The 263,027-nt window shown below is 39.6% G+C and overlaps 3 protein-coding genes and 1 pseudogene across 5 annotated transcripts; all 4 read right to left on the reverse strand.

The window, feature by feature from the left end:
* Nucleotides 1-36,185: 36,185 nt before the first annotated feature.
* LHX3 (LIM homeobox 3) lies at nucleotides 36,186-50,846 on the reverse strand. 2 transcript variants are annotated; one of them, XM_020981381.1, is made up of 6 exons: nucleotides 50,759-50,846; nucleotides 42,240-42,411; nucleotides 41,059-41,261; nucleotides 40,097-40,248; nucleotides 39,251-39,422; nucleotides 36,186-37,285 (listed from the first exon to the last, which is right to left on the reverse strand). In XM_020981381.1, exons 1-6 carry the CDS (start codon nucleotides 50,844-50,846, stop codon nucleotides 36,867-36,869), a joined length of 1,206 nt encoding a protein of 401 aa, XP_020837040.1. In that variant the 3' UTR covers nucleotides 36,186-36,866. The 2 variants fall into 2 exon arrangements, with proteins under 2 accessions (XP_020837040.1, XP_020837039.1); XM_020981380.1 differs by lacking the exon at nucleotides 50,759-50,846 and adding an exon at nucleotides 47,054-47,147.
* Nucleotides 50,847-57,924: 7,078 nt separating this feature from the next.
* On the reverse strand, nucleotides 57,925-125,317 carry QSOX2 (quiescin sulfhydryl oxidase 2). Of its 2 annotated transcripts, none has more exons than XM_020981880.2 (12): nucleotides 124,729-125,317; nucleotides 88,419-88,519; nucleotides 86,689-86,737; nucleotides 86,116-86,221; nucleotides 85,733-85,823; nucleotides 81,598-81,743; nucleotides 78,843-78,986; nucleotides 78,450-78,579; nucleotides 74,124-74,246; nucleotides 72,123-72,273; nucleotides 66,071-66,259; nucleotides 57,925-62,472 (listed from the first exon to the last, which is right to left on the reverse strand). In XM_020981880.2, exons 1-12 carry the CDS (start codon nucleotides 125,021-125,023, stop codon nucleotides 61,931-61,933), a joined length of 2,067 nt encoding a protein of 688 aa, XP_020837539.1. In that variant the 5' UTR covers nucleotides 125,024-125,317; the 3' UTR covers nucleotides 57,925-61,930. The 2 variants fall into 2 exon arrangements, with proteins under 2 accessions (XP_020837539.1, XP_020837538.1); XM_020981879.2 differs by having other exon boundaries at nucleotides 86,116-86,224.
* Nucleotides 125,318-128,021: 2,704 nt separating this feature from the next.
* On the reverse strand, nucleotides 128,022-232,814 carry CCDC187 (coiled-coil domain containing 187). The gene is given in 28 exon segments (XM_020981877.2): nucleotides 128,022-131,893; nucleotides 131,896-134,016; nucleotides 135,049-135,116; nucleotides 136,182-136,282; nucleotides 136,594-136,721; nucleotides 136,845-136,920; nucleotides 137,217-137,296; nucleotides 140,428-140,591; nucleotides 145,043-145,221; nucleotides 157,480-157,558; nucleotides 163,817-163,992; nucleotides 164,535-164,662; nucleotides 165,556-165,635; nucleotides 165,982-166,109; nucleotides 178,490-178,603; nucleotides 179,930-180,027; nucleotides 188,972-189,144; nucleotides 201,900-201,987; nucleotides 203,405-204,090; nucleotides 207,257-207,351; nucleotides 209,303-209,973; nucleotides 210,914-211,048; nucleotides 215,253-215,336; nucleotides 220,852-221,576; nucleotides 228,941-228,989; nucleotides 228,992-229,040; nucleotides 229,612-229,655; nucleotides 232,689-232,814. Coding segments are annotated over 28 exon segments (7,149 nt in total). The 5' UTR covers nucleotides 232,732-232,814; the 3' UTR covers nucleotides 128,022-131,306.
* On the reverse strand, nucleotides 171,730-172,178 carry LOC110205335 (small ribosomal subunit protein uS8 pseudogene; annotated as a pseudogene).
* Nucleotides 232,815-263,027: the final 30,213 nt, after the last annotated feature.

The following is a 263,027-nucleotide window of genomic DNA, read 5'->3' on the forward strand; positions in this document are numbered from 1 at the left end:
GCACTCTGACCTTTTACCTTTTCCCCTGGTAGGTGGGACCTTCCTCCCCCCATGCCCCAGACCCCCATCCCCCAAACTAATCTTGCCCCATCTTGAATAGTAATTCCATCAGGGGCATGGACTACAGCTGTACCAATGCAGGAACCTCAAACATAATTTCTGTATGGAGACGGGCAAAGGGAATATGAAAATTTAAGCCAAAGCGGATGTAATTTAACTCTGCATCATTTATTATGGACACAAATCCTTTCTAATATTGGGGGATAAGGAATGGACAAAAGCAACATCACATAAACAATCCGTAAAATCCAAACGTAGTTCTCCGTCTAATGCAATTGCTTTTTTACCTTCCCCAGCTTATAAAAATGTTTAGTTTAAATGGTTAGTATGCAGGTCTGTGAGCTTCTGTTTGGAGGTTCCCAACTGCCTGTTCATGGGAAATGAAGATAAAAAAAGGGAATAGGGAAAAATTCAGAAGTTACCAGGTTTCATCCCTGGAAAACTCAGCCCAGTGAAATTGCAGAATAATTCTCCCTCTCCCCCTCCCCTACCTCCAGTGGTGATTCAGAAGTTGTTGGATGGCAGGCTCACGGACTAGGGGACAAAACACTGGACTTAGAGTCAGAATGACCTGGGTCCAAATCCTTCTTCGGGCTTTTACTAGCTGTGTGACCTTGGACAAATTACTTAAACTCTCCGAGGCCAAATTTTTTCATCTGTAAGATAGAAGTCAATGGTTTGTTTCCAACCTGAAGGAAGTGGATGTCTTTAGGGAGTGGGTATGGCATGGTGGAAAGAGCACTGACCTTGGAGATAGAGGACTAAAGGCTCAATTCCCACCTCAGTCACTTATAGCCTGAGTAACCTGGGGCAAGTTACTTAACCTCAAATAAAAGTACTTAATTTCTATAAAATGAGAGGGTTGGACCAAATGACCTCAGAGGTCCATTCTAAAGCTAGAGCTATGATCCAACCTCTCCTGGTTGTTGTTAGGGTCAAACTAAATAATTTACATGAATTGCTTTGCAAACCTTAAAATGCTGTATAAATGTGAGATGTCATTATTAGCCTTTTATTCCCAGTAAGGCAGCTATACAAAGCCAGGGAGAGAATATTTTAGTAAACAGCTGGATTGTGTGAGCAAGCGGAAGAAAGGAAGTATTTATATAGCACCTACTATGGACCAGGCACTATGCTATGTGCTTTTTACAAACATTACCTCATTTGATGGGGAAAAGAGATGGCAAGGCCTGCAAAGCTTGAGAATCCATGGAAATTATGATCTTTGTGGGCTGATCTTTGCAAGAGCCCACAGTGAAAGCCAGATCCAACTATTTCAGAGAAAAATTGAGCTGGTTGCAGGGAAATGATGGTCATGATGATAATGATGCTAGTGTCATTTAAGGACTTTGAGGCATGCAAAGTGCTTTATATATGTTATCTCATTTGCTCAGTAGATGTAGAATTTAGTGCTAATAAAAATATTCAAAGACTGATAATGGAATAGCAAAGTATGGTAAACTCTGTTATTAGAGTCTCCTTTTCCTTTGATCTTCCTGACTGTTTCCGGGATCATTTCCTGCCAGTCCACCTGCTTGCATTTCCTTTCCCTGGGATACCCAGGGATAACCTGCTGCTTTCACATTGTTGGTTTTCACTGGGAGCCTTTTCTTTTCTTGGATAATACTCACTAGACCCACAACCTCTGGTTTCTGGGTATCTTGGTGAGCTGAACAAAAGGGAGGAAAAAAAGCTCCAATTATTTTCAGAAATCCTTGAAGGCATCCTGGAGACTCTGGAGGAATAGTTCTTGAGCATTTCCTATGAGCCTGGGGAAGGAAGGACATTAGGGCTTTCATAAGAAGCTGCTATGGGTCAGGGATCAGAGCAGCCCAGTGTTTTAAAGAAGGATGGGGTAGGGGGGAGGGGTTTGACAAATAGCACACTAATGGCAACAGGAGGCCATTCCAGGAAAGCAAAGCAGGAGGCTGACCTGACTTGGACCCCACGGGAACCTCCCCAAGCACTGCCAGGGTGGTGAGCCACAGCCCAGACAAAGGGCCAGATGGGAAGACAGACCCATGGCCAGATGCCCCCCTCTGAGGAGGGGAAAAAGACAGAGCCCTGGCTTTGGCACCCATACCCAGATTGTGGGACAAGTTGTTGCATCTGGCCCTTGCAATGGGGACTAGATATGGTGGCTGGATGAGGAAATCATGCCACATATACACAGTTGGGAAGAATAGAATTTTTCTGTATTCTGGAGCTCAATTAAAAAGATCACCACTCCAGGATCAGATTTTTGACAGAGGAAGACACAGGAAAAGCCCTGTGATCTGGCAGCCCATATGTGGTCCTAGCTCTAGCTCATGCTTCAGGTTTATCTAATTAAAGAAGTGGAAATTAGAAGTTTCATAGAGTATCAAAGAACCCCTTCATTTTGCAAATGAGTAAATTGAAGCTTTTAGAGGGGAAAGGCCTTGCCCAAGATTACATCCATAGTAGCAGAGATATCCAAAGTGTCCAAACCCAGATCCCCTGATTTCAGATCCTTCAAGGTCTCTTCATATTACACCACACTGCCTTTTTTGGTCCCACCTTTTGATTCTATTCCCCTCCTTCCCTTTTCCTCCCTCCAAATTGAGAAGAGAGAGTCACTGCATTATTTATAAGGAGAAATAGTTATAGCAGGGAAATAAGTAAAATCATTGAATCTCACAACTGGAAGTGACTCCAAGAAACCATCTTGTGCAACCTCTTCATTTTACAGATGAGGAAACTGAGGCTTAGGGAAAGGAAATGACTTGCTCATTATCCAACTGTTCATGGCAAAGCCCAGACTACAGTGGGAGTCTCCTTGCGAGTGATGGGTGGAGGACAGTCTGGCAGGGAGGTATCCTGGGAAGCCCAGTCAGAGTTATGAGGGCCTGGGGGGTAAAAATCAAGTCATTACTTTGATTCCCACCTGCTCCCTGAAGCCAGTTCCAGAATGGCAAAATTAAGCACCCTTAGCTTCTATTCATCTCTGATTACAGAAGTAGAGTTGTGAATGTATTTTTTTCTTAAAGTGGGACAAAAATAGTTTGGTGGGAACAGGAAGCACAGAGGAGAACAGTCACATCTGATGAGGAGAACAGTCACATCAGGAGAGGAGAAGGTCCAGCCCTCATGCCCGTGGAGGGTGTAGTTAAAGGTGGGCCAGGGAGGAGCTCCATAGCAATGGGCATCTAGTCATGGCAGTTATGCAGAAAACCAAATGGGGCAATGATCACTTTAGAGAGGATATAAGCTTTCCTGGGAAGGAAGTACACCCACTAGAGGAAAAAAAAAATTCCCACTTTCTTACCCTTCTACCTACCTTCCTCTCTGCATCACAACCTTCCCACCTCCCCCCGCCCCCAACAACAGGTATCGGTGTCCTGAGTCAAAGTCTCCTTCTCCCTGGGCGACTTATAGCTCTGGCCATCCATTCTAAGCACTCAGAACAAAAGAGCCATATGCTCATTTTTGTACGGTGAACTTATAGGTCTCTTTTCCGAGGGGTGATGAGATACTGTACCGTGGTCCTCAAATCTGGAATATTAAGCATGCCAAGTATTAATCATATAGTTCATGATTTTGGTCACAAAGATTGTTTAACCTGCTGCTGATGACAACTTCCCATAAGATTTCTACCTCTGACATCTGATGTCAGATGGATGATTTGGGGGAGGCTCATGTGAAGGAGGCTTGAGGAATTAGCCAACTTTAGAACAAGAGGTTTCTAAGGGGAGGTTCCCAGTAAAGAGATGTGCCATAAAACTTCCTTCTAGGGTTATTAATTTCCTTATTGCAAATAGCCATATATTCAAATACACCCCACCCCACCCCCTGCCTTATTTTAGCTAATAGGATACTCAATTTAATAAGCAGAGTTTGCATAAGAGAAGGCTGCTAATTAAATTTTAAGCCCTGTCACTTTAAGGATTTGTTCCCGGTGGGGTGGGTCACTCTGAATCCCGGCATCTGTCAGAGAATAATGGCAGAGCCTTATAGATGCACCTATCTGCCTAGCCTCAAATGTCTCCTCTACCTGGCTTTCATGACCTTCTGTAATCTAGCTCCTCTACTCATTCTGCCTCCCTTTCTGTCCTGGTCCTAGGATTGCTCTCCAACCTCAAATATCCTTTTGTCTTCATTTTTTCCTCTGCATCATTGCTCACTCTCTTCTTTCCAACCTAGAATGTCCTTCCCACTTATCTTCCTACCTGGATTTTGCCCATCCCTCAAAGCCCAGCTCACATTTCACCTCTCAGGTGATGTCTTTCCTGATGACTCTGGTCAGTGCTATCATTTCCTTCCACTCACTTGACTTACCCTTACCGTCTGTGGCACGTGGCTTAGCACTAGATGTGCCCAGTTTTAGGTGTCCTGACCTCATCTTGCCAATTAGACCATCTTTGGAGTTCCTTTTGAACCACTGAAAATGTTACGGAGAAAGAGAGAGAAGGAAGGCAGAGCAACAGGAGAATTTGTTCCATCCCTCAAAGGGGTAGCCAGTGGAGGTATTTCTTTCCTTAGATAAAGCATTATTAATCACTTACTATGTGCCAGGCAGTGTGCTAAATTCTGAGAATACACATAAAAGCAAAAAGAAAGTTGCTGCCTTCAAGGAATTTACATTTTTCTGGGAACTTTGTTGTTATTGTTCTGGTTTAGTCATTTCAGTCATATCCAACTCTTTGTGACCCCATTTGGGGTTTTCCTGGCAAAGATACTGGAGTAGTTTGCCACTTCCTTCTCCAGCTCATTTTAAAGGTAAGGAAACTGAGGCAAACAGAGGTAAGTGACTTGCCTGGGGTCATACAGCTAGTAAGTGTGTGAGGCCAGGTTTGAACTCAGGTCTTTCTCACTCCAGGCCTGGCACTCTATCCACTGTACCACTTAATTACTGTTCTGGGGACTAGGCAATACATAAAAGGGAACTGAAATGGAGATGGGGTGGGGTGAAGGGTGGGGGAAGGGGTGAGGGCAACGTGAAGTCCTGAGAGTCAAGAACAGCTTAAAGAGGAGTGAAGAAGTAAGCATGGCTGACTTAGGTATTTTCTCAAAGGGAGATTCCAAAGAGGAGCTCACCAAAAGGAAGAGAGACCCACAGGGGTGGAGGAGTCTTCCAGAGTAAGAAGTTTGCTGGGGTGGTGAAGTCCAGAGATTAAGGGTTGGAAGTTGGAGAAGGTGAGTTGAACTAGAAGCCAGAGATTCAGGCTTAATAGTTCAAATAAAATAACAAATCCGCATTGTAAAACTCAAACTCAGTAGAAGCCAAGAAGCTATCCCATTTCTCCATCATTTGTCCCTGACTGCCCACTTTTCTCCCTGCTTTTGACTCATGCTGGAAATCAAGAGCATCGCCTCTCAGACTGATGTACCAATATCTCCAGCAATGGAGATGGGTTGCACTGAGCCATCCACACTCCCTAAGCAGGATAAACAGAACCCTCCACCTTTCTTCTGAGCTTGCCGTGTTTCTGCTACTCCCAGGAAGGTAATTAGGTTATAGGCATTATTTAAACAGAGGGGAAGGATACAGTCTTAGTAGTGTTTGTAAAGGAGACTTATGGAATGTGTTAGGTTAGATTAGATGATTCTATGTTCCCTTTCACCTCCAAAGTCTGTCATTCTAAGTGTTTTGGCTCAAAAGCCTGCCTTTCCATCTCTTGCTCCTAGTCATCTGAATATTAGAATAAGAATAAATGCCAAAGGAAAACACCAAAAGACGTTAAAATCAAGATTTTCCAGGGATCACACTCACTACGGATGGTCACAATCTGACCTGTAATAATATATCTGCTAACACTCCTATTTCTTGTATCTAAATTTTGTAACTGATTATCTTAAGGAAGAGCCATAACAATCGTAGTGAATGATATGTTTGTGCTTTGAAGATGCTACTGTTACTGAGCCCCTGGGCCATCTGCTCAGACCAATATCTTCAGCAATGGAGATGGGTCACACTGAACCATCCACACTCCCTAATTAGGTCTAATTATTTTGGAGAGCATGCCTTGGCTGTGAGGCCGAAGTTATGAGTTCCACCTGTGTGATGATCAGTTCCCTCTGAAGAGAGAAAAATGGCTTTTTTCTCCAACTATGGTCCCAAGCTGATAACTCATTAACACAAGCCGTCAACTCACAAAGTAGATCAAATAAGAGTGTGGACGGCTGTGTCACACTTCCCCACTACTGGAGACATCAGTCTGAGCAGATGGCCCAGGGGGTCAGTGTCAATGATGTCTTCAAAACATGAATATCTCACTTGCTGTGGCCTCTACCATCCTCCCTCCCTAATTCTTCTTTGTCATTCCTTCCTCTGTCTCCAGCTCAACATCAGAAGACGATGGAGGGGAAAAAAGGGGACACATGAGGGCACTTGTGAACATGACAAGCATCTCTTAGAGTCACAAATAAAACATCCCAGGCCTCGACCCCTTGACCTTTCTGAAACCAGAACAAGGCAGGTGGTCTGGGAGGGGCGGAAGACTTTGTCACTTTACAATGGCTGAGTAGCAGATTATGTGGGAACCTCTCAATGAGGGACAGGATGGAGAGTTCCTTTATAAATGGACTGGGGGACAATCAGTCATTTGGGCCAAAATCAGAGTTTTTCTAACACTGCAGGGTATCTCTTCATGCCGTGATTCAATTTCATGCCAGCCCCGTGCTCCAATTCCACCAAATTAACTCAGAATTACATTTGCCCCTTTGATTCTAAGCACCTGGCATAATTACTGCCCTGATCCAGGGAGATGTGTTTGGGGAACACGAAAATTGTCAATATGCATTTTTAGTCATTAACATGCAGATGAATTTCACCATAACAAGTTGTAATCAGATGGTGTGCCTCCAGCTGGGATATTTAAGAGAAGTGAAATATATCCTCTTTCACAAATGGATTCTTCCCTTTAGCTTCTCATAACCCAGCAGAAATACAGCACCAGGACTTTCCCCACTAGGGCCATCTCATCCCTGGGAGAGAAGTCAGATTTGTTATTGTGGGACTGCTGCTCAGAAACAGCAATAACAATGTATTTCAGGAAAGAATTTGGGGGTTTGAGCTGAGAGCTGATAAGTGAATTATGAAACAACTGCATGTGGGGTGGGGAGAAGGGTTCATTTTGACAGGAAAAGAAGTTTTGACAGGGGAACAGGGGAGAAACTTCCTCCTCTTCTCATGTAACCCCCATTTCCTAAACTTCAGATTTTCTATTTCTAAAAGGATGGGGGCTGGCTCATACAATAAGAAGGCACCGTGGTACAGTGGAAAGAGCACAAACTCTAAGGTCAAAGGACCTATGATCAAATCCTGCCTGATGTATATCATCCTATCCTCCTTAGGCTCCAGTTTCCTAATATGTAAAAGGAGGGGATTGGACTAGATGGTCTGTGACTTTCCTTCCAACTCGAGATTTATGATCATTAAGGTCTCTTCCAACTCTGACCTTCTATGAATATTCCATGTTCCAGGAGGGATTTTTTTTTTTGGTTAGGCAATGGGGTTAAGTGACTTGCCCAGGGTCACACAGCTTCTGAATCCAGGGCCAGTGCTCTATCCACTGCACCACCTAGCTGCCCCTCCAGGAGGGATTTTCAAAAAGATTACAGTCCAGTGTATGACTATACAAAAATTCAATGTCATGAGATGTACATATATACATAGAAATACATACATACATATATATACACACTTGAATTCCTAAGGACTTTAAATGCTTCTTTGGCAATCTAGTGTTTCACAGATCTTGCACTTAGAAAGTCCTTCTGGCTGTCTTATCAAAGCATTTTACTTATTAGTGAAAACACGCCCCCTGTTCCACCACCATCTCCCTGCTCTAGGCTCGTGACTCCCTTCATGTTCAGGAAGACCTGCAGTATGCGTCACACATGGAATTTGCATGCCTTCTCACGGAGCAGAAAATACTAACATCACCCTTCCTCCCCAGGTCCCTCAATGCGAACTCCACAAAAGCTCTCGCAGACATCACGATCTCTCCTGTATTCTTACTACTGTCACTGTGGCATCGCTCCTCATTATCAGTTGCCTTAACAATTGCAATAGCTTTCTTACAGAGAAGACCAGGTCTTCTCACTTCTCCATGTCCACTCCAAATCAACCTGCATGCAACTACCAGATAATCTTCCTTCTGCATAGAATACTCTCTTCTGCTGAAAAAGCTTCAATGGTTCTCTATTACTCTCCAGTAAAGTTCAGATGTTTTCTAAAGCCTGCCATGTAAGACTCTCCACAATCTGGCACCCCTCTGCCTTTCCAGCTTTACTTTATATTATTGCTTTATATTTTTATGCTTTATATTATTACTTCATTCTATATCTCAGCTAAAAGAGACTTCTTTTCTCCGTCCTCTGAACACATCATGGGCTTTTCCACCCCCATACCTATGTTTGTGATGTTCTCTCTGCTCAGAATATCCAACCTCCTGCTCTTTGCCTGAAGAATTCTTCCTCTTAATGCTCAACTCAGACATCACTTCTCTTGGAAAGCTTTCCTTCATGGTCTAGGCAGTGACAATTTTCCCCTGGGGCCTCTCATTAAGAGGTACAAAACACAGTGCTAAATGAATTTATGATGTAAAAATTGTGTATGTTTTGCTGTTCTGTGTTTGTGTCTCATCCTCTTCCTAGACTGTGAGCTCCATGAGGGCAGAGACTAGGTTGTATGGCAATTTTGCATCTTTCGCATGTTTTGTTCAGTGCTCTGCATGTGGTATTATGGCCACATGATTAATGTTTGGTGAATCCATAAATTATTATTAATAATATTAATGGTCTGCAGACTGTTGCAACATTGATTTGTTCCTTTAGATATCACCTTCCCCCAATATGTTGAAGTTGAGATTCCATTTAAAGACATGGGATTTATATGACAACTTTCTAGAATGCAGCTATGATATCAGGTGAGGTTCACATGAGTTGGCAAGACCCTACTTGGACCCCATTTCCTGAGGCAGATAGAACTAGGCATTTATTTGTCCAGTGAGGGGAGGCAGTTAAGTGGCACAGTGGATAGAGACCCGAGACTGGAGTCAGAAAGACCTGAGTTCAAATCCAGACTCAGACACTTACTAGTTGTATATGACCCTGGGCAAGTCACTTAACCTCTGTCTGACTCAGTTTCCTCAACTGTAAAATGGGGATCATAATAGCACCAACTTCACAGGGTTGTTGTGAGGATCCCATGAGATAATATTTGTAAAGTGCTTAGCACAGTGCCTAGAACATAGTAGGTGCTTAATAAATACTTTTTCTCTTCCTGTTCCTTTTCCCCTTATCTCTTTCCCTTTCCTTCTCTCCAAGTACTTTCCCAATTTCCAGTGGCCTGTGGTGTGACCTGGAGCCAATGTGGAGAGACAGCATGATTCAATGGAATGTCTAAGAATCCTGGAGTCAGAGGACCTGGGTTTAAATACTAGTTTTGCTAGCTACTTCCCTCCTATGTTACCTTGAACAACTCACAAACCTACCTGTGCATGCAAAATGAGGGGCTGGGTGTTCTGAGGTCCCTTGCAGTTCCTAACCTATGATTTCATGGTATCCTGGAAAATGAGGAGACCACGACTCTGTTCTCAACTTTGTCACTGACCCACCTTGTAAGCTTGGGGAAATCATTTCTTTTCTGGGCCTTGGTTTCCCCTCTTGTAAATGGGGATAATATTTCCTGCTGCAGGTGCCTCACAGAAAGGTAGTGAGACTCAAGGTTGGCCCTCACAATAGCCCTTGTAAACGTGAGGAGTTCCTTTCCCAGGAGCTAGCTGAGGCCTGAGGCAAAAAAGATGCTGCAGCCTCGTGGCCTGTAAAACAGCCGCATCTCCTCCTCTTTTCAGTGTTACCTAAGGGTCCTGTTATCATCATTATGATAGTAATGATGATCTTCAAGTACTCCCCACCTGCCTGCTAAGAGAGGCCCCTCCCTGGGCCCAGTGCTTGCTACACTCCTGCCTTAAATCATCCCACCAGCCACTGCCCTCGAGACTCTGACAGGCCAGAATTGACGACATCCTGGACGCCCTGCAGTAAGACACCCCCGCCCCCACCCCCAAGAGGCCAAAACATCCATCCTGCCCTCCCCTCCCACCAGCTGCCAGCAGAAGGAGCTTCCTGGCATATGGAGGGGGCCACCCTAATCCCTGCAAGGTCATTAACAGGCATGAGAGGTGGACGGAAAAACACTGCACATGCTACCAGCTGGGATATCCTGCCTCCCTCTCACCAGCCACAGAGACGACCCTGTTCCGAAGGAAAGCTTTAAGGAAGAAGAGGTTATGTGTTGTGTTGAGACCTTAGACCCTTGGAAAATTTTGAATATAAAGGATTCAGGGACACATGGGAAGATTTGTATGAACTGATACAAGTAAAATTTGAAGAATCAAAATAACATGTACAACAATTGTTGTTCAGTCATTTTTCAGTCATGTCAGACTTTTTGTGACCCCATTTGGGGTTTTCTTGGCAAGGACAGTGAAGTGGTTTGCCATTTCCTTCTTCAGCTCATTTTATAAATGAGGAAACTGAGGTAAACAGGGTTAAATGACTTGCCCAGGGTCACACAGCTTGTAAGTGTCTGAGGCCGGGTTTGAACTCAGGTCTTCCTGACTCAGAGCCTGGCACTCTAGCTGCTGTGTCACACAAAAATTACATCAATGTAAATCAAAAGATTTATGAAGATCCTGAGCTATGAGTAACTGAAAAATCAATAATGCTCTTGGACAACATATAATGAAACATTTTCCTTATTATAGCAAAGAGGTGGGGAACTACCAGGTCAGAATGGTATATGCACTATTGAATTGTTTTGCTTAATTGCTTTTCTTTGTCAATCTGGAAGGGGTTGGATAGGGAGGATAATTACAGCAATGACTACCAAGCAAACTAAGGGCTTCTACTTTAAAAAGAACAAGTCTAAGATGTGCTATGGAGTCTAGTTTTTGCATTGGCCTAATTTTCATTTCATCGCTGTACTCAGACAAGAGATGGAATGACCACTTATCAAGGATGCTGTTGAGAGGATTCTTGTTCAAGTATGATGAGGAGGATCAGGTAAACTAAGTTTATAGGATCATGGATCCAGATGTGGGGCTGGAGAGGTGCACAGCAGAGGAGGATGGGAGCCCAGATGCAGAGCTGGAAGGGACCTTGGAAACTATGCAGTCCAACCCCATTGTTTTACAAATGAGGAAACTGAAGCTCCATGAGATGACGGGCCCAGGGTCACCCAACTAGTAAGTATCTGAAGTGGGATTGAAATCTAGGTTTTCCTGACTCCAAGTCCAGTTTTCTAGTCACTGCTCCATCTGAGTTCTTCCAATCAGGGGTTCTGTGACTGATTGTGTGATCTGTGGCGAGATCCTAGAACATTAGAACTGAAAGGAACCTTAGAGACCATCTAGTCCATCCCTATCATTTTATAGATGAGGACAGTGAAGCCCAGAGTCCACGGTGACATGGGTACTAGCAGAGTTGTAGCAGAAGCAGAGGCTCCCAACTCCCCAGTCCAATGAGTGTAAGCCTCTGTACCACACTTCTGCAACCCTGCATTGGGCTGGGAATCTGGAGGATCTGAGTTTCAGCCCCAATTCCATGGCCATCTGTGTAACTTCCAGCAAGTGACCTGACCTCTCAGGGTCTCAGTTTCCTGATCTGCAAATGAACATAATAATGCATGCCTTGCTTCCTGCCCAAGCGTTTTGTGGGGACCAAACGAGAAGATCTATGTGAAGGTACTTTGGAAAGGGAGATGGTTTATATAAATGTGAAGCATCATGACATGTACGTATGCACATTTATGTGTGTGTAGGGGGGCATGTGTATACACACACATATTTTTTACCTGCACCCACACACACGCTAAGAAGATGTTTATGTGACATATACAAACACACAGAAGGCCATGCAGTCTGACATTTTCATAGCCCATATTTTTCTCTCACCTTGTGATTTTTTCTCTCTGGCTTTGCCCTTGGCTAACACATGGAAAGAACCAAATGTGACAGCCTGCCCCTACATCCCCACCTGCTTTAAAATGCAAAGTGGGAGACTCAGATGGTCAGGATAGAATATTTTTATGATAAAAAATAACCCTACATTACATTAGCCCCTGGGAGTGGGGGTGTGAGGGGGAGATGGTGTCACCCCGCAGATTACGGAGGCAAACTGATGAAAATTCCGTTTATGAAGTCGCTGCTCTATCATTAATTAGAGACCCCTCTGGTATGGGGAGGGAGGAGGGGGGAGGAAAGAGGGATTGGAAAAGTGCTGCATTTCCTATCTCCTCTGCCACACCGTGAAAGCCTTGTCAACATTTTTCCACGGAAGAATGAAAATGTAAATAACTTTCAGATTCTTCAACGTCACTGCAGTATGGAAAAAGGTCATATTGCTGGAGACCATTTATCTCGTTGCAGATTTAAAGAGCTTTTTTCTATTAAATTTTTCCAAATTAATGTTTTATGTTGCCCAGAGTAATTTGAACAATTATGGGTTTAAAGGATTGATCATTACATCTGCTGGGATTTAGATAGCCAGACTGATTTCTTTGAAAACCCCTTGATTTATGGGTATTCTACTGAGGTAAATGGTTTAAATGTCTGATCTGGAAGACCAGCCAGCCTCAGAGCTGAGTGGGTACCATTACAGCCCCTAACGCCATGGTCAAAGAGCACCATGTGCAGGCCTACATACTGGCTGGAGGACATGCCTTACGAACCTGGTACAGACTCAAAACAGAGCCACACAAATGACTTGGGGGGATGGAGAGACATGATGGGGAGATTGGCCATAAGAAGATAGGAGAGTGAGATGGCTTCAGTCTGGAGACATTCAGACTGGGAAAGTATGTGGTTACAAATCTATACATTCAGGTAGGGGATGGAAGGGTGGTGGAGGTGGGGAGCTGGACAGACAGGAGGTGTTTCCCAAAACAGATACTGGAAACAAGGAAGCCCCATGGAGTTTGAAAGAGGCAAATTAGGATCAATCATAGGCTATACTGCTTGGCACAGTTGAAAGTGGATTTGTAGGTAGAGAACCTGAGTTCAGATTCCATTTTTGCCACATGCAGACTGTGTGGCATTAGACAAGTCATTTCTTTCTTGAGTCTCAGTTTCCTCATCTGTAAAATGAAGAAGTTAGACTAGATAACTTCTACCATCCTTTCCAGTTTTAAGCCCTATGATGTTAAGATTCCTGACCTTTAGGAGCTTGTAGTTTACTATTTTATACATATATAGTGCTTGAAGTGAGAAAGACCTGGGTTCAAATCCCACCTCTGAAGCTAACTGTGATGATGGGTAAGTCACTTAATTTTTTTTTTTGAGGAGGCAATTGGAGTTAAGTGACTCGCCCAGGGTCACATAGCTGGTAAGTGTCTGAGGTTGGATTTGAACTCAGGTCCTCCTAACTTCAGGGCCCATGCTTTATCCACTGTGCCACCTAGCTGCCCCAACTCATTTAATTCTAAGCGTCAATTCCTCATCTGTAAAATAGAGATTATAATACCTGTATTACCTACTTGACAGAGTTATTTTGAAATAACAAATGAAGTACTTTACAAACTTTAAAGCATTGCATAAATTTCAGTTGCTATGAATTCACTTGATTTAGTGGGGATTAACTATATAGAGCTCACTCCCCACAAAGGCACAGGCTAGATAAAAATGGACTTTGGAAGGGTTTTGATAAAGTAGTAATCATGGGAAAAGTCACAACTTTTCTGAGTTTCAGTTTCCTCATCTGAAAATGGGGATTTTTAATAATTATCTTACCTTACAAAGCTATTAAAAGGAATAAAAGATAATCAAGGTGAAGTCTTTTTCAAACCTTGAAGCCCTACATAAATATTGGTGATTATTATTAGTGATAAATGTTATGTGTTATTAAGAAAAGCTAAGGGGTATTTAGAGTTGGATAGAGCACCAGGCCTAGAATCAGCTAGACTGGAGTTCAAATGCAGCCCCAGACACTTTCTGGCTGTGTGACCCTGGGCAAGTCACTTCCCTTCTACTTGCCTAATAAAATGGGTCCATTGGTGAAGGAATGGCAAATCACTCCAGTATTTTTGCCAAGAAAATCTCAAATGGAGAGAAGAAGAGTAAGACAAGACTGAAACAACTAAACAAAAAGAGGTGTGTTTAGGGACATTCCTGACCTTTAAGATTATATCAAGGGGGATACTTACTTATTCTCCCAAGTCACCTTTTGGTGTACTCATCAGAGATAGGCTGCTGGGCCAGAGGTACTGACCATGCTACTGCTACCAAATATCCTTTCTTATCCCAGGGTTAATCAGTTTGAGTGGGCTCTCTTCTGGGGGAGCAGTTTCACCTATAATCACTTAGCCCAGTATCAGGCTGGTCAACAGAGGGGATGGAGCCACCTGGCAGTTTCCAGGGACCCCATCCCCATGAAAAGAATTGACCGTTGGCTCAGGAATGGCAGGCATTGAATCCTTGGACCGTGATCAACAACCTGCCTCTTCATCCAAGGCCAGATCAATTGGCCTGTGGTTCTGTTCCAGAAAAATACCTGGGGGACTAATTTGGAATTTCCAAACATGCCAGCAGAATGATAAGATTAGCACAAATTAAAACCATGGGTCCAAAAGGCCTTTTGTGGTCTGTTCCCAGGCAGACTCAAGCCTGGATATTCTGGGGGAATGAGTTAAGAAGAGAGAGAGGCTGATCACAAGAGTCCTTGCCATCCCTCTTCAAAAAAGAAGGCTGTAATTTGGTTACTTTACCCAACAATAAATCTATATTTTGAAGTGACTTTAAAACTCAATGATCATTGAGCAAAGTAGAATTGAAAACTAGCATTATTTTTATAGTACTTTTTTTCTAATACAAATATTAGAAGGAAAGCAGTATAAGCAATATTTTCCTCATTTCATAGGTAAGGAAATTAAGCTTCATAAAGGTTAGATGACTTAACTGGGCATAGGACAAAGCAGTCCCCACAAAATTACTACTAACCCACCTACTAGGGTCCTATGATCTCTGACAAAGGAATATCCCAGAGAATAAGGAAGAATTCAGACAGTAAAGACTCAAGAACACGGTTAACCTCATGATACTGATCAATTCATTACAGCAAACATTAAGTGCCTACTGCAGGCAAGAGACTGTATGCTAAGGAAACAATCCCTGTCCTCAAAGAATTTACATTCTGGGAAGAAAGAAGGAGAGAGGAAGGGAGGGAGGAAGGAAGGAAACATTTATTAAATTCTTCTATGTACTGGGCACTGTGATAAGTACTTTACAAGTACTATGTCAATTTATACTTACAACAACCTGGGAGGTAGATACTATTATTATCACCCCCATTTTACAGATGAGAAAAGTGAAGCAGAGGTTAAGTTACTTGTCCAGGTCACACACATCTTATGAAGTGTCTGAGGCCAGATTTGACTCAGGACTTCCTGACTTCAGGCCCACCCCTCTGTCAACTGCACCACCCAGCTGCCTCTGTAGGAAGAGAGTCTTAGAATGTTCTTACCAATAAGCATAGTACAAAGAAAACTGATTAGGGAGGGAGAAAAGACTAAGAATTGGAGGATAAAGAAAGACTGAATGGAGAAGGTGGCACCTGAGTGTTAAGGATAGAAGTGCTTAAATCTCTCCCATAAAAACCCCCAAACTTTCCTTAGACCCTGCAATTCCTGTAAGCTCTTTTCCCGGACCTCTCCTCCTTTTTTCAAACTCCTTAGGAAAAAAAAAAACATCTTCACTCATATCCTTCATTTCCTCAGTTTTCATTGTCTTCTAAATTTCTCTAGTTTAACTTCGAGGTTATACAGTAGACAGAATGCTAAATCTGGAGTTAGGAAGACCTGAGTTCAAATTTTGCATCCTACACTTACTAGCTGTGTGATCCTGGGCTAGTCACTTAACTTCTGTTTGCTTCAGTTTCCTCATCTGTAAGATGAGGATAACGATGGCACCTACCTCCCGTGGTTGTTGCGGGGATAAAATGAGATGATATTTGTAAAGTTCTTTCCAAACCTTGAAGTGCTATGTAAATACTAACTATAATTATTATTCTGATCTCATCACTGAATCAAATCTGCTTTTTCCAGAGATCATTCTAAGGCCTTTTCTCATTTCTCATCTTTTTGATCTCCCTACAACCTTTGACTGCACCTAGGTGGCACAGTGGATAGAGTGTCAGGCCTGGAGTCAAGAAGACTCACCTTCTTGAGTTCAAATCTGGCCTCATATACTTATTAGCTGTGTGGGCAAGCCACTTAACCCAGTTTGCCTTAGTTTCCCCATCTGTAAAATGAGCTGGAGAAGGAAACGGCAAACTACTCCAGTATCTTTTGCCAAGAAAACCCCTAATGAGGTCACAGAAAGTCAGACATGACTGAAAAATGACTGAACAACAGCCTTTAACACTACTGACCATCCTCTCTTTCTGTATTCCATCTTTTCTCTGGGTTTTATAACACTTCTCTTGTTTCTCTCCTTTTTAGTCTTTTTACTGGTTCATTATCCATAATCTTTTGCCTAATTTTAGATGTTTCCCAAGGCTTGGCCTTGGGCTTTCTCTTCTCTCTACATTCTTGGTGACCTCATCAACTCCCATGGGATCAACCATTATCTCTATACTAATGACTCCCAGCTCTACATTTCCAGCTTACTTTCTCTGCTGAGCTGTATAGTCTGACATCACTCCAGGCACAGTAGACATTCCTAATGGGCCTTTCCATAGAAATCTCAAACCCAGCACACCCAAATTGGAATTTATTATCTTTCCTCCAAAATCTAACCCTCTTCTGAACTTCCATATTTCTTCTGAAGGCACTAATATCCTTCCAGTCACCCAAGTTTGTAACCTCATTGTGATTCATCGCTTTCTTAGTTCTCTTCCTTTCTCTCTGACCATCCCTTCTCATTCTTCTCGTTCTTCATCCACAGCTTGGCCACTAACTGTGAGTGTCCCCCAAGGCTCTGTCTTGGGCCCCATTTTCCTTTAGCTTTACTCTATTTCACTTAGTGAAATAGTGATCTCATCAGCACTCGTGTGTTCATTTACCATCTCAAACAGATTATTCCCAGTTCTATACATCCATCCCTGGTCTCTCTCCTGAGTTATGGCCACACATCACCAAAGGCCTCTTGGATACCTTAAACTGGCTGTTGCACAGGCATCTCAAGCTCAATGTGCTCAAAACAGAACTTGTTCTCTTTTTCCCCAAAACCCTCCTCTCTTCCAAATTTTCCTATTACTATCAAGTGTACCATCATCTTCCCAGTAACCCAAGAATGAAACCTTAGTGTCACCACATTCTCATTCATCTCATGTACCTAACCCATTGCTAACTCTTGTTTCTCCACTGTCAAAGCATCTCTTGTGTATATCCCCTGTTATCCACTCACAGCCACCACTTGTTCAGGCCCTCATTGCTTCTCCCCTGGATGACTGAAAGAGTCTTCTAAGTGGTCTCCCTGACTCAGGTTTGTCCAGACTTAAGTCTAGCCTCTCTTTGCTTCCAACCTGATTTTTAGAAAACATGTATCTAACCGTGTCATACACTTCCCCCGCTCAGCCCCACTTAATAAGCCCTAGTGATTTCCTATTAGCTCCAAGATCAAATATAAACTCTTCATTTGCCATTTGAACACAACCTGGCTTCTTACTTTTCCAGTCGTCTTATACTCTTTTCCTCTCCATACCCTCTACAATCCAGTTACACAGCCTACTGACTGTTGCTCCCGTGTGACATTCACTCCATCTCCCACCTCAGTGACTTTGCATGGGCTGTCCTCCATGCCTGCAATGCTTGGCCCCTTTACCTCAGAGGAATCTCAGTTTCCCTGACTCCCATTAAGATTCTGCTCAAATTCTGTCTTCTGCAGTAGGCTTTTCCCAGTCCTCCTTCCCAGATACAGATACTATGCCTTCCCCTCTGAGATTACCTTTCATCTATTCTTTATCTTGTAGGTGCCTAATTAGTTACGTGTGGTCTCCCTCATTAGAATGTGAACTCCTGGAGAGGTAGTTTGTTTGTTTTGCCTTTCTTTTTATCTCCAGTGCTTAGCAAGGTGCCTGACACACAGTAGGCATTTGATAAATAAATGCTTGTTGGCAGATCAACCAACTCATCCCTTACTATCACTCAACCCATATACCCAGTTAATTACCAAATCTTGTCATTTCTTCCTTCATGACATCTTTTATATCCATGCCTGAATCTTCATTCACACATACAGCCTAACTCAAGCCCTCCTCTCCTCTAACCTGGAGTATTTTAATAGCATCCTCTCTAATATAGCCTTCATGCAGTTGCCAACTGATTTTCCTAAAGGACAAATCTGACCACGTCATTCCCTATTCAGTAAATGCTGATGGTTCCCTGTTATTGGTAATATCAAGTATATAAACTCCTCTGATTGGTGTTTAAATTCTTCACAACCTGGCTTTAACCTACTTCGTCCAGTCTTATTACATATTATTCCCCTCCATACACAGTCAGATAATCTGGGCTTTTTGCTTTCCTGATGCATGGTGTTCCATTTCCCACTGCTAAACTTTTCCACAGGCTATCCTCTATTCCTGACGTGCCCTCTCTTTTGAGCTCCATCTTGCAGAATCCCTTGCTTCCTTCAAGACTCAGTTTCAAGCACCAAATTCCCTATGATCCCCTTATCATGCAAATCACCCAGGTCACCTTGTATCTAATGCTCATATCCCTATCTCACTAAGGGATACCCATTGCTTCATGTCTTGTTGTTACTAGCAATCTCTGAAGTGTCCCCTTTCTGCATCAATGTAAACCTATCACCTAGGCCACCTCTCAATCTAGTTGGAAAGCAGCCCTTTGCTGGGCCCTCACTGGAAAAATTCAGTAAGAATAGTGCAGCAAGGGCTCTGTCTTGTTCTCTGGGTCCTCCCACCCCTCCAGTATTCTCCACTTTCTTCAAGGTCAAAGCCACAATTCTCTAGGGATACAAATCTGCATTCAGACTACATCAATTCTTTTCCTGGATGTGGAGAGCATTTTCTATCACAAGTCCTTTGGAATTGTCTTGGATCATTATATTGCTGAGGATAGCTAAGTATTTCATTGCACGGCGTTGCTCTTACTACGTACTATGTATGATGTTGTCCTGGTTCTGCTCTCTTCACTTTGGATCAATTCATGTGAGTCGTTCCAGGTTTTCTGAAATCCACCTGCTCATCATTTTTTATAGCACAATAGTATTCCATTCACTTAATAACTTTTTCCCTCAGTTACCTTGTCTGTAAAATGAGGGTGTTAGACTAGATAGTCTTTGAGGACCTTTCTAGATTTAGATCCATGATCCTAAGTATTCTAATTGGGCTGGAACAAGGAGCTTGCAGAAAGGAGTAGGATAAAATAAGGGGGGAAGGTATATGGGAGCCAAATTGTGGAGGGCTTTAAATGCCGAATGATTTTATCCGGTACACAATGGGGAAGCACTGAAGGTTTATGGGCAAGAGAGCGCCATGGTTAGAGCTGCACCTGAGGAAGATTATTTTGCCCAGTTGTGCAGAGAAAGCATTAGAGAGGAAATACATCAGGATTACAGAGACAAATTGGAAAGATCTTTATAGTGGTCCAAAGCAGGGATAATGAAGGTCTGAACTAGAGTGATGGTGATATAAGGGAGAGAAGGGAGTGAAGGCAAGAGATCTTGTGAAGGCAGAATCAACAAGACCTGGCAAGTAGTTGTATGTGAAAGTGAGGTAGACAGAAGACTTGAGGGTGACTCTGAGGTTATGAATTTAGGTAACTTATGAGGATGATGGCACCTTCATCAGAAATAGGGAAGTCTGAGGGCAGAGCCAAGATGGCAGAGGGAAAGCAGTGACTTGCTTGAGCTCTCCTCCAAACCCCTCCAAATACTCACAAAAAATGACTCTAAACAAATTGTGAAGCAGCAGAACCCACAAAAAGAGTGAAACAAATTTCCAGCCCAAGACAACCTAGATGATTGATCAGAAAGGTGTATCGCCCCAGGCTGGGAGTGCAGTGCAGTGCAGCGCGCGGCCACAGCAAAGCTGGAGCAGGCCTCAGAGGACTGAATCGTGGGCAGCTGTGGAGGTTTCCAGACTCCTCAATCCACCAATGCCAAAGACAACTTAGAAGGTCAGTAGGAAAAGTCTGTTTCTGTCGGTGCTGAGAAAGGAAGGTGGGGTCTCAGCTCCATTCCCCAAGAGCCTGGTCGTGGGGGGGGGGGGCAGCTGCTTCCCGAGCTTCTGGCCCACAGACTGAGGGGGAATCCAGTGGCTGATCAGAGAGGGATTGCAGGGATCTCTTTGCCAATGCTGAGGCAGGAATCTCTTGCTTTGCCCCTCTTTGGATCTGGGTGACAGTTCTGGGCAGCAGTGCTGGGGTGAGGAGGAGGGCTAGATTGGTGGAGCTTGTAGTAGCTATGGAGAGGAACCCCTCCTCACAGTTACAGGACAGAAAGGAATACTTGTGGTCACAGGCCAGGAAAGGAGTAAACACCTCGCCCCTTATCATGCCACCTTGGAAGAACCGAAAATTTACAGGTCCCTACAAGTATCTCTGAAAACAGCTACACAAACCCCTGAAGTTTGGGACAGTACACTCTCCACATTGGAAGCAGACTCTTACCTTAACAAAGAGTTTAAAACTCAAGTAATTGGCTGGGATCATGAGCAAGCAGTGCAAAAAGAGTCAGACTATATTATCTTACTTTGCTGAGAAAGAAAATCAAAATATACAACCAGAAGAAGACAACAAAATCAAAGCTCCTACATCCAAAAGCCTCCAAGAAAAATATGAATCAGTCCCAGGCCTTGGAAGAGCTCAGAAGGGATCTATGAGATATTCAAGAAATAACAGTCAGACAACTGATGGTGTGTGATTGAAGCTTAAGAGAGAGATCAGGGCTGTACATATAGGCTTGGGAATCATCTACATAGGGGTACTTGAACTCATGACATCTCCAAGAAAGAATATGTAGAGGGAGAAAAAGACTTGAGACAAAGTCTATGCTAACAGGGTAAGATATGGATGGTGATCCACCAAAGGACATGGAGAAAAATTATTCAGACAGGTAGGAAGAAAACCAGGAAAGAGAAGTCTTATTGAAGCCAAGGAAGGAGAGAGGATCCATGGAGAGAAAGTAGGTAAGTCTCAAAAGCTTCCTTGGGGTCAAGGTAAATAAGGACTGAGAAAAGGTCATTGGACTTAAAAGAATTAAAAGACCATTAGTAACGTCCTTGGAAAGAGCAATTTCAGTTGAATAGTGGGGCTGGAAGTCAGACTGAAAGGGATGGAAAAATGAGAGGCTAGCGAGGTGGTGAGAGTAGCTTGTGTGTATGATCCTTTTTGTGTAATTGTCAGTGAAAAGGAGGAATGGCATGGAATGAGAGCTGGAGGGTGTGGCCTTCTCAAGTGATTTTAAGAAAAGGATATAGAACTAATCATGTTTGTAGGCAGCAGGAAAAGATCCAGTAGAGAAGCAAAGACTAAAGATGATAATATTTAATAATAACTAACATTTCTATTGTATGTTAAAATTTCAAAGTGATTTGTATTTGTTAAATCTTTTGATCCTCAAGACAATCCTGTGACATAGGTGTTATTATTATATCATATTATTATTATTATTATTATTATTATTATTATTATTATATAGAAAGAAATGGAGACAAAGAATATGACTGATGGGACTCATTAAAGGGTTAGTCTTGGCAAAGAATAATGACACTTCCTCAGAGTCAGGAGTAAAGGAAGAGAGAGTGGATGAAGATGTAGAGGGCTTGAAAATGTGGAAAAGAAGAAACTCTATTTCATCAGTAAAACAAGAAGTATAGACATTTGTGTAGAGTGGGGTGGAGGAGGCACTAAAGGTTTGAGGAGAGAAGAAAATACTTGGAACAGCCTTTTAGAGGACCAGGATGGAGGAAAAGTACAGGTTTTGCCATGCAGAAATTAGGACGCAGTTGAGATAACATGACTTTGCAGTGGACTCAGCACAGATGTGGGACTTCTTCTAACAGCCTTCATTGGTTCTGAAGGAGAAGTGGGGAAAGTAGATGGTAAAGGCAGTCCAAGATGGAGGATTGGCCAACTGTAAATGGAGATCAGAAAAATCTGGAGCAAAGGAGTCATGGTGCAGGGTGGTGGAAGGTTGATCTGTTTACCTACAGAGTGTAGGCTTTGCAGAGATGAAGGTGTGGCCAGATCGAGGAAGAAGACTGAGAACAGTGGTAATTAAAAAGTTGTGATGAGTTCAAAGAATAGCTTTAGGACAACCAAGGGACAGCTGGGAAAGCAGAAGAATAGGATCAGAGAGGACTTTGTGAGTTCAAAATGAAGAAGGTAGTACAGTTATGAGTGGCAGTGAGACCTAGGGTATAGCCATCCCTTTGGGTAGCTAGAGAAGAGTAAAGCTCTTGGGACTTCACCCCCATGACCCTTCACTTAAGAGTGGAGTCATGGGAGTTGGGAAAGTGTTGATCATGCAATGTATACTGCACACTATGTACATATATAATGCATTTTTGTGCATATATATAATGTATGACAAGCCTTTTTTTTAGTGGATGTAGACACACATGGGCACCTTTAACATGGGATAGCTTTTCTGGGGGCCCTAAAAGCGAGAGGAAGGTGCCCAGATGCTACAGTTCTTTAAACTATCACGTATTCCTCTGTAACTTCTATTAGTTTCTCTAAGTTCTGCCCACTGGGGCCACCCAGAATGTCTAATTCCTCTTGCACGTGTTAGCACCATCATATTCAAACTCATCAGTCTTCTCCAGGTTAAATTATCCCAGTCTCTTTAATAAATCTTCCTTGGCATGAATTTCAGTCCCTTTCTCATCTTGGTCACCCTCCCCTGAACACACTCCAGCTTTTCAATGTGCAAGCATTTATGAAGTGCCTACTGTGTGTCAGGCATTGTGCTAAGTGCTTTATACATATTATCTCATTTGATCCTTCCAATAATACTGCAAGGAATTCTCCCTATTATCCCTATGATATCATTATCCCTATTTTATAGTTGAGGAAACGGAGGGAGACAGAGGTTAAGCGACTTGCTCAAGCTCACACAGCCAGTAAGTGTCAGAGAGCAGATCTGAACTTAGGTCTTGGTACCACATCCATCACTCCACTCAGAACTGAATGTAGTCTTCCACATGTGGTCTGATCAGGGCTGACTATTAACTTTGGTTCACCCTGATTTCTTTCTCTCCTCTGAACTTTCATAGTTCTTATCTTTGCTTTTTTGGGCACAGATCAAATGCCTCCTTTCTGAAATTCTGTGATTTCAGGAACTGTTTTAGCAACTCTTCTCCCTGCCTTGACCACGAGCTCCAAGAGGGAAGTAACTACATCTTTAATTCTCTCTCTCTCCTCCCCCAGTGACTAGTGCAGGTTTGGGTACACAGAAGGCATCAGCACGCAGTAGTTGAATCAAATTTCCCTTGAAGCTCAGTTAAGCCTGGCAGGATTCTGGGTGGCCCCACAGAGGGGTACATTCCTGAGTTGATTTGATCATGATGGGATTGGCTGTCTCCAGGTGCCCCTCATTTACCTGCCAGACTTCCGGAAGGGAGAAGAGGTGAATCCACTTCAGGAGAGAATTAAACTATGCAACACTCATGAATTAGTCTGTAGTGATGGGGAGGAGGAGTGCAGAATAGGGGGCCTCCGCTGCCTGGGAAACTTAATTAGATTGAAAATCACCCTGTCTATAGCTGCACACATGTTCTTAGCAAAGACTTGGCTCTGTCAGGAGAAAAGTAATCGCTGAAACCTTTGCATTTCTGAGTCATCAACTGCAACATGATGGCCTTGATATTGTGAGCTGAATTCAAACCCCCCAAAATAAATTGTTTAATTTTCCTAAATAAATCCTCTTTATTCTCTCTCATGCAGAAAACTGAGAGATGATGGCTTTGCCCTGCTGTGAGGTGCTGGCTCAGCATTACTAGAACACTGCAGAAATGAAGGGCCCACCCTGCGTTGGGGGGTGGGGGGTGGAGGAAGATTTTCCCCAAGAATTCTCAATTCATTGTTCTGGTTCAGATCCTACAGTTCTCAGAGAAAACTAGATGGTCTCCATGGATCTAGTCTGGTCTGCATGCCACTACCGCTTAGATCTTCCCCCAATGATGGTCCCCTGCTCAGAATATGGCCCCCACAGCCCAACAGGTCAAGCCCAGAATTCATTCAAGATCCCTTCCTACTCTGCATGAACTGTATCATAACCAGACTGGTCTCATCATCATCCTGCTCATGTCTACACTTCCTTCCCCCTCCACCCCCAACTCCCACCCCCAGCTCTGCTTCTGCAACACTCTCAGCCTGGAACACCCCCTCCCCAATCACCTTTATTTCTCCATCCTATTTATACTTCAGATCAAGTTTCCATATACTAAGAAACATTCCTTGACTAACCCCAACCTACGGTGATCTCTTCTTTGCTTTCCATTCCCCTAGCACTGAGGTGTACAGTTTTCATTGTATCACCCTGTCCTTTTCATAGGTTCTTGTGTAACAAGATGCTTCTAATAATTTTGATGCTGACAATTTAATAAGTCCACATTTCTGTAGAGCTTTTCAGTTTACAAAGCACTTCTCTCATAATGACCATTACTAGCATCCCTCCCAATGAACATTATTAACATCTCCATTTTACAGATGAAGAAACTGAAACTCATACAGGTGAAGTGATTTGCCCGAAGTAGCATAGCTAGGAAGTAAAATGTCCAGGATTTTAAACCTGGTCTCTTGATTCCTAAGTCCAGGATTCTTTTCACTATACCATGTTCCCTTTTCCACTTTCCTTGCCTCTCACCTAGACCACAAATTCCTCTCATATAGATCTTGTCCTCAATAAATACCTGCTGAGCATCCCTTCAGTTCAAGCACCTCCTTCTGCTGGAGGCCTTTCCTGATCTCCCTTCTTCCCAGTTGCCGGTGCTTTCTCCTCTATCTTCAACATACTTTGTATATATCTTGTCAACATCTATACGTCTCCATATTGTGTCCTCTCTAATTGTTCCACTTTTGTTTTTGTATTCCCAGCATCTTGCACCTAGTAGGAGCTTGATTAACATATGCTTACTGAATGACAGCTGAAAGGATGCTCACTTCCTAGACAAAGAACCATAGGGAGGAGGGAGTGACCTCCTGTTAAGTAGATAACATGGGAATTTGAAACTCTGTCCAGCACAAACCCTCAGAATCACAGAATCCCTGAGTGAAAAGGTAGCCCAGGGGCCAATAGTCATCATCATTAGTATTTACATAGTGCTTTAAGGTTTGCAAAGTGCTCACAAAGATTGTATCATTTTATCCTCACAACAACCACCTTGGGAGATGGGTGCTACTATTGTCACCCACATTTTACAGATGAGAAAACTGAGGCAGCAGTTAAGTGACTTGCTCAAGATCACAAGCTAGTAAATATGAGACTGGATTTGAACTCAGGTCTTCCTGACTCCAGGTCCAGTGCTCTATCCATCACACCACCCAGCTGCCTCACTCCAGACATCATTTCAACAAGAATGCCCTCTGTGACACACCCAACAAATGGTCAAACTGTCTTTACTCAAAAACCTCGAGAGAGGAGGAAGCCATTACTTCCAAATGTAGCCCAAACTCCTTATGCAAAGCTCTCATTATTAGAGAGTTTTTCTTTATATCAAGTTGAAATCTGCCTCTTTGCAACTCCTACCCACCACTCTGCCCACTGGGTTGAAGCAAAACAAATTCAATCACTCTTTCGTTTGACATCCTTTCAAATACTTGAAAGAATTTTTAATGTCCCTCTTAAATCTCCTTTTCTCCAAGCTAAACACAAATCAATCAAAAAACACTTATTAAGCACTTATTATGTTCCAGGCACTGTGTTAAACATCCCCAAGGTTCCTTGAACTAATCCCAGTTCTTCATTGTTCTGTTGCCTTCCTCGGTATGCTCTCCAGTTTATCAAGGTCTTTTCCAGCTCTAAATCTATGGTCTTTCTTAAAACATAATTCTCAAAACTTCTTATAAGATTTGAGGTGTGGTCTAGCCAGAGCAACTTCCAGAAGAATAGTGCAGAATTGGAAAGGCGATCCCCTAAGGTCTTGCATTTAGCTCTCTCTACCACTATAGGACTTTGAGGAAATGACAGCCTTTCTGTGCCTCACTATTCCTAGCTATAAAGTGAGTCTGTGATTATTTAAGTCTTTGTATATACCTCCATAGCTGTTCAGTGTATCCCACCTGCTGATCCAGCTAGGCTTTCTCTGCTTTTTTTTCATTCTAATGATACACACAAGAATATTCCCATAAACGCACACTGCACAGAGTTTCTGCTACTTCTGTCACTTAGATCCCTGTAGTGAAAGGGGAATGATGATGGGGCCTGCTTTCTTACTAGTTGGACTCCCAGAGGCGGGAAAACAGAGCACCAACCCTGCATCCAGGACAAAACAAAACAAAATAGTGATTGTTGCCACACTAGGTACTAAAAAGGGCACCAGAGTCAGAAGAACTGGGTTCCAATTCTAACTCTGCCATTTACTTACTGTGCAACTTTGGACAAACCAATGCCCTTCTCTGGGCCTAAATTTCATTTTTGCAATGAATAGAGACTAGATGGCTTCTAAGGGCTCTTTTAGCTGTAAATAGTTGATTCTACGATCTTTTTTACCCTTGTGAAACTTGTGAACATAGATTGTATGTCAAGTCAGACTTCCTCAGAGGTAGAATGGGTGGTTCCTAACTCCCCTAATCCCTGAAATTCTACCTTTACAAAGCTATTCCACTGGATTCTTATGGCTTCCAGAGTCCTCTGGGATGATATAACACTTAAGCCATTATTTTCTGATCCCTAAATGGAGATGGGGGCAGCTAGGTGGTACAGTCAGTGGATAGAGCATCAGACTTGGAGTCAGAAATACCTGAGTTCAAATATGGCCTCAGACACTTACTAGCTGTGTGACTCTGGGCAAGTCACTTAACCCTGTTTGCCTCAGTTTCCTTATCTGTAAAATGAGCTAGAGAAGGAAGTAGCAAATTACTTTAGTATCTTTGCCAAGAAAACCCCAAATGGGGTCATGAAGAGTCGGACATGACTGAATAACAGCAACAAATGGAGATGAGTTGAAAGTCAATTAGGAGTGAGGAGGCAGGAATTCAATCCAGGGAAGATGCCTGAAGCAATAGCTCCCATTTATATACCACTCTATATATGATATGCAAACACCTTTCTTCATAACAACCCTGGCAGGTAGCATTGCAAGTATTATTTTCATCTTACAGAGGAAGAAACTAAGAGGAGAGGAAATTATTAGATCAAGGTCACAGAGTTAGTAACCAGCAGATCTGGGATTTGAACCCAGACCTCCTGGGTGTTTAATGTTCTTTCCACTATGGAAAGTTGAATATATCTCTCCCAGGAAAAGGAAGACAGATGCCAAATGGGGCCATAATTTTTCTGGGGATCAAAATGCATAGGATGGTGTCACTTCCAAATGGCCATGGGGTGATCCACTCTAAGATGGTTTCAGGAGCTGAAGCCATTATTTCTACCCAGAGTTGGGCTTCCCTCTATGGTGGCCCAATCTATTGTCTCAAATCCCCAGTCTCTGTGTTGGGGAAAGGGGGAGGGGAAACTGGAGGGAGCTGTTGAGGGACAGAGCTACAGAAGCAGCTCCTGAATTAATTTAGATTTCTGCTGCCAGCTGGAGAGGGCAAGCTTGATGTTATCTGTAAACAGTCTGAGGGTCCCACTGGGACCGTTAGCACTTTATAAACCTGTCCTGCCTTAAAGGGCCAGAACTGGTGGCTAAGCAGGGGAAATCCTCTGGGATAGGTTACCCGGTTCATTGGCCTAGAGAGGAAGAAGGCCCTGCCTGAGCCACAGGATGCTACAATTTTGTTTGAGAGTCTGTGGGTGGAAAGGAAAAAACAGCCACACAATTTATTCATAAGCATTTGAGCTGCCCCAGGCTGAGTGCTTTGCTAACAGATGGGGACACCCAGAAAGCAGAGGGCTCAGAAGGCTTGTCTCTAATGCACCAGCCCAGTGTATTCCGCCTGTGGGCAAAGCCCGGTTTCATCCTAGCCACCTTGCCCAGTTCAGCTCTTGGTAGGCTCTCTAAGGAACCACTTCCAAACAGTGTAGATGGAACCTATTCTTCTACAAGTTTGGGTCTTCACATTAATTCTCACAACTAAATAAAGTAGTAATTATTGCACCTATTTCACAGATAAGGACACTGAGCTTCAGAGAGCCGACATGAAGTAAGTCACCCAAGGTCATTCAGGGAGCTGGTATCAGAGTCAGAATTCAAACTCGTGTCTTCAGACTCTTCTACTACACCACAGGGTTGATGTCCATAGGCCAGATGAAAAATCAGGCTTATTCTTTTATAATTCCCCAAGATTCAACGAAATGAATACTTGAGGCATTATTAGAGGGCTCTGAGGACATGATGGAATGAATGATTGAATACATAAGCACTGATTAAGTTCTTTGTATGGGCCAAGCCCAGTGCTAAGTACTGGAGACACAAATAAGAAACAATACCTGCTCTCAGGGGACTGTCACTCGAACTGGGGGACATAACATATATGGGGGGGGTAGCTGCAGGGCAGATGGAAAGGTCCAGAAGTCCTGAGGTCAGCAGTAGGTCAGATGGATGTGCCCAGAGGTCTGGATATCATAGGATCAGGACAGATGGTGAGGTCTGGTATCTTTCATTTTGCCCAAAGGATTGTAGTTGGTGACTTCCTGTACATCAAAGTTGTGTGAGCAATGATATCTGCTCCCCAAGGCTGGGGGGATGGCAGGGAACCACCCCTGACCCACTGGGAAAGAGGAAATGGAACTGAGGATACAAGTGGAGTAAAGATTCTGGATTCCTATCAGGTGGAGGACAGGGATATCAGTGTCCATCCAAAGGTGAGGGAAGGTTTGGAAGGGATGGGCAGGGCAGTTGGAGGAGAATAGAACATCTTGATAGTTCCTGGATGGGTTTCTGGTGGCCTAAAATGGGAAAAGATGGGAAGACAGGGCTTCTGGATAGGTCCCAGGTACCAAATAGGTTGAGGAAGCACTGAGCTTGGAATTATAAAAACTTGGGTTCAGGTCTTGAGACTGATACTAGCTGTGTGACCATGGACAAGTCACTTAACATCTCAGCGCCTCAGAATACTCTATAAATCAATAAGTTACACTTGAATTGCTGATCTGCATTTCTAGAAGGAATTTCCATCTATGTAATATCGCAGGTCTGAACCAAAATACTGGAATTCATATTCATAATCCCAGTCCAACCTATCTCATATGTTATTATGAGGAAAGTATTTTGTAACCTAAAAGCACTGTATACATTTGAAGCATTATTATTAATTTGACCATTTATTCTCAGTGGTCTTATTCTGGTATAGAGATGAATCTGAATTCTTTTATGCCAGTGGGGTACAAACTAGGGGAGAAGCTATCATGCTGGAAAGATTTTGAGTCTGATAAACTGTGGGTATTTGTTGTCTGAGTACAGACAGCCTCAGCACCATAGAGTTGATCAACAATTGATGAATTTTTTTCAGTCACTACAATTCATAAAGGCTGTCAAAGCATGAAGGTTTTGCATTCTCTGCCAATACAGGGAGTGCCCACACTCACCACATCATGGATATTAGAAATATTGATGTAAGTATTCCCAAGGCTAAAGGGGTGTAGCCGAAGGACTCCCAAAGAGGACAAGGGGTCAGAGATACGGACAGACTAGCATTTTATTCTTTGCACACAATTGATCATAGAATTCACCTGGATGAGAATCCATGTTTCTTTTTCCTGTTTCCAACAAGTCACTCTGTTCCTGGGCTCCTGATTCCCTTCCTTGAGGTCCTCCCTGGGGATTGGCAGGGCCCAGCCAGCCAAGTCAAGCCTGCCATGCAGCCTGTTCATTAGAAGCTAAATTGTTACATGAATTCTAACTGCTATGTGGCACTGAAGCTGTCAGCTGTGATTAACTCCTCTCAGGCTGACTGCAGACTTGTACACGCTCCCCACACAAGAGCCAGGCCAAAGGGAGGAAAGGGATAATGGGGAGGAGAGACACAGCACTCCCATCAGCCCATGAGGAGACCTGGGACAAGAAGAGGCACTCCTGGGAGATGACTGTACCCCCAATTACCCCGAGAAAAGTGGCTTATAGAATGGAGGTTGGTGCTAAGGGGCACTTCCCAGGGTCACAACTGGAGACTGCTTGATGTAAGGGATACTATTAGTAATAGTTAGGGCTCATGTGTTAGTATAAAATGTATTTATAGCTTCAATAATAGAGTGTTTGGAGTAAAAGCCTGGTGTTTTCACCTGTTCCTTGTCAGATCCCCTGTTGGGATCCAACTAGCTAACCAGTCCACTCCAACACCATTATTGTCCCCCTTGACAATGCAATCTATTACCACCCTCCCATAGATCTTTTTGTCTTTTCTCTCCTCTTCCTCCTTCCTCCTCTGCTCCTGCCTTTCTTTTCCTTTACTTACCCACTTTTTTTCTTCTGTCACTTTCTCCCTACCTAACTCTTCAGATGGCAAAGAACTATTTAACACTTCCTCTGTGTCCAACCAGTGGGTAAAAATCAACCAAGTTTTTTTTAAAGCACCTATTGTATACCTGGACCTGGGTCCTCTTCTGTGTAGAATCCCAGAGTTGGAAGAAATTTTAGGGATCATCCAACTTTCCGCTCCAAGCAGGAATCTCTCCTTTATTATCATTCATCATCCTGATTCTGTTTAGACACCCCTCCCCCAGTGATAGCAAGCTCAATACCTCATGAGGCAGCCCATTCCTTTGCTGGAACTTTGAGAGAGGCCAAGACCTGAGTCAACACTACTGTCTCTTCCTTCTTAACTGATCCTGGACCAAGGATGCCGGAACGATCCTCACCCTCTGTGTGCCAACTCTGACTGCATTAAACAGAACTCATTCCCAGGGATGAGGTGATAGGAGCCCTCCTGTCCCTGTCCCTCATATTCTATAATGTTTACAACATTTTATTTCCCAATTTCAAACACAGTATGAGACAAATAGCATTTCAAAACCCAAATATTAGTATTCAAGCCTCGGCTCAGCTCATTGGCACAGTGGATAGAGCACTGGAATCAAGAATCAGGAACTCATCTTCATGAATTCAAATCTGGCCTCAGACACTTACTAGCTGTTTGAATTTGGGCAAATCACTTAACCCTACTTGCCTCAGTTTTCTCATCTGTAAAATGAGCTGGAAAAGGAAATGTCAAACCACTGTAATATCTTTGCCAAGAAAAATCCAAATGGAGTCACTGGTAGTTAGACACAACTAAAAACGACTGAACAAAGAAAAATCAATTCATGTACTAATCATAACCTCAGAGGGGTCACTTAATCTCCCTGGGCCTCAGCTCCCTGGTTCATAGAATAGAGATAACTATGGAATCACATAGTTGGAAGGAACTTCAGAAGACATATTATCTAACTCTTACCTAATCACAACATCTCTTCTACAACATAACCATATGGTCATCCAGTCCTCCTCCTCCTCTTTCTGGGCAGTTGTGAAAATCAAATGAGATGGTGGGAGTGAAAGCGCTTTGTAAACTCTGAAGCACCTTATGGGTAAGATGAGATTATTAACATTCATCAATAAATAGCTCTTGCGCCCTGAATTCTTCACCAAGCTAACCACAGAGACCACCAGTCCACTTGCCTGGGCATACTCATTTAGAATTGACATGTATTAAATACTGACTACTTCCATCCCACTTTGTTGAAGTTTTCATAGGCTCTATGCATCTTGTGAATACAGTCACAGTAAAGATGCTTCTGCCCCCAGTATCTAGCAGGTATTTTCTACCTGGAAAGCTTATACTGATGTGGGTGGTTCTGGGAGACAGTTTAGTCTATTAAAACTACCCCTGAATACACTTTACAAGTCCACCGGCCCTTTAAGTGGGATTGCCTGGGCTTTGTCCTGCCCAAAAGACTCAATCTCTTACCTGACTGAAGTATCAGTTTGTAATATCAACAAATCCAGCGCAGCATTTCTACAATTTTCCACTTGGGCAATGACTTTCTTGGACCAGAAAAAGACTCAGAGTAAAGTTTTTCTGTATGTTTAAATAAGATCACTCCCTTGACCTCGACAGAACTGAACAGCCAGAATCTTGAGCAGGAGCAGGTCACTGTGCAGACACCATACAAAATAATGTACAAACTGAGCACATAAGACCTGAGGGCACATGGCTGAGGAGGGATTAGACAGGGTCAACCAGGAAAGACTGCTTAGAAGCAGGAGAGGAAGGTCACAGATAAATGGAGAGGGGAGTCAACAGCAGGTAATTGACCTTTCTTTCTTTAGAGAGCTGATTGACATTGGCTTGAATAACTAAGAGCCTGGTTCTGTATTGTCCTCCACCTCCCTGGCCTCCCTACACTGTCTCCATTCCTTCTGCCTTTAGCTTTCTAGATCTGGAGATAGCAGCCAAGCAGCTCCAAATGAGGAAACATAAAATGTTGGATCGGGACAAGTTCTTATAGGCCCCCTGGTTGTACCACTTCATCTTTCACAGCGGGAAGTTGGGTCTCTAAGAAGTGAAGTGATTTACAACTTATCAGGATATGTCACACAGAAGCTTGTGGTAAAGCCAGGACTAAAATCCAGATCTCTTGACTTGCTCCATCTCCACCCTGCCTAAAAGCTCTTACCAATCTGTGCCTCAAGGAAAAATCATGGGGAACTTTGTCTTTTGTCTCTACTCCCCACAGTCTTCCCCAAAGCATCTAGTTTCCTTCACATGATTTGTTCCCCACCTCCAACCTCATGTTACTGTATCCAAGCAACATCCCAGGATTTTATCTGAAAGCAAAGATGATAATCCTTCACAAGGCTATCGTGAGGAATGAGTCTTGTCAACTTCAAATAGCACTAAGAGACATCATGGCATGACAGATAGAGGGTTGGCCTTGGGAAGGCCTTGGTCTTGGATCCCAGGTTTCCCTGGGTTCAAGTCTTCCTTCTGACATGTACTAGTGGTGTCTTCTTGGGCAAGTGACTTTTTCTCTCAGTGCCCTAGGCAATTCTATAAATTACAGGTTTAGTCTTAAAAATCACAGACATAATCAAAGATTCCAGTTACAGACAGGTTCCAGGACTATGAATTTCAGAGTGATGACTTGCTGGTCTGCATTGGTAGAGAAGGGGTTTCCACACCAAGAAGTTCCATACATGAAATTACAGGCCCAGGTCTCCAACAAATGTTCTGTATAAATGAGAGTTCATACTACTACCCATGCTAAAATACCCTTTATTATGTTAAATACATATAATAAAACCTTATCCATGCTAAAATAAAAATGTAAAAAGCATTGTAACAAGCCCCATTTCTGCAACTAACTTGGATAAGTCACTTTTTTTAAACCTGAACTTCTTTATTTATACAATGAAGTGGTTGGCCAACATGATCATGAAGATCCCTCCAAGCAAAAAGACTGTAGGATCCTGTGACTCTTGAAAACATTGTGGTAGAGCAGTCATCCATAGGAATAAATTATTTTATAGACCCACAAGGTTTTCAGCTAAGAATAACCACTGTCATTTCTTGAAATTCAATCATGATAATGAAAAGAAATCAAAGAAACCCCTGAAGCATTGTATTTAAGCCAACTCCATGTAGGTCCAGTAAGTCTCCCTGGGTGACCATCATTGATTAGGGCTCTAAGACTGGACAAGACAGCCCACTTCAGTCAAAGCCAGTGTCTCATTGCATGAAGCTCTAATCATATGTCCCCAGATAACTTCCCAAATGGGCTTCCCACCTGGCCTTGCTGTTATTCACTGTCAGGCTCCATGGAGTTTATGCGCAGGCCTCCCTCTGAAACCACCCCTTCCCTGTTCCAGCCTCTCCCTCCCATAGGAAGAGATATCAGAAGCATCCTCTGGCTTCAACCAGGGAAATGCCCCACAAGTACCTCAAGCCAAATTCCAACAGTGCATGGAACATCCCAAAACTACCTTTGCCATTGGTAGTTTTAGACCTGGAATGTACCTTCAAGGTCATCCAGTCCAACCTCCTAAACTTATGAATGAATTGAGACTCTAAAAGATAAAATTATTTTAGTCAAAGTCACAAAGGTAGCCAATAGTGGAAGCAGGATTTGCACCCATGTCCTTTTACACTAAATTATTTACACATAATAAGTCTTAATAAATATGCATTCATTCAAATTCAGCACTCATTACACTGCTCTTTAAATCTTCTTAGAGTTGCACGCAATCTTTAAACAACCCAGACATTCAGAACTCTACCATAAATTCTCAGACATAGCTGAACACTCATACCCAAGCACATTGTTCATAATTAAAATGCTTGTAGTTGTTTATTTTAAATGACCTACATGCTGTTCCTTACACATACTCCATCTCTCATCTCCATGTCTTTGCACTGGCTGTCCCTGATGCCTGGATTGCAATCTTTCCTCAGTTCCACTTCTTAGAATCCCTACCTTTGTTTAAAGCTAAGTTCAAAGACCTCCTCCAACACAAAGCCTTTCTTGATCACTACCTAACTTCTAGGGCCTCCCCAACTCCCAAATTACCTGGTATTTACTTTGTATGCATTTTGCACGTAATTATATCCATATTCATGCGCTATTTCCCAGATAGAAATGTAAGCTTCTCGAGGGCAGAGATTTTTTTCAGCTTTGTTCTTGTACCCCCAGAGAGCTCAACCATGCCTGGAACAGAATAGGTGCTTAATAAATACTTATTGATGAATTGACTAAACTCCTAATGCACAGGGGAAAGTACAGACCACTTTGCCTTCTCTATCTATGCTTAACCTAAGACCCAGAATAAATTATTTGATTTCAAATTCTCTTTCCCATGGCACTGAATACATGCAAATTAATTGTGCATATGAACGCACACATGTACACACACACAATTTTTTAGAGCTGAAGAGACTTCAGAAGACAGTTAGTTCAACCTATACCTGAACAAAAATCCCTACACTTTTTCAGCATAGCTCTGCTTATATTCCAAATCCTCAGAAACATGGCCAAATGGGAACTAATATTCAAACAAAATGCAAATGCTCCCATGCTGCTTATTTCTTCTGTGCCATGATGAATGTGTAGTTCTTTAAACAAAATGTTTCATTATTTTCAAGAAGGGGCTTTGGCTGCCCAGACTGAGCATCCTTTATACAAAGCTAGTAAAAGAATTTGAAAATAAATGGACTTTAACTGACAAATTTATTGAAGTCTTGAAATATTTGATCATTAGAGAATAAATAAAAGACACTGGACGCTCACATAATCTACAGTTAGTTCAATATTCAGCTTTACAGGTAACAACATACATGTGATTTTGTTTTTTTGTTCTCATTTTTCATAATCAGCTCTCCCTGGGCCTGGAGAGACTTTCTGAAATACAGATGCCTCCTATGGTGACCAGTGGCCAATGGCAGACAAAATAGAGTCATTGTGGGACAGACCCCTGTCCAAGGGAAAGCTGTACCAAAGCCAGGATCCAAATCCAACATAGGGACAAAAACAAGGGGTGTTGGCAACAGACATTAACTGCAGCTCAAACCATTTTGGGTTTTCCCTGTCTTAGAAGAAACTAGCAAAAGGGGAACCCCATGTGTTTACAAACTTAAACCAATCTTGGCAAGGAAAACAGTCTGTTGGGAAGGATATGCTCAAACAGAAAAGGAGCAGCTGTCTGTCATATTCCGCCAGACAGTTTGATGTGGATGGAAGTAAGCAAATAAGCAGAGGCAGCCCAATCATTAGAGGTCTTACTTCCCCAAGAGGCCAGAGCTGGGGGTAGTGGTGTGGGAGGGATGTCAATGAGTAAGTGGTGATCTAGGATGATCTCACTCATTCAAGATAAACAGGGATAGGAATATGTATGGAGTGGGGTAGGAGTGGTGGTTGGAGCAGAGAGGCTGCCTGAATTAGCAAAAGACACACAATGCAAAGGGTTTTACACATTGTCGTTATAAAGAAAAATACTAAAGGACTCTGGTAAATGAAATCATGTTAGCCAGTGAAACACTGCACCAGATGTCCAACCAGCCAGTGTTCTGGAAGGGTGTGTCAGTAACACTGAAGATTCAGGTCCTGACACTGTACTTGCTAAGCTGTTGACTCAGTGAGAGTCAGGAATGCCATGTGGAAAGTAAAACAAATTATGAATTCATGGGGCTCCAAATAAAGAGAATTTTTTTTTACTAAAGTCACTGACATTCGATGTGTAAACAGTAAATGCAAATAAAAATAACTAATAATAATAAGAATCCCAAAATGTCAGCTGTTTTGGACCAAGATAGGGAGGCACAGCCAGAGAAGAATGATTAGAAAAGGGATTGGCTGTAAATGAAGCAACATTTCTCCTCTAGCATTATAGACATGTTCTGTCAAGGGATGAAATAGAAGACTATTTAAAAAAATAAAAGCAAATGCCAGCCTTTTTAAGCTGGAGACCGCTAATGAGGCCCAGTCCATGCTCATGTACAAGAATGAGCTGAGTCAGAAAGAAAAAGAGGAGAGTTCTTCAAACCTGAAAAATCTCCATCTGGGGATTCAGTCTTGTCCTGAAAGAACCTGAGGGGTCCCCTGATATTCTTTCCCTGCATCCAAAGTCTTCAAGGTGGCCCATGACCTGGTTGGATGTTCAGCACATGAAGAGGGAGGGAGGGCAGGGGCCCATCCTTCTGTCCCTTTACCCCCCCTCCTTCCCATAGATGTAGCCTGGAGTCCTGCTGTTCTCAAATACCCAGCCTGTGCTTTCAGGCTCCATTGGGGCTGGGAATGCATCCTGTATCAAAACTGAGCATGGTCAACCTCGTCCAACCAGGAGGCAGGGCTTGCTGGGAAGTCAGGGTAGCCCCCACTGCTCCCTGTTGACAGGTCAGAGCTGGGTCCATTTCCCCCCATCACCCGCATGGGCTGGGGCACACCAGGTCCACCTGGAGCCACAATGCCTAGGCTGGGGTCAGGGTAAACCAAGGTGGAGATTAATGGCTGGTGACCAGGCAGGGTCTGCAGGGAGGCTGGAGACTGGGGGATGCCATAGGGGCTACTAGATCGAAGGTCATGATACTGGTCCTGAGCAGGAAGGCCACTGTGCTCCATTGGGAAGCTACCATTGGTGCCCACTGGCCTTCCCATCGCTGGTGAAGCCTCATTCAAATTGCTGTAAATCCCATTGGAGTGACTCATCTCTGACATGGATGGCTCATCTAGAATAGAAACAGAGAAACAGTTCTATGAAAACCACTGGATGAAGTGAATTTGTTTGGGCCAATCCACTCATGGGGTTAAAAACCAGAACAGCTGGGTAGCTCATTTGAAGAAATATATCCCAAGGCCACAGACTGAGCCATAACCACAGACACAAACTGAACACTAATTTAGATCAAAGATTGAGCCACCTGAGATGGACTCCTGATCCAGTTCTAACCCCAGTTAGACCAATACCTATAACCTTGCTCATAGGTTGAGTCCTAACCCTAGCCACAGACAACATTAGCCCTGTTCAGCCATCTCACAAATATGAATTAGTAGATATGGAACAAAGTATAAAAAATTCAGAATGAATCTCCTAGGAAAAATAACTCAGAGAATATTCATTCCTGGTGGTCAGCAGGTACATCACTTACACAGAAGGATACTGGGAAGGGCAGGTATTCTTGTAGATGTAAAACTGAGGTTGATGGAGAGATCTTTAAGACCTTAGTTTTGAGATTTCCCTTCTCCCATCTCTCTCACAACTGCTTACTGGTGGTCTTCCCATTAAAATCTGAGATCTGGTTTTCTTTTGATTCTGCCTAATCCAGGAGAAGGCAAGGTGGAGGGGAAAGGAAGGGAAAAGCATTTATTAAATGCCTAATATGTGCCAGGCACTGTTGCTAAGCGCTTTAGGAATATTATCTCATTTGATTCTCACAACAACCTCGGGTAGGGTGTTATGATTTCCATTTTACTGTTGAAGAAACTGAGGCAGACAGAGACTAAGTGATTTGCCTGGGGTCACACAGTGAGTAAATATCTGAGGCTGGATTTTAATTCAGGTCTTCCTGACTCCCGGCCAAGTGCTCTATCCAATGTGCGCCCTAGGTGTCTCTAGCAAGACAAAAGGTGATTGCTTCTAACAAAAGATTTGTCTGATTTACTAAACCAAACTTCAAATGATGGGCAAAAAATGGAGAGGACTCTGCCCATACTTATTCATCTCCTCTTGCTTTGGTTCATACAGGAGGGTATGAGAAGGCAAGGTTTATAGTTGTGTTCTGCCCACCATGTACACCCATAAGAAACTGACAGATAATGAAGACTAATCATAATAATCACCCAAGTGTCTGGGGTGACACCTTTCCCAGACACTTTTGTGGAACTTAAAACTCTACAAAATGCACTCCCCAGCACTATGGGGAGGTTAACTGGAGATGTTATTGCCATCCCATTTTACAGATTAGGAAACTGAGGCCCAGAGTTGTCCAGTGACTTGTCAAAGTATTCATAGCTAATTAGAGGCAGACCAAAGATCAGAGCCCAACTCTGAATTAAGGTTCTTTTCATCCACTGTCAGAGAGAGGCCTTTTGTAATATAAACAACACCTAGATTATATATGGAGAGACATACTCTCCATAACTTCTGAATTAGTTAGGATTGTTAGTCACTCCTAACTCTGTCTGGATTTTTTTTAACCATTGATTAAAAATTTTGAAATAAATCCTGTTATAAACCCCTGCAAGAATAGTAAAGTAGTAGAGTCCAGATTCTAATTTAAAGGTTGGTCAACAGAGGGAAATATGGTCAGACAATTATCCAGTTCAGTTGATTAGTGTAGATAACCAATCCATATAATCTAGCCATCAAGGTGGATTTTTGAAAAATCATCTGTCCACCTTCACTGTCTAAATTAACCAACAATTGCTGATTAGAGGTGGAGAGAAGGGTACAATAGCAAAAGCTGGAGACAAGGAGGGAAGCTGCTTATAACTGCAAAGTCTCTTTTGCTGTCATCCAGGAATAAAAGAAATCTTCCTGCTCTCCCCAGGCGCCCAGTGATATTCTTTCCTTCTCCCTAAGCCAAAGAGGGCACAGTTTCCCTGGAGAGTACCAGTCTGCAAGTCTGGATCAGGGACTGGAGCAATGACTGGGCTGGGGAGGAGAGGCGTCGTCTCTCTTTACACCTGCTCACCTGTGAAGGAGACCTCAGCATCGCTGTCCGGCCCCTCCTCCTGGATGCTGTCCTTGTCGGATTTGGAGTTGCCTCGGGAGCGTTTCATGTTGCGGAAGTACTGACCCCAGCGCTGCCTGCCAGCATCCTTCTTTAGTCGCTTCTCCTTCGCTCGTCGATTCTGGAACCAGACCTGTTGGGGGCAACGAAGGACGGGAGGAGGGGAAGGGAAGAAAGGAGAGGAAGACATTGCCAGGTGAACTGAAAAGGTCAAGCCTTGACTCCAGCTTTCGGTCGATTGAGGGCTTGGAGATCGGTTTTTACTCGCGTTTGTCTTTCTCTAACCAGGGAAAAAGAGTGCGGTAGAGTAAGAGTAAGTGACCTCGGACAGCACGAAAGCTGAACTTTGCCTGCCTTCAGTTAAGTGCTTAGAGGTAGATTTTTTTTTTCTTTGCATTTATCTAGGGCAGGGATTCTTACTACGGGCCCATTAACTTTTTAAAAATATATTTTATAATGTCATTTCAATATAATTGGTTTCCTCTGAAATCTTCTGTCTTTTATTTTATGCATTAAAAGTTTCAGAGAAAAGGTCCCTCGAATTCCCCAGACTGCCCAAAGGATTTATGACGCACAAAAAGATTATGAGCCCCTGGATTAGGTTGTGACTGGGAAGAGGAAGGGAGAATGCAAAATGATTCAGGTAAACCATGGGTCCCCACTCCGCACTCTCTATTGACACAGGATCCAGCCCAGCAGGGTTGACCTCGGCGGGTTTGAGTCTGCAGACAGGACACCGGGCTCGGGGCCCGGGTCATTGAGGTTCTCCCAGGTGGGGCGGGGCAAGGGGCTGCTGCAGTCCCTGACCTGAACCACCCGCATGTCGAGGCCAGTCTCGGAAGAAAGCTGTTCCCGGACGTGGCGCGCAGGCTTGGGCGAGTTGTTGTAGGCGTTTTTCAGCGTCTCCAACTGCTTCGCCGTGATAGTGGTTCGAGGCCGCTTCGCGGTAGATTCGGCCTCTGCAACGAGACGAGCGCTCCGCTGACACCTTTCCGCAGGGACACCCTTCCCTGGTCCCTGAAGCTCTCGAAACTCAGAAGAGCTAGGAACCATAACATGAGGGGAAGGCTGGAGGGCCAGGCAATTTCGAAGATCCCTTCCAGCTCTGGTATTCTATGTTCTCCGGACCTTTCCGGCTTTAAAGGTTCCATTGTTTTTATTATTCTGATTCTGTGGAAGGTTCTCTGATTCTATGGTTCTAAGATTATAAGAGTCTATGAGATCTTCTTAGTGAAAAGGCAGGCCCTTCTCTCACAGAGGAGAGGATGATATAAATTGTAATATCTATTATGTTATTTAATAAGAATAATAAGAAAATATTATTCTTGGATTCATACATACATACATACATATATATGTATATATATGTATATATATATATACATAGTTTGTGATCATTTTCAAATTCTACTCCCTCCCATCCCCTTTCCTTTTAAATTAGCAGAGCCTCCTTTCTTCACCTCATTCCCTGTTGTTGGCTTAGCTCACCGCCAGAATTGAAGAATTTATTCGGAAAATTAAGTCCACCCTTCACATATGGCTGAATTATTCAGATAGTTTTTTCCTCTTAGCTAACGAAAAGCAACCAGGGAAATCTAACTTCCTTTTCCAGGGAGAATATGAGTTAATTTGATTGTTTCTCTCTTTTTTAAGTGGGGTGTGCCTCGGGAGAATTACAGGATTTCCCAACGAGAAGACAGGAGACCACTGAATATAAATTGCCCCTATTCCCCCCAATTCCCTCTCCATCCAGCGCTGCAGGGTCTTACCCCGCTGCTTGGCAGTCTCGTAGTCGGCTTTGCAGACCAGCCGGCTGTCCTCCATGAGATAGAACTCGTCGCCTGTAGCTAGCTGCCGCTTGCAAACCACACAGGAGAAACAGTGTAGGTGGTAGACGAAGTCTTGAGCCCTCCGAACCACCTGCGTAGGCGGGATGCCCTGTTGGCACGCTGCGCATTTGGTCCCGAACCTCCTGCAAGACCAAGGCCAAAGACTCAGGACTTGGGGAGCGGTAGGGAACAGAACAAGGCAGTAGAGGGTACACCTGCCGCAGAAAGAGCCATGGTCTTGGAGTCAATCAACACACTTGGGTTCTGGTCCAAGCTCTGCTACTTTTTAGCTGTGTGATCCTAAATAATTACATCACCTTCCGAGGCTCTCAGTTTCCTTATCTGTGAAATGGCTATAATAATCCTGGCTCTGTCTGTCTCATGGGATTATTGTGAGAATCGAATGAGATCATAGATGGGTAAGAGATTTGGCTATACAAATATGACTATAATACCACCTAATCTTTATGTGTAATATCCAGTTAATTATAATAAATTCCTAGCCCATGTACTTTAACTTTTCCAACAAACAATTCTTTGTAGAGTTCTATTCCGAGAGGTTGAGAGGGGAAATAACCTGAAGCCTGAGGCCGTCCTCATGGAAACCAGTCATAGAAACTCGGTTGTTCCCCCTGCATGATAAGATTATCCGGAAGGGCTCAGCCAAAGCCATGGACAGAGAGCTGCAACACAGGGGGCTACCCCACCAACGGGCTTCCCTCTCTCCCAGAGGGAAGGAGGTTGTCCTGGCCAGATTTCGTTAGGTGTGGCTTCTGTCTACACTCCAGATCGAAGGGAAGTTGACCCCAGCTCACCGTGACTCTCATTCGATTAGAAAATAAACACTGATTACCAACTAGTGCTTCTTAAGAATAGTAGGGGCTCCCACAGAGGGATTTCCTGGGGAGTTTTGCTTTGTAATAAAAAGAAGATGCCACCTTTCTCAGCCACCTTCACCCCACTCCAAAACCTTGCACTCCAGTTTGTCTGGTCTCAGCTGGCTGCCCTTTAACTCCAGAGTGGGAAGAGTTAACAGTGCCTGCAGGTCTGACCTTACAGGGGGACTAAACTGAAGCCTTTAGCCCCGCTTCGGATGGCCGCTGTCCCCCCTCCCCACTCACTTGAAGAAATCCTCCTTGCAATAGACGCCGTCCCCACGGCTGAAGCACTTCTCGGCCAACGGTGTCTGACAGTCGCTGCACTTGAGACACTTACTGTGCCAGTGCCGGTCCAGGACCTTGAGGATGAACCTGTCCACGATATGCTGGTTGCAGCCCGCGCACAAGGGGATCTCTGTGTGGAAGGGGAAAAGGGGGAAGAGAGGCTCACTTGGACGGAGAGCTCAGCTCATGCACTCCTTTCCTGGAGCCCGGCTCCGGGTATCTCAGCCAGAAGGAAGAAGAATCTCTTCCTCCAATTCTCTGCCCTAACGTTTGGTTACAGAGCTAGAAGGACTCCTGTTGCCTATCCTGATTTCCCACTCCCGCCCTAGGGATTCCATATTCCCTGAGATTGACACAGAAATTATCTGCATCACTTCGGTGTATATATAGGTACACACATAGTCCTTGTGTGCCTATAATATGCAATATGGATAGGTGAGTGTGGAGGGTCATTTCTTATAAAGAAACTCAGGTTTTGTGAGCCATCTACATATTTGTACGAGTATGTGATGAAAACGGGAAAATATTTGGGCAGGCGTTGCACAGTAGCAAACACATAGACCTCCCGTTAGATCTGTTGCATACAGATTGTCCCAGAAGCAACTGCTTATCCGGATATATTATATAGCATTTGTTGGAATTTTTATAGTTGGAGTTGGATCTGGTAACACAAAATACTGAATTGTTAGTTCACAAACACTTGATGCAGGTTTAGAGAGAAATATACTACTAGTTGAGTACACTGTGTATATGCTTATCGGATACACTGAGGATGTGTTCATTAGTATGCAACATTTGTGACTGCTTTCGAATTTACGTTCCCCCCATACACACGCTCACACATATTTGGATGCACTCAGCGTCTATGAGGGCTGTTTGTCTGCATACACACACGTGGACACTCACCCTCTCCTTCCAAGTTTGGTCGCTGCGTCCGTTTGCCCTTCCCCTATTTCTCATCACACCAGTGCAACTGATCCCAAGACCATTTCCCCTCTGTTCACCCAATTTAGCAAGAGCTGGAGAACAAGTCCACTCAGGCTGCAGCCGGTGGCAGAACCTAAACTGAACTCTCGGAAGCTTGGACTTGGATAACAGATTGTGCAACTACTATTTCACTGTAATGGAGGATAAGGGGTGAGGGTTTCCTGGAATGAGAGGGTCTCCTTTTATTCCCTAAGGCACATGTGAAGTAAAGGATTACTCCCACTTCCTCCCACCCCCCAAAAAAGTACGCAAAAGATAAAATGATACCTATGTAGAAACACGACCAGTGGTAGTCATGCATATCCTAGACCTAGCTCTTTCATGAGGAATGGGGTGGGGGGCGGTGTTTCTAGGGAGGTAAGAACGCGGTCCATCCTGTGTCTTTTCCCTGAACCCCTCACTACTCAGCAGAATTCAGAGCCACTGAAACAGAGCAAGGAGGAAAAAGGGAAATGATTTCTGTAGTCTTCAAACTTACTGGGCTTCCTACACTCGGGACCTAGACTACACACAACATGGATTTTACCCTAAAATGTTACCTAGTTCCAGGTTTGGGAGAAAGTATTCTGAGCAGTAGTTGAAGTCCAATCCTACCCATTCCGGTTCCGAGAAACTCACAATCCAGAGAGATAGGCTTCTGCTGATCTGAGTCCACGGAGGTACAGCAGAGATGGAGTCCCTGAGTTAACATTTAACTACACTTTCCCCAACCCAGACAACAAAACAGTGATCACGCCCACACACACCTCCCCTATACCCTGCAGACGACTAGCTAGGTCCCCGAAAAGGAATGGAGGACAGGGTGACAATAGTCCACGAAAGTTGAGTGGACAAAACAAGCGACGCGGAAGCCTAGACTCTTTAGTGAAGATTCGCTCAGATTTTCAGCACCCCAAACCCGGACAGTTCTTCAAAGTGGCGCAGAAGGCGGCCGCTGAAGATTTCAGAAGCTAGAGCCAATGCTCACCTCTGCTGTTCAACGCCCGGCAAAATTCTGCTCAGAGTACTACTGTTGACAGCTGATCCTCTTCCCAAATACCCTTCCCTCCATTTCCTAACCCGCTCCCGAAAAACACCTCCTAACCTCCTCTTCCATTCCCATTCCTAACTTCCTCAAGTGTATTTCTTACGTTGCATCGTGGCTTCAGACAGGTTGCGCTCTGCTAGATAATGTTCTCGACGTTTCCCCTTCTGCTTACTCTCTAACTCCCTCTCTTCAGGAGCAGGTCTTGCTGGACGATCTCGCTTCCTTTCTTCCCACCCCACCCCACCCCCTTCCCCTCAGTTCCTTAGGCCAACCCCTTCCCTGGAATCTCCGTTAAATATAAATAAGTAAAAGCAGGTTGAATCAAAACCCGAACCCTAGATCTGACCCTTCTCTCCTTCCCCACCCCCAGGATTACTCCCTCTTTCTCACCTATGGGAGTCACTGCAGCTCAGTTTCTCTGGGCTCGGAATCAGGATACCTAAGTTCCAGTCTTGGATCAGACACTGTGATGATGAACAAACTATTTAACCTCAAACCTCAGTTTCCTCATCTGCAAAATGGGGCTAATAATATGAGTATTAGCTTGAGTATAACACACTTGAACTTGTATAAGAAAAATGATCTGCAAATCTTAGAGTAATATGCATATATACACACAATGATATATATTTACGTATGTGATTTATAGTATATGTGTGTGAGCCGTTATTACTTCGGGACCCAAGAGGATTGAGGGTTGTGTGGGGATTAATTGGGAGGTAGTGTCCCATCAAAGCTTTCAAGATGTATCTTCACCTGTTCACACAGCTGGGGTGGCGGATAGGGGAGCAGACCAGATAAGGAGTTTCCTGATCCATAAGTCAGGGCATTTTGTCAGTACAGAACTTCCCTGAATGGAATGTCAATTTTCCCACCAGTCAAAGTTAGGAGTTAGCTCCAAGTTTAAAAGGTGCTGAGGCCTAAGGAGGCTCAGAGGGAGGGAAAACCCAGGGCCTGTGTCTTTAGCACTGTTCAGAGCCTCTGGCCTTGGGGGAAAATCTATGTAGGGTTCTGTGATCCACCAGGAAAGTGCTTTAAAGTTTGGCACCAAGAAGTCCTGACCAGCAAGCAGGCTCTCATCTGAGGAAACTATAAGGTGAGTGTTTGGGGACAGGTCAGATCTGTGCCTTTGGATTTGGGTTCTGGACTGTGGGCCTAAAATTCCTCTGAGCTCAGATGTCACAGAGGTAGAGGGGTTTTGAGAGAAAGGAGAGTGAGGGCCTGCTCTGAGTAGGCAATAAAGAGGGTGTGTCTAGGAGCAATAGGATCAGAGAATCCCAGAAAGTGAATCTCACAGAGGCTTCTGAGAATGGGACCATTATTTCTAGGAAGAATTTCTCTTGCCTGGAAGACTGGAAGCCCACAGAGGAGGCCTCTTTACTCAGTCCTACACTGTCTTTCTGCTTTGAACTTTGCCCTTTTCTTACTCCCCCACTCTGGCCTCTGCACCCATAGCAGAATTAAAGGAAAACTCTGGCCTGGACTAGGCTCCCTCTTGTTTCCTCTTCTTTTGAGATGACTCCATCAGTGGAGAGCTCATCCCCAGGACACAGAGCTCTTTCCCACACAGAAGGCCTGAGACTTAGAGCCTGAGTCCCAGGAAGTCATACTTTAGGATGAAAGCTGAACACCCATATTAACCCAATAGATCCCAGAACAAACCTATAGAATATACATTAACTCAACAGAACAGAACATATTTAAACAGCACTGGGCAGAGAATACCAACAAAACATCTTAACCCAATCCAACACACACTAAACTAACATCATAGACTATGTATACTCAGACATCATAGAGATACACCCCTAGAGAGAGATACAGGGCATATGCATAAACAACACACATGACACAATTGCACAAATACACACTCCCAGGTAAACAACACAAATTTAACACAATACAAACATTTTAAAAACAGACACACAAACACAACCAATATTCAATTGCAAGGGAAAGAACTAGTTTCCCTAAAACACAAATTTACAGGCATACCCACAAACCCCAGACATTTAAAATGAAATGTACACACATATTCAAACTCTATGAAAATAGGAAAGGAAGCTTTCCACACAGAGACAGCACCAACAAACACACACCTCTACAGCAATTTATACACGCTAAACGCCGGATTTTCAAAATGTGGACAAAGCCTGCCCAGGGACCCTGGCTCCTGTGGTCTGACCGCCTTTGGTGATGACACTGGGGATTCTCCATTTCCTTAAACAAGATAGGAACCGATGGGCCTTCACTCAACCAGTTCTCCAGGAAGGGAACCCGGGAAGTCAGAGTAGTCAGGTTTGTCCCCTGCTCTGAGATAGGAAAGGCTAGGAGACGGAGGCCAGAGCCCATGGAGAAGTTGCCCTAGGCAAAGAGAGCGCTCAGCTCCCTCTGGTCTGGGAGGCAGTGGAATAGCCCGGAGATAGGGGCACGATCCTCCTGTGGTGGTGGGGCGGCAGTTGGTCCGCCTTCCCTGCGGCCTCCGAAAACAAGCCATCTCCTAGTACCTATTTTCTCTTCACTCTAGCACTGGCCTCTCGCCGCAAGTTCTGGGGATCCTCCCCAAGCGGGCTTTGGCGCCTAAGCTTTGCTCTTTGGGTCCGGGGGTTGACCCTGAACTCGGGGCAGCAGAGACGACATGGCCTAGAAATCCCTACTCAAAGAATCTTTACGGAATGTTGACAACCTTAAGGTTTCCCTCCCTTCTCTGGGCCTCGCGGGGCATGAGGGATCCCGGCTCAGGCCTTTGTACCCCTACCTTTGCGCAGGTCCTCGTTCTGTGCTAGCAGCGCGAGCAGCATGTCTGTCCCCGCGGAGTCTTTCCCCGACCCCAGTTCTTTAAGGGCGTCCATCTTGCATTGCCCGCCGCTTACTCCCCTGGCTTCTGGAGCTGGGGGACTCCCCGGCGGACTCCTCAGGACATAAACTTTAGGACTATCGAAAACGCAGGGCCAGACCCAGGCCAGACAGCCCTCTATCGTCTTCCACAATCGCTGGATTCGCGCTCGGGACCAGGTTTGGATACTGAACCTCCCTTCCTTCCTCTTCTCCCCACGCCCCCTCTCGCTCCCACCTTCTGTGCCCCCGCCCCCCTTCGGGAGTGTTCGGTGAGCTCCTGGCGTCTACAGCGGAGCTCAGAGGCCGCCTGCACTGACAGAGCAGGGGACTTTGGGGTGGGGGAGCTGCAGCCTGGCAGACGCGCTGGAGCGCACGGGGGCGAAGAGTGACTGGTTCCTGCTGTACCCTGAGACAAGACTAATTAACAGCCACAGCACCCAGAGGCACGGGGCTCTGCTAGCCTCTCGGGGCATCGGAGAGGCGGGGCAGTTGGAGAGTGAGATGTCGTGTTTATGGGTGGGGGATGGGGGGAGGACGTAGGGAACCGCTTTGGCTTGACCGCCACCGGCAGCGTGCTCTAAATTCCCGCAACGTTTTTGCCCCCATCCAGAGCAATGGGTCTCAAGGGAACACTACAGAGATAAGAAGGTGTTCAGACCAGTTTGCGTAATTCACGTGCGATAGTTTGAATCTGGGGAAGATTCACTAGAAGCTCAAGCCCAGGCTCCCGAGAAACAGTCCCTCATCTCCCCTCTCTCTCACCCTCGGGGGGAAAACAACCAGCCACAAAACTCAGCATCTAGGGGTAGTTTTCGGGAGAAACCCCACTTTATCTCGGCTTCAAACTACTCTGACCGCTGGAAATCCCAGTCCCGGGAGTAAGAGTAGATGACTCCAGAGGTCCTGCTGGTGGAGCACTTACACTGAATGCTGTCCCCTTCCTTCTAGGCTTGCCTCTGGCTAACGAGCGAAGGGTCACAGGTGTCCGGAGGTGCCTTCTCCTCCTCTCTCCCATTCCCAAGCTGAGACGGGGCTCAGGCTAACTGTTAGCAGGCGTTCAGGAGGCTCCAGTAACTGTGATGAAATGGATTCCTTTTTGGCAAAGGGATGGTATGGAAACTAAATTCTTCCAATCTTGGAGCCCATATGACAACTGGCCCCAGATCATCCTCTTCGATTTTTGGGTAGTCAGACCTGTGCTGAGCCGCTTGAATGCCCACCCTCCAGGCCCCAGTTCTAAGCGTCCCAGGGCTGAGGAGATCGAGTAAGGCCGGTAATTGTTCAGTGACTGGGATCCAGGCGATGGCAGTTTCTTGTTAGGACCCCTCATTGTGTGTGGGATCCTTCAGTCCTGCTCTCTCGCACATTTCAGCCCTTGAGAAAGGAATTATCTTTCTGCAGCGCCTAGGGAAATCAGTCGGAGTGCTGTTTACTGGGTTGATCCTTAACCGAAATAAACTACAGCTTTTTCTTCCAGCACCCAAAGCCAACTAGAGACGAAAGGTAGGGGGCCATGCTGCCTTAGAGAAGACTTGGAGTGGGGGACGTTTTAAAAGTTATTTAACAATCCTGGAAGCCGAACCCAAGGCCGGAGAACTTTAATTTGGTGAATTCCCCTCCTCTTTCCCAAAGATTTAGGGTAGAATAGGGTTTGAGGGGCATGAGAGAACCAGCGCGGGGCTGAAGCGGTAATTGCTTCGGATTCCCCCCTCCCCAAGAGATTTCCTGGGCCCTTGAGAGCTTCCTTTTCCTTTCTTAATCTCTCTGTTCTTTCCCTGTTCCCCACAAGATTTCCCCTTGGGTTCAGCCCCTCTGCATTGCCACTCGTTTTTGCACTCCCCACCCTTCTGACCTGGGCAGGCGATAGCTTAAAATTCACTGGAGCTTTTTTTTTTCTCCATAAGCTAAACTGGCCTCTTCCAAACACCTGTTCCCTAAAAACCTGCCTACAGGGAACATGGACTGTTCTTCTCCCCTCCCCCATCTCAGGAATCCTAGGGAATGATCTCTAGGATCTGGGTCGGAGGGAACAGGGAGAAAGTGGAAGGAAGGCAAAGCTCCAGTGACACACATACACACTCACACACACACACACACACACACACACACACACACACACTTTCCTTCAGTATGCAAGGTTTAATAATCTGGGAGATTCTGTTCCTAGTTCGCCCTTCAATTCCTGGGCTCAGGGTAGGCAAAGGAAGATATACTTGAATCATCCACATCTCCAGCACAGAGAATGAGACATTGGGTAACAGAATCTCGAAGTCCTTCACCTATCCCCACCCTCAAGGCAGGAAAGTAAACTAAGTAATTAGATTCGAGGGGGTTGAGTAGAGATAGATTCTACTACTTTTCACTAATGTTGGGGAAGCATGGAGCTCAGATCAATGAGAGTAGGAGCCACTCTGACAGAAACAAAACTACCGATACGCTAATGACAGGGACATACAGCCTGGTGGGGAAATGAGGGGAATACAGGACAACAGGGAAAGGGAAGAGAGTTTAGAGAAGCAGAACTAGGGTTATCCTGGGAGGGGAGTCACTTGTTTAGGATCCAGCAACCTCCCCCCACCTCCCCACTGTTGTTCTATATCTCGTTTTAATTTTGTCACTGTTTCGGTCTTTCTATGGGATCTAGGAATGGAGAGAGAGAGAGAGAGAGAGAGAGAGAGAGAGAGAGAGAGAGAGAGAGAGAGAGAGAGAGAGAGAGAGAGAGAGAGAGAGAGAGAGAGAGAGAGAATTATAAAGGCAAACGAGAACAGTTCACTTTCTTCCAGGATTTTTCTGATTTTCCTAGCTTTTCACTTCCCAAATATACATGCTGTGGTCAGGTTGGACCGGAGAGAATATAGAAGGGAACACAGTCTGTCCCTAAGTATCGCAGTGTGTGACGCTTCGTCCCATCCTAGGCAGTGCTGGAGGAGAGGGGGCGAACCGGCCTGTCCAGCTGAGTGATGAGTTGGAGGCGGGTCCCCCACGCGCTCGGCATCTGGCCAGGGTGGTACCAACAATCGCCCTCATTATTCAGCCAACGACCTGGAGAACTAACGAGGAGGTGGGGGACAGTGAAAAGTCTTGTAGGAAAAGCACTGTAGGCCTAGAGACCCTCCTATTCCCTTCCTAGATGCATGGAAAGGTCATAGGAGTTATAGGTGTGTGTTGGGGGGGGGGTCTTCTATAAAGAGCTAAGGTAAAAGTCTCCTTCTGAGGAATGCCCCTAGACAGCCCCACACATCCGATGGCTGGGGACGGCTTCTCGGGATGCTGAGGGCCCAGGATTGAGGCATCATATTATCACATAGACAGAATCACACCTTTAAGGATAACAGGCACAGAGTAAACAGCAAGGACTAACTTGCACACTGTACTACCCTCATTCACTTAGACTCCCACCTTTATTACCCTCATTCACTTAGACCTCCACACTTTACTACCCTCAATCACTAACACTCCCACATTTACTACCTTCACTTACGCTTTCACTTTATTACTCTCAAATGCACCAGTACTAGCAGTTTGTCTGATTCTCATACACACGTTTACACACTTATACACAGCATATCCCGGGACTTACGGAAGTAAATTAACTCGGGCCTTGTAGCCGACTCAGAGCTTTTACCTTGGGTCTCGCCGAAGGCACAGACCGCCGCGGCTGCAGGAACTCCGGGCCTCTCCCTGTCCCGCTCGGGGTCCGGCTCGAGCAGCATCTCTGATACCCTACTGCGGCCCGGGCTCTGGTTTCCGGAGACTGACTTGGAAGGATAGAGGAAACGTCTTACCCAGCCCGTTCTGCGACGACCTAGAGGCTCAGTGTGCGCTAGACCGGGGCTAGGGGCTAAGCTGGGAGGGCGGGTAGTGGGACCCGGGCCAGTGCGCGGGGGTGAGTTGGGAGGGAGTAAGGGCAAACGTCGGAGACGCCCCTCACCCTCCCCAGGGGCCAACACTGTTGATGCAGTCAGCTTAACAAAACAGCGGGCCCTAAGGCTCTGGGAGGGGAGCTGTCCAGCGTGCTAGAGGGAGTCACCCACGCGGCCTTGCTCTCCGCCCCTAGCTCTGTCCCCTCCCAATGCTCCGCCCTGGTTCTGGCTCCCGGGGTGCCGAAGTACTGCCCGCCCCCCCCCCAGCCCTCTTTTTAAGACTCAGTCTAGGCATACAAAGCCTCCCACAGAGACCCGGCAATTGCGGAGCGCCAGGTTTCTGACTTCATTCGAGCCTGGAACCTTGTGTGAATGGTCCCAGATACCATGCAATCTTCGCCGTATGTGGATTCCCAACCTGTAGGACTGGGCCCAACTGCGCTTTGGGCCAGTCCCCAGCTCGGCTCCCGCATCCTCCAACTCTTTTTACTCTGGGGCACAAACTTCCTCCTGAGTGACACTAATAAGCAGGTAGTCTTTTGGGGCATGGAGGGATTAGCAAAGGAGGTGCGGCGTTTCCAGTTACGGCGTAACCTCCTTTTATTTCGCCTCAGATGCTTATTAGCTGTGTGAGCCCGGGCAAGTTATTTAACCTCTTTCAATCTTAGTTTCCTCATCTGCAAAATGGCCAAGATCTCAAAGAGTATAATAGCATCTATAATAATAAAACATACCTTGCAGGATTGTTGTGAAGAGTAAATGAGGTAATATGTGCAAAGCATTTTACAAACCTTTAAGCGCTGCATAAATGCTAGTTATCCTGTTGCCTTACCCTTTTATTTTAGATAGTGTGCTTCCCGCTTACACTGAGCTCGGGCCCCCACTGCGGTGGAAGAAGAAATCACCCCCAAGCAGTTTATGAAATTTCACCAATAAAGAAAGAGACTGCAAACTACATTCCGAACTGGCTCAGGGCGAGGTAGAGAATCTCCTAGCCCACTTCCCCGACCAGGAGTTGAGCTCTAGGATCCCAAGCGTGGTCATTTTGTGCTTAGGTTCAGTCTTCTTGATCAGTCGAAAAAGGGAACATCTCTGTCTCTTTTTCACTTCTGGACCTCGCACCCTCCCGCAGAACCTCACTGCAACCTCTCTTCCTTTGTCAGCCTAGCCTTCCAGTGGCTTAAAGAGCCGCCACTGCTATACTGAGAAATACACTCCTAACCTCACTCCCTGACTAACGAGACGGAGACCTTCCCTGACTTGAGGATCCCAAGCGTTAACAAAGCTCTCCACTACTTTCCACGGGTTCGGCAAGGAACTCCAGTGGGACAGGAAGAAGCCACCACCCCTCTCCAAGGCAAGTCAGGCGCCCAAACTGGTTCATTATGCTGAGTCCGGTCTTACAAAGTATAAAGGTTAAGGAGGTCGTGACTGCTCCATCACTTTGTTGCTTTCCCCTCTCCTTCGAGGAGAGCTAATGAAAGTGCCTGGAGCCATGGAGTGACCCACATATAATGTTGTTTAGGAGGGCCTTGAGAGAGATTAAAGCTAGACTGCGGATAGGCTTAGACTGGGCTTAATAGTGCCTTATTCAGAAAATTCTTCCTCCTCCCCCCTCCTTTTTCTTCTTTTTCCTCTCCCCCTCCTTTCTCTTTCTCCCCTCTCCCCATTTTCTTTCCTTCTCCATTCTTACCCTTTTAAAACCTGCAGGGACTGTGCAACCTAATGGAATTTTATATGACGATTAAGTGATAGTTAAGCCCTGCGCTCAAGGACCAAAGTCTGGAAGGATAGGGTGGGAAGGAGTAAAACAGCAACTCACACAACGATAAAATAAAGTGAAAGCAAACAACACTAGTGAGCAGATGTACATTTGCTGAATCATTTGCACAAAGGACCCTACAAGGTATTGTGCACCTTTCTGAAATCCTTCCCTTCCCACTGGGGGCTTCACTGTAATACATACAACTTTACACTCACAAGATAAATGCCTTGTTATTCAGTCAATTCAGTAGTGCTGGACTCTTCGTAACCCTATTTGGGGTTTTCTTGGCAAAGATACTGGAGTGGTTTGCCATTTCCTTCTCCAGCTCATTTTACACATGGAGAAACTGAGGCAAACGGGTTTAAGTGACTTGCCCAGGATCACACAGCGGTGTCTGAGGTCAGATTTGAACTCAAGAAGATGATGAGTCTTCCTGACTCCAGGTCCTGAACTCTCTTCACCTTGCCATCTATCTGCCTTGATAAACACCTAAGGGACAAAAATAGTGGAATTTTCCAGCATAAAAACATGTATTAAAACAAAAAAAGTAAAGTTTAAAATGTCCCTAGAAGGCAGCATTTCTTGCTTAATAGCTTATACTCACATAAATTTAAAGCATTTTCCTCCCAACTCTATGAAGAAGGTAATACAGATATCACCATCCCTATTATATTATACTATCATACCCATAGGTAATAAAATTACAGCACAGAAAGGTCATAGATCACAGATATAGAGCTGGAAGTGACCTAAGAGGCATCTTGTTTAACAACCTTATTTTGTAGATAAGGAAACTTAACTGCCATGTAAAGTAACTTGCCCAGGGTCTCACAGCTAGCACATTTGAGGAAGAATGTGAACCCAGATCTTTCTAACCATGACCTATCCACTATGCCACGCTGCCTCCTGCAAGTTATTTGCCCATGACTGCAGAGCTACTTTAGTGTCACAGGCAGAATTTGAGCCCAGGATTCTCAACTCATATCTAACTCCCACTTTTCTCTAAACCACACTTGGTCACCTACACCTAGTTGCAGTCCTTCCTGTAAGAAATCATAGGATCATAAATTCAGAGCTAGAAGGGATCTTTGAAGTAGTTGAATCCAAATATCTCTTTTTACAGTTAAGGGAACTGAGGCCCAAAGCAGTTAAATGACTTGTCTAGGGTCATAGAGATAGCAATTGCCAGAAGCAAGATTCAAATCCAGGTCTTCCTAACTCCAAGTCCAGTGCTCAATCCAAAGCAAAAGCAAAAACACACCTAATTAAAAAGAGGTAATCAAGTGAAACTACATTTTGCTAAAAGGTACCATAGACAATGAAGTAAAAAAAATTTACATCAAGTTTCTCAGACAAAGACCTCATTTTTCATATATATAGGGAACTGAGCCAAATTTATAAAAATAAGAGCCATTCCCCAATTGATAAATGGACACAGGATGTGAAGTTTTCAGAAGTAATCAAAGCTATCTATAGTCATATAAAAAATTCTCTAAATCACTATTGATTAGAGAAATACACATTAAAACTACTCTTAGGTACCACCTCACACCTATCAGATTTGGCTAATATGACAGAAAAGGAAAATGACAAATGCTGGAGGGGATGTGGAAAAATAGGTACACTACTACACTGCTAGTGGAGTTGTGAACTGGTCTGATCATTCTGGAGAACAATTTGGAATCATGACCAAAGGGCTATAAAACTACGTATACCCTTTGACCCAGCAATATCACTACTAGGTCTATTCCTCAAAGAGATCAAAGAAAAAGGAAAAGCATCTACATGTACAAAAATTTTCATAGCAGCTCTTTTTATGATGACAAAGAATTGGAAATTAAGGGGATGTTCATCATTTGCGGAATAGTTGAACAAGTTATGGTATATGATTGTGATAGAATAAACTAACAAGCAGGATGGTTTCAGAAGAAAAAAAACCCAGGAAGATCTATATAAACTGATGAAGAGTGAAGTGAGCAGAACCAGGAGATCATTGTGCACAATAACAGCAATGTTGTAATGATGATCAACTGTGAAAGACTTAGTTACTTTGACCAATAAAATGTTCCAAGACAATTCTACAGGACTCATGGCTAAAAAAAAATGCTAACCATTTCTAAAGAGATGATGAACTCCGAGTGCAAATTGAACCATATATATGTGTATATGTATACTTTACCTTTTTTTCCCCAAACATGGTTAATATGGAAATGTTTTGCAAGACTTCACATGTACAATAAATATCAAATTGCTTGGCTTCTCAACGGGCAGGGGTGAGACTGGAGGGAGGGAGACAATTTAGAACTAAAATTAAAGAGGGTTGTCAAACAAGGCTATCTCATTATATATTTCAGAGTCCTAGATGGTTTTGATATATGCACAGGAATTACCTAGTTGGAAAAGGACTGTTTTGCTCTAATCATTATTTTTTAAAAAATTATTAACAAACAAAAAGGTTTCAGGTAGGATTTATATAAATCTCATATCAGGTTACTATAGAAGCTGGGGAGATAGAGAATTCCTCTAACCTGTGAGAGGAACCATAACTATCTCAAATAATCTCTCCCTTCTCTCCAAAGGCAAGATTCTGGAAAAGTATGGCACTGAGAATTATTCATATGTAGTATTTATAGCATAATACTTGCTAGATTTCCCCTCCCTCAAACACATACCTCTGCCATTCTTTAACCTTAGGGGTTAACAAAACACTTAACAGTGCATTAACTCATCTGACCAGAACAAGTCCTGTGAAGTAGATACAAGCATTATTACTCCAATTTTGTTATTGTTCAGTCATGTCCCAACTCTTCGTGACCCCATTTGGGGTTTTCTTGGCAAAGATACTGGAGTAGCTTGCCATTTCCTTCTCCAGTTCATTTTACAGATGAGGAAACTGAAGCAAACAGGGCTAAATGACCTGCCCAGGGTCACGTGTCTGAGGCCAGATTTGAACTCAAAAACACGAGTCTTCCTGACTCTAGACCTAGCACTCTACCCACTGTGCCGCCTAACTGCCTCTATTCCAATTTTACCAGTGAGGAAACAGGTTGAGAGGTAATGCTCAAGATCAGACATCAAATAAATGTTGGAGGTGGAACTTGAACCCAGGCCTCTTCTATGTCAATAGCTTTTTCCACTTACCACCCACAAATGTTGCCTCTTAGCTAACAAATTCACACATTATCCTCCCACACCAAGTCTTATCCAGGAAGAAAAGGTCTGGTGGAATATTCATCCCTGGATTCCTTCCCCCCATTTTAATAAGTCCCTTAGGTTCCAAAGACCAAAGGCTCTTTGCTTCTTTCTTCCAGGGAACTAAGTTTCCTCAGCTGAGGAAGGGAAATAAGTCAAAGGAAACTGGAGGATAAGGACCCCAAACAGAAAGTCTGCAAAGTCTAGCAGAAAGAAAACTGGGCTGGTAACAAGATTTGAGTGTTAGTCTCAAACCCACCACTTATTGAAAGAATTTCCTTGGACAAGTCACTGCCTCTCTCTAGGTCTTATTTTTCACATTTGTAAAATGAGGTGATTGGACTGGATGATTTCTATTCAGCTGTAACTGTGAAATTATTTTAGCAAAGGGACTGCTGGACATAATATTTCTCCTGTGGAAAGAAAGCTTTCAGTTATCTTTGCAAGAGTCCTGTGCTGCTCAGGGCTCAGACTCCATGATCATTTTTTAGTTCAGAACTGTAATTTTCTGTTAGTACAGAGAGGCAGCATGGATGGAATAGTGGATGACCTTGGTTCAAGTCTCACTCCAAATACTGTGCGACTCTGGGCAAGTCAAAACCCCTCAGTGACCCAGGAAGCTGTAAATTGCAGAGAAGGAGCAAATCTACACTGGTAGAGGAAGTTCTTCACCATATCCTGCACTATTATAGGTCCAGTCTCTATCACGTTGGTACTCCCTGATAGATGCCAATCTCATAATTTTATTTGAGGAAACTTCCCTGCTCATCTTCACTCTCCCTCACTTTTACTCTCATCTTCCTTTGCCCCTTTAAATCTAGAATTGGAAAGGATTTTGGACATAGCTCGGTCTATGGCTATTAAGTGATTTGCTCAAGCTGAGGATCTGTAGATCCTGTAAAAGTCAGGATCTGCACCCTGGTCATTTGACTGTAGAGCCAGTGCTTTTTCCACTACACCATTATGCCTTTATTAGTCAGGTTATAATTATCTAAAAATAGTTCATTAATGAAAAATGTTTACTCCCTTCTAAGATCATCCCTCTTTCAGTCTGTTTTGCCACTACTAGTCCACAGAGGGCAAATGCATTTTTATATTAGCTTCTTTAAACATAAGACAAAAAGCAACTCCACAGTAAAAAGTGATAGAATAAATTCCAAAACTAAAACCAAATTATTTTTTGATTATCCATCCCTACATTAGCAAGAAGTTCAACTGCATGTGCAATTTACAGAATACTGAAAGATTAAATTCAAACATTAATCAATATGTAAGGCACTATACAAAGTGCTGTGGGTATGAAGAATTTCCCCCCCCAAAAAATGACAGGGCCTGCCCTCAAGGAGCTTACATTCTGTTACGCTATATCTAACAGTCAGAAGAGAAAATCTTTCTCTCTGGTACATGCTTTGGACTTTACCCAAAATTTGTTGAATGGAAATGGATCCACTTGATCATTAATGTATTGGGGTGGGGAAATCTAGGACTAGTCTTAAATACAAGGTGTGGCTTACTTTAGGGAAATTCAATATTTAAAAAAATTCAGAACTATTAATTTTTGTGAGGGGTGAACGCAAATTTGTCACATTAAGAGGATTGACTATAGGTTTCCTTTTAAATAGCAAGTCCCTAGTGCACTTAAAATATGATTCAATTTAAAATAAACTTCTAAGAAAATAAATATTATATAAAATGAGGTATAGCTACATTGTATTGTAACTCTCTTACAAGAGTTCAGTCCCGAGCAAATGAAATCCAGTTTTAATCTGATAACCCAAAGAGTCTTCAAAAGAAGGTAGATCTTCAAGACATATTTTAAGGTACATTCATGATGAAGGAGAATGAATTTCAGAATTTAGGATGGCTGCTGGCCCAAAAGGGTGTTTGGAAGAGAGGTTTGAAACAAGAATAAAAATTGTGTACTCATTATTGAAGCTGATTTCACTTTTTAAAATAGCAATAACAACTCTCTAAAATGTCAGATTTCTTTATTTCAAAAATGTATACAGTAGAGCCAGCCAATTCAATACAAAATGGGCCTTTTCTGTGTTGAGAGAAATAACATCAATACTTTATCCATTGGCTTTTCATCAAAATCCTTCCATTAAAAAATAAATAATCATTTAAATTAATGAAACATATTTATTAGCTTTCAACAACTTTTTATGCTATCTCTAGACTTAGAAAATACACCTTAGCAATTTAAAAAAATACAAATATCAATTTCAAACATGAGCATCATCTGTAGCATACCATTTGTAGTTTAAAATGAATTGAGAAAATATTTTTGGTTCTCTTGGCACAGTAACTCCTCCCATCACAGACACTGGAGAAAAGAAATAATTTGGCTCCCTGGTCCCCTCCCTAAATGTGAATTTCACATTTATTGGTCTGTGGTGAAACTTTTTTGTCATCACCTCTCAAAAGGACACAAAACTATCCCACAAACCGCTGTAACTTTACAATATGATGCTATGAAATTTAAATGCTCACTTCGAATTCTAAGGGCTTTTAGCAAAGTAACTTTTAAAAAGCCCTATTATTGGGTGGCAATAATAATTAAGATCATTTAAAAGGAAGCTACTTTAAGGAAAGGGAATTTAAAGCATGAACCAGAAAACAATTTTTGGACTAAGAATATTTGACTTTGTACATTTTATATTTACCCATTTCTTCCCTCTCCAAACTTAATACTTGACCCTTACATACTCCAACAATTTGGAACCTCCCATTATGGAACCGAGAAACATAAAGCTTGGAAGACCCAATCTGATAAGCAATAGAAATAAATCAAGATCACTCAAAGCCTGTCCTCCAATGACAGAGGAATGGATGAAATTCATATTATACCCTCTAATAAGAGAACTGGAGTTCTTTAGCTTCTTGCTTTCTTTTTCAAACAAATCTTTATAATCTAGTAATAAACAAAACCATAAAGCAAAAGTTGGTAATATTTGTGCAAAGAAATGTCTTGTTGAAGTTTTTCTTTTTTACTAAAACTGTCCACTGCCCTGAAGTTTTAACAATGAAATCAACATAAAAATGGTCTTGTAAACACCAAAAGGCTGTCCTTTGGCCAGTTATCTTATAAAAAAAAAATAACAAAAGCAGAAGAAAAAAGCACTGCCTTCCAAAAGCACTCAAAAAAATCCATACAAACATGTCTCCAGATAAAGCTTTTGTGACAAATCAAAAGATACAAAGGTCTTCTAAACCACTCCAGAAATTTTCCTTTGGGTATCCGTTCCACACTTCACAGAAAACATTAGTTTTCCCCAAGAATGCCACTCTGCCTTCAAAATCCTAATGCTATATTCCTGTTAAAAATAAAATACCAAAAACAGGCAGAATTTTGGCAAAGGTGGAGATGGGGATATCATGAAATCAGATATTAAAGTGTAGTTTAATTTGTGATATAGTTTGATTTCAAAAGGGATAAAAAACTTAAAACTTTTAAATACACAAGGATTTGAATAACTACTATATTTATGCAACCTCAGAACTGAAAGGGACCTTATAGATCTTGTAGTCCATCTTCTTTCCCCATTATTTTTCAACACCCTATATATAACTTCTGAAAGTATTATTCTTTTGAAATTATTTTCCTCTGACTCAACATTAGAAAAGGATAGGTGCTGACAGAAAAAATCCCTGTGAGGCTAGGGAATCACTAGTTTTTAATTTCATAATCCCAAAGTCTCTGCCTCAATGGTTTTCTTCCTTTTTTCTCTCTTCCACTATCACCAGTCCAATCCTAAACTTTAAGAAATCCCTACTGGTCTAACTGACCCTCCTTTGCTACTAGCAAGCTTTCCTTCCCTTAATCCAAGTGAGAAAAAGGTGGTTAGGAATAATTATTATCAAATTAAGAGAAAAAGGTAACGCTTAAAAGTGATACAAGACAACGCAGTCATGTTTCTAGTGACTTAGAGATGGTCTTCCAGTTTTACATCTAGACTCTAATTTCTATTCCTTATCCATCTCTGTTGGAGGTCACCAGCCTAGTATACTCCCTAAACATATACAAGGCTGCTTCTCTCCTTTGAGGTGAAATTCAGTCCATTTACTATGATCACCTCAGCCTAACATAGGCCCTAACATAGTCCACAGGCTCTAAATGGCTACACCAGTTAAGAATCTTGGAATCCAGTCCTTAGTACAGTTTTATCTTTAGCGTTCAGAACAGACTGGCTGTCTTTTTGAGCCACAGAACTGGGTTTCCTCTTGAATGCCCTTCAAGTTTCAGTAGTAGAGGGTGTCCTGTAAGAATGATCTGCTCTCTCCTGGTCTATTTAAAGGGCAGCAAAGATTGGCAGCCAATAAGATCCAATGAACATATCTCACCTTTCCAAACCTAACTACTAGCTCCACTTTCACTATGTTCTCAAAGTAACGAATAATATTAAAATGATTGCTTCTTGGCCTTTTGGCCAAGATCGATAATATTCAAATGAGTTCCCACTCTTTCCCACTACAGGAGTAGTCCTTTTCTAGAAGTCCATATATTGTGCTGCAATATTCCAGCACTTTACATACACAATGATAAATCAGGAAATTTCCACCCAAAATAAGAGAAAGGTCATTTCATCACAGTGCTTAAAAAGATGTTAGAGAATAAGAGCAACATCTAATAAAAGCTAATTTAATAATTTAATGCTGGCATAAACTTAAGTAGATTTTTTATTTAATTATTAAAAGATGGATATGGCAACTTGCCTGGTTTCCATCTCCTTGGCAAAGATCTGGTCTTCTAACTTCTATTTTAAAGCACACTTCTGTCAAGTCTCCTGGCTCTACCCTGACTCTGTAACAGAAACACCGCAATGGTCCAAATCACAGTGACACTGTAATAATAACTCTTTATTCCATTAACATTATTACTGAACATGAGCAGAATCCAGGCAAGACTCGAATCCACTCACACAAAGAGGACAATCACAGGATGGAGAGACCTTAAAAGCATTCACTTGCTCACATATTTCTTATGAACAGGTTGGGAAAAAAAAACCCACTCAGAGTCATGTCTTTAAAGATCTATTTCTCCTGACCCAAATAATTTAACCTCAAAGAATGAAGAAATAGTTTTGTTTTTTCACCAAACTAATTTGTTAGGTGTGTATTTACTTGAAATTCATTAAATGAAAAAATCACCACCAACTCAGATAACTTACAGACAGAACTGCTATCAGCAACCTTCAAAGCATAGAAATAACTGAGAGCTTTTCTTCTGCTTCCCCAAGAATCACTGGCTCTGAGGAAACACCGATATAAACATGATCTTGTTTGTTTTTCAGGTTTTCTGCTCTATCTCTAGTGACAGTTCCCTCTAGTTCATGTGGGAACAGCCCAGGGGGCAAAAACCACAAAGTATAATCAGATTACCCAAAACTTCGAGGAAATGTCATCTTAGAAGGTGATTTTCAGCATCCAGAAAGATGAACATCTACCCTGAAAGCCTTCTCCTTCCAAGATGCAGCCTGTACCATAAAATGGACCAAAAATGCTTGACTGTTACCACTGAAAATATCAATATGTGCTTCTCCAAATATAAAAACAGTTTTGGCAAATGAGCAACAAAGAGACATACTGTTTAGAAAATTTAGGATGTAAAACCTTAATGGGAAATATTTTTAATATATGGGATAGCATTAATTTTTTTTCTTTTTAAAATGTGGAAGAGTGAATAAAGAAGAATAGTTCTTTATGCTATAGATCCATAAAAGATGCAAATATTCAATGCTATGAAATATACAAGTAATGCCATGGAAAGGCCCAATACTTTTTCTTTGCATGACAGGACATTCATATAATGGGTGATTGAATACAGAACGAGGAAAATGTAGTTTGAAACCCAATTCTACTATGGCATAAAATCCCTGATCATAAATATTAAAGCTGCATCTGGTGCTGACAATTTGCCATTTACAAAGAAACTTTGTCTCTGATTTATCAACAATAATAATTTTTAAAAAATGTTTTATACTGGTGAGCGATAATACTTTACTTTCCACCATTTGGACCTCATTCGGGAGAAAAAATACATTATCATTAAAAAGACGGATGATGCAACATATAGTAGAACACACAGGCTCATGTCAATGTTGGAAAAGCCAGTCCCTAAGAAAGACCCAGACTGTTTGGCCTCTATATGAATCTTAGATTCATATGGATGTTCAATTTTATCTCTGTCAGGTCTATTATTTAATTTATCTAAAATATGAGATTCGGGGTCCAAAACATTTGGCAGATCCAGGTTCAGCTCTTGTTTTCCATTTGGATTCTTCAGGATAACATTTACTTTTGACTCCTGTTTGGTCTCTAATATGATTTCATTAGGCTCATCCTGGTCTTCAGCATACTTATTTAAGATATTTTTGGTGCCATAATGATGCTTTAAGAATGTTAGAACTTGTACTTCATTCCAGCTGTCCAGGCCCTTAATTTCCTCATGGCAGCCTGGGCAGAGTTCTGGTGTTGGCCACTGAACCTTTGGAAATTTGGGATCTTCACTTGGCTGGCCTACAGGAAGAGAAAAAGGAACAAAAAATGTACAGAAATCATCAAATCAAGTCTATCTTTTTTTTTTAACCAGGAGTAAATCAAGTAGCATTTTAAAAACAAGTGCTAGATACAAGCCTGTACGATGTGTCACACATAAAAGGTGCTCAATAAAAAATTATTAAAACGCTGATTATTTGCAGCTAAATTACAAAGTATGTTTTCATTAGATATTTTTATTAGTTCAGTGATTCTCTGCCCCTTTCTTTGCAATTTATTGCTGCTTCTTTAATCTCATGGACATTCTGACACATTTCATCACAATGCTGATGGACAGAGATTTATTTTTTAGAAAGTAAGTTACAGTTATTTTTTCCCTGAGAACTTTTCAGTACTCTTTGAAATCAGTGAAGACAATCCCCAAGTATTGAAAAAACATTCAGGAATAATTGTTAGAGTCATAGGGACAGCTTCTTTAAACTGCTGCTGACAGTGAACAAAACAGTATTACATATGTAAATTGTAACTAATGCTACATATCCTGATCCAGGTATTAAGTGCAAACAGAAACCAATTTTCTTTAGTGCTTTACTTATGTTTTTTGTAATACAATGGATTAAATAAAAGCCAGTATTTTAGTGTTGTTTTCCATCCATCTTCTATGAAGATTTATTTGCCAGTGGAATTATTTTAAGCCTAATTTTAATCACATATTGATTTAGAAGTAGTTTAAATGTTAACTTCAAGAATATGCATCCTGTTTGTTCAATTAGTAATACTTTCTGAATACCACTGCTTTAATGGGCTCTATGTATGAAAGAAAACTTTAATATGATCTTTGAAAATTATTCATGTTAAATCAGCTTCATATTTGCTCAGAGATATACTTGGCTACTGGAAAAGACATCTATCTACCAGGGGACCTACATTCTTACTTAGTTTTGGACAAGGTTAGTGATGCATCTCTGATGAATATACTCCAAAGTTGCTTCTGCCTAAAGTTAGCACTGCTGCTGTTGTCTGGGGGCAATTCAGACATGGTACCAAGCAGAGAACCAAGCTTACATTTCTAAGAACAATACTTGGTTTGGCCAGAAATGGAAAACCTCTCTTCTAGAAGCTTACACTAAAGATGTCTTATTCCATATCTTAGTATGAATAAAGTTTGCCTTATTGTGCTATCCCTTCTACATGAGGAGGGATACCAGAACCCCATTGTCAGCAGAATGTAAATTTTAACCCAGATTCCTATTAGTGGGGATGAACTACCTTGGCTTAACAATACTCTCCCACATGGTCTCCTTTTGTGACCAAGGACTTGTATTTAGGAGAAGGCTTGATGGGATTAAAAGTGGTACCCTAGGGTTTCAGAATAGAAACTTTCCTGCCAGGGAGCCAAGTGGCCATATGGGATCTAAAATTGCAAACCTAGTTTCATTAGATTCGTATCAAATGATCCTACGATTTCTAACTTTTTCACTAAATGACAAGACTGAAGGGCTCTCAGTCTAATAAAATTCATTTAAAATAATTCTTCTCTGGATACATTCAACTTGTGCATATTTAAAGGATCATACAATTTCAGAGTTGGAATAGACCTTAGAGATTATCTAGAATTTAATCTCTCATTTGGCAGATGAAGAAAGGAATGCCCAAAGAGAAGTGACTTACCCAAGTTCCCATACTCAATTAGTGGTGCAGCCAGGACAAAAACCCAGCTCTCCTGACTCCCAGTATAGGCCATTTTTATCTGCCCCAAAACAATTGGTCTGAGAAGCTTAAGTCATCCTATTTTTTATGCTTCTCAGTTTGTTGATGCAAATTTATTCCCTGGAGGCTCTACCAGTAAAATAATGTGGGATTGGGAGCCAAGATGGCAGAATAGCAGAGGAGGCTGTGAATCATGGCAAGAAAGGGTCCGGCAACCTCAGACTCATACCAGGGTCCCATGAGACAACAAAACAGAAGAAAATATAATGTATCTCATAACAAAAACAACTAGAAAACTGATCAGGGAGAAAAAATTTAAGGATTATGGGACTACTCAATATGGGTATATTGGATATTGGATATACCCAATAATACTGGATACACCCAATATAACTGAACTCAAAGTTCAATATAATATTGGATACACCCAATATCGTGACCAAAACCTAGCCATTTTATCTCAAGAAATATTAAAAGGAAGCATCCAGATCTCTTACAGAAGTGGAGAATCTACAGTCTCGAGGCCACAGGTTCCCTACCCATTAGAGAAGGAATCTATCAGAATCTATCTCCTGAAACTCCAAAATGAAAAATCTCAGGAACATAATAGCCAGAATCCAGAGCTTCCAGGTAAAAAGAAAAAATTCTACTAACAGAAAGAATTCAAATATTGGGTAGTCACATTCAGGATCACACATGATTTAGCAGTCACCACTATAAAGGAGAGTGGGCACAGGTTCCCTCATTAGTCTGCCCTGGATCCACCCCCCAGCAGTCATAGGCCCTACATGGTGTGAGGAAAGAGGAACAAGTTCAGAAGGAAACAACAGCAGTGTGGCTCAGACCCCAGGAACAAAGCAGGAGTATCAGTTCCAGATTTGGCCCCCATCTGAAGTCTGCAGAAAAATAACCAGGACAAGAATCCCTAACCAAAGAGAAGCCTAAAAGTTCTGTCACTCTGAATCAGCAGAGCTTCCCTGCTTCCTGGATGACAGATGCTAAGTCCACCTGCAGTCCACTGTTGCTCAGACTGAAACCCAGGTCAGGAGCTTGCAGAGGTCAGACTAGAGGGAGCAGCAATCAGATTCTGCCCTGGATTAGCCCACTAAGGATATACAGAAATATTTATAGTTCTTTTTGAGGTGGCAAAGTATGGGAATCTGAGGGGGGTGCCAATAAACTGGGGAATGGCTGAACAAATTATGATATGTAAATGTGACGGAATACTATTGTGTTGTAAGAAATGGTGAAGGGGATGGGTTCAGAGAAACCTGGGAAGACTTATATGAACTGATAGAGATTAAAGTGAACAGAAATAGGAGAACAATTTATACAAAGATATCCCTCTGGTGATATCTTTGAACACAATTTTGAAAGAATCATGAATCCATTTCAGAGGACTAATAACAAAATATGCTATCACCTCCAGTGAGAGAGGTGAAAGACTCAGACTGCAGAATGAGACATATATTTTTTGGACATGGCCAATGTAGAAATTTGTTTTGCTTGACAATATATGTTCATAACAAAAATTTTGTTTTTCCTTTCATGACAATGGTGGAAGGGGGGAGCTGGGTTAGAAGGGGAGAGAGCAAAGGTGCATATTTGCTAATTGAAGACCATGTGTCCTTTAGTATTGGGTACTGTGGAGCATGCTGACAGGAAGCTCTTTTGTATGTGACAACTGTGGTACTAGACCACAGACCAAAGACAATCAAAATTCCATCTAGTCAACAAGTGATTTACAAAGTTGGCTACTACAGGGTTAGTGAAAGACACTCTTTTTCAACTTCTCACCTCGAAAGTGATTCCCTCTTGGCCACACTAGGTGGGTAGGCCTAGTTAACTAGTCATTGCCCTAGTCTATAAAGGGTCAGAAGGTTTTCACTAAAAGTTGTTTTTGTCATACCTGCCAGCATGTTATTCACTATGTTGTGTGTCTTCCATAACCAGAGAACTGCTTCATCCAGAGTTTTCACTGAGTCCATGGATTCTTTAGCCATTTCTTCAAAATGCTGAGCACATTCTCTACATCCAAAAAATGTCTCAAGGTACCGTCTCATAATCTGCAAAACCACTTGGGGATTATCTTCAAAACCTGCAAGCACAACAATGGCTTGACTACCTGCAGTATATATATGGCATCCTAGATAAATACTTGTTGGCTGGCTCATCCAAAAGGGCTAGTCATGTAGAAAAAGACAAACATTTTCAGTAAAACCAATACACTTTGCATAGCATGTCAAAGCCAAACACCCATTTTATTTTGTAGTATATATGTGATATGTGACTGATAAAACCTGTATATCAGTAAATAAACATGTGCTTTTAAAATCTACTACACATTTTTATAGAAATGTGAAAATAGATTTTTCTGAGAGTCTAATGCCCTCTGGAAGGCCCCTTCACGCTTTTAGATACTAGAATACTATTCAGTGTACTGCACACAAAGGGGTAACTAGGGAGAAGTACCCCAGGATTTAAATATCATTGTTTGGCTTGGTCATTTTAAATTATACTTATTCATTTTAAAATTAGAATTATGGTTTCATTTGTTCATAATGCCCATGTTTTAGTACTACATCAGTTACACTGTTCATCAAATATTCAACTTGGTATATGCATGTCATTCACCTCATAGCTTATAAGGTTTCTCTGGAGAAATCTTAACTAAACATGAATGACTGTTAGGTCTTCCTGATTCATGGTTTTCCCTTTAAAATTATTTTAAAATATAACATGAATGGGTTTAGAATAGCACACAAAGTCTTCAAAAACTATTTTAGTTTTATGGTCACTCTTCTTTTGATTGTTATTTATTATATGAGTGATAAAAAAAGACTTGATTTAAGTTTCTTTAGCTACCCACATATCTTCTTGGGGGAGAACACTTTTGTGCTATTGATTTTCAAGCCAGTAAAAGGCCTGAAACTATTATACATCTTTGAATCAGAAAAAATTCCAACAACTTCAAATCATAAAAACAAAAAGTATTCTGCCAAAGGCTATATAAAAAAACAAAAACAAAAAACCAAGGGTATGCACTGATAGGTGACTTTTTGCATAATTAAGCACAAAACCAGGCCTCCATATCATTTTTTGGGTACTACTAACTTCAGTTGTAGTTCCCCTTTATACATTGTCTTCCTCTAATTAAAATCTAAGCTCTTTGAGGGCAAGAACTGTCTTGTTTGCTTGTATTTATATTCCCAGTACTTAGCACAATGCTAGGCATATAAGAAGTACTTAATAAATGTCCTCTCCATCTTTTTCTCCCTCTCTCTAATGTAACAACCAAAAAGAAATGGAGTCAAGTTCTAAAGAAGAAACTCCAGAGCAAAAGGAAGTAATTAACATTATACTGGAGACAAAAACATATAAAAAACAAAAGAGAATCAATACTATACTATACTGAACACAGAAATCTCCATTCAAACATCCAATATCAGAGATAGAACAAAAACACACAAAGAAAGGACCCATGAGACTAAAGCAGATTAAGTGTCATTATTAAAAGAAATACTACACAACAATTTCAAAATAATTTTCTTAATCCAAGTCATGAATTTGAAGCCAAATGCACTACACTAGTAAGAAACATTTTTAAGGGTTATGTATATATGATGTTTATTTGGGGAGGGTAGAGAAGAATTCTTAAAGTTTACAAATAATTTTACTACTTCTAGAATGATGATAGTTAACCTAACAGAGAGTAAGGCTCCTGGTTTAAAGATGCTTGTTACTAATGTTCATAATTCTTACCTTATTTAATTTAAAATGTGCTGGAGGGGATGAGGAGAGAGAAATAAAGAGAATGTGATAGACTTTGAGAAGTTCTTTTAAATTTAATGATTGAAATGATAACATTAAGTCACAAAATTTTTCACTTTTGTATATATTCTATATATTATATTTTGACTTTTGTATATATATATATACACATTTAATAGTATTTTATTTTTTTAATTACATGCAAAGACAATTTTTGACTTTTATTTTAAAAAAATTTCAAGTTCTAAATTATTTCTCTTCTTCCCTCACCACCCCCTTCCTAAAATGATTAGCAATTTGAAACAGGTTATATGTTTGCAATCATGTGAAACAGACTTCCGTATCAGTCATGTTCACACACATATTTTAAAAGGTATTACAGGAAGAAAATTTTAAAAGCATTCAATCACAAGTTTCCATTTTAATATGAAACTGCTCCAACCAAGAAAAATATTCTTGGTGTGTGTTTTTTTTTCTTCTATAAACATAAAATGGCTCATTTTTTTTTTCTTTTTCAGGCTGAGAGCTGGATCTTCTACTAACATCTGCCATGTATCACTGTGTAATCTCTCTTTTCTCTTTCCCACAAACTAGTGCAAATTTAGGGTAACTCTAATCTTTAAAATGGACAAGAACCATAAAACCCTACCTGTGGTGGAGAGGATTAGAGAATGAATGCATCATGCTTTTTAGCAGATAGGATTTAAACATGCAATAAGGAGAGGAAAAACCTTCCAAGACATAATCCGGCTGTCTCAGACTGACCCAATTCTTTAGGTATAAGATACACTCATCACATATCTGCTCTAATTTTTTACTAAATTAACGTATACCAAGGATCCTTTACTTCAAAATTTTCTCCTTCTTCAATTCTAGAGGACTTGAGCAATTTTTGTAGTGATACAACATCAAATGAAAATAAGACACCAAATGGTTTTAGTTTATAAATTTTTTTTAATGGCCTAAGGAAGGAAATAAGCCTGAATTAAGTGCATACTATGTGCCTGGTACTGTGCTAAGTGATTTATAAACATTATTTCATTTGATCTTTAAAACAACCCTGGAAGGTCAGTGCTTTTAGTACCCTCACTTTTACAGATGAAGAAAACTGAGGCAGACAGAAGTTAAGTGACTTGCCCAGATCACACAGCTATAAGTGTCTGAGGCCAGATTTAAATTCAGGTCTTCCTGCCTTCAGGTCCAGTGCTCTTTCCACTATGGTTAAAAGGCTAATTAAAAAAAAAAAGGTGGCTTATACTGTCAGTGTAGTATCTTTCCATTTGACTCATGCTACCATAAACATCTAAACTGTCCTCCAGCCCCTGTTCTCGGTTCTCTTATCTCATACTACTTATTCTCTCTCTCTCACTCACTCACTCACTCTCTCTCTCTCTCTCTCTCTCTCTCTCTCTCTCTCTCCACACACACACACACACACACACACACACACACACACACACACACCCTCCTCTACAAAACCTCTGGTGCCTACTCAGTTGAAAGTTATTTTTCACTGGTAATTTTCTTTTCTGTTTCTGCATGAGAAATTTGTTTTACTAGCTGAATTTCTTTTATGATTAGGCATATTTTTAACCAGGACAGCATAAACGCATATGCTTTGTAGGAACTTTAGATCCAAAGTGTTGACATGGAAATGGCCTTTTCATGGAGAGAACTTATTGTAAAACAAGCATGTGGCTTTGACTGAAACTGAACTCCACTGCGGTTCTAGGAATACTCAGAGGTCCCTTGCTAGCTTAAACTTTTTGTGGCATTTTGACTCTTCTTTGCACATATCACATTCATGCCTGTATCTGAGTGATTTGTATACATTTTCCCAACAACGATGCAATCAAAGCACCACAGCTAAAGACAGTCAAGTCCAATCTCCTTATTTAAAAAATGAAAAAACAGAGGGACACCTAGGGGAGGGAAATGATAACTCAAGTTCACTCTGGTAAGTATTTCTAAGTGTATAACTTTGAGCCATTCTTCTGCTATTCCCCTTCTGCTATAATTGCTTCATGTCTAAATAATTTATTTTTTTCATATGAAAGATTTCCTTAACTTAAAAATTAGATTTCTGCAGTTTAGCTTCATGTTCCAGAATAAGACTTGGTCTGACTTTCTTAAATTGAGACTTGTGATCTCTTGAATTTCTAGTCCCACACACCCAGACTTACTTTGAATAAGATTTGTATTTAATTATCTGTGCACATGCTGCTTCACCCCAACAGAATGTTAAGCTCCTTGAGGAAAGGGACTTTTATTTTGTCTTTATATTCTCAGTATCTAGCTCTGACATTCAATAAAAATTTCTTAATTGCCTACTCTGTGCCAGGCACCATGCTAAGCTAAGCACTGGGAATAGGAAGAAAGGTGAGAGACAGTCCTTATTTTCTTTTTCTTTTTTTTTTAATTTGGCTTTTTGGTGAGGTGATCAGGGTTAAGTGACTTGCCTAAGGTCACACAGCTAGTGAATGTTATGTGTCGGGGCTGGATTTGAACTCAGGTCCTCCTGACTCCAAGGCCAGAGCTCTATTCACTGCGCCACCTAGCTGCCCCCTGACAGTCCTTATTTTCAAACAGCTCACAATCTAATGGGGGAGACAACATGTAAACAATTATGTACAAACTGTTGTATTCAGGATAAATTGAAATTAATCAATAGAGGGAAGGATCAGGAAAGGCTTCCTGTAAAAGGGGTGATTTTCGTTGGGATTTAAGTAAGGAGATGGAGAGGCCTATGCAAGGAATATCAATATGTTGAATGAATGATACTTTCAGTTTCTGTTTGGGAGGAGGTATGAACTTCACCTGGAAGACTCAACTCTTTCTTCTGCACAGTTCTTGAATCAAGTCTTAGCAAAACCTCTGCTGCTATGTGAGGCAGAATGTTAAGATCAATGGCCCTGGTCCTAGAGAGCTATGTCCAGGAAAGGAACTGTTCCTTTAGTCTGTCAGGAATGACTATAAACTGAGAAGCTGACAAAAATCTCAAATCCATGAAATCCAGAACTTTCTTCAATGAATTGCTCAACACAAAATGAATCTGCAGCAATTTGTTAGTCATTTATTATTTGCCAGGCATCATGCTAGAAACTGGGGATGAAAGACAAAAGTAAAATTATATGCCCTCGAGGAGCTTATGTTCTATTGGGGAAGGCAATTACAAGGTGACAGGAGGATGGAGGCACCAGCAGCTAACAGGATCAAGAAAGACTTCTTGTGGAAGGTAATGCTTGAACTGAGTCTTGAAAGACATTAGGAATTAAAGGGGTAGAGATGAGGAGGGAATACATTCCAGGTATTTAGGACAGTCAGTGCAAAAGCATGTGGATGGGAAAAGGAGTGCTGTGTCTAAGGAACAGTAAGCCAGCTACTTTGACTGGAATGTAGACTAGATGAAGGGGAGTGATATGCAGTAAGGCTAGAAAATCAACTTTAAAAGAGGTTTTAAATGCATGTTTACACTTCATCCTAGATTTCAGTGGAACTACTAGTGTATTGAGTAGGGTAGTATCATGGCCAGACTTGAACTTTTGGAAAATCATTTTGGCAGCTGTGTGGAGGATGGACTAGACCAAGACTTGAGGGAGACCAATCAGGAGATATGAAACAGTGTAAGTTACTTTCCTTCCCTGGGCCTCAGTTTCCTCAGCTATAAAATGGGAATAATAATGCCTCTACTGCTTATCTCATAAAGTTACTTAAAGTTCAACTGAAATAATGCACATGAAGTGCTTTGCAAACTATATAGGGCCACAAAAATGCCAGCTGTTACTGTTACGTAAGCTGGCTCTTTCCTAAAAATATCATTGTTCAAACTGGCTTTGCAACTTTGTATTCTTCTTAGTTTTAGTGACCCTTCAGAATACAATGTCACTCAAAAAGAGGCACAGACAAGCTGTGCCAAGTCTGTCAATCTTTGTAACTTCCTTCTCCCAGGCCTGTCAAGTTCATGCTGGCACTGGATGGAAGCAGAAATTTAATTTGTTCCAGAACTCCTAAGTCCTGAATTTTAATTTTGCCAGAAGAAGTTACAAATTACTATTATCCACCCAAGTTAAGCTGGGAACAAAAGAATTGTGCCTAATTTTCTGATGCCCTGATAGTCAAATGAATACAGGTCCATGTTCCCTAAGTTATGGTTATAGTCAACAATCATTTAATTTGTAAATGTCACATACCTGTGTTGGCCAGAGCTCTTGGACGAACTACAGCCTGGACAGTTAAAGTGTGGAAAAGTTTCCAAAGAGAACAAGTGTAACCCCTTAACTCTGGTCTGCTTCCTTGGCATCCAACCCACTTAACATGATTAGGTAGAAATATTCCAGAAATCTGAAAGAGAATTTATAATGTTTGTTTTGTTTTTAAATCAAACTGAAACTAATCTGAATTTAGTCACATCACTGATGGTCTCCAAAATACACAGAAATGATTTGCTCTCTATCAATAGGCCTTAAGATGTGTTACATATACCCATGTTATCTCACTAAAGTAGCAAAGTTATTTCTGAAAGATATTACTACTGCTTCAATAGATTATAATTATTCTTAGATTTCATGTAACATAGAGGAAAAATAAAAATACAAAGCATAGCCATAATAAAACCTTCAGACAGAGGTACTAAATTATGTCAAACTTTTTAAAAAGCAGGCTGATGAGTAAACATTATAACAGCCCAATAATAAAATTATAATAATTGAGAAGCCATGGCTATGAAAAGAGAATTGTTAAATGTCCTTTCCTTCTATTAAGAATATTAACTACTGCTGATATATGATTTCAAGGGAAGTTTGACTATTTCATCAATTAAAGTTTGGTCTAATTATTTCACTATCATTCATTTCCTACTTTTATATATGTTTTATTAAATGGTACGTATATTTATATATATATAAAACCTCATAATATACTGCATTATAGTTCTGTTGAACATTTCAAATTAGTATAATGGCAAACACTGCTCAGAACTTAAACCTATAAGATACTTTGCAGGCACATTAAGGCAGAAAATAGATTTTCATTTTTAATTCTAAACACTGATTAATGAAACAGACAAAATTTACTGGGTAAAATAACTGGGCAAAGCACCTTATTAATAAGAGCTACTGGAAGAAAATGCTAATTGAGGAAACTGATACACACTATGTGGACATTTTGGCAAATATAGTATTTGTTTAATTCAAGTTATTAAAATATTTGGTTGTCAATAAAAAAATCATTTATCTAGAAGAGTAAGAATAAATGATGAAAAATTCTACATGAATACCAACTAAATAAGGAAACTCTTAAGCCTCAATGAATATTCAATTCTAAATGCAATGTTCTGGTTCCTCTGAAACTATACTAGCTACTTAAATTATATCCTGCACTAGTGGGGAGGTTTTAAGTAACTTTGTTGTTATTGCTTTTAAATGGACTTAGCATTGTGGTCAAATACAGATTTTTAAATTTACTTATTTATTAAATGAAATTAATTTTCCACTTATATTAAGACATGAAATTGAGATATATCTACTGAAAAGATATTTGCTGGTTTTCAGAAGACCTGAGTTTTAATCCCCACTCTGTGTACTCTCTATCTGTGTGATTTTGGACAAATCATTTTCTTTCTTAAGCCTGCATTTCCTTATCTATAAAATAAGGAGGCTGGCCTACATGGCCTCTCAGGTCCCTTAAACTCATTGAATCCTATGACCCAAAGGGTTCTATTACCTTTGTTTTTAATGAACTGTCCTGATGTTGATAATGATGTTAAGATACTGACAATATCAAACCAGCTAGTTGGGGGAAAAGATACAAAATCATCCTGGGAATATGAACAACAAACTATGGGCCTTATCCCCCAAGGACAAAGAAATAAATGGTTCATCTGGCCAGGGCAGGCGGGTGGAGGGGAAGGAGGAGAAAAGGAATATGCAATTAAACCTGTTACCATCAGTATATTTGGGACACTGAAATAGTGACTTTATTGATCTTCCATTAAGGCCAAAGCTTAGTATATTCAAAACATTTTTCTTCTTCTTGTAGAATTTAAGCCAGGTTTTAATGAATTCTAACCAGACCCCTGAGTTGTGCTACAGATGCCAGACCTGAAGTAAGGTTCAAAGCCATAAGGGCAATGCTCTTATGTCCCTGACTATAATGCATCTCCTTTTAGTTTAGAATATGAAGTTACAAGTTACCCGCATTTTGTTATTGACCAGGTCCAGGATTGCATTGTAAGGGATTTTGTCCAGAGGAAGGCTGACCAACCATTCCTGTAAAGTTTCCAACAACTTCACCACAGGTTGGCGGCCAGGAAATAGCTGAAAAAGATGAATGCCCGTAACCACACCATTAACTCAGAAAAAAACTCCAGTGTCACACTCATGCAAAGGGAAGTTTTGATCAGTATTTTTCAATTGATTCTAATTGTTTGGGTTTCTGAACTCTAGGTCTGTGAACAAATGAAAGGAAGTATAAGCCTTGCTAAGCAAGGGAATAGCTTTAGGTCATTCTTACATGATGGTCTCTTCAAGTCAACAGTTTTATCGACAGAGAGGGAAAGGGAAATCTGAGCTATGATGGCATGGACCTGTCTATCTAGAACCTTTTCCCAGATTAAATTCACTGAGAAGTTATAGGGCACACCAATTTCCTTCCAGTTTCCAGTGGATACAAGATCACCCTTTCTTTTATATTTTAAACAGCTACCCAGCTCCGTTAAAATGGCTGTCTCATTTTCACTCTGGGATAGCTACTTTACAATGACAGATGAAATGATCCTTGAATATGGTTTATTTATCAAGTTGTCAAGTGCTTTGCAGGCCTATCTGAAATAACAGCCCACTTATTTATGTGATGTTCTTTGTGACAAAACAGCTGCTAATTCCTCCTCTTCTACTCAGGGACTCTAGGTGCTTTTTTGCTCTCGGCTCCTTTGCTATCACTATTTAAATTGTTGAGCAGCAGGTATGGATGGTATATCTGTGTTCCTCTATTTAGTTTCTTTTTCATGCTGTTCTGAGTGTTGGTCACCTAAATATCAAAGTAGCATTTTTATTCAAAAAAACTATTATGTCCCCCTAATAAGGATACTGTATGCCCCCTACTTAGGGATCTTTATCACATGACAGTCTTAGTACAAATGTAAAATAAAGGTGTCTGCAAGGACTATTAAAACTAACCTTATAATACTATATCAATAGTAATTGTGAAACAACAACAACAAAAAAACAGATCATCAACTTCTTATTTAATAACACTGGGGATTTTTAAAAATCAGGGTATGGAAATGTGTGTAAGCACTAATATCTATTTACTAGCAATTTTAAAAGTATCTACATTCTTGTAAGAAATTTTCCAAGTTAAACTACAATTTTCATTGTGAACTAAAGAGCCATCCAGACCACATATGTGAGACCAGCAAAACACATGTTTTAAAATTAAAGGGAAAAAGCAAGAATAATAGTGAGAGAAAAAAAGCACATTCAATGAGACAAGAACAGCCATGTTTTGCTAATAGCTATGCAACAAAATTGAATCATCTGGCCAGGATCCATCAGAAAGGACAAAGGCTATTTGGAGGATAATATGATGAACAGATTAGTGCTACACTTTCTTAAAGGAAATGAGGGCAGCTAGAGATTTTTTTTTTTTACTGAGTGGCACTATGAGGAAAAACCCTATTATGACTGATTTTCACATACTAGATATTTGAAATATATTGCATAAAGCTCATTATTGTTTGAAACATAATCCATTTGTTTTGTTTTTTTAAATTTATAACATAAAAATGAATTCTGATTTCTCAAAATGCCTTAATAAGGTAATGAAGAGTCTACTAGGCATATTATTTTTTTCCTGGCATCTATGTGGTTAAAAACACTCAGAGAATCACAACATTAAAAGAGATTTCAGATATCATCTAGTCCAATCTCCAACACCATGCAGGAATCCCCTTTATAACATCTCTGACAATGACAGGAAACAACTATCTCGCAAGACAACCCAGTCCATTTTTGGAGAGTTCTATAAACCGTTACAAAGTTAAAGAACAGTTAAAAACCATCTCTGTGTAACTTTTACCCAATTGGTCCTAGTTATGCCCTCTGGAGTTACAATGAGTAAATTTAATGCTTGGATGATGGCTGAACTAGAGGACTGAATCGTTTCTTTCAACTCTGGCATCCTATAGTTATAACACCTCTCAGATGGTAGCCCTTCAAATATCAGAAGACAACTATCATCTCCTGTCATTTCTAACTTCTTCAATATTTCCTCATGTGACATGATCTATATACCCTTTATTCTCCTAGTCACTCATCTCCTGATATGCTCCATCTTATCAATGGAATTCAGATGTGGCACCCAAAACTAAATAAAGTACTTCAGCTGTTTTCTGAATAATGCAGAAAACAGCGGAACTATTCTCTTACCTAAATCTCTTTGACAGGAATGGCTGTTGTCACATCTTCTTAACCTCCATTTCTTTATTGATTTTCTGAACTTAAATGAAAGACTTCACACTTATTTTGTTAATTTTCATCTCCTTAGTTTGACCCAACCTTCAGGATAGTCAAGATCTTTTTGCATCTCAGTGCTGTCATCACTTAAAGTATAAACTATGCCTCTTATGTAGTGTGCTGCTGTTTTTGCCTAGATAAACTTCCTTCAAATTATATTTTTATTAACCTTTCAGACAATAAATAAATGTCTAATGAATTTAGAACAAAGAATTGTTTTAGAAGTATCTCATTACTGATTAAAGGGAGGAAAAAGAAGGTATATGGGTTTGTAGTTTTAAAATGGAGGTAAAACAGAATGGGAGATGCACAGCAGCATGGGTTTATTAAAAAGTTAACATGAAGGGAATGTTAAAAATCTCTTTTTGAGTCACATTGTATTCTAAAGAGACACTACTACTAAATCTAATAAAAAGTCTCAAAGTTAACAATTCTATTATTATCAGGAAACAATCTTCCTTAAAGGGGATTCAGAAATCATCTATCACTCGTGTTTTATATACTGAAGATCAAGGTCTTAAAAGATAGCTCAGAGTTTTTATTGATTTGGGATGTCTTCTTCCCAATTTATAGTAATCCATCATAGCCAAAAAATAATTCCTTACTTGGGAACTGAGTTTCTAGAATCCAAATTCATGAATCTTAACACAGCTTACCTCTTATAGTGGTACCCCCACCCCTCTTTCCCGCCTTAGGGGATGAAATTCTTTATAAGACTTGCTTTAAGGATTATGCAGAAAAACCTCATAAGGTCTTTTAGGTAGGACTGTAGGGCTCTACTAAACAATTCGAAATTGTCATATTGGTAACTTTCGGTGACTCAAGATCACCAAGGAATGAATTCTTATCTATTGTGAGGGGGGAAAAAAAGGAAAGCAAAGTTTATATAAAATATCAAATTGTAGGATATCAATTGCTGGACTAGCTCCTATACATTTTATGCCAGGTACCCTAATAGAGGCTTTAAGGAAAGGATTTTTTTTTAAATTAGTTAATTCAGCAACTGGATAATTAGGTTTTATAAACAAGAAGCAGAAAGTTGCTAATAGTAACGGGGGAGCGGGGGAACCAAACTTCTCAGCTTGGCCCAGAAGCAGCAGCTTCCCACTTCTAGCTTAGCCCTTTATCTATGAACTGTCCAAAGTCGAGAAAGTCATAGTAGAGTGGAAACAACAAGGGGTTTGGTGGTAAGAAGAGGTGGGTTGGAAGCAGCTGGTGGTGTGACCTTGGACAAGTTATTTGACTTATGTGACTTTCAGTTTTCTCATTTGTAAAAATGCAAATAATACCTGCAATACCCACTTCTCTGGACTGTTATGAGGAAAACAGTTTCCAAATCTTAAAGCACTACATAATGTGAATTATTCTATTATGATTACACATTCAGTTAGTTTTCTTCCTTACTGACTCTAAGAATAGCTGAAAAACAGCTCTTGAAGCATTAAAATCAGCAATAAGTTTACCCTATGAAGAAAGTGCTAAGTAATTTTATTCTCTTTCCACTGAGGCCTTATTTAGGAAATGAAAAGAATGACATAGCAGGCAAAAACAAGAATAGGAGCTATACATTGTAATGCTGTTCTGTACAGACTCAAATTATTTACAGCCCCAACTGTAAACATTACAGTTCATAATAAGTAATGTCTTGTGAGTATCTGTGATACCCAATAGAAACACCTCTCCAAGCTACCTGTGCCTCAAGACTTCTTTAGAGAAACAGAGTCTCGAAATGCTTGGGTTTTAAATCTGAAATGATCACCTGAAATCTAATCCAATACATGCAGGCTTGTTGGCTTGTTAACACACAAAACATATACACACACACCTTTCCAGATAAAAATTATTTTCAAAAGAAAATGCAGGTTTGGACAGTTAAGAGAAGCACAAGTAAATCATTCAAGGTTCTTACGAAATATTCTCATCATCGAATATGCCAACATTTAATTCAACACAGATTAAATTCCCCATAAAAATGTAATCAAAGACTACACATGTATACGATACCTTTGCAATGACTGTAATAAAATTCCTGAAGGTCTTCAGCTCAGCTCCCTCCAGGGTCTTATGAGCAGCAAGCTCCACTCGAAGGAGATAATGCAACCCTGACTCAAGATCAGCCATATAAAGTTTTGACCTAAGATACACATCATAAACTCTGTTTAAAAAACTACATCGTCTTCAGGATGAATTTCTGCCCTCCCTCCTCCCAGTAGAGATATGGATGACCAAACTACTTTTGAAGAGAGTGTGTGTTGTGCGTGGTTCAGAGGTTTAACTACCAAACAAAATCTTTCCCAAAACATTATCAGCTTATGGTGTCCTTCCTATTAAAGTTCTTATCAAATTTAACTACCTAAATGGCCAACCATTCTACTAAGGGCCGAAATAAATACTTACTTATCAAATTCTCTCCAGACTATGACCTCTGAATTGTCATCTTTGTTTGGTTTCACTGTAAATGGAAACTGTGAGACCATTTTTTTCCTCACACCAGGTAATGACTTTAAATAGGAAGAGAAGAAAGAACGGAGGGGCTTCAAACTGCAAGAAAGTAGAGATCACAGGTGAGAACTCACAGGTATATGACTTGATGGAAATCAGGTATCTATGAACTTCAGAATGATATTTCTTACAACCACGACAAGTTAATTTATATTAAAATCCTGGCTAAGAAACCCTTTTCATTTAATTTAGGAATTTGTCTCTTAGATACCCTAGAGGAGCAGCCTAATGCAGTGGACTGAGTCCTAGACTAGGGACCTATGTTTAATCCCCAAGTTCAGATACTTACTAGCTACATAAGCATAAGCAAGTCATTGAACCACTCAAAAGCCTCAGTCTTCTCATCTGGAAAATGAAGATAATAATACCTGTAGTATTTATCTCACAGAGTTGTCATAAGGACAATTAAGATAATGTATAGAAAGCAATTTGAAAACTTCAAAGGTCTATATGAATGTCAGGTACTGTAAATCAACATAATCTGGTGTGTAAATTGGACAAGAAACCGAGTAATAGCTAAAGAAAACACTTAGCAAATCAGACTTTTAGCTAACAACTTTATTTAAGATACATCATAAGATAGTATTTTAATATGACAACTTCCCATCTTAAGATATCATATTCTAGTTAAAAAGGGCTATGGACTGGCAGTCTGAAGATGGTGGGGAGTCAGACACTGCCTGTGAACAAGGCCTCTAAACTTTCTGGCTTTCAATTTCCTTATCTCTAAGGGGCTAGATTTCCTAGGAGTGTTGCTCAGTGTTCTGAGTTCTTCTTAAGATTTCACAGAAATAAATGACCTTAAGTTACCAATAAAAACGGTCTATGCCTTCCTTCATCTCCAAGGAGAAAACAAAGCAATGTGAAGGAAAAAAATAATTAAAATATTAATATTATAATTAGGGATAAAGCTGCATAATGGTGTTGTTATTACTGGCCACTAAGAATTTGCTTACAAAGTAAACCTGTATTCTATTGGGTCTAGTCAGTTACCTTAGGCCTGAAAGTTGATCACTTCTTTTTCAGAGTCTGGTTATCCATTTCTGCTAGTTCAACATCTCATTCTAAGTTCTAACATCTTTGGTCAGGTTCTGGAAGCTCAGAATATACCAACCAAAATCACTGGAGATTTGGTTTATAAATCTGAATTCCAATTCATGTAACATATTTTCAGATAATCACCACTAGAGAGTTGGCTACTAGATGATATAATTTTTGGCCAAAGCAGCTCACTTAACTATCTGCTAAGACCAGAGAAAGGGAGGAGAAGTTATCTGCAGAGAAGAAAGAAGTGCCCACATGTACTGAAGGACTGAATGAGAGCAGGGAAGAGAGGAGTGGATCTGTGATTTCAATATGGAGGGAGCTCCAGGTGAGGTACTTTCTCTACCAATGTAGGTTAGTATTTTCTTAGAGAGTGACCTAGGGTACTCAAAAGTTAGGTGACTTGCTCAAGGTCACTCAGTGTATGTCAGAGGCAGGCCTAGGTCTTCCTCGTCCCAATGCCAGTTCTCTATCAACTACATCATAACAGGACAACAAATCTGGTTAGGAAATTGGTGTATATACTCCATAAAAGGCATAGTTCCTTTCTAGGAGGTGAATCTACCAAGGAACCAAATCAATTTATAGAAGGTTTCTTGGGAAAACAAGAACCTAAGGATATGCTATCAGATGACTGCAAAGGACTTGACTTCATCCAGTCTGGACTGAATCTGTTGACTTCTCCTTTAAACAAGAGCTAATGCCTCCACTGTTCTATTATTCACTATGTTTGTTCATCCAATTTCTTTCAACTTCGACTTACATGATTTGTATTCTAAATGACCTTATCTTGGGTATATCTGTGTATACAAATTATTTACAGATTCAAATTGGTTTCTATTAAGTTTGGCCAAAGAAGGTATCTCCTTTTGGATTTTTGTCTATTTGCCTCTCTCTTTCCTTTAGGACCAAATAGAAGCTCCATTTAATTTTTAAAGTCCTTCACAATCTGATCCCTTCCCAACCTTTTGATACAATGCATTATTCTCCTTCCCACACTCTATGGTCCAGCTAAATTGTCTTCTTGCTGTCTTCACATGTAACATGCCATCTCTGTATACCTCTTCATTAAATGAAATATACTCTCACCTCACTTCCACCTGGGAGGATCTCATTTCTTTTCTTTTTTCTTTTCAGGCAATTGGGGTTAAGTGACTTGCCCAGGGTCACACAGCTAGTAAGTGTCAAGTGTTTGGTCTGAGGCCAGATTCGAACTCAGGTCCTCCTGACTTGAGGGCTAGTGCTCTATCCCCTGCACCACCTAGCTGCCCCTCTCATTTCTTTCAAAACTCTGCTCAAGCTATACTTTCTACATGAAGCACTTCCTGGTCTTTCCAGTTACTAGTACTCTCTCCTTCAAAAAATTACCTTGTATTTATATTCTATGTGATTATTTATTTACCTGATGTTTTTTCCAATAGAATATAGGGCAAGGAGTGTGTCATTTTTGTCTCTGAATTTCCAGTGCTTAGGACAAAATAGACGTCTGATAAATGCTCAGTGAATAACTTGATTTCTACAGTTTCTAATATCCCCATGTATTTATTAAAGTCTCCAAGATAGAGTATTGGAACCTCAACCAAATCTTGTATATACTATTACTCACATGCTAATTAATCCATGAGACCCATTTGGATAAATCAGGTAACATGAAGGGACTGAAGTAATACCAAGCTTCTTGAGAAATGCCTTATCAGAATTCAGCGTTCTTTTTACCACAATGTTTTTGTACTGAATCAAGTCTAATATCACCTAGATGAAGAGAAAATAGAATGTGAAGGGCACTGCCCATGGCAAAGTTTTTCTCAGGGGAAAAAATAGCAAGGTAAAACAAATTTAGAATCAATATAATAACTATAATTTTGTAATAGTTAAGTCACATATATTTAGATATCAATTTATGGTAAAAAAACAGTTGTCATGAATTAATCTCTAGAACATATAAAATAATGTTTAGTGAAATTAAAATAACTCATGATTTGCTGCATTTACCACTTCTACAACTTAGTTCAAGATTTTTAACCTTTGTTTTCATGTAACTTAAGACACCGTGAACAAGAAATCTACTTACATGCAAAAAACGCAATATATCATTTATTAGACTTATAGACAAAAGGACAAAGTTTAGTAGCTGAAGATTTTTATTAGTTTGTTTTTAAAACCAGTCTACCCTCCAAAAAACATAGTTCATCCTAAAAAATACTCCAACCAGTGAAAGGTAGTTTTCTATCCTGGTTAACCATTAGCTAGTCACATAGGTAATCTCATTGTGCTTTATAAAAGCCTGAGATTTTCTTCTAAACACAGATGCTATTTGTGTCCTTATCCATTTAATGGATTACAATCTGTATCAATGGAGGAAATGCCACACCAATTAAATCATGGATCCACAAAAGCAACATCTACTAGAAAATAATGTGACTTGTGAAAAACTTCAAAACCACCTATTCCTCTCCTACAATATCAAGTGTTTTTGGCTACATATTCAGTCTTCTTTAGCCTAGCACCCAGTGACCACAGATCAAAGTTGGCAGGCATCTTACTTCAGGTGTGTCATTGAGAACATTCATAAGCAAAACAGAATAATGCCAAAATGGCAGGCCAATATATGTTTCCGCCATAATAATGATGTTATTTGTTTTCTTAATTCAGCTTAGAACTATGCAAACTTTTTAAAAAGCACAAAAAACTAGTAGTTTCCTTAGCTTGAGACAACTGCTTTTTAACTTTTTAATTGTAACATAAGACACCAAAATGAAAAGGAGCTATATTATCGGATTAAGCTAACTGAAGTTGGTCAAATATTTATTCAACAATTGATGATGAATATACTATTTAGAATACAAGATAAATACTACTAACAAATCCTTTGAGCTCCTATCACACACCTTCAAACAACATTGCTTCTCCTCTGCAGGCAGAATGAGGGCCAAATACTTTTAGATGTAAACACCGTAAGACTGTAAGGCAACAGTGGAAAGATATGCCTAGAAAACAACTTTTAAAGACTACAGAATTCTAATTAAAGCAATGACCAACTGTGATTTCAGAAGACAGATGATGAAATGTGCCACTCACCTCTGAACAGAGAGGTGATAGGCTAGAAGTAAGAACGAGATAAAGATTTTGAGATATAGTCAGTGTATTGATATTTGTTCTAACTATACTTTTTTTTTTAAACAAAGGATAGTTTCTGTTGGTGGGAGGGATGTGAATTAATGGATAGTAGTTGAGATGCAAAAAAAGAAAGAACACAATAAAACATTTAAAAATAGAAGAAAGCAAAAAAAGTTCAGAAGGAGACACAAATAAACAGCAAAGTGACATTACTATCATATTAAATGCACTATTCACTTAAAAAACAAACTGTACATAATACAGAGATGGGAGGAGTTAGTTATAAGATGCCTACAGACAAGTAGGGAGAATCCCCAACCTTTTTATAAGAAGCACCTTGGACCACCAGGAAGGATAACAGCAAAATCCTTGTGGGGAACAGGTTAGGGGACTGTCTCTGCAGACTGAACTCTCTTCTCCACTGGGAATACCAGCACACCTCACAGCAAGGTATAGTAGTGGTGGTAGCCAGTTTACAGGCAGCCAGGCAACACTTGGAGATCTATTTGTAGATCTTAATTGATCTATTCAGCACATCTAATGTAAAGTGTGTAGAAACATGGTCTGAATTATCTATAGATACAGAAGAAAGGTTTGGCATGACTATCTAAAATTCAAAGATAACGGAAATATGTTTAGCCCAAGTATAGAATTCTTTTCTACTATAGTTCACAAATACAACTGATACCTTATTTCACTTCATAATAAATTTTCAAGTGAAGAAATGATTTTTTAAAAGATGCCAATAAATTTCTTCTATAGAATATATAATACTTTAGTCAGAACAGCAAGACTCATTTTTACAAAATTCAGCCATTCAATAATTCTCCCTCCTAAGAGAGAAAAAATAAAATTTTCCTGTATTAACCTTTTAAACAAAATTTTAAAAAAAGTAGGGAAGGGCGATCAATTCCAGATAAAGGTCTATCTTAAGAGCTAAGCAACAACATGCTACCTCTTACACTATGTTAAAAGGTCTATTATAATTCTGCTCTAACTACAAAAGAAATCAAGAATGACTTTAGTAAAGATTTTAGCTACCAATTATATAATTCATACAGAGTATAATTTCTACCTTCTGTGAGAACAGAGCAGATCACAAGCTTGAAAACTACCCATTATCGTATGTGTAGCTCTTCACATAGAATCAAGACAGGAATTTCCCCCAACATACCAACATCAAAGAGATCACAAATCCACTGGAGCACAGGAACGAGGTATAGTAAGAGCCTGGATAAATGAAGTCCAGGAATAGATAAAATAACATTTTAAAATGAATAGTTTTAGTCCTTCCCCAACCAAGCCTCTTTTCAAAGAGCTGAGGAGTTAAGCTGATTTGCCAAAATCTTAAGCACTTCTCCCTCTCTTCCTCTGACCATCATGTGAGCAGTTGGGTGGCTCAGTGGATAAAGCACCAGGCCTGGAGTAAAGAAGACTTGAATTCAAATCTGGCTTCAGACACATCCTAGCTGTGTGACCCTGGGTAGGTCACTTAACCCTGTTTGCTTCTGTTTCCTCATCTGTAAAATGAGCTGGAGAAAATGGCAAACCACGCCAGTATCTTTGCCAAGAAAACCGCAAGTGGGGTCACAGAGAGACAGACATGACTAAACAACAACAATGACAATCATGTAGAAGAAAAACAAAGGAGCAGGACAATCCACAAACTGCAACATCTGCCCCTACAAAGTTTTTCTTGTCTTTGCTAAGAAGAAGATTCTCAGAAAACATTAGTCACTCATTCTTTCAACTGTGTTAAAAGTTTAATTTGGACTATGACAAAATAGTAAATTTCCACAGCCTCAAAAGTATAGCAGGACACCACAAAAATATCTCATTTTTTATAAAGAAAGTGGTTAAAAGTGCTTGAATATAAATAAGCTTTCTGAAATAGCCTTAATGACAATGAACCTAAAACAAGGAAAGACATCTCAGAAAGAATTCAAATGGTCAGAAAAGTCCTAAATTACCTTTGAACTTTAAACATGAAGTCCCTGGTCTTACATTAAAAACCTTTCTGGCTGGTTAAGCCTCAATTCAATTCAATTTAACAAAGACTAAATGCCTACTAACAGAAAGCTACTACGCTGAGAGATGGAGATACTGAGACTTAATGAAGACAAGGATTCTGAAGAGGAGGAAGAAGAAAGAATGTATTCAAGCCAGGGGAACCTCAGAGGTCACCATTATATGTTGATGTATACCACCTCCAAACTACCCTGTACTTATGCTTACATATACATGTATATATACATATATACATATGGTGTCTCTCCTTATCAGACATAAGCTCCTTAAGGGCAAGAACTATTTCATTTTTGTCTTTGTACCCCCAAAACTTAGCACAGTGACTAGCAAATAGTAGGCACTTAATAAATGCTTACTGATGCATTGATTAAGATAGAAGATGAAAAGTCAAGTTTGGAAAATAGCTAGTAATACAATTTAGCTAGAATGCAGGATATGAAGTAAAATAGGAACTAAGACTGAAAAGATACCAAAACTAATTATGAAACAGCCAACTACTTCTGCACATGATATGAATTCTGACTGAACACAATGGAAACCAAACTACATGGTTTGATTTTTTAAAAGGAGATGAAATGAAACAATTATACAAGTACCTCTCGTCCAACATATGAGTTATTGCTTTCAAACAAAATAGCAATGTAACGACCATCATTGTTTTCCAAGAGAGGAGAAATGTCACTGGACCTTTCAGGAAGAAAAATAAAATAATTTAATTTACAAAGGAGCTTAGCCACCTCACCACCATCTTCAAGTAGCCTCAAAGAATCTTTGAGTTAAAATGGAACTTAGCAGTCCTTTAATATAACCCCTAGTAGCCAAACCAACCCAATTTAAGTTGAAATAGAAGCCCGAAAGCTGGGTTTAGCAAACAAATCAAAATCTGAACAGAACAAACTTGAGTTTTAAACATGGATTTCTTATACCTTTTTTTCCCCCTGGAGACAAAAATGTCACTTTTCACAACCAATATGCTTACGTAACAGGGTCTAAAGATGGACAAGCAGGAGGTCTGTTTCCTTGGGTATGATTCTGGAGGAAATCAATCATCGTTTGCCTTACTGTCTGAGGCTCTCTATCAATTCCTGCTGAAAAAAATAAAAAAAAATTAAACCACTACTACTTTTCTAAATGGCAAACACCAAACACAAATGAAAAATACAAATCTTTATAAAATTCCTAACTCGTTCTCTAAAATAAACAATAAACAGTTCACAGTATTGACATATGCAAATCTACCTACAGGGGTTATATAATCTGAGTGCTCTAGCCCAGTGATGTTAAACAGGTGGCCTGCAACATTCCTGAGTAGGACCAGACCTAGATTAAAATGTAATTGGGAAATATAATAAATAAAAATAGAACACAGATGTTAACATGTGATTTTCTAAGTTGATATGTATGGTTGTATGTATGGTTTACAGCCCCTATCCTTACCCTTCCCCTTCTCTGTTTGAATTTAATATCACTGTTCTAGCCTAAGGACCATTTAAATATCAAAAGATTACAAGATAACACTAGTCTATTTCAAATATAATGATCATATTCATACCTTTGTAATTTTCTCCAGTTGTGAACTCCTTTGTAAATGCTTTAAAATACTGAGGAAAAAATATAACAAATAAGAAAAATTATATCATACATGTAATATATACAACCCCAAATGTGTACACCTTTACAACTACATCTCTTTGAACAATTTTCTCCAAAAATGGCTCCGTGAATTTCAGAATTTTTCCATTGGCATTACTGCATTCAAAATTATAGCATATGCCTTAAACTATAACATGGTTTAAAATGATATTCCTGTTCACATAAGCAACCAGATTTCTTAACTACCAAATGTTCAAAAATGTTCAGTCCAGTGAGAAATAAGCCTATGTAACATAATAGTTTAAAATATAAAAGTCAAAGTGGTTAAGAATAACTCACATTTATGTAATACTTTAAGGTTTAACAAAGTACTCTCCCCACAACAATCTTCTCAGGTGGGAAGCAGAAGTATCTTTACCCCTATTTGCAGATGAATAAACTAAGGCTCAATAAGGTTAAATGAATTACAAATTTTGTACCCTTAGTTATCCAAAATGGGACTTAATGCCAGACCTTCTGACCAAGTCTGGTTCCAACAATCTTTCCACTGTAGTATGATGCCTGTACATCCAGACAGATAAATGTTTTAAAGCCTATTTGGCTGCAACAATATCTTCATATTGTTGCCAGGTCTAGGGAGTCTCTAATTCCAGTTGTGCTAGAACCCATGGTGTGTTAGAGCTGCAAGAGGCCTAAGAGATAATTTAGTCTAATCTCCCTCAAAGAGGCTGTGACTTGTTAAGATATTATAGAAAGATAATGGATTTATTTTAGAGTTGAAAAAGTCCTTTTAATCAATGATTTTTGTCATAAAATCTGTTAAAAGCATTTTACATTTTGGAATATCTATGCACGTGGGTGTAGGTATAAAACTGACTCACCAAATAGAGATTTCTAACTTCAAAACAAAACAAAACAAAACCGGACTGCTGGTTGATTCTGTTCCTTTTGCTCAGGCTGAAATTGCCAGGGAGTCATAAAGCTGGAAATTTAAGCTGTGCCCTCTAGTGGGAGGAAAAAGCACAACTTCATCTTAACGTATCAAGAGATCAGCCACTGCAGTGTTAACTGTAGATTAGCCTCCTCTATATCCTTAGCAGAATTAGCTGGTATTCATAGGGCCATAATATGGTTTTTTGCCTCTGTTCTTTTTAAAATTATTTATTTATTTTTAGTTTTCGACATTCACTTCCACAGGATTGAGTTCCAAATTTTCTCCCCTTCTCTCCCCTCCCCCACCCCACAACAGGGTGCATTCTGATTACCCCTTCCCCCAATCTGCCCTCCCTTCTATTTTACCTAATTTTTAAAAAAAGCATTAAAAACAAACACCTTTCTTTGTACAGTCACCTACTATATATTCTACTAACATTTATTTCTGTATTCCAGACTGCCTTTCTTAAAAGTTTTAAAAATAAGGAAATAATCCAGCAAAAACATAGTACATTCTGGTGGGAGCTTAGGGTGGGGTGAAGCATTTGCAAAACATACATAAAGCCTTCTGACAAGTTCAAGAACTTGGCCAAAATGGTAAGAATAAACCGTGGGAATATAAATGTAATGAACTGCAACTTGGATGAAATTCCTTACAAAAAATGTTCTGATAGACAGCGAAATAGGAGAAATTACATGGAAAGATATATTAGTTCAAGCATAAAATACAAATAATAGGGTAGATAAGCAACTCACCCTAAAAGTTGGGTAAAAATGAATACCATAGTCCCTACAGGTGTCATAGTTTTCTTCTGCAGCACAATCCAAGACAGCGACTCTAATGGCAGAAGCCCAGTCTGAAAAAGGAGAGTGGGAATTATAAGGAAGCTCAAAGACAGCCTGAGTCTGAGGAAGAGCTCCTAACTGTGGCTGTCATGCAGAACTCTGTCCTGGGCTACCTTCTCTCTATATTCTCTTTCTTAGTGATCTCATTGGTTCAATGATCATCTCTACACAGATTACACCTATATTTCTATGAGATCCCTCATCTCTCTTGAGCTCCTGATCTCCATTCAGTCTTAAGTGCCTTCTGGACAGCTCAATCTAGGTGTCCCATAGGCATTTCAAAATCAGCACTCCAAAAGAACTCATTAGCTTTCCCCCAATCTACCCCTCTTTGGAACTACCCTATTTCCGATCAGGACACCATTATCCTTCCCGTGACCCAGGTTCTCAATCTTAGAGTTATCCTCCACTTTTTACTCTTTCCCTTCTACCCAACTCCAATGACTTTTAGAATCTTGATCTTTCCACCTCTACATCTTTCTCTTTCAACTCCCACAGCCACTGCCTTCCTTCAGGCCCCATCATCTCTCTCCTAGACTATTACAATAGCTTTCTAAGTGGTCTCCTTGCCTCTAGCATCTCTCCTCTCCAATGTATCCTCCACACAGTGGCCAAAGTGATACTCTTGAAGCACATGTCTGACATGTCTTTTACCCACGAAATTGCAGTGGCTCCCTATCACTTCATCACATAGAAAACAAACCCTGGTCTGTCATTTGAAGACCTTTACAATCTGGCTCCAAATTGTCTTCCAAAAATACTGTGCCCCCCAATACATCTTACATTCCTGATCCACCCAGCTGCTAGCACATCTCCCAAAATTACTTTGTATTTCCCTATTATATATTTTATTCACTTATATATGCACATGTTTAACCCCATGAAACGTTAGCTCCTTGAGAGCAGGCACTCTCTCATTTTTTTGTTTTGTATCTTCATTGTCTAGCATAGCACCTTGGAGATAACAGGTACTTAAATGCCTATTGATTGATCAAATGATTTTACTTGAAAGATGATGAGCAAAAAGGGCTGAAAAAGAGTTGGCTTCTTTGATACTCATCTTGGTCATTAGATTTCTATTTTGAGGAAACAAACACTGCTGCTTTTTGGTTCATCAGTTAAATACATTAATATAATTTTCTGTCAAATGAATAAGACGTATAAAAACCCCTAACAGAATAGATGCGTCTTCTATCATAGATGGTAATAAGCAAACTGAAATTTGCTGAATTTCCAGATCACTCAGCAGCTCACAATACTGCACAGTCTCCTAATTAAACTCACAAAGCCAATGATTTGATTGATGAAAAGTCTGTTAACAGAAACTGCTGTCAAAGACCATGTCTGATACAGCTAGAGATATACTAAACAAGTGTTTACAGATTGAGGGTCATGGTTTAGAAAGCCGGTCTTTTAAGAATGACTGCAAAATTCTCATTCAAATAAGTAAATACAAAACTTGGCAAATCAAGTAACAACTGGGCTATCAAATCAAATATATTTCTCGCATGTAACATTTTTCTCAGAATCTCCTTACTCTGATACTTAGGAAGAAAACATAAAAAGGACTGCTTTCCCTTTCTCTTTTTTAAGTAGACAGATTTTTTTCCCCCTTTAACTAGGAAACTAAAATTATGTGGTAATAGTCATCCATAGACTTTAACTGTGCTATTGGTTGAGTTTTCTTTGATGATCTCTAGATTCTTAAGCAAAATTACCTCTTTAGTTTGACTTTAAAGTACATGTCATTAAGGTCTTGATGGGAAGCTTTAGGTCTTTAAAACACGGAATAAAATTTAAGACCTGGTTTTGAATTTCAGGCTCAACTTAGAACTTTGTGGAAATGGACAAGTAACATCACTTCACTGTGCCCTAATTTTCTCACTTGTAAAATGGGGATAATGATACACTACTTACTTCATAGGATTGTTTTGAGAAAAGCACATCATAAACTTTAAGGCGCTCTAATAACAATTATAAACATCATCGTGATCACCATTATCATCATCATTATCTCACATGGCCAATTTTCTTCGAGCATTTTTGTGATATGTTCTCTAGTCCTGTTGCCTCAAACTACAGAAAGAAGCATGAAAATATGAGATGAAAAGCAAGAACGTGTTGAATTTAAAACAAATCACTAAAATTGTACACACTTGAAGGATCATGTATATCCAGCATTCAATGATATTTCCCACTTAATTCACCAACTTTGTTAAAATATGAATAGTTATTTTTGCTCATAAACATTAGATGAGTTAAGTACATATGCATAAAATTCAATGGAATAAAATGAAGGCATTATGTCTATGATCAATAAGTAAATACTGTACATACCAGATGTTAGTTGAACAAGGTAAGCTAATTCATTAAATCTGGCTTAAATGTTAAATGGATCAGAGGAGAAAAGAATATAACAATAACTACCCTGGATCACAGGTTACATCTTTCTGTATTCTCAAATTGCATAGAACTACAGAACAGCTAATACTCTCATCCAATTAATATAACAGATGGCAATAGAATGTTGAAAAAAAATTATTTTTAAGTAACCCCCTGCCAAGACTCTTTCAGACTACACTGTTTATGTGTAATAAGCACCAATTTATGTATAATGCTTTTTAGAATACTTTCTCATCTGTCATCTTAACTCTCTTTCCCCACTAAGCTCAGCCTACTCATCTTCATCCTATTGCAATGTCACTTCTTCTACAAAGTCTTCCTTTACTAACAAGAAGAAAGGTGTCCCATTATGCCTTAACATAGATCTCCCATGGCACTTTCTTCATTTACCACCCAAGAAACCATAGAATAATACAATATCAGAGAGGGAAGAACTTCCTTAATCATTTTCCAGTTTAAAGCCTCTCATTTTACAAACAGAGAAAGTGAGACCCTGTGTCTTGTGCTAGGTTCCAAGGACAGTGGCAAAGTCCTTTTCCTTTGCAATTATACAATTGTTTACATATGTAATGTTCAAGCCTGGTTCAGCTGATTGTTCATCCTTGTCTTATGTGTCCTCTACTAAATTTCTACTCCGATGTCTCATTATGGCAAGGAGGTTATCCAGGATTCTTTTTGTTTGTTTGTTTTTGTTTTTCTTGTTCTGTTTTGTTTTTTGGCTAGGCAATGGGGTTAAGTGACTTGCCCAGGGTCACACAGCTAGTATTATGTTGTCACAGGCCAGATTTGAACTCAGGTCCTCCTGACTCCAGGGCCAGTGCTCTATCCACTGCACCATCTAGCTGCCCCTTTACCTAGGATTCTTAAAGGATATGCCAGACAAAGTCAAGTTCAGCAGGTCCTATCAATTTAATTTAATTCAATGAATATTTGTGAAATTCCTGCCTAGAGCCAGGTACTATGCTAGGAACTGGGGGAAACAAAGACAAAAAAAAAAGAAAGAAAAAAGAAATTTTCTTGCCATGAAGAAACTTATATTCTACTATGAATAAACAAAATATGCATAGGTAGGTAAATAGGAAATAATACAAAAGACATTAAAAGTAATTTTGAGGAAAAATCAAAATAATCTGGGGGGCTTTGTAACAACGAAAAGAATGAAGAGTGGCCTCATATAGGAGGTGGCATTTCAAGTGAGCCCAGAAAGGAAACATTTTAGGAAATCCAGAAGGTTGTTGCAAGAACTGACACCATTCCAGACAAGGGGGCCAGACAATGCAAAGGTACAAAAGTGAGATGGATTGTCATGTACAGGAATTGGCAAATATGTCAGCAGTTTGGCTGGAAAGACAGGGTGAAGGAGGAGAAGTTATGTGACTCCATTCTGGAAAGAGAGGTTGAAGCCAAATTGTGAATGGATTTAAACTCCAGACAGAAGAGTCTGTATTTTACCCTTGAGGCAACTGGGAACCACTAAGCTTCTTGTGCAGGGAAGAGAAAGAGTTAAGACCTGTGATTTAGGAATGTCACTTGGGCAGCTGTGTGGAAGATAGATTAGAGAGGAGAGGCTAGAGGTAGAGAGACCAATTTGGAGACTACTATCAGTTCAAGAGAGAGGTAATAAAGTTCTGAACTATCATGGTAACCACGTAAATGGAAAGAAAGGGACACATGTATTTCAATGGAGATGAGTGGAAGAGTTGAGGATGACTCCAAGGTTGAAAAATCGGGTCCCCGGAAGAATGGTAGTACCCTTCATAGAAACAGGAATTTAAGAGAAGTAGATTTGGGAGGAAATAAATGAATCTTCTTATGGATACACCAAGTTTGAGATACATATGGGACATCTAAGTGGAGATGTGCAGTAGGCAGTCCTGGAACTCAGGAGAGATGAGGACTAGCTATACAGATCTGGAAGATGTCTAGACAGAGATGGGACTCATGAGAGTTGACGAAAGGAGAGACAGAGACAGATAGAAACGGATAGGAGGGGCTGGTCACTGTCAAAGGCTCTAAAGGTCAAGAAGGATGAAGACTGAGAACAGGTCACTGATTTTTAGCAATTATGATACAGTTGATGACTTTGGAGAGCAGTTTTAGTGTACTGGTGAGGTCAGAAGTCAGAATGTAAGGGGTTAAAAAGTGAATAGGAAGTAAGGATGTGGAGACAGCAAATACAGATAGCCTTTTCTAGGAGATTGGCTGCAAATAGGAGAAGATATATAGAATATCAGCTTGAACAGAAGTCAAGAGAGAAGGGGGGTTTATGTTAAAGAGACAAAAGATATAAAAATGAGCATACAATAGCTGAGATTAAGGTGGATGCAATTTTTTTCAGTATGAGGCTAAGTCCTCTGCTGAGAAGTAGAGACCAGTGCAGAGAGATTGAGAGATAAGAAAGTCTGAAAAAAACACTGTGGGAAGCACAACAGAAAGTCAACTAGGGAAGAGTAAAAAGACTGGCATGCAGCAGTGGGGATCTAATTAAGATAGCATAGCATAAATTTGCAGTGGACTCAGAAGCATAAAAGTTTGAGTTACATATGGGAAGAAGTTTGACCGCTTCTTCCATCAGTGTTTAGCCACACAAGAGAAGAGGAAAAGGTAAATGAAGCAAGCAAACCAGAGTTAGGGTTTGGAAAGGGATGAGAATGGGGTAGAAGAAGGAGAAAGGAATTCAACAGTTAAGGAACAACAAAAAGTATCAGTTAATTATAAGGTTGACATTTTGAAGGAAGAAAAGAAAGAGCAAAAGTGCTTGCCTGGGAATTCAAAGGGGTGGAGTGATCTGATCCTTGTAGACCTTGTAGACCTGCAGTGTTGAACACTGTGGATCACTTTCTCCTGGACACTCTCTCCTTTCTTAGTTTTTACAAAACTACTCTCGCCTGATTCTTCTTGTTTCTGTCTGACCACTCTTTCACAGGCTCCTTTGCTAGTTCTTCATCTATATGTTGCCTACTAACCATGAGTGTTATCTTTTCAACCTATTTGCACTTGGTTATCTCATTAGCTCTTCAAGATTCAATGATTAAATTTATGCCTATGATTCTTCCATGTATATATCCAACCCTAGTCACTCTGCTCTGCTGAAGCCACAAATCTACAACTGCCTCTTGGACATCTTGAATAACATGTCCCATGGGCATCTCAAAACCAACATGTTTAAAACAGAACTCATTATCTTTCTCCCCAAACCTTTCCTTTTTTTTGAACCACCACCTTCCCAGTCACCGAAGCTTACAACCTCAGCATTATTCTGAACTCCTCACTCTCACTCACAACACAAATCTAATCCATTGCCAAATCTTGTCATTTCTACCTTCACAACATCTCTCATACCTGTCCCTTCTCTCCACTCACACAGCCAACACTTTGATTCAGATCCTCATCACCTCTCACCTAGACTATCGCAAAAGCTTTTTAACTGGTCTCCTTGCCTCAAATCTCTCCCAACTCCAATCCATCCTCCAATCAGCTGTAAAAGCAATTTTTTAAAAACATAGGTCTGACTATATCATATACATACACACACACATACACATCCTGCTCAATAAGATCCAGATGACTATTACCTCCAGGAGAAGAAGAGGGAGAAGGAGAGGGAGACAGAACACTCCTCTGTTCGGCATTTAAAGCTCTTCATAATTTGGTCTCCAGTCTTCTTGTAAAAGGTCTAGCCAATATTCTCAGCAATACAAGGACCCAAAACAACTCTGAAAAACTTATGATGAAAAATGCTATCCATCTCCAGATAAAGAACTGATGGTGTCTGAATACAGAATGAAGCATTTTTTTAAACTTTAATTTTCTTGAGATTTTTTTTGTCTATGTTTTCTTTTACAATATGACTCTCATGGATGTTTTGCATGACTACACATGTATAACCTATACCAAACTGCTTTTCTTCTCAACGAGAGGTGAGGTGTGGAGAGGGAGGAATGGAGAGAATTTGGAACTCAAAGTTTTAAAAATGAATGTTAAAAGTTGTTTTTATATGTAACTGGGGAAATTAAAAAAAAAATAAAAGAATTTAAAAAATATAAAAAAGGTCTAGCTAAACTGGCTACAGATATAGATAAAGAACTATTTTTTTTATTACAATGACATTTCAGTGTATGGAAACTTGCATCTAGACTGACATGAAATTATTTAAAACCATAACTGACGACCTGATGACTTCGGTTGTTTACCTAAATTGTCTGCCAGCTGCACTTGATCTTAGTAATTTCTCTGATGCAGTATTGGACTGCAGTAGGCTTCATAAAATATAAAGTTGTTACCACCTTTGGCATTAGTTCAGGCCTTGTGTGTTTCTCACTTCTGCAAAATCCAATTGTTACCTAAACACACCCGGTACTTCCCCTTTCCACTTCACTAATCTAGAATGTCCTCACATCCAACCTACCACCTTTAATCCAAATTTGATCCCTTCTCTCCAAAGCAGCTCATATCCCACATTTTCTATCAAGTTTTCCTTGACCACACTTGACCACTTTCTGAACTATGGCAATTACTGTCTATAACTCATCTGGCAATTAATCACATATAGGCTTGTGATAACTTCTGTTGTTGTCTTCAACTGTCATTTAAAGGTCTCATTTGATATTTTACTTTTCAGATCTTTATGACTTCTCTTCCTAACTATACTATAAGCTTCTTGAGGGCAGGGACCCTGAAAACTTCTTTTAACTTCTACTACAACAGTGCCTCTCATTTACAAGATCCTTGATTTTAAAAAAATGTGGATTCAAAAATTGTATTTTTCCCTTTATATACAACTACATATATATATATATATATATATATATATATACAACTACATATATATATATATACACACACACACACACACATATATATACATATATATGAATATATGTGTGTATTTATACATAATTTGGTATTTACATAGCACTTGAAGATTGGTGGTACAAAATGTTTTAAGTATTTAAATTCTTAGAACAGTATAGCTTAGGAAGCCTCTGCATGAGCTGCCAGATTAACCATTTTAAATGAATTTCTACCAGTAAATCTGATTAAACAACTACAATTCTGTTCTACTTAATTATTTCACTCAATTTACCAGGTGTTTGACTGAATAGAGGGGAACAAATGGTTATTTCACAGGCAAAGTGGAATAATACAAAGAACCCTGTCCTTGGAACTTGCTGCCCGGTATGCAAGCCCCAGTTATGCCACTTACTTAGCAATATGACCTTAGTCCAGAGGGGCTCTTAACCTTTTTTTGGTGCCTATGGACCCCTTCTCAAAAAGTGATGTAATTGAAATGATACATGGTGAATCATATATATGCAAATTGATTCAAATGGTTCTACTTGCAGATAATATTGTGAGGAGAACTGCCCATATGTCTAAGGATAGATGGAAGGAAGTAAACAAGCATTTATTAAGTACTTAACTGTGTGCCAGGCACTGTGCTAAGCACTTTACAAATATTATTTCATTTGATCATCACAACAATCTTCGGAGGTAGGTGCTATTATTATCCCCATTTTACAGCTGGAGAAACTGAGGCAGATAAAGGTTAAATGATTTACCCAGGATCACACAACTAATAAGTATTTGAGGCCAGATTTTAAATCAGGTCTTCTTGATTCCAGGTCCAGCACTCTACTGTGCCACCTACATGCCAGGAATTTTAACAATCAATTAATTGAGAAACTAAAATCTTCCTATTTTGTATTACCAAAAGGCAATGCAATAGATGTAAAGATGCTCACTTGATTATATACGTACGATGCTGAAACTGATGTTATAAAAGACTTGCTACTTTACAAATCTATTGATGGCAATACCACATCAAGAGAAATTTTCAATATAACTGACAAAGTTTTAATGAAAATGATATATTCTGGAAGAAATTAAACCAATTTAGCTCAACCAATATGTCAAAACACAGATTTTTAGAAGCACAGCTTTATTTTTTAAAATAAATTTTATTTTAAAAATACAACATCTATTTAGAACTCCTTTCCCTTTAAACCTTAAAATATAGAACAATCTTTTCAATCTCATCTTTTTTCCCCACTTAATAGTATTTTGATATTTTAGTTTTTCCAATGAAATGTAAAGACAGTTTTCAACATTCACTTTTATAAGATTTTGAGTTCCAAATTTTTCTTCTTTGTCTCCACTCCTCCCGCCCCAAGATGGCAAGCAATCTAATATAGGTTATACATGTACAATCAGATTAAATATATTTCCACATTAGTCATGTTGTAAAAGAAGAATCAGAACGAAAAGGAAAAATCATGAGAAAGATGGAAACACAACTTTAAAATGAGACCCCCTGTGCAATCTGGATGTGATGCATGTTTCATAATCATTTGAATTGAGAAATAGCAGAAAGGACTTATACACAGTTTTTCAAATCATGACAAGAGCAATAAACTATGAAAATCAGTACATCATAGGGAACGTTCTTTGCAAAATTATGTGATGACAATGAGCATAGCACAGGGCACTTCTATATTATTGCTAAACACACTAGTTTTCGCATGCCAAAGCACTTCAAAGAGTGTTGGAGTTTAAAAAATAGAAAGAACAAAATCATATTTTTCTTAGTGATAATATTAAATGAGGGAAATTCATTTTATGACAAAAATTTCCTCCTGAGACTTGAATATTTAGTGGATATTTCTGAAAAGCTGAGAATTCCAAATAAATCAATGCAAAACCTTCAACTACATATCTTGATTAAAAAAAAAAAAGATAAAATGCCTACATTGATTTTACTGTTACTTTTATGAAAGCGTTCAAAACGTTTTTACATTTCCCAATTTTAAAAATGTCTACTTTGTACATGAAATAGAAGAAAGTTAAGAGCTAATTATATCATTGGACAGGTGTACAGAAAGCAATTATCATTAAATTATAAAGACATAAATATTTCTAAACACAAATAAAGAATCCATCTGCAAATGACAAATATGATACTGTTGATCTTACTGCATTTGAACAAACAGTCAATAGACTTGCCTTGTGATAGTATACTAAAATAATTGTTTGAGCCAGAAAATCTCATGTTTTAGTTATGACTAAATAATGAGTTTTGTCTTATCAAACAGAGGCACATGGTACGCATTTTGTTACTGTTCACTTCTTATTTGTGTGATATGGGGTTTTCTGCTACAGCAAAAAAAAAAAAAAGACTAGATGTCAATGCTTATCAATGGGAATAGTACCAGGTTTTGAGGAACTGTACCAAAAAAAGTCTACTTATATTAATAATGATGCCATTGTGATTATTATTTTATAAATAATGAATATTAAACTGGTAAATACATTTATAATAAATATATGCATATTACATTATTTTATTGTTTGATATTTGTTACAAAATTATAATAAATTTTAAATTTCATTTTAATAATCTATGAGCTGGTAATTATTTTCATAGATGGTTTTATGAAAAGTCTGGGTGGAATGACTTTTTTGTTAAAAAAAAAAAAGCAAGGAGCTTCATTACATAGAGTTGAGATACCATTTCCTTAAAGTTCTATATAAATGTGAGATCATTATTATCATAAGGCTTTAGTACAATCTTTGGATTCTAATAATACAAGCATGTGGATAACAGTACTGAAGGTTATTGTTAGGACCATATAAAACAACGAATGTGGAAGCAGTTTATATCCACAAAGCACTAAGTAAATATAAACTCATTATTACTAATGCCAAAAAAGACAATGACATGGTTTTACGCTTTTCCATGGACACCCATATATTACTAAAGAACATTGGAAAGGGGGATATGTTTCTTCAAAATTACTTTCCAGTATCATCAATTTATATATTAAAATCATAATTTGCAAGCTGAACATAATCTAGCTTTCCACATTGAGTTTGGATAAAGAAAACCCAAGTGTGTACAAAATGTTTCCCTTTTGTTTCTTTAGATTCTAGCAGGGTACCTGGTACACAGCACCCTTTTAAAAATGCTTGCTGATTCAGTCACCACTGACATATATTCCATCCTATCAGCTACAAAACAAAAGAACTAAGCTCTTCTTACACTGAGAAAAAGAGCCCTATAGGTGGAGAAACAGGAAATGGGGTCAAGGGAAGAAGAGAACAAGCATTTATTAAGCACCCACTATGTGCCAGTCACTGTGCTAAGTGCTTCACAAATATTATCTCATCTGATGCTCACAACAACTCTGTGAGGCAGGTCCTATTATTTTCCCCATTTTACAGATGAGAAAACTGAAGTTAAGTGACTTGCCTAGGGGTCACACAGCTAATAAGTATCTGAGACTGAATTTGAATTCAGGTCTTCCTAATTCTAGTGATTCTATTTACTGAGCCACCTGGCTGTCCTTAATAGTATCTATATCAGACTCTAGGTAGAACATATTCACAGCTAGGGAAAGGAGAAAGTGGACAACAACACTTAACAGCTCACAAGAATAATAAAGAATTGGCTCTAACACTGCCAGGGCAGTCAATTGTCTATGGAAAGCGTTCTTAAATTGGGGTCCATGGCCTCCCAGTAGGTCCCTGCATAGATTTTAGGACATCAATGAACTTGGATGAGAAAAAAACCCTGAAATTTAGTATTTCCTTCAATTATTTAAAAATATTCTGAGAAGAGGTCCACAGGCTTCATTAAACTGCCAATGGGATCCATCACACAAAAAAATTAAGAATCTCTGATATATAACTGAACCCCATCGCCGCTGGCCCCTCCAAATGCCTATTTCGTGGCCCCCTTGAGGAAAGCATAAAAAATGAGCCCTCACTATAATTAAACATTGTCTAGGTGGATATAGCACTCAGTTTGACATCTGTGCTATGTAAACACTATCTCATTATAACTAATAGTCAGTTATGTATTTAATGCTTTAAAGTTTGCAAAGCATTTTACATGTTACCTAATCTGATCCTTACAACAGCACTGTGAGGTAGGTGTTACTATTATCTCCATTTTACAGATGAAGAAACTAAGGATAACAGAAGGTAAGTGACTTATCCGGAATGACAAAGCTAATATGTGAGACAGGATTCAAACTTGGGTCCAGCTGACCTGACTCCAAGTCCAGCACTCTATTCACTGTATCACCTAGACGCCTAAACTAACCACTTTTAGGACCCCACATTCCAGAATGCATATTTGGTTGGCTAATAAAAGGCAGTACTATCAATCATGTTTTGGACATAAACATAATTACTTACTTCAATACTTCCAGGATCTGTGATCTCATCAATGAGGGTGCTCCCACTCCTAACTCAAATCACTGTCCCTCATTATTTTAGTAGATCAGATTGTCTTTGGGGGTACCGGGGCTGAAAAATTCATTGCTCTTGGGTCACCCTGTTGATGAGCCTCTCTAAACTTAGCTCAATTGGTCTCTGGGATATAAATATACAGTGCTCCAACAGCTCAAACTTGAAGTGTTTTCAACTTGGTACAATCTAACTGAGTTTGTGTCCTATAAGCTTAGCTTTCCAGAACCCAGGCTCACTGCCATGCCATCATGAGGCACAGAAATAAGATTTTAAAGGAAATCAATCATGCCACTGAAAATAAATGGTTTGGTCCATCATATAGAACCAGACCTCTTTGCTATCTTACCACATACAATAAACTATTTTTATTAGTTAATTTTTGCCTGAATACAAAGACTTATTTATGCTTACACTTTCAAAAAATTGCCCTCATCTTCAAATTTTTAAGAATTTAGTTAAAGAGGTGCAGGGAAATGTAGGCAATTTAAAGCAAAAAAGTCAATAAAAATCTATTAAACTTTTAAAAATTTTAAAGTTATTCTTTACCTGGGCTCACTAGGGAAATCCTACCTTAAGCTTAAAAATCAGCTTTAGTACACATGAGCTGAAACAGAATTAAGAACATTACTGCTTAGAAGCAGAATAGCCAACACACTTTAATTTCTTATCTGCTATAAAATAGGAAGAGGAAAATCAAACTGCTCAGCACATCAATGCATGTGGCGTGAGGCTGATGTCTTACATTTTTATAAAGATTCCTGTAAATGAACTAGTGTATTTCAGAAGCTTTTCAAAGACAAAACACTTGCTAAAACTGCCTCTCCATTAGGGGCCATGAACATTTCAAGTTCAAACCCTGACAGTCAGTTATTCCAAGGAAGCTGCTGAAATTTATTTGGGTCTTTGCTGTTGTTGTTATTGTTGTTGATGTTGTTGTAGTAATGAAATTCTGCATACTTAAATGAAAAAGGATGAAGCAGCTGATGAAGAATTTCAGTTACACTGGCCATATCAACAGCTGAACAAGCTCCAGCAGTAACTGCAAGCATCCCACAGCAGATGGAAGGGTATTCACAGAGACACAAAAGATACAACAGTCTATTTTATCAAATAAAATGAAAAAAAAAAGTTTGGCTTCAGGGTATCTGTCTCATTCAACTTACACCACTCCCCCTCCTCCTGCCTTTTCCACCTGTCCAGATCCTGACCTACAATGAATTGAGAAACACTATAAAACTAAATGCAAATAGGCTACTTTTATAACAATACAAACCCATCCCCAGCATAACACTTAGGTTAAAGAGTACCAGCTGGGATGCGATTATAGTGCAGTTTCCTCACCAACGCCTTTGGTTCCATAGCTTTTAATGAGAGCTGGAAACCGTGTTTTTAACTTCTGCACAGTAAAACTTATTTGTACCAGATTTTTTATTTTTTGATATTAAATAACTTTAAAATAATCAACCAAATAGGCTTCCATACAGATGTAAGATAAATTACTTTCAACCAAATCTGATTTTTAAAAAGATGGGTACAGAAGATGGAAGTGATGGCAGGTAATGGAAGATTAATATCAGAGCTTAGTAGGATCCTGTGATTTTTATTTGCTCATTTACAGGAAAGTCATAGTCAGAAATGCTAAAGTTTAGAATGAGTAGAGGTAGGCTAAGGTGTTTTTTTTTAAACTTGTTGCAGAAAAGAGAAATACCAAACAAACAATAATAACAGAAGACAGACATAAGGCTTAACTCTCGTTTTGCCATTGTTTTCTCAGCCGAGAAAAGTTATCTTTGAACCGGAAAGACCAGAACAAAAGTTGCTATTAAATTGAAGCCCTCATTAAGTAGAGAGAGTACCTTGAGTCCTTGATAAGTTCAATTCACAAAATGAAAAACTAAAGCTGATGATCCTGAAAGAACTGGAAAATATAATTACTGAATCAATGATATTTAAAAGATCATGAAGAACAAAGGTAGGTGTTGCAAAACTGGATAAGGGCATTTTTAAAAAAAATTTTAAAGAAGAGATTAACTCTTCAAATTCTATCCCAGTAAGCTTAATGTCATTCCTGGCAAAATTCTAGAACACATTATTAAAGGGATGGTTAATTAACATCTAACAAAGGGAATAAGTAATCACAAAGAGCCAGCATGGCTTCATCAACTCTCTGTGCCATTCTAACCTGATTTTCTTTTTTGATAGGATTATTAGACTGGTAGATCAAAGAAATACTACAAATATAGTGGAAGAAAGATTTTAGGAGGTTAGGCTTCTACAGCAGGATAAGAAATTCCAAGATCTTGTGGATAGTGGATAGTCCCTCAACCAATCAGAAAGTGCTCCAAACTTTCTGTAAACAACTAGTTCCTTAAGAAAGAGCCCTGGAGGCTAAACCTGTCTGGTTCAAGGATGGGGCCTCAACAGGACAAAGGCTTTTCTCCACTGTACTCCCTTAATAAGCTTATTAAATATTAACTGACACACCCCAAAGGCAGAGACAGCTGCCATTTTTGATCATGGGACCCATGAAGTGGGCGGAGTTGACAGAACATGGAAGAACATGTGATGGGCTGTCCAGGAAGAAAGTAACTCATATGAACTAGACCAATCGCAGCCCTGGTGGGTGCAGTATGGATCTTACTGTTTAAATATTGATTGAACCACAGAACCAGCACCCACGTCCTTCTAGAATGCGTTGTGCCTGCTTCTCTAGGAAGAAGTATAATAAAGGCTTTCCTTCACTCACTCAAGTAGATTTTTGTTTCAGATTTTTCTAACATAGTTTACCAAAATTTTAGCTAAGTATTTGAAACCAGCTTCCATGCTATCATTATGAAGAATAGTAATAATAGCTAACGTTTATATAATGCTTTAAGGATTAAAATGCTTTATATAAATTATTTCCTTATATTTCATGTTTATTTGATTATAAGAACAACCCTATAAGGCAAATACTATTATTATTCTCATTTTACAGATGAGGAAATTAAGGCTCAGAGTGGGCAAATGATTTACTCAGGGTCATACTCCTGGTAAAATGATGGAGATATGCAGGCTTAAGGGCAGATAATAACAATGTTATTAATGCTAATAATAATAACTAGCATCTCTATAACTCCTTAAAGTTTACAAAAAGCTTTAAAAATATTATCTCATTTTATCCTCACAGCAACCCTGGGACATAGGTGCTATTATTATCCCCATTTTAGGACAAGAAAATGAGGCATGCACAGGTTAAAGTGACTTTTACAGTGTTATACAGATAGTAAATGTCTGAGGCCAGATTTGAACCCAAGTTTTCATGACTTCAAGTTCAGTGCTCTGTCCACTACAGCCAGGGCTTCTTAAACTTTTTCCACTAGCAAAATGCAACTCCTTTTTGCATTCTGGCAGCGTGGCCTGAGGGCACGTGTAGTGCAAAGTGTATATTCTTTGTGTTCAGAACCAAGGCTGCAGTGAAGTTGCTGTGATACAACACAGGCAAGTGCTGCCAGAAACACCTAGGATTCATTATGCATTTGATTTTTAATTTATTTTTGGTTGTTGACCATTCAGAAACCTTTTACTGTTGCCAAATTTTTCGAGACCCACAGTTTAAGAAGCACTGCACTATGCCACTTAGCTGTCTAGTTTCAGAAGTAGCTGAATGATGGGACCCAAAGAATTATAGACATTAATGATTCTATGTCAATTGTGAAGGAGGGCTCTGATAAGGATGCCCCAGGACTTCTATGATTGACCCTGTACTATAGAGTGTTTTTTGGGGGGAGGAGGGAGACAAGCAGGGAGATAGGAAGACAGGAGGAAGGGTAATTTATTTTTAAAAGACATTTTAGTGACAGCTTTTGTCCTTATATTGCAGTTTTTTTCAAACCCACCCCTAAAAGAGAATCTTTGCAGCAAAGTTAAAAAAAAAAAGGAACTGGCTCTGTAGTATTTAACTTTTTTTTTAACCAGTGACTTAAAGATATGCTTATAAAAAGTGCAGATGACACAAAGTTAGGCAAGATAGATATAGCTAACAGTAGACAATAAAAACAGGGCTCAAAAAAAATCTTCACAGCTTAGTACTTCATATGACGTAACCACATTAAAAGGTTTTTAATACGAAGAAATTTTTTAAAAATCACCTTTACAAGCATAAGATGGGAGTAGCACAACAAAACAGAAGTTTGTTTGAAAAATATCCTTGAGTATTTTAATGGATTGTAAGAGCAATGATTAAAATGTTATATGGAAGCTAAAAAAGCTAACTTGATAAGAAATAACAAAAGAACGAATTTAGAGAAACCTGGAAAGACTTGTATGAATTGATACAGAGTGAAGTGACTAGAACTGGAGAATAATTTATACAATAATTACAATAATGTAAATGAAAAGAACTCTGAGAGACTAAACAAATTAAGAGTGATAAATGCAATTATCAATCATGACTCCAGAAAACTAATGATGAAACATGTGCTTCTTTCCTCAGGGCAGAAAGACAGACTAACTAGAGGTACAAAATGAGACATATACTTTCAGACATGGTCAAGGTACAAATTTGTCTCAGTTGACTCTATTCTTAAGGTGAATATTTATTGAAGGACGAGGTGGAGAGTCGTGGGGAGAATAAGTATTTGCGAAAGTGATGCAAAAAGAAAAAAGCACAAATGAAACATTAAAAAAATACACAGAAGAGAACTGAAGGGGGACAAAAGCAAGAGCAGAGTAGCTACCAACATAGTAATTTTAATCTACACTTTGATAAATAAGTTGTACGTATTAGATTCATGGTATACACTATCCTCTTTTTCTATGAAAATCGATGTTTAAGTTCAGAATAAAGAAAGAAAATATATTATCTTCTTAAAGCTAAATAAATCTTAGGTTACCTCAAGAAAGACACAATGACTAGGACTAGGAAAGGGATAATCTGCTTTACTCTAGTCTAGTCAGATCACCTAGAGATAGCTAGGTGGTGCAGTAGATAGAGTGCCAGGGCTGAAATCAGGAAGACTCATTTTTCTGAGTTCAAATTCGGCCTCAGACACTTATTAGCTGTGTGTCTCTGGACAAGTTACTTAACCCTATTTGACTTAGTTCCTCACCTATAAAATGAGCTGTAGAAGGAAATGCAAACCAGTGTCTTTGCCAAGAAAACCCCAAATGGGGTCACAAAGAGTCACACAGGGCTGAAACGACTGAACAAGTCAGATCATATCTAGATTACTGTGTTCAAATGATCATTATACCACAGATTTGGAGCTGAAAGAGACCTCAGAGACTATCTAGTCCAAACAAGCCCCTTATTTTATATACGAGGAAGACATTAGGTAACTTGCTCAAGGTCACACAAGTAGTAAGTGGCAGAGCTGATGATTCAAACCAGGGCCTCTGACTCAAAAGCCAATGCTCTTTCATGTTTTAAGATGCCATGCTTTAGGAATAACCCTGATAAACTGGGAGAAATTAATAACCTTTATAAACTAACTGGGGGGTAAAGTGGACCTGGAGTAAGGAAAACTTGATTTCAAATCCAGCCTCAGACACTTACTGGCTGTCTGATCTTGGGCAAATCATTTAACCTGTTTGTCTCAGTTTCCTCATCTGTAAAATGAGGAACAAAATGGATACCACTTCCCACAGTTGTTGTGAAGATCAAATGAAATCATATTTACAAATTGTTTAGTAATGTACCTGGCACACAGCAAGCTAGTAGTAGAAGCAGTAGGAGCAGTAGGAGTAGCAGCAGCAGTAGATTCCCCTTCACTAGAAAGGATGGATGAACCACTTTGGGGGTAGATTTTACTACAGATTATTGTTCATAGGAGAGTTGGAGTAGATGGGCTCTGAAATTCCCTCCAACTCTAAGCTTCTATGAGTAATAGTTAGGCATGAACAGTGATTAGTTAAATTCCCTGTTAGTAGTATCTCACACATATATGGCTTTTGTCAAAGTATCTGTCTCATACCTTGTGAGGCAGGTAGCATAAATTTTATTATGTCTATTTTAAAGATAAAGAAATTGAGGTTCAGTGAAGTTTAATGAAGAGGTTTAGTGAAGCCTAAAGGTTCATAAAGGTAGGATTAGAACCCAGGTTAAATCTCCTGATTTTAAGCTCTCTCCAAAAAGCTATGTGCCTCTCTTTAATCTTTAAATCAAAAACACTCACAGATGCATAACAAGGCAAAAGGTTACAGTAAAATTTTCTCACTCGGCATATCATAGAGCAACATTCTGGACTTCTAATCCTCTTCTCTAATCACCAGAAAACACTCTCTACTTAATGTAGGATTATTTCATGCTTACCACAGGTCTTTACTTTTAGAAGTAGAAACCACAAATGCTGGATTTATAAGTCTGGGTGGTGAGATTATTGAGCTTAATAGCAATTTTATCTGCAAGTTATTAATAGTATTAGTAGGTTATAGTAAAGAAAAGAGAGCTGTGAAAAGCTGATTAGTGGAACAGATTAGGTATACAAGACTCAGAAGAAATCAAACATAAGAGCATAGGGTTTGATAAACTCAAGGATTCTAAATATTGGGTTGAGGATTCACTCTTCAACTAAAACTGCTGGGAAAACCGGAAAGAAGTCCAGCAGAAATTAAGTTTAAGACCAGTATCTCCCACAATACAATAAGCTCTGAATAGTTACGTGACTTAAACATAAAAGGTTATGTCACAAGCCAATTAAAGGGGCAGGGAAGGAGATACTTGTCACAACTATTGATAAGGGAAGATTTTTTTTTGCTAGTCTTTCTAGTGCTCTTCCCCCCCCCCCACTTAATACCATTTTATTTTTCCACTTATATGTAAAGATAGTTTTCATCATTCACTTTTATAAGATTCTGAGTTCCAAATTTTTTTCTCCCTCCTTCCCTCCCCTCCTCAAGACAGCAAGCACTGTGATATAAGCTATACATGTAGAATCATACTAATATTTCCAAATTAGTTATGTTGTAAAAGAAGAATCAGGACAAAGGGGAAAAACCAGGACAAAGGGAAAAAAAAGATAAATGGACAATTTAAATTACATAACTTTTTTCTGCATACACAATAACTTTATTGTAACTTTATTGTGCTGAAACGCAAAAATTTTTTCAGCAACAAGATACAAAAAGTATCTGAACATTAATATCAACTGATTAAAAAAAGAGGCTGGCTGGTTTGATGCAAGTGTTTATACATGTATTATGAATTTTTTAAATTATACCCACCCTAATACTGGTCTTTAAATTATTATAACAATGTTTATTTCCAAAACAGGACTCATTTAAATTAAGCCTTCATTCTAAATACCAAATACAGAATTAAATGGACTGCCATACATGATGATAAAGTCAAACATCTGAAGAATTCCCACAAATTCCCTTTCAAATATAAAGTCCATTTACTGCAAACAGAAAATAAGCTGTGAGTCCAATTCAGCAAACATTTATTAAGTATTTAGTATGTGCAGAGCACTGGTTAAAGTTTAACCTTGACAGTTTATAGGAAGCTCTGTATATGTGTATCTGTGTGTGTGGGTATGTAAATTACATAAAATTTAAAAGCTTTACATAATCAATGAAATTAGAATTGGAAGAAAAACAATCAACTGGGAAAAACTTTTCAGCAAATGTACTTGATAAAATCTGATATTCAAAACATATAGTGAATTGATAAAAAGATATAAGAACAAACATTCTCCCAATAGACAAATGGTCGGAGAATACAAATGGGCTATTCTCAAAAAAAGGGGTGAAGGGTAAACTATCAACAATCATATGAAAAAAAATCTTCAAATCATTAATAATGAGAAATGCAACCCTTTGATCCAGCAATTAGGTTTGTATCTCAAAGATTTTTTTTTAAAGGAAATGGATTTATTTGTACAAAAATATTTATAGTAGCTCTTTTTATGGTGGCTAAGAACTGGAAATTGAGGGGATGCCCACTGATTGGGGAATGGTTGAATAAGTTGTGGTATTTGATTGTGATGGAATATTATTGTGTTATAAGAAATACTGAGCTAGATGATATCAGAAAAACATAGAAAGTCTTACAATGAACTGATGCAGAATGAAGTAAGCAGAACCAGAACACACTGTACACAGTACAACAATTTCACACAGTAACAGCAATACTGTATAATGACTAACTGTGAATGACTTAGCTATTCTCAGCAACACAATGATTTAAGAAAATCCCAAAGGACTCATGATGAAAAATGCCATCTGCCTCCAGAAAAAGAACTGATGGGCATCTGAATACAGACCTAAGCATACCATTTTTCTCTTTCTTTTGTTCCTTCATTCCTTCCTTTCTTTCCTTCTTTCTTTTTCTTTTTTGTTCAAGTTTTCTTCCACAAAATTACTAATATGGAAATGTTTTACATGATTGTACACACATAATCTATATCAGATTGCTTACTGTCTCAGGGAGAGTTAGGGGAGGGGAGAGAGAAATAGAATTTGGAACTCAAAACTTTAAAAAAAGAATGTTAAAAGTTGTTTTTACATGTAATTGGGGGGAAAATAAAATATTATTTAAAATAATGAGAAATGCATATTAAAATAACTCTAAGGTTCTACCTCTACTCTTTAGACTGGCAATATGACAGAAAATAATAGTGACAATTGTTGGAGGGGTTGTAGGGTGACAGCAATATAATGCCTTGTTGGTGAAGCTCTGAAGTGATCAATCATTCTAGAAAGCAATTTGGTACTATACCCCACAAGTTATGAAACTCTGCATACTCTTTGACTCAGTGACCTCACTATTAAGCATGTAACACAATGAGATCAAAGAAAGAGGGAAAGACTCATATGTACAAAATATTTAGAGCAGCACTTTTTATTGTGTCAAAAAACTCAAAACAAAGTGGGTACTCATCAACTGGGGAATAACTGAACAAATTATGGTATGTGAATGTATTGAAATATTATTGTACCATGATGAACAATAAAAGGGATAGATCTGGAGGAACCTGGGAGAACTTGTATGAAATAACGCAGAATGAAGCAAGCAGAATCAGACGAATAACTTCTACAATGACTACAACACTGTAGAGGAAGGGAACTTTGAAGGGCTTAATGAATGAATGAAAAAGCATTTACTAAGTACATATTATGTACAAAGTACTATTATGCTAAGCACTAGGGATACAAATAAAAAAGTACTTCTTATCGACTCACATTCTAATAGGAGAGATAACACATAAAAAGTTCCAGCTGAAAGTCATTTGAAAAAGTCCCATGGTCCTTAGGGTTCAACAGCAAAAGTAGCTGGTAATTCATCTCACTTAATGTCATTTCCACTGACATAGTCACATTTATTTCTGATGTTGAACCATTTGACAGTTACAAGGCCTTTAAGAATCAAGAACTTTCTTTTTTCTGAGTCATCAGTAGCAGTGGTTGTACAAGACACAGGAACTCCAGTAATTCCCAGAAGGAGTTGGCAGGCCATATTTCCACAAAGGATAACAGCTTCCCATTACAACGGCTGCAGGGGCTAGGCTGGAAGCAGGACCAGTTTTGGGGATGTGCCACTCCAGGGACTCTCGGGCTTACCTACTTATAAGTTGTAGTTGGTCAGTGATTAGTGTTTGTGGTATTAAGGAAGGTGAGCCCCTTCTCCAGTGACTGCTCCTTTCCATAGCCAGTATTTGGGGTGGGGAGGGAGTGGAGACTGCTATTCCCAATTCTCTTAAGGTTCAGGGTCTTAGGCTATCTCAACAGGAGAATCTGAGGGAAAAGGGTGGTTAAGCTGGTAGCAGAAACTTGATTCACCTGGCACATGCTGGTTCTTGTTTCTCACTCAGGGTGCCTTGCTGCTTCAACCAGATTGTCTGACCTGTAGGTGGTAGTTGGCAGCTGGTGGGGATAGCTAGTCCCTTCTCCACAAGAGTTACTTTCCCTGGATGATGGATGAAGAGATTGCACCAGAAGCAGGGCCAGAGGTCTGGGGCACACTGCTGTTCTGGGGAACTCTTGGGCCTATCTGCTCATTGGTGGCAAGCTGATTGGCAGTTAGTTTTACCTTAAATATTTTACAACCAATCACTGCCTCTCTTAAGGGAACTCTGATCATTTCAATGACCAACCATGGCTCCAGAAAAATGGTGATGAATCTTGCTTCCTACTTCTTGGCAGAAAGATTATGGATTAGAGGTGGAGAAAGACATACAATTTTGGACTTGACCAACAATATGTATTGCTTTGCTTCATTACACTTATTTATATAGGGAGAAATTTTTATTTGGGGGGGGAGCAAAGAGTTATGGGAATAAGGAGATAAGAGGGAATAAGTGATGCCAAATACAAAAAAGAAGAGTGTCAATAAAATCTTATTTAAAATAAAAGAGCAGAAGAAAGTTACAAAGGGACATAATCAGGGCAGTGTTGGAACTACAAAGTTATCTTTAATATGTACTTAAAAAAAATAAGATGTAATAAAGATTCACAGTGTCATATACAATCATCTTTTTCTGCTGTTCTTTGTATAAGGAAATGTTCATATTTGTTGATGCTTATCAAGTTCATAATAACAAAAAATATTTTGAGTAAAGAAAGTAGTTCAGCACTCTAAGTAGAAGTGAATTAATTATCAAACTATTGATAAGATGGATATTCCAGGCAAAAAAATTCCAAGCACCTGTTAAATTACTAAGCATGTATACAATGGAAATTACTGATGACTTTTCAGCAATTTCCAAAATGGATTTATGAAAACTAGAAGAACAAACAAATATCAAAAGGATATAGATAACTACTAAGATAAAGATTAACCACTAAGTAGCTTTCAAAGGAAATTACTTTCAAGCTCTGGGCTATTTCTTTCAATGCCAGTTGTTCTCAATACCACTATAGACTCAAAGCACCTTTTTTTCTTCTTTGCTTATCAAAGGGATAAAGGAGTTTCAAATGTGAAATACTAAGATACTAGATACTTGATAGATAGAAAGGTCAGTAAGAGAAGGTATAGATCAGTGATAGGGGAGAGGCCCCACTATGGGGCAGTGTCCTCTTTGATACCTTCAAAAATTGGCACTGTACCGTGATTGAGGCATAACAGAAAAGGGTAAGCCCTAAAAGGCAGGGACAGAAAGTGCCCAGAAGGGATAGCCTATAATGGATTTCTTGAAAGCTTTGACTGCATGAAGGATACAGAGAAAAGAAAAAGATCAGATGATTATAGAAGTCATGAATCGGAGAATGAGGATCTAGAGTAAACAGAAAGTGAAAACCGATAAGGAAGAGAGTAAGATAATCCCTTTTGGAAAGACGCAAAAAACTTAAAGTTTAAAAAAACTAATAAATAGGACTAACTGAAGAAGTGAGAATGAGGAATTCACTTGACTGAGAGGAAAAAAAGAAGGGAAAGAAATATATAACCAGATAAAAGTTGGAGAGAGGAACTAATAAACAAAACCTTAATGAAGTAACTAAGGAGAGGAAAGAATCAAGGATGAGGGGAAGACAGCCATGGGAACTGGGCCACCTTAAACAAAGACTAAAGTAACTGAAGGAACATAATACTGTGTTTACAACAAAAAAAAGGAGAAAAATCATAACTTGAAAAAAAAGTTTTAGAGACTAATGGAGGAAAATATAAATCTAACTCATAACTTTAAATGTGAATGGATTAAACAACCTAACAAAAAAAAGGAAACAGATTTGATAAGAAAACAAAACCCCACAATCTGTTGTTTCCAAGAAACACATTTAAAAAACAAAGACATACACAAAATAAAACTGAGGTGATAGAAAAAAAATTACTATTCATCAAGTGAATTCAAAAAACAGGAGCTGCTATCATGCTATCAAACAAAGCAAAAACAAGTATTCAAAAAATAAAGAAGAAAATTATATTATGCTGAAAGGAATTCTAGGAAACAAACCAATATCTGTAATAAACTTATACACTCCAAATGCCTTAGTATCCAAATTCATAAAAGTATCATTTGAGTTTCAAAAAGACACAGAGAATAACATAGTTGGTGACAGGAGATTTCAATATTGCTGCTCTATCAGTTTTGTATATATCAAATAGAAAGACAAATAAAAGGTCAAATATGGAACTGAACAAATTTCTTGAGAAAATAGCATTAAAAGACTTGTGGCATCTTCTAAATGGAACAACAAAAGGATATACATATTTCTCTGTACCACAAGAAACTTTTACAAAAACTGACACAGAGATATTGCAAACAAATATAAAATGACAGAAACAATCAATATATCTTCTACAGGCCCATAATGCAATATGAACAGGAATTGGTTCTGGGACCACAAACACAAGCTACTGACCCAAATGGAGACTTCACAATGAAATCTTAAATAATGAGTGGGTCAAAGAACAAAACATAGAAACAATAACTATGTAAAAGAAAATTATAATGATGAAACCATATACCAAAATTTCTAGGATATAGCTGATGTAATCCTCCAGGGGAAAATAATATCCTTATAATCATGTATTACCAAATAGAAAAAGAGAGAATTAATGAACTGAGTATCAATTTTTTTAAATTAGAAAATCAACAAATAAACCTAAAACAAGCACAAAAGAGGAGATATTAAAAATTAAAGAGGAAACTGATGATTTGGAAAAAATAAAATTGATAAAAACAAAAAGCTGGTTCTTTGAAAAGACTAATAAAATTTATAAATCCTTAGCTAATCTGATTAAAAGGGAGAGAGCAAAAAATCAAATTAATAAAATACCAAATGAGCAAAATAAAATCACAGCAAAACCAAAAGAAATAAAAACAATCAGAACATACTGTGCACAAAAGTAACAGAATACCTTCAAAAATAGAAACTACTTAAACTATCAGAAGACCTGACAGAGATCTTAAATAACCTGATCCCAGAAAAGGAACTAGAACTAGCTGTAAAGGAACTACCAAAGAAAAAAACTCCTGGTTCCAATGGATTCATAGCAGAATTCTACCAAACTTTTAAAGAACAGTTAGTACCAATTTTTCACAAACCCCAAACTGAGAAAGAAAGAACCCTACTAGAATCCTCTTATGAAACAATATAGTCCTGAAACCTAAACCTGGGAAAGATAAAACACAGTAAGAAAACTTTGGCCAATTTCATTAATAAACACTGATTCAAAAGTTTTAAACAAAATCCTATCAAACTACAGTGATCTCTCCAAGGAAATCATTCATTATGATCACTTGAGATTTATACCAAGATTGAAAGGATAGTTCAACATTGGGGAAATAATCAACATTAATTAATCATATTAAAAACCAAAATATCCAAAACCACATGATCATCTCAATGGATACAGAAAAAGCCTTTGACAAAGTACAACATTCTTATGCTAAAAACCTTACAAAGTATAGGCATAGGCAAAGTATAGGCATTTAAAAATATCATAAAAAGCATCTAACTAAAACTAAAAGCAAGTATAATATACAATTGGGACACATGAGAACCTTTTCCAAAAAATGTAGGATGCCTACTCTTTCCACTATTATTTGATACAGTTCTGAAAATGCTAGCAATAGCAATAAATCAAGAGAAAGGAATTAAAGGAATCAAGATAGGTGAAGAGAAGCTAAAATCATGCTGGTTTGATGATGATATATAATGTTTTACTTGGAAACCTCCAGGGAACAGTAAAGATACTAACTGAGACAAAGCTTCAGCAAAGTTGTAGGCTACAAAATAAATTCTCAAAAATGAACAGCATTGATTCATGCCTACCCAAGTGTGTGACTCTTGTCCATAGCCTCCCAAACGTTGACTACAGAAGGCTTGCCTAACATGCTGAGCATTTTTCCTTACATTGAAAGGATTCTAGTGGAACATTCTTCCACCTATCATTTCCCATTGTCAATACGAGACCTTCAATTCCTTGAAAAAGTCTTTTATTCCTGTTCTGCTTTAGAATTCCTTGTTGGTTCCATGTACCCTGCTTGTACCCACCATGTACCTCTTCAATGTCCTTTGTATAGTACTCATTTTTTAAATTTTTTAGAGGTAGTTATGTTCTATGTCTCACTTCCATATATCTACAGATCCTTCATATTAAGTAAATGATTGATAATTATTTTTTTAAAAAAGAATAGCATAAAAAAGAACCAATAACAGGGTAATCTCATTTAAAATAAACAAATACATAAAATATCTGGAGACAGCACTAAAGATACTTTGGAACATAGCTTAAGTGAACCCTAGTGAGTTGGGAAATTTAAGTACACCTTTGAAAAGAGTCATGATACCAACATATTTTTAAGTTTACAGGTGAAGAAGTTATGGCACAGATACTATATTCCTAGGAATAAATATTGGTGACGTTGAATTAACTGAATCTTAGAGTTTAAGGGACTTTCTTAAGAGCAGGCCACTTAGCCTAGGAGTTCTTAACCTGGGTTCTATGAATTTGTTTTTAAAAATATCTGATAATTATATTTTGATATTAGTTTCCTTTGTAATTCTATGTAGTTTATTTTATGCATTTGAAAACATTATTTTGAAGAGAGGTCCACAGACTTTACCAGACTGCCAAAGGAGTCCGTGACACAAAAAAAGTTAAGAACTTCTGATAAAGTCCAATCTGTATCAGAATCAGCTCCGTAACATTCCCATCAATTGGTTGTTCATCCTTGGCTTGAGGATTTCCAGTGAGAGAGAATCCATTTCTCTCCCACTCCCCATTTGGATAGCATTAATTGTTCTTAAGTTTTCTTTAACCCAAACTTACATATTCCTAACTGCAATTTCTACCCACTATACCTAATTGTGCCCTCTAGAGCCAAGTCTAATTCAATGACTTTCAATAATGATCATGTTAGAAATATCAGGAGAAAAAAAGCCACAGATTTAGAGCTGGAAGGAAATGTAAGAGATCATCTACTATAACCCTCTCATTTTACAGGACATCAAGGTCCAGAGAAGTTAATTGACTTGCCAAGTCATATAGGCAGCATGTAAGAGAAGTATGATTTGAATCCAGGTCATCTGAATCCAGATCCAGTATTCTTCCCACTCTTTTGCTGTCTCCCCAAACCCTGATAACTAACAATTAAGATCAACAACCAAAGCCATCTATAGTCATATGAAAAAATGCTCTAAATCATTATTGATTAGAGAAATGCAAATCAAAACAACTCTGAGGTACCACATCACAACTATCAGATTATGTAACATGACAAAACAGGACAGTGATAAATGTTGGAGAGGATGTGGGAAAACTGGAATGCTAATACATTGTTGGTGGAGTTGTGAAATGATCCAACCATTTTGGAGAACAATTTGGAACTATGCCCAAAGGGCTATAAAAATGTGCATACCCTTTGATCCAGCAATAGCACTTCTAGGGCTATATCCCAAAGAGATCAAACAAATGGGAAAAGGACCCACATGTACAAAAATATTCATAGCAGCTCTTTTTGTGGTGGCAAAGAATTGGAAATTGAGAGGATGCCCATCAATTGTGGAATGGCTGAGCAAGTTGTGGTATATGAATGTAATGGAATACTATTGTTCTATAAGAAATGATGAACAGGCTGACTTCAGAAAAACCTGGGAAGACTTATATGGTCTGATGCTGAGTGAAGTGAGCAGAACCCAGAGGACTTTGTATATAATAGCAGCCACATTATGCAATGACGAAGAATGTTAAACTGAACCCTTCTCAGCATTACGAGGCTCTAAGACATCTCCAGAGGCCTCGGGATGGAAAATGCTGTCCACATCCAAAGAAAGAACTATGGAAGTAGAACCACTCTCACTTATTTTTACCTTAAGTTGAATTTTGTTTCATCTTTCTGATGGTTCCTCCTATTGGTTTTAATTTTTACTTACAACTTCACTAATGTGAAAATATGTTTAATGGGTATGTAAATGTAAAGCCTATGTCAGATTGTGCGCCGTCTTGGGGAGGGTGGGGGGGGAGAAAAAGGGAGTAAAAATTTTCAACTCAAAAGCATATGGAAAAAAAATTTTAAAAAAATTTAAATAAAAAAAAATTAAAAAAAAAAAGATCAACAACCCCTGGATCCTCTTGTAATGCAGAGGCTACTTCTCCCAAGTTTCATGTTTGTAGTGAAGACTGAGCCTCCTCTCTGGCTGAGACTCTTGGTTGATCTCTACTCTTTTTACCCTTTTCCTGAACATCTCTGAGCTCCATTACATAACAAGCCTCAACATCTTCAGATATTGAATAGATGGAAAGTATCATGGTGGAATAAAAAGAGCTCTGGAGTGGTAGTCAAGATAACCAGGTTTTAGTACCCGCTTGATTGCTTTGGACAAATCTTTTCACCTCTCTTGGTCCAAGATCTTTTTTATAAAACGGTAAGGACTAATTGACTGTTAAGTTTCTGATCAGCTCTAGGATTCTATTCCACAGGATGCTTGCAACAAGTTGAGAGAATAACAACAGCAGTAGCAGCAGCAGCAGCAGCAACAGCAGGTGGCATTTATCTAGCGCTTTGAGGTCTCCAAAGCATTTATTTGTATTATCTTATTAGATCCTCACAACAACCCTGTGAGGCAAATGCTTTAATTATCTTCATTTTACAAATGAGGAAACTGGTCACACAACCAGTAACTGAGGCAGGATTTGAACTCAGTCTTCCTGACTTCAAGTCCAGCAGTCTTATCAACTACACCAACACAAAAATATATTTTATGAAGCTTTAGAAGGTACTAATAACATCCCATAAATTTCCTATGTTCTTTTTTATCTAATAATAAAGTATGCCAATCGGGCTCCTGTGACTATTGACTCAGGCTGCTTCCCTAACTCCATAAACAGCTATTATTTCAAGGACTTTCAATATTCCTTAAGTCAATCCCTCTCTCTCTCTCTCCCTTCCCCCCCCTTCCTCCCTCCCCTACTCAGATACAAAGGAGGTAATATGTCTATATGAACTAAATAAAAGAATTATCTTAATTCATATAGACTTTTTTTAATATTAAAAGTTCACATAAACGTGAAGCAGCATTCAAGTAGCAGTGAGATGTGTGACAGGGCTAACTTAGCATGTACTTATATTGCCCACAACATCAATCATCTTCTCTGCCCTTTTTTTTCTTTCTTTTCTCCCCATTCCTTAAGTTCATTTTTTCCTTAGTAGGCTCCCTCTTTTTCTCCTCCATTCATTTAACTATTTGCCCAGCACTGTGCAAGCACTATATAACATACAAGAAAATAAATAGACACTCTCTACCATTTGGAGTTCATGATGTAGTTGGTAAATAATTCAACAACTTCACTTCAACAAACCTTTATTAGGCACCAACTGTATGTGCCGCTGTGTGCTAAGTAGGATGGGACAGAAAATGCAAAAATGAATAAGATATAGTTACAGCACATATGGAGCTTATAGTACGGGGAATATAACTAAAAACAAATAACTAATACAAAACATAACATAAATGCATAAGAGGTATCCAAATAAAATGTGATGTGAGGGCTGAAGAAATATTTTTATAAGTTTTCATGTAATATTTGTATAGAATAAGACAGTTTTAAAAAAGTCAAACAATTAATTACAGTTCAAGATATGTCCCACTATACAAAGTATGTGACTGAATGTTAAATCAATCAACCAGCCAACAAGTAAATATTTATTAAGTTCCCACTATGTGGCAAGCACAGTGCTAGGCATAAGGGATATAAAAATAAAAAGAAACAATTCCTCCACCCCCCACTCCCCACCCTGCTCAAATCCTATGGGGGAGCAGTGAGAAAACAAATATACAGCTAAGTAAACAGAAAAAATATACAAAATAAATATAAAATATATTGAAGGGCCTCATAGGAGACAAAACGTGAAATGAACATTAAAGGGAAGATAGAGAATCTAAGAAGCAGAGATGAGGAGGGAGTGTATTCTAAGCCTGTGGCAGTTTGCACAAAGTATAAACAGCAAGTATGTCAGCTTGGCCAGAACAGAAAGTACACAAGGAGGAATATGGTCTACCAGTCTGGAAAGAAAGGTTAGACCTATATTGTGAAGGGCTTTAAGTGCCAGAGGAGTTTGTACTTGATCTAGAGATAACAGGGAGCCTCTAATGCTTCCTGAGCAGTAAGGTCAGACTTGCAAGTTAGGAATGTCACTTTGTCATTTGTGTGGACCATGGACTGGAAAGAAAAGAGTAGAGGCTGACATACCAATTAGAAGGCTATTGCTATGGTATAGGAAAGAGGTAATGAGGGCCTAAATAGGGTGGTGACAGAGTCAAGGGGAAAAAACAAATACAAGAGATGTTGTAGAATCAACAACACAAGTCAACTGATTAGATCTGGACTGCATCCTGAGAATGAAGAATCAAGAATGACTCCAAATATGTACACAGTTAACAACAATATTGCAACAATAACCAAGTGCGAAAGACTAGCTACTATCAATACAATGATCCACAATAATTCCAAAGGACTCATCACGAAGAATATAGCCCACCTCCACAGAAAGAATTGATGAACTATGTAAGTGCAGAATGAAACATATTTTTTCACTTTATTTTTCTTGCTTCCCCCCACCCCACCACACAATATGGCTAATGTGGAAATGTTTTGCATGACTTTATATGTAGAATAGTTATGTATTTCTTACCTTCTCGGTGGGGGGGAGGGAGTGGAGAAAGAGAGAATTTAGAACTGAAAAAATTTTTTTAATGATTTCAAGTTTGTGAATGTGGATGAGTTTCAAAAGGATAATAGTTCTCTCCAGAGAAACAGGGAAGTTGAAAAGCATTGATAAAGACAATGAGTTCTGTTTTAGACATGTTGATTTTGAGATTTCTATGGACCACCCCTTAGGTAGAAATATCAAGAAGGCAGCTGGAAATGCAGGACTGGGGCTCAAGAATAAATTGAGGGCTAGATATATGGATCTGAGAGGGATCTGCACAGAGATAATCACAGTTGAACATACAGAAGTTGATGAGATCACTAAGAGAGAGAAGGGCTAGTACAAAGCCTTGAATTAAAGCCACATGGGTAATATCCCACTGAGACAAAGGAGACCAAGGAGCAGCATCAAGACAGGTTAAGCAAACCAAGGGGGAGAGAGAAGCATCATGAAAACCCAGAAAAGAGAGAATGATCAAGAAATATCGAATGCTGGAAAGAGGTCAAGAAGGATGAAAAATGAGAAAAGGGTTTGGCATTTAAGAGATCACTGGTAACCTTGGGGAAATCACAGAATCTCAGAGTTGGAAGGAAACTCAGAGGTCATCCAGTTCAAATCATACCAGAAAGAAATTGCTACTATAAAATAAGATAAGAGACCATCCAAACTCTGCTTAAAGTCCTCCAATAAGGGGAAACCCATAGCATCTTGAGAGATGCCACTTCTGGAGAACTCTAATCGTTAGAAATATTTTTTTCAGGGCATCAAGCACATATCTGCCTTTTTGCATCTTCTACCTATCATTCTAGATCTACTTTCTGAGGCCAAACAAAACAAGTATAATTCCTCTTCCATACTTTAAGCCTTTTCAATACTTGAAGACAGCTGTTACAGTTTCTTTGAGTCTTCCCCAAGATAAATATTCCCAGGTCCTTCAACCAATCTTCACTTGACATGAACTCGCCCTTTACAATCCTATCTGCCTTCACCTGGACATTTTCCAGCTTATCGACACTTTTCTGAACCTCTGACACCAAGAACTGAATACAATACTCCAGGTGTGGAATGATTAATGCAGAGTAAGAAGAACTACCACTTCTTTATTCCTAGAAACTATGCTTTTCTTAACCGTTAATTTTTTTTTGTTGGCACATTATGCTGCTCAGTTAATTTTAGATATGCTGTCTAACCATGCCTCTTCCAACACCCTGTACTTATGCAATTGATTTTTTTTTAACGTAAGTGTAAGGCTATATGTATTCCTACTGAATTTTATCTTATTGGATTTAGCTCAAAGCTCTAACCTGACTTAGACCACAGTCCAATATGTTAGCTATCCTTCCCAGCTTTAGGAAGTCTTCAGACTCTGTGTGTGTGTGTGTGTGTGTGTGTGTGTGTGTGTGTGTGTGTGTGTGTGTGTATTATATGTATCCTTTATATAAGTCAATAATAAAAATATTAAACAGCACGGGGTTGAGCACAGATATCTGAGGACCTCCTGCCATCCTGACACTGAGCCATTAACCACTATCATTTGAGTAAAGGAATTCAGCCAGTTCTGAATCCATCTAATTTTATTATCCTCTAGTCCACCACATCTTTGAATCTTTTTCAGTTTCAGGCTAGTGACAAGTTTCTTTGCCAGACTGCAAAGGGTTGAGAAATTAGTGAGGGAAGAGTAAACATAGATTAAATGAACCTTTCAGTTTCTCTAGTACTAGTTCCCCTTTCCATACATACTTATTCCTCTCTTCAACTCCATCTCATTCATCCCCGACTCTCTCTTGCATTTATTTCCATTTCCTCTTCTCCTTCCCCATTAATTTTTCCTCCACTGATCCTCCCACCCAGTATTCAAGTCAAACTAATCCGACTACTGCCTCCCTGAAATCTTCTGATTATCAGAGGCAAAAAAATGGAAAAACAAGGAGGAAAAAGGAGAGTATTACATAAGAATGACAAAAGTGCTATTCTGTCTATGGCTACACTGACTGATAATGCTGGATCCTTGCCATTTTCACAAAACAATTTCACAAATTTCAATTTCACAAATATTTATTAAGCACCAACATGGGGGGGGGGAGGGTGGCTGGTACAATGCTAGGCCCATGGCAACAAAAAGACAAAAACAATTCCTGCTTCAAAATTTATATTCTGTATGGGAGAGAGGGAGAAGTGATACAATAAATACACCAAAGGCAATTTAAGGAGGAGAAAGCTTTAGTAACTTGGGGGGGGGGAGATGGAGAGAATCTTAAGGATATCCAGAAGAGGTGGTACCAAAACTGAGCTGAGCTAAAGGAAGATTCTAGGATTTGAGATGGGGGGGGAGAGAGGAAGCATTCCAAGAATGGGGAAGGTCTGTGAAAATGCAATGAAATTAAGGGGACAAGGCAGAATGAGATTGGGGAATATCTAGTGGTTCACTCTGGCTAGAAAGTAAAGATTGTGAAAGGGATTAATGTGAAATAAAGCTGGGAAAGTTATGTTGAAGCCAGATTATGGAAGGATTTAAAAACCAGACACTAGAGATTTTTTATCCTAAAGGCAGTAAGGAGCCACTGAAAGTTTTTAAGCAGAAGAATAACATAATTAGGCTTCTATCTTGGGAAGGTTATTTTGAAAGCTTTGTAGAGGATGGGTTCACTGAAATACTCAATTTATTGAAACTCTCACTGGAAATTTTATTTTCAATATGCCAGACAGGTAGCAGTAGGTAATATCTATTTAATATGATATTCATTCTTTTCCCCTTCCTCTTCCACAGCAGTCGGATCCCCATTACAAATTAAGCATGCATTGCAAATTGAGTTAGCCACTACGGCTCCAAGCCAAATGGTCTACAAAGAATAGAGTATGTTTTGTTTTCCCAAGTACTCAAAGCTGACAGGAATAAACCTTATCAAAATAAATACTGGGAAAAGCCTTGCCTATAGTACACAGCAGACGTTTTGTTAGCTTAGTCTACCTCCATCTTAAAAAGTACTATTTTCACTAAGCTTGAAAAGTAAAGAAAAGACAAAGAAATTTCAATCCAGAGCTGTAGAAAAACTATTAAGGGGTCTAATAAATCGTCCATAAAAGACTCAACCAGTAAAATGCAAAGAGCACTGGTTTTGGAGTCATAAGACCTGGATTCAAATCCTAACTCTGTCATTTACTACCACTGTGTCCTTGGGTAAATTACTTCTCTCTGGGTCTCAATTGCTCACTTGTAAAATAAGAGGGTTGGACTAGGATGTAGTCTAAGGTCCCTTCCAATAAATCTCTCAGTCTATGAGTCATGATTGGAAAAAAGTGTTTTTGCACTGTGCAGACTCAATTCCAAAATTTTTTAAGTCACAGTTCTAATAGCTCTCATTTTACTGAGGATATAAAATTATATAAACAAAAGTAAAAATGCAAATAAAAAGGACAAAGTGTTCAACCCACATCAGAGTTCTCAAAAAACCTGAGATCTATTAAATTTCATGCTCTGTATTTCTTAATGAGAATATTCAAAAGAAATGCAAATCAAACAAGACATACACTCTCTCTCCCCAGAAAACTGGGATTCTGTAAAACACAGCCTACAAATCTAAAAACTAGCATATTGTTTTTAATAGTGAAGAAGCAGGGTGTAATAGGAAAAGTACTTAACTTGGCAATATGGCATTGTGGATAAGTTGCTATTCTTGAAGACAAGAAATTCTGGCTCAAATCCCACCTCAAGATACATACTCGTTTGGTGACCCTGGTTAAGTCACTTAACCTCTCTTGGCCTGGGTTCTTCATCTATAAAATGAGAGGATTGCACTGGACAGCTTCTAGGATCTGGTCCAGTTCAAAGTCTATGATCCAATGATCCCTAAGGTTGAGTCCTCTGCTCTTTAACAAAAGAACCTGTTTAATAAATAAAAGAGGCCCCTTTCTGGGCCTCAGTTTCCTTCACTGTAATAGGAGGGGTTGAATCAAATTATCTTTAAGGTGCTCTTCCAGCTCAGACAATTCAAGTGCCAAATAAAACAGGAGAGCCAACCCCTACCTCAAGGACCATACAAGGCTTGCTAGAACAAGCCTATTTTGCAATTATTTTAGCTTATTCATTTATACTTTTGTAATCTAAAGAAGCCAGAACTATATCAGTTACAAAACCCAATTCCCTATATTATTATTAGTCCTTTTGACCCTCAGGGTGACCCTTAAAAGAGTAAGATCTCTGTCTACAACATTCTTATCTTGGTCACAATTAATAATGTATTATAAAGAACTTCAAGATGACTAAAACAGATAAAATGATCCTTTGCAAGAAAAAAAGTACAAAAGTCCTTTCATGGATTAAAATAAACCCAAACAGTTCTTGCTTAGCAGAGGTTAAAGGGAAAAGGAAAAAAGAAAGCACCAATTTGTTAAGTCTCTTGCCTATGGAGGTATATAATTAGAGGTAAGTTCAACACTCACAAAACAACCCCGGCCAAACCTCACTCAATCTGAAGAAAGAGCTCCTTCTTCAGATGAATTTAAATACAGTTTTAAAAAACGGTGACTTTTACCGAAGCTTTTGCCATCTGCTTCCCCTAGTTTAAAAAGAAAACATTTAATCTGTCAGTTTGAGCTAGCTTTGAGAGCCAGATTTGTAAAATGGTAAAGGAAAGGAGCAAAAAGTAAAAGGGGGATATTATTCAAGAGATCCAAAAGGCCATCAAAATGTTAAAACAAACCAGTGAAATAATCAACACAGAAGATGTGTGGAAAGGCATGAATGTTTTCACAAGAGACGGCATGGACCTCCCAAAGAGAGGTTTTAAAGATCTCTTATCATCCGTTTAGTATATAAATCAACTCCCTGTCATACTTCCTCCAACCCCAAAATCTGGGTATTTGGGTTTATGAATTGAGGTTTGTGGATTTGATTTTGCACTTAATACTATCATATCAAGAAGTCTATCAAATGGCTATATTCTCAATGTAGAGGTCTGGGGTAGCTGAGAAGAGAAGGAATTTCAGAGCTGAGATAAGTAGTTTGTTGAAAGGATCAGATGGACCCATAAGTAAAGATTGTGGTGAGAAGTTCCAGGCTGGAAGATGCTAAGAAACGGGAATGAAGTGACTGGGAATGTTATGGTACAAAAAGGCTGGAAATGTCTGTAATCAGGAAAGGATCCTGAAAGTTTCAGATCACCTGGAATGGGAAGTGAGGACTTGGCAACACGTGGCTCAACGATACATATAGTAAACTACTTGGAACAAGGGACTTAGAAAAGATTCCAGTATGGGGGGGAGGGCTGGAGGAGGTTCCAGATACTTCAAACTAGAGATTTTAGGGCGACAGGGAGAGATGATAGAGTAATTCCTATGATGAGACTGTAAGCAAGAGGACTTCTTATTATGGTCATGGATCCTAGTAGTACAATGCAGGGGTTGGGACCACCTCAGACCTCACAGATAACAGCCAGAAGGGCCCTAGTAGTTAAAATGAGGCAATGTAGAGGACAGGGGTGGGGGTGTGGGCGGAAGGAGTTCGGAGAGCGGGTAGGGGCGATGTGAGAGATCTCTCTGGAAGGTTGAAGCTTTATCCTGGGACGTTTTCTAGGCTTGTCTCCTGACAGTCTCAATACACGGACGAAGAAGGGTAGTTAGGAGCAGTAAACGATGAGGGGGATCACCTTGTGGTTAGGCTTCTTCGTCACACCTCGAACCTGGTAGGCATAATGAGGTGTCCTCAGGGTCCCTAGAAGGGAGACATCTGAGGGCAGGGGTGATGGGATGTCCGTATGTGGGGTTTCTCTGCTGGGATAGGGCCAGGAGTTGGGGTGGCGTGGGAAGGTCGACATCTGCGATGCCAGGCGTGCATCTGGGAATCTCCCCGTCTGCCTCGGTCTCAAGCCGGGTTCCAACCCTGGGTCTGGAGGTGACGCATTGGGGTGCGGGTGGGGGTCGGTCTGAGAGGGGAGGGAGGGAAGAAAGGGAGTGCCGCGTCCGGCCCCGCCGCGCCTGCGCGCCCCGCTCACCTCGCACGTCGCGCGCCAGGGCCCGCCACACGGGCGCGTAGTGAATGCAGTGGCCGCACCACGAAGAGTAAAACTGCACCAGCCACGCGGCCGAGCTGTTGCCCGTGGCCGCGCGCACGCTCCCGGCGTCCAGCGCCCACACGGCGTCCGCGCCGCCGGCGTTGTACAGCCGAGCTCCGGCAGCTCTGACCCCGGAACCCACCGAGGCGAGTAGCAGCATCCAGATTAGCGGCGGCAGCGACCACCTGCGGGGCCCTCCGCCGGAGCCCCAGCCCCAGCGCCCCGCCGCCGCCATCTTGGACGCGCCCGTGGGGGGGCGTTGACCCTTCACCCTGGCAACCGCCGTCACGTGCGCCGCCGTCCGCCTTGGCTATGGAGCTCTTTTAGCAACGCTTGGACCCCTGTCTCTCCAGTCCTCGTAGACGGGATCGCTGGATCGCTCTTTGCTCGGCCCGGAGGGAGTCCAGCTTTGTCACGATACCGCCAAGTCTAGATCGGAAGGGGAGGGAGAGGGGGAGGAGGTTGTACTTTCCCGACTCGGAGGCTAGTTTTGTTTTCTGGTTTTGCTCATTTCCTCCCTCCTCCCCTTTTCTCTTCTCTCACCCGCAACACTTTCCAAAACCGGAACTCGGCGACATGTTGGGATAGGTGGCCAGCTTCTCCTATGGTTTGGGAGGGGGGTGCGCTGTCAGATGACCTTAGAGCAGTCGTTAAATCGCTTTCATTATCCCACTGCATCTTCTGTCACTGAAATGAAATTGCAGCCCAGATAACTGGCATCTTAAGGGAGCCATTTCCCCGTTCCAGGCCTCAGTTTCCCCATTTGTCACTTAAGAGGTTAGGGCCAGAGAGGACTCTAAGGCTCCTTCAGTTTTATAACTCGTATTATGCACCATGGGTAGAGTGACTTTTTTGATGCCTGAGGACTGGCCATAAGGCATAATGGCTGAACTGGACTTATTTGGATGTGACCCCATCCTTCCTCGTGGTCCTCTTTTTGTTGATCTGTTGTAGTTTAGTGGAAAGCTGTTAACCTGAGAGGACAGGAGATTTGGTTCTTTTTAGTACAAGCCTGGGCTTTTGACCAAGCTTTGTGATCTTGAAACAAGTAACGTATCTGGGCTTCCATTTTCTCCATCTTTATAATGAGAGTGTTGGACTAAGCTCTCTGGTCCTTTCTGGCACTGGTGTCTATGTGGGTTTTTGATGTCACTGTGACATTTTGGAGCTATGGAGCTCTTTCTCAAACACTAAATACTCCTACATGGCTTTTTAGTTTTTCTCTTTTCCCTCTAAAATTAGCCGCTATTGTATCCTTCTGGTTTTAAACTTAATAAGTTAAAGTTATCCAGAATTACTCTACTCTAGAGAGGTCTTTGGGCAAGATGGCTAGGCTTTGTGACTCCCATTGCTGAGAAGGCATTTTGTCCTAAGTTGACTGTTTTTGGGTGGTTAAGGTGATTAGACTTCTGTATAAATGGGACACTACAGGATTCTTTAAAACATTGGCTCAGTAGTCAGCTTTATTCCTAGGAATAGAAGAGGAGTAGCTTTAACTCTTAAGAGTTGGAAGATCCATGTTCAAGTTACGTCTCTGCTTCAGTTAATTAATTCAGATAGTCACTTTCATGTGCCTCAGTTTCCCATCTATAGGACTAGCCAATAAAGAATGTATCCGATTTTTCGCATGACTATGCATTAACTTCAGAGTATGGACTGTGCTTTCTCTTGCTTAACTCATAATACCTAGAACAGAGCTCAACAGGAAAAAAAACTGATAAGGAGAGTGATATAGATTAAAAACCCACCCTACCTACATTTTTAGGGGAGCCCTCTCTGGTTATTTTGTAATCTTTGTTATTTTATAACCCCAGCCTATATCAATGTTTGCACAGAAAAAAAAAAGGAACCTAAGTCCAACCTGAGTCACTGCCCTCTCTAGTTAAGGAAAGTATCATTTCCTTTGGCTCAGAGGCAGTATGTGTAACACCCCTTCTAAAGACCACACTCCATCTTTTAATCTGTGGGAATTTCATAAGAACTAAATATGATTAGGTTTTCCACACTATAGAGCTCTGCTGTACATATACGCCCACATGCCTAGGCTTTGAAACAAAGATGTGAAAGAACCCTGGCATCTACATGTGTTCGGTATTCCTGCTTGCCCAACATAATCACTGAGCCTTAAACTAGGGAAGTAGGGTTGTCTGACATCTTTTGTGTGGGAGGGAAAACTCCCGGTTTAATGAATGCTTTTGTGATTCAAATTAATTTTTAAGCCAGGCCCTTCCTAACTAGCATTGGTGGCCTTCATTTATGTTTTATGAGCCTGCCTATTCTAGCTGCTGGAGCTAAAGGAATCAAAGGAAACCGTAAAGTTAGTTTGATGCTTTGGGATTTAAAGCCTCCGGTGGGGAAGACATTTTCATGGGCATTTTATGCAGGAGAGGCACTGCTAAATGTGCAATGCTGAAAGAGACAGATTACAGGAAAATTAAATGTAGGCTTTAACTGAGAAATAATCATTTTCTATGAAAGATAATGACTTCTCTTGAGGCCAGTATCAAGATTTATTGGCCCAAGAGGTTAATATTGATCAAAGCCAAGGCAAGGAAAATATTAGACCTTGAAGTAGAGTAATCTTGATATTGAAGTCTTGCCACTGACTGAACAGGTCAATATATCTGGATGCCAAAGCCCAAAGCTTTGTACACATAATGCTGGATGAGATTAAATATGTCTAACACCTTCGGTGGATATACTTTCTCTTCTCTAGCCTAAGTCATTTTGTGGCTGTCCTTCTACATATGAGAGGGTTTAGGCATGGGTTTTTATTATTTCAAAAGTGGTAGTTCCTTCCCCATGACAGAGTCATTCAAGGGCAATACTGGAAAGGCATCAAATCCTCTATATAGATGCCCCTGAGCAGCTTGGCCACATAGGTAAATAATGTTTATGAGAAACATCTCACTCTAGTTGTATATCTGCACTATCAATCCTTATCATTCAATGCCAAACCAATAGCCATAAGACTGAAAACTATTGAACTTGAGAGGGATCTGTGGAGTTTCAATATTGGAGATTTATTACTGTGCCAAACTTGTATGTGTAAAATACATAATTCTGCCCACATGGACTCATAAATCCAAAGGAGTCAGCAATAAATAGAAAAATAAAAAGTTACAGACTAATTTGTTCAGAAAACTAGGAACAAATCAATATGAAAGCTATAGCTCAAAGTACTTACATTTTCAAATCTTACAGATAGATGAACACATTTTTCAGCAAATCTAAAATTCAAGCTTTAAATTTTATTTTAAATATTTGTGCATAAAATTCACATTCATTACTTTATCTGGTACCACTTAAATAAAATCCTCTGAATCATTAATACATCAATTTTATAAACAATCTCAATCATGCACCATGCTTAAATGATATTAAATTGCCATTGTATGACCTAGAACAAGTTGCTTTGCCACCCTGGGCCTTCACTTATCCCTGTCTATCAAATGAAGGGATTGGAGAAGATAAACCATTAAGTGTTTAACAGTTCTGACATTCTCTAATTCTAAGGCTTCTTGAGTCTATATTTTCCCCAAATTTTAAAATTTCTGATTGAATTAGAAAAAACTTACCATGATGAAAATTAATATCCAAAGATGCCACAATCTTACTACAAATTAATATAGCACACCAAAATCACAATTCAAGGAGTTAAATTAGGAGTTACCATCATATTACAAAAAGATTCTTCACTTTATAAGGAAACAGCAGGTAAAAAGCTAGTTCTTACGGTACATGAATTATTACATAAATATTAGGTTCACACCACTTTAAGGGACATAGCCTTTGTCAGTCAGAACAAAGTATGCTAGGCTTGTGTTCATTACTGTCTAAATGAGCTATAATTTTTTTAAACTGACTGAGCATAAGCGTACACTATCATTGAGTCAGTTCCCCATGTTTCAGACCATAACCATTAAGATTTATAAAAAGAAAGCAAGAAGGAAAGAAAGAAAGAGAAAAGCAGCCATTTGAATTTTGGATGAAATGTTTTTGGTTTTGTTCTGACCTTTGGCACTAGTATCCACATTGATCCCAAAGATAAATGTTCTTGATTCAGTCTTTTGTACCTTTAAATGGCTCATCCTGTAACTTCCCACTATAACAGGGAGTCATCTTCAAAAATCAAGAATAGCATTTTAAACTGTATTGCTACCTCTCATTTCCATATCTGACAATTGATAATATTATGGGCCTAGGTGTGGCTAAGAGAGCAATACATGACTAGTAGTCCCTGTTCCCACTGTGCCTGCCCATAGTAAAGCTGCTCTAAAGAGCTTGTGTTTGTAACTATACATACATACATACATATAACCTGTCTCTGAGAACCTGACACCCAATCCTTCATTTCTCCTCACTTTTTTCTACATATGTTACATCTCTAGGCAATACTGGAAAACACTTCTACTATCACACATCCTCTGGGCATTTCTTTTGCCTTTCTTGCTCACAATCACTCCCATGAGATTTTGAATTCCAAATTTTCACCCATCTCGCCTGTCCCTCACAATCACTCCCAAGCAAGAAGTCTAATTCCCTGAAATAGTGTTCTGGGGCCAATGTTATTTAGTTTTCATAATCATATCTCATGGATCTTTCTTCAGGAAATCCTCTTTATTTTTGAATAAACAGCCATTTCCTAGCATCTCTGCCTAAATATTTGTACCAAGGAAAGAAGTAATTGTTGGAAAGTGGAAAAAGAAAACCAATGGCTTTTTGTATGTGCAAATATAGATCTTTACAGAAATGGCTTCTACTATAAGAAATTTCTCACAGTCTTTTTAAAAATTTGTCAGTTCACTGAAAGGCTAATAATATTCCACAACCAGGAAATGGCATTGTTATTTTCAAGGAGACTGAGTCACATAAAAGAGGCAAAGCTATGAAGACAGAATCAAAATAGAACTTGCTCTTACCAGCAAACTGAGAACTCTTTCCTTATTCATCCACCTGGTGGGTAACCTGTCTCAATAGACTGGCCTAGGAATTCATATTTCTGCCAACCAGGAGATCTTAAAGTGGTCTGATATGTGATAAAATTTTGGTATTCGTGAGGAAAAAAATGCCTGTAGCCCTCAACACCTGATTCACTGCTCATTCTGAATTTACCCATAATATTAATATGTGAACTGGGCAAGTGCTAGTCTGAACTACCTGTCAAATTCAGACAAGGATCCATTTCATATCATGTAACCAGTATTAATAAAGCCTAGAAATAGAATCTTCCTGCTCATTAAAGCATTCCACTTTTTAGAACCATTTCAGATCTCAAACCCTTGTCACCAAAAGCGTATCATTGATACTTTTAAATTAACTATCAGTCGTACACAGAAATGTTTTTTCTATCAATATTTGCAGATTAGTATTTGGCTCATTCATCAGCCCCCCCCAAAAGAAAACAGGAGGATTACTTTTTTCTCTTATTGCTATTATTGTTCTCCAGATTTTACTCTGCCTTGCTCATAAAGTACTATGGGAAAAGATAGCAATTTTTATTTGTGTTACCAGTTCTTATTAGTGATTAGTCTGTGAAACTTAGGAATATAGTATGATTCCTATAAGCAAGGGTTGTTTTCATAATACTATATGGGTAAATAGAAATGAATGAAGAAAATAGGAATTTGAAGGAAATTGATGAATTCAATCAAAATCTGATTAAAGTTACAGTAATGAATGATCCTTGAAATGACACAGGTAGCCAGGGTCTTGAAAAGCTGTAGGTTTGCCTATCCAACCTCTGTGGTTACTTTTGTTTCATTCATAGTTATAATGTGTCTTTTTTTTTCCTGTCACCACTATCAAATCCTAGTTATGTTGCTTGTTCACTATAGAACAGGTTTTTAACCTGGGATCCTCCAACCCCCAAGGGGTCCATGGATAGATTTCAAGGGGACACTGTAAACTTGAATGAGAAAAAAAAATACATCTTTATTTTCACTACTAACTGAAATTTAACATTTCCTTCAATAATTTAAAAACATTATTATGAAAAGGGGGTCCATGAGCTTCACTAGACTTCCAAAGGGGTCCATAATACATACATACACAGAAAAGATTTAAGAACCACTGCTCTAGAAGCTATACCTTTATTGAATCTACTTGGAAATTCCTTAAATTGACACTCATTTTATTCCTAAATATATCATGTGATTTTCCTCTGGCGTGTGTGTGTGTGTGTTGTGTGTGTGTGTGTCTCATTTAAAAATCCAATTCCTGATATCTACCTAATCTTTGGGCCAGGATATTGTCTGTGACCCTCAAAAATATTTGCATATTTCCCTCCTTCATAGAACTGGTCACCAATTTAGTTATATGATTTTTCTGTCCTGTGAAAGCTAGGAAATTTAAACTTGTGGTAAAAACTTATGAGTGGAATTTTTAAAAAATCATTATGACCTCTTCAAGGAATTCACACCATGATTCTTCTTTCCCCTGCCACCTCCCACTGGCCTCTTCCCTTCCTCCCCACCCCACACCAAAAACCCATTTTGTTCTTGCTTCTTCATCTACTGTCAAAATTCCATTTCTCCCTTTTCTTTGTGATTGGCATATGTGTGGTCTGTAGAAGCAGTTATTGGAGAGGGCATTGTCAGCAGTTTTGTGAGCTTCCCCTCATCAGTAGGGGTTACACAGCGGCTGATGGACAGGGAGGCATTCTGCTGTCTGGCAAGCTCTGCAAACACAGCTAAGGCATCCCGCAGGATTTTTTTGGTCAGTTCAGTGGATACAGAATCTACAATTCCATATGTTTTTTGCCTGGGATCAAGTTGGGAGCCCATAACACCATTTTTAAAGTTGATTTCTTTCTCTTCCATTGGATGTACATCTTCAAGTAATTTCTCAGCCTCATTTTTCATAGGTGCCATATGCGGCTGTTCTTTTTGGCTACTTAAGCATCCTGAGAAATCTTTATTAAAAAGTCTTTCAGACTCAGACTGAGCATGAATAAAGCAGGACTCCATCTCTGTAGGGTGGAACATCAGGGTTTCAGAATGAGTGGCTACTGATGTCATTGAGCTATCTTTATTGTTAAACTTTGCTTCTGGCTTTGTCTCTAAAAATGGGTATTCTACCTTGATCTCATCATAGCATTTACCCTCCTTAAGGATGGTCCATAATGAAGTGAATCTTGGTCATTATATTCACTTGACTTTTCTGTACAGTCTGACAAAAGGTATAACATTTGATCTGGACTAAATAACTCATCATAATACATGTCATACTCTGAATGTTTTATTCTTTCCAAGTCCTTTTTGTGATCATCCTTTGCTTTATCACATTTCATGCCAGTCCAGTGCTTTCCTTCAAAATGGCTTGTCTCTTTGAATTTCAGAATTTCTGGTTGTGTATATGTCACTTCTTCTCTATTCTCTGTATCATTCATTGATAGTGGATTCTTCTCATCTTCATCTTTGAATGGTTTTAAGAATGATGCTGGACTTTGACTGGCACTTCTGGACAAAGTAGGACTGGAACAGCAGTTCACTTTTTGTTTCCTTTTGACATCCTGCTGTGGTTCAAGAGTCAACAATTCCTCTTTCTTTTCCAAACTGCTTTCTCTCCTTCCATCCCATTCCAGTGAGTGTTCATCCAGAACTGAGTAGGAGTTCCCTAAATCGAGAGGTATTGGAGAAAATTCCTCTGGTAATATCTCATCAGATAAAGAAGATAACTCACCAGTTTGAAGAGATGAATCTCCATCTTGAGCATTCTTTGAACTTTCTGGAAATACCACATCTTCTGGCAGAAAAGGGAAGTCTTCTGAATTGAAGTCAATATCATTATCATTTGCCCAGAACACAAGGTCAGGAGGAGGAGAAGGGAAATCTTCACTGGGGAAAGAGGAACCTTTCTGGGTTGGGGATGGGAGGCCAGCACTTCCATAGGAAAGCACTTCATCAACAGGGGATAGTATTTCAGACAAAATGTTACCATGGAGAGTAGATAGACCATCTCTTTTGGTATGTATGGAACCATCAACCCTCACAGTTGGACAGTGCTCATTCTCGTGAACCATCCCACTGGATGACCCAGAAGGAGATATCACGACCTTGTGGTCCCCTGAGGTCCTCTGATGTATGTCAGATTCATCTGCCTTGTGTTCATACCTTGACTGAACAATTTTCCCATCATGAAAGATCCTGGGGCCAGGTTTAGCAGGGACACTGTTGAAGTCAGTTGACAACTGCTGAAAGGCAAACTTAGTAACTTTGTCAGAAATAGGCCCTTCTTCTGGATTTTCTTCACATGTAGGTTTAGCTTTTTTGACTGACAAGTTTTGTTTTCTCTGTGACATTTCAAAAGACAGTGAAAGTGGTTGGCAATTTGCTTTCAGGTTTGGGGATGGAAATGGCATGAAGTAGATTTCTGGGAGAGAAAATTTAGTTTCTTTTTTGCTTGTCCCTTCCAACCAAACATCTTTGACTCCAAAGTCTTTCTGATCTTTTCCTTTGGCAAGGGAAAATGCAGGACCTTGTTCCAAATCTTTATCTGTCTCTGAAAAATCATCCAAGGACGAAGAGGAATTGAACATGGGTTCAACACAAACTTCATGCTCTGAACAAGTCTTTTCTTTATCCTCTTTTAGTGCCACATAGGTGTCTGCTGAAAGCATATCATTCAAATTTTGAGAGGGTGTGTCTTGAGACAATGGTAACTCTGTCCATGAAAGGCTTAGCTTTTGTTTCCTGCTGCCAGGCAAACTCACAACATTAGTTTCAGGACAGTCATTAGTTGAAATACTGTTATTCCCTTGTGTCTTCTGTAAGTCTTGGCAGTTTTCAAAAAGGAAACCACTATCAGGCTGTTTCTCATCACTATTAACTGCCAAAATCAATCCATCGCCTTTACTTGGCATTACTGATGGATTAGGCAAAGGACTAGAAAACTCATTCAATGGTTGTTGATCAGTGAACTCCTGCCATTCATTGACTTCTGTGTTTTGTGCACCCTCAGCTTCTGAGTCACTTCCTGAAATCAGACTGTCTGAAACATTAACTAGAAAGGCAGTCACTTTCTGAAATTCAGAAAAGGATAGGTATGACTGACCACTCTCTAAATCTGGAGGTGAATTGCATGATGATACTGTGTCTGAAGAGAGAGATTCTAAAGAGGTACTGAGAGCAGATCCTGATTTTAAGGAGTCAGAAGGAGTGATATCACACAAGTGATCTTCATCATACTGAGTATACTCTGATTTCTTCTCTTGATCTTTTTTACATTCTGGAATATAAATAAAAATTGAATTTATTTCAAGAGTTAGGTTTAGGAAGCATTTTAAGAAATAGGAAGAGTCATATAATCTTAGAGTATAAATAGTGCGCAGAAGTTTCTAATCCAGCCTCCTACTCCAGTATAAAAATCCTATCTACAATATCCTTGATGGCTTTCAGGGGAGGGGGTGTGGAGAGGAGAGAGGAAAGGAGATATGAAAGAGCCAGAGACAGTCTAGTCCCCTAAGCCTATGGAAGTGCTACTAAAATAAAAGGTTCAAAAGTGGAAAACTTAGTTGACCAATGAGTCTGACTGATTTTCTTGAAATATCTTATGTTTTGAGTGAATAAACATTTATATGCCCTTTATAAACATGGAACTGTAAGTTACTAGGTCTGGAAAGGATCTTAGAGATCATCTATCCAGCTCCCTCATTTCATAGAAGGGCTAGTAATACCCAAGGATGGGAAGTGATTTGCCTAAGGTCACAGAGTAAATTAATGGCAGAGCGAGGACTAGAAACCATGTCTTCAGAAAAAGACCTCCAAGGACAGGGTATCTACTAAAATAATAGAAAATTTTATTTTAGGATTAGGTGAATGGGTAGTAGTTGTTTTAAGGGTATGGGTAATCCAAAATTGAAAGCTCTTTTAATCTATCTTGTAATACATTTTGATTTGGGATAGAGGGGAGCAGAAAGTTTTAAATTAAACTCAAAATTAGTCTGCATGTTTTGAGCCCATATCAGCTAGGCAGTGGAGAAAGGTAGCAGAACAAGTATGTTAGATGGGAAAATGGAACAATTTGCCTGATGAGGTAGTGAGCTCCCTGTCACTTCTTTTTAAGCACTCAACAAGATAATGTGTTGGCATTCTCATAGAGAGGATTCACATATTCTATAGAAGATGGGACTAGATGATCTCTAAAATTTGCTCCAATTCTAGGAGGAAGGCTCATGCGATGAATTACAGAATAAGCCTAAATCTGAGGTTTGGGTGCACATTATTCAACTGTCTGCTACAAAAATTGGACCGGCCTTACCTTGAATGGCAGAGATGTGGCATATCTGGACAGTTTCTAATTGAATTTCTCTAAACTTATCCTTCATCCTGCAAAGACATGCACAGATAATTCGCAGAGCTGTTCAAAGGGCTCAGAAAAAGCCCCATACCAAAGGCAGCATCGTGTAGTATAAGAGGATTAGTTTTCAATTCAGAGCATCTGGTTTTGAATCATAGTTCTGCTACATATTACCTGGATGACTTAGGACAAGTGACAGGCACCTACCTCTCTGAGGCTTGGTTTACTCATTTATAAAATGAATAGGGTTGTATTAAGTGATTTCTAAGGTCTCTTTTAGTTCTAAAGCTATGATCCTATGTTTCAAGGTCTGCCTTTTCAGGGAAATGAAAAACATTCCAAAAAATATTGCAATAGTATTTAAGACTCTGTTATCCATAGTCTACACAGAGATATTTTCATCATAAAATGGGCCAAACTTCTCACAGCTTCATATATTAGCTTACATAAAGCCATTTTCAGCCGGATAGATACTTTGGGTCAGAGGTCAGTCTGTGGTAAATCTTTTCCCTTATAGGGCTTCAGAGCAGGCTGCTGCTTCAGTTGGTATGATTGGAAAATTGTCCATGAACTGAAATTTCCACCAGTAGAGTCATTCATGGATTGGACAACAGAGTTATGGGCATTGTCTATGGAAAATCCTGGTGAAGATGCATATGTATTACCTGAGAGTAGCCCTCTTCCACTGGCACATTCACAGCTATGTGAATCGGATACCCTTCTTTGTATCCCCAGTACTTAGCACAGTGCTTGGCACCATAGCAGATGCTTTAAAATATCTGTTGACTGACTTGAGTGAATCAACTTATATATTTCTCCCTACAAGTAATGAGATATAGGGTGGGTCAAATTCAATATTAGGTATCTGTATGGAATAAGTCTCAGGTCGGTAGGAAGCCAAAGAGTCAGGGACATCTGGAAGAGGCAAGGAAGGGAGCTCATGCCAAATTTCACAAATTTTCCTGGAGCTCAGTGTGTGTGTCAGGATGAGATTCATTCCCTGGGGCCTCCCTGAGGCCATCATTTAACCACTGTACTGATATTCCTGGCAGGTGTGCATACGTGATAATTTTATGTAAGGAAGAGACAAGTACCTCTGTTGCCTTCTTTTCTCCTCTTGTGGTTCAACTATTGGACTCTTAATGACATCTGAGCCCAGTCCTGAAGCCTCCTGATTTCTTCTATCATAAATAACCTGCCAAAAAACATGTTTAAGGAATAATAAGCCCATTTTGATGACCTGGGGAATTTTAGAGGGAATAAATGAAAGCTACAACCAGGTCTAGGATCATCCTTGCAAATGGCTGCTGTGAGAACCTTTCTTTGGAAGCTCCATTTTGGCACTTAATTAATCCCACTTGGTTTGCAACGGGCAGATCACCTGGCAGACCCACCATTTCAGGTCCTTACCCACAAAAGGCCAACTTGTGTTTCCACCCTAAGTAATGGGTAATAAGATCATGCAGTAAGCCCCAAAGTGGGAAACCCCTCAAACTCTTCACTCACGCTGTCCTGAGATGATTGGCCTTCTTCCTGCCCAGCCAAGCTTCTTTCCAATGTTGAACAATTTAGTTCATTTTTTTGTGCCTGTACATATCTCTCCCCTCTTGCTAATGAGCCTTTTATAGCTTCACCTGTGAGATAAAAAAAATATTAGCCCCAAACAGCAGCATCAAGTATGATTCTCTGTTTGGGAATGAGTGTCTGGCACTTCTTAAATGGAGGATATTCTAAAATGACATTCTGGGTGAACTTACTTTGAGGTCTTTTTTTCACCACATTAGGTTTGAGTTCAGTCTTTGAATTACATTCCTCTGCCCTTGTAGTTGGCATCTACAAATTATGAAAGGTTGGAATCAGTACTAAGACGACAGGAGGAAAGATATAATAACAAGCACACAACCAACAAAAAAATATATGTATACTAATATTTGCAAGCTATTCACAATATCAGTAGATAGCTTCTAGAAAATATTAAAATTTCTGCAGCTAAAGTTATTTTGGCTCCCAGAGAGAATGCAATTATGATCAAGACATCACCACAGGTTAACAGAATTGTGGAAATTTCTTTAAACAGATTATTGTAACTAAATAACTAGCTTCCAGAAGGTTTGTCATACAGCAAACACCTGATACGGATCTTGTTTGATTTCCAAAGAGCTTTCTTGCCATTGATGTTGCCAAATAGCACAGTATTGTTCAGCAGGCTCTGAAAGACACAGAGTTTCCTAATGTTAGCAAGTTGTGCAACATAGCCAGAGGCAGGATCTGCTCTCAACAGAACTGAAGTGGGAAAAGATTATTTTCTCTATTATACACATGTGCAACACACACATATACACATATACGGTCAATCTTCAGCCTTTTACATTTTAACACTCCCTGTTTCCAAGCACTCAGAGACTTCAGGCCCAGAGCCTAGAACCTCTACATTTTCCCTCCATATCCTTGAAAACTGACCGGTTTTACTGGGACATAATGCACTGTTGGTGGAGTTGTGAACTGATCCAATCATTCTGAAGAGCAATTTGGAACTATGACCAAAGGGCTATAAAACTGTGCATACCCTTTGATCCAGTAATACTATTGCTAGGTCTCTATCTCAAAGACATCCAAAGGATCCAAGGGAAAAGGACCTATTTGTACAAAAATATTTATAGCAGCTATTTTTATGGGGGCTAAGAATTGGAAATCAAAGGGATGTCCATCAGTTGGGGAATGGCTAAACAAGCTGTGGCCTATGATTGCAATGGAATATTATTGTGCTATAAGAAATGACAAGCAGGATGATTTCAGAAAAACCTGCTAGGACTTACATGAACTGATGCATAGTGAAGTGAACAGAACCAGGAGAACATTATACATAGTAACAGCAATATTGTCCAATGGAGAATTGTGAATGACTTAGCTATTCCCAGCAATACAATGATCCAAGACAATCCCAAAAGACTAATGATGAAGTATATTATCCACCTCCAGACAAAGAACTAATATTGTTTGAATACAGGTTATTTATAATATACATTAATATTTATATTTTATTTCTATTTATAACATACATGTAATATACAAACTATAATAAGCATGCTACTTTTCACTTTCATTTTTTCTTCAAAACTTCTTGAACAAAATGACTAATATGGAAATGTTTTACATAATTGCACATGTATAACCTATATCTGATTGCTTACCATCTCAGGGAGGGGGGAGGGAAAGGAGGGATAGAATTTGGAACCCAAAACTTTAAATAAGTTTTTTTTAAAAACCTGACAAAAAGGGCTTCTAGGTGGCACAGTGGAGAGTACCGGCCCTGAAGTCAGGAGGACCCGAGTTCAAATCCAGCCTCAGATACTTGACACTTACTAGCTGTGTGACCCCAGGCAAGTTACTTAACCCCATTGCCTAGCTTAAAAAAAAAAAACCTGACCAGTTTTAGGTCTCTACCCCTTTCTTTGATAGGATCAGATATCAAAGAGCTAGAAGATACCTCAAAGGCCATGTCCATAGTCCAACCTTCTCATTTTATACATGAGAAACTGAGGCCCAAGAAAGTTAAGTTACTTACCCAAGGTCATTCAGGTAGCAAGAATCAGAAGCAGGATTTGAATCCATGACCTCTGACTCCAGAGCCAGTATTTTTTCTACTCCACCATTCTATCTTCTTTAAAAACCTCTCTGCTAGCTAATCTAATAAATTAATTTATACTTCAATGTCAATTGCCAATAATGGTATAATTCCTTTCCCTTCTCATCTGATTTGTATTTAAACAGAGACTTCTAATGCCTCAACCCATGATTGGTGTGATTAATAATGGGAACTCAGACACCACGGTAGACTGGTTTGGTTGGAGGCCTTTCATCCAATGTACTACATATACTACTATACAATATATACACACACACACTTGGCACGTGTGTGTACACACAGGTGTTTCTTCTTCCTATACAGCTATCCAGAAAATTCAGCATTCTCTCTGAAAGGTTATTTGTATGAGAATATAACTAAGAAATTTAGGCTTAGAAGGAAGGATATCATTGTCAGCACTCTCCGTATCAGTTGAATTAGTAGTCGATGCCTATTTTTATAATGCTACTACCATTAACAGGATCACCAACTACTAACTTTTGAAAAACAGGAGCTGGGACAGTCAATTACAATTCAAGCCTAAGGCAGGTACATTTCCCATCTCTGCAGCCTACGTATTTTGATATCTAATACCAAGGATGTATAAGAAACCAATTCATAAAACCTGGGATGTAACATCTTAACATGTATCAGGAAATAGCATGGCACTTGAATGACAAGGAGGTAGATCCTGCAATAAGCAAGTGAAATGTTTATTACCACATATGAGGTGAGGGGAGAGAACCAATTTCTCTTCTTATTACCTTCTATCTGACTTTTTAAGCATTCATGAAAAGAATAGTGTCAGAAAAGGACTAAATTTAAAGGATTAATTATTCTTGAATTATACTTGCATCCCAAGGATCTATTTGATGGTGTAAAGATTTTGTATGACACCCAGTATATCTCCACCATAATAGGTATTGATACAATTATACCAATGTGTTCACATTCTTAATAAATGAAAACACATTTGTCAGTACCATTGGCAGATAAGTAATTTCTTCAGACTAATTTCCAAAATGTCCACAGAAAACTTAATCAAATAGTTTCAGAGGGCATGTCCATATCAGCATTTTTCCAAATAGGGAGTGGCGATGGGGTTAGGGAGAAGCTATCAAAATTATTTTCATCTGCTCTATCATTTTCAGCAGAAGGAAGGGGAAGACTGTCACAAGACCAGGAAGAATCAATAACAATAGCACCCCATGTCTATATATTTAATGCCACCTTAAAAATATTCTAAGTTGATGTTTAGGGAAAAGAGACTTCCTTCAGTTTGAGAATATTAGGAGCCAGTTTTCTTGGGCCATTGCCATAGGTGCAGTCCCTGCCCTAGCCATCTAGGTTTACATAGAGAAAAACGATTTCAGGATCACGGGTAACACCCCAAGCTACAGCCACCTGTTTCACAAATGTTGGTAACTAGGGAGACCAGATGAAAGATTGTGGATGACTCATTGTAGGCTATTTCCCATTGTTGATGCGTATGATTAGCAGAATCCTATTCAGATACAAGGGATACTGTAGTATCATTTGTGTTTTTTTTAAAAGACCATTTAAAAAAAGACCATTTTAATTGTTGCTGTAAAAGAATAATGGTTTGGATCTGATACCTGTTAAGCAAAATGTATTTTTCCTTAATGACACCAAAATTACTGCATGCCTTTCCTTTTTCCTCGCAGAAGCATCATCAACTGCAAAATCAATAATACCTTTATTTTCCTGGTCGTCATTCTCCACGAACTGGCCCAGAGTTTGTTCCCTGTGGTCAGGCATGTTACTGACCATTGATCTGTCCTTTCCCCCCTTCAGCCACTGTGGCTGTAGGCATGAGTCCTCCTCAGGTATCCCCTGGATCTCCCTCTCAGCAAGAAGGCTGCAAGGCAGTTCAAAAGAGTGGTTAATGTTTTCTGACCCAGATAATGCTCCTCTTATGGGAACCACCATCTGAATGGAACTCTGTGTCCCCAGGACTCTGCAGCATTGTTGTTCTGGGGTGGAGGGAGGAGGCTTCTTCCTTTTTTGGCTGTTTGATTAACTGTGTCAAATCCTTAGGTGAAGCATTAATAGTCTGTGCCCAGTGGTTAGAGCACCACGTATAACTAAGGTTATATGGTTATCATCCCTGCAGGGACTGTGTAAATTTAAATTATTTTCCACTCACAGACTGCATACTTAATCAAAGCTGGGTGCTTTTTGTTACGAGGAGAAATGGATGAGTGAGGACGGATGATTCAGTAGAGTCTATCCACACTGCTTGAGACAATGTAGCCAGTGACCTACTCATAGTAGTTCACAGGAGCATCATTGTCTTGCTTTCAATAAATACCTAAAACAAATTTCCCCCCAAAATAATTTCAAACTCCACCAATTCAGATTCTGCCTTTCCAGTCAGTCTGATGGGGGTGGGGAGAGTTTAGAATACCTCCAGGTTTCCTGTTAGTCTGGTTTCTGGAGTATGTATTTCCAGGCCAACATGTTATTACAGAGCCTGAGACTTAACTTGAAAGTGTCCTCACATTTCTCTATGTACATTCTCAATAATATATCTTTCTCTCTTCATCTACCTGGAAATCACTACAAATAAACCCAGTTATGACTTTTGGGGTCTTGCCCAAAGACCCTTCAAGTATAAGGTCACTTCTATAATCCAATGTTATCAAAATGTCTGCCTTTAATTAGCTTTGGTAGCCCCAATAATGTGAGATCATGCTGTTTCAAAGAGTGGAAGAGTCAGCTTCAAATTGTAACAGAGAAATATTGAGAGTCATTAACACATCCAGGGGACAGCCAGGATCAGGATGAAGAAGAAACTACAAAGCATGACATTTAAGGAATATTTGAAGAAATAGGAAAGTTAAACCTGGAGAAATAAATGCTTATTGAGACCATAATTGTCTCTATGTATCTGAAGAGCTGTCGTTTGGAAGAACTATTAAATTTGTTCTATGTAGCTCCAAAGTAAAAAGCTAGTCAGGACCTAAGGATGAAAGTTATAAGAAGAGAGTTTATCTCAGCATAAGAAGTTCTTCACTATGAGAACTGTCCAACAATTGGATGGACTGTCTTTTAAATCATTGCTCCTTATCACTGGAGGTCTTCAAATGGAGACCAGAATAACTACTTATTGGGAATGCTAAAGAGCAGATTCCAGCACTGTGTGGAAAGTTGAATTAGATAATTTCTAAAGTCCCATATAATTCTAATATCTGACTCTCTTCTTTTGGGCTAAGGGTTCTTAACCAGTGGTTTCAATTTTTAAAAAAGATATCATAACTATTTTTAATATAATTGGTTTCTTTTATAATCCTATTTTATTCCATGCATTTAAAGCCATTCTGAGAAGGTTCACCAGATTACCAAAAGGATCCATGACACAAAAATAGTTAACAACTCCAGTTTAAGGCCCTTTCAGTTCCCCAAATATAGATGAGTCTTCCCTGTTGCACCTACCACAGTACAGAATTGCCATAGGAGGTGTATTTTATGACTTCAACTGTTTTACCCATGAGCTAGGGAAGAGATATGCATGGCAAAATCTTTCCAGTAGCCAACTCTCCCAGACCACTGGGAAGAGAATTAGTTTTGCTACTTCCAAAGCAAAGTACAATAATACCTTAAAGCTCTAGTGGAAATTTTTAAAAATTACAAAGGGTTCAGGATTTTTTAGTTGGTAAACCTACATCAACTCCTAGAAGAATTTGCCTGGTATAAGGGATGGGGAAACTTACTTCTTCATTTTCCATCCCCACCATCCTGTCATCACTTGTCCAGATGCTTTACTTCCAAGCATCCCAAAAGAAAAAATGCTCCTGTTAATGATTCAGGAGAGTCCTAATCAAGCCTAGTCTCTGTAGGCAACATCATTATCGTCAATGTAAAGTATTTATTGTCATTACCTTTATGCAAAGAACTGTATAATTTTTTCCATATTGATCAGGAAAAAAAAGAGTGACAGCTTTTAGTCATACTTTCCTTTCTCCATATAGGAAACTCTTGGCTGTTCTTCCTATTCTTCTTCAGTTATAACATTACCTCCTTACATCCATATAGTTTACATCCATATAGTACTTGTGACACCCTGAGGGCTTTTGTTTAAATTATTTCACTTTACTTAACCAGTAAATAATCATGGAGTGCCACATTATAGATAATGATGCAAAGGCTAAGCAGAGTGAAATGACATGCCTTAAGGTAGGCTGGCCAATTAGTGGCAGAACTGGGACTGGGATATGGGTTTCCTGCAATTAAGGTCTCTTCTACCAAATATATGACACTGTATCATATACTATACTGAACTTTACCCTCATCCATGTACTATACTGATATACTATACTGAGCTTTGCCCTCACCCTCACCCTTGCACTTACCCTGGATCTGTGCAGGGTATACATAAGGAGTTTAATGGCCACTGGTTTAATATTTATTTCATATTTTATGCTTCCCAAGGACAGCATAGACTCTACTTAATTCTTTATGCATTGTGTTGAACTTAGTGCTGCAGATAAATCCACATGGAATAATGTGTTGGGATAAAGGTTTTTGATATCTGTATTATGTGGGTTTAGGGTGGATTGGGTATGGTCACACAGCGAGGCCTATCAGTTGGAATGACCCAGATTTGTGTGTTTCACCTATGAGAGGGAAGTTGAAGATTCCTCTCTTTCCCTTTCCAGTCCATTGGGCTACATTAGGAGAAATAGGCTGAATAATTTTAAAAAGTCTCCACTGATTTATTTTGTGCTTATCTGGCTACAGTTTTCTTTTAAAATACACTCAAACCCTCCCCATCTCTCACTCCATGAACCCTCTCTGCTTTCCCCGAAGCTGACATCCAGCTCCCAAGACTCAACAGGCACTCTCCATCCTGGAAAGGTTCTGCTAACTACTTGGGCTAATGGTCACTGTGCCAGCATAAGCAACCTTCTCAGTAATAAGCAGGAAAAGTGCAGCCAAGAAACCTTTTTAAAGATGGCTGTGACTTGTAATCAATAGGAACATGAATTATAGATCAGTTTCAAGCTGAGATTTATTTGAAAATTGCACCCACAGGGAAGCAAAGTGCAGTACTGACGCATTGGCTGTTGGAACAGGGAATTATTTCCTTTTACTCACAGAGATTTTTTAAAATAGTCCCTGACCTTTCCCTAAAATAAATAATGCTCCAAATATCACAAGCCTTCTGTAAGGGGCTACTATGGATCACTGAATCTGCTTTGGCAGACCACTGCTCAGTGTGAGGCTCCCTTTCTCAACCTATCTCATCTTCAACTGTCACATCTCCATCATCATTCACATTATCTGTTGCATTGATTGAGCATTAATATTTGAAAGGTAGGGAAATAGGTCATAATTTATGGGTGCAACAATGTTTATAGATTATAAAGTCATTTTAGGTAGCCAGCCACTGAAAGGAAGCCAGGCCCTTTAAATGGAAATGTACTTTCCTAGAGGTCAGTAATCCACTTTAATTAAACCAATTTTCATTTCAAAGGGAAAATTAGGATTTACACAGCATTTTAAAAAAAATTCCTTGTTGGGGGCAGCCAGGTGGCATGGTGGATAGAGCACCAGTCCTGAAGTCAGGAGGACCCGAGGTCAAATCTGGCCTCAGACCAAACACTTGACACTTACTAGCTGTGTGACCCTGGGCAAGTCACTTAACCCCAACTGCCTAAAAAAAAAATCCCTTGATGAATAGTGAGGCCAGTATCTTTGTGTGTCAAACATTTCATTCTCAACATAGTCATTCAATAGGGTTACCTGGACTGATTCAGCACAAATTTCAATAATTTCTTTTCTATAGAGAGCTCAAAGAATGGATAATGTTATACAATGCTGTGAGCCTATCATCCTTCTCTATATTCAAGGAAATAAATAATCAAATTATTGGGACTTCACAGATATGTAATTCTGGTCTCAATATTTGTCTCTGCTCATTCAACCAGACCATACTCTTCATTTTGGACTCTAGCTTCCTAAATCCTAATGGCAGGGCAGGGAGGTAGGGAGTGGTGTCAGAGTTAAGAAGAAAGATTTCAAAAGCCCATATGTGGCCTCATAAAGAGAAGATAGAGGCTAAGGGTACTTCACATCCATATATAAGAAATCCCTTTGTCCACGTGTCTTATTCTCATTTGTTGCTCCAGATCATACTGAAACCGCATCGTTAAGTTGTTAAGTCTCCAGAAGGTAGGAAGCTCAGTGGATAAACCATCCCTGTAGAGCACAGCACAGCACCACATGCAAACAGGTGCATTAAAAATGATTTTTAATGTTAAGGTTCAGGTTACCTTACAAGTCCCCCAAAAAAGAAATCACACTCACTGTGTGTTCTCACAGCATTTCAGGTTTTTTCCCAGGTCAGACAAGATTGAAGGTGATCTTCCTAGGTAAGATGATATTGACAACAAACGCTCTGGACTCCTGACTAGTTTCTCTGGTCTGAAGACTCTCTCGGCTTTGGACTTCTGGCCTTCTTTAGCTTCTGACCAGGGACTGGAAAACTACAAAAAACAGTTCAGATTATTCTACAGCACTTCAAATCCTTGCAGGAGGAAGTGACAGAATTCACTATTGGGTTAAAAAAAATGCACATAATTGACAAAGAGATTATATGCTTGTGCAGGGTAAAGGTCAAAAGAACTAAGGGACAGATAGGACAAGTCAACAGCAAAGGAAGTACATTTTTATCTACGTAAATGGATTTTGCTGGAGCAGACTATGCTCAGAATGCTAAATTAGCTTGTATTATTTCCTTGAGCAACAAGTAAGTGTCCTCTCATGGGAGACGATGTTTTCTTCTGAAGTCAAGAACACTTTCCACTCTAAGGATCTTTCCGGCTTTAACTTTACCAACTTCATTTCCTTCAGTTCCCCACAGAAATGTTGATTCAGAATCTTAGAATCATAAAATATTCCTCAGGTGAAAGACAGAAAAGAATGTCTTGTATATTCCAAAATATTCATCACAGCACTTTTTTTTATGGTAACAAAAAACTGGAAACAAAGTCAATGGCTAATGATTGGGGAATAACTAAACAAAATGTGGAACACAAATGTGATGAACTACTTACTGCGCCATATATGATGAATATGAAGAATTCAGAGAAGCATGGGAAAACTTATATGAACTAAAGTAAAATGAAGTAAGCACAACCAGGAAAACAGTATACATAATTACTATAACAATGTAAACAAAGTATAAAACAAAATGGAACACTTGCTGAAGGGTAGTCCCAGAGAAGAAAAGAGATAATGTGCCTCTCACCATTCATTGCAGAGTTGGGGGATTCGGGTATAAAATACTACATAAACTGTGAGATGCCACTGACTTGTTGGCCAGTTTTGCTTATTTTTCCCTCCTTTTTCCTTTTCAAATCTTTTTACAAGTGGCAGCTCTCTTGGTAGTAGAAGCAGAAGGAATATATTCAGAAATAAATGTAATGTTAAAACAAAAATAATCAATTTAAAAAGGATTTGAACAATCACAAACAATTCCAAAGGACCTATGATGAAGCATGCTACCCACTTCCCAATAGAGAATAGATGGACTCAAGAGGACCAACTGAGACATTTTGGGGATATAGCCAAATGGAGGAATTTGTTTTGTTTGACTGCATATTTGTTACAAGGCTTTTCTTTTTCTTTTTTTTTTCTTAATGGGCAGATAGAAGGGAAATGACATAGATTTTTGTTAATTAAAATCTCACTTTTTAAAAAAGAAATGAATATAATATAAAAAACAAAAAGCATCAATAAAACAATAAAAAAAGATCAGAAGTCATCTAATCAGTCCAACTCCCTCATGTTACAGAAGAGGAAACTGAAGCCCAGAGAAGAAAAGTAACTTGTTTTTGTTTTTATAAATAATTTATTTTTAGTTTTCAACATTTACTTCCATAAGATTTTGAATTTGAAATTTTTCCCCTTCATCTCCTCTCTCTGCCCCCAACAACGGCATGCAAACTGACATAGGCTCTAATTATACACTCATCTGAAGCATATTTTCCCATTAGTCATGATGTAAAGAACAATTAGAACTAATGGGAGGAACCACAAGAATGAAGGAATAAAACAAAATGACAAAAGGAGAGCAAATAGAATGCTTCCATCTATATTCAGACTCCATAGTTTTTCTCTGGATGTAGATAACATTTTCCATTGTGAGTCTTTTGGAGTTGTCTTAGATTCTTGCATTGCTGAGAAGAGCCAAGTCTATCAAGTCAGTCATCATACAGTATGGTTGTCACTGTGTACAGTGTTCTCCTGGTTCTGCTCATTTCACTCAGCATCAGTTCATATAAGTCTTTCCAGGTTTTTCTGAAGTTTACCTGCTCATCATTTCTTATATCATAATAATATTCCATTACATTCATATGTCACAACTTGTTTAGTCATTCCCCAACTGGGGGGCATCCCCTCAATTTCCAATTCTTTGCCACCACAAAAAGAGCTGCTATAAATATTTTTGTACATGTGGGTCCTTTTCTTGTTTTTATGATCTCTTTGGGATATAGACCTAGAAGTGGTATTGCTGGGTCAAAAGGTATGCACAGTTTGATAGCCCTTTGGGCATAGTGCCAAATTGCTCTCCAGAATGGTTGGATCAGTTCACAACTCCACCAACAGTGCATTAGTGTTCCAATCTTCCACATCTTATTCAACATTTATCACTGTCCTGTTTTGTCATGTTACATAATCTGATAGTTGTGATGTGGTACCTCAGAGTTGTTTTGATTTGCATTTCTCTAATCAATAGTGATTTAGAACATTTTTTCATATGACTAGATATCTTTAGTTTCTTCCTCTGAAAACTGCCTATTCATATTCTTTGACCACTTATCAATTGGGGAATGACTTGTATTCTTATAAATTTGACTCAGTTCTCTATGTATTTTAGAAATGAGGTCTTTACAGAGACACTGACTACAAAAAAAAGCAAAAACTTTTCAATTTAATGTAACTAAAATTATCCATTTTGCATCTCATAATGTTCTCTATCTCTTGTTTGGTCATAAATTCTTCCCTTCTCTATAGATCTGAAAGGTAAACTATTCCTTGCTCTCCTACTTTGCCTATAGTATTAGTCTTTATTTCTAAATATTGTACTCCTTTTGACTTTATCTTAACATAGGGTATAAGATGTTGGTCTATGCCCAGTTTCTGCCATACTATTTTCCAGTTTTTCCAGCAGTTTTTGTTAAATAGTGATTTCTTATCCCAGAAGCTAGAGTCTTTGGATTTATCAAATAGTAGATTATTATGGTCACTGACTGTTGTGCCTTGCATACCTAACCTATTCCATTGATCCACCACTCTATTTCTTAGCCAGTACCAAGTAGTTTTGATGATTGCTGCTTTATAATACAATTTAAGATCTGGTATAGCTAGGCCACCTTCCCTTGCATTTCTTTACATTAATTACCTTGATATTCTGGACCTTTTGTTCTTCTAGATGCATTTTGTTATTGTTTTTTCTAGCTCTGTAAAATAATTTTTTGGTAGTTTGATGGGTATGGCACTGAATAAGTAAATTAATTTAGGTAGAATTGTCATTTTTATTAGCTCAGCCTACCCATGAGCAACTGATTTTTCCAGTTATTTAGATCTGACTTTATTTGTGTGAAAAATGTTTTGTAATTGTGTTCATATAGTTCCTCATTTTGTTTTGGCAGGTAGACTCACAAATAGTTTATAATATCTACAGTAATTTCTTTTTCTTTTCTAATTGCTATAGCTAACATTTCTAACACAGTATTGAATAACAGTGGTGATAATGGACATCCTTGTTTCACCCCTGATCTTACTGGAAATGCTTCTAGATTATCCCCATTACATATAATGCTTGCTGATGTTTTGTTTTTGTTTTTGCTCTTTTTTTTTGATGGGCAATCAGGGTTAAGTGACTTGCCCAGGGTCACACAGCTACTAAATGTTGTGTGTCTGAGGCCGGATTTGAACCCAGGTTCTCCTGACTCCAAGGCGGGAGCTCTATTCTCTGTGCCACCTAGCTGCCCCTTGCTGATGGTTTTTGACAGATGCTATCTATCATTTTAAGGAAAACTTCATTTATTCCTATGCTCTTTAGTGTTTTTAATAGGAATGGATATTGTATTTTGTCAAATGCTTTTCCTGCAGCTACTGAAATAATCATATGATTTCTGTTAGTTTTGTTGTTGATATGGTCAGTTATGCTGGTAGTTCTCCTAATATTGAACCAGCCCTGCATTCCTGATATAAATCCTACTTGGTCATAGTGTATCATCTTTAAGATAAATTGTTGTAATCTCTTTGCTAATATTTTATTTAAAATTTTTGCATGTATATTCATTAGGGAAATTGGTCTATAATTTTCTCTCCCTGTTTTGGCTCTTCCTGGTTTAGGTAACAGCACCATATTTATATCATAAAAAGAATTTAGTAGGATTCCTTCTTCACCTATATTTTCCCAAATAATTTATATAGTATTGGAATTAATTGTTCCTTAAATGTTTGATAGAATTCACTTGTAAATCCATCTGGCCCTGGAAATTGTTTTCTTAGGGAGTTCATCGATGGCTTGTTCAATTTCTTTTTCTGAAATGGGGTTAAGTATTTTATTTCCTTTTCCATTAATCTGGGCAATTTATATTATTACAAATATTCATCCATTTCACTAAGGTGGTCATATTTATTGGCATACAGTTGGGCAAAATAGTTCCTAATTATTGTTTTGATTTCTTCTTCATTGGTGGTGAATTCACTCTTTTCACTTTTGACACTGGTAATTTGGTTTTCTTCTTTCTTTTTTTCAATCAAATTAACCAAAGGTTAATCTATTTTATTGGTTTTTTCATAAAACCAGCTCTTAGTTTTATTTATTAGTTCATTAGTTTTTTTTAATTTCAATTTTATTAATCTCTACTTTGGTTTTCAGAATTTCTAATTTGTTAGTTAATTGAGGATTTTCAATTTGTTCTTTTTCTAGCTTTTTTAATTGCATGCCCAATTCATTGCTCTCTTCTTTCTCTATTTTATTCATGTAATCATTTAGAGATATAAAACTTCCACTAAGGACCATTTCCATTGCATCCCATTAGTTTTGGTATATTGTCTCATTATTGTCATTCTCTTCGATGAAGTTATTGATTGTTTCTATGAATTGTTGTTTGAACCACTCATTCTTTAGGATTATTTAGTTTCCAATTAACTTTTAGTCTGTCTTTCCATGGCCTTTTAATATATGTAATTTTTATTGCATCATGATCTGAAAAGGATACATTTAATATTTCTGCCTTTCTGAATCAGATTGTAAAGTTTTTATGCCCTAGCACATGGTCAGTTTTTGTGTAGGTGCCATGTACCACCGAGAAAAAAAGGTATATTCCCTTCTGTCCCCATTCAGTTTTCTCCAGAAGTTTAACCGTATTTAACTTTTCTAAAATTCTATTCATCTCCTCAACTTCTTTCTTGTTTATTTTGTGGTTAGATTTATCTAGTTCTGAGAGGGGGAGGTTGAGGTCTCCCACCAGTATAGTTTGCTGTCTATTTCTTCCTGTATCTCCCTTAACTTCTCCTTTAAGAATTTAGATGCTATACCACTTGGTGCATATATGTTTAATAATGATATTACTTCATTGTCTGTGGTAACTTTTAGCAGGATGTAGTTTCCTTCCTTATCTCTTTTAATCAGATCTATTTTTGCTTTTGCTTTGCCTGAAATCAAGATTGCTACCCTTGCTTTTTTTTTACTTCAATTGAAGCATAATATATTCTGCTCCAGCCTTTTACCTTTACTCTGTGTGTATCCTTCTGCTTCAAATGTGTTTCTTGTAAACAACACATTGTAGGATTATGGTTCTTAATCCATTCTGCTATCCATTTCCATTTTATGAGAGAGTTCATCCCATTCATATTCAGTTATGACTATTATCTGTGTTTTCCTCTCTATTCTATTTCCCCCCCCCCCGTTTATGCTTTTCCTTTCTCCCTTTCCCTCCTCAGTAGAGTCTGTTTTTGTTTTTAGTTTTTGTTTATGTTTTTTGGTTTTTTGGTAGGCAATGGGGTTAAGTGACTTGCCCAGGATCACACAGGTAGTGTCAAGTGTGTGAGGCCAAATTTGAACTCAGGTCCTCCTGACTCCAGGGCCAGTGCTTTATCTATCCATTATGCCACTTAGCTGCTCCCTCAGTAGAGTTTTGTTTGTTTTTTTTTTTAGGCAGTTGGGGTTAAGTGACTTGCCTAGGGTCACACAGCTAGCAAGTGTCAAATGTTAGGTCTGAGGCTGGATTTGAACTCAGGACCTCCTGACTTCAGGGCTGGTGCTCCACCCACTGAACCACCTAGCTGCCCCTCCCTCAGTAGAGTTTTGCTTTGGACCACTGCCTCCCTCAGTCTGCTCTCCTTTCTATTAGCCCCCTCCTTTTTCTCCCCCTTTACACTTTCTACTTCACCCTTCCCTTCTATTCACCCTCTCCCTTTTCTTTTCTCTTTCCCTTCCTACTTCCTATAGGGTAAGTTATATTTCTATACCTAACTGATTATGTTATTCCTTCTTTGAACCAAATCTGATGAGAGTAAGTTTCAAACAATGCTCATCTCCCTCCCTTCTTTTCCTCTACTGTGTTAGGTTTTTGTGTCTTTTGCATGTGATATAATTTACCCTTGTCTGCCTCCTCCTTTCCTTTTTTCTCATACAATCCCTTTTCATCACTTAAGATTTTTTACCATCACATCATAGTTAACTTATAGCCATGCCTTCTAAGTATACCTCTTTTTAAATGTCATAATAACATTACAGTTCTCAAGAGTTACACGTGTCATCTTCTCTTGTAGGGACATAAAGTTTGCCTTTATTAATAACATGTTGTTGGTTTTTTCTTTCCTGTTTACCTTTTTATGCCTCTCTTGAGTCTTGTATTTGAAGGTCTAATTTTCTGTTGAGCTCTAGTCTTTTCATCAGGAAGTCCACTATTTCATTTAATGTCCATCTCTTCCCCTGAAAGATTATGCTCAGTTTCGCTGGGTAGTTGATCCTTGGTTGTAATCCAAGATCCTTTGCCTTATGGAATATTGTATTCCATACCCTCCAATCTTTTAATGTAGAAGCTGCAAAGTCCTGCATAATCCTGACTGTGGTTCCATGATATTTAAATTGTTTCTTTCTGGCTGCTTGCAATATTTTCTCTTTGATCTGGTAATTTTGGAATTTGGCTATAATATTCCTTGCTGTTTTCAATTTGGGATCTCTTTCAGGTGGTGATCAGTGGATTCTTTTGATGACTAATTTATCCTCTGATTCTAGGACCTTAGGGTAGTTTTCTTTGATGATTTCCTGAAGGATATTGTCCAGGCTCTTTGTTTATCATGGTTTTCAGGTAGACCAATGATTTTTAGATTGTCTCTCCTGGATCTGTTTTCCAGGTCAGTTGTTTTACCAATGAGGTATTTTGCAATTTTTCTATTTTTTCATTCTTTTGTTTCTGTTTGACTGATTTTTGCTCTCTCATAGGGTCATTAGCTTCCACTTGCCCCATTCTAATTTTTAACAAGTTATTTTCTTTTGTTAGATTTTGTAGCTCCTTTTCCATTTGGCACATTTTACTTTTTAAGTTCTTCTCTTCAATGAGTTTTTGTGCCTCCTTTTCCATTTGGCCAATTCTACTTTTTAAGGACTTGTTTTCTACAGTTAATTTTTATCCATCCTTTTCTAAGCTATTGACTCTCTCTTGCATACCTCTCATTTATTTTCCCAATATTTCTTCCACCTCTCTTATTTGACTTTTAGAATCCTTTCTGAGCTCTTTTAAGAAGGCTTTTTGGGCTTGAGACCATTTTATATTTCCTTTTGAGATTTTGGATATGGGTATATTAACAATGTTGTCCTCTTCTAAATTTGTGTCTTGATCTTCCTTTTCCCCATAATAACAATCTGTGATCATTGTCCATTTCTGCTTTTTTGTTCATGGTGTGTGTGTATTTCCTGACTTTAAAAAAAAAAAAGTTGAGCTTTCCTGCTAGAGCAAAGGGGGCACCACTTACCCGAGCTTGTTTTCTTGCTCATCTACGCCTCGTACTTAAGTGTTTGGTTCCTACTCGCCCAGGCCTGGCACGGGGATGTTTTGCTGCTGGTGAATGTCTGTAAGCCTGGAGCTTTGCCTCCTGGAGTTGTGCTTCCCAGAGTTGTGCTGAGGCACTGGGTGATTTGGCTGCTGGAGAATGATAGTTTTCCAAGCTGCTGTCTATTGCTTCCCCTGCCTGTATTGATGCTCTCAGGGGGTCCTGGTGTTGGCACTTGCCTGCTCCACCAACCTGGGTCTCAAGTTCTCCCCCTGGTATGTTGAGGTGGAGCTTGCTTCTGGCTTGCTGAAATGCCTCCTATCCTGTACTGCTTCCCCTCCCTCAGAACAAGAGAGGCCTTTTCCATTAATCCCCCAAGCTTCCTGGGCTACAAAACTGCTGAGCCCTTTCTTTTTGCTGGCTCAGGATTTTTCCTGGGTTTTATTTTCTGGGCTTGCAGAGGTCAGTAAGGGGAGGGTGAGAGTGACTTACTTCTTACTTCACCATCTTGGCTCCCAGAAGTGGAACCAAGAAGTAACTTTTCTGATGTCACACAGGTAACCAGTGACAGAGGTAGGACTAGATCCCAGATCTCTTGGTTTTTAGTGTACTGCTTTCTCCTATACCATGTTTTATCAGGTGTTATCCTCTGCAGACAAAAATGATGCTACTAATTCACTGAGAGCAAGTTCTATGTCATTTGTCTTGACATTCCTAGTGCCTAGAAAAGTGCTTTCTAGCTAACTGTTTTAGGTGCTTAATTAAATGTTTGTTGAAAAAATCTGGGGTAGAGGACCATAAATAAGCTTGAGAGGTCTTTCCCTTACAATACAGACAAACTTCATTTACCCACCTATATTTTCTAACCTACTTACCTTCCTCGTTTGTGTCCAAGGGCGCATATTGGGAAGCCAGGGTTAGGGGTCCTGGCCATGACTTTGAAGTAGAATCAAACTGATATGTTCAAAGATGAACCATTGGATCCACCTTTCTTTGTGGACATTTGACTGTCTAACCACAAACAATTCAATGTACATAAACAATATGGCACTCTAGAACATAAAGAGTCCTACATTCAGGCTTGGAGGCTAAGTATCTCACATAAAATCAATGATTCAACATCATATTCTCCCTTTCTGTATCTGTGGCAACATTTCTACCTAAAGAAGAACAACTTCCTAGAAGGTATACAATAGCAAAAGGCAGAATGGTGGTATTTAATATTTTCCACTGTCTCAACAAATAGCTTTTCTGTGTTTTTGTTATACGTATCTTTATGAATAGAAGCTATTCCTAAAGTCCTATTCTAATATCTCATTGTGACAGGAAGTGGCCCAGAGTTTACAAAGGCTATGCTAGTGAGGTGTAAGTTTCAGCAAGTCCTGTCAAGCCAGAAAGACTTGAGTATGGGCCTAATAAGGACAATGTGTCTGTCATCTGAGGACCAGGTTTGGAGAGGCTCAGCACCAGAAGGGTGTCCATTAGGTTATTATTATTAAACCACAGCAGTTCATGAAGGTCATATCTCAACTAAGGCTTTAAGGGAGTTATCTCCATTAGTGGCAGTAATGGAGTACCCAAAACTAATCCATGGGGGCTAATCTTTTGAGGTAACAGAGTATAAATATGGAATACAAGCCTTACCCATCTCCATATACAGATATGAGGACAAGTGCAAAGGCTTAGTCAACAGCTCACTGTGGTTATTTTTAGGGATAGTTCACCTGGTGTCTGCTAGCTAGACCATGAAATTCCTGTTGAAGATGAGCTGTTGACTGCGGTATTGTTAGGATATTCTTTTGTTGTGTCAAAAAAAGTTTTCTCTCCTGATGAGCCACTTCATACATGTTTTGTTGGTGTTTAAGTTCCTCCTGAATGTGATAAAGAAGGATGCAACAGGCATTAGTACTCATCAGAGCCAAGATGAGACATTTGTGTGTCCTGGAAAGGTGTGAAAACCATGTATGTCGACATCTGAAAATTGTGCCCCTTATATTACTGTCTACCAAAGGCCTTTAGCCTTCATGGTAGGAGTTGATAGGGACTAAACCTGTGACTTCACTTATATAGGCAGTTCCCTATGCAGGTTAGCACTGTCTCTGTGACTTATCTTCTTAGAGAGCTGTCTGAAACACTGAAAGCTAAAGTGATTTGTTTAGGGCCACAAAGACAGTTTACAGCAGAGACAGGACTTGAACCAGATCTTCCTGGCTTTGGTGCCAATTCTCTATTCATTCATTGCCCCATCCTGCCTCCACAATACACATGACCTGTCACAAAATAACTATATAGTAGAGAATAAGAATTTTCTGGAATTAAGATGTGCATTTTTTTTAAAAAAAAGATCAAGTCCAAAAATGTTTCTCCTTGCACTTCTGCTCATGTGTTATGCCCAAGGCAACTGTTTAACCTTCTCTGCCCTTAGTCCTAGCTCTGGTAACACCAAAAATAGCATTGAATGCAGTTTTTAAAAAGGGGAGGACTATGGGGTGGGGAGTGGGAAGACTACCCTAACAAATAAGAATACAATAAATACTACAAAGGATAACTTCAGGGTCTGTCTCTGATGGAAGACCTAAGGGGGCAAAGTAGGGAAAGGCTATGGTTGTCTGGCTGGAATGAATTCTCTAAGGTTACTATATGCTAAAGTAAGCCCACATTTTATTCGCAAATTACCCACTAGATCCTTGCCTTCCCCAAGATTCTTGGATTTGGTTGCAAGTCTGTGTTCACACCATGTCTTTAAAGCTTTGATCCCATTTATTTCTCTGCCTATAAGCTCTGTGAGAGCAGAGACCATGTCTTGATTATTTTGGTATCTCTTCTACTCCCTAACACACATAGTAGGTGTTTACTAAAATTGTTGAATGAATAATGAATGCATGCTTTTCTCCAGATTGTAGAATACTAATCATTTTCATTTCTCCCTAACCCAGAACTCCTATCTATACTGATAAAATCACAGATCCTATCAAAAACTAGACCAAAAAACCTCATATTTTAATCTGCTCATACCTATGATCATTTCAGTTGTTCTGTGTAGCAGGGGCATAGACCACATCTGCAATGTTATCCCAGTAGGGCTATGCCATGAGTTGGTGGAAAACTATAATTTTGCTTTCTGTCTACCAATAGTATACACACACATATATATATATATATATATATATATATATATATACACACACACACACATACACACATATATGTATATATATACACACATACATATACATACATACATATATATATATATATATATATTCATAAATTACTGAGGATTGAATAATCACAGTTTTCATCTTTGTGAGCTGGAGAACAGATCCAAATATGGAACAACAAACAAATAAATTACTTGTCTGTAAGCAAGGAAGAGGACCCATCATAAAGTTTAATTAATGTTTGCAAAGCATTTAAATTCCTCAGGTCAAAGTTCATGAGCAACTATCAGTTTTATCAGCAAATCTGGTCGTGCTCAGGAGAAGGAATATATTTTTTTAAGTCACTAAGATGCCACAGAGAAAAAAAATCCCTCATTGATCATTAAAATAGGATCCTAGGGACTGGATAACCACTTTTTCCAAAGAAAGCTTCTAATTGTCTTCTCCCATCCTCATATTGAAATAAGTATCATAGACAAATGGCCTTATTTAGCACTACAGAGCTGACTCTTCATTTTGATGAAATAAGACACAGAGCCATAGACATGGTGCCAGACAAGAGAGCTAAAGCCTGGGCCCAACATTCCGCCATTCAGTTTCCTCTGCCTGCCCCTGAAATTTCCACAATTAAAGTCATAATGGATTAGTTAACAACAAGGCTGGCATCTCCAGAAGATGACAGCAATTCAGTTGACTATCTTCAGAGTGGACTGAGAACCCTCTGACTTTAGCACAAATTAATAGATCAGATCAGCCAGTTGTCATGTGGGGCCCAAGAGGATAAGGAAGATACACAAGGAGAACATGGCAAGGACAAGATCTTGGCTCTGAATTTCCTGAGCCAAGGAAGTGGGGAGAGATCCTCAGCTTAGAAGGCATACAGGATGGGCACCAAAGAGAAGACAGAAAGAAGATAAGTTAAGGAATTTGAAGAGAAGACCTTTGGCCAACTGTTGAGGGATTTATGCAATTAAAATTGTTAAGAGAATCCTTCTATAGTTTTTGGCAGTATGACCACAACTATCTGCAAATGGCATTTCTAAGGCAAATTAGACATTATTTTCACAACTGATATGGGCTTCAATTCTAAGTCACAGAATTCAGTTTACCTTTTCTATAGATAGCCAATGATCACAGAATCTGAAATAAGAATTTGCAGTCATCCAAATGGATGATACCATTGTCCTAAATTTTTATAGGACCATAGATTTAGCACAAGAAGTGACCTTGGAAGTGATTTAATCCAACCCTTTCAAGTCTGCAGATGAGGAAATTGAGGCTCAGAGAGGTTAAATGACTTACCCAAAGTCATACAGCTACTAAGTGGCAGATTCCAGATCCAAATTTATGCCCTAAGCTCAAATTAAATACCTTTTCCCACTGCGCCACGTTGCATCCTTTATTTTTGTCTTGAAGTGCTACTTGTTGCTTACACGTGCTGACATGTGTAAGAGGTTTAACACAAACAAAAAGTGTTGGATGTTCCAGCTTTGCATTGAAACCTCACAGCCAACTCTGGATATCCTCTGAGGAAGTAGTATTATTATCTTGCCAATGGCCTACCTGTTCTTGCTTTAGATCCATTAGGATTCGGTGCTGTTTCTCATTTATTAAGCTGTGGTCTCTTTTGTTCCCCAAATATCTAGAATTAGTGAAAATGACAAAAAATTATCATAATATTCCAAACATGTCATTCTAAAAACAGTGGCTTCCTGATGCTAGTTTTATCGTAAAATCTCAATTATCCATGTCAATAGCATGAGGCACAGATAATAAAAAAAATTATTAATATTTGCCTTTGGAATGCATTGTCTGTTTCCTTCCCAATGACTTTAAGCATTCCTGATTTTGTTCGACTGTACCTAGATGGCAGAAGCAGGGAAGCAGTCAAAAACTTCTCTGGAAGTAATTTGGAAAGGATAACTTGAAAATGACCACACTTATTTTAGTTAGCTCTAGTCCAGTTGTCTTAGACTAGACCACATATATAAAGAGAACAAGCTCACTAGTTCTATCTTTGTTTAGGCCAGTTAACTTCACAAAGAGAAAAATTCTGTTCCCTAGCCAAAGACTGAGCTCTAACCCTAAATCTACCACCAGGTTTGATCAGGGGAAAGCCCTGAAGTCTAATCACATTCTTCCCTCAACAGACTTGATAATCCAGCCATTGATAATCTATCTGGAATCATTCCTCAATGGTCAGCATACTCCCTCAACCCTAACTCCAAATGTCCCACTCCATATTTGTCTATCCCTTTCATTATACTCTTTGGAAGGCCCATTCAAAGAAGTCAACAAACTTGCTTTCATTTTAAATCTTTCCTTTTCTCACTCCCTTCATCTTCTGGCTCTCACTGAGACCTGAAATCTTTGGCTACCCAGGAACAGTTGAACTTTTACTGATACTTCTTGACTCCATGGTCATGGTTGAAGGACTCAATATACTCTTTGTTCCCCATTGTCACTTCTACACTCTCCTCTGCTGAAGTTCATTCAATCCAAATTTATTATCTAATTAAGATTCTGGTTACTATTATCTACCAAATCCTAGGACCCTCTCCCTACCATCCTCAATGAGTTCAGTGCCTGGCTATCTCTGTCTATCTGTCTCTCTCTCACCTTCATCCAAATTCTTGATGAGAGGGGGTTCAACATATATATTCTTCCTTAAAAACCCTTCAAACATCCTAAACTGTCTACATCCTCAATCTACTCATTTCCCATGACTTACTTCTTCACCCTATCATCCCTTCCATACAGAGATGATTATACTCTTGATCTTGCCATATTTTATTATTCTACCTTTTTCTCTGCTTTACAACTCCTATTCTTCATCTTCACCAAGACCTCCAATCTCTTCACCCCTTAGTTCTTTCCTAGGCCATCACTTTTACAGTGACTACACTCTCTTCCATATCTTGACCCCTTAGAGAGCTAGTTCAACTCGAACCTATCCTCCTCTAAGTTTGAGTCCCCTTGTCCCCTTATTCTGTCACTTATTGTGACTTGCCAAGTTCTGGCTTTGGAATGCTCATGCCATCTACTGTCATTGCTCCTATTCATGTGCTGATGAATAGAGCTAGAAAAAAGTATGAAACTGGGCTATGTCCAATACAAATTTATGTTACATAATTTCACCTGAACCTTCACGGCAGCAAGGCAGTTTTTTTACATCTCCATAATCAATACACTCACCACAGTAACTATTCCAGACCTTTTCAACCCTCTGCAAGTCTCCCATGAACACTTTCCCCCCATCCCTCAACAAAGGACATTACCTCATACTGCAAAACTGGAGCCATTCATTAGGAGTTCCTTCTTCTCTTTTCCTCTTTTTCTCATCTTATATCACTCAGATATCTTCGCCCACTATCTCCTCTGTCACCCCTGTCTCACACAAAAGGTGTCCCTGTTCTCTTTCTCTTCTTTGTCAAGGCAAATTCCTCTACATGTCCCCTAGATCCAATTCCATCCTCTCTTCTCCAGCAGATTGCCCCCTCTCTATAATCCTCACTATAACCTCTCATTAATTTTTAAATTCAATTTTATTTTCAGCTCTGCTGAAGTCATTCCCTTCCTACTTCTCCTCCCCACCTTTGAGAAAGCAAGAAAAACAAAAGAGATTACAAACATATAAAGTCAAGCAAAAAAATTCCTGCATTGGGATATAAAATAAACCCACATAAATAATTGGCATTTCCATATATTACTAACAAAGCCCAACAGCAAGAGATAGAAAGAGAAATTCCATTTAAAGTTACTGTAGACATTATAAAATATTTGGGAGTCTACCTGCCAAGACAAACCCAGGAACTATATGAATACAATTACAAAACACTTTTCACACAAATAAAGTCAGATCTAAATAGTTGGGAAAACATCAGTTGCTCATGGGTAGGCAAAGCTAATATAATAAAAATGACAATTCTACCTAAACTAATTTACTTATTCAGTGCCACACCAATCAAACTACTAAAAATTATTTTATAGAGCTAGAAAAATAATAACAAAATTCATCTGGAAGGACAAAAGTTCCGGAATGGCAAGGTAATTAATGAAAAGAAATGCAACGGAAGGTAGCCTAGCTGTTCCAGATCTTAAAATGTATTATAAAGAAGCAATCACTCAAAACTACTTGATACTGGCTAAGAAATAGAGTGGTGGATCAGTGGAATAGGTTAGGTACACAAGACACAGTAGTCAATAACTATAGTAATCTACTATTTGATAAATCCAAAGACTCTAGCTTTTGGAATAAGAAATCACTATTGAACAAAAACTGCTGGGAAAACTGGAAAACAGTATGGCAGAAACTAGACATATGCCAGCATCTTACACCATATACCAAGATAAAGTAAAAATGGGTACAGTATTTAATATAAAGGCTGATACTATAAGTAAACTAGGAGAGCAAGGAATAGTTTACCTGTAAGATTTATGAAGAACAGAAGAATTTGTGACCAAATAAGAGATAGAGAGCATTGTAAAATGCAAAATGGATAATTTTAATTACATTAAATGGAAAAGTTTTTGCATGAACAAAGTGAATGCAACCAAGATTAGAAGGGAAGCAGAAAGCTGGGAAACAATTTTTACAGTCAGTGCCTCTGATAAAGGCCTCATTTCTAAAATACATAGAGAACTGAGTCAAATTTATAAGAATACAAGTCATTCCCCAATTGATAAGTGGTCAAAGGATATGAATAGGCAGTTTTCAGATGAAGAAATCAAAGTTATCTATAATCACATGAAAAAAATCTTCTAAATCACTATTGATTAGAGAAATGCAAATCAAAACAACTCTGAGGTACCACATCATACCTGTCAGATTGGCTAACATAACAAAGCAGGAAAATGATAAATGTTGGAGAAGATGTGGGAAAATTGGAACACTAATGCATTGTTGGTGGAGTTATGAACCGATCCAGCCATTCTGGAGAGCAATTTGGCACTATGCCCAAGGGCTATCAAACTATGCCTACCCTTTGACCCAGCAATACCACTTCTAGGTCTGTATCCCAAAGAGATCATAAAAATAGGAGAAGGACCCACATGTACAAAAATATTTATAGCAGCTCTTTTTGTGGTGGTAAACAATTAGAAATTGAGGGGATGCCCATCAATTGGGGAATGGCTGAATAAGTAGTGGTATATGAATGTAATGGAATACTATTGTGCCATAAGAAATGATGAGCAGGCAGACTTCAGGAAAACCTGAAAAGACTACATGAACTGATGCTAAGTGAAGTGAGCAGAACGAAGAGAACATTGTACATAGTAACAGCCTGTGTGATGACTAACTTTGATAGACTTACCTCTTCTTAGCAATGCAAGGATCTAAGACAACTCCGAAAGATTGATGAGGGAAAATGCTATCCACACCCAAAAAGAGAACTATGGATCTGAATGCAGATTGAAACATACTATTTGCCCTCTCTCTCTCTCTTTTTTTTTTTGGTTTCTTCTTTCTTGTGGTTCCTCCCATTGGTTCTAATTCTTCTTTACAACACAACTAATGTGAAAATAGGTTCAATATAAATGTATATGTAGAGCCTATGTCAGATTGCTTGCCCTCTTGGGGTGGGGAGAGAGTGGGAAGACGGTAGGGAGGGGGAGAAAATCTGGAACTCAATCTTATGGAAGCAAATGTGGAAAACTAAAAATAAACAAATTAATATTTTTTAAAATCTCTGCATTGGCTGTATCACTTATACACACACACACACATACCAATATATATACATACATAAATACATATATCTATATGTAATATATATATACCTAAAATAGACATAATATACATATACCTAAAAACATGCTTTCCTACCTTTAAAAAAAAAACTTCACTTGATCCAAACATCCCCCACTAGCTATTATCCATTATTCTATGTCTCCCCTCCTTTTCTTGGCTAAACTACTTTAAAAAGCAATCTATAATTGGTGCCTCTGCTTCCTCTCCTCTCACTTTTCTAATCCCCATGCAGCCTGGCTTCCAACTTCATCATTCTAATGAAATTACTCATTCTAAAGTTACTAATCATCTCTTAATTGACAACTCTAGTTCTCATTCCTTATACTTTTTTCATTCCTTATACCTGCACGATCTCTCTGAAACCTTCAGCACTATTGATCACCCTCTTCTGGATACACTTTCCTCTCTAGATTTTCATAATAATGTTCTTTACTGCTTTTCCTCCTACTCATATGACCTCTCCCCTCAGTATCCTTTGTTGGATCTTCGTTCAGATCACACCACTGTGTCCCCCAGTGTCTATCCTTGGCTCTTTCGTCTTTTCCCTCTATATTATCTCTCTTGAGCTGTCATGGATTCAGTTATAATCTCCAAGCAAATGATCCCCAGATCAATTTCTCCAGCTCTAATTTCTCTGCTAACTTCTAGTCCACCATCACCAACTGCCTATTGGATATTCAAAATTGAATTTCTCATAGATATCTTAAACTCAACATATTCAAAACTAAACTCAGTACCTTTCTGCCAAAACCCTTCCCTCTTCCAAACTTTGCTATTGCTATTGATGGCATCACCATCTTCCCAGTCACCCAGGCTTGAAACCTAGATATTATCCTCAACTCTTAATTTTCACTGACTCTACATATCCAATCTGCTGCCAAGTCCTATCAGTTTTATCTTTGTGATGTCTCTCATACATGTCCCCTTCTCTCTATTTACATCACAACTTATCACCTCCTGCTTGGACTATTGCAACACTCTGACAGTTGTTCTCCCTGTCTCAGATCTCTTACCATTCTAATCCATCCTCCACTCATCTGCCAAAGTGAGTCTTCCTAAAGCACAGGTCAGTCATGTCACCTCCCCTCTTTCCATCAACTCCAGTGGCTCCTTATTACCTCCAGAATAGAATATAAAATGCTCAGTATGGCTTTTAAAGACCTTCACTACCTGACCTTTTCCTATCTTTCCAGTCTTCTTACACTTCACTTTCTTCCGCATACTCTATGATCCAGTGACATTGGTCTTTTAGCTGTTCCTCACACATTCCAACTCCATGCCTTTTCTTGCACTCCCTGTGTGCCCCCCTCTCCCCTACCCCAGAATGCTCTCCTCCCTTGCCTCTGCCTCCTGGCATCTTTCAAGACTCAGCTCAGATTGCACCTTCTACAAGGAGCCTTTCCTGGTTTCTCTCACCCCCCCCCATTAGTGCCTTCCCGGTAAAATTATCTCCCATTTATACTGTATATATCTTAAATGTAAATAGTTGTGTGTATATCATCTCCCCCACAAGAATGTGAGCTCCTTGAGGGCAGGATTGTATTTTTGCCTTTCTTTGTATCACCAGCATTTAAAATCATCCCCTGACACATAGTAAAGACTTAACAAATGCTTGTTGATTGAGTGACTGACCAACCCCCTTTTCCTCCCACCACAGGATTAATTCCCCACAACTCTGGTCACTGATTAACTAAGCCAAGCACTGGAGTGCGTGAGCACATGTTCACGAGTTTGTTAGCATACACACACACACACACACACACACACACACACACACACAATCTCCACCCAGCCGGTATGTATGAGCTTAGCTCAATGTAGTTTTACCCCCATTGCTAGGGGCTACAGCTTGGCGGCTACATCTAAGCTGAATCAGAGACATCATCTTCATATTTGAAGGACAAGATACTTTTGAATTACATTTATAGATTTTTCTCCCTTTAAAAAATGCTGTTTCAGATAGCTTATCATTGAATCTTCCATAGATGATACAGCCTAAACAGAGGCAAATCCTTGCCCAAAAGGCTGAGTCCAGATGATCTTTAGGGTCCCCTCTAGAGCTAAAATTCTTAGACTACACACTAAAGTAGACAGACAGGTGGAAAGACAATGAGGCATGTTCTCAGGTTTAAGTAAAGATTAGCTCACGCTTTCTGTTGCTCTAGCCATGATAATTCAGTTGTAACTTTCTCCTCTAGGGCTTTCTCCCGGAGCTTAAGGAGGGCTGTCTGGTACTGAGCTCTGAGTTCTTCTTCCCTTAAGTACTGATCAGTCATCCTCAGGTTGAAGTGGTCGAAGAGGCTAGACTGATTGACTTCGTTCCTCTAGAAGCAATATAAGAAGAAATTTATATGTCATTTTCCAAGTGACCAAAGGAAGTGTCTCAGGGCTACCCTCAGAAATAAGTCCCCTCCCTTTGAGATGTGAAATGTGCTTCTAGAAGGCCCAACAAAGCCACAAGTATTTCTTCTACTCTCTGTCCTGAAGTTGTACCATCATCAGAATTACTAATAGATTAGACAACCAAGGTAGAGTCATGATCTCCAGAAAACCTCTGTCAAAATATCTGAGAGTAGAAAGCCTATCCCTTTGCCACTAGACAAGTTAGTTTCCCTCGAAAGACACAGGAAGCCACACCCCTGAAATGAGGGAATTAGAGGATGGGCAACAAGCCTAGGAAGGTGGTAGCATAGTATTAATCCAGGGTTTAGAGGCTCCTAAGAGTAGCCCCTGAGAAGAGATTCAAGTATGAAAGGTAGGGAACAGACAGGAATAAAAGGCACTGAGCATTGGAACAACAGATGTGAAGTAATACCTGCAAGAGAAATACGATCATTGGAATCTGGTCCTGAGGCTACTCGCATACCTGACTGCTGTGCATGAGGTCTTCTCTAGAGAATACTGTACCACTTGGGTAACCAGCGGCTGATGGGGACCACGTAGTGAAGTGGGGCGGTGTGGTACTGTCTTGTTTCCCTCTTCCCCTATCAGCATCTAAGAACAGAAAACAACCAATCAAGCCTGTGTCAATGAATGCTCTACCAGAATGAGGGGTGAGATTGGTGGGGGGAAGCCTCATTGCATTTGGAACTTTCATAGAACAGAAGGCATAAAAGTTAAGATTAAACTTGGGCAATTTAACTTAAGTGCTTCTCTCCTACATAGAGCAGCCAATGTTTCCATCATTCCAAAAAAGCCAGAGAAATGGAATAATGCCACTAGAAACCCAGAGCATATAAAAACAACTTCACTTTTTGGTACAAAAATATTTGGATTTTTGATTAAATATGTCAGACACTTGGATTAGCCTCATCGTAGCAGACACATCAGGAAAAGTTTGCCAAAGTGACATGAATGAGGAAAGGTTGAGGAATGGGAGCAAGCCTGAATAAGTATGAAGATTGAACTGATTACAGATTTAAAGGACTATTAAAAAAACCAATGTTTATCCTTTGATTCCCATCTTCACTCAAGACTCAACAGACAATGGCCATTATAGCAAGAGAGTTGAGCTAAACATAGGGAAGTATTTATCAATTATGATCACATCTCCATTCTTGGAGTCTTTAAAAATAAGATAAACCAAATGTCCTTAAGGGTTTAAGTGTTATCCTTTTTAGAGATAGGGTCCTAGCCTTGAACTTTTGAACTCTTTAAGATGCTTAGGTTCTAATTTCATACCTATGAAAGAGGCTGACCCTATACCTTTGCTCTAAGGTATTCCTTTTTGTGTGGGGAGGCTATAATACAAAATAGTTTCTTCCAGCCAGGTTATATAGTCTGTGAAAATGGAGATCAACTTCATATCTTTCCTTTCAGTGCCTACAGCTGGCACAGTAACCAATAGACATAAAGATCAATATTATGATAGCCTCAAAGGATCTTACCTATGCCATCCAATAAATTTCTCCTTGGCTCACTTTCCCAGGTAGGAACTGTTGGACTATTGGCTCTGCTGGAATATGTTCTAGGGACACAGAAATAGTAATAAAAAGAGCACACAGGTAATTTCTTGATATCCTGTCACAGCACACATGTGACTTGCACATACCATTTATGTTTTGGAGAGTGACATCCTCTATTTAAGTAGTCAGGAATAGGCTTATGCCCTAAAAGAGGGACAGCTTCAGCTCTGATTCTCCTGCCAATAGGCCAGCTTAGCTGAATCCCACATAGGACAGGCTAGGGCCAGTACTGCATGCAGGCAGAGCAAGGTGGATGCCAACACAATGCTATGAGATATGTCATTGCTTAGGTCAAATCATTTGTTTGGAATAGGGAGTGATGAACAAATCCCCTGTGCATTATCATACCTGCCCATAGTTGACAGCCTTGTTAGATAGTCTACGGACTCCAAGCCTCCATATGTCTTTGGCGTCTTCCATTTTTCTGCTTTATCATCTAGTTCAGTTCTAAGGATGTGGCTATCATGAAAAGACTGCTGAAATAACAACAATAACAACAAGAGCAATAATGACAATAATGTAAATAAAATTTACAGGTTATTTCCCTAGTGCAAATGTGTGATAAAGGAAATGAAAATATTATTATTCCCATTTTACAGCTGAGAATAATATGAGCTCAGAAAGGTTAAGTGAGTTGGCCCAGGGTCACAGAGCTAAGTAAGTGTTGGAGGCAGGGTTTAGATCTAGGTCTTTCTAAATTCATTACTCTTTCCACTACACTAAATACAGGCATTTGTAATGAGTTAGGAGGACGACATTTTATGAGTTGCTTCACATAGCTGGCCCAAGGCCTTTGACAGCACTTAAGGAAATAACATATCTGGAGGAAATGAGGGTAAGACTACAAAACTAAGGTGATCATAGTTTATTCAACTTAATCCTTTTTTTCTTTCTAAATTTTTTTCAAACAATTCTTATTTCCATTGTTATTTCCCAATAAAACCCTCATAAAACTCTCTTTAAGCACAACAAACCAATACATTGACCATGTGTTTGACTATATATGCTTCGTTCTGTGCCCATAGTCCACCAGCTCTCTGCTCATCATCAGTCTTCTGAAGTCAAGATTGGTCATTGAATTGATTTAAACTTTGATTTGACCCATAGTCTTTCATCAAATATATATCCAAATGGAGTTTTCATTTGTCTGCTGTCTACAACAAACAACAACTAGTAAATTTGTTATGTTTTGGTTAAAGTATCTATTCCCAGAGACATGTTTCAAATAGATATGTAAATATACATACAAGTATATAATGAACTAGAAAATTATTCATAAACATAAACATTGCTACATACAATGAAGGTCAGAAAAATATTATATATGAAACCATAAATCTTATTAAAAAAGCTTTTAAATATGTATAGTTTATATGTGGTACATATATATATAATAACTATATATGTGTATATGTATATATATAAAACTATACACACACACACACACCACACACACACACACACATACATACATATATATATATACTATATTGCATTGGAGTCAAAATGGCAGAATGAGAAGAAGCCCCTAGCTTGCAACTATCCTTTCTCCACAATGATCTAGAAACACAGTCGTCTGGATTCTGATTGGGAAAGTCAAGAAAAAATCACAATGAGTTATTTTTCCAACCTAAAATAAGTTAGGGAGACAGGTCTGCAGACACTGAAGGTGGAGAGTGGCTGGGGCACACATAGCATGGAACATTCCAGTGCCCAGGGAGAGAAAGAGGGCTGATACAAGGGCATCAGGGAAAAAGAGTATCAGGACAGAAAGAGATCCTAGGGCTTCCCTGAACTAACACTGGGTACAGGAATGGGTGCCATCTGGCAGTTCTGTTGCCCACTACCAGTTTCAAGTCACAGATCCAGAGCAAAGGAGTGGTTAGGAGCATGGGCTTTAGCTATGTAGTGAACAAGAACCAAGTTCTGAAAATGTAGATATGTGGTTCTGATCCCAAGAGCAGAGTGGTGACTCATTTCTACCCTTTAGCCTAATATCCAAGCCTGCAATGGACTAACCAGGACAGACGTCTCAGACCAAAGGGGAGCCAACAGTTCATCACTCTGAACCTGTAGAGCCTCTTAAAGGCCTAACAGTGACTGAATCCAGCAGCAGTCTACTGAAATTCTCAAACCCACCCAAACTAACACATACAAACCTGGGTCAGGAACTTGCAAATCTCAGACCAGGATGTTACTGAATAGACTTCTTCCTGGATCACACTACTTTGGGAGCACTGAAAGCCCCTACACCAAGCTATGAAAGTAGCAAAAGGATCTGCAAGGACAGAAGCTCAATCCAGATATACTCCCCATCCCCAAAATATGCACAGCCCAGCACTAATAAAGTCCAAAGTCAAGAAGAAGGCTGGAAGAATGAGCAAACAAAACAAACAAAAATCCCAACATAAAGAACTCCTATGGTTGACAAAGAAATTTAAGGTACAAACATTTCTGTGAAAATGACTTGAGGGGCAGCTAGGTGGTGCAATGGGGCAGCTAGGTGGCTCAATGGATAGAGCTCTAGCCTTGGAGTCAGGAGGTCCTAAGTTCAAATCTGGCCTCAGACACTTGGTACTTACTAGCTGTGTGACCCTGGGCAAGTCACTTAACCCCGATTGCCTCATCCAAAAAAAAAAAAGAGAAAGAAAATGACTTGAAAATACCTACAAGCCAAAGCCTCAAAGAAAAGTGCAGCTTGGACCCAAGTCCAACAGGGATTCCTAGGAAAGTCTGTTTTTTTTTTAAAAAAGGAGTTAAAATTATTTAAAAAAACAAATGAGAGCTATGGAAGAAAGATATGAGGAGAGAATTAATAACTGGGGGAAAAGATATACAGAACCTTATTGAAGAAAATAAATCCTAGAAAATAGATTGATTGGAGATGATTTAAGAATCATTGGACTACCTGAAATCTACAATAAAAAAAAGCCCTGACACCATATTTCAGGAAATCATAAAAGAAAACTGCCCAGATGTCTTGGAACCAGAGGACAAAATAGACACTGAAAGACTCCACCAGTCACCTCCTTTAAAGGTAACCTACCTAGCAAAATAGTATAACCTTATGGGGATGGGGTGGATTTTTAATGAAATAGGGAATATCCAAGCATTCCTGATGAAAAGACCTGAATAGAAAATTTAACATGCAAACATAGTAGTGAAGAGAAATATTGAAAAAAGGTAAACATGAGTGAGAAATCATAAGGGACTAAATAAGGTTAAACTATTTACATTCTTATATGGGGAAATGATACATATAACTCTTCAGAACTTGATAATCACCTGGAGTCTTAGAGGGAGTCTAATTACACAGAGGGCCTGGGTGTGATTCTTTTATGTTTGGATGATCTTAAAAGAAGACAAGGAAAAGAAATGCACTAGGAGGTAGTGAAGTGGAGGAAGAATGGGAAAAATTAACTCACATAAACAGGATGCACAAGAAGGAGTTTAGATAACAGAGGGAGTAGTGGGATGGGGCAGGTGACACTTGAACCTCACTCTCATATGAAGTGGTTAAAGCAGGAAAGAATACATATACACACAATTTGGTACAAAACTACATCTTATCAACAGGGAATAGAAGGGAAAGGGACTAAGGAAAAGGAGGGGGTGAGTGGGAATAAGAGGTTGAGTGGATTAAGGGAGGGAGTAATCAGAATCAAAACAAACTCTTGAAGGGGGACTGGGAAAAAAGAGAAGGAAAGCATAAGAGAACAGAATGAAGGGAAATACACAATTAGCAATCATAACTGTGAATATGAATGGGATAAACTCACCCATAAAATGAAAGAGGATAACAGAATGGATTAGAAACCAAAATCCAATAATATGTTGTTTACAAGAAACACACTTGAAACACACAGAGATAGACATAGAGTTAAAAAATAGGAACTGGAACAAAACCTACTACATTTCTGACGTTAAAAAAATGCAAGAGTAGCACTCTAATCTCAAAGCAAAATTGGACATCATTAAAAGAGAGAAATAGGGAACATACGTTTTGCTAAAAGGGTCCATAGACAATGAATTAAAATCAATACTAAATATACATGTACCAAATGGCATAGCACCTAATTTTTTTAAAATACAGACTATATTTTTATAATCGATCACATTAAATACAGTGATAACACCAACACTGCCCTGGTTTTTCTGAGCTTTCTTTATTCTACTTGTTCTTTTCTTCTTTTTGTCATTATCTTTTTTGCAACACAATGCCTGGCACATAGTAAGTGCTTAATAGATGCTTTATCAGTCTATCTGTCTCTTATCTGCCTACTATCACTACCCCCTAAATCTCTCCCTTAGCTCCCTTCCTAAATAAAAGCCCTCCCTTGTAACAAATAAGGATAGACAAAACAAACTTGCATTGTTATGTCATGTATAATCACATTATATTGGTCATGTCTGAAAATTATTTCTCATTCTGCTCTTAAAATAATAATAATAACTAGCATTTGTATTTTTAACAGGTTATTTCATTTGATCCTCCCAACAACCCTTGGAGGCAGGTGCTATTATAATCCTTAGTTTATAGATGAAGAAACTGAAGCTGAATGCCCAGGGTCTTACAACTAGTAAGTATCTTGGATTCAGGACTCCTTGACTCCAAGTCCAGCCCTCTAGCCACTATACTACCTAGCTGCCCAATCTATCCACCTCTCCACTAAGAAGTAAGAAAGAGGAGGTATGTTTAACGATCAGTTTTCTGGATTTGTGATTGATCATTTCAATGATCAGAGTTATTAAGTCTTTGAAAGTTGTTTTATCTGTATTGTTGTAGTCCTTGCATAAATAATTCTTCTGGTTCCATTTGTTTCACGTATTATCAGTTCATACATGTCTTTCCAAGTTTCTCTAAATCCATCTCTTTCATCATTTTTTACAGAGCAGTAATATTCCACTAAATCATACACCAGTCTCTTTTAAAAAATATTTTCATTTATTTTGTTAAATATTTTCTAATTACATTAAAAAAATTTTAACATTTATTTTTAAAATTTTGAATTCTAAATTCTCTCTACCCCTCCTGCTCAGCCCCATTCATTAAGAAGGCAAGAAATGCATTAATTATACATGTGAAGTCATGCAAAATATATTTCCACATTAGCCATTTAAGAAAAAAACACAAAAGCAAGAAGAATAAAATAAAAAAAGTGTGCTTCAATCTGTACTCAAAGTTCATCCATATTCTCTCCAGAGGTGGATAGCATTTTTCATCACTGGTCCTTTGGAATTGTCTTGGATCATTGTCTTGATCAGAGCAGCTAAGTCTGTCACAGTTGATTATCATTACAATACTGCTGTTACTATGTACAATGTTCTGGTTCTTCACTTTGTATTAGTTTATGTATCTTCTCAAGTTTTTCTGAAATCATCCTGTTTATTGTTTCTTATAGCACAACAGTATTCCATCAGAATCATATACCACAACTTGTTCAGCCATTCCCCAATTTCCAATTTTTTGCCACCAAAAAAAGAACTATTAAAAATATTTTTCTACAAATAGGTCTTTTCCCCTTTACTTTCATCTCTTTGAGTTATGGTCCTAGTATCAAAGACCTGGGTCAAAAGGTGAGCACAGTTTTATAGTCCTTTGATTACAGGTCCAAATTGTTCTCCAGAATAGCTGGACCAGTTCACAACTCCACCAACTATATCTCTATATCAACAATAGTCTCTTGAACACTTCCGCAGTTGATGGGCACCCACTGTTTCCAGTTCTTTGCTACAGCAAAAAAGTGCTACTCTAAATGTTTTTGTGGTATAAGCTCATTTCCTCTGTCTTTGATCTCTTTGAGGTATAGGCCTACTAATGGCATTGCTCAGTAAAGGGTATGTGTAGCTTAGATATTTTGAAAGTATAGTTCCCATTGTATGATGATCAACTATGAATGACTTAGGTCTTTTCAGTAATACAGTGATCCAAGACAGTTACAAAGGACTCATGATGAAAAATGTTATCCACATCCAGAGAAAAAACAGATGGACTCTGAATGCAGATCAAAGCATACTATTTTCACCTTCTTTATTTTTATCATGGTTTTTTCCTCTTGGTCTGTTTCTTCTTTCACAACATGACTAATATGGAAATATGTTTGTTTTTTCCATTGGAGCATTTTTATTTGTATGTATATTTTACACCCTTAGAAAAAGAATCCCAGGATTTTTCCTCCTGTGTGTTTTCATCTTGCTTCCTCATGGTCCATGATGCCAGCTGAGGTTGTAAGCACAATGAACCCAAACTGACGGGATGGTAGCAGATTATTCTGCCACTTTTCCAGATCTTTCCATTGAACATCAAATCTGGGGCTGATTACACCACACTTGTTTAATCGGTCTGTGAGGTTCACAACAATTTTTCCTGCTCTGTGATCATTAATGATCTCAAATTCACCAATGTAACCATGCTTCATCATCACAGTTAAAAACTGGATAATTACTTTAGAGCATGGTCTAATGAGAACCTAATGAAAACTTCACTTTTCTGCATTGTTGATGCTTTTGAGAATATCTGCCAGGACGTTCATGGGCACCATGGTGGCAGCACTGCAAGGTGGCAGAAAGAGCTGGAAATATGTTTTACATGATTGGCCATATATAACCTATATCAAATTGCTTACCATTTTAGGAAGAGGGGAGAAGACAGAGGGAGGGAGAAAAATTTGGAGCTCAAAATTTTGTAAAAATAAATGTTAAAAATTGTCTTTACATATAATTGGAAAAAATAAAATATTATGTAGAAAGAAAGTATAGTTCCAAATGGACTAAAGCTATATTTTAAAAGTCTGATCATTGGCAGTTGGAGGATGTAGTCTAAGCTTGGGAAAATCATCTCATCACTGGTGACTTTAATTTTTCCATCTATTAAGTGAGGATAACTAGCTCCCCTGCCTCACAGGTACTTCTAGATAAGGAAATGGAAAAAGGACTTTGGTGCATATGAGGCCCAACAGAAAAAAAACAAAAACAAAAAAAGGCTTCTGGACAAAGGCTAGAAAGTCAGAAAAAGCAGGAAAGTTTTGACAGTTATATGTTGAATTTATTATATTCCTGAAGGAAAGGGCAAGCTAGATGTAATGGATATTGAAGGTTTCATGTACATTTATCTTTCTAGTCTACTTTGCATAGGAAAATGTTTATTTTATATAGTGTTTATTAAGCTTAAAAAAAAGTAAATAGAAGAAAGAAATAGCCTTCTGGAAGCAAGAAGCAAAATACAGGAATACAGGTGACTACAGAAACAGGCAAGAAAATGATTGAAAAATGAGGACCAGAGAAGGAAGGGCACAGAGCTGATATTTGGGATCAAATTACATAATCACTGAAACTATTATCCCAGGCTCATAACCTTGGTGTGGTACTCAGCTGCTCACTTGCACTCAGTCCACATATGCAATTTGTTGGCAAGTCCTGGCATTTCTACCTTCCCTTGGACATCTCTATTCACACAGCTGCCACTCTGCTGAAGGGCCTTATCAGCTCATGCATGCCTGGGCTATTGCAGTCATTTGCTGCTTCTGGTTGTTGTTCTTCCTGCCTCAGGTGTCTCACTCCAGTCCCTCCTCCTGGTATCTGGCACTCATGCCAAAGTGATCTTCCTAAAGCTCATCATCCCCCACTCCATCAATTCCATTGCCCCCTACTCCCTGCAGGATCACATAGAAAATCCAGTTTGACTTTCAAAGCCCTTCATAACTTTGCCCCTTCCTACTTTTCCAGTCTTCTTATACTTTCCTCCCCACCATGTTCTCGACCATCCATAGCAGCATTGGCCCTCTGGATATCCCTCACACACAACACTCTCTCTTCCAACCCCACATCTTTTCACTGGGTGTACTGAATACCTGGAAAGCCTTTCTCCATTTTCTCTGCCTCTTGGCTTCCCTGGCTTCCTTCAAGACTCAGGTCAAATCCTACCTTCTGTAAGAGATCTTTCCCAATTTCCTACCTATACTCTCCACTGCTAGTGCCTTCTGAGATTAATTCCCATTTGTCCTGTATATATCTTTAATGTACATAATTATTTTTACATGTTGTCTCCCTTATTAGAATATTAGCTTCTTGAGAGCAGAGACCATTTGTTCCTCAAACAACCCTGGGAGAGGTAGGTGCTACTATTATCCCCATTTTACAGTTGGGTTAACTGAGGCAAACAGAGCTTAGTAAATGTCTGAGGCTATATCTGAACTCAGGTCTTCCTGACTCCAGGCCCAGCATTCTATCCACTATACCAGCTAGCTGCCTCTAATTTTGGAATTAGAAATAAGAAGGAAAGGGCAAAATACATACTGAAGGGACATAAGAAGGAAAACAGGGAAGAGAGAAAAGGAAAGACCTAGTATGTGCATACATATCTAAATACTCTCATATTAGTAAGTTCTGAAATGTTCTCTTGACCAATGAATAAAATATGATTAAAAGTGGGAAAAAACCAAATAGCCATTAGACTAAGGAAGTAGAGATGAAAATTTTGGCTTTTAAACATGATTGCTTGTTACATCAAATACTAAACAACTCCTTTCTGAAGATCTAGAAAATGTATAGCTTTCGATCAAGCTGTGGGCAACTTGATTAGTAAAATTGTTCCTATTCTACTGTCTTTGTGGCTGGTCTATGCAGGTACCTGTAAGACTGACTTCCATTGAGAGTTCCCAGAGGAAAGGGACCAATTCTTTTTATAACACTTAATGTAGTGTGTCATGCTTAAGTGGATGCTTAATAAGTGCTTAATGTTATTTATACAGAGTGGCTTTCAACATATATTTCTTTGAATCACCTGTATCAGATCTCAGATTATTCAACCTAACCCACAGTTTCCCATCAAGAACACATCTCTTGTACTCATATGTACAAAATTATTTATGGCAACTCTTTTTGTGATGGTGAAAAACTAGAAACTGAGGGGATTCCAATCGATTAGGGAATGGATGAACAAGTTATAGTGTATGAATTTGATGAAATACTATTATGGTCTAAGAAATGATAAGGGGAATAGTTTTACGGAAACTTGGGAAAACTTTTATGAAATGATATAGAGTGAAGTGCACAAAACTGGGGAACAATTTATACAATAACAATATTATAAAAATGTCTTTGAAAGACCTGGAAGCTCTGACAAACATAATCATCAACCACCTTTCCAGAGGACTCATAATGAAGTATGCCCATGTCCCAGTAGAAAGACAATATACTCAAGAATACAGATTGAGACATTATTTTAAATGTGTGGTCAATGCTAGAATTTGTTTTCTTTGACCATACACATTTGGAACAGGGGCTTTTCCCCCCTTGCCTTCTCAATGGGAGAAGGGAGAGAGACAAAAGGCAGAGCTTTGTTTGAAAACCAAAAATTTAATTTAAAAGAAAAAATAAAGAAAAAGAAAAGAAAAGAGAGAACATGTCTATTTTAGTTCTCACTTATCTGATGTCCACAGCATGGAAGAATAATTAGAATGCCTATTGTCTAGCCCATAACATTCATTTGGAGAGATGAACCATGGACAGACTATTACAAATAGACAAACATAAATGGACAATAAGCCGGCCCTATTCAAAAGGAAGGGAAAAATGCAGGTTATGCTGCTTTTGGAAAAATTATATGGTGTTTTTAATGATGCCAACTTTTTCTTTCTTTTCTTTTTAAAATTAAAATGGTATTTTATTTTTTCCCCAATTACATAGTAAGAAAAATTTTTTGCATTCATTTTTATAAGATTTTGAGTTCCAAATTTTTCTCCCCCCCTCCCCTCTTCTGAAAATGGTAGGTAGTTTGATATAGTTTATACATGTGCTATCATGTAAAACATATTTCCATATTCATAACAGTTATAGAAGATAAAACAGATCAAAAGGAAATAAAACCATGAGAAAGAATGAAGTAAGTGAAAAAAATATGCTTCAATCTGCATTCTGAGTCCATCACTTCTTTACCTGGATATGAATAGCATTTTCCATCATGAGTCCTTTGTACTTGTCTTGGATCATTGTGTTGCTGAGAACAGCTGAATCATTCATAATTGATTGTCATACAACATTGCTGATACTGTACAGTGTTTTCCTGGTTCTGCTTATTTCACTTTGCATCAGTTTGTACAAGTCTTTCCAGGTTTTTCTGAAATCTGCCTGTTCATTATTTCTTATTGCACAATAGTATTCCATTACATTCATATACCACAGCTCATTCAGCCATTCCCCAACTGATGGGCATCTCCTCAGTTTCCAATATTTTGCTACCAAGAAAAGGGCTGCTATAAATATTTTTGCACATATAAGTTCTTTAGTGGTATGGGTGGATCAAAAGGTATGGACAGTTTAGTTGCCCTTTGGGTATAGTTCCAGATTGCTCTCCAGAGTGGTTGGATCAGTTCACAACTCCACCAACAGTGCATTAGTGTCCCAATTTTCCCACATCCTCTCCAACATTTATCATTTTCCTGTTTTGTCATATTAGCCCATCTGATTGGTATGAGATGGTATTTCAGAGTTGTTTTAATTTACATTTCTTTAATCAGAAATGATTTAGAGCACTTCTTCATATGCCTCTATATAGTTTGATTTCTTCATCTGAAAACTGCCTGTTCATATCCTTTAACCATTTATCAATTATGGAAAGGCTTGTATTCTCATAAATTTGACTCTGTTCTCTATATATTTGAGAAATGAGGCTTTTATCAGAGCCACTGGCTGTAAAGATTGTTTCCCAGCTTTCTGCTTTCCTTCTAATCTTGGTTACATTGGTTTGTTTGTATAAAAGCTTTTCAATTTAATATGATCAAAATTATTTATTCTACATTTTATAATGCTTTCTATCTCTTGTTTAGTCATGAATTCTTTCCCTCCCCATAGATCTGACAGGTAGACTATTCTTTGCTCTTCTAATTTAATTGCTTCATTGTCTATGGTACCTTTTAGCAAGATGTAGTTTCTGTCTTTATCTCTTTAAATTAGGTATATTTTTACTTTCACTTTGTATAAGATCAGGATTGCTACCCCTGCTTTTTTTTTACTTCAGCTGAAAGCATGACAGATCCTGCTCCAGCCCCTTATCTTTGCTCTGTATGCGTGTCTCTGCTTCAAGTGTGTTTCTTGTAAACAACATAGTATAAGATTCAGGTTTTTGATCCACTCTGCTATCTGCTTCCATTTTATGGGAGAGTTCATCCCATTCACACTCACAGTTATGATTACTACCTGTGTATTTCCCTCCATCTTATTCTTCCCTCCTGTTTGTCCTCTTTCTCCTTTCACCCTTTCCCACGTCACCAGTGTTTCACTTCTACCACTTACCCTGATCTGCCCTCCCTTATATCAGTTCTTCCCACCTTTATTTAATCTCCTCCCCTCCTATTTCCCTGTCCAATAAGACAGATTTCTATATTCAACTGATTGTGTATATTATCCCCTCTTTGAGCCAACACTGATGAGAGTAAGGTTCAAGCAATGCCCACCCTCCAATCTTCCCTTCCACTATAATAGATCTTTCTTGCCTCTTCATGTGAGATGGACCTTTCGTGCTAATCTCCCAAGCTTCTTGGGCTAAAAGACTGTTTCACCCTATCTTTTTGCTGGTTCTGCTGTTCCAGGATTTGTTTTGGGATTCTATTTTATGGTTGTTTGGAGAGTATGGGAGAGTTGCAGAAGTTTACTGCTTACTCTGCCATCTTGGCTCCCAAAAGTCTCCTCTTTTCCTTATGCCAGCTTTTTCTATGAACCAAAGGCCTATATTTTAAACAACAGTATTATTTTGGTGCTGCTTAATGACTGTGAGTCATGAAATACCACAATCTCTGAAGAATTAAAGTTGGAGAATTTAGAACCAAAAAAATGAAAACAAAGTGAATGCTCATATATGGGGAATGGCTGAACCAATTGGGGCGTATGAATATAATAGAATAACACTGCACTATAAGAAATGGCAAATATAGGGAATTCAGTATGAATTGATACAAAGCAAAGAAAGAAGAACCAGAAGAATAGTACATATAATGTATAGAACAACATGAATTAAAACACCAAAGTCAGGGAACTCAAATGGAATGTGATGACTAATCTTGTTCCCAGAGAACAGATCATGATACATATTTCCCTCCTTTCAGTAGAGAGATGAGGAACTCTCTCTCTCCCTCTCTCTCTCTCTCTCTCTCTTTCTCTCTCTCTCTCTCTCTCACACACACACACATACACACACACACACACACACATACATATGTATGAAAAACTGTAGCACAGGAAAAGTGGCCTTGACAGACGTTATCAGAAAGGTGTATTATTGAAAAAGAAAGTGGGCTATAGAAAGAGTGTGGATTGTTTCATGTAGAAAGAATGAGAATTTCAATGGATAGGCTGCATGCTCCTTTTGCTATCCATGTAACCTCAAGAGGTCTACAAGAATTGCTGCAGCAGTTTGGTTAGGCAGACTTCTGTAAAAGACTTAAGGGATATAACAAGAGTTATATCAGATGAGAAGACATGGGTGGTTACTATATCCACCACTGGAGGTAGCAGATCCACTGAAGCATCTATTAATATTTCTATTTCCAAAGCTTTATTTTAAAGCAAGAGCTTACCTGTAGTCACTAATAAATGAAAGCACGTTTGCATATTTTAAATATGTTTGAGTCTCATAAGTCTTGAATTTTACATCATGAAAGCATGAAAGCAGGCTTAGAAAATATTTCATATACATATAATTCTGAAAAAGATGACTTGAAACAAAACTAATCTTGTGAGTAGACATGCAAAAGCAAGAGTTTTGTAATTGTTTTTTTTTTCACTAAGAATAGTAATCAATGTATAACCTCTTTAGAACTGAACAACGAAAGAGGAATACTTTGCCCACCTTAGGGCTTACCTTTAAATGATTCTGAAAGACCAATTCATCCAAAGATTTCTGAGTTTCTTCAGCTTCCAGTTCTGCTTTCTGCTTTAGAATTTCTAACTCCCTCTCCTGTGTGATCTGATGCAACTATGTGAGGAAAAAGATCAAAACAGTCCTGAGACATCTCTCTAATGAAGCATCATTGAACTCCAAACCCAATAGGCCATGGGAAGGCTGGGGTGAAGATGTCACTTGCTCTAACTTCCAAGTTTTGTAGATGTTCAGATCTGGAATCAAGGGATACTTTTCAGAGGGGAGAGCAGCCTTCCATCTCAAGTTCTCTTTCATTGGCCAAGAAGGAATTTGTATCTCCAGAGACCAAGCACGGTGCCTGGCATATAGGAGTCACTTAATAAGTGCTTCTTCATTGATTGATTGAAATAAAACTATTTCCCCTTTGCCCAAAAAAGGATTTTATCTACCAGTTGGGCCCTCAGGATAACTATAGCCCATTGAAATAAAATTATAGCTTCCATCACTATTTTACGTTCTATCCCTTTCCTTTTTGAAAAATAGCCTTTACATTTTTACAGCCTTTCCCAGCAGTGTCTATGTCTAAATACAGTTTCCAGAATTTTCTCAATGATCTTTTGACCCTGTTAAACTGGAATGTATCCAGAGAAGGGAATAGAATGGGAGACTGGAGACCAGAAGACAATGAGATTTGGGTAGAACAGGATAGCTGTTTTCAAATATTTGAAGAAATACTTGGAGAAGGGAACTTATCTTGTTCTAATCAGGCCCAGAAGGCATAATAGGACCATCAGTAGAAGTAGCAGAGACAGATTTTAGCTCCATGGAAAGGAAAACTTCCTTGTAGTTAGAGCTACCCCAAAGTCCAGTTGCTATGAGAAGTAGTGGGTTGCTTAGCACTACAGGTCTCCAAGCAGAGGAGATTGCTGTTTAAATGTGTCTTAGACTAGGATCGTAGATTTAGAGCTGGAAGGGACCTCAGGGGTCATCTAGTCCAAATCCCTCCTTCTACAGGTAAGGAAACTGAGTCTTAGAAGTTGGCTTGGCAGAACAAGGATTTAAACCTAGCCTTGATTTCTAGCCAAACACTCTTTCTACTATATCATCTGAGATTCTGTGATGTATTAAATAATGCTGTCCAATGTTTCCAAATTTCTTCCATTTCAAATTAAGCATGAGGAAAACAGCTTCCTACTTAACTCATAAGGTCAAAATGGTCAAAAAGTATTTTAGTTTCCCCATAACTTAAGGTTTTAATGTTTTGGAATGTTAAAGGCCAATGTCAGAGCTAACAAAGGAGAAGTTTTAGAATGAGACAAGAAACCAGAAACAATTTTAGTTTATAAAAACGACTTTTACATTAAAAAAGAAAATATGTATTACTTCCCATTAGCAGACCTAAGGGAATATGGAAAAAATTCCTAGGAAACTAAATCATACCTTCATTTTCTGAAGAAAGTCAAGAGATTTCTGTTGCACACTGCTTAGATAGTTGATGCAGGCATCACTGAAATATTTGTTGCCATGTTCATATCCCTCTGAAAAATAATGGAAACCAAAGATGAACAAGTAACACCTATAAAAAAACCAACTAATAACCACTGCCCTCATATATGGGGGCTTTTACACATTTTGATCCAATCAATCAACAATCCTTTTTAATTACTCAGTGACAGACACCATGCTAGGTGTTGAGGAGACAAAGACCTAACTCCTACAGTCCTTTCCTCTGAGAAGATGTATTCTGTTCAAGGGAGACAACATATTTATATACAGATACACACAGAACACAGATATAAGATGATTTTGGAAGTGAGAATACTAGCATCTGAAGAGATTAATAAAGACTTCATCATATAGAAAGTGGTATTTGAGCTGAGTCTTGAAAGAAACTATGGATTCTAATAGGTGAATGTGAGGAAGGGAATGCATTCCTAGCATTTGGGGCAGCCAGGACAAAGGTTGGAACATAGGAGGTGGAGTGCCATTTATGAAGAAGAGCAAGACCGCAATTTGGCTACACTCAAGTGTGGGAAGCAGAGAAATATATAATGGGTTAGAAAAGTAATTTGATGACCAGATTATGAAGGACTTTATATAATAGAGGAGTTTATATTTGATCCTAGAGATAATGGGGAGCCCCTGGAGTATATTAAGCAAGGGAGTAATATGATCATACCTATGCTTTAGGAAAATCACTCTGAAGGATGAATTGGAGTGATGAGAACCTTAGGGCAGAGAGACCAATTAGAGGTCTACTACAATAGCTCGTGAGAGTTGATGAGGGCTTGAACTTGGGGTGGGAGCTATATGGATGAGGAGAAGGATGTGGGAGAGATATAAACAGCAGTCCTTTTTGCAGCTGTGATTTATTTTGATCCTCAAAAAAACTCTAGTAAGGTGGACAAAACTGAGATTATAGTAATTTTGTAGATGAGAAGACTGAGGCTCAGAGAGATGAAAATAATAGCTGGTTTTCATTCATCTCCTCATAGGAAGAAAGGGGAATCATTCAACTGGATCTACTCAACTGGAACTCGAATGCAAAATTTGCCTGTTACCTGGCAAAATGAGCCTGAGTTGAGAAGGGAAGCCCCTTCCCCAGTCACTCTTAAGGGGAAAAAAATCAACCTTAGTTTACTTTCACTGACTCTTAACTCCTTTCTACTGCTGCTTACATAAAAGACCATCACAAGTAGTAAAAAGCAAGTAAACTCATTTAACCAAGCAAAACAGCAAACGGAAAATGGAGATATTCTACAGATTAGAATATACCAGAAGATACATAAAAATGAATGAGCTCTTCAGTTGGGACTGAGATAACAGCTCAAGCCAAAAGGGAGGGCCCAATTTTACCCAAATTGGTTCATTCTAATAATCTGGGTGGGAACCAAGTTACATGCCATTAGGTTGTTAGATGGATAATCTGCCTGCAAATAATTGAGAGCTGACTATAAAAGCTGTTACTTTATCACTGATTCTATGACCACCCCCTTGTCCTTATTATTATTGTCAGCAGGTATTGAGATCTCAGAATCAAAAGCAGCCCTATTGGGGCTGATGGTAGGCAGATTTGAAAAGGAAAGAATGGGTTTTTCCAAAAATATGAGTACAAATGAAATATTTACTTGATTTAGCAACCGCATAACCAAATACAATAGCATGTCCTCCCACAGTCACTATGTGAATCACAGTCCCCATGTGAATCCCTCCTGGTGATAACAATATTGCCATTTTGATAAGAAAGGCATCCAATTGAGATCTTTCCTTCTGAGGGGAGGGAAGGGAATAATATATCTGCAGCAACATTTTCACCCTGTTTTATTTGTCTTGAAAATAAGGTTAATGGGAGGTCAAATTAATCTTCATTACTCTTATGTTTATACATACATGTATTAAAGTTATATGTATGAGTCCATACACATGTGTGCATGTATGTATGCATGTTTGTGCATATGCACTATGACCCTCCCATCTCCTAGGAAGCAGCATGGTATAGTAGACAGTGGAAAGATATGTAGAAGCAGAGGACTTGGATTTAAATCCTGCCTCTGACATATATGATCTGTATGACCTTAAGCAATTCATTCACTCCCCAGAGCTTCAGTTTCTTCATCTGTAAAATAAGGTGATTGGGACTCTAGATCTGAAATCCTAAGATGCCTTCCCTTCACCATCAGTGCTAGAGGCCCATGGCCAGCAGATGCATCTTGGGCAAACTGTAGCTTACATATGGCCTTCGCCAGAACAGAACAGCATGCATATGGTATAGATGAAAGGTGCCCTAGGAGACACCTCATGAACCATGTGAATGAGAGGCAGAAGAGCTTATTGCTGCTTAGTGTAAAGAAGGCTTTGTTTCATTTCCTCACCTGGCCGGCCACTAGTCCAACTTTCAGTTTTATACTTGTCCCCCTGGGGACAGAGCCTCTGGAGGGAAACTGGAGCATCGGAGAATCCTCTGGTCCTAATCCTGGCTGAATTCACAGTTAAACCTCAGACTCTATACTTTCCTGATGGTACCCAAAGACTTGGAGCAGCCTCCCTTTGTATCAAGGGTTTCAGCCAGTTAGCACTCCAAGCAGTCATTTTTCACTTTCTCACCTCCCAAAAGGCCTCAGATTCTCAATGAATCAGATGGCCAAATGGACTGAACTGCTGACTTCTCTTTTAAGAAGATAATGTTGCCCACCCCATAACAGAAGATCTGAATTTCCCCATTCCAGGATCTCAGAGCCAGCTGGAAGCTACCTTTCTGAGCTCAAATTTATTTTAATGCTTTGGCCCTCTCCTTTATGCTGATCACATTTCACCCTATTATTGTAATTATTCGCAAATATATTTTATCCTACTAGTATAGTATAAGTTTCCTGAGTGCAGGTTTCACACCTTATTTTATTTTTGCATATATTAACTACTTAATGAAAATCTAAGAAAGTCTGTTGTTCAAATGAAAAAGGCCTCTTTTTTAGTCATCTAAGTTATAACAATCTGTTGTTCTTCCTTTATAAAGATAATACCCTGATCCACACTCAGGATTGTCAAGGGGGTCTCAGCTACATCTCCAGCCCAGTGGGGATAGATGCACTAACTCATCCATGTACTTACTGTCTCATCCTATCCCCCCTTTCATAAGTGGCACAGATTTATAAAACTCTAGCTAGCCTATTTATTTGAACTGTCCTAACATGCATATTAGGAGGAGAGGAAGGAGAGGAGTAAATAAAACCAGTGTGATCTGCTTCATTTGTTCATGTGTTTTGTCTAGTGTACTCCATAGGCATTGCCTGATAAAGACACCTTTAAAGACATCTTGAATGGATGAAAGGATTTTTGGGTTTTTTTCCCTTTTTATTCAGGCATTTAGTCAGAAGGGCTTCTCTCAGGTTGCAAAGGGAATATATGGATGGAGTGAGGAAGAAGGAAAGGAATATCATACCATTATTCTCTGGGAAAGGAAGAGGAAAGAAACTGGCTAAGAGCCCCTGCACACTAGGCTCAAATCTCCATACTGGGGATAAGTTTGCCTACCCTGGAACTCTGGGTCTAATTAGTTATTTCATAATGACATCATTGAAAAGGAAAGAAGTAGTTAACTCACAAGGGTTTTTCTACTAATGGCTGCAGGATGATCTTATTATTTACTTAAAAAGAAAAGCAAGTAGTACATAATAGACCTGCAGTTTCATGTACCATCTTTTTTTCTGTTCTATGTTTATGCAAATGATCATTTGAATTGATGTTTGTTACTTTCAGAATAAAAAATAAAAAATATCTTTAAATGATTTTTTAAGAAAAAACAAATGGTATGGGGGTTATCTCTCAGGAAAAATAACAATCAATAGTTACAATGCTTTGATTTTAGAGTAGCGGTGCTTAATGGATTTTCAAATTGAGAGAGCAGCCCCCTCTGCTGATAGGAATCTACCTATGCTCTTTTCTCCACAAAGCTAGCTGGCTGAGCACACGCTGAAAGGAGTTTCTCCACTGGTTTTTGGTTTGGGGTTTGTTTTTGATCAAGCTAAAGCATCACAGTGACTTGGGACACTTTATAAAAACTCTTAGATCTACCTCATAAACTGAAGAGTCATTCACTAAGCAGTACTTAGTCCAGATTCTCCTATTCTTGAGTAGGCACTCCAGAGGCAATGTAGTAAAATGAAAAAGAAAAAAAAAGTATCAGACATTAAAAGTCTGAAGATTTTGGTCACCAACTGGATGTCAATTAGTTGTGTGATCTTGGGCAATCACAGTCTCTGTTCCTCATGTTCCTTATCATATTCCAATTGACTGATGGATTTGTGATCTGATTATATTCTTCAAAAATGCAGATCCCTAAATATCCATGATTCTCACTTCCTGCCCTGCTGCCCTGCTTCTTTGCTATATACCAAAGAAGTTGAAGGTAGTCACACAGGACTGAGGACCATTCTGTAGTTTGATTGTTTTTTTGTTTCATGAGTTGCCATGATCCAAGAATTTATCATTACCAAATGGTAGGTTGACCTACTTCATGATAAATCTCTCTGAACTTAGCTAGGTGGTCCTCAGGAAGCAGTCTTATTTCCTGGACCACACAATGAAATAAGGATAATAGTGCTTGGATTGGGTTATCTCCCAAACTTGTTTTATCGTGTAAGATATGAATATAAAGTACTTTGAAAACTTTGAGGTGCAATCTACATGAATTCAGTACTGATAAACAATGCTTGATCAATTGAAAAAGATGGGCTAGCCACAAAACCATTGATGGAATAGTTGGTAGATATATTGCCTGAATATGCAAGATGTCAAGAGAACTCAAGAAAGATCTCCAATAGACTGGACAAACTACCCATCATGAAGGATATGGACAGGTTGAGGTTGCCTTCTATATTATTGGAGGAGATACCTAAATAACTGAGATCATAGGTGTGTTGTAGTACAGTTATCCCTTCCACATCATGGGGCAAAATCATACCAGACAAGAAGTCTGAATTTTTCTTTTATGGGATATTTACAACAACTTATTGTAAAAGTTGATTGATATTAGACAATACATATGTATTTCATGCATTTCTAAGTTTCTAAACTTTTTCTGTGTTATCTGCTGCCATGACATGTCATCTTTGGCTCCACAAAACTCCCCAAAAATTCTCATTTAATTTCTTATGCTGACAATGGGGAAAGTTGAGATGTGGAAAGGATAACTCTATTGGATCTTGATGAAGAAAAAAACAAATGCCAGAGTTTACCCACAGATATAATTATTTCTTGCATTTGAATACATTTAAATATACTCAATGATGTCTTAGCCAGAAAGTTGGGCCAGAGGGTCAACTATTCAACTGGCTCTTCTTTCCTCCTCATCGTCTCCTCCTCAGATCTCCATGTGAGAGTTTTCTCCCTACAGTAACTGACTAAAGTTGGCCATGGCACAGTGTGTGGCAAAGTTAACTGAGCCAAACAAGGATTCTAACCCTCAAGCTAACTGGTGCCAATAAGGAATGTCAAGGTAATTATGTTAGTTTATGTATAAAATGTTGTCTCCAGGGCCAGGACACCAACAGCAAGAGACCGTGTATTATAGAGACTTCCCACAACAGAAAATACAGACTGAACAGTGTGAACACCATTCCTGAAAAAGAGCACAATCCAGGGGCAGCTAGGTGGTGCAGTGGGTAGAGCGCTAACTCTGAAGTCAGGAGGACCTGAGTTCAAATTCGGCCTCAGACCAAACACTTGACACTTACTAACTGTGTGATCCTGGGCAAGTTGCTTAACCCCAATTGCCTAAAAAAAAAAATGCACAATCTGTCTGGGCCCCCCACACCCTAGTGGTGCCAACCACTCACACACCTGGCCCAGCTGACAGTGCAAACTCATTTTCTTCTCAGAGAAGTAACTGAAGAAACCCTGGGTAAGAGCAAGAGCTGCTTCCCCCCTAAGTATCTATCGACACAGGTTATCTGAACTTGTTCTTCTGTATCCCTAAAGCTCCTAAAACAATGTGCCATCTGCTACGATTTGGTCAAAGCAAAGGAAGCCCTCCCAGGAGTGAAACTGCCTCCACTCATTCCGTTCTTGCTTAACCCTTTCAAGCCACCAACCTGCTCGCTTCTTATCGTGTGATACCAAGACTTCCATTTTTCAAACCACTTTTAGGTCCAATGACTCTTTTTATTTTCACAGATAGGTAGCTAGGCATTAAGGCATCACTAACACCATGAAGAAGTTACTGTAGATCAGTTTTAAAAACCTTTCCTTCATTGTATTTAAGTGTATCATCATCTCCATGAAGCCCAGAAAGATTAAGTAATTGACCCAAGGTATTAAGAATAAATAATCATTTTGAAAATTCACATTTTACAGGGTGTCTTCTGTGTTGCTTCGTACTTTACAAAGTGTTATTATATATACATTGTCTCACTTGAGCCTCAAAAGAACCCTGTGAAATAGGCAGGGAATTTTCTCAAGCCCATTTTTACAATTGAGGAAACTGAGGTACTAAATGATTAAATGACTTTCTCAAGGTCACATAGCTAGTAAGTGTCTAAAAAGAGATTTGAACTCAGGTGTGCTGACTCCATTTCCATGGCTTTTCCCACCCTGAGTTACCTTCTTTCCTTCTTTATGTGTTCATTTCAAAACTAAAAATTATTCTGTAAGCCAGATAGCCCTTAAGATTTCCCAAACCTAACTGATGTGAAGTCTGGCTCTCTGTTGCCTTTGGAATCCTGTTGCCCATACCCTCTGATTCCACCAGTATGTCCAAGTCCTGGTGCAAAAGCTCCTTCCACCAGCGCAGAGCTTCAATTTCTCTGTTAACTTGTGTGAACACTTCATCCGCAGATGAAGGCAGCTAACTTCCTATCACTTATATTCTTGGGGACACTATGAGTATAAGTGACTTGCACATGGTCATGCAGCTAGTATGTATCATGTATTCCCCTACCCTCAGTTCCATACTGGCTCAATCTATTCTACCACTCTGCCGCTCACAGTGGGCAACTCTTTTAGCAGCGATTTATCATTTAGAGGAGGAGGAAGAAGGAATGTATTTATTATGAATGGCACCTGATGTCTACTAACCAATTTTCTTATCTCTAACAATATAAATATCAGTTCCCTACAGATTCAGTAGGTTCCTTCCTAGATCACACAATGTCACTATTTAACTGCCAGAAACTACCAATGAGCTTGCTGGCCAGGAGGACAGGGTTCCACAGTTTGCAATGATAGTGCAGGGAATCCTCTACAGCAGTGGGCTCCAAATTATTTTTTGAGTTTGCATATCTATTAGTAAAACAAACAAACAAACTTTGAACTGTATCCCAACATGTCTATAATTTATTTATTGAATTATTTTGAGTGTTACTATACTAATTATGCACATTATAAAACACTCAGAAAATATATATTTTTAAGGATGAGATATATAAAGATGAAATAGTATTTTGTTCTATGGTCAATGAGGAGCCACTGGAATTTATTGAGCAAGGGAATGACATGGTTTCATGTGCATTTGAGGAAAATCAGTTAGGCAGATGTGTGAAGGGTAGGTAAAAGAGAGAGGCTTGAGGCAGGAAAAACAATTAAGAAGTTATTGCAATAGTTGAGGCAAATGTAAGGGGATAAATACTGTGGAAGTTAAAAAAGAATTGGCAACAGGTTGGATATGTGGGGTGAGTGAGAGTGAGGAATTAAAAACTGCACTTAGGTTGCAAACGTGAGTGATCAGAAGGATAATAGAGACCTCAACAAATATAAGGAAGTTTGGAAGAAGAGTGGATTTGGTGGGGAAGGATAACGTATTGAGACCCGAGGTGCAGATCACAACCCATCCATGCCTACTCGTTCTGTAGACTCATTCTGTTCACCCTTAAGCAGAGTGGCCACCAGGTACTCTGAAGTGGCAGAGGGGGAGGGGGATGGAATTTTCCTAACTTCACCTGCTACACCTGCTCTTTGGGTTCTTGGAGGTATGGTTAGGTTATAATTACCCTGAGGGGCCAATGCCTGACTCAGAAGTGGGAGTTTCCTCAATGGAGGGAGGGGGCTGAGGTGGGGGATAATGGTGGATGTGTTGGAGGCAAGCCCTCAAAACTGACTATCGTTGGGTGACATATCATCCATCTTCCTAGCCTCTGGTTAGCTGATCCTATATCCCTTGTGGTCAGGCCACAATTCCTTGTCAAGCCATGGTTCCCACTTTGTAGACCACTGCTCCATAACTCTGTTGCAATATGTCCAGGGCTAGTTATTTCAATGAAAAGAGCACAATGACTCCTGAGGACAGCAAGCTTTATCTTTGCATGGCTAATTTACTTCATAGAAAAACTCCCTAGCTGTGGCCTCCTCAGAGATGGTTCACCAACAGAAGGCATGAATTTGCATTGGACAGTCCATAAGTAAATGAAAGCTGTCTAGGGCAAGGTATGTGGCAAAGTTAATTGAGCCAAAGAGGAAATCTGCTTTAAGGCTTAAGCTATTAAATGGTTCAAATAGAGAATGTCATGGTAAATATATTTATCTATGTTTATTTACATTAGTGTAATGCTTCTTGCAAATCCACTGTAGGAAAAAAATTAACCAGATCATCTTCCCCCGAGACATTTACTGGTTTTGAAATGATCAATAACAGCATTCTTTACTATTCAGCTAACATTGGTAACTAATCACTACGTAAGCCTTTTCCTAGATCTAGACTCAGTTGGATCAACAATGTCTTATATTTAGATAGCACTTTTCCTCTAAAGAAATGAAAATAATACAGGTTGATTATCTGATTCATTCTTAGAGCCTCAGCACCAAACATCAGTTTTTCTCAAACATCAATTCATTCATTCATTTTTGTCATAGTAAGTTTACAAAGGTATGATTATGGCTATTTTAGAGATGTAGCAATTGAGATAAAAAATGGTTAAATGGCTTATCCTAGGTCACATGGTGGGTCCATAACAAATCTTTCAATCCAAGAAGTTATACTAAATACTCTCTTACCCATATGTTTGCTTGAGGGGCTTAAAAACTCAGTTCTTCTTGTGGGAAGGTCTTGTATCTTGATCCCATTATAAGACTCAGGGCCTCCAACAGAAAGTTCAGTCAACTCTTCTTCCATTTGAACTCCAGAAGGATCAATGAAGCTGTCCTGCTTTTCAGATTCTTTCTGTGGACTGTGAGACACACAAACATATACACCTACAGAACTTTTCTTAGGTTGTGAAGTTTTTTGGGACCCTTAAAAGTAGGAAATGGAATGGTCTCTACAGAATCCAGCAGAGAGTACAGAGAATATGGACTTGTATACAAATTAGGCTAGGGATGAGGGAGGGGAGAGGAGAGAATTTTTTTTAAAAGATTGTGAGAACCTGAGTAAGCCCTGATGGCAAGACCTAAAAGAGAGAGTATTCCGGCTAGGCTATAAGCAATAAAAGTCAATACTTGGTGAAACTGGTTTACATAGTATTAGTGATGGCTCAGGAGGAAATGGAGAAAGCTAAAGGGAAATGTCAATACATTTATGTGGAAAGTAATCACTGGAACTATGCTTTTAAAATATGTTTTTGCATATAAACCAAGGCAGCTAGCTTTGTCCAATTGACTGGGCTTTTACTTTTAAGTATGAGACAGAATAGCAGAGAGGCAGGGTGCTCTGTCTTTGGAGGTAATCACATCTTTTGCATGAAACAGAAGCCTACCTGGGAATACTGAATGGCTCTCACCACCAGAGGAAATCTATAGTTGATAATGGCTCCAAGACAACATTTTTTTTAAAAAACTGTACTTTTTTGTGGTTACGATGTGTTTCTGTGTTAAGTGATCAGTAAACTTAATGAAACGTGACTCATTTTCCATGAGCAATACTGACAGATGTGTTAGTGAAAAATTACAAACTTCCTACTGTTATCTCAATTTTATTTCCTGCCTTAAAAATACTCTCATGCTAAAAAATATCAGCATCAGCATCGGCATCATCCTTTGAGCATAAACTTTCCCAGTGAGATTTTTGTTCTCCAGACACACTCTCATTTACCTTTAGGAACAGGGACTGGACCTTTGATAACATTAGCATAGGAAACTGCCTCTGCTACATAGGTTTGGTACTTTCTTTGCAGCTTAAGAACTTTAAGAGAGTGGCCCAGAGCACTGAGAGGTTTAACGTGAGCAATGTGTGCCAGATGGGGGACCTGAATCTAGGTCTTACTGACTCAGAGGGTGGCTCTCTATCCACTCACTACACCATATTGCCTTTATAGAATGTTAGTCTCTTCAGACAGTACTTATTAACAAACCAAATGCGTGTTTTTATATTAATCCTGTGAAAGAAGCACTGACTGCCAGATGGAAAGGAATAGTTTGTGGCTAATGAAAACAATGCACAATACAATGGTATATGAAACATTAGTATATAAATACAAACATAAACACAAAAAAAAGAAGTCAGGGAGAAAGGGGAGGTTAATTAATTCAACCAATATTTATTATCATATGAGAAATAAAGAGGGAAATTAAGAATTTAGTTCTCTCATAAGCTCTGCAATACTTAAGCATAAGCCCAAGGCATGGCCTGTGTTCTAGATGTCTAAATACAATTTATTTCACTAGGCATTCATTAGATACTTCCTGTGTACCCACCCTTGTGCTAGGTGGGTATACCTTCCTGTGTATCCACTCTGTGCTATGGGAGAGGTAAAGGAAGTAGACGATGGTCTCTGATCTCGAGGAGCTCATAGATTGTTTGGAAATACAAGACTGGAGAAGCTAAGTGCTTCTCTATGGACAAATTAGGAAGAGCTTACAAAAACAATAGGAACAAAGATTGAAAGCTGTAAGGAACCTTCAAGGTCATCAAGTCCAACCTCCTTACTTTAGAGATGAGACGACTGGGGCACAAAGACTCTCCCAGGTTCAGAGAGCTAGAAAGTATCTGAGGTTGGATTTGAATCAAGGTCTTCCTGATTCCAAGTCCACTTTTCTTCCACTATGCCATCAGGGTGATGGGATCAGGGTGATTCTGAAAAAAAAAGGCTGATGGATAGAAGCAAATTGGAATGGAAGTCATAAAAAATGTGATGCATGTGGATGAGAAGAGAACAAAAGAAAAAGAATGTTCCTGGCAAGGAGGTAGCCTGAGCAAATAAATGTTCTCTTATGATATCTAAAGATGACTCTAACACCTCTAAGTAGAATAGGAATGTCAAGATATTTGGAGATACCCAGTTTTCCAGAGCTAAGGCCCAGCAAAAGCAGGCTGTGCCCTGAGCTTGGCATGATGACAATCCTTTGTGCTCTGGATGATCTCACTCTCTAACAAAGTGTATTGCTTTGTCAACACCAGGCATTCACTGAGGAATTTATGATTTTCATATTAATTAATAATTATTTAGATTTGTTGGAGCTCCCCCTGTTTCCCAGAGACCTGAGAACCAGAAGCAGGTGACATGCTACAACCTAAAGCCATCCATCACATCTCTTGACATGCTCACAATCCCTGTGCTTATGTAACTGCCTAGTGAACCAAACCAAATACTGCACTCCTATTCCTGCCGCACTAACTCTGGTTCTGTATCCTGCTGAATGATCGCAAGCTCAACAACCCTTATGCAACTTAGAGACTGTTCCCATGGGACTGAAGAACACCTGTATTGTCCCAAGAAATGCCAACCATGGGAACTGCTACTCAAGACCTAAGAATGACTGTGTTGTGGTCCAGCCCCCTAGTGTTTTTTTTGTATATATGCTCTACCTTTGCCTCAGCATGTTAAGTCCTCCCTCTCAGGAATGGGAGGACTTGCAAGTTTCCTCCCTCCGAAATTAATTAAACTGCTACTTGATTCCTGACACACGTGCCTTTGGCCTGCTTTGCTCCAGACATTCACAGCTTAGAGGCCGGTTCCAGTTAGATCAACAGGAACTTTTAGTTATTTTTCTAAAACAAAAATAAGAATAAGCTGTTTTCTCTCTTTCACCTATACTCCTCTGTGACCTCTAATAAAAAAATTAAGATTAACTTTTTTCAGTGATGAAAATAGACTTTTTATGGGGCAGCTAGGTGGTGCAGTGACTAAAGCTCTGGCCTTGGAGTCAGGAGGACCTGAGTTCAAATCCAGCCTCAGACACATAACACTTACTAGCTGTGTGACCTTGGGCAAGTCACTTAACCCTGATTGCCTCACCAAAAAAAGAAAGAAAGAAAAAAAAAAAGAAAAGAAAATAGACTTTTTTTTCTCTCTCTCTTCTACCTACCCTCACCACCGGGGGAAAAAAAGAGAAAAAAAATCCTTGTAACATATAAATGATCATGCAGAATTAATTTCTTCATTGGTCAAGTCCAAAGAATGTAATGTCACTTTCTGTTTGTGGTAGAAATTTGTGAGTAGGCCAGCTATAGTGGGGGAGGGTTAAAATCTATACTCTAAAAATGAAGTTCTCTTTTACAAAGTTAATACTCCCCAGACACAGGGATTGGTCCTATGGCATTAGCCTTATAAGCAAATGCCCCAGACGACACTAAGCTAACAGTTGAGCTAACATTCCATTTTCCAAACCTGAGATTGTATCCATTAATACCAGAGAAACATCCTAACAGGCTAACCAATAAATAGAATGACTTGCTTGCTGACACTCCAGTACAAGAAGGAAAAAGAGTTAGTTCTACTTATAACCTCACCCTTATTGTTTCAGCTCCATCATATCAGGGCCACCTCAGTGAAGAACTCTGGAGTCAAAGCTAAGAATAGCTTGTTGCTACTTCATGACTTGGACTGGAGCGCTGCATAATTAAAAAGTAAGCTTGGCACTGTACTTAAATTAAAAAAAAAAAAAGATTAGGAGGAAAGTGAGAAAATAGGTACTTCTTAAGCTAACAGCAAGTCCAAAAGAGATAGATCCAAAGCTGCCATGGTAGATAGAAGCAACAGCTGTTTATATTGTGGGTTTTTTTTTTAAGCCATAAAAATTAAGTGTGGAAATGTGCAGGTTTTTTTCTTTTTATCAGCAATCAGCTTAGCTAAATCTCATTTCATATTTCTCATTAATGAGCTTTTCTGTTATTCCTGGCACAGAGTGACCCAGAAACATCTAGATTGATTAAAAATAGCTTCCAGTAACTAGGACTTCACATGCTGCCTGCAGACAGTGGGGGCTAGAATAGGCCACTATCCTACCTGAACTTCAAGTGTAAAAGAAGAGAACCATCCCATCTCTTCCAGGAATCTCAGGGAGGTTGCAGTGAATCTTGAGGTCTAAGCAATCCCCCAAATGTCTTACCTACATTGGAGATTCTAGAATGCTAGCTAGACACAAGGTACTCTGGCTGGTGTCAGGTCAAACTGCTAGCAGAGTCAGTAAGTCTAACCCCAAACTCCCAGGTATCTGGGTCAGTGGGTTGGAAAGAGAAGTGATTTGGGAAGTGAAACAACCTCCTCTCCCCTCTTAGTCCTACCCTATGGCCTAGACAAGCCTAGGAAGAGGCTGACTAATCTTCATATCTCAACTGCCAAGATTCCTTGTAAACCTCAGATCCAAAAAAAAGTAAAAATGTGTTTTTCTTCCCCTTTTCTACTTCAATATCAGTATGTATCTAGACCCCTGCAATAGGACCACTGTTATAAGAGAACATAGAATCCTATAATGTTAGAGATGGAATAAGCCTAGAACACAGAATGTCAAAATGGAACATAGAAGTTGAAAGGGCCCATTGGAATCACTGAGTCCAGCTTCCTCATTTTATAGCAAAAGAAATGGAGAACCACAGAGGGAAAGTGACCCATGCTATCTCAAAAAATGCTCTCCCTCATCTGAATGGGTTGTCTAGGAATAAAGTGAGCTTCCTCTTACTTTAAGTATTTAAGCAGAAATTAGATGGCCATCTGTAGGGAGAGTATAAAGGGTTTGCCTTCATGGGTAGAAGACTGGACTAGTTAACCACCTCTAAAGTCTGAGGTTTTTACTCTGTGAACCAAAGATGCAGAAACAAAGCAAACAGCTAGTTCTTCTCATCCTAGAGAGTAAAGTTTCCTTCTTCTGTTGCCTAAGATGGCTCCTTACAAAGACTTTTCTTATCCAAGCAATGGCAATGACCATTTTAGCACAGTAGCAGAAAGATCCCTGCACTTGAGACTTTAATTATAGTCCTAGTTCAGACACTAACTGGTTATATATCCTTGGGCAAGTCATTTAATCTCTTTGGACCCTCATTTTCCTCATCTCTAAAGGGAATAATAATCTTTGTCCTACTAACCTGTTACAGTAATATTATGAGCAAAAAAGTGAGATGGTGGGTGTGAAAGCACATTGAAAACTCTCAAGGGTTTAGAAACTTTGGGGAGCAAAGTTCCAACAAAATTGTGAAAACAAATAATCTGGAAAGCCTTAAGAAAACTGATCAATGCAATGATCAACCACAATTCCAGATGAGCAGCACTGAAGAATGCTACTCACCTCCTGACAGAGATGGGATAGGCTCTATATGCAGAATGAAACAGAATTTTTTAGACATGGCCAACGTGTGAATTTGGTTCTCTTAACTATTCATATTTATTGTAAGGATTTTGTTTTTCTTTTATTTCCTTCTCAGTGGGTGGCAGAGAAAAAGTATATACTTGTCAATTGATTAGAAATTAATTAAAAAAAAAAAAGAAAACTCCTCAGGTAGACTGGTATTGTTACCAGAAATGACAGTTAAGTAACATGTCTTTATAATTTGGGTTCTACAGGCAAACTGGGACTATGTGGAGACCACCACCTATTTAAGGGCCTGTGGGAATTAGAAAAGTAATCAAATAATCAATTGATCAACACATTTATTAAACACCTACTACTGTAGTACTGTGTTGCTTGGCCCTGGAGATATAAAACAGTGATTGTTTCAGTCCCTACTGTAAGGAGCTCAAATTCTAGTTTCCCATTCTTTACTTTTAATACCCTGAAAAACCAGTTCCTTCACCCTCCATAATCTGGTTTCCACCTACCTTTTCTCAGGCTTTTTTCACAGAATTCCCCCATCATGAATTCTATTTTTCAGTCAACCTGGACTCTTAACTCCTTCCCAAACTCAACACTCCATCTTCTGCCTCAATTCATTCACACAAGCCACCTTCCAGTCTGGAATGCACTCCATACCTCAGAATCCTTATCTCAGGGATTTGAGGCTCAGCTCAAGAGATACCTCCCCCTTCAGGAAGCCTTCCCTGATCCTCCTCTCCCTGGTTCTTTATACTCTTGCTCCTGCCTTAATTTTCCATACACTAACTCATTAATATACATGTTGTATTCCTCCATAATAATGATGATAATGGATAACAGCTAAAAAAATAGTGTTTTAAGATTTCCAAAACATTGTAGATATATTTTTTCATTTGAGTAGAATGATAGCAGGGGTGACTTTATTTCTGTCTTTATATTCCTCTCACACTGCCTTGCACAAAGGAACCCCTTAATAAGTGTTTGTTGAATTGAACTGAATATAGTAGTGGGAAACAATGGTGAGGGTTCATTCTAGTAACTTCTCTATACTCTCTGCTGAGCTAAATGGGGTGAAAATTCTGGGGGAATTTACATTTATCTCCATAACTCTGGTTAAAGCAAACCAGTTGCATAAATCATCTGTGAATCCAAGACTCACTGCTGCATGAATTGCAAAACTGTTACTATGGAAGGCAGGGTAGGAAGAGAGAATTTGGGAGGAAATAACAACAACAACCTAATTGGGCAAGTTTAAAATACAGGTCCAAACATTTTCCATGAACAATGTTGAGATGCCAAGAAGTATTCTGGAATAATTTTAGAGTAAGCCATTTTATCTCTACAAAGCAAAGTCCTCACATTAAACTAATGGTAATTTCTCCAATTCTAGAAACGAAAACTAAAATGGGGCAGCATCAAATATTACCCTTCCTCGACCCCCCCCCATGTTAGATTACACTCCTGAACACGGCAACATTCAAACACAGAAAAATATCCCTAATTTAGCCTGTCTGTAAGGGATTTAATTTTTCTTGTAATTTTCAACCAAGCTATTGATGAAAAGATCATAAAATAGCAGTTTCTATTCACCGTATATAAAGACTGCACTCTTCTGAAAGGAGATCAGACTTTCTGAATTTCTCTTATGACACTTAGGAGCCACAGGCTCAGAGATTTCAATTTTTATAAAAGTTCTTGTTAAAGAATCACTTTTGGACATCCTTTTTGTAGGATATAGACCTGAACTCACTCCCTCTCTCTCCGCTTTCCTCTCTCCCTCTCCCTACCTTTCTTTCTCCCTCTACTCCTCTCCATCTGTCTCTATCTCTGCCTCTCTGTCTATCACACACACACACACACACACACACACACACACACACACACACACACACACAAACTGTAGTTATCATCAAGTTTTTCCAGAACAAAATGAGAAGACCCAATCCACAGAAGCACAGGAGTGAATGTAATTTTACCGCAGTAATTGTCATACCAAGACAAATGTCTTCTTTTGTCTGTTCCCGAAGTTAACCATAAGCTGGGAGTGAGAGGTAAACACTCTTCACTCTCTGTGCCAATTTTATTGTAAACATAGGATCCTTGAGCAGACAGGAATGTCAGGACCCACGTTGAAGTCACTCCACAACCTAGCCCAGAAGTAAGCTTGGAACCCTTAACAAGGTGTTGGAGGGGCTTCCGCACTCCCTGGAATTTGCTGAAGACTCCAATTTATGTCTCATTTTTTGTTTCTTTGTTTTTGTCTACAAAATCAATAACCAAGTGGATTTTTTTTCATCCTGTTATTTAAAACCAGTTTGTGTGATTATTGGAGTAGGAGTTAGGTATGTTCTAGACATTACAAACATCTAGATGTTGAGTATGCTTCCAGATGTTACAAACATTTTTTCCCTTGGTCTGGCACTTCCTACCTATATAATCACAGGAAAGTCACTTAAATTCTCTGATCCTCAGTTTCCTCTGTAAAACTCTGATAAGGCCACTCCAGCCTTCTCACAGGATTGTTATGAGGAAAACAGTTTTTAAGGGCGTAAGTAATATAAATTATCATGATTGATAATTAATAATAAACCTTTAAGTACTATAAATGTTAATCAGTGAATTTCAGTGAATTTAAAGCTCAGTAAGATCTTGAATTTCATGTAATATAATCCCTTATCTTAGAGAGGAAGAAAAGGAGGCCTAGAGAGGTTAAATAGCTTATCTAAGGTCATAAGATAATTACAGGTATGATTAGAACCCGGGTCTTCTAACTTAAAACAGTGCTCTTTCTACTCTAGCACTGATATGTCTGATCCTAACGACTTTAAGAAATCCAAGTACCACAGAACTCTGAAAGCTTGGATCATTTTCTTAGGAAGAGAATTCAGATCACCCCTTGCATCCCATCAGAAGGTCATAGAAGAAATAGGAGTAGGGCAGGCAATATAATAAAAATGACAATATTGCCTGAATTACTTTATTCATTTAGTACAATGCCAACCAAACTACTTAAGATTTACTTTGTAAAGAAATTTTTAAAAATTATCAAGTTCATCTATAGGAACAAAAGGAAAAGAACCTCAAGAGAAATGATGGTGGGGAAAAGAAGGAGGAGAATTACCAGATCTCAAACCATACTACAAAGCAGTATTCATCAAAACTATTTGGTACTAGTAAAAAATAGAGAGGTCGATCAATGGAACAGATTACATATATAACATATGGAAAGCAAACACACATATAAATATAAAGCCAAAGACACCAGCTCTTGGAGTAAGGACTCTCTATATGATAAAAAGCTAATGGGAAAACTGAAAAATATTATGTCAAAATATAGGCCAACATCTCATACCATACAACATGGTAAGCTCCAAATATATACATGACAGATATAAAAAGGCACATCATAGACAAATTAGAGGAGTAAAGGAGAAAAAAAAACTTTTCAGAATTATAGATAGGTGAAGAGTTCATGCCCAAACAAGGAATGGAGAGCATCACAGGAGGTAAAATGGAAAATTTTTGACTACATATAATTCAAAAGGTTTTGTGCAAATAAAAACAATGCAGTTAAATTTAAGAGAAGAGAACTAAGAAAAATCTTTGCAGAAATTCTTTCTGATAAAGGTCTCATAATCAAGATGTATAAGGAAATGATTCAAATGTATAAAAAAACAAGAGACTTCTCAAAAGGAAAGAAGTAAGGAGGGAGGGAGGTAAGATCATTGAGACATATTTTGAGATGCACAGAAGAGACTAGAAAAAAGGGCAGAAGTCAAGTCAGTCAACCAGCATTCATTAAGTTCCTATTATGTGCCAGACACCGTATTGAGAAGGAATCATAGAAATCAATCAGTGAAACAAACAATAAACTTTTATTAAGTGCCTACTCTGTACCTTGCACCATGTTAGAGCTTTAAAAACAGCCTGGTAAATCAGTTATATAGTTAAAAAGAAAAGCCAAATGTACCTAACAGATATTACCAGTTTCATGCATAGAGACTTGGGGACATCCAAGGTTAATGGGAACAACTCAGAAGAAGATCCAGCAAAAGAGACTGAAGATAACTAGGAAAGAGTAGTGTCACAAAATCCAGAAAGAAGAGAATATTAAAGAGGGTGATTGACAGTGTCAAAGTACACAGAGAGAGGTCAAGAACAATGAGATTTGAGAAAAGGTCATTAAATTTGGCAGCTAAAAAATCATTGGCAACTTTGGAGAGAGCAGTTGAATGTTGGTAAGGTCAGAAGCTGGATTGTAGAGAGCTAAGAAGAGAATGAGAAGAAAAGGAAGTGTAGGCACCAATTGTAGATGACTTGCTCAAGGAGTAGGTCAGTCAAATCAATATGCATTTATTAAGCACCTACTATGTGACAGGGACATATGTCATTGAAAAGATGAGACTGATATAGTCTCACCATTTTAATGCTAGGCTCATGGGCAGTGTTCATAGGGGTAAAAGACTTGAATCAAGGGTATTGTCATGGGCAGGAATCATGGCACAAGACACTGTGAAGATTGCCTGGTGTCACAGAAAGAACGCTGAATTGAGAATAAGAAAACCTTGGCTCTAATCCCAGCTCCATTATTGATTTACTTTGTGTCCTTAGGGAAAAGATTTCCCTTCTCTGGGTGCCAGTTTTTCCTTCACCAGATCAGAACTAAGAAGGTCTATTCTTTCATTAAGGAGTTCTATGAATATGTAGCACAGTATATATAGAGTGCTGTACCTGGAGTTATTTCTAAATGATATCTGTACCTGCTATAATCCTGTCTCCCCCCCCCAACTCTCCTTTTCCTACTCCAAAGATTCATGGATCAGGGAAAAGTTTTTCCAATCTGAGGGAAATGCCCTCCTAGATATTTCTGGATCCAGGTTCCACATAAATGCATCCCCCCCTTTTTTTTTTCAGTGAAAACAAAATTCAAATCAATGTCAGCAAAAATGAGACAAACACAATGAATTTATTCCAAATAGTGGGAGAGTGCCTGTGATACTCATCTCTTCCACATGGCAGATGCCTGGGTCACAGAGGTAAAGAGATATACCCTCCCACCAGAGGAAGGGGGAGGACACTTATAGTGGAGGCACACACCAATGCTGATAAGTGCCCCACCCCACCAAGTCCCTGCTGTGAGTAGAACTGGAACCCCTTTGAACACTGGGATCATGGCAGCTCCCCAGCAGTTAGTCACCAGTAATGCTGACCCATCATGCTCAGATCCTGGGCTTCCTATTCTGCTGAAGAAAGAGGTCAAGGAGGGGTTCCCCAGACAGGGGGAAGCCTGACACTAGGAATAGTGTCATACTTTCGTCATACTTCCCCCTCCACCCTTGGAGCCAGGTGTCTAGCTGATTCTTGTGCAGAGTTTTCAAGAGGGGGGACTATGGGCACCCATTAGGTGCTCTAGTGTTTTCCCCTCCATCTTTGGAAGGCAGTGTAGTACGATGGAAAGAATGCTGAATTGGTAATATTAGTATAGGAGTCCAAATCTGAGTTCTGCCACTTACTACCTTTGTGACCTTGAGCAAGTCCCCTAACCTCTCCCTGGGACTCAGTTTCCTCCTCTGTAAAATGAGGGAATTGAACTAGATTATCTTGAAGGTCTGTTTTACCTGTAAATCTATGATCCCATACATATGATTCCCATGAGTGAATACTACTCAATGATTATTTATATCCCTTTGTAATACTTACTGTGTATTTGAGTTTTTGTTACAAAAATTTAATGAACACAATTTTATTTTAAATACTAAGAAAATTATTTGCATAGACTGTTTTGTGAAAAGAGGAGCACATTTTTTTATATAAAAAGTGTGTGAGTGGGGGAGGTTATACATAAAGTTTGGAAAGCATAAAATTAGAGAATGGATAGAAAGTCCTGTCCAGTAGGAGGAAAAACTGGCATCCTAGAAGGAAAATGACTTGCTCAGCAGCTCAAAGTTAACTAGTAACGGATAGAGGACATCTGATTCATAGTCCAATATTCTTTCTACTGCACCAAGCTATCTGCACAATGGTCTGGGCCATCGTTCCTCCTTATGATACTGCCCTTGATACTAATTATCTCTCTGGATGCCAGTCAGCCTGGCATTATCACAGTGAGAGGTTATGCCTGCCTCACCCTGATCCCATTCCTTTCCTGCATCTGGCCCATTCCTTTCCTCCCCTCATTCCTACAAAGAATTAACAGCCCCACTCGGACTGATATGTTCAGAACATGAAAGCATAAAACAAAAAAAGGTCTGTTTTCAATATATATTGACTCTCCATGTGCCACAAAAAAAAAAAAACATTTTGTTTCTACCTCGGGAGTTCTGACAGCAATGAAACCCATGGCTTTATTTCTAAATTTCAAAATTCTCTTAACCAGGACTCTTTTAGATTCTTAGTGTTAGACTAGACGGCTACCAAGGGTCCCTTCCATCTTTATTCATCCTGTCTCTTACTATACTGCTATTTAGATAACTACTGCCCCCTTGTGTCTGGTGATTAAACTAACCCCCCACTCTCTAGTAAGAGAGACCTTCCTCAACTCTCTCAAAATCAGAGACTATACAATGTTAGAGTTGGAAGGGACCTTGGGGATCCATCTGGTCTAACCCACTCAATTTGTAGAAAGGGAAACTGAGCCTCAAAGAATTTGTGACTTGTCCAAGGTCCCATAGTTAACAGGCCAGCATTCAGGTTCCCTGATTCCAAATCCAGTGCTCTCTGTGACACCATGCTTACCTATGCCATCCATGTCTCGGGCCTGGTCTAGGGCAGGCCAATCCAAACATTCTAACACAGAGAACTGAGGTGCTGTTTTTGTTGTGGTTGTTGTCGTCCATTCTAGAAAAGGATGCTTTCCAGAAAGTTTCTACGGCCTAGCCACACAGACTCACAAATGCACAGATATGGCAAGGCCTTTCACTGAAAAACAACTACAGAACTGGGAGGCCAGAACACTAAACCATCAGCCAACACACTGCTTTGCTCATTGCCATAGATCTGAGTTTAATTAGGTCAGCAGCTGGAACAGAGCTCTACCAAGGACAAGGGCATGAGTTCAATTCCTGTGTGCAGCAATATACTTTAGGTCACCTCTAAGCTTGCCCAGTAGTACCCAGTCACACAACTGCATTGAAGAGATTGGGTAGCTCAACACAATACATCCCCAGATGCAAAAACACAACTTATAATGTACATTCTCTCTCTCTCTCTTAACATACCCTTCTAATGAAGGAGTAATTTTTTTGCATCTAAGAGGCAATACACATTTTTCCAGTTGAGCAACACCAGGACACTCCAGGACTCTGTTCCTCTTCTTTTCCAAAACTGTTCCCAGACACCCAGGTTCTCTTAAAGACTAATGAGTCCAAGCAAGAACCCCAGAAGGGCTCATAGGATCTGATCCTCCATAACAGCCCATATAAGGGGTGCCTTTGAGTTTTAGGCCAAGCCTGGGCTCACATACCTTCTTGTGAGGGAACCAGGAGGACAGGTGAATTTGTTATCTTTTAGTGCCCTCCTTTCCACTTCAGAATCCTCAGTCAGAGTAAGATCTTTGGAAAGAGAGACAAAGGGAAAATATGATTACATCTTGCTCCATAGTTCATAGGATTAAGAAGTAAAAATAAAGGGGATCCTATATGTAGGTAGAGAAGAGGAAAAATGCTCTCCCCAAAACTCTAAGTTCATTACAAAATTACTTTTGTGTAAGTTAATAAATTCATACAGATATGGACTTTTTTTCTCTTGATCAACTTTTCAGCTTCTTATATCCACAATCCATAGCTAGAAGAAAAGCATTACAGTGATACGATGAGGTGTCAGAGAGTTTGGATTTTAGGCTCCATCCCTTCTCCAACCCAGGAGCTGAAAAACTGCCTCTGTTTCTCTATAGGAAAGGGGGAAGCAGTTATTGGCAGTACAGGAATGAAATAGAGGAGCAGGGAGACACAGGGTTAGGTAAAAATACGGATTTCTATGCCTTTATATTTACTTTCCCAGAGACAGTTACTTAAGAGGTTCAGTCTTTATTATGAGTCATTCCTTTGTGACCATTAGGAAAAGAAAAACACTTCCATAAGGACATGTGAATTTCACCCATCTTGGGGGGTGGGGTTTGGGAGGAGGAAGTCAGGCTCTGTCAGCTTAATTTTGTGTTTATGTATTCAGTTTTAGATAATTAGCTTTGCAAATAGTAGGAACAGAACCACAGTTGGTATACTTGGTTTTTGCCCTCTTCTGGTACTACCTTCAGCAATAACATTTATTAGAGGTAAATAACTACTCTGTCCCATTGAAATAAAACAGGAAGGGGCTTCTCTCTCCTTTCTCGTTCTGAAGAATATATGTTACTTTTAGTATTTGTGGAGCCAGAAGAAGATAATCAGACTAAATAAATGTGCTGTGGAGACAGTTTGACCTCATTTTATGCCTTAACTTGTTTATTTGATTTGTCAGATCAACTGCTCTGTGGATTTCCATAATAAATATTTGTTGAAAATGGTGAAGCGCCTACCTGCAAAAGCGCAAAAGAAAACTTTTCCTCAGCAAGTGAAGTGCCCAAGAAGGAAAAAGACTTAAGATTTATTAAAGTTTACTATTTATGTAAGGTCAAAGACTAGATATGCCGTGGAATCTAGTCATAAGATAAGACATAAATGCATATGACTATAAATTTCAGAGACCTGTTCCAATATAGATGTGTTCCAGCTATTGTGGGCTTTTGTGTCTCTTTAAAAAGAAAAGAAAAAGCCTACAATAACCTCTCCATCCTTTAGAAAAATATTTGTAGGTGTTAATGTTTTTTAAATGGGACTCACATCTGTAGCTTCTTTAAACTTTTATTTTCACTCTATAGACTTGCAATTTCACATACATGAAGTATCTAGATATAAATTGAATTATTGTTCACATTTTTTTAAACTGATAAAAGTCAGAGTATTCTACTGAATTGTGGTTAGTAAGACCTACCTTTGGGCCTCGGTTGCTGCGCCTTGTCAGGGCAAGGACTCTGTTGCTCGTTCAGTCCTGGAGTACTGTAGGATAACATTTCACCAGGTGCAACAAGGCTAAGGACAACTGAGACTTTTGTCTCCATTTCCACTCCATCTTTTCCACTTTCCTGAGTCATCCCTTCCTCTCTGCCACTGAGGGTCTTGATCACTTCTGGTTCAGGACCTCCAGGGGTTCTCAAGGCAGTTAGGCTGGAAGACTGCCCGAGTACAAGAGCACAAGAGGATTGTGCTACCACTGGGGGGCACTCCTGAACTGATGAGGTATCAGTGCTTTGTACATCCAGACACTTCCCAGGCTTGTCACTGGGTGTGCCAGACATTCCTGGGAGGTTTAACTTCTCAGTCAAAACTTCAATTCTCTCCTTTAGCACCTGAGCAGTGGCCTCAAGAATCCGGATCCTGGCCTGATTGTATTGGAAGGGCATAGGGTTTGATTCTTTGTTAGGCACCACAGAAACCTGAGTCTTCTCCAAGTTTTCAATCTGACTTGACTGAAGATTCAAAGCTGGAGGTAAAGGGCTAGGGCCCAAGTCTGGCCGTTTTGAAGGCCCAGGGGATATGCTCTTGGAGAACCACAAAGGGAGCTTAACCCCACTTTCAGAAGCCCTGGTAGTAACTGGAGTTTTAGTATCATGGGAAGTTCTGTTCAAATACAAGGGGAAAATAATTGAAAAGAAAAGCATTCAAAAGGGGCAGGTACATGGCACAGTAGATAGAGCACCGGCCCTGGAGTCCGGAGGACCTGAGTTCAAATCTGGCTTAAGATACATAACACTTACTAGCTGTGTGACCCTAGGCAAGTCACTTAACCCCATTGCCTAGCCAAAAAAAAAAGACATTCAAATGACAACCACTAACAATAATAAACAATGTAAACTTATGTAACACTTCAAAGTTTTCCAAAGTGCTTTCCTAAGCTCTGTCTGCCTCAGTTTCCTCAACTATAAAATGGGGATAACAATAGCACTTACCTCCCAAGGTTGTTGTGAGGATCAAATGAGATATTTGTAAAGCATATTGCATAGTGCCTGGGACATAGTAAATGCTATTAAAATAGTATTAATATACCCCATTTTCACATAACCTAGCTTGAGTAAAAAGAAAGTATGTGACTCGCCCAGGGTCACACAGACAATAAAAGTCAGAACTAGTTTTCAAACCCAGGTTCCCTGAATCTACGTCCAATGTCTTGTCTTTTTTTTTTTTAAAGACTGAGCCTGTGATTTATTTCATTGCTGAACTGAAGTGATGAGGAAACTCCCTCTGCCAAAGCAGAACAACAATTGCCCAGTGCCTGGAGGAACTGAGAAGTGGCTTGCTCAGGGTTCCAGCGCCACTGTGTCCCAGAGGTCTGACTCGAATCCAGGTCTTCTTGATTCCAAGGCCAACTTTCTATCCATTATGCAGCATTGCCTCTCTCCAATGTTCTTCCCTCTATCCTGTGCTCTTAATTAGTTTTTCCTCTTTTCCTTAAGGAGTTGGGGGTTGGGACTATGGATCTGGAATACTGTATATGATGTCAGACATTAACTGTTCTTTCTTATAAGGGAACTATCACTGCACGTGTACACAAGAGTCAGGGTTGTATTCTATCTGGAAATGACAAGTGTAAAATAGCATTAATCAGACTTTTTTTAATTAAAGGGAGCTTGTTTAAGTTAATACTTGAAAACAAAAAGGTTTCATGAACATGCACAAGAGAAATGCTTTCTGGCTTTGAGATCGTCCAAAGTCAGTCAGTCAATAAGCGTCAATCAAAAACCTACTATGAGCCAGGCACTGTGCCAAGCCCTGGAGATACAAAGAAAGGCAAAAATGAAAGTCCCTCCTCTCAAGGATCATAATCGAATGGAGGAGACAGCACAAACATATGAAAATCCAAAAGAAAGGAAAACTGAAAGAAATTCCCTATTACTGGCGATCCTTCCCCCCCCACCCCCCCAAAAAAATGTGCCTGGGGAAGTTAGTCAAGACTTAGCTTCAGGAAAAGCCATGACAGAGCCTCTGTAGAACTGCAGAGCAAAGAAAACCTTTAATAATTTTTCTGAGAAATGAGAGAAGCAGATTTTAACACACACACACACACACACAAACACACACACACACACCCCATTGTAGATCAATGAGGAAGACAAAAAAGACAGCTAGACCACATGAGAGAAAGACCCAGAGAAATGAGCACAGCCTCAAAGCCACATCATGTGGCCCTCTAGGTCCTCAAGCGAGGCCCTTTGACTGAATCCAAACTTCACAGAACAAATCCTCTTAACAAATGGATTTGTTCTGTAAAATTTCGACTTAGTCAAAAGGCTGAACCCAAGGACCCAGAAGGCCACATGTGGCCCTGAGGCCACTGGTTCCCCAGTCTTGGTCCAGAGCAAAGAACAGAGAGGCAGCTCGTGTCTGGAACATTGTTTATCTTCAGACTCAAAGATGCCAGACACCTCAATCTTTGTGTCCAATCCCCTGCTCTACAAGCCTAGTCCTCCTACCTGGGCTATGGTGGGGATTTGTTAGTTCAGAACTGTAGTGTTCTCTTGAAACAAAGGGGGTTGAAGAAAAGAAGGCAGCCTCATTCTTAGAGCTGGGTTTGGACAACAGACCAGATCTCAGGGCATTTTCTATTTGTTTAAATTCCTTCTCCTTGGCAATAGCATGATCTGAATTTTACCTAAGAGGGAAGGAGAAGTTTTCTCTTCATTCTGCTTCATTCCTTTCATTCTATTTCCCATTTAAAAACTGATATAGCTTTCAAACTCTCCATTTTCATAACTGAGAAACAAAGTTCCAAATGTTTCCTCATTCTTACATGTTAGAAGCCAAGCAGCACAGTTAGCAAAGGTGTATGTGCCATAGAGAGTTTGAAAACTGAGACGTCTTAACACTGGTCCATGTTTAAAGTCTCCCAAGCCAACTCTTGACAGGGCTTCCCTTCTGATTCATGCCCCTGGAATGCCCTCACTATGCCCTATGAGACAGAGGGAAAGTTCCTTCTGCAGCTTTCCTAACCCCTAAGGAGTTATATATATGACTTTCTGAGTCTTTTCTCTCTGACTTTGCACATCCTATCCCTTACTAATTCCTGTTAATTCTGTGGTGGTACTGTCTCTCATAACTGCTTCCTCTCTCTATTCCCCCTGCTACTGCCTTACCATATTTCCACTTATTTATTCTTTGCAATAGTGTCCTACAGGTCTTCCCTCCTATCTACTTCCTCCCTGCTCCAACTTGTCTTTTGTACTGTTGTCAGAATAATCTTTCTTCTGCCCTATTTGGTTATGTCTTTCCTCTGCTCAAAGTTCTACTCTCCAAGCTACTTGGTCTGGAATTCAAAGACCTCCACAATTTGGCCCCAGCCTTTTCCTATGACTCCGCATCCTTAGGCCTTCTATGTTTCAGACAAATCTGACTTCTCTCTCTTCCCCAAACATGTCACACACCTTTTCCCTTGCCTCCATTCCTTTTTTTCATGCTATTCCTTATGCCCAGAGTATCTCTTCTCATCCTCTTTGCCTGCTTAATCCCTCCCCATTCTTTAAAGCTCAACTCATATCTCACCTCCTCCATGGAGCTGTTCCCAATCATCTATGTTGCCAACCCCCCTTGGACCTCACTTACATTTGGCTCTGTATGTCACTAATGCATTTATTATATGGTGTTGTACATCATAATGATCTGTTTTTTGTGTCATCCCCTTGCTAAAACCAACAATTTCACGAGGGCAGGCCCGACAACTTGTCTAATCTTTGTATGTCCCACAGTACTCTGAACACAATAGGCACTCAGTAAATGTTTGCTTTGTACCCACCTGTCTTGAAGCTCTTTGTTACCTAGCACAGCGCCCCATGCCTGCTTTTCATGCTCCAGAGCTGTCTCCCTTTGGCTTTCCTTGGCTTCCTGGGCCTAGGTGGGGAAGAATAACCAATAGTTCAACAAACACTTGTCTGGTATTAGTATACGTAGAGCTCCAGCACTAAAGAAAGGGCAGGGCATCATAGGCTTCTGCTTGGGGAAAAAGTAGAAAAGACACATGAGACACATTTTCCAACATGGAAGTGTTGATCCACGCTTGGATCCAGGTGAAGGGAACACGAGAGGGTAAAAATTCCTTCCAACATCCGCACCCTCATCTTCTAAGTATTCAAGACAAAGTACCAACCAAGGTGAAGAGGTTCCATAAGCTATGCTTTCACTACTTCCTACACTATTCCCACACACACACACACACCCCCAGTGGCTAACCCTGTTGACTCAAGCCCCAACCTCTAACCTAGGTAACCCAAGTGAAGCTTATCAAGGCTTTAAATTACTCATCAACACACAGTAACAGAACAGATGTTGTTAGCCTATTGACAACTACAGATGTTAGTGAGGACCAGAGTACCACACACAATGCAAGCTGTTGCTGGTTTCCAAGAGAAAGGAAGCAGGTGACCAGTATCTTCCCTTATTCCTATAAGCAACAGGTCTGAGATTTTCTATCATCCTCCTTCAAAGACTTAGCCTCTCAGATTTGGAAAGAACTTCCAAGAGGTTATCCTTGATCTACCCCTCTTTGCTTTAAAGACCAATCAGAGCCTAAATCATTGAGATTTACTTGTCCTTGTTTTTGAAGCTCAGGGACAGATAATAGCTCTACTCTAGGGGATCATATAGCAAAAGAACTAGAGGAAAATCTCTAACTTAACGTCCTATAATGGACAAGAATCACATAGGATAAGAAGACTTGGAAGAACCGAGATCTCTACTAGTGGAGGACCAGTTGATATTAGCAAGATCTCATAGATCCATCTAAGAGGCTAGGGGATTACTCACATTCATATTGCTCTATATTTTAGAAAGTGTGTTGTCTGTACTTGGTATCATATCATTAGCCTCTTTTTGGAGATGAGGAAACTGAGACCCAGAAAAGTGCAGTGACATATAGAAGGTCATGAGTTAGGTGGCAGGGCCAGAGTTCAAACAAGGTTGTCCAATTCCAAATCCAATTTGACTCTTTCTACTATGCCATGCTTTTCTGAGAGGTAGATTCTATGGCCTTGTTAGCACCTCTTCTAATTAAAAAATCCTTTGGGTCTAACAGTTATTTCCTGCTTTAAAAAAAAAAGAGAGAGAAAGAAAGAAAATAAAACTTTGTCTTTAGCCCCTCTACTGTGTAAATTAAGGGTTCTTAAGCTGGGACCCATGAACTTTTAAAAAATACATACTTTGATCATTGTATTTCAATATCATTAGTTTCCTTTGTAACCATATGTGTTTTGTTTTATGCATTTAAAAACATATTTCTGAGACTGCTAGAGGGGTCCATGATAAACACAAAAATGGTTAAGAAGATGATGTTTTTTTAATCCTTTACATGCTAAGATGATAATCTTGATCTCTTAAGAATGTATAGGGGCAGCTAGGTGGCACAGTGGATAGAGCACCCGCCCTGGATTCAGGAGGACCTGAGTTCAAATCCGGCCTCAGACACATAACACTAACTAGCTGTGTGACCCTGGGCAAGTCACTTAACCCCATTGCCTAGCCAAAAAAAAACCCAACATGAATGTATGAAAATTCTGGGTTGTCATTCTAACAATGGAGGCTACGTGTACTGAGTATTATCATGACCTCTCCTGATCCTTCCTACAACCCGGTGACATGCAAATTGCAGGGTGATTGCCAGTGATGCAATCTGTGGTCATGGAAAAGAGTGGCTATCTGGTCTACTTGGAGATTGAGTCTTGGGTTCACTCCCCATAGGTCCTGTGTCCTCTAATTTAAACACTAGGCTAACATAATCACAGACCTTCAGAAGATAAAAGACCAAGGGCCAGAACCACCCAGCCAACAAATCTCACCAAGCACTTACTTTGGAAAGGTGAGATTTTTGCCCAGAGGCAATGGTCTTGGATGACATTCGTGAGACTCTGGCATTGGTCTTCCTGAAGGAAGCTTCTCTCTGTTTCTTATACACCTCTTGCAACTTCTTCTCTCTCAGCTCCAAGGCTTTCTTTACAGATATTTTGGCTTCAAGGCACCTTCTCTTTCTTTCTATTGCTTTCTGATTCATGAATTTCCGGATTTCTATAGTGGTATAGGGCCGAGAGGCACTCCTATCTGTCTTTCTGTGGGTCCCTTGGTAGTCATTTTCTTTTCTAGGTACTTTCCATGCCTCAGAACTACCCATTCTTGAAGAAAGGTTCTTTCCATCTGAGACAAACTGAAGATTCCTTCTTCTCACTGCTCCATTTTGAGGTTTTGAGGAATGCCATTCCGATTCACCTACTTTCTTGGAAGATGTGCCCTTTGGAGACTGGGATCGTGTTCTTTTGTTATCTGCCTTGTCTTGACTATGTGATTGGAGATTTCTCAAAAGATTCAAGAGAGCTTGGAATGGTTCAGAACTACCACAGCCCACCAGTGCTGAAGTTTCTGGAGAGACCTGGGAGTTTCCATGGAGAGCAGCTGCTCCTTTCTGGTTGTTTATATCTGGGATGGGGGGTGGTATGTGCTCAGATTTTTGAGTCTTCTCCCTCTGTCCTGCGAACACAGTCACAGAACTATTAAGGAAGCTGGGGGTGGGGGAGCATTGGGGAAAAGATCAAGAATGGCCACCAAGGGGTTGTGGGCAGGGACTCTGCCCAAATTTATTCCCCATAGCCTTTATCCAGATGCCACAGTGTCAGATATCCCACCATTACACAGTCCCTTCTGAGTTTGAAACTTTTCCCCCACATCCCCGGGTGGCCAGGATCTGCACATTGCCCCATCTCACATGTCAGGGAGAGAACTGCCTGATAAGCTTATGCCCACTGACATATGAATAGAGGAAGACTTACAGGAAGCAAAGCATTACAGCATGAAGAAAGCAGAATCAGAACAATAATATCACACACACTGAAATTATTTTTACATAGTCACAAATAACAACTGCAACAATATTTGTTTTAATGCATAGAAGAAAAGATCCAAGGGGACAGGGGAGCAAGCAGGATAGTCTTATAATATTTGCTAATATGCATTTTTAAAAAAACCAAATTCCTAGTGATTTATAATTTATCTGTGTGATCTTTTTAAAATTCTGGTTTATTCTAATGCTTTTGTTGATGATTACTATTAGAATTTAAGAAATCTCTCCCCCTCACCCCCCCCAAAATCCTTTCTACAAAGTTTTATATTTGAAAACAGATACTTGGAGAGGGCAATGTTTAACCCCAAAGAATGAAGCACTTAATGCCCTCTAATTTCAAGTATCACTGATAAGTCAGTACAGAAGATATTCTAGGGAAGGGCCCCAGATGGGAGACTAATGATTCAGTCTACTTGGGTTTTACCTCTCAAAACAGAGACTCAGTAATGTCTCTCTTCTAGTTTCTCTTCCAGGTCTTCCCTTCCCTCCCCACACCACATATACGCCACCTAACTAGTACTGAAGTAGAAATTCAGGAGGGAATTTCATTTCCAGAGCAGCACCAAATACCTGACTCCTTTGAGGTGGCTAGACCTTCTAAGAGGGCCTGATTCTGGAGCTGGAGAAACGTGGGAGGGGGCCCAAGGAGGAGCCTCACAAGCCTCTGTCCCTTTCTCCACGCAGAAACGCCAGCCAGCTTAGCATCTTAAAGAAAAAACATATATCCCCTGGATGCAATGGAGCCCTTTTAGAGCGCTGGGGATGGGGACAGAGTGGGAAGTTCAGGTTAGGATCTAACAGTGCTAGTCCAGGAAGACTTTGATGGAGTCTCAACTCTACCACATTAATTAGCCACATAACTGGGTAAGTCAAACCTTCCTTCATTTGGAAAAATGGCAAGAATATTTACATCGCTTACCCTGAAGGGTTGTCGTGAGGAAAGAATATCATGCTTCATAGTCTAAATGTGAGCTATGAGCTCTCTATATACAGATATACTATGATGGAGGAAAGAACACAGTCCTTGACATCAGGAAACCTGGGCCCTAATTCTGTTCTATCATGTCTTCATTGAGGACCACAGGCAAATTACTTACCTATCCCTCTTGGCCTTGTTTTCCTCAGCTGTTACATGGAGGGACACCACCTCCTCTACTTACCACACAGAGCTGCTTAATAAGGATCAAATGTAAAAATGAACATGAATGTATTTTGGAAATGATACAATGCCATACTAAGACAAGAGATGAGGATAAAGATAGCTTTTCCCCAGATGCCCTCTCTTGTCATCCTTACCTCTGCTCATCATGCTCTTTTATCAACAAATGAGATAGCCAAGGCTTGGGGACTGACTAAAATGAACTAGCTTCCTTGCCTCTTCTGGCCTTCCCAGCACAGCAGCTTGTAGACCAGACGTGAGGCCTATCCTGTAAACCAAAGCTGCCTCCCTAGCCAAGGGAAGAGCATCGTCACTAACGTAACTCAAGCTCAATGGACTGCACGGTGAGCCACAGTGAGGGTTAATGGAAATATCATTTTATTTTTGATGATTTGCACCTCATGAGAGCAAACTAATTTGATTTTAAACTGGTGCAAGTCAGCAGGAACAGAGAAAGAGAATCAATGAAAGCTCCTAGCCCAGGCAGAATGAGAGGCCCTGTATAATGCAAAAATAAATGATCTACCACATCACAAACACAAATGAGTTTTCTTTAATAAATGTTGTCACATAATAAACACCATTTATCAAGGTTTTACTTCATAATTTCAGATTACATTCACCAGATGCCGATACCAACACCAAGATCATTACAAATACATAGACAATGTCTACCAACAGACACTTCAGATGTTCTTCTCTCTCTCTCTCTCTCTCTCTCTCTCTCTCTCTCTCTCTCTCTCTCTCTCTCTCATTCTATCCAATAAGGTTTTGTTGACCAGCTCAGATTGCAGGATTAGCTATAAAGGGTGCAAATAATTCACAGGATCCCCAGCCTCTCCTATCTCCAAATCCTTTGACAGGCTGGCATCAAGTTGATAGTCAGGCTTCTGCTACCCTCAGCCAATGCTGGCCTTTGCAATAAACTATTGGCTTTCACTGGCATAGATGCCTGCCCCAGTGCCAGATCTGCCACTATTCTCTTACTCACTGGGATCTACCCTGGAAGTTCGGGAATAGGTATTACCTCAACATGAGCAAGGTCAGTGTCCATGATGCCAGGCCACTGGACTCTTGGGGATGTATTGTCCTAAGTATAGATCACAGATGAGGGTGTTAATCTTTATCTGTCATGACTGCTAACATACACTTTGAGTTGTGCCTCTAGTAATAGAGATGGTTTTCCCATTTCTCCTAGTCCCTTCTGTGATCAATTCAATTCAAAGAGTTTAAAGGCACCTATTATGTGCAAGTCAATAGGGATACAAAAATGATATGAAAGGCTGGTGTGAATCAGGAAGTCATTGTGTAGCTGGGACTAGGGGATGGAGTTAGTCTGTGGCCAGGGCCAAGGAATAGTCAGTCTATGATGGAAGCTATTGATATGATCATCCTGAACCGCAGCTCAAGGCCTCACTTTGTGCTTGGGACACATACTGCTTCATGAAAAGACTGTTATTATTATCATCGTTGCTATCATCATCATCTCTATTAGTACAATTCTCTCTGTTCAACTGAGCTAACAAGATTCAAAGACGATTTTGCAAGCATCGTAATTATCTGAATGGAACCTAAGAGCAGAATCACAGAATGCTAGAGTCAGAAGGGACCTTTGTTCTTGTTGTTCATTTGTTTCAGTTGTATCCAATTCTTTGTGACCCCGTTTGGGTTTTCTCGGCAAAGACAATGGGAGCTATCTGCCATTTCCTTCTGCCTCATTTTATAGATGAGGAAACTGATGCAAACAGGATTAAGTGCCTTACCCACAGTCATGTAACTTGTAAATGTCTGAGGCCAGATTTAAACTCAAGAAGATGAGTCTTTCTGATTCCAGGCCCCCACACTCCGCTGTGCCACCCTGTCCCATTTAGATCATACTCCATTTTATCAATGAAGAAATGAAAGACCTGAAAGGTAAAATGACTTGCCCAACATCACGCAGATAGTAAGAGACAGAGCTGGAACTAGAACCCAGGTTTCTATTTCCAGGTCATTGCTTTTTCCATGACCCAGGAATGCTTTCCTTGTTCTTTTGAGATGTAAATTATCCTGAATATAAGGTTTCCATTAATCCTCACATCCCTTTCACTTCATTTGGATCCATTAGGTCCAAGCTCCAACAGCCCCACCTCTGACCTAATCTTTAATTCCCAGGAATCATTAAGATCACTCATGGAACCCATCTGGCTAGAAATGATGGAAGCTGCTTAACATCGTCTGAGGTTCCCTATTGGCATTAGTCCCAGTTTCTGAGATGCCCACTCCCATCCACCCTTATGTTGAGCACCCCCAACTCAAATTTTAACTCATCCAGATGTTTATCTTGACAATAAGATTGCCCTGGGAGTAAGTAAGCAAATTAATGAGTCCTTCTGGACACATCCCTCACCCTAACTCTCCCCACCCCCAAGCAGTCTAATCTTAATTAATTTTTAAGACAGAATTTTTAGTCTGTGAAAATGAATTAAATCCCCAAATACGGGATCAAAGTCTTGGCACCAACTTAATATCTGATAAAAAATGCAAAGCAAGGTGCTATCATCTGAAATTAAACATTTGGCTCCATTTTCCCTGCTGCCTCGACAGATGAATATTTTATAACTATTGTGATTTAATTTTTTGTTAACTACAGCAAATTTATAATTCACCAATCCCAAGGTCCTGTGACTCTGACCCCTGACCCCCAATTCATCTCTTTCGAGCCCTGCTTTGACTTCGTCACTGACAGGAACTAATGGTCAACACAGACTCGGTGACACTGGTGGCTACAATGATGAATGTGCCACATGGCATGGTCTTGTGACCCAGTCTCAGGGAGAGAGCAGGTCATTTTTCAAGTGATCCATTAAAACAAAAAGGGGGAGGGCATGATGAAGGAAGAAAATTATTTTATATTTTAAGCATTTTAAATAACCTTTTTTGTACCCAGCACATTATGCTCACAGCATCCCTAACTTCACATTCAAAGTACTGAATAAGCTCTGTAGGATTTCTACCCCACTCTCGTTCAGCATTCCTTTGGTGATTCACAAACATGTCTAGTCTAATAACAACCTGCCACCCTCCCCCCACCTCCCCCACCACATAAGCTTTCCCTTCTCACCTAGAAACACCAGCACTGTTCATATGAATATATGGTAAAACATTTTTTTCACTTTTTATACCAAACTGATGTTGGTCTACCCTATGAACAGGAATGGATGGTACAGATAGGGTAACTAACTAGTCAACAACTCTATGAATAGTAAATTTGGACTATAGATCCAGAGTATTTAACAGAAAATTCATCAGCAGAACTGAAATCTGTACCCAAAGTTCTGATGTATCAATAGTATCATTTATTCCAGAATAAAATTCACTATCAGGTGGGATCAGCCCTTTAACCCATCCGAAGGGGATTAGTTAGCAAAGAGTCACTCTGCCTAGCTTCCCAAAGATGATATCCTTGCAGAGCTCTGGAGTATTATTAATACTGCCAGAGTGTTTACTGACTCCTAATTGAATAAGCTCATCTATCCTACTTGGCCCAGGTCAGGGACTTTCTAAAGGTCACAAAGAGAATCCATAGAGCTGCATTCAGCTCTAAATATCACCACCATTTCCTCATTATTCCAGTCAAACCCTTTTCTTAGACTATTAACCAAGTGGTTTTGTTTGTTTTTCCTTAAAGCTTTTATTTGGCTCTGAAGTCTCTTCATTTCCACCTCCCTCCCCGCTCCTTTAAAAATAACAACAACAAAAACAACTTACCATGGCCTTTCAGAAGTCTTCTAGGGGAAGGTGACTGAGCAGATCCCTGGCAGCTTTGGGCCACTCTAATTTTGTCCCTTTGACCTTGATGATGTTTGGGGGTAGGGGAGCAGAGAGACAGACAGATAGACAGAGAGAAGGATGGTGAGAGAAAGAGGACAGGAAGAAAGAAAAAAGGAGGGAGACAGAGAGAGAAAGGAGAGAGGAGAGAGAGAGAGAGGGAGAGAGAGAGAGAGAGAGAGAGAGAGAGAGAGAGAGAGAGAGAGAGAGAGAGAGAGAGATGTGACGTAGAAAGCAATAATTGACAATAATTGACTTAAAGAACTACTAAGGTACCTGTTTCATTCACAAGCCTAAAGTTAAACAAGCATCACCAAAAAATTAGTTACTGAGTCAAAGGAGCTTAGGAATGTGATCACATGATAGAGCTCCTTTATTTTAGGTATGTTATGATCCCTTGACCTTAACTCACGAGTTATGTGATCTTGAGTAAGTCATTTACCCAGAGGTTGTTTTCTCATCTGTAAAATGGGTATAATAAAGTATGCTATATACTTCACAGGGTTGTTGTGAGAAAAGAACTTTGTAAAACCTAAACTGCTATCAAAAGTTGAGCTATCACTGTAATTAATAAATCACAGAGAATAAATCTAGAAGAGGCACTATGCAGTAACCACTTCTAGAACTACTTCTAAGCCCTAAAAACAAAAACAAAACCCAACCTCCATTATCTATGTATGATTATCTAAAGTAGGGGTTAACCTTTTTGTGTGTAAGTCCCTCTTGGCAGTCTGGTGAAGCTTATGAATCTCTTTTCATAATGTTTTTAAATTCATAAGATAAAATGTATAAGATTACAAAAGAAACCAATTATATTGAAATATGGTTATTCAATTTTTTAAAAAACAAGTTCACAGACCCCAAGTTAAAAACCCCTGAATTCTAGGGCAAATGTTCATTCCTATGCAAGCTTCCCTGTGTCCTCCGGCACATTTCTAGGCTGTCATCTTTCAGATACCTCAAAACTCATTTTTGCGTTAACCTAAGGTCAACATACCTGAAAGCCAAATTTAATGCCTGGTCATACTGTTAAATATATAATTAAGTTAAATACATAAATGATTTGGAAAATGACCCCAAAATAGTTTTACTATCTGGACTACTGCTTTTCTCCACTTATACAGATAACTAACAGCTGGCTATGTATATATTCAATGTGGAAATTGTTGTAGTTCAGTCATTTAAGTTGTGCCTGACTCTTCATGACTCCATCTGGGATTTTCTTGGCAAAGATGCTGTCATGGTTTGCCATTTCTTTCTCCAGCCCATTTCACAAATGAGGCCAGATTTGAATTCAGGAAGATAAGTCTTCCTGACTCTAGGCCCAGCACTCTATCTATCCACTGTACCACCTAGTTTGACCCATTTGGAAATCAGTAGAGTGGCAACCAGACACCATAAAGATAGATACCAAAACACTGGAGGCCAAGATATCCCTTCCATTAGACATTGCCTTATCTATTCACTCTCAAGGACCAGTAGTGAAAAAAGAACCATAGAACTAGAAAGTGACTTATGAGAGGAACTCAATAAGACCCTTATAACCTGTATCATGATTAAAAAGTATTTAGGGAGCCCTTAAAAAGAAAGCAGGTAGCACAGTAGGTAGAGCATTGGCCTGGATTAGGAAAGGCTGAGTTCAAATCCTGCCTCAGACACTTACTAGCTGTGCAACACTGGGTAAGTTACTTGACCCTGTTTGCCTCAGTTTCCTCATCTGTAAAATGAGGATCATAATGGCACTTACCTCTCAGGGTTATTGTGAGGATTAATAAGATAATATTCGTAAAATATTTAGCATAATACCTGACATATTTAGTAGGTACTTAATAAATGCTTATTCCCTTCCCTTGCCTTCCCTTCCTTATCTATATATATATAGACAGCACTATCAGTTCTGCAGAATGGAGTTTTAGAGCCCATATTTCCTCTGTGCTGAGCCAGCCAGGTCCTTGAGCATAGTTCCATTTCTCATCTCTTTACCTTTACCATGGTCATGCTCCATGCCTAGAATGCTCTCCTCACCTGCTCTGCTTCCTGGAATCCTCATATTACTTCAAAACTCAGCTCAAACACAACCTCCAATGGGGAGGGTGGGGGGAGATGTGTGAAGCTGCACTGTTTTTTCCAGTTGCTACTGATATCCCCTCCAAGGTTACTTTGCACTTGATTTTCATGTCTTTTCGACACACACACACACACACACAACACACACACAAGCTCTTTGAAGGCAGGGCCTATACTACTTTTGAATTTCTATCCCCATTACCTAGCACGGTACCTGATACATAGTAGGCATTTAATAAATGATTGTTGCTTGAGACCAACAGCTGAATAGCTCACCAGGACTGATAGAAGAGTCTGTAGTCAGGGCTAGAATCAAAGATTATTAAGGCTAGGAAAAAACCTGAGAGATCACCCAATACAATCAATCCCCTTATTTTCACTAGGAAAGAAATATACCCAGAGATCATCAACGACTTGCCCAAGGTCATACATCCATTAGTGAAAGAGCCTGGTAGTAGTCTTTCTACTGCATGACACTGCCTCTTCAGAGGATCAGCCTGTGGCCAGAGTTAGGGGGGATAGTTATGGCTGCTTAATACAACAATACCAGAAGACCTCCTTTTTCCCACGTCTGAAACCCTCTTTTAAATTACAGGGCCAGTAACCTAGTAAAAAGTATCTGACTGCATGATTCCTCAATTTCCACCAAATGCTACAAAAATCAGCTCTTCCTTATACAGGAGTGCCCTTGGATTTTCTCTGACCAAAACACTTCAATGGTGGGGAAAGATTCCTTACAAATTCCTTAAAAGGGCTTCTCCTTCCTCTCTGAACCAAGCCAGACAAAGCACCTCACTCCCAGAGCCAGGATAAGCAGGGAGATTAAAATGCAGACACTTTAGAAAATATAAATGACACCAGCCTGTAAATGATGGGACTTATAGATTGAGATCACAGAATGAACAATAATTGCTGGCAGTGTTACGCTAATGGATATTCAGCAATTCCTACAGGTAGTGGGAAAAATGGCTTATAAATTGGTCAGATGTCACTGGAATCTTCAACAGAGCCATTAGCAATGGCCAACAGCATTTAATACTGAGTCAACTGCCAGAGTCAGGGTGGGGGGCGGGGGTAAGTACACTCAGGCCATTTCAGAATGCTGCTAATGACCAAAGGGACATTAAATTAGAGATGGCTGCAAAAAGGAAAAGCTCCTGCCATCATCTTTATCAATCAAACGGGAGTCAGCCCTGACAAGTCAGCTTGAGGTTGACCTATCTACTTTCACACTAGATCCAATGGAGGGAGACAATACAGAGATGTTTTTGTCAGTCTTGGGCTCCTCAAAGAGTCACACACAAGCCAAGAAATTTTTATTAATTACTATTTGTAAGACATTATTCAAATTAATGGTATTCTTCCACAAGGGGCCTAGTTTCTGGTGACATACACACACACACACACACACACACACACACACACACCCCACTCAATACGTACAGATCTATGAGAAAATTAATTGTGTGGATTAGGCCAACAACAACAACAAAAAAGATACAGTGGAAATAATGTTGGCTTTGGAATCAGAAGAATTAGGCCAAGATCAGGTAGAGAAAGTACCAGTGATAAAGAAAGAGGGACAGAAGGAGGGAGAGAAAGGCCAAAGGCCAAAAAAGCAATGTTTTCAATGTGCAAAAATCGGCAAATATCCGTTGAGTGCCCACTGTATGCTAGATGAAAGGGATTTTTGCTTAAAGGATACTAATGTATCTATAACATATAATTACATAGAACGTCTATACTATTAACAGACAATTAATGGTTTAATGCTAATGTGAGACCAATTCAGGGTTTTCTGGGGATATGGCCTAAAAGCACATTTAGGATAAGTACAAAAAGGACAAATAATTCAGAGTTGACTGTACCTTACTGCAAGTACTTATTTTTCCTTGAGAAATTCTGTATAAAAGAATCAGAATTAGATGAGGCATCATGAGAGATAATGCTAATTGAGGTATGTCTGTTGGTAAAGATGTTGGTAAGATAAGGTAAGGCAGCTGGATGGTACAGTAGATAAAACATTGGGCTTGGAACCAGGAAGACTCTTTTCCTTGAGTTCAAATCTGGACTCAGACACTCACTAGCTATACGACCCTGGGCAAGTCACTTATGCCTGTTGCCTCAGTTTCCTCATCTATAAAATGATCTGGAGAAGGAAACTAAAAACCATTTCAATATCTTTGCCAAGAAAATCCCAAATGGAGTCATGAAGAGTTGCATACAAGTGAAATGACTGAACAACATAGAAAAACTACCCTATGTGAAAACTATTTTTGTAACCCCTCTGAAGTGTCATATGCATAAATATTGGTCAGAAAAGTCCAGATGAGGAAGCCACCCTTGGGTCGATTCCACACTGCACTGACTCTCTGTGAAATGGTGACATCTTTCGCTGCTTATCATGGCCCAACCCTACCTAAGTCATGGTTTCCCCTATGTTTCTCCTTCTGATGCCGCTGGTCAACTTGTTTGTATAGAGCAACCACATTGGAGCAATAATTGACCTTCAAATTTTGTCTGGCACTTTCCTTATTGGGGGAATTATCATTAGGAAGAGGCTGGGGACAGTAGAAGATTTGAGAAATTCCTCCTTCTGTCTCCAAATCTATCACCTTCCTTCTCACCTCTCCTCTGAAATGCCTTCCTGATCTCAACCTTAAAAACAAAATAATAACAAAATCTTGATCTCTTTCCTCCCCCCTCCAGCCCTGAAAAAGATTCTTTTCTGGGCATTTAGGGTTAGGGTTAGAGTTGGAGGCATTTAGGAAATCTCAGGATCTATATGAAGAACCATGTGAGGTCTATTCCAAGTCACCACCAAGATGCCCACATGTCCCTGACTACTAATGCACCTGGGGCCACATCCCTCAAATCCCTCATTTCTCCATGTAGCTTTCTATTGCATGTTCTTTCTTCCCTCTGAGCTCTTAGGGACTTGATGACCATGCCATTCATTTGGTATTTAATTATATACCCTCTGGAATTAGGATTAGAATTATCTGATCCTAGGATTCACTCTCTAAATTCCCTGAGGATAATGATATATCTTTGATTCCTCCTGGGCAAGTGCCAAGCCCTCAGTAAAGATTTTTTGAGGGAATGAATAAATGTTGATATTATCTCTGAAGTACTCTCTACCAAACTGCCTTCTGCTCCCTTCCTCATCAGGACAATAAATCTAAAGCTGAAAGGGACCTCAGAGGCCATTTAGACCAATACTCTCATTTCACACATTAGAAAAGCAGGAAATTGAAATGACTTGACCCAAGGTTGCACAGCTAGTGTCCAAAGACAGAATTTGAAACCAGATCCTCTGAATGCAGAGGAAGTACTCTCTGTACTCTACCACATGCCCTCATTCTTCACTTTCTTTCCTGGCTCTCACACCTAACCCTTCCCTCCTGCTGCCAGCACTTTTTCTCAGTCTGTCCACCATAGTTCCTCACTTACAGCAGGCCACATTACTTACATGGATCTTCTGGAGGTGACAGTGCAAATCTTATTCTGTGACCTTTTCTCTTTGGCGTAAATTTATGGGAAACTGAATGGTGAGTGTCACCAGGATCTGGGCTGGAAGCTGAGACTTGGCCTGGGTGTGCTGTGTGTGAAGCAGCTAACTTCATTTTGTAGACATTTCTCTTTGGCTTGTACTTCCAGGGCACAGCTTGTGAGGCCCCAGAACGAGCTTGGAAGGAGGCAGGGAAGATATGAAGATGTCGATGCTTCTGCACCTGAATCCTCTCCCTCAGCTGCTCCAGCCGAGAGTCAGGGAAGGATCTCTTTACCCCTGCCAACGGCCATCTCTGAAGACTGGCAGGAGAGTCAAGAGGCTGAGGCGACCTTGCCCTCCAGGGACCTTTCCCTCTACTTCTCAGAGGGTTCAAGAACTGATGATAGCCTCCTGAGGGAATAAAGCCTGGCAATCTGGAGGACCAATCATTTGCTGTATACTTTCTTTCTGGTTTAAGTTGGCAGTTAAAGTCCTGCTCTTTCCTCATTGGGCCAAGGGTCACAGGATTCACATGAGTCACTTGTCCACCATAAGTCACTACATTGCCACCTGATTCTTCTCTGAAGGTAACTGACTCCTGAAAGACCCAGGGTGATATCGATGTAGTTGCCATGCTGTAGTCCTCAGGAAAATGAGGCACTCTTGGTTTGGTATGGACAAAACTAGGACTGTTCCAGTCTTCCCTAATGAGAGAAAAGAAAACACACACACACACACACACCACACACACACACCACACACACACACAAATTATCAAACCAACCAGTCAAATTAAGAAGAATCCAAACTTATAGAAAAATACCCTTTATAACCAAAACTCCAAGATCAAATGCAGGTGACTAGACCTGATGGTCCCTTAAGAACCCTTCCATGTCTATGAATCTATGGATTCGATATCCTGTAGTTTAAGACACACTCAATGGGCTATATTCAAGATGGCACCACCTGATGAATGATGATGACATCACATTGAACACCTTGTTTCCAGGGTGCATAGGCTCAGTAGGGAAAACGGTCTCTTAGTATGTAGCTACTTATGAGCATCATCATCATCATCATCTGGGCTAAAATTGATTACAGAATTTTTCTCCAAAGGCTTTACTTCAAAGTGTTTCACTCACATAATGGTAAGAGGACCAATTTTATTCTCATTTCACAGGTGGAGAACATGAAGATGTTAAGTGACTCCAGCCCAACATCACATGGCAATAGTCAGGATTTGAATTTAAATTTAGTGACTTGTAATCCAAGCATTTCCATAGAGGAACTATTTCTTCATAGGAGGTAAATTGTATGGTCATGTCTCCTCTTTACCCACTCTCCCTCCCCTCCCTCCACACTAAGGAAAGATATATATATATATATATATATATATAGTCTATAACTGCCTTATGAGCAGGATTTGAGGAGTCCCGACAAGTGATTGGGGCATCTAGGTGGTACAGTGAGTTCAAATCTGGCCTCAGACACTTACTAGCTGCATTATCCTGGCCAACTCACTTTATTCTGTTTGTCTCAGTTTCTCATCTATAAAATGAGCTGGAGAAAGAAATGACAAACCACTCCATTATCTTTGCCAAGAAGACCCCAAATAGAGTCACAAAGAGTTGGACACAACTGAAACAACTAAAGAACAACAGATGTTTAGGGGAAATTCCCATGATAGAAAGCTGTTGGGCCTAATGTCCAAGGGCAAAGCAGCAGGTTAAATCTGAAGTAAAACTCCCTATTACATAGGATGTAAAAGCACTCCTGGGGGACCACTGTGTATGTGTTTACAATCCAGCATTCAGCTGCTGATCCAGACACAAGCTAGGTCTCCATCCTGATAGAAAATCAGTTCTACTGACCAGTATGACACCATGAAACCACATATAGGAAGATTGGGCCTACCAAGCCCAAAGCTGACAAAAAGTTCTAAATTCTAACGATCTACTCCAAGAGGAAAAATTCTAAGAGAACATTATGACAACATAACCATAATATGTGAGGCCCAAAGCTGACAAAAAGTTCTAAATTCTAACGATCTACTCCAAGAGGAAAAATTCTAAGAGAACATTATGACAACATAACCATAATATGTGAGCATGCTCCCTGACCCACTATCATCACTGGGCTCCAATAGTGGAGATAGACCTCTCTGAACCATCCCCTTCCCCTCTCTCTCGCCCAGATCCCTTCTGACTAAAGGCACACTTTTTTGAGACAGATAACCAGAATTAGAGGGATGAGTCTGTGACCATACAATTGAGCAAAGCTAACCTGTGACCTTCATGTCAGTGAAGCTCTCACTTTAATACTTGAGTTCCTAAGCCTTAGAGCTTTAGGAAGAGTTGGATCTAAAGGATCCTTTCTTATATCAACTCATACTACCTCCTTCCAAAGGCCAAATAGTACACAGATCAACAGAACAGCTAGTTTCTATATTATCCTCAATTTCAGTCATTCCTACCAACAGACCTGAAATCCTCAGACAGGACAAAAATGAAGAAGTGAATTAGCTCTCTGGCTCTGTAACTAGAGACACTAACAGGTCTGTTTAAATTCTTTCTAGAAAGTTCAACAGGTCCTAATTGTCAGAGGCCTCCAAACTTTGGCCTAGCATTATTTCCAAAGGCAGTTAGGAGTCCGGGGCTGTAGGTTCTAACCTCAACTCATGTCAGTAACCCAATGACCTTAATTGAACAAGTTATATTCTCTGTTTGGGTCTCAGTTTCCCTATCTGTAAAATGACAGTTGGACATTATCTCGAATCAGTCTGTGATCTTATTTTTCCTCCATTTGTCCTAATTTCTCAGACTATATTCTTCTATATTTGTTCCTCTACCAACCCTTGGGTGCAGACATATTTTTTTCTGTCCCGTCCTGTTTTAGGCAAACAGGCTGTCCCTTTTCCTGCTTATGCCTCAAACTGGTATGTGTTGGGTGGGGGGGTTCCCTCTTTTAATAATCCCTAGCAAGATTTTCCCATTACACAGTTGGGAATTCCCTTAAAGAAGCTTATTTATTATAGGGGGCAGGGAGGAGAGGAAGGAGACTGCTAGAAAAGCCATTCTGCAACAAAATGATACAATGATTTTTAATTGGGGGAGGAGACAAAAAGAATAAAATCCTTTAAATGGTAAAAACAACATTTATTGTTCAGTCATGTTCAACTCTTTGAGACCCCATTTAGGGTTTTCTTGGCAGAGATATTGAGGCAAACAGTATCAAGTGACTTGCCCAGGGTCACACAGCTAGTAAGTGTCTGCAGCTGAATTTGAACTCGAGAAGAGAAGTCTTCCTGACTCCAGACCCAGCATTCTATGCATTTCACTACATAGTCTCTCTAATACAACATTGGATTTCAAAAATGAAACTGGAATGAGAGAGGGAACAAAACTATCTCACAAATGCACAGAAACAGAGAAGTAAGGGGTACAAATTTTGTATTCAAATACAATGAACACCTTTGACCAATGACACTAAATTACCTGATATTATTTACAGGGGCTCTCAAAAGACACAGAAGTTATGGCCAGTTGGGTTCAAAATTGGCCATTTAACTTATTATGCCCAGGTTATCACTTTTGCATTCAACAGTTCACAAGAAGGGGACAGCAAAAGAGTAGGGGAGGGGTGGGCTGAAAGAGTAATGGGGAAAATTCAGATTTGTTCTCTCCTAGTAGCAGACTACCCTTTCCCCACAAGATCTCTTCACAATCACCTTATATCTATATAATATTTCACATTTTTAAAAGAGCTTTTGTATATTACATACTATGTTGTGATAAGTTATTTATATATAACAATATATAATATATATTACATTGTAATACATTATACATATATTACATATACATATACTTTTCTCATTTGATTCTTCGGAAAACTCTGTGAAGTCAAGCAGGACAGTGATTTTCTTAGATGTGTGCTTCCTTTCTTGTGTGGAAAGCTTCTGGGCATGCCTCCTACCAAAGCAGATTAGCAACTGTTCTACTATTTAAACAGTTTTAATAGAGTTGCCTGGGGATATGGAGAGCTTAAATGCCTGGCACCAGGGATGGGATGGGGATGGGGAGGGGGAGACTTGAACCCAGCCTTCAAGAATCTGAGGCTGCCACATCTTCCTATGCCACATAATTCTTATTCCCATGACAGTGAGGCTTATCCCCATTTTGTAGATGAGGAAACTGAGGCCTAGAAAAGTGAAGTTCCCACCACCAAAATCCTTGACATTGTCAAATGCCTCAACATCAGAAATGGATAGTTGTATTAATGGAATGTCACATTAAAGACCCATGACCACCCTTTCCATCAGACTTGCAACTAAAACCTCCTCTATCAAATAGGAGCTCCTTGAAAGCAAGAACTGTCTTGCTTTTTCTGTTTGTACCCCCAGCACTTATCGAAGTGCTGGTGCACATAGTAAGCACTTAATAAATGCTCCCCCCCCAATTCATTCACACATTTGAGTTACTCAGGGTGACACAAAAAAGGGGCACAGCCCAAACCCAGGTCTTCTGACCCCCTCCCCCAAGTTCAATAGTCTTCCCACCATACCAGCCTACTGCTCAATGACTAATAGTACCAGGTTCAAAGACAAGCAAGGAGGTCTCAGTAAGAAGGCATATTGCCTCCGAGAATGCTCTGCTCCCCATCAGGTTAGAAGCTTACTACTGGGGAGTGTCACATACCTCCCATGGGTCAGGCTGTTTCCTAATATGCAGGTCATCCCTAGGACTTGCTAGTAGGTTCCAAAATAGATATTACCTTGATGGGAAAGATTCCAGCCTCCATGCTGCTGTCTAGCTCTACCACATCCTAAAGACCCCCTGGCTTCTTCTGTACCACAAAGGAATGATACTTTGATCTCTTGTACTGTCTGGGATGTTGCTAGGTTAGGTTTAATCAAAACCTTCTTCTTGGGGATTTTGTTTTTAAATGACATAGACTAAAACTTCAGAGCTGATTCAGGCAATGGGCAGAGGGTGTGGCTTGAAAAAGGTTTTTAAGGCCACAGACCATTCATTAGAGAATACATTTATTAAAATCATTCCCCCAGGAGATGGGAAATAGTCTAAAAGTATAAACAGACTCCAAAGGGCTGGGATAAATCCCTGAATGACAGATATCTAGCAGGTCATTAAGGAAAACCTGTGCATGATTGGGAATATTCCTAATTTGAAAGGTAACATGAGGGAATGAGAATAGCTTTCTTCAAGCTGACCCTCAGAGGCCCCTGTCGGAGACAGGATCTTGAGTTGGAGAGACAGTGCAACAACTAGGCCAGAAGAAAGATATATTTTCAACCTCCCCCACACTCTCATCAGAGAAAAAATCATAAAAGCAGAATCCAAACACTGAGAATCCAAAAACCAATAACCCAAATATGGTTTCCCTCTGTCATTATTATTCCCATCATTCACTTTGCATGCCCAAGGGAAATTCCCAACATGCAAACAAGCTCTTTGACAGCCAAAACCTTTTTGGTGGAGGATATATCCTAAGGCCTTATCCCTCCCCCAAATCTCAAAACTCCCAAACTAGTCAAAAGTAGGCTAAGTTTTCACCACATTTTCACTGCAAGTCTGATCTCATAAAGAAAGGATGCATGCATGTATGTGTGCATCTGTGTGTGTGTGTGTGTGTGTGTGTGTGTGTGTGTGCGCACGCGCGCGCATGTGTCTAATGGGGTGGGGGGAGGAGTGTCTGTATGCACAAGAATGATAGAAGTCCAGCATCAATTCCCCTGTAATAGATGGCTACTACAGGGCTCTTTTTTTTTTCCCATTAACAGAAAAACAGCCCAGATATTAAGCTGTCTCCACCAGCAGCTGCAGATTATGGCCTCTCCAGGAAGAAACAGCATCAATAAATACAACAGAGCAGTCACTTTAAACACTTTACTGCCAATAAAAGCAAAATTATGAAAACAAATACACAGTGAATGTGAAAATAAAACCAAATAAACAGCATCATTGTCATGTGAGTTATATCAAAGTGGGAGAAGTTCCTAACCACCTCCTCTCCACTCTTCTCCCCACCAGCTCCAAGGTGCAAAGTACTGTGTCTGCAGATTTGCATTAACCCTTAGGCCGCTTTGCTGGCCTAAGGTTAGGTAGTAGCCAACTCCGCCAAAGAAACAAAAAACAAAAACAAAACAAGCAGAAAACCCAAGGTTCCTGTCATCTTGTTTGCTGCAAGGAGTCAGGATTCACCTTTACTTTAGAACAAGGCAGCTAGGCCTGAGTCAAAACAACAGTTCCCAAAGTTAGGCATTGTCTCCTCTGTTGAAATCATGCCTTAGCTACAAATGGCTGTTCTTTGCCAAAGAAACAATTCAGATTCCCAAGGCAGCTTGTTAGAAAGAACACTGGACTGAAAGTCCGGAGACCTGGGTTCTATGCTTTGTTCTACCATGAAGTCTAGGGCAAATCATTTTCCCCTTCTCTGGCTTCCCAGTTTTTGTATCTTTCAAATAAGGAAATCAGGGATTCTTAATCTAATATCCATGGACCATGGATAGATTTCAGAGGTTCCCATGACTCTGGATAAAGGAAAAAAATATTCCATCTTTATTTTTGCTGACTGCTAACTGGAATTTAGCATTGCCTTCCATTATGAAGGTCACAAAGCATTCTGAGATGGAGTCTGCCAAAAAAAGATTAAGAGCCCCTGTATTCTTTCTAAGGAGACTTCCAGATCTAACATTCTATAACAGTATGTTATCAAGACATCCCTGACCCACCATGTGAATGAATCCCTCGCAGGGAAAATGTGTATTGGAGAGTCATCCTTCATGCCTCACCTGATCTCAGTTACAATATGTCCAGTTGTAGGTGATAAGGCCAACAGGGATGAAAAGTATCTGTGCTAGAGCTATGGAACAGTTCTATGTGAGAAGCCCACTTTTCCCTATGGGGCATAAAAACTTGACCTCATGAATCCTGTGCTTCAATAAATGAATCTGGGTAATTTGGCCTATAATTTTTTTTCTTTAGGCAATTGGAGTTAAGTGACTTGCCCAGGGTCACACAGCTAGTAAGTGTCAAGTGTTTGGTCTGAGACTGGATTTGAACTCAGGTCCTCCTGGCTTCAGGGCTGGTGCTCTATCTACTGTGCCACCTAGCTGCCCCTTGGCCTAGCCTTTTGAGAGGCAGTGGGATATAGAAAAAGCACTAGACTGGGAGATGGCCATAGTCTGAATCCCAGTTGTTATACTACTCAGGCAAATCACAACCCATCTGTAAAATTTAAAGATTGGATGATAGGATTTCTAAAACCCTTTCCAGCTCTAAGTTCTATCCATCATGATTTTGAAAGGTCAGCAGTAGACTTAACTTTAGACCCGCCAAAGCTAGAGTTAATTAAGCATCAACTAATCATAACCCTGTGTGGCTGGCTGGGGAGATGGAGAGTCCACAACAGAGAAAAAATATTTCTTGTACCAGACTTTGCAATTTGGTGCCTAGTATTTTGGGAGTAAGAATGCTACTTCACTAGGCTTTGGGTTGAAATAAAAACTTGCTTCCTTAGTCAGCATAAAGGGTTTAGGACCTGTTCTAGGGGCTTGGTTTCTTAGCAGGGATGATGAGTTGGGGTTAGAATGAAAACTGAAATAGTTACACCTCTTTCCCTACTGTAGAGGCATAGAAGGTGGCACAATGTGTAAAATATTAGACTGGGAATCAGGAAGCTTTGAGTTCAAATCCTGTTACAATTGGCTCTGTTACTTAATCTCTTTGCCTCAGTTTCCTCATCTATAAAATGGGAATAACAATAACATCGATCTCACAATTACAACGTGAAAGGTAAGGATCAAATGAGAAAACATAAAGTGCTTTGCAAACCTTAAAATTCTATATAAATGCTTGTTATTATTATTATTACTGTCTTCCCCACCAAGATCAGTTCTATAGGATCCTGAAATGCCAGTCCTTCCATCCTGATGGGCCTCACCAAAGCCCTAGATATTATAAAGGGATCCTTCAGGCCAATGGCATTGCATTTCCTCCTTCTTCAATAAACATAGCCCATGGCCCAGCCCTTGCCCATCTCCACTCACCAAGAAACCAGCTTCTCTTGCCCACCATCAAGGGATCTGCAGCTCTGGCGCTGAAACTGTGCCAGCTGGGTGTGTCCAGTTCACTCTCCATCCGCTGTAGCTGTTAAAAAGCACATTTACTCTCTGGAAGGACATATGCCCCACTTTACCAGCTGCTTCCATGGCAGAGTTGAGTAGGTGGTAGTTGCTTGTTTTTCTAGACTAGCACACAGCCTGGCTCTAATTAATGCTACTATTTATTTCTCACCGCCTCTCAGAGGAGAAAGGCAAACAGTTTGCAAGCTGGGACATGCCCACTGTCTTGGAAAGTATTCAGCCGGCTGTGAAGATAAGACAGACCCCACGGCTTTCCCATTATTCGTACTCACCCCCGGGCTTGGTAATTGCCTACAAAGGACTTATCACTAAGCAGCTGAAGCTTACAACAGAGAGCTCCAAGGTCACTAGAGCATCAAACAACCGCCTCCCCAGCCACCTCCCCAAGGGCTGCTGAGCCTCAAAGCCCCCCGGCCAATCAACATCCCCCAATCTGGGAAAGATCCAAATTGGCCTGATTCTCTGATTAGCTACTTCAGCGCAAACTAGCCAAGCAAAGCCCCTAAGCCTCCATGCCAGAGAAAGACCCCAAGAGAGAAATCTAATTGCAAAATGGATCAAACAGAACAACTTACCACGTGCCTGGCTCTTTGAAGGCTGGCCCAAGCCAAGGCCACATCTGGGGAAATGACATGCAGATGCTGAGAATTCCAGAGCACATCTAATGCCCGTGTACCTCAAAGCCAAGTCTCCCCTTGGGCACACTGAGTTGTGTTTTTGGAATGAATTGTGTAGCTTCTGAGGAATTCCTGGGCTGCTAAATACCTCTTGTGGAGTTTTTGCCTTTTAAAAAACATAAATCAGTGCCTCCTTTCTTTGAACTTTCTTTTTAGCTGGATCAGATTTTTTTCAATGTGAGACTTTTTTCCACAAGTGTATCCATCAAGTGTTTCCATGGCTCAACAACTGACACAAAGATGCTGATCAAAATTGAAAGAAACTCAAATGGAGCAAAGCAGAAGGCAGATGCAAAATATTAGAATAATATTATTCAATAATCAAGTAATTTGGGAAGATATCATACAGGAAGAGGTTAGAGGGAAAAAAACAGATGGCTGAACTTAAGGGGTGATATAAGATGGAGATAAATGATGTCTGCAAATGACTTTGGACTCCTAGAGGAAAGAGTCATAGTAAACATAAGGATTAATACTAAATGAAACACTCCAAATGTTTAGCAAATGAAATCATAAGCTACTCTGGCTATATCCAACCCCTATGCCCTGACTAAAAAAAAAAAATCTATAAATCATCCAAGAACCTGACATCCTGATAAGGTTCTTGAATGCTTCTGTGAGCCTGTTATTCTAAGCAGGCTATTGGATAGCTCCAAGTCCTCCTCCTAACATTTCCAGGTCTTTCCAAGGAGTGCTTCCCTTTACTCCACCCCTGAGCCCCCAAAAGCATGTGAATGAAATACTGTATCAAAAGAAATTCTTGTGTCAAGGAACAGAACCTGCCTCTGAACTCCAAATTCAAAGAATAGAAGTTGGAGTGATCCATATATTTTTTTCATTCCCCTCCCCCCACCTCCTGACATTCATGCCTGGAATAATTTCTTCTGACCAGATAGATACCCCTTATTTTCAGACCTCCAGAAAGACAACCTCATTCAGGATGCATCCTGCTTGGCCTACTGTATAGGACGTGGGGTAGGACACCTAGCCAACTGAAGGGCTAACTGATCAACAACAACAGTTCTTATGGGGAGTCAAGTGGGATTAATTAGATGTTCCAGCAGAGGCATCTAACTTTTCTGCACTGGAAGCAAGTGGAATTAGCTTCTAAGGTCCATTTCAATTCTAAGATCCTGGGATATTAATTTTAAAATTAGAAAACTACAAAATGGCCTACAAATAGCTTTCTGTAGGTACTGTCTCAAAATAAGGTGCTAGCTATCCCTGATAAACATGATCAAATGAATTCTTGACTCTGTCTAAAAAATTTAGACTTGTTAAGGGCTCAGACACATTCTCCAACATGTGGTACATTGTTAGAATACAAAAACTTGAAATGTCAGGTGTCTAATATAAACTAAGTAAGTATTCCCTCCTGAAGATCTGTTGTTTGGTTTAATGGCAAATGTTCATTTTCTCCTTTGGAAAACAACACAAGACCCATATCTGGATGGAATTAATTATAAGATTTGGAATGGGAAGGGGTCTTTGGAGATCATCTGGCCCAATGCTCTCATTTTACAGATGAAACAATTGAATCCTACTATGGTTAAATGATTTGCCCAAGGTCACAGACCAAGTGGCCATGAGCCATGCGGGGACAAAGTGTTACTTGCCTGACAAGCTTCATCTACAGAGAATTCTTCCTAGAGTCTGAGACCGGATTATCAGTGGCCAATATCTCCTACCTGACCAAGGAGCCTGAAGAAGCCCCATCAGATCAGGGTAAGATTAGGCTGCCACACAGGGCTTGAACCCAGGATAATATTGGGGTAAGGGATAAAAACACATAAATACCACTGCTTGCCCTCTGGACTCTTTCAGCTGAATGCATAGTATAGGAGTGCAGCTTATAGGCAGGGATATGCTGGTAAACATTTAACAACTAGCTGGGCTCTCCCTACCCAAAAAAAGACACACTTTTAAGTTTCATCTGCATCATTAATATCTTCTTCATCACTTTCTGAAGTCGAGAAAATCAGCAAAACAAGAAATCAAATCCTGGATTTGTAGGGCTTGCTGATTTTCAAGGTGTAAATGCTCACACTGAAAATTGAACAATCAAGTCTGCAATATGCCCTGGACAGAGGGCTTCAAAAACTCTTCCTTGTCTCCTACAGGATTAGGGGGGGAAATCTAGTTTTCCTTTAGCAACTTCCTTCTGCCTGGCCCTTAAGAAAAACCAAATTCCCATAGGTTGTTCCTGCCTGGGACCAATTCTTTGTCTATCTCTACCCACCTAGCTCCTCCCATCTAGGCTTAGCTCAATTGCCACCTCCTCCAGGAAGACTTCCTGAAATGAGAGTGGGGAATCCTCCCAAACTGAAATGAGCTCTCTTTCCTCAAATTTTCTTACCGCGATTCATCTGAACCTCTCCTTTGCCTCTATCACGTTCTGCTTTGTATCCATACTCATTTGGGTGCATGTTGTATGTTCCTTAGCAAAGTGTAAGCTGCTTGCCACCTTAATTTCCTGCAAGGACTGTAATGCTTGTTTTTGAATGGAAATGCTGATTGGGGGGGGAGGTAGGAGTGAAAAGGATTTCTCTTTGGTTTGTGAGAAAGAGGACATAAATCCCTCTCCCCATTCCCAAAGAACTGATCCTTCTCTTAATAAAAATTTTAAAAAAAAACCAACCCTACCCCCCCCCCCCCCCCCCGCTTCACTTTGTTCTTTGGCTTCCTGGTCGGCAATTCAAGTGCTGGTTACTATGAAAGGGAGGGAGGAGACTTTGCTCCTGGTAGAGGATTCTCCCAACAGGCAAGGTGATGACCTGCAAAGAGGCCCTGTGCAGTGGGGTGGGGGGTGAAGGAGGGGGAAAAGAGAAGGATTGCTTGAGTTTCTGCAGCTTTTGGAAAGGTTCTGACAAGACCTATCACCTGTGTTCTGGGAAAGTCCTCTTCCTAGTCCTGCTCTGTCCCATCTCCAACCATTTCCTCATCCACCACCAAGTGCCTAGGTACAAATCACTCACCAGTCAAAAGATCTGATTGGGGGGAAGCAGCCGGCGAAGCCATCTGGGGGTTCCCCTTAGAGTCTGGGAGAGCCGTCTGAAAATACAAAGCAACCACAGCCAAACCAGCGTCCTTCCTGACCTGGCTGTTAGTTGGGCTGGGGTTGTTGCCGGAGGAACCCAGGCATCCCCACCCAGCTCCGCCCCCAAACCAGTCTAAAGGGAGGGGGGTATGGGGCGCGGTTCTCGCCATCCGGGTCCCTTTGTCTGGCTCACCTGCTTCACCTGGTGGGCGCTGCCCCAGCAACCCCGCCCCACTCTGGAGCCTTTGTAGAAGAAAGAAAGCATCCCTCTCCACCCCCAAGCCTCCTCTTCTTCTCCTCCTCCATTCCCCCCTCAAAAAGGGGCGAGAGCACACTGGGACTTACCTGATGCCTCAGGTAAGCAGAGTTTTTCTGCCCTGATTCGATCTGGCCACATGAATGGGAGGAGCTCAAAGAACTGGGAGGAAACTTGGAGGTCATGTAGTCAAATACACGGCTGATGTTTGATGTCAAAAAGCACTATCTAGCAAATTGGTACATAGAATCAAAGAATTTAGACATTAAAAGGACCTGAGAGATCACCTAGTTTGAACCTCTCCATTTTACAGATGAGGAAACCCAGGCCCAGAGTTGGTGGGTGACTTTCTTGTAGTCACCCAAGTAGTTAAGTAGCAGATTAAGATCCAAAGCCAAGCCCTCCCCTTCCAAATCCAGGTCTCTTTCTGCTACACCATAAGTCAGCCTGCCTCTTTTACCTCCAAGTCTGTAAAGGAATTCAGTGGCAGATATCTGCTCTTAAAGAAAGCTGAAGACAATTTCTATGCTGCATTTGGAGCTGGCTTTTCTGGGCTGGCTGGAGTTCTGCTTACAATGTCCCCTTCTGCCCTCTTCAAAGGATCTCCCACCCCAGGGAAACACAATCATCACCCTATATGGGAAGGAGGGCTTGGAGTCAGGGATTCCAACTCATCCTCCATCTCCTAGCTGAGCAATCAGGTAATACCAGCAACATCTTGCAGTCAAACTGTTGTGACATAGGACTGCTTTATATCTGACTCAGTGCAGCTGTGAGTTCCTTACATTTAACTACTGCAGACTATAAGAGGAATAAGGGATAGATGGAGAGAACAGGGATGTGCTAAAGGACTAGTGGTCATGGTGAGAGAAATGAGAAGTTATCTGAGAATGAATTGGAGAAAAAGTAAAACTGACTAGGGAATTCACTCTGTGAAGGCTTTAATTGAGATAAATTGTTCTAATCTTACATTTAAGACTTGTTACCCCCTGGACACTTTTTCCTTCTCAAGGACAGAACCCCTTTTGTGAAAGTGCTTGACTAAGGAAGCTTCTGCCATTCCCAACCCAGAATGACTATTCCAAAGAGACAGTATAACCTTCCTGCTCTCTATGTAAAAGATGTAAGTCCAGTACAATAGAAAGCATGCTAGAGGCAGATCTGAGTTCAAATCCTAACTGTCACTTGCTACCTATATGACCCTGGGCAAATCATTGACCATTCTGGGCCTCAATTTCCTTAATCTGTACAATGTTGGTCAACAAGCATTTATTAAGGACTATGTGTCAGGCACTGTGCTTAGAATTGAAGATAGAAAGAAACGCAAAAACAGTCCCTGCCTTCAAGAAGTTTACCTTCTGATGGGAGAGATAATATACATATAGCATAGGTGAAAGGGAATCTGAGAGGGGAAGGCATTAGTTAGGGAGACCCTTCAGAAGGTAGAAGTTTATCTGAGTCTTAAAGGAACCCAAGAGGCAGAAGTGAGGAAGGGGAGCATCTTAGGAATAAGGGATAGCCAATGAAAAGGCACTGAGACAAGAGATGAAGTGTCATGTTTGAGGAACAGCAAGTGTATCAGCATAGCTAGATTGCAACGTGGGTGGAGAAGAGCAGTCAGAAGACAAGAAAGGTAGGAAGAGTCCAGATCTATGTTTAGATAACATCTAAGATCCCTCTCACATTGCCCCCAATAAAGGTTTGAACTAAGAGGCATCAAATCCATTGAAGCTTTCCAAAAATCTACAGGATGGGCATCATTCTATATGAAAGCCAAGTATGGAGGGTGAAGTAGGTGTCAAAAGAACACCTTCAACATAATACAGTTCAATACCTGCACAAGGCTTAGCATTGCTAGTAAAGAATTGTGGCTTGGGTAATGACTCAGACAAAGCCAACTTGCACGAAGTCAGGCCCCTCAGAGAAGTTTCCAGGCTGTTAGTACTATTATCTCCCATCTCTTCCTCTCTCCATTTCTCTTACTTTTCCTTCAACTCTTCCCCCACCTTATTCTTGGGGATAGAAAAATAAACAGAACAAGAACAGAACACTGAAGAATTAAGCCTATAGGACTGATTCTAAATGCATTCATTCATGGGGGCTTCTGACCAGAAGGTTCTGTCCCTGGTCCTGAACAACTATACTCTGGTTCTGGGATGCTGACCATAAAAGGAAGCAGTGCAGCTGGCCTTTAAAATCAATCTATTCTCCTGAGAAGCTGTAAAGGATCTGGTTGAAGAAGGGATCTCTGGTCAGTAGTAACTATTTTATTTCTACTTGCAACATCCCTGGATGTTATGGGTTATTTGCCTGTGTCTGACTTGAATCACTTAGAATATCATTTCTGTGCTAATCTCAATGGGAACAAAGTAGTTCTCACCATCCTTCAAGGACCAGGGCTTCCTTTGTGAAAGTAGGTACTGTTCCTATGAGATATTTCCTTATTCAAACTGGATAATCCCAGAGTTTTCATTTGCTCTTTATCAGTCCTTGATTCTTACTCTCTACGTCTTTTCCTTCAAAGATGGGGAGTGTCCCCAATTTTGTTCTGTTGAACAGGGGCTGGAAACAGGATCCAGAAAAGGCCTGAACATGCGTTAGTGTATGGTGTTAGGAACACGGGAGACCACAGATGAGTTTGTGGGGAGAGGAGGATCAGAAGCGCACACATCTAGAGTTAAAAGGGAATCCTGATGTCATCTAATCCAACCCCTTTATTTTATAGAAGAGGAAACTAAGACCCAAAGATATTGGGTGACTTGCCCAAAGTCATGTAACAAATGAAATTATGGAGGGAAAAGGAGGAAGAGGTAGCTTCAGCAGTCTTAGCCACAGATAAGTGGGGTAGAGGGAGGAAGAAGTTGAAGAGGCTCTGGCCACAGATAGAGGAGGATAGAGAAGATGAAGAAGAGATGAAAGTGAGTGGGAGAAGAGGAAAGACCCTGGCCACAGATGAATGTGGGCAGACTAGGAGGATGATGAGGTGGTGGATAGGGATTGGGTATAAGGAAGAGGAATTGGTGACTGAGAGCTCCCTGGCTACAGGTGGTGGTTTGTACCAAGATCCCAGAAAGTCTAGCTATGGAAGACTTTCTAGGCTATGTTCCTTCATGGATCCAGAATCCTCTTCCATGCACCTGTGCCCCCAGACAGCAATCTTTGGAAGGCAGCTGGATAACTGCAACCTGTAGGTGGGTGTCAACACTTATAAAACCAGGTCTATTCCCTAATTGGAACTAGAACCAAGAAAAGATAAGTGAAGAGGCCTTCTCAGTCTTTTGCTGTGAGGTCTTGGGTAAAATGGACTCAAATATATATGTATATATGTATGTATGTATGTATATATACATATGTATACATACATAATACCCCAAAGAATTTTTTAAAAGAGAGAAAGGAGGGAGGCAGAGCCAAGATAGCAGAGTAAAAGCAGTGACTTGATTGAGCTTTCCCCCAAACCCCTCCAAATACCTATAAAAATGGCTCTAAACAAATTCTAAAGCAGCAGAACCCACAAAAAGACAGAGTGAAACAAGTTTCCAGCCCAAGACAACCTGGATGGTTGATCACAAAGGTATATAGCGCTAGGCAGGAAGAGGAGCACAGTTTGGCGTTGACGCGCAGGCTGCAGCAAACCTAGAGCAGGCCTCAGAGGACTGAATTATGACAGCTGTGGTAGTTTCCAGACTTCTCAACCAATGAATGCCAAAGACAACTCAGAAGGTCAGTGGGAAAAGATTTTTTTCTGCAGTGAGAAGCAAGGTCTCAGCCTCAGTTCCCAATGCGAGCGCAGCCTCCTGAGCTTCTGGCCCACAGACTGAGGGGGAATCAAGTGGCTGATCAGAGGGGGATTTCAGGGATCTCTTTGCCAGTGCTGAGGCAGGAATCTCTTGTTTTGCCCATGCTTGGATCTGGGTCACAGTTCTGAGGGGCGGTCCTGCGGTGAGAAGGAGTGCTGGTGTGGTGGAGCTTGTAGTGGTGGGGGAGAGAAAATCTTCCTCACAGTTCCAAGACAGAAAAGAGTGCTTGTGGTCACTCAGAGACCAGAGCACAGGCCAGGAAAGGAGCAAAAACCTCACCCCTTATCATACTACCTTCGAAGAACTGAAAATTTACACGTCCCTAGAAGTATCTCTGAAAACAGCTGTACAAACCCCCGAAGCTTGGGACAGTACATTCTCTACATTGGAAGTAGACTCTTACCTTAATAAAGAGTTTATAATTCAAGTAATTGGCTGGGATCATGAGCAAACCTCACAAGGAGTGTCAGACTATAGAATCTTTATTTGGTAACAAAGAAGATCAAAACATACAACCAGAAGAAGACAACAAAATCAAAGCTCCTACATCCAAAGCCTCCAAGAAAAATATGAATCAGTCCCAGGCCTTGGAAGAGCTCAAAAAGGATTTTGAGAAGCAAGTAAGAGAAGTAGAGGAAAAACTGGGAAGAGAAATGAGAGTGATGCAAGAAAATCATGAAAAATAAGTCAACAGCTTGCTAAAGGAGACCCAAAAAAATAATGAAGAAAATAACACCTTAAAAAATAGTCTAACCCAAATGGCAAAAAGCCAAGGAGGAGAAGAATGCCCTTAAAAGCAAAATTGGCCAAATGGAAAAGGAAGTCCAAAAGCTTACTGAAGAAAATACTTCCTTAAAAATTAGAACAGAGTAATCGGAAGCTAGTGACTTTATGAGAAATCAAGGCACTGTAAAACAAATCCAAAAGAATGAAAAATTAGAAAACAATGTGAAATATCTCATTGGAAAAACAACTGACCTGGAAAATAGATCCAGGAGACAGAATTTAAAATTATTGGACTATCTGAAAGCAATGATCAAAAAAAGAGCCTAGACATCATCTTTCAAGAAATTATCAAGGAAAACTGCCCTAATATTTTAGAACCAGAGGGCAAAATAGAAATTGAAAGAATCCACTGACCTCCTCCTGAAAGAGCCAAATTCCAGAGTTCCCAGGTCAAAGAGAAAATATTGTAAGCAGCCAGAAAGAAACAACTGAAGTATTGTGGAAACACAATCAGGATAACACAAGATTTAGCAGCTTCTACATTAAGGGACCAGAGGGCATGGAATATAATATTCTGGAGGGCAAAGGAAATAGGATTACAACCAAGAATAATCTACCCAGCAAAACTAAGTATAATCCTTCAGGGGAAAAAAATGGTCTTTCAGTGAAATAGAGGACTTTCAAGCATTCTTGATGAAAAGACCAGAGCTGATTAGAAAATTTGACTTTCAAATATAAGACTCAAGAGAAGCATGAAGAGATAAACAGAAAAGAGAAATCATAAGAGACTTATTAAGGTTGAACTGTTTACATTCCTGCATGGAAAGATGATATTTATAACTCATGAGACCTTTGCCAGTATTAGGGTAGTTGGAGGGAAAAAATTATATGTATGTATGTAAATAGATAGATAGATAGATAGATAGATAGATAGATAGATAGATAGATAGATAGACTGAGGGCATAGGGTGAGTTGAAGATGAACGGGTCATATCTGGAGAATAAAATTAAGGGGTGAGAGAGGATTATACTGGGAGGAGAAAGGGAGAGGTAGAAGGGGGTAAATTATCTCCCCCCCACAAAAAAAAACAGAAAAAAAAGGCTCTTACAGTAGAGGGGAAACAAGGGAAGGTGAGAGGGAATGAGCAAATCTTATTCTTATAGGATTTGGCTTAAAGGAGGGAATAACATGCACACTCAATTGGGTATAGAAATCTGTCTTACCCTACAAGAAAACAGGGGGAGAAGGGGACAAGAGAGCAAGGGAATGATAGACTGGAAAAGGGGGTAATCAGAAGCAAACGCTTCTGAGGAGGGACAGGGTCAAAAGAAAGAATAGAATAAATTGGGGGGGAGAGGATTAAGGGAAATAGAGTTAGTTTTTCACAACATGACTACTATGGAAGTATTTTGTATAACTGCACATGTTTAACCTATATTGAGTTGCTTGCCTTTTCAATGAGGGTGGGTGGGGAGGGAGGAAGGGAGAAAATTTGGAACCCAAAGTTTTAAAAACACATGTTTAAAAAAAATGGTTTCACATGCAACTGGGAAATAAGAAATACAGGAAATGGGGTACAGAAACCTATCCTGCCCTACAGGAAAGTAGAAGGGGAAGGGGACAAGAGAAGGGGGGGGAGATAGAAGGGAGGGAAGACTACTAGGGGAAAGGATATTCAGAATGCATGCCATCTTGGGGTGGGGGGGCGGGGCGAGATGAAAATTTGAAACTCAAAATCTTGTGGAAGTAAATGTTAAAAACTAAAAATAAATAAATAAAAAGAGAGAGAGGAAAGACCTATATGTGCAAAATGTTTATAGTAGTACTTTTGTTATAGCAAAGAATTGGAATCAAAAGGATTATCTATCAGTTGGGGATTGGTTGAACACACTTTGGCACATGAATATAATAAAATATTATTGTGACATTAGAAATTACGAAGAAGATGGTTTTGGCAGAACCTGGGAAGATGTGTATGAACTGATGCAGAATAATGCAAGTAGAACCATAACAATTATACATAATGTTTTATATGATTGTAAATAAAAACAATTTAGAAAGAACTAAGAATAAATGCAACGGAATATTAAGAAATGAGAAATATGGTGAATAGAGAGAAACATGCAAAGACTCACACTTCCTAATACAAATGTAAGCAAAGCCAAAAAAACAATACGCAAAATGAAGGATTTAAGAACACTGACCAGGGCAATGACCAACCATTACTCCAGAGGGCTGATGAAGAGTCCTGGTATACGCTTCCTAACAGAGGCGTGATAGACTCAAGGTACACATTGAAACATACATTTTTGGACATAGTAAATATGTAGATTTGTTGTTTGGACCTACTTATTTGCTAAAAAAGATTATGGTTTTCTTTTTATATGGTGGCATGAGTGATTGGGGCACTAAAAAAAGAAATAAAGAGGTATTGAAGCAATTTTTTTTAATTCACAGAAGAGAATTGAAAGAAGTTCAGAAGGAAACAGACAAGCATGACAGCTTTGAGAGTAATATGGTGCATGTATTACACACTTGTTAAAAAAGCAAGCTATACTAATAGAGATTCATATTTTCACGCAATATTTTTCTGTGCTTTATACATGAATATGTTCTTTTTGTGGTGCTCATTAGAACTAGAATTTTAAAGAATCATAAATACATATTTTTCCCTATGCAGAATGGGATTGATAGAAACACAGATGGCTCAAGGAATGTTTTTTTTTTCTAAGAAAGGGGAAAAAATTCAGCAATTTTCCTTGTTAGCCATGTCTTTGTCAGGAACCAGGGTCATGAAGCATTTAGCATCCCTCATTTTCCTAGCATAATGTGAAATGGGTAATGTGAATGTGAATGTGTGTGCATGCGCACGCGTGAGCACCCCTTCATGTCCTGAGACTTATTGTCACTCATACACACTCACCCCACCCCAGCCTTCCAACTTCTAAGAAAACACTGCTGGAAAGGCAAGTGAATGACCCTGTTCAGAGATAATTTAATCATGGAGGAGGTGGAGAAGGGAGAAATAGTGGGAAGACTTCTGAACAATGCCATAATAAACCATGATTCCAGAGGAACAAAGATGAAGCACATCTCCTGACAGAGAGGTTGTTAACTTAAGGTACAAAAAGAGACATGCATTTTTAGACATGGCCAATGTGGGAATTCATTTTGCTTGTCCATGCATATTTATTACAAAGATGTTTTTCTTTTCTTTTTCCAAAGGCGGGGGGGGCAATGAGAGATGGGAGAGAAAGAAAGTAGATTTTTGTTAAGTTAAAAAAAATAATAAAACTTTAAAAAAAGAGAGAAAAGGTGGTGGATTGCCAAATAAACACGAACCTTAGGAAGGAAATCAGGCCTCAGGAAAGGGTCTGGGCCCTTCTGATTGCACAGAGGACCTCCACAGGGAGAAAGGATTCTGCCTGGAAACTGGTGGTCTGGTCAAAGTACTTATTGTTCCACCCTGGATGTGGTTTTTGTCAAATACTGTCTTACTATCTTCTTACTTATCTTGGATTTCAACTCCCTATTAGCCATTTTGGTTCTCTCCTTTCCAGGCCAGAGATCATTCTCCTTTGTAAGGAATACAGAAACAAAGTAGGAATTGAATAACTTTGTCTTCTCTAAATCATACATTATCATCCTCCCATCTACCCTGAGCAGTGATCTCATACTTTCTCTGATCTTCCTCTTTCCTCCAATATATCTTATTTAAAAAAAAAAAAGAAACCATTTTTCTTGTCCACAGAATAAACTGAAGCTAGTGTGAAAAGTCTAGCTTTAGCAGTCCTGATACTATTCTTGTACAACCATGCCACTTTAATTTTGTCACTGGCCTTTACCTTCATCTTCCATATTTGGATGCTAATAGAAATTCACATTTTCATGTCTTTTTAAAAACTGAAGTTGGTCAACAAGGTCCCAAGCATTCACATTACTCTCTTAGATTCTCTTACCCTCTTCATCAGAATTTTTTCCTTAGTCTTCAGAACTTCATTCTTTAGAGCTCCCTATCCCACTGAGTGGATTTCTTCCACTGAATTTTAGGTCACAGGATGTTACCTCTCCTTTTTTATGAGATCTCTGACATCTGGGTAGGGAAGCAGCATGTTGGTGTGACTAGAGGAAGACCTGGGTTTGAGAGTTGCCTCTCACAGTGTACTATTTGTGTGGTTCTGGCCAAGGGTCTCCGAGCCTCGATTTCCTTATCTGGAAAATGAGGGGCTTGATCTACATGGTATCTAAGGTCCCTTCAAGCTCTAAATCTGTGTTCCCTCCAAAGCTGGAGTGTCTAACTATGACCAGATTTCCTCCCCTTTGTTACAAATTCCAAGATGGAATAGTAACTCCGTTTTAGTAAATGTTTAGTATATGCTTAGTAAATATTTGAATGACTGACTTTTCTTGTGGTGCTGCTTATATTGGCCTGCTGCCTTTCCAACAGTGTTTTCTTAGAAGTTAGAAAGCTGGGGTGGAGTGAGTGTGTATGAGTGACAATAAGTCTCAGGACATGAAGGGGTGTGTGTGTGTGTGTGTGTGTGTGTGTGTGTGTGTGTGTGTGTGTACACACACATACTTTGAGACTGTGATCAATCTCATAGAAAATAAACCAGGCTGGGAACACGGGGCAGTGAGTGCCAGCATGAGATTTTTCCTCTGTCTCCAGATAATTACTCATAGTCCAGGAATGAAACAGGAATCCAGGGCCCACATGTCTATAATGAGAGCCAAACTCATATCCTCATAGAATTTTGGAGAAAGAGGTCAAATGATCCTCTACACCTTCTCTGCACCTTATTCCCAGTTAGTTAAAAGGGAGGCAATTTCCCAGGGGTCAGAGATCTAGAAATAAAGGAAAGGAGGGTTATATAAGGAAGATTACGTATAGATTTGGTACAACACTGGCTTTACACTAGAATTTTAGGACATGAAGGCTAGTAGTGATTCTGCCATAGTACCTCTGTCTCTAACGTGCCAAAGTAGAACTATAACTAACATGGAGCCATCAAAGACCTATGCCATTGTACAATATGGGGAGGGAGGGATTTCTTCCTAAATGTGTGTATTTCTGAATGTTAGCACCCTGGAAGAAGTAATGTGGATGTTTCCCTTCCTTTGCAAAGCTCTTAGCTACCTACTCACTCCTGAAGGTTCATTCACCATCATGCCTTGCTTCCTGGACCCTACTTCCCCTTCACCAAGTCTATGCAATTCCACATGACTAGGGCAGACTTCTGGTGCACTGCCTGGCATGACTGGAGTGAGTGTGGGGGGTGTAAACAACACAGGATGCCCAACATCACTAGTGGTGGTAGTATATGTGAATCTTGAGATGACCCGGAATCTTTGTATCTTCCATTTCTCCATCCCCTGCTCTTCTCAACGAAATTTGTTCCAGGTAGCAGAATTCTAAGTTAAGACTCTGGGTCCCTTTTCAGCTCTTCGCTCTGACTCCTGCTCAGGCAGGAACTTCTGAATCCTAAATTGAGAAGAGAAGAGTAGGGGGGCAGAGACGAAACAATGGATAAGCATCCCCAAAACAATAGATAAGCAAGCTTAGGGGTTGCACTTTAATCTGTTCCCCACCTTATCCAATCTTAGGCCCTGGGTTCTCTGCTATGGCACTTCCACCAAAGACCCAGGGCTCATGGCCCCTTCCCTAGCCTGCCAGTTTAACAGATAGTCTAGCTTCTATACAGAAAGCAGTTGGCTTCACTACTAAAGAGAATAGGATGATTAACTCACAACATAGGCAAGTGTGTCCCAGGCATAGAAGTACCTCCTTCTCTAGGAAAGAGGCTGAGATGTATCTGTAATGCACAGAGGCCACTGCCCTGAGGAAGGTTAATCCTGGGAAGAACATAGAAAGAGAGGGAAAATGAGGTCTACAGGACATATAATCCAATGCCTTCTCTGAGTTTCCATTTCTAAGCCTTGCTTATGTTCTCTGAGTATCTTTCCTCAGCTCTTCTCTCCATGCTCAGCTCTCAGCATGCACCATTCTCTCAGGTATTCTCCTTGTAGAAAATGTCATTGTAGTCTTGCCTGAAGTTGGATTTGTCTAGGTCTGAAGCTAGCTGATAAGGGATCCTTCTGAGTGTAAGAAGGTGGGTGAACAACAGTGAATACTGAAATTTAACACTTGAGAGGTGGTAAATTGATAACTAATTTGTGAAATTATGAAATGAGGACAGGCATGCCTAGTTCTTTGAATACTCACTGGGAAAGACCACAACTGGCAGTGGGAAATAGGACAGCAATCACATTTTAATTAAACGCAGAGGGTATGGAGGCAAAAAGCCCGTAAAGGCAGAGACAAGCCATGAAAAGTAGGGAGGGAAACAAGCAAACAGCCAGATGGGGAATGAGATGGTGAAGAGAGACAGCCATCATGGGAAAAAGGATGAGGAGGGGAGGCAGAGAATTATCACTCACTTAACCATAGATTAGAGTTGGAAGCACTAGGTAGCATGGACCAGATAGAGAGGGAAGAGTGCTGGGGGCAGGAGGATGGGGTAAAGACAAGAGTCTAAGGACTTATTTTATAGGGTTTTGGGGGGAAACAGACTAACTCCTATTTGTGCCACTTTGGGGCTAGCTCATTACCATATCTTAGTCATCTCAAAGTGATCAGCAAAACTTCAAAGTCATCACCTCAAGGTTATCAGCACCTTTTGGATGTTCTGCTGGGCTGGAACTGTGAAGATCTAGAATTTGTCTGGAATTCACATATCATAATACCAGAACCCTGACAGCAGTGCCTAGATGGCTTCTCCTGATTCATCATATATTAACAGGATATGAATTTTAGTTAATATATTATATAATTTGCAGATTATGCTCCTTTGATCCTTGGGACAATTAATATAGGACTTCCATATTCCTCTTTGCCTTCTTATTTTCTACTATTGCCCCTTTATACTGGGTACTATATAAACTTACTTACTATACTGATTTATTTACTATACTGGTAGGGGAGGCCAGAACAAGATACAATTTTAACATGGGTAGATAGCCTACTATTCCCAATTACTCTCTCACTGGAATCTCAGGGGACATCTTAGAATCAAGAGTAATATTTTGAAGAGAAGAAAGGACACCTACTATTCCCAGAGACAATCTGTAAATTATCTGCCCCTACTTTCACTGTAGGAGTACTAGAAAGTTATTTAGAGACATGATTCTTCTGTTTGGAGGCCTAATATTAGATCACTACCCCAATTTCCATTTCCAGCTTTAGGCCTATTATTTCCTTCTATTTTCTCTGGAAGGGTTACCATAACATATTGGGGGATAGCTACCCCCAGTGTAACCTTTGTTCATATAAATATACTTCTTACCCATAACCAACTCTTCATCTACGTCTGGGCCCTGGGCCTTAGTCCTGGTCGGGATTCACTAAGCCTCAACTTAAGGACCTTAACTCCTATGATGCCCTCTTTCCTTCCCCATCCATTTTCAAAGTGATGGAAATGGTAGATGTGGGGAATGCACATGAGCAGCATGACTAGAAAATATAGCATTTACCAGCCTAGGATAGAATGCCTCGAGTCTAGACATTAGGGCCAAATGTCACAACAGACTAGACAAGATAGCTAAGGCTGAATCTCAGGACTTTAGCTTTTCTTGCCTGGTTAGAATTCAAGGGGAGAATGGCAAGAGGAAATAAGGGTTTATTAATGGTGGTAGTAAGGGAAATAAGGTAAGTAAGTAAGGTAAGGGAGGTTTGATCATGAGTTCAAGGGTTAAGACCTGGTAGTGGCCATAGTTCTTGATAAGATTTACCTTGGGCCCTAGTTGAGGTCAGAACTGGATATTAAAATGGATAATCTCTCTAGCTAAGTACCAGGTGAGGGCAGTAAGAAACCATGCTAATGCCAGCACTGACAAGCTCAGTGGTGGGTGAGTCAGAGAAAAGGAAGGAACTGGCAGAAGAAACTTTTCTCTCTCACTCCTAAGTTACTAATTTGACAGACACACATGGGAGCATGGTAGCTAGGTCCAAGAGTCAGAAACATTGCTGAGAGGGGAATGTATCATGGCTAGCCTGGGCCTGTCACCAAAATGGAAGCCCCAGAGGGAACTCATCAATGAGAACTGCCTCTTCTGGGCCTAAACTGCTGAGTTAATCTTTCCCTCTCCTACATCCCTTCTTAATCCCCTTGCTCATTAAAGGTTTCTTTGCCAGAAGACTCTGAGTCCAAATCACAGGTCCTGGAGAGTCAGGATGAACTAAGCCTGAACCATGATACCTTCATCCTGTGATGGTCTCTTTGTCCAGAAAGGGTAGAATTGGGAGTCATGGAAAGATTGGTCCAACAGATTCCAGGCAATAACCTTCCTGGAATCAAAGAAGGCCTGGAGTCCACATACTAGGTCCCAGAGTCATTACAGACCAGATGAGATGGCTCAGGCTAAATTTTTGGATTTTTTTATTTGTTCCCTGGGGAAATGAATGGGAAAACCTGGTCAGAGGTATTAGCATTATATGCAATGATAGATTCCTGGTCAGGAATAGATTATACCTAACAAGGATTAATTTTTTTTTAAGTATTTATCTAGAGCTTTTAAAATCTAATCAAAGGATTTTAAAACTGAAATGGAAAGGGATAGGGAGAAAAGTGCCTACATGGATCCACAAAACTAGATATCATAGAAAATAATAACTACAATGAAGAAAGAAAATAGAAGTAGAGAGACCCAGAAATTAACAGAAGACAATATCCAAGGAAGGAGCCAAGCAATAAGATCCATGGCCTGAGATGTCTATACACAAATGTGTTATGGGCAACAAGAAAGATGAAACAGATATTCAAAAATAAGGAGGCATTGGTGCAATGAGACCTGTAACCAGAATACAGATCTAGACAAATACAGTTTATTCAAATGGAATATGATAGATAGATAGATAGATAGGTAGATAGATAGATAGATAGATAGATAGATAGATAGATAGATAGATAGATAGATGTGGGTGGAGGTGGAGAAAGTAGCCTTGTATTTTAAGAAGATAGAAGGAGTGGGCAGAGCCAAGATGAGAGACTATGAGGAAGCAGTGAGATGATCTCCTTTCCACAAACTCCTCCAGACAGACACAGAAAATGTGCCAGACCAAATCCTGATAGGGAAATCCAGGAAAGTCACAATTAGTCTTTTGTCCAGTTCAGCTTGGCCTAGGGAGACAGACAAGAAGGTCTGTGGACACTGCGGATGAGTCCGTTCAGGAGCATGCTGTGTGTAGCACTGCAGCAGCCAGAAGGAGGCTGTACACTAGAGCAGAAGGAAGCCCCAGACCCATACCAGGGCACCACCAGTCCTATACTGTTGCACTACAATGGGGATAAGTGTGAGCTGCAAGGTGTGTTGCCCACTATCCAGTTTCAGGTCACAGATCCAGGGCAGAGTGAAAAGGAAACCTGCACAGAGTAGTGAAGGTCCCTGGGTAGGGAGGCCTCGGGCTATGTATGGAGAAGGGAGGGATTTCAGAAAACAAGCACAGAAGTGGTACAACTGAGAGCCCAGGCTAGGCTTAAAGCAGGGTCTCACTTCTAGCATCTAGTGCAAGCTACAGAGAATAATCAGGGAAGGAATCTGAGGCCAAAGGGGACTCTACAATTCTGCCATTTTGAACCACAGAGTTTCCCAGATGGCTGACAGTGGCTGAATCCAATAGCAGGTTACCATTACTGAGACCCAAACCCAGGTCAGGAAGTTGCAGAGCTCAGACCAGGGGAGCAGCAATCAGACTTTTCCTTGGATCAGATAAGTCTGAGATAAGGACTGAAAGTTTGAAGGTCCCCAGCCAGTCCCAGAGATCCTGAAATAGCACAATAATCAATATTCTAAGAAAGTAGCAACAGGACCATCCCAGACCTTCCCTCCAGAGGAATGGCAGAGCCTAGTCCTAATATCAAGTCCAAAGTCAGAACAAAAGCTGGAAGAATGGGCAAACAAACAAACAAACAAAAAAGAACCCACCATAATGAGCTACTATGGTAGCAGAGATGCTCAAGGCATAAACACAGAAGAAAGGGACTCCAAAACAACTAGAGGCTATATCTCAGAGAATAACACTGGGCTCAAACTCAACTAGAATTCCTGTAAAAGATGAAACAAGAGTTTTTAAAAAAAAAGTCTAAAAGTGTTTTTATCAATGGAATGAAAATACTTGAGGAAAAAACTTCAAAAGAAATGAGAGCTATGGAAGAATTAGAAGGAGAATTAACAGCTTGGTACAAGAGGTACAAAGCCTTGCCCAAGCAACAAACTCCCTAGAAACTGGAACAGACCAAATAGAAACCAATGACTTCATGAAGCTACAAGAAATATTAAAACAAAATTTAAAAACTGAAAAAAAACAAAAAAAGTAAAGTACTTCATAGCAAAAACAACTGACCTAGAAAAAAGATTAAGGAAAAAATATTAAGAATCATTAGTCTATCTGAACATTGTGACCAAAAAAAGAGCCTAGATATCCTACTTCAAGAAATATTAAAAGGGGGCAGCTAGGTGTTGCAATGGATAGAGTACCAGCCCTGAAGTCAGGAGGACCTGAGTTCAAATCTGGCCTCAGACCAAACATTTGACACATACTAGCTGTATGACCTTGGGCAAGACACTTAACCCCGATTGCCTCACTATATATATATATATATATATATATATATATATATATATATATATAAAAAGAAAATTGCCTAGATTTCTTAGAACCAGAAGACAGAGTAGAAACAGAAAGAATCCACTGGTAACCTCCTGAAAGAAATCCCAAAATGAAAACTCCCAAAATCCAGAGCTTCTAAGTCAAATTAAAAATACTGTAAGTAGCCAGAAAGAAAGAATGTATGTACCAAGGAGCTACAGTCAGGACCACCCATGATTTAGAAGCAACCACTATAAAGGACCGGAGAACCTGAAATAAGATATTCCAGAAGGCAGGGCTTACATCCAAGAATAACTTACCCTCCAAAACCAAGTATAATACTACAGGGGGAAAATGGATCTTTAATGAGAGAGAAACATTGCTAATGAAAATTCTAAAGCTGCAGAGAAACTTTGAAATTCAAATACAGGAAGGAAGAGAAAGATAAAAAGGTAAACATGAATGAACAAAGATAAACTACTTACATTCAAATATGGGGAGATGATGCATGTGTTCCTTCTGAATTCTATTATCATCAGGCTTCATAGAGGAAGGTCCAATTAGACAAGCCTTGGGAGAGGTTCTATTATGTCTTGATGATCTGAAGAAAAGAATTGAAAGAGAAAAGAAGAATACACCAGGGAGTTAGAGGGAGGAGAAAATTATCTCACATAATCAGTGTGCACAAGTAGATATCTGTACAAACAAGAAGGAGGGGGTTGGGGGAACAGCTAACATTTGACCCTCATTCTCATCTAAACTGGTCAAAAGAAAGAATAATATACACACACAATTAGGTACAGAAATACACTTCACTCAACATGGAAATAGGAAGAAAAGGGGAGAAGGGGGAAGAGGGGAATTAGGGGGAAAGATTAGGGGAGAAATTAGTCTGGCATCCATGCCTGGAATGCTATCCCTCATCATCTCTGCCTCCCAGCTTCCCTGGCTTCTTTAAAGTCCCAGCTAAAATTCGACCTTCTATACAAATCCTAAAAAGGCTTTGTATCCCTCTTAATTCTAGTGCCTTTCCTCTGTTGATTAACTCCTATTTATCCTATATAGTTATCCCTTCCACACGCAGGGGTTAGGGTCTCAGCACCCCTGTGATCTGGAAAATCCTCGTTAAATTTTTTGACCCACCCTTCATACCAGAGAAGAAGTCTAAATTGTCATGGTATTAAAGGAGAAAATATGTTGATGTAATACAATACTATGCATATGTTTTATGATTTCTGAGTTTCTAATCTTTTTCTGTGTCATCTTCTGGCCTTCGTGTGTTGTCTGCAGCTTTCACAAAACTCCCAAAAACTTTCCATTTAATGTCTTATGTCAACCCACAATATATTGAAACCGTGATGAGGGAAAGTTGTGATGTGGAAGAGATAACTGTATATTAACTTGTTTGTACACAATTGTTTGCATGTTGTTTCTTCCATTGGATTGTGAGCTCTTTGAGGTCAGGAGGTATCTTTTGACTTTCTTTGTCTCCCTAGTGTTTAGCACAGTGCCTGGCACATTTTGCTGTTCAGTCATTTCAGTTGTGTCTGACTCTCTGTGTCTCCATTTTGGGGCTTTCTTGGCAAAGATACTGGAATGGTTTGCCGTTTCCCTCTCCAGCTTATTTTACAGATGAGGAAACTGAGGCAAATAGGGTTAAGTGACTTGCCCAAGGTCACACAGTTAGTAAGTGTCTGAGGCCAAATTTGAAACTCATGAAGATGAGTCTTACTGATTCCAAGCCCAGCGCTTTACCCACTGCACCACCTAGCTACCTCTCCTGGCACATAGTAGGTACTTAATAAATGTTTATTGGCTAACTGTTGTAGCTCTTTCTAGGTCAAAAACAGAGTTACTGATAACTTGTCTAAAGGATAATTTTATTCTTCAAAAAATAGACAAACCAATGAAGGAAACTTTTATTGTGGACCTCATTCTTACCAACAAGGAAGAACAGGTTACTGGGGTAGAAATGATGGGAATCTTGTCATGGGTGGGAGGGGAGGTAATGACCATTCCATCTTAATATTTATAATAGAGAGGTAGGGGAAAGCCAAGAATAGTCTGATACAAACTTGAATGAAGAAACTGAGGCAGACAGAGATTAAGTGACTTACCCAGGTTCACACAACTAGCAAGTACTTCATACAAAATTTGAACTCAGGTCTTCCTGACTCAAGTCCAGAGCTCTATCCATTGTACCACCTAGCTGGCTCAGATGTGCATACACACACGTATATGTATATGTGTGTGTGTGTACACATATGTGGATAGATAGATAGATAGATATAGATATAGATAGATAGATATAGATATAGATAGATAGATAGATAGATAGATAGATAGATAGATAGATAGATAGATAGATATTAGAGAAGGAAATGGCAAACCACTCCAATATCTTTACCAAGAAAACTCCAAATGGGGTTACAAAGAGTTGGACATGACTGGAATGACTCAACAACAACAATAATATATATATGTGTGTGTGTGTGTGTGTGTGTGTATTTGTGTGTGCATATATACACACATACACATGTATTCACATATACATTTAAATATATGTATGAATATATGTATATATGTGCATGTGAGTGTATGTATAGCATCTCTGTCAAATAGGAAATTAAGTTAGACTGGAATTCTTTTTTTTTTGGTGAGGTAATCAGGGTTAAGTGACTTGCCTAGGGTCACACAGCTAGTAAGTGTCAAGTGTCTGAGGCCAGATTTGAACTCAGGACCTTCTGATTCTGAGGCCGGAGCTCTATTCTCTGCACCACCTAGCTGCCCCTAGACTAGAATTCTGTTGACAGTTTACTAAGGTTTTAGTAAAACATCTGGAAGGGTGTCCCGTTCTATTCTTGTTGAAAAAAATGGAGAGACGTGGGCTGGAAAGGAGTAGAGTAGTTAAATGGATTCAGAACCCAAAGCCTAGTCAGTAATGGCTCAGCGTCACCTTGGAGGGAGGTCTCTAGTGGGGTGCCACAAGGATTTCTGCTTGTTCCTACATGATTTTAACATATTTTATCAATGACTTGGAGGCATAAATGGCATGCTATTCAAACTTAGAGATGATGGGAAACTGGACAAGATAGACTAGATGCCAGAACCAGGGTCCAAAAACACTCTAACAAACTGCAGCGTTAGGGATAAATGGCATCTTACACTGAGGTTCAAAATATCAGCCTCACCAATACAAAACAGGAGAGGCATATCTAGAGAGTAGCTGATCTTAAAAAAAAAAAAAGATGGGAAGGGTGGTTAATGGACTGCAAACTTAACATGTCTGTGTGATGCAGCAACCACAACAGCTATTGTGATGTTCGTCTGCATTAAGAGAAGCATAGGGTCCCATAAAAGGAAAATGAGAGTCCTGCTGCTCCCTTCTGCCCTGGTCAGACCACATCAGCAATCTGATCCGGGCGTCCCAGTTGAGAAAGAACAATAATAAACCAGAGGGGTGGGGGGGCGGTGGTGACCAGGATAGTGAAATGACTCAATGTCACACAATATGAAGACTTGTTGGAGAAATTGGTAAGATTTCGTTTGGAGAAGAAAAGACTTGGAGGTTGAGGGGGGAGAAGATTCCAGCTGCCTCCCAGCGTTTGCAGGGCTATCACATGGAAGAGAGATAACGTAGGCTTACTCTGCTTGATCCCAGAGAGTACCACCAGGAACAGGTAGAAATTCTCCAGAGGCAATTTAGGCCACACGTAAAGAAAAACTTCATAGTAATTCAAAAGTAGAAATGGATGCCTGGGGAAGCAGTGTGTTCCCCTTCCCTAGAAGTCTTCAAACAAAAGCTGGATGCCCACTTGTCGGGTATATTGCAGCTAGAATTCTTGTTATTATATGAGTTGGACTAAGTGACCTCTGTCGATAGATTGCCAGGCCTGGAGTCAGGAAGACTCATCTTCATGAGTTCAAATCCAGCTTCAGACATTTACTGTATGTGTGACCCTGGTCAAGTCACTTAATCCTGTTTGCCTCTGTTTCCTCATCTGTAAGATGAGCTGGAGAAGAAAATGACAAACCACTCCAGTATCTTTGCCAAGAAAACCCCAAATGGGTTCGTGGAAAGTCATACATAACTGAAATGACTGAATGACAACAAGGCCTCTGTGGTCCCTTCCAATCATGTGTTATATGCTATGGTAGTCAGAGGCAGCACAGCCTAGTGGTTATAGAACTGGCCACAAAATTAGGGAGAGCCAAGGTCAAGCGCCTCCTCCAACCCCCTACTGACTTTGTGAACCTGGAAAAGTAACTTAAACTTTTAGTGCTTTAGGACAAAGGTGTCAAACAGGTGGTCCATAGCCACATGTGGACCACAACACTCCTAAGTGTGGCCCAAACCAGATTAAAATGTAATTGAGATGACAAATGGTCGAAGGATATGAATAGGCAGTTTTCAGATGAAGAAATTAAAGCTATCTACAGTTATATGAAAAAATGCTCTAAATCACTATTGATTAGAGAAATGCAAATTGAAATAACTCTGAAATACCACCTCATACCTATCAGATTGGCTAATACGACAGAAAAAGAAAAATGCGTGTTGGAGAAAATGTGAGAAAACTAGAACACTATTGCACTGTTGGTGGAGTTGTGAACTGATCCAACCATTGTGGAGAATAATTTGAAACTATGCCCAAACGGCTATAAAAATATGTATATCCTTTGATCCAGAAAAAACACTATTAGGTCTATATCCTAAAGAGATCATAAAAAGGGAAAAGGGCCCACATGTACAAAAATATTTATAGCAGCTCTTTTTGTGGTGGCAAAGAATTAGAATTGAGGAGGGCCTATCAATTGGGAAATGGCTGAACAAACTGTGGTATATGAATGCAATGGAACACTGTTGTTCAATAAGAAATGATGGGGGCAGCTAGGTGATGCAGTGGAGAGAGCACCAGCCCCAGATTCAAGAGGATCTGAGTTCAAATCCAGCCTCAGACACATAACATTTACAGCTGTGTGACCCTGGGCAAGTCACTTAACCCCATTGCCTAGCCAAAAAAAAAAAAGAAAGAAAGAAATGATGAGCAGGAGGATTTCAGAAAAACCTGGGAAGACTTGCATGAACTGATGCTGAGTAAAGTGAGTAGAACCAGGAGAACACTGTACACAGCAATAACAACATTGCAAGATGATTAACTGATAGACTTAACTCTTCTCAGCAATGCAATGATCTAAGACAATTCCAAAAGACTCATGATAGAAAATTCTATCCACATCCAGAGAAAGAAATATGGAGTCTGAATGCAGATCAAGGCATACTATTTTCACTTTTTTGTTGTTTTTTTTCTTTCTCATGGTTTTCCACTTTTGTTCTGATTCTTCTTTCACAACATGACTAATGTGGAAATATGTTGAACATGTTTGTACATGTATAACGTATATCAGGCTGCTTGCTGTCTTGGGGAGGGGGAGGGAAGGGAGAGGGGGAGAAAAATTTGGTACTCAAAATTTTACAAAAATGGAATGTTGAAAATTATCTTTACATGTAATTGGAAAAAGTAAAATACTATTAAGGAAAAAAGAAATGTTTAACAAAATAAATTAATTAATAAAAAATACATATATCAAAACACAATCTGCAGGGACATTTACATACAGTTTAGTGTCCCCCTTTCTATCTGAGTTTGACACCACTTCTGTAGGAAATTCATGAAGACTACAGGTTGAAGGGAAAGTGCTGGTTTGCCAATAAAGGGAGTTTCTTTACTTGGGAGTTTCCTCTACCAATGTAATCACAGGTCCAGTCCCCATCCCTAGGACACTGTAGATATGATAGTAGGGTAGCTGAGAGGCCCCACTGGATTTTCTCACAAAGACTGAATGGTAGTTATGGCCCTTGCTATGTATTTCAGGGAGGATACAGGCAGACACCGAAATGGAATGCTCTTTCTCTAGTGACTACAGGGACTTTGGCTGTCAGTGGGATATTTAGGAGACCCAGTATGAAGGTGAATATCTTACCTCTTTTTAGCCTCTGCAAATGGAAGACAGGACAGGTATGACGGAAGAATGAGGTTGGTGCAATTGGAGATTTGCTGCCCTAAACAATGTTTCTTCCCCAGGATATGATCGAGATCAGGGTTAAGTTGGTGAGAGCAGAACCAAGAGAAAGAAGGAACTTAAAGGCAAAAGCTTTAGGGATCTGTGGTAGAGGGTATTTCAAGGTTTGCAAGATAACTTCTTCAGCAATACCAGCCCTATTTCCCTAAGTTACAATAAAGTGAGGTTGATCCCAGAGGTCTTGAACTTGGGTACCAGTGACTGCATCCTACTTCAGAAGAAAAGTAGTAATAGCTTCAAGGAAAGTAGATGTGGATACCTAAGCATCCCAGAAAACTATGTGAAGGATAGGTAAGGCAGCAGCAGCATGCGACGCTGGAAATAGTCCTTATGGAATTCTGGCTCTGGCTCTCTCATTAAGACTCCTTCATGGGGAGTCAATACCGAGACCCTAATTTTGTAGCTTTTACTCCTCATGAGCCTCGGACAATTGATTTGTTTGATGGAAACTCAGGGAAGGCTGTGTGTCAGCTTTATGATCCAGACTCCCCTGGTATCATCTCACTAAATAAGCAGTACAAGATACTAAATGGGAGAACTAACAGAATTCTTGAGATAAGTGGGGGGGGGGAAGAAAGGAGGTTAAAAAGATTTCACCCTTATCCAAGATACCCATTATGGAGGTCTTTCCTACCAACAGAATGACCAACATGCTGAGTGCTTAATAAATTCTTTTTCATTCATATGTCCACTCATTCATCCAGCAGACAGATTTAGGACTAATATTGAATGCTAATAGACCAACCAATGAGAACCATGGAATCTAATAGGATCCAATAAGGATCTTTGTAAGAAAATAGGAAATTAAGTGAAAGTGATGTGAAAACAAAAGATGTCAAGAAAAATAATGTTTTGTTTTGTTTTGTTTTAAGAACAGAGAGAATCTAGGCAAATAAGACTGACTGTTGGAATGTCAAATTTGCTGACAATGGATCATAAGAGTTAGAGCTTGACAAGAATGTAAAGAGCACTGAGTTGAACTACTTCATTTTACAGAGAAGTACCTAGGCCCCAGCAAGTGATTTGGTGAAGGTCAGTAAGCAGCTGAGGACTTGAATCCATGTTTTTTCACTCCAAATCCTCAACCTTTTCTGCTGTGCCACACCATCTAGCTAGAGAAAGCTGAAAATTTTCTAAATTCAGGTAATGGAGATAATATAAAAAATGAGATCCCCTCTCCCTTGCCCCTTGGTACTAGCCACATACCTGCTGTCAGGATCTTTGAGTAGGGGCTCTAGTGAGACCCAGAGCCATTGACTAGGTGATTGTTGTAAGGTTTAGCCAACCCTAAGATCTCCAGCACTCCTAGGAATCCTTTGAGGAAAGATGGATCTTTTGGGGTCTTATTCTGGTAGAGACATAAGAGAGATGAGCCCTTAAATTGCCATTCATTGCCTTTTAGACCAGACCTCTCAGTGGTACTCTGTTATTCCACAGATGAAATAATACCTTCCCCCAGGGATTTCAGAACTGCATTAGAACCAATCTCTTTTCAAAAGGACATTTACATGAACACACTCTGTTTGGCAAAACCCCAGGACAACTAATCTGAGCTCCTGCTGAATACCCCTAATCCTTTGTTATATTAATCCAAGAATTAACATTTTCATGTCTGTATCAAACAGGTTATATATTATCTAAGGGAAATAACTACATTTTATGCTTCAATACATAAGCAGAGATGTCAAAAGTCAGTGTAGGCCCTTTAGTATAGGCCTTTCTCTCTGGCCCCAGCCACTCATCCCAGGAGGACTCTTTTAGAAAGCATTGTAACTTGTCAAAACCCAGTGCAGCTACCCTGGAGGACTATAAGAAGCAGGAAGTCAAAGGAAAAGAGCATATATACCCAGAATCCCTAAAAGACTCAGTGGGAGGTACTCCTTGAACAGGAGACCTAGACAGGAGGCAGGACGAGGTAAATGGGATGGACTCACCATGAACTGACACTGAGTTGAAAATAGACTTGTGTGCCAAGGGAAAGGCGTTTTCCACAGTCACCCAAAGACACTTTTTATGTGGAGGGTGGTTCTATGAGACCCTGGTGTCAAACAACAGAAGGCATAACTAGCCCTGAGGCATTCTGGAATCTTGAAAGCCTTGAGATTGTCAGCCAGGATTCCAGAGTCATACCTCCTTAGACCTGCTGGCCCCATCTTATGGGGAGGGAGATCCAAGCAGCAGGAAGAAGAATGAATGACTACGGTAGTTGAGCAGAAGAACACTGATGGGAGAAAGTATATCAAAAGACCAAATGAGGCACAGAATTCAGTCAATAAACAAGCATTTATTAAATGAATACTATATACCAGGCCGTGCTAAACACCAGGGATATGAAGAAAGTCAAAAAGATGGTGCTGCCCCCAAAGAGCTGACATTCTAATGGTGAAAAAAAACATGTTTATAATGGGCATGCAAGACATATACAGAGTAAATGGAAGATAATTTTATAGAGAGCAGAATAGGAGAGGGGAGGGAGAGAATCCAGAAAGGCCTCCTATAGAAAGTGTGATTTAAGTCAAGCCTTAAAGTAAGCCCCAGAAGCTTGGGGGTGAGGAGGTATTTCGCGTCCTAGGCATAGGGGGATGGCCAGTGCAAAAGCAGAGTTCAAAGACGGAGAGGTATATGGGAGGAACTTTGAATAAGAGTTCATGGAGGTGTAAGATGACTAGAAAGGTAGGAAAGTAGCCGGTTGTGATTTAAAGGCTAACAGAGGATTTTATATTTGACCTTGAAGGTAATAGGGAGACAACAAGTTTCTTTAAGTAGGAGTGATGAAATCAGATCACTTAAGGAAGATCACCTTAACAACTGAGTGGTGTGGGAGAGACTTGAGCTAGGAGACCAATTAGAAAGCTATTATACTAGTCCAGGTGAGAGATGATGAGGGCCTGCATAAGGGGAGTGATTATATGAATGGAAAGAAGGGGATTGGAGGCAGCTAGGTGGTGCAGTGGTTAGAGCACTGGCCCTAGAGTCAGGAGGAACTGAGTCCAAATCTGGCCTCAGACACATAATACTCACTAGCTGTGTGACTCTGGGCAAGTCACTTAACCCCATTGCCTAGCCTCCCAAAAAGAATTTTTTTTAATTAAAAAAGAAGGAAAGAAGGAGGTGTATAGGAGAGTCACCATAAAGGTAAAACTGACAACATTTCATAACAGATTGGCTATGTAGGATGAGAACAAGTGAGAAGTCAAGGACAACACTGAAATTGGGAGCTTGGGTGACAGGAAGGATGATGGCCCCCTCCACCATAACAGAAAAGCTGAGGCAAGGGAAGGGTTTGGGGAAAAGATGAATTCTCTCTTGGATGTATTTACTTTAAGGTGCCTATGAGGCCTCCCATTTGCGCTATCCAAGACACTTGGTGGTATTTGGTAACTAAGGAGTGCTTTGGCCTTGTATGCTGCCCAGGGCAATAAATATACATTTCACATATAACTTATGTCACTCATTTCCCACACAGCTGTACTCATTTTGGACTTCTCAATTTCACTATGCCTACCACTATCACTGGGTACCTCCTCCCTTCCCCCTTTCATCTTTATTTTATGTGTTGTCTTCCCCCATTATATTATAGGGCAGAGATTGTCTTTCTTTTTTGTGTTAATATCCCCAGTGCTCAACACAGTACCTGGCACACAGTAGGCACTTAATAGATGTTTGTTGACTTTTTACTATCAGTTATTTCTATATTTGCCTGATTCTTGCTACTAGATTGTAAGATATTCAAAGGCAAAGACTGTGTTGCACTACACATAGTAGGTGCTTTATAAGTGTTTGTTGAATTGAATTGATTTGCAGCATGGTACAATGGAAATAGTTCTGGATCTGGAGTGAAAAGACCTGGTTTCAAATCCTGATTCTACCACTTACTACCTGTATAACCTTGGAAAAGTTATGTTACCTTTCAGGACCTCAGTTTCTTCATCTGTAAAATGAGTGGATTGAATTGGGTTGCCTCTAAGGTCCCTACTAGTTGGAAACCTATGATCCTGTGAATTCCCTGAACCTACTTTGTAAAGCAGTATCTTTGGCCTATAGGCTAAAATTAATCCCATAGGATTAACTATTCCCTGAAGCTGGGAACCAAAGTGGAGAGTTAAATGACTGACTGGCTTCCCAGAAGAGGTCACTGTCTCTGGTAGAAGATCATAGGGTCTTAGAGCTCATCTGGTCCAACTTGCTCATTTGATAGGTGAAGACTAAATTCATCCAGAGACCGGAAGTTATTTTGTCCAAAGTTACATGCAGTAGCAAAGCGGAGACTCAAATTTGGAGCCTCTACCTCCAAACCCAGGATTCTTTCCAGACCATACCAAATTCCCTTCAATTCTAGATTTTTCTGTTAAACACCCAAGAGTCTAGATTCTGCACTAAGGTATAACTACCCTCAGGAAGCTTACAAGTCTATCTTACTTCATCAACAAACAATAAGGAAAGGCCTGAATCTTCTCCCCTGAGGATGTCCTTATAGTTTCCCTCCTTTGAAAAAAAATCTCTCTCCTCCTCCTTTGTGCCAAATGTCCATGTGCCTTTGCTAAAAGAATGGGCAGAGCTCTGTCTTCGATGGACAACCCTCCCACCTTGGGTGAAACTCCTGCCTGAGTCTAGGGAAACTCCTACCTGGGAACAATCATTCAGATCCAGAGAATAGAAACTTAGGCACCAGATGCAATAATGATGTTTGTATATAGTAGTTGCCTGTTTCCTAGCTTTACAAGGACATGGTCATACAAAAGAGAACTCCCAGAGCCATAACTATGACAGGGTCATGATGTTCACCTGCAAGACACTGAAATTTAGAGGGTGCAAAAATTTAGCACATGAAAACCTTAATCAATATAAAAGCCACTATAGTAGCTCATTAATTCCCTTCCTTTCTCATCTTATTTTAATTATTTCTTTGTTATTTTCACATTATGAAATCACTTGGGTTACTTTCCCATAGGCATATTTCTTTTCAAAATACTTATTATTTATTTTTAATTCTTTTAAAAATATTTTGATTTTCAAATTATCTCTCTCTTCTACCCCCCCCACCAAGAAAGCAAGCAATATATCAATAATACATGTGAAATTGTGCAAAATATATTTAGGTTTTAGCCATATTATGCAAAAAAAAGATAAGAAAAATAAAAAAAGTGAGAAAATTATATCTCAATTTGCTCTCAGAGACCATTAGTTCTTTCTTAGGAGGCAGATAGCATTTTTCATCATGAGTCCTTTGGAATTGTCTTGGATTATTATACTGATCAGAATAGCTAAGTCTTTCACAGTTGATCATGATTACAATATTGCTGTTACTGTGTACAATGTTCTCCTGGTTCTGCTCACTCCACTCTGTATCAGTTCATATAAGTCTTCCCTTGTTTTTCTGAAATCATTCCCCTTGTAATTTCTTTTTCTTTTCTTTTTTTCCCCTCGGCAATTGGGGTTAAGTGACTTGCCCAGGGTCACACAGCTAGTAAGTGTCAGGCATTTGGTCTGAGGCCGGATTTGAACTCAGGTCCTCCTGACTTCAGGTTATCCACTGCGCCACCTAGCTGCCCCCACTTTGTCATTTCTTATAGCACAATAGTACTTCATCATAATCATCTGCCACAACTCGTCCAGCCTTTCCTCAATGGATGAGCATCCCTCAATGTCCAATTCTTTGCCGCCACAAAAAGAACTGCTGTAAATATTTTTGTACACATATGTCCTTTTCCTTTTCCTTTAATCTCTTTGGGGTATAGACATAGTAATGGTATTGCTGAGTCAAAGGATATGATAGCACTTTTAGGTATGGTTCCAAATTGTTCTCTAGAATGGTTGGACCAGTTCACCACTCCACATTCATTACTGTAACTATTTTCCCTCATTTCTTCCAGCATTTGTCATTTTTGCTAGGTGTGAAGTGGTACCACAAAGTTGTTTTAATTTCCATTTCTCCAACAATTAGTGATTTAAAGCATTTTTTCAGATGACTATACATAACTTTGATGTCATCTTCTGAAAACTGCCTGTTCATACCCCTTTATAATTTATCAGTTGGGGAATGGCTCTTATTTTTATAAATTTGGCTCAGTTCCCTCTATATTTGAGAAAAGAGGCCTTTATCAGAAAAACTTGATGTAAAAAAATTTTATATTACTTCATTGTCTATGGTAACTTTTATCAAAGTAGTTTTCCTGATTACCTCTTTTAATTAGATCTACTTTTGCTTTTGCTTTGTCTGAGATCATGATTGCTACCCTGCTTTTTCTTTTTACTTCAGCTGAAGCATAATAGATTCTACATCATCTTCTTATTTGAACTCTGTGTGTCTCTTTCTGTTTCAAGTGTGTCTGTTATAAACAACATTTTGTTAGAGTCTGGTTTTTAATTAATTCTGCTATCTGCTTCCATTTATTTATGGGGGAGCTCATCCCACTTACGTTCATGGTTATGATTACTGTGTATTTCCTTCCATTCTATTTTCTTCTATTTATCCTCTCTCTTTTTATCCTGTCTCTCCTCAAAAGTCAGTTTTGCTTCTGATCACTGACTCCTTTAATCAGTCTTCCCTTTTATTATACCCTCCCTCTTTCTCTTATTTCCTTCCCCTCCTACTTCCTGTTGGGAATTTCAATAGATAGATTTCAATACCTAACTGAGGGTCTGTGTGTGTGTGTGTGTGTGTGTGTGTGTGTGTGTGTATGTGTACTCTTCCCTCTTTGAACCAATTCCAATGAGAGTGAGGTTCAAGCATTGCCCATCACCTCCCCATTTTCTCCTCCACTGTAAAAGCTCTTCCTTGCACAATTCTTTGATGTTAAATGATTTTTCCCATTCTATCTCTCCCTTCTTCCTTCTTACAGTGCATCCCTCCTTCTCACTCCTTCATTTTTTTGGAGATCATCCCAACATAATTAACTCACACTGATAACCTCCGTCTTCTAACTGCCCTAATAAAGATGAAGTTCTTAGAAATTACATGTATTATCTCCCCATATAATAATGTAAACAGTTTAACTTTATTGAGTCTCTTATGATTTCACTTTTACGTTTACCTTTTTATGCTTCTCTTGAATCCTGAGTTTGAATGTCAGATTTTCTATTCAACTTTGGTCTTTTCATCAAGAATCCTTGAAAAGTCCTTTATTTCATTAAATATCCATTTTCCTCTTGAAGGACTATACTCAGTTTTACCGAGTAGATTATTCTTGGTTATAATCTTAGCTCCTTTCCCTTCCCTAATATTATATTCCAAGTCCTCCACTCCTTAATGTGGAAGCTGCTAAATCTTTGTGATCCTGACTGTGGCTCCATGATATTTAATTTGTTTATTTCTGGATAGTTGCAATTTTCTCCTTGACATGTGAGCTCTGGAATTTGGCTATAATATTCCTGGAAGTTTTCATTTTGGGATGTCATTCAGGAGTTGATTGGTGGATTCTTTCTATTTCCATTTTACCCTCTGGACCTAAGACACTGGAGCAGTTTTCTATGATAATTTCTTGAAATATGATGTCTAGGCTCCTTTTTGATCATGACTTTCAGGTAGTTTAATGATTCTTAAATTAACTCTCCTTGATCTATTTTCAGGTCAGTAGTTTTTCCAATGAGATATTTTACATTGTCTTCCATTTTTTCATTCTTTTGACTTTGTTTTAGTGTTTCTCAATGTCTCATGGAGTCATTAGTTTCCAGTTGCCCAATTCTAATTTTTAAGGAATTATTTTCTTCAGTGAGTATTTGTACCTCCTTTTCCTTTTGGCCAATTCTGCTTTTTGTGGACTTCTTTCCTTCAGTGAATTTTTGTGACTCTTTTACCATTAGGCCAATTCTGTTTTTTAAGGGATTATTTTCTTCAGTATTTTTTTGTGCCTCTTTTACCAAGCTGTTAATTCTCTTGTCATAATTTTCTTGGATCACTCTCATCATCTCCCCCCCACCCCCACCATCCCTGCCCTGAATTTTTTCCTATCATTCTTATTGCTTGCTTTAATTCTTCCAGGAATTCTTGCTGGGCTTGGATCCAACTAGCATTTTTCACTGAGGCTTTGGTTGTAGCTGTTTTCACATTGATGTCTTCTTTTAAGTTTGTGTCTTGGTCTTCCCTGCCTGTAGTTGCTTTTTATGGACAAGTTCTTTTTGTTGTTGTTTTGCTTATTTTTCCAGTCTATATCTTGACTTTGAACTTTATGTTAATGTTGGTTTCTGCTCACCTATGGGTCAGAAGGCACTGTTAGAAACTTCTAGCTTTTTTTGTGCTAACGTTTTCAGAGCTAGTTCTGGGGGCCAACAAGTTTTGGGGGCTTTCAAGGTGGTATGCTCCTGGGAGAGCTATAGTCACTGCTCTCCTGGCCTTTACCCAGGAAGGGTATCTGATTCCCTGCAGCCAAAAGCATTAACACTCTTCTTGGCTCTGGAACTGTGACCAGGCCCCCTGCTCTCCCTCATTGCAAATGCTAGTGTTCCTTACTGCTGTGGAACTGTGCCTGAGGCCCCAGTTCCATTGTGACTGACCACAAGTGCTCCTTTCCATCCAGGAACTGCAACCCAGAAATGCATCTGGGCAACAGAAATGCCAATCAGCACCAGCTACACCCACTGCCAGAGAGGGCTCCCTCTAAACACTTTCTGACCAGTTGTCCAGCCCCCTTACCGCCTCTGAGCTGAGAGCTCCTGAAACTGCTGCTGCTGTTATTTATTGCTGTTGCCTCTAGGATCTACAGAGTGTGTGTTCCATGCCGGTGGCCACCCTGCTGTCACAGACCTATTCTGCTGATCTCCTAAGT

This window comes from Phascolarctos cinereus, unplaced genomic scaffold (assembly GCF_003287225.1).
Source record: "Phascolarctos cinereus isolate Bilbo 61053 unplaced genomic scaffold, phaCin_HiC Scaffold_2;HRSCAF=192, whole genome shotgun sequence".
Lineage (NCBI taxonomy): Eukaryota > Metazoa > Chordata > Mammalia > Diprotodontia > Phascolarctidae > Phascolarctos > Phascolarctos cinereus.

Coding starts and splice junctions, on each gene's coding strand:
- LHX3 (XM_020981380.1), bottom strand. CDS start 47,147: ATGGACGCCCTTAAAGAACTGGGGTCGGGGAAAGACTCCGCGGGGACA. Junction 42,412..47,053: donor GAACGAGGACCTGCGCAAAG/GTAGGGGTACAA, acceptor CCTTCCACACAG/AGATCCCCTTGTGCGCGGGC. Junction 40,249..41,058: donor CGAGACTGCCAAGCAGCGGG/GTAAGACCCTGC, acceptor GTCTCGTTGCAG/AGGCCGAATCTACCGCGAAG.
- QSOX2 (XM_020981879.2), bottom strand. CDS start 125,023: ATGGCGGCGGCGGGGCGCTGGGGCTGGGGCTCCGGCGGAGGGCCCCGC. Junction 72,274..74,123: donor TGGTCAATAACAAAATGCGG/GTAACTTGTAAC, acceptor ATTCTCTTTCAG/ATTTCTGGAATATTTCTACC. Junction 66,260..72,122: donor AAGAGCTCTGGCCAACACAG/GTATGTGACATT, acceptor TTGTGCTTGCAG/GTTTTGAAGATAATCCCCAA.